Source organism: Vanellus vanellus (genome assembly GCF_965231255.1).
Source record: "Vanellus vanellus genome assembly, chromosome: 3".
Classification (NCBI taxonomy): Eukaryota; Metazoa; Chordata; class Aves; order Charadriiformes; family Charadriidae; genus Vanellus; species Vanellus vanellus.
This window is the reverse complement of record NC_138907.1, coordinates 34,093,399-34,381,756: the sequence shown is the minus strand read 5'-3', so window position 1 is coordinate 34,381,756 and position 288,358 is coordinate 34,093,399. Positions and strand designations below refer to the sequence as shown.

Sequence of the window (288,358 nt, the reverse complement as noted above, 5' to 3'; positions counted from 1 at the left end):
CCTTAGTGATTTGGATGTGGCAAAAAACCCCCGTTCTTAATTTAAGGTTTTTACATTCTTATGACTGGTCTTGTACGTGGAAAATATTGAAGTTAGTGGAGTCAACTCATGAGTTAGCCCTTGAATTAAACTTTGAGCTAGGTTTAATGAGGACAGATGATCAACTCCATAGCAATAGCTTTTTATGAACTGTTTTCCTGTTTTCTAATCCCAAAAGGTAAGTGTTGTGAAATAGGTTTATCTTGCAAACTTTTGGGCATTGTTAAGGTTGGAAGCTTCAAAAGGTTATCCATTATCACTGTTTCTTCTATCATATGCTGCTTTTATGCAAGACTCAAATACCAGGGCTCCAGAACTCCTGGTACGTGCGAGATTTGGACATTTCAGGGATTGACCTCTCCAATCAGATCTGAGGTGTTATTCATATCTTCTTTGAACAAACCTTGCTGTACCTATTGCCTAACCTGAACTCAGCTGAACGGTATCAGTATCTTCTCCCTCTGCCATCAGGAAGATGGGGTGGCACTTACAGTGCTAGGAACAACAGAGGATTCTGACTTCAAGAATAAATGGACAGAAGCTGGTGCAAAGGTTGTAATAAGAAAGGAAAGCCAAGTCAGAGAAACACAGAAAATGTAGTACAAGAGTACTCCTATGTACCCAGCAGGTAGTGTGTATTCCTGTCCAAACAACAAGGCCTACCTGAAGGCAATAAAAAGCATTCATTATTGTCCCCATTTGACTCACTGGGAAATTAGGGAAGAGAATGAACTGGCTGCAATGTGAAAAGGCCAGATGCTAGGTTTCCTTACTTCTGGGGAGTACAGTCAACGTGAATGTATGTGCTGCTGACAAAAGGCATTGCGCAATCCAGTACCATTATTTTCACTACTCCATTTTACTGCACAGTTTTCCCATTCAATGTCACTTCTAGAATAATAACTTCTCAAATTCACTACACAATTCAGCTGAGGACAGACAAATAGTTACAAACTTCCCAAGGCAAACTCTTCCTGCCCTTTCGAAAAATTATCCCCATGCAATTTTTTCCGCACCATCAAAGAGTTAAGGGGAGAAGTGGGTAGAGAATCTTGACATCAGACTCCCTCTCCCTTGCATTAAATCTAGCCGCCTCCTACAGAGTTTCAGTCTCAAATGAAATGTCTCATAATGGATTGAGTGGCTGAAGAAAAAAGAAAATTGGTGTACTTTCCAGCTATCCAGATTAATTAGTAGAAATACCAGTGTCTGTATACTGGCTGAAAATGTAAACAGAGTATTCTGATTCTCTGTTAAAATGAGGAATGGATTTTATAGACCTGTGCGACAAAGAAAGTGAGTGAATGAATGAATGAACACAGCTGTAAGGTGCTATAAAGTTTTTATTTCTGTGTGTTTCGGGTGACCACATTACTCATAAGCGGTTGAGCCGTAAGCGAGTGACTCAGTTCATCCCAGTAAAAAAGCTGCATCCTTACTTAGTATCATCAAATATTTTTTACTTCTGGCACTTTAATTGTTGATTCATTTATTTATTATTTTTTGCCTTGGTTTTCCCTCTTCTAGAGGACATCAGCTATTGTGGAAACACTGTCAATAGTCAGGACAGGGTTTAGTTATGTGGCCATATGTTGACATGGCTAAAATGTGCACAGAAGGCTTTTGAAAAATGTGCGAGCATCACTTCATTGCACAGTGAGATGCTGTGGCACTGACAGATGCAGATGTGAGTGCAGAATCAAACAGCCGGTGCTCCATACCAAAAGTAGTGCTATAGAAATAAGCAGGCCTGCTTGATAAGTAAGCTTATAGTTATTACATGTGGCTAAACAAAGATTTGGTCACCTGTTCAAATACAGTTTCAGTTGATCAGAATGAAAAATTATTATAATTGCAAGTGTCATAGAGTAAGCTCCCTTATGTTTAGACTCAGGGATCAGAAGATGTAATGCCAAGTGAATTGTCTGACTAAGGATAGCTCTTTAGGAAATATAAGGAAAGACTGAATCATGAAGTGGTAACATCATAGGGAATGAATGGAGATGATAACCTCTAGCAGAGAGCCCTAGGGTAACCAGGACCATGTGAGGGTTTCTCTACATTAATGAGATGGAAAGGTTTAGTTGCAACTTCTTTCTAGGAAGGTAAAGATCCAAATCTTAAAATGTAGCCTAATGTGTCAGTGTGATGAAGAGTCCCAGGCAGCAAGACTGAAGACTGGGGAAGAAATACCTACACCAGCAAACTGGGAAGGAACTGCAGTTTGCAGGGAAACTGATTGATTTAAGTTGACCCTGAACTATGGTGTTGCTTTGAATGGGCATGGGACTTCCCAGAACAGGATATCTTTGAATTTGCAAGTGTTCACTGGAAAGCATAGGAAGGACAAACTGCAGCAGAGGAGGAGCCTGATGTTGCTGTGAAATGGTTCTGCAGTGTATGATAGCATCTGCTTGACACTGCCTCGACGTAGGGATGAATGGTGAGCCAGTTCAGAGCTTGTGGGTCAGGATTAGTGGGCAATACAACAAGAGCAATGCTTTGGTGGATGTGTGTTATAGGTCACCTGATCAGAAGAACAAGTAAGGGAGATCTTCTTCAGGCAACTGAAAGAGCCTCACAGCACACAGCAGGGCACAAGAAATCCAGGAGGTTTCTGGAGTGATGACAACTTCCTAACATAGATAATGGATGAGCTGAAGTGAGGATTCGCTCTACTGGACCTGGTATTTACAAATGAGGAAGAGTGGGTTGTGGATGTGGAAGTCAAGGGTAGCTTTGGCTACAGTGGCCATGGGATGGTACAGTTCAGGATCCTGAGAGCAGGGAGCAAGAAAAAAAGCAGGATCACAACCTCAGACTTCAGGAGAGCAAACTGTGGCCTGTGCAGAGACCTGCTTGAAAAAATCCCATGATACATGGCCCTGGAGAAAAGAGAGGGCCAGGAGAGGCAATTGATTTTCAAGGATCACCTCCTCCAAGTTCAAGTTCATCCTGATGAGCAGGAAATGAAACAAAGGTATCAGGAGGCCTATGTAAATAAGCAAGGAGCTCCTGACTAAAATCAAACATAAAAAGGAAGTTTACAAGAGGTGGGAGTAGGGTGACCTGGGAGGAATATAGAGACACTGTGTGAATGTCTGGGGATGGGATAAAGAAAGCCAAGGCCTACCTGGAGTTGAATCTGCTAAGGGACATGAAGGGCAACAAAAAGTGTGTCTAAAGGGACATCAGCTGCAAAAGGAAGATGAGGGGGGAAAGTAGACGCACTGCTGAATGGTCTAGGGAACCTGGTGACAACGAACACAGAAAAGGATGAGATACTCAAGTCTTCTTCACTGTGATCTTTATTGGAATTATTCATCTTCAGAAATCCCAGGCCTCTGAGACCAGCAGCAAAGTATGGAGCAAGGAAGACTTACCCTTGATGGATGAGGATTGGGTTAGGGAATATTTAAATAAACTGGACAAGTAAACAAGTTAGTCTCTGGAACCTGATGGGATACTTCCACGAATGCTGAGGGAGCTATCTGATGTCATTGTGAAGCCACTCTTGATTAGCTTTGAAAGGTCATGGCCACTGGGGGAGGTTCCTGAGGACTGGAAGAAAGCAACCATCACTTTTATCTTCAAGAGGGACAGGAAAGAGGATCTGGAGCACTACAGGGTGGACAGCCTCATCTCAATCCCTGGGAAGGTGATGGAGCTAACAATCCTAGAAACTATTTTGAAACATATGAAAGACAAGAAGATGACTGGGAGTAGTCAGTACAGATTTATAAGGAGAAATCATGCCTGACCATCCTAATAGCCTTCTATGATGAGATGATTGGCTTGATAGATATGGGGAGAGCTGTAGATGCTCTTTATCTTTACTTTAGTAAGGCTTTTGACACTTTCATGTAACGGCCTCATTGACAAACTGATGAAGCGTGGGCTAGATAAGTGAACAGTGACATGGTTTAGTAGCTGGCTGAGTTGGCTGGGCTCAAAACCTTGTGGTCAGCAGCAAACAGATCAGCTGTGGGCCACACAAAGGGTGTATCCCAGGGTCAGTAATGGGATCCAAAACTGTTTAACATCTTCATTAATTGCCTGGATGATGGGAGTGAGTGCACCCTCAGCAAGTTTGCAGACAACTTAAAACTGGGAAAAATGATTGATAGACCAGATGGTTGTACTGCTGTTTGGAGGCACTTCAGTACGAATCTCTTAACATTCAACAAAGGGAAATGATAAGTCCTGCTCCTGGGGAGGAGTAACCTCATGCACCAGTACAGCATGGGGCCAAACAGCTGGAAAGCAGCTTTGCGAAAAAGGGCCTGGAGTCCTGGTAGGCAACAAGTTGAACATGAATCTGAAATCATAGAATCACGTACATTTGTGGCAAAGGTGGCCAACAGCCTCTGGGCTGTATTAGGAGAAGTGTTGCCAGCAAGTCAGGAGGGGTCATCCTTCCTCTCTGCCCAGCATTGGTGGGACACATTTGGAGCACTGTGTCAAGTTCTGGGATTCCCCAGTGCAAGAGATGGACATATTGGAGAGAGTGCAACAAAGGGCCACAAAGATGATTAAAGGGCTGGTACATCTGATATATGAGGACAGATTGATAGACCTCAGACTGTTTATTCTGGAGAAGAGAAGGCTTGAGGGGATCTTATCAATGTGTATAAATACCTGATGGTGGAGGGAGTAAAGAATATAGAGCCAGATTCTTCTCGGTGGTGCCCAGTGGAAGGACAGGAGTTTATGGGCACAAACTGAAATACAGGAAATTCCATTTAAACATAAGAATAGACTTTTTTTAACATGTGTGTGATGAAATACTGGAACAGGTTGCTGAGAGATGTGGAGGCTCCATGCATAGAGATACTCTAAACCTGATCAGATGGGGTCCCAGGCAACCTTCTCTAGTTGACCCTCCTTTTTGCAGTGTTTTTGGAGCAGCTGATTGCCAGAGATCTTTTCCAACCTCAACTGTTCTGTGATACCTTAATCTGTTTTTTTCTCATGACTAGGTCAAAACAGGTCAAGAACTGTGATCATAGCTAGCACTTACTAGTTTGGGCCACGTACTATTTGGGATGTGCTGTCCCACATCCTCTTAAAATAAGTAATGTCAGGACAAAAATCAGGAGTTGTGATGAAAGGTTTGGGGGGGAGCAGTAGAATTGCTTCCTGTGCTATATATAATTTGAGGTTGAGTAGAGGACTTCACTCTATAATGTTTCTAATGTAGTATCTTTCACTAGTGTGAAATTCTTACAGAGAATTAAAAAAAAAAAAAAAGAGGCCTGAATTTGCCCAGTGTTGATAGACCTATGTTAAAGTTGATATCGTTACTTCAGTGGAAAATGGGGTTAATGAACAGAAAACAAGGCCTTGTGTTTCTGTTATCCCCCAAAGACTACAGTTTCTATGTATAATCTTAAGGCACCCATGGAGGAATTGACAATTTTAATGATGTTTCTCTTAAAACAGCTTAGTTAAATGCCATGGGAAGCAAACAAGGAAAAGGTCGCTTTAATGGTATTTCCTAAAACGACAGAACAGCAGCATTTGTGGAATGTCCTGGAGCACAATCATTTGGCTTTAATAAAAAAATAATGAAAAAAACCCAACAACAAGAAAATTAGCTGAATGATAAAAGTAAATAATTCATAACAGATTTCCTTCTAAATCCTGGAAGTCATCTGTCTAGAGCAGCTGATACAAAGAAGCCAAAGCCAATAGTTCTGCACCAGCTGAAAACCCTCTTAGTATATGTTATTCACACTCCGTGCAGACAAATTTGTTTCTTTTTTTCTATCAGTGATCACTTACAATCCCCAGACTCAATGTGCAGAGTAACCAATCAACAATTTATCTGTAACGCAGATGCAATCAGTGTTGAAAATATAATAGTACATGTGAGATACTCATATTGGGTTTGATTTTAGAGTGTATTGAGAGCACTATTTAGTGCTTCAGCAAAGAAGCTTTTAATTTTTTTCTTGCCTTTACGTGCCCAAATAGTACCTACTACCTGCATCTTCTCTTGCTTAGTGTCGAGCATGTGCTTCAAATCATTCTAGTTTAAGACAAAGTGATTTCATCAAAACACTGGAGGACCAGCACTGTACCGAAATTAAGAGAAACAATACAGGAACCTCTGTACATATTTCTTCTGTACTTTCTTTTGAAAGTGACAAAACACTGGAGATGGATTTTATATTGATAGAAAGCTAAAAGGAACTATTTATTTGCATTTGTTTCTCCAGAAGACCACCTCCACAGTCAAAACAGCTGTACTAACTCATCTGAAGGTGGGCTCTTCGTACACTGTGAGGACCTCAACTGAACAGAGACCTACACGGAGAGACAGAAGAGCAAATCAGAAACTATACAGATCATCCAGGTTAGTTCTGATTTGCCTGTGGGGAATGGGAGAGGAACAGAATACCAGGGAATGGGATTTTAGGTATCATTGTTGTTCTCTTACACTTCTGTGATGTTACCTACGTTCACCAGGCAAGAGGAATCTTCCATCTATTGCAAGGTGGTTTTTAACTTTAGAACAAGGTTACAGCAAACAGGGCCTCACTGTCCCCAATTACAGACAAACCAGGTGCGTTTAGAAGCAACATATATCCTAATGTCATAAAAATGGTAACACCCTACCCCATCTGTTCTCTTTACACCATCACCATTTCAATAGAACACAACTTGTATCCAGTTTGTGCTACAAGTGTTAGTCATGCTGTTACTCAGTCTGAGGGCCAGCATATTAACTTGGTTTAGGTTGTAATTATAGTCTAAACTGGAGGCATTTCTTCTAAGTCAGTAAATACAATTATTACAAATGATAGTTTAGTAATTTTCTTGATTTTATGCTCTATTTTTCCTCTTTCTTTCTTTATCCTGTTCTTCATTCTTCCAGACTGGCCACCAATTAGAATAAAACTTAGTGTCAGCATCTTCATCCTTGGTGCAATTTAGAATCCTTCAGGGCTTTAGTCTATTAAGAAGAGCTTGTGCATTCAATTTGTGCATGAAGCCTAATTACACCTAATGTCTCATGCTTTTCAGCGTTCTTTCTATTTCTCTCATAGTGCTTGCAGCCATCACTTAAAGACAAAGTAATGCAAAACCTTTTGTTCCTATGGTGTTTCCACTTTATGGGATCTGAAATGCTGTGAAGTCATGTGACCCAGTTCTCTACTGCCAGGCACTCTGCAGCAGTATTTATGTGAGTGCAAGGCGAGTGTAAAGTGCAGCTGAGTTAAGATGGTGCATGCTTCACACTGATGTAAATGAGTACACCATGCAGCAGGGCAGTGGTGAATCAGTTGTCAGGGCTCAAGCTCAGTCATACTTCTGCTGAATTGAGCAGTAAGTTTCCTGCAGTTGTCTCCATAGGCTTGATCCCACCCCTCTGTCGGTATCCTAAATAGTTCCCACAGCTGTTAGAACTTCACAGACAGCCAATACAAAAAAAATACAAACGCTAAACTTCAGATTCCATTATGTGAAACAAAGTATGATGTTTTGGTCACAGCTCCAGTTCTCTAGCTGTGTATTAATATGTATTCAAGAGGAACACATTTACTCCCCATAATTTTAAACCATTACCATTTTACATCTTTGAAGCCTTCTGGAAAACTGACTAATTCATTCTTGATTAGCTACATCCCTCAAGGTGACCACTTTCTTCTCTGGCATGTGCAGTGGTTGAGGAGCAAACAATGATTTTAGGAGCCCAGTCTCTGTGCATGAACATCTTGCATAGAATCAAGGCCACTACCTAGTTAAAGTTAAGTGCTAGTTAAGTGCCGCTCTCTTGGCATACGCCAAGTCTCCTCCTGGCTCAGACTACCATGATGGAATTAAACCTTGCAGAATCAGGGTGTGCCCTTCTTCATATCCCAGTCAACTGTTTCACAGAGAGAGCAATGTTTTTTTTGTCTCCAGAGCAACACAATCTTTCTGGTAATCACACACAACTAATTAGCACCCCACTGAAGCATGGGTACTCTGAATTCCCAGTGAACTGAACCATCTTGCCAAGCACAACAAAGATGGCTTACACCTTTCTTCTCCCCAGTCCTCACCCTCACAGTCAAGCAGATTTCCAAGAGGGCAATTCAGCATCCTTTGCCTAGAAATAAGGAGCCACCTTTCCGTAGGAACTTTGTCCCATTTCCAGGACTCCTAAGCATACAGGAATTCCCGCAAAGAAAGCCAAGTATTCTGCAGGAAAGCATGTGTCACAAAACAGGACAGATTCTATGTGATGGAAGTTGTGTCCAGGAAAAATCAGGGTGGGTAACAGTGGTGTAATGAAGGGAAAAAAAACAACCCCAACAACAAAACACCAAAGCCCCAAAAGCCAGAATAAAGAGCCTGGCCATCAAGTACTGAAATGAAATGTCATTTGCAATTAATTGCTATAATAAGGTCAGCTGCCTTCCTAATTGATTTCAGCTTCTTAGTAAGGGATCAGTGCTGCTAATTGGTTTGCATGTAAACTTCAGAGGACATGAATAATCAGAGTTTAGCAAGCCACACCAACCGTAACTAATCCTTCTAGCTCTTCTGCAAAGAATACACAGTAAGCAAATGTTGTCCTCTGACCAGTACCACAGATGGAGCCAGGACTTACTGCTCCAGCTACTTTTTTTCCAATGAGATGCTGCAAAGCTCTCAGAAGCATGCAGAACTGGCAACCTTGAAGTCACTTTTGAAGGAAGTGGGTTTCCTAGGTAGAATAGGAGCAGTGTGATAGATCTGTCACCAGTGCTATAAAGAAGAGGATATTTAGTTGGAGCTTCCTGCCCGCTAAGCAGATGTTTCAGGATCCATGAGTAGCCAAAAAACAAAACCCCAAGTTGACATCTCAGTCTTAACATACCTTGGTCAGCTTATAGGCCACAGAGTCACAAGGGCTGTTAAAAAACTGCCATTACTTCTTCAGTCTGGTTTTGTTCTAACCAGAAGTCAAACAGAGTAAAAGATCTGGCCTAGACCCTGTATCAGAATAAGCAGTCGAAATAGCCTTTCCCTTTCACTTTCCACGATCCTTTATATAGACATTGCTTTGATTTTCCTGGAACTCACTGAGGTCTGCGTGTTCATAGCTAGAGACTGACTTTATTTCTGACTGTATTAATGCCATATTCTTGGTTGGAATGAGACATGTTGATCTAGATCATTGCTAATTAAATGATGGTCAATACAACATCAGGCATTTCCTAAACAATTTCAAAACTTAAAAAAGCCCACGCGCCCTTCCCCACCATGCAGCTAAACAAATCCATGCACATAAATCAGGGGAATAAAAGGAGACGCATTGAGAGCCCAAACTAATTTTAAAATTATTATGAATGACGGCCTATATTACAGTGTAGCCCAAGGTAGTCTTTGGATTTTTTCAATGAGGAAAAAGAAATCCTTCAAATGAAAAATGTTGAGGAACGTTATTATACAGACTTTTGTTGGAGCAGCTGCCTAGGGACAAGCTCACTCCAGCCCTCCTTAGTTGAGATATTTAGTAGATACAGCCAACAACATGTGGTTACTAATGTTTGTGACACAGATCACCTGTCTGCATGCTGCACTTTCTGTAAAGTGACCATTTGCTAGATTTTTTTTTTTTAATTATTTCTCTGGAAGATGAGATGATATATACAGAATAGAAGGAAGCATTCAAAAATGATGGGGAAAGCAGAGGAAGACTCAATTTTACAAAAACATGCCCTCTATTTTGCTAACTGAAAAGCAGGAATAAACTGAGAGAATCTGAAGTTCAGCTGAATTGTTGTTTTTTTTTTTTTTTTTTTTTTCCTAACACTCTGGTCTGTTGTCCCTGAGAAAGTACATGGATAGGTTCAAAACGGTCATAAGGTGTTAGATGTGAACACAACCCAAGTTTCTTCAAGGTAGACAAATGAAATCAGGGTGAAGTTGCTGGCTACAAATGTTTACACTGTTCAGGGACTGCTAACTACCTTTAACTGCTGGCAGATGATCAATGTTTTGGTGGCAGGAAGTTTAATCTGATTCTGGGTGATTCTGTCTCCCTTGCTCTGAGGGATCTGGGTTTGAGTTAGTCTGTTATCTGGAAACAGAGCTACACTTTCAAAATGTTTGAGAAATGCCAAGACAAACTAAAGGGAGAAATGAGACAATTCCTGTAAAATTTCCACATTTTTTCTTTTTTTTCCTTCAGTTGGAGTAGTCTCTGACTTTCGCTTTCTAAGAGCTTGTAAACCTTTTCTGCTTTCTGAAGAGCAAATGTCTTTTTTCTCTTTCCATAGCTGTTACCTGAGTTGCAGCAACTACTGTTGGCTTTTCTTTTGGGTTTGCCTGTTCCCTTGTCAGCAAACAACTTGTGCAGATCACTCCCTAAATCTTGACTAATACAGGAGAGCGGGTTATAATGGGTTTGAGAAGTCAGTGAAAGGGAAGGAGTTGTGAACAGAAAAAACACAGGGAAAAGGGTGAAATTGAAATATGCCACATCCAGAAAGGTCCAAACCAACAACTTATATCTTATTATGGTGGATGCGGATTTTGATGTAGTTGTAGTTGACATAAAATCTGTGGTGTGGGCTATTTTTTAATATGGAAACAAAATCTTTTTATTTAAGAACAATTGGTAAAAGTAGTTTGATAGGTAGTATATTGATTTAAGGCATTGTCAAGGAACATTATCTTCATGTCAAGGAACACTATCTTCGAAGGCCATAACTTTTATTAACTGCACAACTCTTACAGACCTGATAATGCTTAGGTTCTAGGAATCAATTTATTTACTTTTAACCATTTTTTTTTTCAACTGAGAGAACAAACCCACCAAAAATAAATGTTTGTACTGAGTTTGTACTGGCAGCTAACTAAAATGTATTTTTCCATGGTGTCAGGAATGCTGCAGAAAAAAAAGTGCACCAACGATACATCAGATGCAAGCTTGCCTTAGTAAATTCTGTTGCAGTTTCACTCAAACATTTGCATGCATGCACATGTGTAAATGCATACATGCACACAGAGGTATGTACACACATTGTGATTCATGAAGTGGAAAGCAATCTTGTGGCATTAATAGTTTTAATTTTTAATGAATAATGAACATTATTTCAGATGAGCATTGTCCAGATTCCTACTTTTTTGAAGTTCAAAACAAGTTCTCAAACTGCTTTATTAACACATTAAAGATGTTAGGATTGAAAAGCTTTAATCTGCAATTTATATGTCCCTGAATTGGAGCATAATTCCATCCTTATTCATTAGGAAGTCAGTGGAAGTGGAATCCAGCCCTTAGATCTGATGGTGTGGTTTGAGCCCAAAGACAAAAATAATTTTAGAAGAATTATATTAACTAAGAGAATATATATGCATGTTTGTATTGTATTGACTATATATGCATCACTTCAGCCTCTCAGAGACAGGGGAGAGAATTTCTTGTGACTCTGGTAAGTAAGGATAGCGATGGTTCCATCACTGTGTTACATCCAATGTCAGTGTATAGTATTAACACTACTCTGCATGTCACACTCAAGAGACGCTCAAAACATTGTGTGGTATTTCAGAGACTGCGAGACATGCAAAAAAAATCTTTGTAGGGAGGGTATGAAAGTCTTGCTAGTTCTGTAGCCCGTGGTGACTGCGCAGAAGTCTTTGACCCTGCGGCTGCACTGAGTGGTGGTGTCAGGCAAGGCATGCAGCCGAGCTCACAGAGCCATGGTGTTTAATCTCATTGTCAGATGGAGCAGGCAGCCTGGCACTGGGTCTCCTCTCACAATGGGCACTTTTGTTGTTAGATTAATAGACGCGTGTCCTTTTGTTTTGACGAGGGATCTAACAAACAGTTGATATCTCCAGAGGTGGAGCAACATCTCACAGAAGCTTTTGCTTCTGTGTTCTAAAAGGAATCTGTTTTTAAGCAGCAAATAATCTATTTGGTTTTCTATGTCCCTTTCCCCTTGTCTTTTCACTCATTACTTTTAAGGGCCCTTATACTATACCTTTTTAGTTTTGACCTTGGCCGTGAGAGCCTAAAAATGCTTATAGAAATAGGCAGGTGATTTCTTTGTTGATCTTATTGCTAAATTCAAAAGGAACTGCCTTTGTAAGTACATTTGTGCTGTCTTGAGACGTAGACCTTATGTGATACACTGTTCAGAAAGAGAAACATACCTTTTTACTTTCTTGATAACTTTGGGATGACTTCTGGTTTTGCTGTCCCCTATAAGCTAAGACACCAAAATAGCTCCTATTAAATGTCACCTCTTGTGCAAGGGGATTGCTCTGCAGAATCAAGCATTTTTGCAAACTGCAGCACTTTTCAGTTTTCACTAAGGTATCTGCAGTCCAGTATTTAATAATAAAAAGCTGGCTTCTCTGGCATCCGTCATCCCAAGCTGTTACTAATACAAGTGTTGAATTACATAACAACAGAGTTTAATGTACTTTTTTGTTATTGGGAAAACAGAGTCACAGAAAGAATCAGTGATTTATCTAGTTTCATTTACTGCTGACTAAATATTGAAGCATGCAGCAGAATTCAAATTCTATGCCCTTTATTTTATTTAATATACCACGCATTTCTCCTACAGCCGGTAATAGAAACCAGGAGTTGTGCTGTAACCATTAGACAATGCTCTGTCAATGTCAATCCAGATGCTGCGGTGAGAGGGGGGGCAGCTTTCCCATGGGATTATGAGGAGTGTAAGGAGCAACATATGTAAGAAACAGCAGATACTCTTTTTTTTTTTTTTTATCTTAACATTTATGGTGGTTAGATCATTCTGGGCCAGTGGCACAAGTCTGTTTCCTGCTGGGCACTCTCTTGTGTTTTGCATGTTCTTGTTTTGTGTGTGCGGAGCAATGGAGCATCACTTTAGCTCTCCCCAAGCCCTGGTTTCTCTCAGTCGTTGGTGTCTGCCATTGAAATCCCCATCCACTGCATCACCTTACTCTGTTGTCTTGTAGACAGACTCTGCCTGTTTTGAATATATCAGAATAACCTTAGCTTGAGGCATCAAATGGATGACCAGCTTTGTCTTAAAGACAAAGTTTTGTTAACTTTTAACTAATGAACAAGACAAGGGCCATTTATCTTGGTTACACTGTATCATAACAGATGGTACAGTGTGCTGAGCTGAGAAGGGAGGTAGTGTCAGTAATGCAAGCTCACCTAACCCTTGTCCCTTGGCCTGCTCCTGCAGGTTAGTTTCTAGGGCTGGATACAGGTTTCTGGCTTCAGAACCTTGGCTGGAGGAAAGAGAGGGAAGCAAGAGAAGGAATCAGTTAATCATTCCCACCTCTCCTTTCAGCTCTCTTTCCTCTTCCAGTGAGAAACTGGGGAGAAGGGGGAAGAAGGGCGGACCAAGACAGTTAGGTGGAGATCAGCTGCAGATGTACCTGGCATGCAGAAGGAGGAAACAGGGAGGAAAGGGGCAGGGACTTGGAGGATGAGATAAAAAAAGTAGTAGGCAAAGATGTGAGTGGAAAGTGAGGATTAATAGGCCAATGGAAACGTGTGAACGGAGGGGAGGACTGATGGAATTCTAAAATCTCTTCTACCATGCATCACGTAGTTTACATGTGTAAATCATATAAAACTTTCCCAGGCTTTACGCTGAGAAAGGCAGGAGCATAGTACAGCTCATGCCAGAGGAACGCTGATGGATCCTTGTGGTTTAATACAAGGCTAATAATGCTGAAGATTATGATTTAGTAGTGTGATTAAATGGCTACTGTGCTTACAGGGTAGAAGGTACATGTGCCCATAGTTAGCGGATACCTACTGAGCCTGTTTGTGAAGGACCATTAGCATTAAAAGAGCTGGATTCACCTTTTGGTTTGTACCCATGTCCTTTTACCGTAGGACCAAAGAAACAGGAGTCACATTGGCTTGCTAGCAGTTTGTACCTGTTCTGTGCTTGTTGTGCATTGGTGTATGTGAAGGCGGAGAGGACAGGGTAGTAATGGCTTGGTCTCATCTTCTTTGTTTTGGCCTGGCAATTTGAAGGTAATATTTTTCCTCTGTAACTTGCTTTCTCTGGTTGTGCCACTAAATATGTACGTATTTGTATATGTATGACTTTGCCTTGTGATATGTGTTGATTGGTGTTGTCATCATGAGAGTTCAGCTGTTGTAATGAAAACAAATGGCTTACACGTACAGAGAGCAAACCATATAATTCCACTAGTTTAAAAAAAAAGAGAGAGAGATTTTGCAGATGGTGTTACTATCTCTGAGTCGCAGTGTTACTGTTTAACAGAGGATGCGGTTTCTTCCACTGCAGACGGCAACACACACAAGGCAGACAACTCCCCCATATTAATCTCGCTATTAATATCAGATATAGTTGAAAGCGAAGTCAGAAAACAGAAAACATGCTAGAAACAGCGGTTTACATGGGATTAAAGCTGTCTGGAGAATGACTGAGGAGGAAAAAATGGGAAATGAGGGCTTCTTATTTAGTTAAGTCATATCCTCTCCATTGCAGAGAATAAAAAAATCTCTTAAGGCCAAAATGATCCGAGCTGCCAGGGGATATCCCTAGTCCTAGTGCCGCTGGGGATGGCGTGCTGCGGCACAGAGCACGGGGTTGGAGTGGATGCGTTGCACCCCACTGGGGTCCCCGCTGCAGAGAGGACCCTGTGCCCACCGTGCGGGGACACGCGGGCATCTGCTGCCCTTGCCTCCTCCTTCGCCGGGTGAGAATTCCCACCTGCGTTGCGGAGGGCGTGAAGAAAGCAAAAAAGGAAGGGGGGGGAAAAAAAAACAACAACCCACCCCAAAACCGCAACACCTGAAAGCCGGGAATGAAAAGCTACGTAGAAGAGTTGTTCTTGTTCCCAAGGCACGTAGGAAATCGTCTCGTATTGCGATGGTTATCGCCCGGGTGGGAGGCGATGAGCCCACCCCTCCCGCCGCTGCGGCTCCAGACGCCGCCCCGGGCAGCCCCGGTAGCTCCTGGTTGGCGTGCGCCCCTGCCAGGCCGGAGCTTGTCCCTTTAAGAAAGTGCAGCACGGTAGCAGGGGCCGGCCCTGCCTCCCGGAGCCTGCAGCGCTGGAGCGGGGCTGGGGAATGGGAAGCAGTTCCTGATCGGGGTCCGAGGGAGCGCAGGCAGCCGCCGCCGCCGCAGCAGCAGCCGTCAGCCCAACTCCGGCTCCAGCTTCGCTCGCTCAGCAGCATCCAGCGTGGGGATCAGCGCTCTGCCTGGCTCCCTGATACGGGGTGGACGTTCCTGAGCACTGAGCTCAGCTGCTGTAAAAAGCAAGTAGGAAAATATACAGCTGGATAGAATTGGTAAGTCAAGCTAAAGTCACATCCTCCTCCTCGGGCTGCAGTTTTCCAGTCTCTTAACTTGTAATTTTTTTGCAGGCCGGTTTTTTTTTTTTTTTTAATTGTCGTCTATGCAGAGCAGCTGGGAAAACATGGAGGCAAAATAGAAGTGTAAAAAAAAAAAAAAAACCAAACAAAAAAACAAAACCAAAAAACAAACCAACATCTCTGAGGATTTTTCAGTGTTTGTTCTCCTATTTTGAAATCGTCTTTCCACACTGACACTTTGCTGCAGGAGTGGGGAAGGGGAAACCAGCAAGTGCTTTTGTACGTGGGGGGAAAGCAGGCTGGTAAGAGTTGTAACTGGCTTTTCTTGGGGACGTTATTAAAGAGGGAGATTAAAAAAAAAAAAAAAAGACTTTCAAAAAGCTTGAAGTGACTTGTCATTTACTTTTCCAGAGCAAAAACAAATCTCGTGTTAAGCAGTCTTAAAACACGTTGGGATGTGTGCAGGAGGAATAAGAATATTTTTAAAACTGTGTTCTCAGTGGAAGTCTAGGTGCCAAAGTATTGCCGAACAAATGTATATGTTTGTTTAAATTTAACCAAATACATTGGCAGCTCTGGAAGAGCAGAGGCATTAAGTGCCACTTTTTTCTGCATCGGACAGAGGGCGCTGTTGCTGCGTCCGGCATAACCCTCCCTGAAACAGGGAGTTGGTAAAAATTCAAGTGAAAAATCGAGTAGAGATAACATGTTTTAAACAATTAAAACAGATATTGTTCACACATACAGAAAGCTGCAGTGTATGGCATCCAGTTAGAGCGGTCAATGTTTTTAATTTTCGTTCCCTTAATTTGTGGGGATAGTTTTTTGGTTGGTTGGTTAAGTGATGATCTGAATTATAAAGAAAAATAGAAATTCTGTTGATCAGCTCTAAAAATCAGAGCCTGATTGTGATCCTGTTATCTTTTCTGGACGTGTTGTGGGGTCAGCATGGATAAAAAAGGGGAGGGGAAATGTGGAATCTCTTGACAGAACCATTACTTCAGTAATGGTATGGGAGATGAGAAAGAACTCTCAGTCAGTGTTGATCAAGCTGCATGCTGGAGTTAGACATCTGATATGGGAACATATCATTTGTATCCAGCCCAGATGTGTAGCAGAGTTTGGAGATCTATAAGCTTAGTTATAAGACCTGTAAACCCCAATGACTGAACCGCATATTGTCAAGTAGTTTGGGGAAAGGGGGAGGGACAAGTTCAGGCAGGCATGCAGCTTTCTTCATAGAAATCCCAATACCACTACTGCTAGAAGAGGCTGATAATTGTGCCACATTCTACCTATATACAACAAAGAGTTAGAGGATACAGTAACAGACTCTCCTTACCTCTGTGTATGTATACTTGCTTATTTGTACCTTGGTATGTATAATAATATTCTGCTCCTCTGTGGAATAGGGATTTGGGTTTCCTTGAATCAAAGGTTTTAAAAGGAATGGAGGCATTATTTTAATTATTGCAGTTCTATTGTGAGTAGGGAAGGATCAGAGCTGTCAATTTCCCATCTGATACAACCTCTATTAGAACTTGATGTTTCTGTTGTGACCTGGGGCTTTGGTTGTGCCTTGAACAAGAAGATGTTTCTGCCTGGCTTTATTCCTATTACTTGCAGTGGAGTGAAAAGATTTGCAGGTTATGAGTCCTGAATGTGAGTCATGCTGGGCAAAGCAGATTAAAAGAACTGAACGACCATATGGAACACAGTCATTCAGACTCCCAATTATTATACCTCATTGAAAAGTTTAGACTGCTACTACTTCTGCTGAATCAGTGGTGTATGTGAACAGAAGTCAACTTTTTTACCTGCAAGAGACAGTAAAAAAGTTATTGTGAGGCACTGCATCCTTGGGATATTAGTTTTTCAGGAAAAAAAATAGCCATTTTTTTAATAGTCCTTAGGGTTCATTAGACATCCAGGTAAAAACGGCCCTTTGAAATGATTTACTGGATCAGAGGATGAGATTTCCCTCTTCAGTTCATCTCTGAACTAGCAGGCACTAGTCAGATGTCTGACTGCTGCTTCAGTAATTTATTGAAGAATCTTTTTCACTTCCCTTCAAGCAGACTACTTCATGGGATTACTCAGCTGTCCCCTGTGTGTTGTGCAGGACATGCAGGAACCCTGGGCAGTGGAGCAAGTTCATTGAGAATGATAGAGCTATCAGACATCCTGAGACACATTTAACCCTAACAGATGCTTGTCTTGGTAGGAGGCTAATTTAATCACTGAAAGCATGTCTCCTCCACCGTCACTGCTGTTCAGCTAAGCTCTTATCAGTTGCATCTTCCCATCTATTTCATTTGTCTGCGTGACGTGTTTAATATGGTAGTTGAAGTTATTTCAGTTCAGTTCTCCTACTTGCCTAGATTTCAAATTAAAATCTTTGCTCTGCAAACGGAAGAGACACTTTGATGTGCCTGATCCTATTTTTACTGTGTTGTTTGGAAATTCACTTTAGTATGTGTTTTATTTTGCTCCTGGGTGTTTTTCTTTTGAGTTACTTTGTACCTGAGCGTCCACACTATAAGACTGTCCATGGCTGATGCTGAGGTCATACAGTTAACTCCTGCAGAGTCTCCAAAACATTAGCTTGATATGACATATGTGTGTGATATTTAAAATATGAAGAAATCCTCCACCTATATTTATGCCAAATTAAAGAAACAGAGCTTCTTTGAATATCTTCTTTCATTAGAGACTACTCTTTTTACCTGCCAGTAAATATTTATGATATTGGTGGTGCTGTAAATTCTGTGCCTGCCATTGGAGTGCTTGTCTACTGCTTGCTTACACTGACAGTAACTGCTGAGTGAGTCTAGCCAGAGCAAGTGATGGTTACTCAACAAATTGCCAACAGTTTGATTTCTAATATTATCCATTCTGGTCATTGTTTTGCAGAGCTTCAGGTTCTTCTTGTTAATTCATCTTTGAGCATTTTTATAATAGTCTATTTAATGAAACCTACTGCAAAATCCTTTCACTAAGAATGTTTCAGGCTTCATGTAGTGCAGGATGTTAGCACAGGTTATGAAGGCTTGTTGTGCTCATATAGCTGAGATGTATTTGGCCTTATTCTCTGTTGTAGGTAAAGTCTCTTTTTGCTTTATATAAAAGAAGCAGGATCCCAACTTAAAACCTCAGTTTCATATCAAAGACTCACAGTGCTGATAGCGTAGTAACCTGCCTTGTTCTTTCATAACAGATTTCGTAGACAGTTTTTTTACACTGAACAATGATAGATGTGGTTTTATGTCTGTTTTATTTGCTCGTATCTACTTTTGCAATCATTTGGAATGCCACATTTCCCATTACACAAGGGATATGTTTATCAGTATAAGTGGAGACCTCTCAAGTCATTGTCCTGTGCAACATCAAAAAATGTTGACTTGCAGAGAAGGTGAAGGAAAGTAAATAAGATTTAATAGCTCTGAAGGTGGAGATGGAAAGGAATTATTGCAGGAATGTGTTTCCCCAAAATAATTTCAGTGGAGTACATACCTGTATGCAGCTAGTCCCAACTCTTCCAGGCAGACTGTGTCAGATCTGCCAATGCTCATGTGCATGAGCATCCTCCAAGGATTTAATTTATTTCCATCTTCATATACCTACAGCTGTCATCTTGTGTCTGAGACAGTTGATGACTGAGCTGTTCCTTTTTCTTATCTGTAGTTCCAGAGTTCTTTTCTTAACCAGATTCATCAGAATCCTTAGAAAACTTAAATCTCTCTTTAATCTTAATCCATTATTGAGAGTATTATTTCTTAAATGCAAACAATAATGAACAAGTCGTTTTTAAAAAACTTTTAGGCACTCTACCAGTTTAATTACACTTAGAAAAACATGGTAGTGACCTAATGTATCATTAAATAATCACATTTAAATACTGCACTGACCTTGCCAGCCAGTAAATCAAAGCAATGGTGAAATACCTTTTGTTCTTTTTGCTACACCCTGAAACCTGTGAAATCATCTTCTGAGCACTTAGTAAAAGTATGTATCGAGTTGATGTGTTTTGGAACATGAAATGGGGAAAAGAGATGGGAATTTCTAGATTCTTAGGGGCCAAAAAGAGCCCTGCTGAGGTACCCCCCTTCCTTTTTTGTAATCGGGCAAGTTCAAGAGGCTGTGGATTACAAAGATTCCATATGAGAAGAAAAGACAAAGTGGCAGCTGGTAGTGCTGTTATTTAGTATGAGCTGGACTTCTCAGTGCCTTCATTGGGAAGGGTAAGTTCTACGTTCAGGGCTGTTGCTTACCATCTTGTAAAACTGTCATTTTGGGGAGGGGTAGGGGGGTAACTGATTCACAGTGCAACTGCTGACTTTTAAAATGTAGCATAGAGCAAAAGTGATTCTTAAGTCTTTGTCTGCATCATTTTTAGTTTCCTGCTTTCATGCATTGTTCTATTTGAGAAACTTGACATGGTGAGAAATGTGGATGAGCAGAAGGAACATCAAATAATGAACTGTCTCTCATGCCATGTGGTGTATAACACAATATCCAGGTGCAGCAGGTAGGCTAAGGCCTGCCTTTGCAACTTCCATTCCCAGTTTTTTTTCACTTGTGCTTCATGTTTTTTTTTAACTGGGGCATTCTGTCATTTAGCCAATATGATGTGTTAGCCAGATTGTGTGTCTAGCTCTGCAGCCTCTTTCTAGATGTATCAAGACCTGTAACTTTACCTACATCTGTCTATTAACTGGCATGATCATACAGCAGTGTTTATTTTGAAATCCGTGGAAAGTAAATGGAGAAACACTGTAATTTCATTTCTCCAAGAGAATCTTTTCCAGCAGCTGATAAAACCCAAACTCATGCCAGATGAAAAGCTCTTGTGTTATCACTTTCAGTTAATTAAAAAAATAAACCCCAAATCCCTTACAGCAGCAGTTTTATAAGTTCTATGTGTGTGCATGCCTACAGTAGTGCTTGACTCCTATGTTGACAGCAGGCTGGGCATTATCATGCACTTTCAGGTACAGGACTTAAAAATGCAGAGATGCAGGGGATAGATGGAGGATTTTATTTTGTTTGTTTGTTTTTTAATACATCTTACTGCACCTGAAACAGACACAAAATAAAGCAGAAGCTTCAGGGTTTGCATCAAAAAGGTAAATTTTTTTTTTTTTTTTTAAGAAAATGTGCTAAAGGCTCAATTTTGTCTTGTGGTAGGCAAACAAAATTCGACAATTTGATACTTTAGTAAAATGAACAGTAACTTGATTAAATGTGCCAAATTTGTGGGTGCTAAATGGCAGGAACCTGTGTTTGCTTGAATAGAAAGGTGCACTGGCAGCTGGGGCTGAACTACATCTTGGCACCCACATCTATCTATTAAGCATAGATCTCAGTAAGCTGAAGGATTATTATCTTTCCAAAATCTTGGACAGTTTCACTGGTGAGTTGGATTTCTTTTGTTTTCATTTTAAGAAGGCAAAATTAATTTAGTTGGAGTGAAAGCTGTTAAGCTTACAGCCCTGGAAGACCGCAGTCCCTTTGTTCAGCCACAAAACAAGTGATGCCTTGGACCATGGCTGACTCAGCTTCCCCAGTGCTGCTCTCTAGCTGTCTAATTTGGTCCAGTCAGAGGATCAAAACTGAAGTTCAGCATCTTTCCATTCAACTTCATTTTTTTTGGCCAGCATTGTCAGATTGCCAACAAGGGGCTGACTAGTTAGATTTAGGATGGCTTCTTCTGTAATCTTTTTAGGTTATGCCAACAGAAGTCCTTGTGATCTTTTTGTTTCAAGTGACAGTACTGTGGCAAACTCACTTGCTTATCAGGACAGCCTAGATCAATTCTTTTAACGTGAGCAGCCATCAAATGGGAATGGTTTTTGTTTGTTATCCAGAATGGATTCAACCTAGTGACCTGGTAGAAGGACATACTGTATTCCATTACCAGCCCTCTGAATCATTCAATCACCCAATGTGTTTTTTCGGTACTCCACTTGCATTACACAAGCCCTGTGTTTTAAGCTCTGCATTCTTTGCCTGATTCAGAGGCCCTTTGGAAAGTTGCATGTGAGCTTTTGCATTAAGCTGATCTAGAAGTCAAAGACTGAACTGCAGACGCTTCCTTTCAGACTGGAAGGTGGGACAGAGGGACGACATATGACAGTGGCACAGAGGTTGTTGTAGTACAATGATGTGTAATAACTTTAGCACAGACTAAACTTTTTGGCAAGATGTTGTATTTAGAAAAAGATAGATACTGGTTTTAAACATTATGCAAACTCTGTTTTTTAATGTTTGTATATGTCTTCCCTTTTTTCTGAGATTTAAACAATAGCTGTCTTTTTAATCATATTGTTTAGAAAAAAAACACTTTGATTTCTGTCTATAGAACACTTGGTCATAAAAGCTTATTTTTGTACTGGAAGCTATTTTTCACTGTTTGTGCTGGTTATTTTTTAATTGCACATTACTGAGGTTATAGAGTGAAACTTGGCCAGGTAGTTCCAACTTCCTGTTTCTTGTTCACTTCGCTAACAGTTCTTTCATCGTCTAATACTGTACAGTGTTTGGGTTGGAAGCCCTTCAGGGATTTATTTATATTAAACAACCTATCTTTTTTTTTTTCACTTAAGAAAACACCCGAGAACAAATAATGAGTTCTAGTGATGTTAGGTTTTAGTCAATAATGTGCTTTTGCCAACCCTCCAGTGTCATGCTTAAGGTGGCTGACTTGTAGGTGAAATTAAAATGGAAAAATGAAAATATACTCCAGCCAAGTTATTTTTCCCTGTTTCATTTATCTTTTCAAGACTCCTTAATTAGCTGGAAAGAAGGCAATTACTGCAGAGCTTTGACTTTGAGCACAATAGAGAGAGAACAAGAAAGTGTGACTGTCAGGGTTTGGAGACTTATGCGCATGCTTGCTGCTTTGACTTCCTTCATGTCCCAAGGCCCAGACAGTCAAAATAGCTCAGAGTTACATTTTCAGTTTCTCAGCCTGAGAACCAAATGACATTAATAGTCAGGCATCTAATGTGCAAAATTCTTTAGGAAAATATAGCATCTCGTATTTCAGCAATATTTGAACTCTCTTAAAAGTCTTGACTATCATCTTTAGTCAGTGGTTAACAAGAGTCTTTCCCTATTTCAGAAAGATTCGGTAATCTGCACAGGATGCTGTAAGAGGCTTTATTAAGCAAAACTTTTTTTTTTTTTTTTTTAATGCCCTTGCATGTTTTAACGTTATTTCTTTGGGAACCAGAACAAAGATCAGCAGGACTGGAGTTCCAGTACAGGGTACTTGCAATATGACTGGTTTTCCAATCCAACCTTTAAGTTGTAGTGTCTTTTTTTTTTTTTTTTTTTTTTCTTTCTTCTAAAAATTTACTTAATTCGTAAACCACTCTGACTCTAAAAATGTGCTAGACCAACAAGGGACCAGTACATCATTCTCAGCACTCAGAATTTGTTCAGGATGGCAGTCACGGGGAATTGGTGGGTTACCAAATAGGTCTAGTGACTCTGCTTCTGAGGACTGCTTTGTACAGAGCACAGCTGAAAAACCAGCAGCACCAAAAGAACTTTCTGCATTAAAAACTTATGTTCTCTGCTGCTTCCTCAAATGCGAGAGATCAGATCTGGTAAACAGTCTTGGGGTGTGTGGACAGGGTTAGATAGCTACTGCTATACAACAGTATGTAGTAAACAATGTGTATTTGAAAATATATATTTGGATGAATAATGGTGTATAGACACATGTAGGTATGAGATTGATCATTACTTTGTAGTTGTACAGTTTGAAGGGCCTTAGGTGGATTTGATTCCACACATGGCTGCATGTGTGGAAGGGATATACATGAAGTTATCATGCTACTTGGTTTATTGAGCCCCTTATCCCAGTGTCTGAAACTGTGATTTGTTATGCTGTGATATGATCCGAAATACAACCACAACTCACTGTAGCGGGTTCTTTCAATCCCCTGGGAATGTTTGTCTGGCTTAAATGCATGAAACTGAAATGTGTAATACAGAGCTGCAGCTTATAGATCAACACTGACTCCATTTGCGGGAATGAATGAATACCTCATGTTTGATGTGCTACAGGAGAGTTCACAGATGACTTCTTATGTTACAGTACTGTATTTTTCATGCTTTTTCAGCTTCATGTGTTTTGCTTTTTCTTCTGTGTATAGAATATGGTGGTATTATCCTGGGTTTTTCAATATAGAAATAGAATGTGAAAAGATTTCTCCCTGCTGACTCTTTTTAATGGTTTCAGAGACTTCTTTTCAGTAAAATTTCAGTTAGGCCTGAAAAAAAACAGGTGATTGTTTCTATAGCCATCCACGCATTTCACAGCTATAAAACTTCTTTGTTTAACTCAGATTCTTCCTGAATGATTTGCTGTTTTAATTTTCTCACTTATGTACCCCTTTTTACTTTAACCACTGGAGGCAGGTCTGTGACGGTAACTTCTCACAGTCTAATCTAATGATTGCATGATGGGTGGAAGGGTTCATCACCTCCATACTGTTTATTGCAGGTGGTTGTGGATATATAGAACTTTATTACTGATTCAGTCTTCTCTTATGATCCAAATTTTTACCTGAAAATGCCAAAGTCCCTCCAGGTGGATAAATTCCACTCAAAAAAACCCCATACATTTGCTTAATAAACAAATTGGACTCACCCTTACGCTAGCTGCCCTTCTAATATTTTGGTTCTATTGCACCTCATCTCTGGATTTTATTTATTTATCCTATCTTAGCTCAGCAGAGGATGAGGTGTGCAAGACTGAAAGAGACCTCCTGAGTCATGGCGTACAGCACGCAGGAAATTATGTTGCAGGATTCCCTTTGTAAACTTATCAATCTCTGTCTCAAAATTAAACATCCTTTGCTGCTGTTGTTTCCCATTGGGAAGCCATTCAAGAACCTCACTCCTCTGATGTTTAGAAATCTGCTTCTAATTTCCCAACTAAATTTGTTCATAGCCAGTTCATGCCCATTTGGTTTTGTGCCAACACCGGTCTTTAGTAGTTCTTCCCCTTGCTTATAATCATCCTGTGATGTGAGAGGATTCTTGATTTTTCTCTCCTCCTGTTTTTCCCTAAGAAGGGAAGATAATCAAAACTGGGCTTCTCTTTGCAATGTTCATCATCAGTGTCATTGTGCCTTAATTTGATAAATTCTTTAGTCTTGAGAGCTTTTTCATCTCCCAGTCGGTTCTCAGACAGAAGCAGGAAAAGGTGGCTATTCTCATTTTACTAGATAGGCAGAGACTATGTGTAACTTTCTGGTAACTCTGGGGCCAGGAAGGTGAGATGGGGAGAAAGAGAAAGTGACCTGTATGTTTTTGCATCTGTAAAAAGCTTTCACTGGGGACTTTGTGAAGAATGACTTGGTTCTGACAATCTCGTGCCTGGTATAGGCAAAGGCCTTGATCCAGTCCAGCTCTCCCATCCCTCTGTAAAACCTGCTTGAAATGAGCCAGCTGATAAAACTTTTGGAGGGAATGCAGCTCGCAAATGAGTTTTTTGAGGGCAGCTTTCCAGCTGTTTCCTCAGAAGGAATGAGGCAAGCAGCTCCCAGAGCCCCAGATGAATGCCTGGGATCTTTCTTCTTTGGAGCATGTGGAGAGTCTCTGAGAAGAGCTGAGAGTCCGGGGGCTGATGGAGAGATGAAGCCAAAGGCCTGTAGTGGGAACCTCCTGCTGTCAGGATCCCACGCTAAGCTGCAGTTGAGGGCGGGCATGGAGGGGAGAGAGAGCTGAGTAAGGTTTGCTGTGACCTTGATATGTTCCCATGCTGCTTCCCTCTCTGGGCAGTGCTCAATGGCATCATTTACAAGATTTCTCAAGCACACTTAAACTCAGTAGAAAAAAGTGTGTGTCCATTCAGCATGCTACTGTACTTCATACTATGCTTATCAGCATGCTACTGATCTTAAAATGATATGATTGAGGTTGGATGTCTCTTATAAGACACCTTTTTACTTATTAGAGTGTATCAAACCCAGGACTTTTTGCAGGTAAGTAGCAGACTCGGTCAAACTGAGGTTTAGGATGGAATTTTGGGGCGGGAGGACAACGGGTGGAGAGGAGGGAGAGCCAAAACAAAAGACCTGTCTCCTAGATTAGAGCAGATGGTGTGAGAATAGCGGACTTCTGTTTGGATCCATCAGCTTAAGCTGAATACGGTGGTTCTGAGCTCTTCTGAATTTGGTGTCTGTATTTTTCTGTATGTTGAGTTATTTTCAATTAACAAAGAAATTAAAACACTTGGGTGCTTTTTTTTTCTTATTTTTTCTCCCCATGATGCAAAGGTAGGGAAAAAACATTTCTCACCCAGTTCTAAGTAGAGCAGCTATACTCCAGGAAAAAAGGTGTTGCAGTATATTTTTTTTAAATTCAGTGGGACTGTAGCTAGTATAGCTCTACCCAAGCAGTTTTTCCTCTATACCCTGTTTTATTGTCTCCACCGCTTCTGCAGTTAAGAGGTATGCACACACAGATACGGCAGCCTGCTGCATCGTACACTGCTTGTATTCCCTCTCTGCTGGGAGTTTACCAAGTAAGATAGCTCTGGAATCCTCCTGGAATGAAGGTGCCTGAGACTGGTGCAAAAGAATATTTGAGACTTGTTCACTGATGAGTAATTCAAAGTAACTGGCTTTTCTCTCCTCCGACAGATCTATTTAAACAGTCTTAATTCATTGCATAAGGTGCTGATGCTCTGACGTCCATAAGTAAATTCTTTTTAAATTGCCTTTGTTTGACTGTATGCAAAGAAGCAGAACCAGTCTCTCTCTTCTCTTCTATGCTAGTGATCTCCAGCAGGAAGAGTCTAAGCTTACAGGTAAAGTATGTCTTTAGTCAGTGCCAGCATAGACTGAGTACAGCTAGCTGGAGGTGGTGCCCTGCGCCTAGCAGATTTTTCAGAGCCCAGCATACACTTCTGTTTTACGACAACTCCTTGTAGTGACTTATTAGTTCTTTGTTCATTTATAAAATATGAATGGTAATGATTGACTCTACTTATGTCAGAAAATAGGCTGGTTGAAAATCTTTCCATATTTGGACTTGGAAGCTGGCGAGGGGTCTGGAGAACAAGTCTTATAAGGAGCAGCTGAGGGAGCTGGGGTTGGTTAGTCTGGAGAAAAGGAGGCTGAGGGGAGACCTTACTGCTCTCTACAACTACCTGAAAGGAGGTTGTAGAGAGGCGGGCATCGACCTCTTCCTCCTAGTAACAAGCGATAGGACAAGAGGAAATGGCCTCAAGTTACACCAGGGGAGGTGTAGATGGGATATTAGGAAAAATTTCTTCACTGAAAGGGTTGTCAAGCATTGGAACAGGCTGCCCAGGGAAGCGGTGGAGTTGCCATCCCTGGAGGTATTTAAAAGATGGGTAGGCATGGTGCTTAGGGACATGGTTTACTGGCAGTTTTGGCAGTGTTAGGTTGATGGTTGGACTCAATAATCTTAAAAGTCCCTTCCAACCTAGAGAATTCTATGATTCTATATCCTTATGCTCAGATTGCATTTTGGGGTAGTCTCCCAAGATGAAGGAGAAGTAACATTAATTGTACTATACCTATACTTCTGTTCTCTCATTGGAAATATGTGACAGAATCAGGAGAGAATGCCTGACCAGGCTCCCTGTGTTACCCAGGCACTCCTGCTCCCATGGAGGTAATACCAGTTCCATGCAGCTCCCATGGTTCAGTCCAGAAGGCACAGTGAGAACTCTCCAAACCCTGTGTGCAGTCAATTGGTGCTGAAGGAGTTCTCAGGACACTAAAAAAGAGGAGGATGACTATGCTGTTGGTGCTTAGTCAGTACTTGCAAGAACTCAGGAGGCTGAAGTTCAGCTGCGCCTTCCCCCCCCCCCCCCCCCCCCCCCCAGTGACACTCTTCCTGGGAACTGTAATCAAACATCAATAAATAGTCCCTCACTGTTCTGTCTCTTTGAGTCCTCACTTACTGCACAGAAACTGAAGAGGCAGGTAATGACAAGCAAAGATTGCTCTCTGAGTCCTGCCGGTGATTCTTTTTAGAGTTCCTTGGTCGGGATTAGTTGTACTTTCTCCCTCCAGAATCTGGGGCAGAGTGTTCATACAGGACAGTCACAGCCAGAAATAAATCTTTTAAAAGGCAATATGATGTCCATAGAAGGAAACACATGGCTGGATTCAGCTTGCAGGAACAACAAAATCTTTGCTATTACCTTCCACCCCAACACCCACCCCTCCTCAGCAAATGGGATATTGAATACATTTAATAGGCCCAAACTTTGAAGGCCTGACACTGCGAATTCCTCCTGTGTTTCCTTTAATTTCTTAGTAAATATATACATTTGTGATACACTGAGTACACTGTGCAAGGTGCTGTAAGGCTCACTTGAAAATGCAGTTCAGTTATTTGTCTGCAGCTCACAGTTGCCATTCATTCAGAAGGCCAAGGCAAATGACCAAAATTATACTTTTCCAATGGGACAACACTTCCAGGAAGAAAAGACATACCTGAAAGCCCCTAGGCATATGGCAGCATTAATGCTAGGGAAAGGGGAGTCTCTTTTCAAAAGTAATGCAATAGGCGGTTTAAGCAATGATATGAGCAAGAAGGGTAGTCTGATCTAAGCGGAAAACAAGTACTTTTTAATTAGAGGTCCCCACACAATGAAGGTTTTTTTTGTGGGGTGGTGTGGTGGTTTTTTTTTGTTTTATGATCTAGCTCTTGATACATAGCCTTGACGTAGCCTGAACAAGAACCTGATGGTTTGTGTTAAAAGAACAGCATCTCCATTCACCAAATCAAGATGTAGTACTTTAAATTGAAAGGGTAGTTAAATAGTCAAAAGAGAGTATTATGAAAGTTTCATTGTTAGAAAAGGCTTTCAGTCATAACGATGCTTTTAGACTGGGTCATTTTTGTGGTTTGTGTGTGTGGTTTTTGGTTTTTTTTTTTTTTTTTGGGCGGGGGGAGGAGGCTGTCTAATATTAGCAACCTGAGATTTAGTTTCCAGGTGATTTTTGCCCTTCTGTTCAATGGGTATCTTTCCATTCTGCATAAGGACCCTTTGCTAAAATCTTTTTGTCCATCCCCCTCTTGTTATCTTTCCCCATTGTGTGTTTGCGATATATTCATGGGAGCTTTGTACACAGCTGACTACTTGGTCACTTCTGACGTGCTTCCTGGTGACAACACCAAAGGCATTCAATGTTTGTAATGTAAAAGGCAGGATTGTCCTTGATTTACTGACAGCAGCCAATGCCAAGTTTGGAGTCAGAATGACCACAGCTGTTATCAAATGTGGAGGTAGGAAAAAAGATCTCCTGGTGGATCTTATGCAGGAATTTATTTAATGTGTGCTATATAAAGATTATTCCTCTTAAACACAATTGAATTTCACAGTTAAATGGGAAATGGACTGGATCTGTTCATGGTGGCTAAGGAGAGAGAGGCAGTCAAACAGCTGACAAAAATCTGGTTCTACTGATATGCTTTAGAGCTTTGCCACTGACTTTGTTCTATTTGTTATGCAAGATTGAAGTTTAGCTGTTTCAAGATGATTATCTTCTTGATCAATTATGTGAGTCTGATATTCAGACCTTGCTTTTGCTTGAAAATATTTCTACAAGGAACCCTGAGCTTGCAGTATGTGCTTAATACATAAGACAGATCTGGAATATACATAGACAACGCTGTTAGGTTATGAAACTGGCTTTAGCCTGGGCACTCTTCTGATTTTTCTTGTGAAGTAGGAATATTGGTAATTCTGGAAATGAACATGTTGCCATTTCAACATTGTGCAGATGGGTACAATTTCCTTAATTAAGTTCTCTCATAATCAGCATGTAGTTCTGCCTCTGATCTTTTTATACTCATTACCAAGTCTTAATTTGTAGAGAGTTTCCTTTTTAAGTGGTTTTAAATGGAGTTCAGCTTTCCTGAGGCAGGCTGCAGTGCCACTTTCTGGGCAATGTTTACTGGGTCTTTTCTTTATCAACACGAACTATACCCTGCCCGACCTGTCTGAACAGTCTGGTTCTGGGTGTGTTCTGTAACCAGAGAAGTGAAAATTGATGGTACTTTACCCTTTCTTACAAATGAGTAAATATCTCTTAGTGGCATCTCTGGCCCGAACCTGAAAAAAAAAAAAAATCTGTCTATTCCCAGTTCCTTCGCACAGCCTCAAAGCAGTTCTTCCTTCCCTCTTGTTTTAACTTCAAACATAATTATAATTTAATTATGAACACGTTCTCTTATGCAGAGAGAGATCATGATGAGTAACAGATGGCACTCCAGTCTTACCTTTCCCATGTAACTTGCAGAAGAAACTATGCATTACTGCACTCTCTAGTCATTCTTCAAGAGGATAGCAGAGGGACTTGGGAATCCTGACTTGCTGACTGTATTTTTGGCTTTGGGATAAGGTAGGAGGGAATATAGTTTACCAGTTAGAGCAGAGGATGGGTTACTTGGATTTCTGGTTCATTAAGTATATCCTCTGTGTTTGTCTGTGTGGTATGGAAGAGCAGTGTGTGATTCTGAAGCCTGACGTGCTGCCTAACTCTGGTGAATCACCTAACCATTCTGGGTGGGATCCAGACCTCATCAGAGTCAGTGCCAGCACCCATATTTTGGCTTCTCTATTCTTTCTCAGTCAGTGAAATTGATTTCTGTGTAATTATCTTTTGAGATTGATTTTTATCAGTGGGTCATCTTGGCCCTGTGTGTCACAGATGCATGTGGTATTTTCCAAAATTTGACAGCCTGCTAACATTTGTTTCTCTGTCTCCTCTTTCTCTCCCTGCAAGAGTTGGTAGGCTTAAACTGATGGACCCAATTCATCAAATTATGCAGAGTCCCTAGGATGAAAGCAATATAATGCAGCAATAGAAATGGTGAATGGGTTTGAAAGCTCACTTCCTAATTCTTTTATGTGATGGTAAGATTGTGTGTTTAGATTAGGAGATTCAAATTGTTCCATGGAAAAGTTTCACTCATCCTTGCTTTTATCTTGGATGGATACAGTTCTTCTACAATTACCCAACCTCTTCATATCATAGAATGAATCATAGAATGGTTTAGGTTGGAAGGGACATTGAAGATCATCTAGTTCCACCCCCCCTGCCATGGGCAGGGACACCTCCCACTAGACCAGGTTGCTCAAAGACCCATCTAGCCTGGCCTAGAACACCTCCAGGGATGGGGCATCCACAACTTCTCTGGGCAACCTGTTCTAGTACCTCACCACCTTCATAGTGAAAAATTTCTTACTGATACCTAATCTAAATCTACCCTCTTCCAGTTTAAAGCCATTCCCCCTCATCCTGTCACTATGTGCCCTTGTAAAAAGTCCCTCTCCAGCTTTCTTGTAGTCCCTCTTCAGATACTAAAAGGCCACAATAAGGTCTCCCCGGAGCCTTCTCTTCTCTAGGCTGAACAACCCCAACTCTCTCAGCCTTTCCTCATAGGAGAGGTGCTCCAGCCCTCTGATCATCTTCATGGCCCTCCTCTGGACCTGCTCCAACAGTCTTTCCTATGTTGAGGGCTCCAGAGCTGGACGTAGTACTCCAGGTGGGGTCTCAGAAGAGCAGAGCAGAGGGGTAGAATCACCTCCCTCAACCTGCTGGCTACACTTCTGTTGATGCAGCCTAGGATATGGTTGGCCTTCTAGGCTGTAAGCATGCATTGCCAGCTCATGTTGAGCTTTTCATCCACCATTACTCCCAAGTCCTTCCCCTCAGGGCTGCTCTCAAACTATTGTCCACACAGTTTGTATTTGTGCTTGGGATTGCCCTGACCCATGTGCAGGACCTTGCACTTGGCCTGGTTGAACTTCATGAGGTTGGCACAGGCTCACCTCTCAAGCCTGTCCGGGTCCCTCTAGATGGCATCCCTTCCCTCTAGTGTGTCGGCCGCTCCACACAGCTGGGTATTCTCAGCAAACTTGCTGAGGGTGCACTCCATCCCAACATCCATGTCACCAACAAATGTGTTAAATAATACCAGTCCCAGCGCTGACCCCTGAGGAATGCTGCTTGTCACTGGTTTCCACTTGGACACCGGGCAGTTGACCACAACTCTTTGAGTGCAGCCAGCCAGCCAGTTGCTTATCCACCTAAGCAACTGGTGGATATGAGAAGGCTGTGGTACTGATGGTGCATCCATCAAATCCATGTCTCTCCAATTTAGAGACCAGGATGTCGTGCAGGACAGTGTCAGACGCTTTGCCAGAAGTCCAGGTAGATGTTGTGTGTTGCTCTCCCCTTATCCACCCACGCTGTAACACTGTCATAGAAAATCACTGGATTTGTCAGGCATGACTTGCCCTTAGTGAAGCTGTGTTGACTGTCACCAGTCACCTCCTTATTTTCCATGTGCCTTAACAAAGTTACCAGGAGGGTCTGCTCCATGATCTTGCCGGGCACAGTGGTGATGTACAGGAATGTGTTTCTTCTACCTTTCCCTGCCCACCTTAGCTAAATTTAAGTGGCTGAGTTGTTCAAAATGAAGCTTTTAAGGTACATAAAATATACTCCTTGGTTTTTTGATATCTTTAAAAAAAAATCCAGAAAAGTTTCCATAAACCCCAGTGTCTCAGTGTTAATTTTTCCTCCTTCACTTTTCAATTTTTCATCTGTCAGATTGATTGAGTTGTTACATGGAATATGTAGAAATGACCCAGGCAGACTTTTCACTTCTCTATTGGCTTCATATATTCCCATTTCCGTGGGAGATGTTTCATTTATAGATTCATAGAATCATCTAGGTTGGAAGGGACTTTTAAGATTATTGAGTCCAACCATCAACCTAACACTGCCAAAACCGCCAGTAAACCATGTCCCTAAGCACCATGCCTACCCATCTTTTAAATACCTCCAGGGATGGCACCGCTTCCCTGGGCAGCCTGTTCCAATGCTTGACAACCCTTTCAGTGAAGAAATTTTTCCTAATATCCCATCTACACCTCCCCTGGTGTAACTTGAGGCCATTTCCTCTTGTCCTATCGCTTGTTACTAGGAGGAAGAGGTCGATGCCCGCCTCTCTACAACCTCCTTTCAGGTAGTTGTAGAGAAACAATTTAAATAATTTAGTGTCCTCACCTCCTCTGTTGCTTCCAAAAATCTTGAACTAGATTTTTCCCTTGTTATGTCACAGACATTGTCTTGAGCTACCCTCTGCTGAAGTTTCACAGGTGTCAGATTCCCTGCCAAGTAGTGGGAGAAGGGTCTTTGAGAGCTCTGCCTCTGAGCAATACCACAGCCTTCTCATATAACTGCTTGTCTGAATTTTACAGCCTTAAAATACGTTCATCTCGTGCATGTTTTTCCTGGACTGTTATCTCTTGAGTTCCATATTCATTTGGTCCTGACTGACTCTGACTGTCATTACTTACGTTTTGTCTTTTGTCTTTAGTCTCATTCTCTACTTTCAGCTGGCTGTTCTTTTTCAGGGGTTGTCTTTCATCTGAACCTGAACAGCTACTGGTGTTTTTTTTTTTTTGTTTTTTTTTTTGGTTTTTTTTTTTTTTTTGCATTTCCACATTTAACCTTCTGATTGGGCCCTCTTGAAATATTTGTCCTCCCAGAATTTTTGGCTCTGGTTAGTCTTCCATTATCACCTTTCTTCCTTTTCTTCCCATTTGACGTTTTTCCCAGCTTATGTTTATCTGTTTGTGCATTCAGGCCTCCTATCTCAACCTTCCATGTAGACGAATAGTATAGATTTTCCAGAAGTTCATTATTCCACAGGAAGAAAATACCCCTTCACATGTCACCTTTTGAGACCGTCTTCTCTTAATGTGGGCTCTTAATTCTAAGACAGTATGTGATACAATAGCTGAGAAATATCACTGCTTTGATATCTCACTGAGAATGAGTTTGAATAAAAAAGAGCTTCTGAGAGCATCACTTGAGTGGATGAATTTACAAAGCTTGATGATTTAAACAGGCACTTGCTCTAGTGAACATTGCTATAACATAAACAGTAGTCTTACTCTTGGCCATTAACTTTTCATCCTGAAGTACTTTACAACCAACAACTTGGTGACACAGCACTTCTCTGTGAAATTATATTCCTGCCACTGTACGGAGGCAACACGAGTTGATTCTGTGCCATGACAGGTACAGTACTGAATGCCTTGCAGTCTCCTTTTCTTCCATCTCTCACCATTAGTGCTCATGTTATCTGCTGATGAAATGAAGTTATAGAAAGCAACAGCAACTTACCAGTGTAGTATTTTTGCACCACTGTTTAGGGCAGGCAATGCATGATGCACGCAGACAGACCTAAGCTGATTTTAGTCTGGGGAAATTAGAAATCCGTGGCAGTAAAGCTGCAGTGTCTTGAACTTGAGAATGTTAGTCACCTGGGTAAGTAACCTGACTTCTAGGCAGCCTTAGATAGCTTCTATAAAAGGCTCTGCTATGATCCCTCAGTACTGTTTTACCCAAGAAACCTAAGTTAAATTTAGAAGGCCATGGCTTCATGTGCCACAATCAGATCTTTCATTAAAGCTAGAAATAACCATAATTTGTCATATAGCAAATGGGTTTAAAAATACCCCACTGTCCTTATTGGGGGACATATTTCATATGTCTGTCTTCATGTTTCCTTGCTTTTACTCTGCATGAAGAGTCTCTTGTTTTTCCTGTACCTCAGTTCCTCTGTGTACCCACATCCGCACACCTCTTCGTACCTTGAATCTTCAGAGACATGAAGGCGTATGGTCAACTGTGGTATAACAACTCCTCTGCGTTAGCCTAGTTAGCATTCACCAACACTAACCCCTTCATCTAATGACTCAAGATGTCTCAGCTTTTCTGTTGACATAGCAGGAAATGTATGGAGGAGGGTTAGAAGCAAGTCCCTCGAGGTCAGCAGAACAAAGGGGTGTTCTGCAAAAACTTCAGTGATCTAGACTTAAAGACTGGCAATAGGAAAGCAAAAGATGAAATAACCAGTCTGCTTGTTTGGTTCCAGCTGCACAATTAAAAATCATAGTAATACAGATACTGTTGGCCTTCAAGTAGAAAATCCAAAAACGATAGCAATAAAGCTGAAAGAACACGGACATGAGCAGGGACGTAAATACTCAACCAGTTCTATGGTCACTGTGAAGTAACTTTGGTGTTACTACTGGACAAATATCATGTTGAAATCCTAATAATGGTAAAAAACCAACTGCATATCTTCTTGCGAATCTTGGTACATATAGGTGGTTCTTCAGGAAGTAGAATCTAGTATGTGTTCAGCTGGGTGTTGAACCTCAACTGGTTTAACCAAATCCTCAGTTGAGTGGTCATAGACTCATAGAATCATAGAATCAGTGAGGTTGGAAGGGACCTTTAAGATCATCAAGTCCAACCATTAACCTACCCTGATAAAAACACCACCACTCCTAAACCATGTCCCTAAGCAGCTCATCTACCCTTTTCTTAAACACCTCCAGGGATGGTGAATCCACCACCTCTCTGGGCAGCTTATTCCAATGTTTAATAACCCTTTCAGTGAAAAAATGCTTCCTAACATCTAATCTAAACCTGCCCAGATTGGAAGGGACCTTGAAAAAATCATCTAATCCAACCTCTTATGGGAAAGGGAGCCTAGATGAGATTATCTAGCACCCTGTCCAATTGCATCTTGAAAACCTCCAGTGATGGAGACTCTACCACATCCCTGAGGAGGTTGTTCCAGTGATTAATTGTTCTAACTGGAAAAAATTTCTTTCTTATATCAGCATGAACATGTCTTTCATTGGTATTCAATGCCTGATTCTGGTAAACTTTAAGGATTACAAACGGAACTCTAGACTTGTTCTTTTCTTCCTCTGGATATGTTTGTTCCTGTGCAGATCTTTTTGCTCTTTTCTTTTTCTTTTTTTTTTTTTTTCCTTTCTCTTCATCTCCCAGTGCTAAGAAATCCTTCAAAAGACAAAAATTTCCTTAAACCTTTGCCAAACTACCAGATTGTCAGAAGCTGCATTTCCCTCCCACTTATCTTCTCTCTCTTCCTCCTCCTTCCTTCTCTCCCCCATGATAGAAAAGATCATGAACAGCATATAACTGAACTGAGTGCAAGTGAAAGAGTTTCAGCAGTGAACATCTCTCTTACCTAAACAGCGAAGGGCACCTTTGGAACTGGCTGGTCTGCAAACATTCCCTTAATACTGAAACCTGGTGTCTTTATACAGGACTTTAAATTCTTGGATGTTTTGTTGTGTTGTTTGTCCATGATTTTTGCAGTACTTGCCAGTAACAGTGAAAATTTTGACCATCACCTTTACATTGTGCCTCTAAACACAAAGGTTTTAAGAAAAGGCAGCAACTTCACACTTTTTGCAATAAGATCCCACTAATTAAGGTGGGTTTTTTATATGGCTTTCATATTTTCTCCACTGAGGCTGTTCAAAAACTGCCATCCTCTGTAGAAGTGGCATGGAAGTGATGACATGCCAGGGAGACAGGCATTAAAAATAGCATGACCCAGGGATCATTCCCCTTCTCCTGTGGCATCTGAGCTTGAAAAATTGTCTGGATTCCTTGCAGTCCGCAGGCTTCAGAATAAAAGGGAGTTGTCCTCTTTAACTGAGCTTTGCTTAGAGGACAAAGCAAATGAAAGTGCCGCTTGTGTGATTGAGACCAATGCATCAAGTTGCAGAATCTGATAAAACTGTTCTTGTATTTGGAGTTGCTCTCAAACCCTTGATAGTGTGTTCTTTTCGTCTCTGTGCATGTGACTAAATATATTTAGGAAAGAATATCTGTCATCAGTTTACACTTTTATCGAATGTTTTGGTGGCACTTTAACCCTGATAATGAAGCAGGAGTTTCCAACAGCAGACCTGCAAGATTGGTATAGGTATTACTTGGTGCACTTTCTTTCTCAGTGTTTGCAGCAGTGCATAGTGTTTCTTTTTGCTTTTAGTCTAAGCCCCAAAACCCCACTAATAAAGCAACCCACCAAAACTGTGTGGCTGGAATCGGTGTTGATTGATGAACAAATATCATCCTTTAGCTGGTTTGACAATGAGGAGTCATAGCTTCAGAGAACCCTTTCTTCCCAGCTTCCTCAGGCATGCCAGTCTAATGTTTGGGTTGCCAGCCCAGGCCTTAAGACATATCAATATTTGTCAGTGGTAAGGTTCCGTAATGTTTGATTTCTGCCGGGAGTTTCTTGCCTGTTCCGACTTGATAGAGATGACAAAGTCATTGTCTCTTACTGCTGCAGAACATTCATTAGCTGGAATAATTTTTTGTCACTACAAAGCAAAACCAGCTTTTAATTCTCTGCCTGGAATTCTGGTGGCGCCTGTTGAATGCTGCTTTAATGCCTGAGGCTCCTGTCATTCTGTTGGTGGGTTAGAAGTTTGTGGGACAGGATATGGATCCTGTGGCACAGCTTTGGGAAACTGGAGAAGATAGGTTCTGTGGTTTTAAGGTCATTGAAAATCTTAGATTAGTAGCAGCGTTGAGCAGGCAGAGTAGCTGTTCACGTTTCCAATCCTTTGTTTTATTAGATGGTCTAGAATGCTCTAGAAAATAATTAATTTCTGTGAAAGAAGACACATCACAGAAAAGCACTGTTTGGGTTCCAGTTAAAGCTGCCAGTGGCTTAAAAGCATAAAGAAACCATCCAAGACTCACAGCGTCACTTCAAAGCCCCTCAGCTGATGCTCTCATATACAGTGAAATGTACATAATCCTCCCCTGTTTTTATCAGAAATTACTGGATTGCATTATGAATGTCAGAAGTCCCAGGTTATTAATACAGTGCAGGCAAACTGGATAAGAGCCTGAAGAAGCCTCTGTCTTCTTCCACAGTCATCAAATGACCTCACTGTGGTTTTGACTCTGCTGGTGTTCACAGGAACACAGATTTCCAAGATTTCTCTTGGAGGATGGTTGTCCTGTGATTAAAGCTTCTACATACCTTTCAGGGTCTCAGTCTTCATAGTATAAGCCAATTTTGGTAAAATTGCCATTTTTCCTTCTTTAACAAAAAAAAAAAAAAAAAAAAAAAAAAAAGCTAGAGCCTAGAGCTGTTCCTGGAATATACTATGACTTCATGTTGGCATGAGGTGCCAACATGCACATGGAATGGAAGAGCAGCAAGAAAAATGGCTTTTGCAACTTGGGTGGTATTTTCTACATGAGAAACATCACTCTTCTGACTGCCAAGTTATTGCACTCAGGCTCTAAATCTCTGATTTGTATACAGAGAAGAGGTAAGAATTTCATGTGTGGGAACTTGTGTTTCTGCCTTCAGCATGCCTGATCAACATGTGTACACCCGAGTATGCGAGTAGGCATGCAATCACATGCTTTTGTCCTGGGATACATGAACACATGCTCATGCTCTTCATCAGGGATCCACAAGCTTCCTAGCATGATGCTGTGCATGCACGTCATTGTACAAACCCACAACCACATCCAACTCTCTTTTCTTCTAAACAGTGGGAACAGACAGTTTTTATTTTGAGCAGAAATCATGTATCTGGGACCTTAAATGTACTTTGATGTTTTTGCTGTTTTTAAAAATCCTTACTCAGCTGCTGTGTTGTGAAATGTGGCTGTGTGAGAATCTCTTGACTGTGAAATATGAGGATTTTTATTTTTTTTTTTTTTTCATTTTGCTGGTCAGCAGTGGGATTTTGTGACCTCCAGTTGATATCTGTACAGTACATCTTGTATGTGTGTGTTAGTGAGACAGCACAGTGCCTCCAGGAAATGCATTCTTTTGCAGTGGGCCATATGGGTAGCTTTGCATTTTTATGATGAAGATGGGAAGATAAGGTTTGTTGCTTGCTCTTTTTCCTTTCTTAAAACTCTTTTATTGCATTTTGTCCCTGCACGTAGTTGAGGCATCCTAAAAGCATGCCTGAGATAAAGCAGAGCTTAGCTCCTTAACCAGCATTTGCAAGATACTGCTAGATTTTTTTTTTTTTTTTTTTTTTCTTGAGGTGGCTCCCCTGTTTAGAAAGACTAGTTTTTCAGTCTTGGCTATTGTTAAAAAAAAATTAATAGCAAACATACCAGCCTAACCTCAACAGGTAGGGAGTAGGAGACTGAAGGATTTTTCAACCATATCAAGACGAGGCTAAATCAAATATTAAAAAAAAAAAAAAAAAACAAAAAAAAACAAAAACCCAAGTAGTCTTCTGTCAAAGTGCATGCAGGCACTCATCCTGTGTTTCTGGCATGCAGAGATCTTAGGATATCAACATGAAAATTATAAGCTTCTGATAAAGGAGTAACTTGGCTAGTTACTTCTTCCCAGTCAAACGAATCCAGGTGCTGGATGGAGAGAAATGTTCATGTGCTAAGCCATTACATTCCGATAGAAAATGGGGAGCTTATGTGGCAACCTGGAAAGTCTTCCTCAAACTCAGGGGAAGTAATTAGTACCGTAATAGCAGAGAACACTGGTTCTGGCCTTTGTCTTACAGATATTACCAACTGTTGCTTGAAGATAGGCAAAATGACTGTTCCACAGCAGATGATGTAGAGAGGATTGTACTATACCAAATTTGAGAGGAAAAAATCTGAGATCTTTACTGCTACTTCAAAAGTCTTCTTGCCTGACAACCAGCTGCCCACCTTAAGCATACATCTGTATAATTTGGGAACCATTTTGCTCTTCTATCATTATTTCAGCCCCACTTCATCTTCCTTTCTTCAAATACATTCTCCGTGGAGGAATTGCTGCCCCAAACTAACAGTCAGGCTCTCAGTTCCTGACTTAAAGTTGACTGTGAATAAGAACTAATAAAAACCTTCTTTATTTCTGTATCCTTGCTCTCCTATCCATGTCCCAAATGGTATTTTGCTGTCTTTCTCCTTACAGGAGCACTGCTTAAATCTCTCTGTAGCTACCTGGAAAAATGAGCTTTCTGTGGCTTTTTTTTTTGTTGTTGGTTTTTATTTATTTAATCAATTAATTTTATAAAGGGAATCTTTTCAAACTGTGCATGAAGTGAACACAGAAAAACAGAACTCCTAGTTCTCTAGGACATCCCTGTTTTCCTCATTGAGAGATTTTATTACAGTTGATAATCCAGGACATTTCTCAAGACATATTCACAAGTTACTTGTACAGCCAAGTACAATGTTATTCTCTGTGTTTTCTTTAACCCCTCCCTGGTACCTTCTTTTCCTTCTGGCTGCTGTGGGGGCCTTTATTTTGGGACCTTGCATTGGCAGCATCTTCAACAGAACTCAATATTAAATTGGTACAGAAACAGCAAGGTTGGAAAGTCCTGTTACAGTAGCAAAGTGTAGCAGTTTAACAACTGTTGTGCCAAGAGGGACCAAATAATCATTTCAGCTGGAAGCTCGTCTCTAATGGAAGCCAATGCATACTCCCCTGCATTCCTTGCACAAGTTACTTGCCAGTTACAAGGGTAACTGTCCCTGCTCGCAACTTCTGATCAGCTTACATCTTGAAGAATAATGACTTTGGCAAGGAAAATAGAAAAGCATTGTGCTGAGGAAAGGATGAGCTAAACTTCACAGTGTTACATCCTCTTCAGTCTATACAAATCACACAGTTTAAGATTCCCATATTTCATACTTACTGATAGTGTTTCTTGTCCTGTATCCTCAAGCCATTCAACACAGTTCCAGTCTAAGGAAAACATCGCCCTTTTTTACTTTTTTTTTTTTCTTAAGCTAAGAAAGGTGGTGAAGAGGACATGTTCTTCCTGACTCCTGTCCAGGGTTAGCTGACAATCCTGAAGGTTACAAATACAGTTTATTGAAATGTGGCTTTTATAGCTTTTATGCTAGTTACAGTGTCTATCTCATGTGTCTAGTGGTAGTAGTTGGGTCTTAATGACTGTAGGCAATTTTGAGTTAAGTTCTTGGCTCGTTTACATCTTGCATCCCATTGGAGGTCAAGGGCACCTTTGAAATACTAAGAAAATCCTGCTGAAGGCCAGCATGTTTGTTCTTCTATGACTGAGCAAAGAATTTGGCCAGAGGCATCAAACTTGTAGCTATTTCTTAGCTTTGTGTTACTGTAGATGTTTTCTGATTGCCTCAGTCACAAATACGTAATAGACTAGGAGGAAAGTTATATTTGAGCAGGATTCCTAAAAGTTTTCACTGCAACGTTTGGGAGTCACAGCTATTTAGACCTGATCAACTACAGTTTGGTGATCTACCAGTGAAGTGGATGTTTGCTAAACTGTAGAAAGAAGTCTGAAGCTTGTATCCTGCAGATTAAAAGTTGTGTTACATTTACACAAAGGCAGGAGACGTTTTAGAAGCACTCAAGTATAACGAAGTTTCTTGTAGTCTGGTGGATTTTTTGTTTGTTCGTTGGTTGGGTTTGTTTGTTTTTTTATTTATTTCAGCTCACTGCTTTACCCCAATCCCCTACCTCTGAAAGAGAAAAAAAACAAAACAAAACAAAACAAAAAAAAACACAACCAGAAAAACAAAACAACCCTGACTTAACTGCTTGAATCTTGTTTCTCCTTTCAAGTTTAGAAGCTGTAGTGCCCTGTGCTAAAAGATATGCTACTTTCTCTATAACTGAGCAGTCCTACCACACCATTATACATATTACTGGGTGAAATTCTATAACCTGTTTCAGTGATGGACAAATTCTGGGTTTGGGGGAAGGACATGAGAAGGCACTTGGGGGGGGAGGAGGGGCAAACTTTCATTGCGGCTGTTTAGTATTAATGGAGGTTACAGGGTGTGATTATTATTGGCCCTTCTGGACCCTCCTATAAAAAACAATGGGGGGGGAAAAAAAAAGGACTAGTTTTTAGCATTAGCTGGTTAATTTAAAGGAAACTGTTGTTCCAAAAATGAGGCTGATCTTGAAAGTAGAAGATCTAAGTTCTGTTTGTAGGTCTGCAAACCCTGCTCTGTATAGTTGTAGTTTTCTGATTTCTAATTCTGTTTCTTTGTCTGTGAAATAGGGGAAAGAGAACTCCTTTAAGCCATGACCTGAGACTAAATTAGCTGATGCTGGTAAAGCATTTACTGATCCACGGAGATCCTTGGAGGGTCAAGTGGAAAGCTTGATCCAGAATTTGAGTGGCTATCAAACCTGATTTGATGAAGTGCCTTTGGCTGCTAAGAGACATCTCCTGGCCTCTTGTAGATGGGAGTCAGAAAAAAAATAAATTATATCATGCAATGACAGCTCTGTTTCCACCTCTATGAGAGATAATGGGTGAGAAGTTGTTAGGTGTGATTCTGCAGTTTGTGCTCTACATGAGGTCAGGTTTGATGATCATAATAGTCCATTCTGATCTTTGTTTTACAGGAATATCTTTCCATTGGCTGTTGGGGAATGTGGACTGTGCATTTATCCATAAAGCATGAAGCTTAGAGTTATATTAGCGTATGAAACAATTCATCTCCTGAACATTAATCATCTGTATTACAGTGTTTAGATTCTTGGAATGGACGACCTTGTGGCATAAACCCATGTGTGTATATTGTAGCCAATAAGTAGTAGTGCTAGTCTGGTTTGGCGAACTTGGTGTCTAGTACTTGGTATTAATTGAATTTGTTCATCCCATTATTCACTTGTTCAATGTGATACCATTCTGAGTGATCCAGTATTAGCAGTGTTTTGGGAAGGCGTTGCTATGACTATGTGATCATAATGGGTTCAAAGGCAAACTCATCCCTCTGAGGTGAATGGTGGCTGTAACTGAGAACACAGAGCAAGCATATAAAAATATATTTAAAGTTAGAGAATTTCTGATGCTTTCTCTGGGCTTGACGCCTGGCCATAGAAGACGTTGCCAAAGCAGATTTGACTATTATTCTTTGTAGCCAAGCTCCAATGAGGAACAAAAGGAGAAGCTGCCACTGCTCCAAGGAACTTTCAGTATAAACAAGCCAAGGATCTGATAAAGTAGAATTTGTGGGAATAGTACTAGTTTAAGAAGCAAAAGCAGGACTGCGGTTGTCTTTCATGCAAGAGATGTTAGCACTGTTTTCCAGTTGGAGGGGGAAAGGACTAGTTTCATGAGCCTTGTTCAAGTGAGATTTCAGGCTGGACAAGGCTTTATTATGAGTTCCCCAAACACTTTCTATCTAAGAAGACTGTCCTGGTGCATAACTGTTCCAACACACTGCTTTGGTGGAACGGAGGATTTAGCTCCAAGGTAAACACTTGCTGGCTTCCAATTTCCTGGGGAAAAATGTTTTTCATTCAGTACTGAATTGCAGTTTACCCCTAAGTTCAGTAGGAAGGTGGAAGTGAATATTGTGCCAGTCTCATTTTCCAGGGCTCAAGTCAGACATGCCCTACCCTATCTCCTCAAACATACAGCCGTCTCTGTGGAAGCTAGGAACAAATGAAGCCTGAGCAGTCTCGTTCTGAAATGTGCAACAGGGCAGTGGCATGCAAATATAAGCATATCTTTATCCAGGGATAGTCTCAAGATGTAAAGTTGCCTCTTCTCTCTCCTCATGCTCTTTTGAAAGACTAATGTGCTCTCATCACGCAAAGGTGGTGGTCAGGGATGACAAGTTACAGGAAAGCAGTGAGGCTTTCAGCTTGTCTTTGAAGCTGTGCCTGTTCTGCTGGTGACATTATGTACTTGCTCTGTGCTTGCCTGGTAGTTTTAGGATGTTTGCAGCAATGAGCTTGTGAATTGTCTCAGTACCTGTCAGTGGTGGTCAATCCAGAATTTCAGTGGTTAGCATGAAAGCATACGATACTGAAAGGTAATGAACTGCTATAATACTTCAACCTGTACTCCTGTACAAGAATCCACCAGAAGAGTGTGTGTGGGATGCCTTGTGTAGAGTGACTAGAAAGTAATAATATAAGGAATATTTCCATTTGAAAACTTAGAGAAATACAAGTAAGGGAGCCAGATGTTGTTTCTGCTAACACGTACTGAACAACAGTGAATCCAACTGCAGTTTTCATAACACCATCTGCCGTTGCCTTTTCAGAAATGAAGGGGTTCTGGGATACTATAGTTGTTCCAGCATATATAATCTAACTGAGAGGAAAAATGTTCTGGCTTACTCTGTCATTGCATGGACCTGTGATGCACCTATCTTTGCCTGTGTCTCTACTCATATACCACCATATAGTGCTGGTTTGGGGCAGCTTACTCCTTATTTGCTTTTCTCCTCTGCAAAATCTCAGTTCATAAAACAAGCTAAAGAATGTTAACAAGGGATGCTTCTCTGACAGCTGTGTGATATGCTGCTATCTTGTATGTGAGGAATATGCATGGAGTCCTCCAAAGTTTGTGTAGACATGATCCATGTGCCTTGTGAAGATACAGGGGAATTATGTTATAAGTCTCACTTTCCAGGAAAAGTAGGATCTAAGTCCAGGCTTAACTTCTGCCTTACTGGCTTTATGTTCCTCTCGTGGCTTTCATCCTCATAATAACTAAAGGAGATATTAACTGGAAGTTTTGGTCTGTCGTTATTAAGCGATTCTGGGATAGAGCTAAAGGAGCTGTAGCCTGAGAAGACAGGGAGGAAAATGGTATCCAGCAAGTATGGCAAAACACATTTTGGTTATAACGCAATGTGTTTATTTTGTAATTGGACCAGAATACCAACAGATGTCCTCTGTTCAGATCCAGACAAACATGGCACTAATCTGAAAACACTGATAGGTGTTCTGTGTAGTATATAAAAAATGCTTTCTAGTCACTCTTCTATTTACTTTGCATGAATTTAGGAATTGCAAAATCTTTCCCTGCAATCTTACAGAAAGTTGGGGTTGGATGGTCCAGGATTAGTTGTTTAGGGAGCTGGAGAGAAGTGCACGTGGCTTTGGCACATATCATGTAAGATGTATCTTGCAATGCTGCTGGCCACAGGGGAATTTCTGTGGGTAAATAAGATTTCTGTCTCAAGGGCTGTCCATATGGCCCCTTTCACCAGCACTAATTCCACTTAGATTAACTGCGCAGCATGAATATGGGTCAAAGCCTGGATTGTTGGGAGAATGAGTTCCTGCTTGCAAACTGCTTCCCGCAGAAGTACTTGTTGGCAGCTGAGATCACAGTGCTCACACTCCTCACAATAACCCACTTTGAAATGTATTTAAAGAGGGGTCTTGGCAGTCTGCTTGCAGCTTTTTCATACAAAGTGCAGGCCCTGGTTTGTAATCCCACTCAGCATGTCAAGGCATTTGCTGCTGGGCCATCATCTTCTCTGACTTTACGTAGCACAAGGCAAGGCATCTGCATTTGGACCAGCAATACTGTCCACTTTGGGTAGCATTTTTCCCCCCTCACTCTTTAGCAAGAGGAGAGGAACTACTTTTTGAAGTACTGCGTTATTTATTATAGAAAAAACTGCTGGGTTGTTTCTGTGAACACTATGCCCTGACTTGCAAGTGGCGAAAGGAGATAGAGAGACAGAAGGGGACAAGGGAAGGAACAGATCTCATGCTATCCCTGGCTCACATGTGCCCGTGGTTCCAGTGAAAATTGCTTCTTGCTTATCTTTCTCCTTTGCCTACTCTGCTGGTTGCAAAGAGCTTGCATTGCCATCAGTCATTCCTGAATCTATAGCTGGTTTGGTTGTCTTGTATTATATCAGGATTCCTTACAGGGGAAATAGAAAACTTGGTCATAAATGGCCTGCTTCATAAAGTGGATCAAGGCTACCAGGTGAATAAACTCTTTTGGGTTGAGGTTGAGGTGGTTTTTTTTGGTTGGTTGGTTGTTTGTTTTTGTTTAAGTCTGAAGTGATCTTCACAGCCCGGTTTCTTCTGAGGCATTCCTAAGTTTTTCCCAAATTCACTCCTACTATTCTCAAAAGGAATGCCTTTTGACCCAGACCTGGAGGTGCTTTAAGCACAGGCTACCCTAAGCAGTTACAAGTATAGGTTAGAGGCTAGAACCTGCCCCTACTGCAGTGAGTACAGAGTTAAGATTGTTTCAGTGCCAGTAGCCCTCCTGTGTTTGTCACCAGTCTATTTGCTTCCACTCTGAATAGACAAATTTTTGACAATTGACTGGAAAATCAGTATAAGTCATCACAACACAGAAAACTGCATCCTTTCAGATGCTGATAGTGGACTACGAGGACACAGTAACATAGGCAAGGTTTAGATATGAAAATGCTTGCAGCTTGGTTAGCATAAGAGGTTTACGTGTCTATTTGTGGGGCTAATGCTGCAGTACAGAAATAGGGGAGACAGTGAAACAACTCATTAGAGCCAAGAGCCTCATGGGCAAAGAACACAAGGCAAGTGTTCGCTGCTTGCCTCTGCTACCAACTTGAGTTTGGACAACCCTCCCAATAACACTCTGCTTGCAAATACAGTGCCCCCCTCCTCCACCTTTGTAGATTAAAAACATTGAGTATTTATCGAGCAGCTTAAAATTAAAGTAGACAGAGCGAAGATGGATGCAGTTTTGAGTAGATGATGAATACCTCACCTTTTTTTCTGGTCTCGTGGTCTTGTGATAGTGTGAAGTCTCTTGCCATCTTCTGCCCCCTTCCATTCAGTGACCCAAGGCAGGGTGTCCACTGTGGAAGTGCACAGGCTCCAATGTGCTGCAGCATCCTACCGTCTAAGCAGTGCAGACACAGAAGTCAACATGCCTGAAGAAGTTTTGTTTCCTTATTTTAGTACATGCAGAATTATGATAGCTGCTTGTGCTGCACACAGTCACACTTGCAAAGGGATTCCTGGCAGTCACAAAATTTGGTATAGAAATTGGGTATAGAGTGGTTTTCTAAAAATCTGAATGGTCTGTATGGCCTAGAAGATGAGCGGTCTTATAAAATAATGTATTTCCTATGCATGGTTGTAAAACACTTCAGGATCATTAAAGGACAAATATTTTGGGGCTAGTTTTGTTTTGCTTTCTTTATGAGAGTGCGCTTTTTTTTTGAAGACTTCTACTGCTGCTTTGAGACCACCATACTAGGAACTTTCTTCAGTATTTTCCCATCTCTTTCTCCTTATGAATGCAGGAAGCACAAAATATTCCTCTGGCATTTGAGCTGCAGTTATTTTGAATGGCTCCAAACAGAGGGAAATGTGTTTCTGTGGTAGTTGCTGCAGAGAAAGAATTTTGCTGAAATGTTTCTCCCCCACCGCCCTTTGGTGGCTACAGAAAAGAAGCCAGTGTTTGAGGCCCCAGCTCTGTGCATCTGCTGGATCAGTTTAGGCCAATTTCCCCCTCCTCCCCTTCCCCTCTTTCCATTAGCAAACTAGATATAAAACAGAAGCCATTGGATAAATAGGAAAAATGTGTAGCAGAGGAAGCCCTTGTGATTAGGGAGCTGTTAACCAGTTATTTCATGTCCGGCTTTCAGTGTATTTATAAAAATGATGCTATTCAGTGACACGTTGAATTACTATAAATGGCATTGGCTCAATTGCTTTCTCATGGAAGCCAACTTGCACTTTATTTTTAACTTGGGCCCACTGATTATTTTTAAAGTCAGTGTACTATTTGCTAAAGTGGCAGGCAAAGTGTGGGCAATATACATCAAATTTGCTCACACCGTGTCTTGCCAGTTCACTGTAGAGTCCTGCAGAAGCATGTTGGGAGAGAGAGGTTTGGTCAGTGTCTGTCCATTCACTGCTTGGCTCTTCTGGGGAGAGGGCTGATCGATGAGATTAGTGGCAGCTGCAGTATTTGGTATTGTGATGTGGAAGCTTGTCCATTAGGAGCTGGCTAAACCAGGTAAAATCCTCCTCCCCTCCTTTTTTTTTTTTTTCTTTTCCCCATTGATTGCCAGCAGCCATCACATCGTTACATGCATTTATAATGTCCATGTTGAGACTTCACTGTGTGCACATGGTTTAAATCAACGGCTTCACAAACAGGGGGAGGAAGAGCACCAGTACTCCCTACCTGCCTCCAACAATGTGCTTGTAAACTTCAGGGACAGGGAGAAAGCAAAATACAGCTCATGGAAAAGCACCAGGAGGTTTTGAGTCTACAGTTCACGTTATGCTTTGGACGAAGAGGTGAGTCTTGCATCATGGTCTAAATGTGGTGAGGTTTAGGTTCTGGAACAAACTTCACAGAACAGAAAATGTTCTGCATGGCATTGTGGCACCTGAGGCAGATTCTCAAAGGTGTCCTTGTCATACCAAGGCATCTGGCAGGTCTAGTCCACTTGATGAACGGTGGCTAATAACTGACACCCACAAGTGGGGAAGGTGACCATTGCAAGCCTGGGGCACAGGTCTTATCTCCCTTGCTTTATTTAAGGGGTAGATTGCAGCTGTCATCAAACTTGATGGAGCTTCCAGATAGTCTTCAGGGGTGTCACTCTTAATAAATGAGATACATGTGGGACTAAAGCATTGTACAAAACTGTCTTAAACACAGCTCTGGCCTGGGTTGCAACTTGGAGATGCACTTCCACAAGTGCTAGGGAGCCATTTCTGTGCCAATTCAATCCCAAACAGTAAGCATTCATTCCAGTGGCACAGTCAACTGGTTTCCAGTTATGTTGTCTCAAGGATCAATACTTGTACAGTAGCTTTACTGTGTATAAAATGGCAACACTTGAAATCTAGATTGAACTGACCACTCAACAAAATATTGTCCAGCACAGTGATTTTGTAGTAGGACAAACAGAGTATACAAGCTTGGTATGTCTTTCCCTTCTTTGTTTTCTCTGATTCTGAGAGATCCAGTGCATCATAAAAAATGTTGCTTTCAGAGCAACAGAGCCTGTCCTTGGTAGCAATCCAGTTTGAGTGTCTCAAGAGATCCTTCTTCATAATATTTACATTTAATATTGTGATTGGAATGGAGGAGACAGCATTTGTTCATACATTGCTGGGGTGAGAAATAGAGAGTTTCTAATCATACCACAGGACAGCCTATTTGCTAGCAGGCTGTTTTCTAGTCTGGAAATTTTATAACCTACTTAAATAAAAAGAAGTTTCTCTTGGCTGAAATTTAATAGCAGATGCATTTGTGATGTCTCTTCTGATTATTCAAGTATTGCTATTAAGTTGGTGAAATATAATTGAAAGAATAATTGAAAGAATAATTGAAATTAATTCATTTGTCCTACCTTTAGTTTTTACTGCTACTGTAGTTGACAGCAGAATTTAATCCTTACAACCATCTAACCAGGAAATCTTTTTGCCTTGTCCATGGCTCAATTTTGTCATTGGCTGGATGGAGGGATGATTATGTTGCTTTGGAATTCTGTTTACTAAGGAAATAAAATCCCTTTTTGTGATCCAGTACCCCTTCCTTGCTTGTTGTGTTCATTTTCTGACTTGGTAATTTCCTTGACTTAGTAACTTAGCAATTGTAAAGACCCTTCCAGTGTGTTCACTTCTTGCACGGACTGACAAGGCGCCCTCTGGCATTTTGGTTAGGTAATGGAAGTGTAAGGAAGAGGAAAGAAGATAAAAAGTCAGACCATACTTGGTTCAGCATCCTGCTTGTAACGCAACATGGTTGTGCTGGAATCCTGCTGATGGAATGTCCTGACATTATGGTGTTTATTTACACCGTAGCCCTGAAATGTAAACAGGACATCGTTGGATGCTAATCCAAGGGACAGGAAATGACTGAGAATCCTGGACTCTTGGGCTATTGGTAGGACACAAGGAAGTGAATTTTACAGGAGGATTGGCATATGGTACCAACAGTTCACTGGACCATGTGTTAGAGGGAATGTTTTCAGGAAGGGTATCTGATGTATGTATACGGGGGGGAACAAAACGTAGCACTAGTTTCAAAAGAAGTGCATCAATATACGCAGCAAATTCCAGGACATTTGGCATGTTAGGGTGCTCTGAGCATCCCATCCTAATGGGATGAAAGATGTAGGAAGAGTTTGCTTTGAGCTTGAAATTTATACAGAATCGATGGCAGCTTATCACTGTGGTATTTATTTTTCCCTGTGCCGTATAACACAAGAGTGAATTCAGCTGAGGAACATGAAAGTAGCAGAGAGGGGGCCATGTAGCATCTCTTGCTCCAGCCTTAAAGCCCAGAGGGCATGGATGGGAGGTCACAGTCCGGGAAGCATTGGTTTAAGTGGTTTGATGCACTAGAAAGCCAGCTGTGCTTCTTCTAGGCAGGCCTAAATAAATTAATGGCATGGGGATAGTATTGAACTTCCAGTCATGGTTCCCTCCCCCCGCTTAAATGGAAAAGGACACGTACAGCTTGTATAGGATGGTGCCTACTGTGCTGTGTTCAGGAAAGAGGAAGATGAGCCACGACAAAGCTGTGCGGTACTTGAGACTCGCATTGCTGGAAAGAAGGTTGCACCCCACTTTTATCCTACTAGAAGACCTTGACTTTTCCAAGGAGCAGCTGCTAATGCCTCCTCTGTAGTACCCCTTGTAGTAGCAAAGACAGAACTGTGTTGTAATGAATATAAAGGGGGTCCTTTATTGAAGTTGCTAAATGCATACAGACTCTGTAATTCACACTGACTCTCTAGCTTCCAGACTGGCTGACTGCTGCCTGATGTTGCCACACAAGGTCTCCCTAAGTCTTGGTCTGGCGTCTGTTGCAAGAAAATGACTGGCAAAAGAGAAAATGAATCAAGTTTTCTGTGCTGTGAGTGTTGTGCACTGTTTTTTGTAGTAACTCTCCACATACTCTGTTGGATGCATTTTGCAGCAAGGCATAATTTTATGGTAGGCATCTTCTGACTGTTTTTGCAAGCATCTTGCTGGCACAGTGTTGATACCTTTTGAACTAAGTCCTCTGAATTGTGCCTCTGCTGTGCTGCTTGGGCTGGGTTTCCATCCAGATCTGAAATTGGAAATTTATTACTTGGAACTAGTTTTTAAAGGTGAAACTGACACGGGTTTCTTATTACTTACCAAGTCCTGAGGGCAGAGTTACATTCCTGACGCTGCTGTAGGTGTTAATGATTTCATCAACTCGAGAAGCACAGAGCCCTGAACTCTGCTCTTGGCAGCTAGTAAAGAAGGGAAACTGACTTTCAAATATTTTGTTTTTAAAGTTGTTTTTTTTTTTAATGGTGTTTACATTAGCAAACTGGAATTTGTGGGACAGACTTACAACTGGAACTAAGAGAATTTGTTGACTACTTAGTTCTTAGAAATCAAATCAATAGCAAAGCCTCAGTAGGCTGCTGAAATTGGTCTTGCCAAGGACCTCTGAAGTTGCAAAAGAACAAGAATCTGTGAGTGGGCCTGCTGTGGATGCAGGCTGAAGAGTTTCATTTGCTTGGTATGTTTTCTATGCCTCAAAATAATCAAGAAGGATACTATTATGCAGATCCCAAGATTTTTTTCTATACTACTTTCAGTTGCATGCAAATAGCTCAAAAACCTTGCTCTAAATCTGGAGAGATTTCAGGATGTGGTTTTTTGTTTTGTTTTTAGAATAGCTTCTGTCTTGTGTCATGCAGGAAGATGGCATTGTGAACAAGGATCAGGATTTAAAATCAGAATTAACTGGCATTACTCTGGGCTCTGCTGCTTACTTGCTGTATGATCTTAAGCAGACCATCATTCTCTTCATACCTCTATTGTGATACCCTTGTGTCTTGCCAGGTTGCCATGAGACATAACTTGTTCTGTTTTAAGCTTGAATAACTCTTTGGATCCAAGAGCTAGCTGTTTTTCAATTGACCATGGTACGTGACGGATTGCTGCAGAGGTAGTAAATGGAAGGTTATGGAATTTAACATTGATTAATCCTGGTTATTGATCAGTGAGACTCAAAAGCTTATCTTGTAATTATTTATAGAGGTGCTTAAAAGGTGACTTGTTGATCACCATTTATAATTAGTGATACAGAGAATATTTGGCGATGGAGTTCTTCAATCTGGGAAAAGTAAGTCAGGGCCCAGGCTCCGGGAATTGAAACTTGGCAGATGACGCACAAATTTCTAAAGTGAGAGGCAGTTTACTGAGGGTTGTGGTAGATTTTTCTACTGCTGGAAATGTTTAAATCAAATGAGATGCCTGTTGAAAAGTTATATTCTACTCCAGGCAGGAATTAATTTATGGCAATCTTGTGGCCTGTGCTATGCATGAGGTCAGACTGATTGGTACAACCCTTTCAGCTTTATAGTTCATAAGGTTGTCTATCAGATTTGTGATTGTAAGTCTCACTGAGGCCAGTGGAAGCCAAATAAACCTGAGGCTAGAGTTTTACACTGCCTCTTTCACATCCTTCATGCTTCCAGCCTGTATTCACTTGCTGCCCAGCTAACACGTGGAAATATCCTCCTCCATTGCTTTAATCTTCTTATAACTGCACAGTGCCACGCAGCTTCCTATGTTCCAATCTGCAGTACCTTCCAAGTGTGCCTTAAAGTGGTGGGTTGATTCTTTTTTATATTACTTGCTTTTTTGAAAAGGGAACTGAAAAGTGAGAAGGTTTGAGCAGATGTAAGAGGGAGCATGTCAGGTTGTGGACACAGCTGGACATTCTTGTTCTGCTGTCCCTTTGGCAATGATTGATATAGGGCATTCATATGTATTTGTATTTATGATTTTTTTAACTTTTTTTCCCCCCAAGCATTGTAGCATTCAAAATTGCTTGGCTAGGAGAAGGGATCCTTGATTGCTGAGTTGCTCTCCATGCTTCACATGCTTGTCCAGCAAGTCAGATGGAGATCTGCTCTTACTTTTCCCTCGGTACGTTGCACAAGGCAACTAGCCCGGTGGGTCTTGTTTATTTTGCCTCTTACTGTTGAGGTATACTACCTGTTCAGAGTGGATGAGGCAGCTCAGGGGTAAAGTAGGACCCCATATTCCTGACCAAACTAGCACCTAAATGATTGCGGTTGCTGAAGGACCGCAGCTGGTAATAGCCTACAGGTGTTGAAGTTGGACAGGATAATCACTTGGCTGTTTGAGTGACTATTCTGAGAAGACAGACTAGATCTCGGTAAGCGTTCATCTCCCTTACTGACAGTGGTGGTTAGACTTTCGAAAGAGCTCAGTATGCCTCATGCAAACTTTTCCATTAAGATTTTCCCATGGAAAGGTCTGTTCTCAGAATTGCCAAATTTTGAAGAAAACATAGAGTTCCCCAAACGTTTCCACATTCATATGAGAGCTGGATATTTCAAAATTTGTGATAAATCACACCAGAAACAAGTATTTATTTGTAACTATTTCCTTCTTCCTTTTTTTTTTAATGCTGCTGAATGCTATGAAATCAACAGTGATAGATTTTTCTAAATTATTTTCTTTATCCTATTTATTTCTTTTGCTTTCAGTAGAATGGGAAGAGATATTAGTGAAAGGGCATATGTCTCTTTTTTTCTATTCCTTTAAAAAAAAAAAATCTCAAAAGGCATCTGTAGAATTCCCAACTCTAAAATAGCTTGCTTCTTTTCCAAATGATTTTTTTTTTTTTTTCTATTTCAAGAGAGTTCTTTCTCCTTTTGACCAGCTCTTTTCAATAAACTGCACTCTTTTTGGAAATTTGCCTCCTGTTTTGCACTAAAATGGAATCTGGATAGTTTTGTGAAAATCTGCTCTTGATAGCAAGAAATTCAAGTGGATCTTGTACACGTATGGCAAGTGAAGTTTGCAGATTATATATATATATAATCCTTTTATATGCGACGGTAGTGAAGAAGGCTAGGCTGCAAAGCAGACTGATAAGATCAGTGCATTAAGAGAAAGGATTTCCTGCATTTCCTCTTAAGTAGTAAAATGTTCCTTTTTAAGGTATACAGTTGAACAGAAAAGGCATCAACTAATTGAGATGTTCTCTTCAATTAATCCCTGTTTTGAATGAATGCCCTGAAGGGCTACATACAACTTGAAGAGGCCAGGCTAGCTGTCTTTGCAGGCAGGTTAACTTTTCAGGTTAACTTTTAGAACTGTGTTGCACCAAATCCTTCTTAGTCTTCAGGGACTAATTCCATGAGGCTACAACTTGGACATGGCTGGATAAGCTCAGCTACTGCATGTGATAGGCCTTGCCCCAAGGGAGGTTGAGCAATTTTCCTGAAAGGAATCTTACTCACAGAATCTCCTGGGTGTAGTCTCACAGGTGAGTGTCCTGAAGAGACCAAGCAGCTGCATGGTAAAGGGTTGCCTGAAGAGAGAGAACACCCGGTTCGTAGCCCTTGGGGGCTGCATTGTTTTTCTGGCATAGGGTTGCACGCAGCCCGATTTTAGGATAACCTGAAATGTTAGGGTTGCTTTTGGTTTTTCCCTGTCTTTTATGTCTTTACAGAAAATAATCAAGCTGTCTTGAGGGGAAGACTTTCTGATTTTGAAACGGTTATGAAAAAGACATCACCTGAGGGCTCTATCTATACACTATCTGATAGATAATGTATGCAGTGCAGAAGGGTGGCAAGTCAGGGCCAAGTGTATGCTCACTTGGCACATGATGGTTTGGTGAACTGGAGAGTGTGTTTGATTTCAGGATTCCATGGGGAGTGGCACTGGTGCATTGGTGTGGGAGTTAATACCCTTTCCTTCAGACCTGGTTGGGAGGAGGTGTGCAGTACTTGGTGAGCTTCAGGAGAGGCACAGGCAAGAGAATAAAGTTAGAAGGGATGGAGAACGTGAGGAAGTGAAGATGAGCTGTTTGCTACTGGAAAGTTGTAATTTTCAGCATCTTGGTCTCTCTAGCCAGGTTTCTGTGGAGACAGTCCCCAGCACACAAACTGTCAGATGTTTGGGGAGCTGCATGCTGCTGAGCAGGAAATCATTCAAATTCTTTATCTTCCACATAACAGGCTCAGGAGAAGTCCTGCCAGAAAGCTTACACCCAGGCCTCAGGGATCAGGGCTTGACCTCTGGAAAAGGGTTTTTCTGGGGTTTTGCTTACAAAAACTAAATTCAACTACTTTCTAAGCATTTGCCCTGAAGAGCTTCTGAAGGGCAAATACTAGATGGTAGTGGTTAGCAGTCCTGCTGTGGCTAAAATCCGGTCCTATTCCCACAGAAATCAGTGGTCAAACATCCACTGACTTCAGTGCAAGCAGCTGAGGCTTACAAAGGGAACAATTCTGCAAAGCCCTAAACTTCTGGAGAATTCAAATCCAAACCCAAGGGATTTTTTTTATTTTTTATTTTTTTTGGATCATCTCCAGTTACAAAGACTTATTCCCAAGCAATGAACTAATGAGGCTATAGACTACCACATCTAGGGAATGGCTTGGGGCAGGCCGGTACAATAGCAATGGTCTTACCTGGTATGGGAACCAGTAGATGTACAAGTCCATTGTGTTTGTTGCTGTCACTGCCTGTGTTAATGCAGGGACAGCATCTATCCTGTGGATGGTACTAGAACTGGGAACAGTAGTTTGATAAATGTTAACAGCCAAGAACTTTTCTTTAAGCCTGTCTTTATTTGTTAAATTCTCTGGGGAACCACAGCTTTTAATGTTAATGACAGTTTTGTTATTAACAAAGTTTGATAAGAGCATTACCAGTCAAGAGCTTTTTCTTTAAGACTGCTTCTATTGGTATTAAATTGTCTGGGGAATCACAACTTTTAATGACAAAATTGTGTTTTCATTAACATCTGGTTTTGAGAAAGGATGGAGCAGATGCCTAATGAAGTGGAGTGACAATTTGTGAAGACTCACCTTCTACAAGTGTGAGGAATCTTTTTTTGGGTGATTGACATCCTGTCTGTGAATTTTTGTGGTGTGAGAACCTATAATGAGCTTGATATATGGGAAAAGGTACTGGTGTTTTTATTTCTAACATACACCTTCAATGTATGGATCTTTGTTCTGCAGCTTATTCTTGTCTGCAATTAGCAGATATTGGCTCATAAGAGAATTTCTGCAATACTCTCTTGTCATGCAACCAATCTAGATTTGTACAGAGAAGTAAGTCCCCTAAATGCTTACATTGAGCAGGGTTTTGCTGGTGAGAGGACTTTTCAGAAATTTGACTCTTTGCTTAAGAAAGGTGCATTCTTTTCAGTGGTGCCCAGTGACAGGAGAAAAGGCAATGAGCATAAATTGAAGCACAGGGAATTCCATCTGAACACAAGAAATTTTTCGCTGTGAGGGTGGCTGAACACTGGCACAGGTTGCCCAGAGAAGTTGTGACTCCATCCTTGGAAATACTGAAAAATGAGATGGACGCAGTCCTGGGCGACCTGCTGTAGCTGACCCTGCTTGAGGAGGAGGGTTGGACTAAACAGTCTCAAGAGGCCCCTTTGAACCTCAATTGCTGAGATCAATATTGCAACATCTTAAGAGATGCCTTAGCCTGGCCCAACCTTATCTCAAAAGCAGCAGCAGGAGTCATGAGGATTTGTTGTCACATCCAGCCTGTGAACCACATCCCGGCACTTTCCCTTTCCTCAGCTCCACAAGGTGTGTGGTGTGTCTTTTGGGTCTTGACCATGTGAAAGTTTTCAGCATGTGGCTTCTGGGGCCAGGAAGTTGGGCCTTCCCTGGGAAAGATTCTTGGTATATTTTGACTCATCATTTCACACTTTCCCTTTCTTTGTCTCTTTTTCTCTGCCTCTACCAGCTCCTCAGAACTTGTTTATCAATTTCTGAATGAAAGGTGCGTCATGGCTCGTCCCACTACTACCTGCTCCAAGAATTGTTCGGGCTGCCTTGTAAAGAAAACCTGGCAGATCTTTCTTGTTAATCTGGGGATTGTTTGTTTTCAGTTTTACACTGTAGTCTTTGCAAAGAAAGAATGCTCTCTTTATAAGTGCATGAAAAAACATCATTCCTTCAGAAAGACATTTCTTCGTTGATGCTAAATGCAATGTTTTAATTTTCTGTCTTCCCTTCAACCATTTTTCTTCTTTTGTTCTGTATGTTTCATATAGATTAGCATCTACTGCCTGATTAAAAAAAAAAAAAAAAAAGGGACTTCAACTTTTGCTGCCTTTCAGAGATGGACAGAATAAAACATGTGGTTTGGGATTCTAGTGTCCTCTTACTGGAAAAATATGGATTGAAACATACAATGGAGCATTGGACCCATGTGAGATGGGACTTTTTGTGTGTAAAGCCATAGTGAGAAGTAATACTTGAGGCAAGCCTGACCTCATCTCACTTGGGCTTTGAGGGGACCACGATGCTCCAGCTATTCTGCTGAGCTTGTTTCAAAACTCTCAAGTTGCATGCCCACCAACTTTTGGATCTGATGAGCCAAAGCACTTAGTCACCTTTACAACTTTGTGCAGATCCACTCCCCGCATACTGCTTGGGAAACTGCATTGATGAAGGAAGGCATGGCATAGCATGGCCAAGCCCAGAGACAACTCAGTACACATCATTATTCTTTTCTGCACTGGATAAATTCCATTTTCTTTCAGGAGTGTTGGGATGCAGGTGGTATGGAGAGCGAAAAAAAGGCCTGGACCTTTGAGTGGAACTTGTTTAAGGAAAATTTTAGCACTGTGACCCTAGTAGGGCTGTGGATCCAAAATACTGTGGGAGAGCCATAAAACAAACCAGCATAAAATAAACTTGCTGTACATGTTTTAATACTTACGTCCCCAGCTACTTTTGGTGTATTTATCAAAACATTGTGGGCTTTTGGGTCTGGTTGGTGGTGAGAATGAGGACAAGGAAATGAGGTACATGTATATCTACGTGGACCATAGTAAAACTCTGGTTTAGGCCCTCTATCTTTAAATCTCCTTACTGAAGTACTTCCTTGGCTGGAAGAAGATAGGAAAGAGGTGTTGCAAAAACCTGTGCTCTTGATGTTCTAATAAAGCTGGTGAAAGGGAATTCCTTCTAGCAGATTATTTCTGAGATGGGTTGCAAATCCTTTTACTTTTGCTTTAACCAGAGGGGACAGAGAGCTTGAACTAAGTTGGAGTATTTGCTACAATGGCAGTCAGTGGAGTTTGAAAGAGGGGCAGAAGTCTGACTGAGGCTGTTTCATCATTTTCAGATAGGGAAGAAAGGAAGACTTGCGTGAAAGTTTTCTGTTTTTCTCTTTTAGAACAGCATTGGGATGTGTGTGTTTGGTTTTCCGAGTCTGGAAACATTTACTGTGTAGAAACACCTTGCACTGAAAACCAGGGATATATGACCAAGCACTGAAAGAAGCTTAGAATTTTGACTCAATTTCCACAGTTGAGCTTAAAGTATATGTTCTACCAGCTAAACCCATTATCCATTTTTAACATGCTTATTCACAAGTTACCCGTGAGAGCTTAACTGACCAGCAGAACAGGAAGACACATTTTTACTATTCACCAACTGTCTGACAGTGCCTTGGATTGTGAATGCACTTATGTTATTTATGGATGGCTGATGCTGAACAGCTTATATGTGGTTGTTGGGCAGCTCCTAAATGTCAGTGTACTGGCATTAGCTTATTTCCATGTGGTTGTCTCAAAAGGGGTAGGCAGGTGAGAATTTGTTTGATGGGCTCCAAAGCTGTAGCTGGTAAAGAGAATCTGCAAATAGAAGTAAGAAAAGAACATAAAATGTTCTTTTGAAACCAACTAAGAGAACACTGGCTTATCCCAACAAGTTCGTCCATCAGTGGGGGAAAAGTGTGCACCTAAAGACACTTACCCCTGTACACCTTGTGTTAGTTATCCTCTCCAGAGTGAGTGCTGCTCTGTGACATGTTGAAGGTCTGAGTGAGGAGGAACAGTGAGCAAACTGCATCTACGTCTTTGCTGATGGTGGTGATGGGGGCGCAGGATGGAGAGAGCTGAAGGTTGTGTCCATGATGTGCAACTCTGCGCTCTGGCACTGTCTGGTAAAGGTGCAGAGGCTCTGCTCAGGGCCCAGACAGAAAGGGCAGCTTTGACTATCTGCACAGCTTGAGAGCAGCTTCTGCTTAGTGGTGTCGGTAGCAGTGATGGCCCTGCCCTCACTTTCTTTCTAATTTGAGCCAAGCTACTTGAGCTGTTATAAGCAGCATGGAAGAGTATTCCTGGGCAAGGAAGGTTTAAGGGGAAGTGTGGAAGTGTAGCTGAAGCATAAAACTACTACTGACATACGGCATATGTTGCTTTTCTGAATCTGTCGTCAGGCACTTTCACAGAGTTAGGATTAAGGTTGAAAACTAAACCATTTTTGAGTACATCCAGCCTGGCAAGAGGTCTGTGCAACACTAACCGAGTACATGTATGCTTTCATGTTCCAGTGTGAAGTATTGCCTCCAATTTAGATTTAGCTTTTTGCCTCACTGCATTGCCCACGTCTTGAAGTAGAGTGAAGAAAACATTTTTGCAGCCCAAATGAAAAGGTGTTTTATCTTCAATCTAACCATTCATTTTAAATCTCATTATTAAAAGAAGAAAGTTTCTCTACCAGCTCTGCTCCTAGCACTGTCAGATTTTCTTTCCCTTTTTTAATGATAGAAATTGCATGAGTGAATGCAGTTAAAAAGAGGCATTCATACTGGCGCCTACTGAAGTTTGTATATGACTTGGAATACATTCCCCAAGAGTCAGGAAATGATGATTTGGATGCTCTACTTTGACTTTGCTAAAATCAGCTCAAAGCGCCTTTGGAGAAAATATTTTGAGGACTAAAAGAAAAATAAAAATCTCGGGTGCCCACCTGGCACAATTCCAGTGAAGGACATTTCACCAGAAATGAACTGAGTCTGAGTTCTGTTTGGAAGAGTTGGCCTCTTATTCTACGAGGTTATGTGTTTCTGTCGGCATTAATAGGAGTCTGTTATACCCATCGAGAGGAAACTACATAGGGAATGTTTGTTGTTCACTCATCTGAGGAATGAAAGGCTCTTGTAAAGTCTCTATAACCTAATTCCAATTGTATGTTCACTCTGGAATTACTGCCTGGAGAAACTGAAAAGAATTTTGAGTATGTCTTCCAATATCTTTCTGAAGAAAAGGATAAAATGCTGCTTTTTCCTTTTTCTTTTTTTTTTTTTTTTCTTTTTCTGCTGGCTTTACCTACATAAATATGATTTGGGGGGGATTCCCTGGCAAAGGTCTGAAATAATTTGCTTTACAGAATATAACACCCTTAGTATCTGATAACAGAGAGTTCCTGTGGAGTGACCTCAGCCTAAATATTTGAAAACCTGAATACAAAGGCATAAATTTATTTTCTTGACTGAACTGTTGGCTGGTTGACCCACTGGCATTATGTCCACACTAAGGTCCTTCCACAGCACGAGACTTGCTATAGTATTCCCACAGAGCACAGCATCCTTCCAGCTAGAAAACTGATCTCTCCTCTTGCCCTTTGCTCCATATCTTTTGATAAGTGGTTTCCTTCTATTCAATTACTTAGTAACACAAACTCAAATTTTGGGCCTTAGAGATGCTCCTTCTAACTTGGAGAAATGCTTTATTTGGTCCAGAGTGGTTGGTTAGAAGGGGCAGAGAGATCTCATTTCCAAGATATTCTCAGTGTTGGTTTCTCTCTATTAAATGAATGAGAAAAACTGCTTCTCAAGGTGGATTCAGTCCCAGTACTAAATTTGGGATTTCTTTTAGGTTTTTTTTGTGGGTTTATTGGGTGTTGTTTGTTTTTGTTTTTTTTTTTTTTTTCATTTGGGCAATGTCATCCTCTTTTGCATGGAGGTTTCTGAGGTGCTATGAAAATCACTGCCTTGGAGGGCACTCCTAATATGAGCAGCTTTCTGGAAAACAGGTGACTTTTTGGTCATCATGCTGGGGTTTGATGATTGAGAACTATTTGCCATGTAGTCATACTATTGCAGTTTAAATGGAGAGAAACTCTTACTGTAGGAGTATTCCAGCAGATGCTGTCTGTGTCCTGCAATTTTGATATGGATATGAAATGTGTTCTGGGAATTGAGGAGAGTTAATGCTGTTATTAGTAGGCCCTGTAGGAGATGAATTGTTTCCTTATCATACACGACCTCTTAAAAATATAGAAAATTTTTGCCTGTGTTTGAAATCTCAGCATGAACACGATATTCTGAGACCTTGTGGACTGACTGCTGTCTAAGGAACTATTCTTTTTCTTGGAAACAAAATAATGTTCCTTAAAACTACTTCCCACACTGACTCCCATCTCTACACTCACATTGCTTAATGTGTCTAATTCTGGGGTTATCCCAGTTGAGCTTTTTGTGATTAATAGCTGATAACACTGTAAACCCAGCATGAAGAACATTTCCTAGACAGTAGCCATGCTTCTTACAGGCTTTGTTGGACAGATGTTAGGGCATGGACAGAAGAAGCACTAGGGAAGAGGTTACCCTGAAGAGAGTCTTAGTGGTGTGGGCTCAGTGTTTGCATTATACATATGCTAATTTATCTTCTTCTCAAAGATTTGGAGACTGAGCCACTTCTCTGTACAATTTTCTGTTTAAAGCATTGCCAGGCACCGCTGTAGTGTGGTGGACCCTTTGCTTGTAATATGAATGACTATGTGGGGAAAAAAGAAGTTAAAACATGGGGATTCAGTAGTGTTAGTGCTGTTTTCATCTCATATTTACTGGTCCAACAGCCAATAGTTAAAAATTAGTGATAGGCTGGCAGCTTGCATGCAAATTGTTGGGTTACATATAATGTATTTCTTCTTGGACTTGCCATCTAGTCCAAATACATAGTTGGTCTTGATGTTTCGGAGCTTCTGATATTTTGTAGTTCTCACTTAATTTGCTGGGAGGTAGGTGCAAAGTGTTGAGTGAAAACTGAGAGTGCTTCCATGTTGAAATGGGCTTCTGGGCAGGGGGGAGGGACAAATGCTGCTGCTACTTCTTGTTACAGGAAAGGTTTTGGTACTGGTTGGCTGTCTTCTCTACAGCAAGTAGAAAACGGGGATAACAGCAATGTCAGTCTTCCTTGCAGTGGGAGATATTCTTGCATAATATGTATATATCTTATAAATGTCCCTGCCTGACCGGGGCAGCAGAGCCAAGACCTGAACGTGTTGTAGGAGGCAATGTATGACTGCTTTATGCCTTTTTTTATACATATTCCATCCATAAATTTCAGAATTAATTTTTCTTGCATCTTATATATTTCAGTAATTTTTAAATATGCTTCCAAAGGGTGAGACAAAACAAACAGCAGCAGGTGATGATTTGGATAAGGTGCTATACAGTTTATCAAATAAATCAGTGCTGTACAGGACTAGAGACAACAAGCAGTGATACTGGTACAAGTTCTGGAAAGGCATACATCACTGGATATAATAATAATGTTTGCAACCTTAAAGGGATAAAGATGTTCCCTCTCTAATAGAGGGTAGGCTTTTTTTCTATTTGTATATAATGGGCCTTCTTTTTGAATCATGTATAAAGGACTGTCTACCCAGATCAAGTGGCTGTTTAGAAGCAGGTTTTTTTTTTGTTGTTGTGTTTTTTTTTGTTGTTGTTGTTTTTTGTTTGTTTTTTTTTTTTTTTTAATTGTGGTATGCACCTGTAGTGGGGAGCTGAGGGAATTTTATACCGCAGTATGGCTTTCTGTGGAGTATGCTCAAATCTTTGTCAACAAGATGCAAGTAGCTTGGGCTCAGAAGCTGAAAGAACTTGCTGTGTCTTCGGGCAGGCTATTGACTTGCTGTAGATACTTACAAGTCGAGAGATGACTAACCAAACATCTGCTGTATGCAGCTTCTCTGCTGTTTTCTTTGGGTATCTGAGCATACATTTAGGCAAATGACCTATCCTTGGGGAAGAACAGTGTGCTGGTCAGATACAGTTCTAGGAAATCTTCTCTAGATATATTTCAGTACTTAAACTTTTCTTAGTCATGAACAGTAAAGGGCCTTGATGCGGGCATGACCTCTTGCCATGAGAATCCGGGAGACAAGAACTTGCTATTGGCAGCCCAGAGAAGGCAGTAAAACAGAGTTGGTAGCCATTGACACGGGCACCACACACATGTACCATATGTTCCAGACTACATGGATATGCATCGCTTTGTAGAGAAGATCCTCTTATTTGGGTATTTTAGGGGGGTTCTCCCTGTCTCTCCTTTTACTGCATTCTTTGCAACATGGTGCTGTTGGCCAAAAGCACCCACTGACCAAGCAAGGAAGGTGGCTGATTTTAGGTAGGACTTTCTTTGCAGATCCTCATAACTGATTACTACCTGTGTCACTTAAAACATCAGCTCTGTGGAATTTGACCTCAATATAGATGAGGCTGTGTTCACTCTGATGTCATGAAACACTTAACAGCTGCAAAACCTAAAGCAGTAAGTCACGGCTCTGAAACCAGCTTTCAGTGTTGGTGTAAAGTCTCCTCCTGTAAATATTACAGCAGCCAGAAAATATATTTTATTTGGATGTCACTTAAAAATACACACAGAAAACAACCCAAAATCCTTAAGCAGAACTCTTTCCAAATATCCATTCTTCATGAAGATACGTTAGGTTAAAAGTTCAACAATTTCACCAAGCTGCTGGCTTGGAACCCAAACCTACTTGCGTAATGTTGAGGTTTCGGGGCATTGAACCCAGAATATCCCTTGACAGAATGTTGAACAAAAATAAAAATGCTGAAATAAAATGCTGTATATGACCTTTTCTTAACTTCATTTTCTAGATTTATTTTTGGTGCCAAATTGACAACTCTACAATCTGAGTAGTTTAAAAATTAGGTGTATAAAATCAGTGACACTTTCCCCCTGTCTATGCCTTGGCCTACAGAAACAATGTCTAAAGTGGAGAGACCATCAAAATCCCAAGACCTATTCCCTTTGTGGTGCATCTACTGACTGTTTCTTCCATTTAGTGACTCTCTAAAGAAGCCTTTTAACTAACTACCAGCACCATCAGTGGCTTTTCAGTATATGGAACTGAACTGAGAACCACCATCTTTATTATTTACAGGTTTGCAGTGACATGTAGAAATATACTGAATGGCAGATCTGCAGCCTGGAACTTGGCTTTCCCAGGTGGCATTGATGAACACTAGTTTTGAAAGAGATTCAGCACCATCTATGAAAAACATGTAAAAGTCCAAGTGTTGTCTGTGTTGGGTTTTTCCTTGGTTATACCCATTTGCTATAAAGACTGAATTGCTCTTTCCAATGAGCAGGAAAATTTTACCAGTACAGGTAATTGATTTGCCTGTCAATAGGGAAGACGCCACAAATGTAGGTGTACAAGTGTTTAGTTTCTGGTGGTTATAACCAAGGTATATTTCCAGTCAAGTTGAGCTTTAATGTCCTGTAGTGGCCCTGAACCCAGTGTTAGAATGGAAATAAATTTTTGTATGCCATGATGACATCGGACAGCAGATGAAACATTCTTCTACTAATTGTCTGAATAAGAAAACAGCATTTCATATGAAAATGAGCTGGAGTTTGGGAAGATGTAATTGGATCTTTACCATTTGTTTGTTTTTCTTGGAGCACACTGGCAGTCCTTACAGATTATTTCTCCCTCAGCAGAGGCACTCTAATGCCCTCAGCTGCTTATTTTGTCTGGAAAACTCAGGCACCCAGGATAATGATGACAACAGCAGCAACATTTTGACTCCCAAATCCCCTGGCAAAATAGTTACATCATGTCTGGAAATAATTGGGCAATGACAGAATGGAAAAATTACAATGACTGAAACAAGACAGGGACGGTCTTAGTAATGGGGTTTTGTATGTTCATTCTTTTGAAGGTGGCAGTTCTTAGGGCTACTGGGAAACTCTGGATTGACATCCCTTGTACCGTAACCACACTCTTCCCAATAGAAGTATTGCAGAGTTTTCAAGTCCCTAGACTAAGCTTTAGGGCTAATCTGCCCAGTATTCCCTGTCTTTTGGCATAGAGGGTTGAGCGAGACAGCTTGTTCTCCAGAATTCTCTATCCTTGACTTATTTCTTGAGGTCATCAAAGTCTTGGCTCCAGGGTCTTGATGTCTCATCCTTGGGAGGTGGTCTTATGGATAGAAGTGACAGACATGACTCATTAGGGCCAGTTTCAAACCAATGACATTAAAGGCTTTTCATATCTTAAGACCTGTAAAAGGCACAAGACTTCATCTTCCTGTAGAGCAAAATAGTCTTCTGCACTGAAGGAGCAATATGCTGGTTCTGGCTGTCAGTGTCTATGTCAGCTTGACTAATGTCATCATAATCTATTTAATTTTCAGTCTATGAATTCTTATATTAAATAAAGACTTCATCTCACACTCTAGCTTCCAAGGCACTCTTTTCTGTAAAATTGCATCACAGTATTGTACCCAAAACCAAAAGAAAGCAAAGAAAGTTAGAGTCTCTAACCTGGGCTCTGCTGTCTAGATCCATAGATTGCCAAAAAGGCAGTTTAGACCCACCCTGTTAAGTAGCACAGACACAATTTAGATTGTAGTCTTTTGTCCTGAACTCGTGGCCCTGAGATTACAGTGCATTCTTGGCAAGTCCTAAAAACAAAATTTTGAGCACCTGATTGCTTTCAGGCATAAAATCTGGGGATTGTAGAGAGTGTTTGAAAAGACGTTCTGTGGCATGGTCTTACCCTCAGTTATAATTAGGTCCTGGAGTGGCATCTGTGGGGTTTGTGGGTTTCTTTCCCCATGTTTGCTCTGATGTAGTGTATTTCCCACAAGCTCTTACAATCACAGCAATTTGAAGAACAATGACATAACAAACCAACCCATCTAGTGAAGCTAATGCCGTAGTAGGGGAAATCATTGCATAAATCCAATTATTTCATAAAATATAAATTTATCCACACTGGATTTGTAGAGGCAGCATTTAGTAGTGTCCACAACAGCATCATTACTGGGGTGTGAACCATTGTGTCCTGGCTAGATTACAGTTGGGTGATTACTTTTTGCTGACCTACTCTTTTTATTACTATTTGTATAGTACAGTAAGTATACTTGGCACTGTACAATAACTGATTTAAGCAGGTGTCGTGGTTTGGGTCAAACCAGAACAGCAGGTAACTAAGACCCTGCACTGGAGAACCTAGAGCCTCAGTGCCACAGCTGGGACAATGGAGTGCAATGCAACAAAAATAAAACATACACAAAGTGTGGTGCAGTCCTTACAGCTTGTGTCATGCAGTAGATGTCCTTTCAGAATTGTTTTTCTCCTTATCTGCTTAAAAAAAAAAAGTTTTGCCGTTTAAGGTGAAGGAAGTGGCTACTAGAAGCCATTCCAAATCTAAGAGTTTTCATGAAAGAAAGTGAGGATATTGCAATGGAACAGTGAAAAAAGTAGAGAATAATACCAAAGCTGATAGAAAAGAAGGAAAGAGAGAACTAAGGCTAGAACTGGAAAGTGTCATTCTTCCCTGCCTGAATTAGAAGCTTTTTTTTTTTTTTTTTTTTTTTTTAATAGAAGGGAATGGGGCAATCTTTAGTGAGGTATATGAATAGAACAAATGTGGTTCCTGGTGAGGAAGATGGGAAAATTAACCTTGGTGACAGTCCAGACTTTCTGGACTGATGTTACTGAAATGCAGTGCTGTGAGACTAGAAAACTTGAAAGTAATAATTGGGAGAGGCCAAGGAAAGAAAGATGGTACTCCAGACTACCGTGCTCAAACCGGAAAGATTGCTCATATTTAGGGGTATGCAATCCTGTTGGATCGACCACCATGAAGGTTTTAATTGTTGACAAGTTTGGTTAAGTGTGGAATTGATAAATTGGGATGGGAACCTGTGGTACAATAAGCACTAAGCAAAATGTATTTCTACCTCCAAAGCTGCTGTTTAGTTGGACATCTTTGCCTCCCCTCTTAGACAAAAAACTTGTGTGCTTAGACATGGAGGAGATGAAAGACATATTTGTTCTGGATAAACACGTAAGTTGTGAGTTTTACTTGTTTTGTTTTGTGGTGGTCACATAGCCATTCAGAAAAGTTAGATATGTGGTTTTACTTGCATCTAAATGAGATGCAAGATTATAATTAGGGCTCAACTTTTGGTGTCTATCATTATTATTACCAGATTATTTTCGACCCTGCAAATTTTTGTGTGGATTTGTGAAAATAAAATGACTTCTTAACAGGTAAAGGAATGAATGGATTGTTCAGTCAGCTCTGTCAGGTATAGAAAATTCTTAATCTGTACTTGATTATACAGTGGAAAAAAAAGGTGTAAAGAAATAACAAATGATTACTAGCCATATTTATGATACTGACTCTATAACTGCTTTATTGCTCTTTCCACTTTGTATTTTGAATCTTGATTTGACTGTGTTCTTTTAATACGGTTTTTCTATTAATGCAATTTGGATAGATAAATGGATTGGGAGGAACATGAGGAACCTGCTGGTATCTTTTCTTTTTGTTTTCTTTGGTTGTTCAGGTTTTGGTTTTGTTTGGTTTCTTTGGTGGAGGTTTTTTCTGCTCATTCCCTGGTGAAGACAGAGAAAGTGTTGCAAATTAGTCTTTCAGAAGGGAAAGGCCTCTTACAGTTCTTTAGGCTTTTTTTGTCATGATAAGCTGGTATCAGGTGAGAGGTATTGGATTTGTGGGCATTAACAGGCTAATATTAGTGGTCATTAGTCATCCAGCAGATCCTGAGTATCCTTAAGTATTAAAAATAAACAGATTTTTGACAGACGTTGCATTAGGTAGGTTCATGGATGTAGTTACACCTGACAGTCTTTAACTAGCCTTTGCCTTTTCTCTTGTCTCAGGACATATTTCCTAGGCAAATAAATGAATAAAAAATAAATAAAGTATTAATAATTATATATATTATTAATAGTATATACATAAAGTATTAATATATACAGTACTGTGTATAATACAGATAGTATTAATAGTATATATATAAAATATTAATAATATATAACACTATGTCTATAGCAGGAAGCAAGCTTTAGGTCTGTGGACTGCTTTGAAATTCTTAACCATCTCAGTTTTGATGGGATGGTGTGTAAAACAGACCCAAGCTGAGTGCCTGGGCTGGCTTGCAGAGTCCTTATTCCACCTTGAGATCTGCACCCTTATTTTGTTGTGTTGCGGGGGGGAAAACCTGTGAGCTGGCTTCAAAAAGCACAGTGTGTTGCAAGCTGAGCTCTCTCTTCGGGTGGTACTGTTAAGTGTGGGCCATGGTGAGTGGCTATTGCTGCACAAGGTCCCGCTCGTTTTCCAGGATTGTCTTTCCTGTGATCTGTTGATCTGGTTTGGGTCTGATGCCTTCCTGTCCAACACAGTAAGCAGGTGTGCTCTTTAGGAAGGACTACCCTCTTACCTGAAAGAAAGGTTTTAACTTTGTGAATTTTAAATAGTTGGTAATTTTGTTGCTGTTTTGTGCCGGAGATCAGGAAACTCCTTAGTCTGGTGGCAAATCCAAACCAAAGGAGTTGTTGCATCTGCAGTAGTAATACAAATGGATTGCTTGCCTGCCCCTTTCCCAATCCACCATGCTGCAATTGCCTTATATTGCATCTGACATCTGTCACATTACACGTGACATGCATGGAAAATTCCCATAGTAATTGGAACATGCTGTGAAGCTCATAGTTTCACTGTCTGTGTGCTGGAGAAGCAATGTGGTCCAGGGAACTGAGCATAGCGATCAGTACGGAGCTGTTTAGATTTACCCAATGTGTATATTTTTACAATTTTGAGCATGGTGCTTGTTTTCTCCATTTCATCATCAGTAAGCAACGATGAAGGTAGCTGTTATAATACCATGAAGTTCTGGTGGTTTATTATTTAATAGTTGAATAACATAGAGATTTAAGTTGAATTTGGGGGTGGGGGGTGAGTTTGCTTATGTTGCAAACCAGTCCAAATCCAGCTTTCTTTCTACTTCTGTGACGGTACATCATATCTATATGCTTTATCCTGCCATAAAGATACAGATTTACAGCGAAATTGAAGTGATTTACTTTGTTTCCTCTCCTGTTAGAATAAGCCAGCGTGGACAGTGATTCTGCGTCATACATGTAACCCCATGCTTCCCACTCAGGGGAGAGCTGTGGCTACATCCACTGATATTGTGTGTCTGATGATCAGTGGAGATTCGGCTCTGGAAGTGAGCACATCAGTGTTTGCCATTAATGCTTCCTTATGTGGCAAACTGGTTTTCTAGGACTCTGTATGTTTAGTTAACCCACAGAGTTCTCTTTCTTCTGTTTTTCCAAAGGTGATGATAGAAAAGTAATTTTCTCTATTTTAATTATAGTTGTGCTTTGGCTGTTCACTGCGGTGAAGGTCAGGACAGTGAGGTAAAAACTATGATAATCAACTCCCTTGCACAGGAGAGCTGCTGGCATAGCAGTTTTTTCAGGTGTCTTACTGTTTGTGGAACATTGCTTATTTAGGATATGTTTGCATGAAAGTTATAATTTCTGAGATGAGAATGAAGAAAAGAGTGAGACTAAAGAAACAATTTAGAACCCGCAATTGAATCCTCATTGGATCCTCATATGCAGTTAGCATGGATCCCATCCCGGGTGGCTGAATCATCTGATAAGACTCAGAAAAATTACATTAGCTTAATTATGTTTGGTCACTGGGCCAAATGGTTTAGAAATGAACACGTACGCCCTGTCAGAGGAAGAGGACGTTGTTATAATTAGACCTTGGGCAAAGTTCCAGATTGTGACTCCTGACCTGAGCCGAACCACAGATGCGGCTGGTAAGCAAGAGGGGGATCGCTATGAGTAGCGGGTGTGTGGTTAGGTGTTGAAATGATGGCAACTTGTTTGTGTTGTGCAAAAGGGTAAAACAGTACAAGTAAGAAGAGCTGTGGAAGGGAGTTATGTGTAACAGTGGGATTCTCTCCAGAGAGAGATTTCCCATTGATTCTCGCTGGAGGTATAAATAGAAATAGATAATTGCATATGTTTCATTTGTACAATCACTATACTTGCAAGAAGTTGAAGGGCGATAGAGCTTTTAGTAGAATGAAAAACCCACCTGTTGTTATTTTCATAAATTTTTTGACAGCTTTATTATCAATTACCTCTCAGAAAAATTAAAGATATTCTTTTCTTCATTTTCTCTGTTGCCCCTCACCCTGCCCCATCTGTTGGAAGCACATTTTCCCCAGATTTGATTCTTGACAAAGAAAAGGCAAAAGAGAGAGAAAGGAAAGGAAAATATTATTAAGTTGAAGGCTATTAGAAAATGTTTGTTTTGTTTAAAACTATATCCACCAACAAAAATCAAGGAGTTGTAATTAGTTCTTAAATAGCATAAACAGTGCAACTTAAGTAAATTCCCCTAAGCATCCTGTGACTGGCAGGCTTAACCTTTAGAAAGACGGTGCTCCTACTTAGAAATATTCATTCACCCAGTGATTCAATTCTAAAATACCTGTGCTGGATTCCTCTCAAGCAGTCCTCGATTGTTCTTACTTTAAAAGCATCTAGACACCTCACCTATCTACAGTTACAGTGTTGTAGCAATACAAAAGTGTCATTTTACCCCTCTGTGTCAGTATGAATTTCCTGCATTCCACTTATAGATGGACCTGGAAAATGCCAGTGTTAAAGAGCAAGAGTTGTGCAATGGAATGATGCTTTGTGAAAGTGAGGCAATACAAGTTTATTGTTCATGTGAGCTCTGCTTGCTTTTGTAGAGTAGAAAAAGCTGAGTAACTTTGAGTTTTTCAAGTATGGATCCCAAGGAACAGATGCTGATTTTGTAAAAAAAATCACAGGAACAAGCACTAGCTTGTGGGTTTTTTTCAGCATTATGGATGAAGAAGGCCTGGAGACTGACTGTCCACTGCTTTGGTGAACCTGCTTAAGATGAAAGCTGAGTGATGAAATGTCAGTACAGGACAATCTGTGGTGACCTGACCAGGGCAGTACTTACCCTGTAGAAAATGTTGGCGTTCATATCCATTCATGTAGTACTCATTTCCTGGTAAGGTACCTCTTTTGGAGGAGTGCTTACCAAAGTCTTTACCTGAGCTTATAAAGGAAGATGCTATGGTCCTATCACTTCAGTGTCTCAGCCATTTTTCTGAGGAGGATTCATTGTCCGTGGCTCAGAGAACGCTGGTCCTTTCGTGGTTGGTGAGAAAGCCAGAACTTGATTACAACTGAATTGATGCAAATGTAGTTATATTGTATGTAAATCAGTTTTGGCTCATTGATTTGAGTTCCTTCCAAAACAAAGTTTTGTCAAACTAATGGGTTCAAATGTCATCCATGACCAGATTACCATAAAGTCCCTGAGAAGATGGTCTGTGGTGGACAAGTTCAACTTCTTCTGAGGCACTCTTGTGAAATCTTTTAAGAACTGAGTCTCTTAAGTCTCCACCACTGAGAAGAAACAGAAGTTGCCATGCACATTGTGCTAGATTTGAGGGCATTTTAGTTTTGCTGACAGAACTACTGTCAGAGACAAGTTCCAGGGTTAAGCTGGCCTTTGGCGTCTCCTGGTAAGAATCCAGTGGTCTTATGAACATGCTTTGGAAGCCAGCTCTAGGAGCATGGAGAGCAAAGGAAAGTGAGCATGCCAGAAGACAGTACCTAGTACCGGCTCGCTTTCCTTTCAGCTGCGTGAGAGTTGCAGCTGAATCCCCTCCAGTGCATCAGAAAAGGTGCTAGGTAAATTCATACCAGCACATGTAGGGCAGGTGATTCCTGCCAAGCACATACTGCCATAAGAGTGGAGGTTTGGGTGGTTTGTTTTGTTTTGTTGGTTTGTTTGTTTTTTTTTTTTTTTTTTTTCTGTTGTTTGTTGCTTAGTTTTTTCTTAAGTGAGCCTGCAGGTTTCTACACAAAAAGTCTCTGGAGAGCTTCTGGCTGTGCGCAGTATGTTAAGTCTCACTGTGCAACTGACGTCCAAGGTGCTTTTCCTAGCACAGCTACTTAGTCTTTATGAGAGCTCAAAGCAGCCTTGTTCTGGCAAGAAAGCAGGCCAAAGCACTGTGGGGCAGGTTAGGGCAGCAGCTGCTGTGATGACAAAGCTCAGCTGTGTTGCTGCCGATACAGCATCCAGCATCCTGTGGTTCAGTTCACCTGCCACCTCCCTCCCCACTCCCCTGCCCCGTGCCCAGAGAGCCGGACTTCACAACAGGCTTTAATTATTTACTCTCTAAGGATATGGCATATTCTGCAAATTAAGTGAAAAAGTGAAGTCCTTAAAAAATATACCACAAATAAACCCCTGAGCTGTCAAACAACAAGTCCCTTAAAAGGGCAAAATATGCAGCTCTCCGTGGACTGCACAGATCCCTCCTTTCAAACTGCTGGCAGGAGACTTCCTGTTTGGATGGGCTGCTCGAAAATGGTGTTGTGTGGTGAAATCAGTCACTTCCCAGCTCCTCCTTCAGGCCTCCTTTTGCCTCCCTTTACGCTCCTGATACTAAAGCGCCTCAAGCCTGGGTCCTGTCAAGATGGGATCTGGCAGCTCAAATGTAAATCTGAAAGCATGCGTTAGCACTGTGCAGTTTCTCCCCTGGATACATAAAGCAGCCCAAACTAGTTACGTGTGTTTGAAAATGGGATAGACAAAGCGGTCCAACTGCAACAGTCCTGGCCATAAAGGGATAAGTGAGTGTTTGGTGGTCTGGCTCCAGAGTGGTGGAAAATTGATTTCTGCTTCATTATTTCATTGTTTGTTTCATTTTGATCAAAGGGGGTATCTTTGGAGGATTCTTCCATTTCTTCTGGGTAAATTCTCCAGTATATGCTTTTTGCTTCTGATACTTTGGTTCCTTTACTGTAGTAGTGAGAGAAAGGCCAATACTGGCATTCAATGGTAGCATTCAACCTCGACTACTGAGGTAAATCTACTTGCTGGGAAATCCCACACTAAGTCTGTAAAACCTTTTGAGAAACTTTGGGAGAAGTTATTCTACACTACCCTACAAGAACACGCTAATACCACATTAAAGCTTAGCTGCCTTGTCTAGCTTGAGTGTTTATTTTGCTCTTTTGTGTCTTAGATGCTTCTGTCCTCTTCCAGCTGTTACACTAGTGATAAGCATTATAACTGCAGAGAGCTGCACAGATCCAACAGTCTTATCATTTAATGTCTGTTGTTTTTGTTTTGTTTTTTTTTTTTTTTTTCTTCCCGCAGAACATGATCAGAAGATAGCATCATACACCATGATCATGGCCCCCCGGAAGAGGAATCGTCATGCACTGGGGTTTCTTTGTTGTTTTGGGGGTAGCGACCTCCCTGAAATCAACCTCAAGGACAACAACCCCCTCCAATTCCTTGAGTTTTCTGTCCCAATCCCACCAGCAGAAGAGCTCAATGCCAGATTCTCTGAACTTGTGGTAAGTTTCTGCTGGCAAATTGATATATTTTAGGAGGTGAATGAACTCCTCCCTTCAAAGAAGGAGTAAAGGGACTTATTTGGGATAGGAAAAAGATCTCTGTTCAAATTCCCCCCCCCCCCCCCTCCCCCCCCTTCTTTTATGACCAATTCCTTGGTGGGAGAAAAGTGGCAAATGACAGCATGGATGGATGACAGTGGCACCTGGGTATAAGTACAAACAAATGCTTAAATATGCTTATTTATTCTCACAGCACTATGCAAGTCTCCAGGTGTACAACTGGGCATATTAGAAGGAACCTCAGAAGTTCTCTAGAGAATGAATCCCTGACAGTCAATTTCTTGTTAAGAACTTTGGGATAATATCTGCTGTACAGTGGAAAATCTCAGGGTTTGCAGGCCTACAAAATACGGATGATACTGTTCTGTTGGTCAGTAACATAGTCCTGGTGAGGTATAAGACTCAGATGACTATGCTAATTATGTTTCATCTGCCAGGTGCCCTTGAACCATGAGACGGTGCTGTTGCAGCAACAGACATAAACACGAAAGCAAGCAGTTATTTCAGATGAACTTTGTTGTTTGCTTTTGTGGTAAATGTTATGGATTCCAGTAGCAGGCACTTGCTATTCATGCCTGGCATCAAATGTCTTTGCACTCTTATTAAGCCTACATGCAAAACACAGGCAGAGGTCATAGGGCTGTGATGTTTTGCAATCTGCATCATAAAGGTGATACCCATTTGATGCAATTGATTAGCTATCTCACTGCCATTCTGAGATTGGAGGTTATGTAAGGTGACTTATCTGTAAGTGTATACGTGCCTGAGTGGTGCTACTGACATGAGGAACAGAACAGAAAATATCAGATCTCCGAATTAGAGGAATTTGCCAGTCATCTTTCTACGTTACACTTATAACATAAGCCCAGTAAGTTTTTCTCCATTACCATGGCTTCAAAGTGCTATAGCAATGAAAATAACTTTATAATTTGGATATGCAAGTGGAGGTTAACATATGGGCAACTATGGTATGTCATACCAAACATAGGGACAACTATATTTTGTCAGATCAGTGGTCTGACAACGTAGCTTAGGCTCCTATTTCAAGATGGGGCTCAAAGCAGATGCCTAGGGAGGAATATAGGATGTTGCCATAGGGGTGATCTTTTCCAGGATACTCTCCAACCCTCTACCAGTTTTCAGCTCAAGGACTTCCTCAGCCAAACTTGCTTGCTGTGTATGTAGTAAATTGGTATGGATTTCTTTTCCTTTGACTGTTTCCACCTTCCCTAGCACCTGTGACAATTTTTAGCATTTGCGGTATTCTATGGCAGGGGTGTGGGAAGGAGTCAATAAGATTTGCAGCTGTTTCAGGAAGAATAGGGTGTGTAGCAGAAGAGAGTCTACTTGCTTCTGACTGAGTGGCGGATGGGGAATCTCCTTTTATGGAGATATCTCCCAAAATCCTGGTCTACATTTAAGTCAGTTTGCCTTTTATGTGAGACTACTTGAATTCCTCTCGGAAAGCGCAGCTGGCTGACTCTGGAGAATTCTGCTTGGTGACAGTTATCTCTCATGAGTAAGAGTGTGATCTGTAATCTGCTCTGCTGTCAATTTGTGGATGCTGCTTAAGTATTGGTTTTCACATGCAAAGCTTTAATTGCTGTATCAAAGTTCACCACTCTCCAATACCAAGATCTATTAAAGCATTCAATCCAACCTTCCTGAAGACATCACTGACAGATGTACTTTGCTTCTGAACTTGGCTTGCTAAAACTTGAACTTGTTTACCTTTGGGTCATACTCAAAGATGTGTGTTAGTTGCTGCTGGGCTTTTGCTTACTGAGAAGGGTTTCAGTTTCTATGTGGAGTTTGAGAGTTTGTGGTGGTATTAAGGGTGCTTTTAGTTTTGGTTTTTTTTTTCACGCCTGGCAAATACTGATGTTCCACATGCTTGTAGCAAAGCAGTTCACAGCTGTCTTATGGAAGTCTAACAATATGATTTATAGTGTTTTTGGTGCAAAAATTAATGACAAGTACACATAATGATCTAAAAATTTTTGGCCCCTGAAGTTTGAGAGTTCTTGGTCTATGTTATAACTTACTAAATATGCTGATGGCCTGTAACTGGCATATACATTTCAAACAAATGAAGCCATTGAAATGAAAATAGATCATATTCATGTTCTTATATTTAATGATAGTACCCTAGCCATCATTATGTGAGAAGTGAGCTGGGAGAGAAAAATGCTATTTTTCAGAAGGTTAATGGTGTATATCGCACATTTTTATAAAGCACTCAGATAGGATGGTGATGCACATCCATAGCAGTTCCTGGGTAGGCAGGTAACATGAGAGCAGTAAGGGCTTTACGACTGAGAGAACCTGGGCTAGAAAGCAGGCTGGCAAAATACAGAATTTGCCTAGAAGGGCTAGTTTGTCTGGGTTAATGCGTGTTCTACTAGACACTAAAATATAACAGGCTACATCTGTATTGACAGCTCAGATGAGATTTTAATTGGATTAGAAAGATTCAGTCTGTAAATGCGCCAGTGTAAATCAGTGACCTGGAAGTGCCAGAGAGGGCTGTGTGCTGTGTAATAGCCTCCCCACTGCTTATCCGCTAGGGTCTACTCTAGGTGCGCTTGTACTATATAAAAAACAGATTTGAGTGTAAAGCCTTTTGACCCAAATCCCCAAGTGGAATGATGACACCAACATCATCTGAGATCTGTAGTGAGAAGAGCATTTGTGTTAGCTCCCTGAAGCAGGCCCTGGGGGTATAGCCTCATCTTGCCATCTGCTCTGCAAAGGGTGTAGTGAAACATTGGTGTGCTTGAATGAATTTTTAAAAGCCTTATTTTTCCCCTTGTTGCAGTTAAAATCTGGGGCGTTTTCCCACATAAGAGTTAATGGGAAGAAGAGGTAAGCCTAGCTGTGCTGGAAAAGCCTCTTTTGTGATGAATTTTCCAGTCCAGTAAATATTCGCTATGTTTCTACCTGCCTTTCTGAGGAAAATGGACATTTTGAGGGCCAGAAGCATGTCTTCTCATGTTCTTGTGGTCCTTAAATTAATATCATGAAAAGCAAATTTGGAGATGTCCATTTTGCAAGAGGAGGAATTAAGAATGTGTTGGGATCCTCTATTTGTGATAGAGTCACAAGACCCTTTCAGAGCTTGCAAACTTGCTCGTGTAGGCTCCAGGCAAATGTACATGCATGGGCTGCTCTGTTTGGAAGATGCACCCAGACAAACCAAGTGAGTAACAGCAGCTGCTTAACTAGACTCTGACCAAGGCAGTGGTTGTCAAATGACAAGTTGATGCCGAGTTCAGCTGAAACGTCTGCTCTTGATGCCCCTCAAACAGAAGAACAGTACTAGGATGGATCCCGGGCATTTGAGTTACTTGAAGCTGAATGCTGTTTTTAGGCCTTGTCTCCTCAATTAGAAAATTAAAATAGCAAGGGTTACTCCTGATGCAGGCCAAATTCAATCATGATTTATTTCATTGGGAACATGTGCAGGGATTAGGTCTGAATGAAGACTATGGCTCAGGGTTATTTGGTCTGATTTTGTTTGGGCTAAGACAGGAGAAGATGTACTAGCTCTCAGGCTGTCCGCTGGCAGGGATTGCCTTGGGACTAGTGCGGTGGTAACCATTCAGGTAAGTCCTTATCAGAATTCTAGATGCACAAGACACAAAGCAAACAAATACTTGTGACCACTAGCTTTGCCCCTCAGAGGGTCACTTTCATGCATCCAACTCAAAGAGGGCAGAACAGCTGGCTTTACTGTCTCCTTTTCAATGAACAGCTAAGGAAGATAAGCTCTAGAGAACAAAGTGTGTGGAATGGTCTTGTACCTCATAAATTATAACATTGTACCTCATAAATTATAAAACTGTCCCTGCCTTACCATCAAGGCTGTTCTAGACAGCATCACTTCTGCTTTTTTCCTTAGTTTCTCTTATTAGCTGGCACCGTGTATACTACCATGTAGTAAAGTGCTGCTGCAGTTGGTGGTCTGTTGGCGGGCGCCAAGCTGGTTTTGTGCCTGCTGGCAAAAATGGCTGTGCTAAGCACATGTGTTTTTCCTTGTACAGATTTATTGACTGAACAGGGACTGCAGAAGAATCTGGAAGAACTATTGCAAGGCAAGGGGAAATAATTTTTTTCATGAAACAACTTCTCCATGTCCTTGTTCATACTTGTTAGCAGTGGTGTATTGTCACAGTGGATTCCAATTCCCTTTGCTCAGTATTAGAGTCCTGGACTCTTCATGTCAGTTAAGGGTGGTGTGCTGCTTGATGCTAAAGATTTTGCCATCTAGATCTCTCTCATACCAGCAATCTGATCCCAGATGTGAACCCAGACCATGCCAAGAAGGGTAACTTAAATGCTGGAAATTCAGGGAAAGCAGAAAAATGTAAAGAATTCTAGCACAGAGGAACAAGCAGTGTAAAGAGCTTGTGCTTTTGTTGTTCCTCTTTTTTGATTCTTTTTGTTAGTGGCTCTGTTGAGATGGTCATGGTATTTGAGAATGTGGAGTTCAAGATTGTCTATTTTAGGATGGAAGGTCTGTGGGGAAGAAGTGGAGTTGTCTTTTGAGTTTTCAAAGTTGATCATATTATTACAGCTTCCAAGCTTGAATTATATAATATTATTGTCTGAGTTACCTGCATCACATTAGATTCTTACACTGGGAAAGATTTGAGAAATGCTTACTGTTATCCCCTCTTAGTCTTGGCTGCCTTTGAAGCATTCTGATATTTAGCTCAGGTGGAACATTGACTGGATTCTCCTGTCATGGTCTGTTTCTCTTATGTTGCATTTGAACCTGTTTCTTTTTAGTTTTGGTTTGGTTTTTTCTTTTTCTCCTTTATCAGAGTCCCTAGATAAGGGGGGTTGTTGACTTTATAGATTAACAAAAGCTTTTTAATCCATATTACTATTTACCATCCTCCCAGCCTTTTCCACTTATGCTGCCAAAAGTACCAAATTAAGTTACATTATTTACAGTTGAGGAGTAGCACAAATAGTTATGAACTCTGTATTTGAAAACTTGAGAATTATCCAGCATGTCTTTTGGCCTGCCTTTATGCTTGTCCATTGAAATGACAGCTCCATATGAGGTCCCATCATTCTTTAGTTGCCAGAAGGTGGGTTGCTGCTTGGGTGAGGCAACATACACTCCTCCCTCTCTCTCTGAAGAGATTTAGTTTTCTGACCCTACTGCAAACCCCCAGCTTTTGTTGTAGAGAAGATGCACACGGAACTGCTATGTATTCCTGAACAATGAGGCTGTTGGAAATCAAAAATGTATTTTCCCTTGTAGTATTGCCTGAGTGCAATGAAATGAAGATGGAACCAAGTGCTGAATCAAGGGCTCTGTCCTTCCCTCAGGATCAAGCACCTTCAGTGTATTCAGTGCATGCTGGGAACCATGACTGACGCCTTAACTTTGGTTTCTGTCTGCAGTGCTCTGTAACACCAACCACAAGAACATGGAACCTATGTCCCTTCCTGACATAACCCTAAATTCAACTCTTAGTCTCTCACATTGTCATCTGTGATCCCATAATATTTAGTAATGGCTTCCACAGCATCACAGTTGGCTCAATAAAAGACAAGCTAGCCCAGGTTTCTAGCTGGAAGGAATGGCAGTGGCTATGACAGTAAAGAGAAGAGAGAAAATGAGGATCACGTTAATTCCTTCTCCTTCGGTCTCCTTGCAATGAGAGCTGTACAGAGGAACTCCTGTGAAAGTGAAAAATATGAGGAGGAGATGTGGCAGGAGAGTGCAAGCATCAGAGTCAGGAACTTGGTAAACTCTGAATACTCTGATAATTTCTATAACTGTGACTAGGACTTTTAATGCCTTGTACCACCTGAGGAAGGAGGATATATAGGGCAGGATACCTGTTGCTTTACTGTACCTTTTACTCTTGCCTTTTTTCCCTGTCCTCCCCCACTACACGGGTCTCACTTGGTTTTTCTGCCTATTTAGCTAATCCCTTCCTAAGTAAATCATTGTCTTCATCTTGTCCTGAAACAGAACTATGGAATTAGTGTGAAATTTGTTGCTGTCACTTATTTTGCTGTGCTCTTTTGATTTCTCAACCCTCCAGGCTAATAGTTGCCAGCACTTTCCTGCCAGAATGCTGAAGAATGTCACAGGAGTTGGTTGGTCTACTCTGAGCACAGACTGGGATCTTTGCTAGTCCTCTCAAGACAGAGACAAAGGAACAGTGGGTCACCAGTGGGACACATTTCTAGTAGCACTGGATGAAGTGATCAGTAACAGAAGGTTTGGGAAAACTCTGCTCTTTGCTTACTCTGTGACATCTCTCCTCTACCTCCACAGAGAAGAAAATTCAGTGACAATAGTCTCTCTTCCCAGAGTAGAGAAAGTTGAGGGGAAAACAAAACAAAACAAAAACGGAATTTTATGCTGGAAGAGATTAAGGTACAGCATGGAAGTATCTGAGAATTCATTCATTTATTTCATCAGAGGAAGCAAAACAATTTCTGAACAAGGCATCAATTTGGCACACGCTGGATAACACACCTTCATCAAGAGCCACAGGGAGATAAGATCCAAACCTAAATAACTGCAGTAGCAGCTCCCACTGCAAACAGCTGACTTGAAAGTAGCAAGTTTCCTTCATGCTTAGTTCTCCCTTGCAGGCCATTTAATGTAATGGATACAACATAAACCTCAGATGAAAACTAGGCTTCACCACATTGAATAAGTGCTCCCATATATCACCAGTCCCACTCAAACTTGGCAAGTCCTAGCTGTGGCAGTGTTCTTGAGGCCCCTCTTTGGCTGTGCAACCTACAGCAGTATTTATGGGGTAAAAAGTACAAGAAATGCCTCCATTGTGGGCTTTCCTGTGAAAGTAGACTGCCTTAAACATTAGTCTATGTAGGCACAAGAGGACATCAGCTGTGTTTCTCTGTGTTTGCTGGTAGGGCTGGAGAACAAAGTTCTGTATTTTTCCCTCAGCTGCCTTGTAATAGTCTGGAGAACAGATATGCAAGAGTATATGTGGAGCACCACCTTCCCAGAAAAGTGTCCTCTATGTCTGAAGCTTATTTAGTGCTTAGTTTCTCACTGAAATTTTGTGGCTTAGAAAGACATGCATTTTAGGTCCTCCCTTCAAACTTCGAACACGTGTTGTGTGTATTGATAACAGTATTTAATCACACTTAAATTCAGGCATGTTGCCAAGATTTGAGTATTTCGGTTTCAAATTATCTGTCTTTTGAGTAATTCTATCCTCTTTCTGGGTTCTTTTTAATACAGAGATTTAATTTCTGTGTCACTTGCCCTGCATGTAAATCATAGTTTCAGACTACACCTCTGACAGGCCTGTGGCTTTGAGTTGTTGATCAATGCAAATTTCTCTGCAACCATACTTTAAAAGTGCCTCTATGCTGTTTTGCCCGTAAGAGGAAGTTCTTTTATTCCCTGTGCCCACCCCCTTTGCCCCCTTTGTTCTTTTCTGTGATGAATGACTGTACTTAATCAGTCAGGAAGATCGTGTAGTGCCAAATGCAATCAAGACCTCGAGACGGGTCCTTCTTTTTTTTTTTGAAAAAAAGATGATGAGCTCTGACTCCAGCAAACTAGGAGGCTTTGCTGGCCTTGGCTCAGTGGAGACTCCCCACCCCAATTATTGCTTCCTTTTTTGCACTTAATGAGAATGCGCCAGTGGAGGCTGTAAGAAAATACTGCTGATGAGACTAAGCTGGATTTTTCATGACCAGAGGCTCATATTCAGGAAGAAGGCTTAGCATCATCATCTGAGTAGAAGACACTGTCTCTGAAGGCAGAAAAAAACAAAGCTTTGAGGCAGCAGATTGCTTTCCTCGCTGATGGGGGCCAGGCCACAAAACCTTTCCTTTCTCTTGGGTTAGTTTAGTTTGTAGTTGTTAGATTAACTTTTTTCATGCACCCAGATGCACTTGTCTTCTATTATAATAATGGAAAAAGTACTCAGTGGTTTAAGATTTCTGAAGCAATTGGGAGGCAAAAGCTCTTCATCATGTCATAGTGTGTCTAGTTATACACAGATGTTCATTTTTGTCCAGCGCAGTTCTTCAGTCCAAGATTGTACATACCCTGGATACCGTTTTTTTTTCTTTTTAATTGTCCATATCCAGGATACCTTTTTTTCTTTTTCTTCCTGCTTTCAAAGAGAAATATTTCATAATGCCAGGTCAGCTTTACACGTGCCCCATGTGCAATACATGTGTACAAGTCCCTGATTTTAGCCCACATATCACTACAAGCAGCTTTCTATAGTTACTCAAGTCCCAATACATAAGATGTATTACATTTTAGGCTTTGTGGCAGACAGCTTCCCCCTTCAGACACTCATCTACATATGGACTCCTGTGATAGGAACAGCCTTGTGGCACTGAGCGCAGCACTGGCACTTTGTCTCTCTAGGCTCCCTTCCAGTAGGTGCAGCTGGTTGGCAGCTCCCTGACCAGCTCTGTAAGAAGCAGCAGTCACTATGCTGCAAATGCGTGAGACCCAGATGCTGTGAGAGGAGCATGAGATGGGAGCCAGGTCTTGCACTCCATGTCTGAGAATCAATAGGGTTGTGTCAACAAACGTAAATCCAGATCTGGGCTTACGTGCCAGATTTTGGGTGTGAAGTAGCTGCAGGTGTTACCAAAGTACCTACAAGAATTTTGTGGAGGGATATGCTGTTTTGTAGGTCTTGTTGCTTTACTATAAAATTTATGGACAGATCATTATCTCATGTAAAGCAGTTAAATTCCACTGAAGACAATAGTGGAGTTATATTATTTTACATTGCCTGAAATTTGGCCTGTGTGGTAATTTCTGTGTCTGTGGTGATTGTTGGCTTCTGAATATCACGAGCAGAGCATACTGTCTGCCTTTCTGAAAGGTGGCAAAGGTAGTGGTCATGGTGGGAATACCTGAAGGGAATGTTTGAGTGTGTTCTGAGTATGATTTACTTACAGTAGACATTAAACACCTGAGAAAGACCTACTTACTGGACTACATGTTTTTAACAGGATAATCCTGATGTTCCCTAACTGAGAAAATGCATGTAGTCCATCTAGGGCATAAGAGGAGAAGTACTGGATTTTGGAAGCACTGCAGATATGTAGCTTGGGATGCAAAAAGAAAGGGTAGAACAGATCCTGCCACTAGAGAATGGATGTGCTAAGATGTTAATCTTGTCTTCCCTCTGCTGAATGCTTGGAAACTGTCATGATATCCTATCCCCTAAGCCATGGATAGGGTGGATATGCTTACTGTTCAGAAATCTTGTGTCCACATGTTTCTAATAACTTATCAGCTAATTTGATAACACTATCTTGTTTTGGCATAGCTACAAGTGTTAGGCAGCATTACATAAGAAGAAAAAAAAATGTTAAACTCTACTGTGGCCTTTTTCTTTAGTAAGACATCATAAATATTTGAATGGGTTTTATGTTGCATTGTGGCTATAATGAAGAGTCAGGAACTTTCTGGATTGAGTCTGAAGGATGCTGAAGTGATAAAACACTGAGATGATATTGATAGTAGGAGTCATACTTGCTAGCTGGAAGGTTCAAGTTAATTTATCTTTACTTCAACTTTCTGGAGCTTTTCCAGCTCCATCCACTTGGATGGATACAGAGTAGACAATTTTCTGCCTTCCTCCTAGAATTGAATCAACATTCTCATGTAGTTCCTGCTATTTTGATGTCTGCTGACTTAGTGTAACAGGCTCTGCCCTCTCCAGTAGAAATAGAGCCAGCAGCACCTGTACAGAAATGTCCTATTGCTCCACTGCTTTGAAATGGCTTCTCTGAGTATGATTCCTGCCCTTCTGCAGTTTCTGTCCTTTCTTTACTTCTTTTTTATTAGTGCCTTAGATTGTTCAGAGCTGTATTAGATGATTTACAAATCTATTAAGACCTTATTCCTCACTTTCTAGAGAGGATATTTGAATCTAGATTTGGCCTGCTGAGGACAGGTGAGTGACTGTTATGGATCAGGTCAGAAAGGTCATTTGGGATGAGAAGATGTCACCTAGAAAGGCATCTGGGAGAAATGGTAGAGGAAAGTACAAAATCATGCAAAGAGTATGATGGCCAGATGGTAACTGGGCAGGAGATTGTGATAAGGAGGGACAAAGTTTCCAAAGCGTTGAAGAAAAAGTCACAACAAATGAAGTAGCAGTGGTGCTGAAGGGAGGGCAAAGACAGGATTCAAAGACGGAGGTGACATGGGATGAATGATAGGCCAAGATGATCTTTTTGCTACACTTTTGAAGAGAGAGAGCTTGTATGTTGATGAAAGGAGGTTGAATGGCAGATGTCTGTTTCTTCTGCGGCTCATAGAAGAAAGGCCAGATTTAAGATGTTGTAGGAGGTATGATTTGTCATTTAGCCTGATTTGAGCAAGAAAGGGGAGCCAGGTCCCGTGATGATGAAGGCCTTATAAAATTTGTAACAAAATAGCGATGTAAATGTAACCATCTGAAGTTGGGGAAGCAGTGAAATTTCCCAGTGAGGAGGAAAGGTTTTGAAAGAGGGTGGGATGCAAGTATTTTGCAGGATAGGAATTATCCCTAGTTAAGGTAGAGTGTAGCTGGGGTTTAGGAGGAACTGTTAACAAAATAACTGAACGGAGAAGTAGATAACAGTCATGAAGGATCATGGAATCATAGAGTGGTTTAGGTTGGAAGGGACCTTGAAGTTCTAGTGCCAAGCCTCCTGCCATAGGCAGGGACACCTCCCACTAGACCAGGTAAATCTGTCCACTAGGCCAGGTAAATCTGTTTAATGTGTTGACTCAAATTAGTTTCTCTATTTGCTTGTCTAGTAGCAATTTATATCGGATATAATCATTGCTCAGATAGTCTATCATATAGTCAGAAGGAGAGTGGGGGAAAAGGGTTTATAATTGTCATGCCTCTCTGTCCTTCTGTAGGTGGCTTGTGTCTTCAAACAGTGCTCATCAAGGTTGTTTATCATTCAGGGGACCTGTTAAGGTAATCTGAGATGGCTCTTCCAGTCTTGGAGTGAAATGGCCTTTTCTTGTCATGTGCCTGGTCTACAAGTCTCCAAAGTGGGAAGCACAAGGTGCCACAGGTGAGGCTGAGGAGATGGAGTAGCACATTTTCAAGGTACAAGGTTTTCAGGTCAGCAGTCTCCTGGCACCTTCCTCCACACTGGGTAAAGGGGGGCTTTTAGTGTCACTCAGTACAGGAGATGAGTGGCCCTTCTGCTCATCCCTTCAACCTCAGGTGGGAGCAGCACGTGGAAGGCCAGAAGTCAGAAGGTGCATTTTCTGTCACTCATCACACCGGGCTGGCTCCATAGCCACTCTGTCTTTGGCGTGTTTTGTCTGGAGGAAGTACGGACAAATGCCTTCCACCTGGCACTGGAACACCACTGACCCAGAGCTTTTAATGCTAGGTACCTCATTTTCTGTAAATGGAAAAGTCTGTAACCTTGCTGGGATGAAAACATATTTCAAGACCATTATGTCTTTTTCCTAGGTACCTCTTCAAGCTTATACAACTCATTTCAGGCAGTTGTGAGTTTGTTTCCCTGGTGTGAAACAGGGAATAGAGATGCTTCTTAAGCCAGTTTTAGTACAGGATCATAGCCACATTGAAAAGATGCAGCATGTGTAGGTCATAGACAGTACAGGAGTCTTCCAGTGGCAAAATGTATTGTATTTAAGATCTTGGGAACAAATCTCTACTACTGCCTCTTGTCGTAGACGTTCACCTGCTCTTATCTACTTGTCCATTTTTTTAGGAAGAATCTGATACAAGACTCTACAGCCTTTCTGGGCAGACTCTCATTTTTTTTCACATCTGCTGTATGCAAAATGACCCTAGTCAATATCTGTATATTCTCTGCACTTCTACATGAAAAAACACTTAAGGGCATCTTTTAATTTTGAAGTTTCCCATCATTTGTTGACCATGTAAAGGGAAAGCCTGTCCACACTAATAACACAAACACCTTTTGAAAAGAATTTAGCAGCATGCACAACTATGTTATGCAATGGTTTACTAGGTGGAGGTTTGAAAAATAACTTCTCCAAAGGAAATTACAAGGGGAAAGCAGATTGCAGTTTCCCAGTTTGGAAGGTTTCCAGGGAGATCCCTGAGTCATGGAAAATCCATTGGGATTGCTTTAGTGGCTGTGTTTCAGCATTACATCTTGTACGGAGAGCAACAGCTGGATGAGTTTGTTGGTCAGTGTAAAGTTGCTGGCTTCTACATTAATGATGCGAGAGATCTTTTGGATTACAAATACTTAACCAGATAACAACAAATCATAATTGCATTTATTAGGAGATGAGTTTGTTCTGCAAGGCAAATGCTCATCCTTCTCTTATTCCTTTTGCTGTATTTTGTGAAAGTTTCTCATAATTTCTTTCTTATAAATATTTAGAGAAAAACATCTTGGCTGGTGTTTTCTTAAGCCCAGTGATGTCAGTGCAGTAGTTGCTGTTCTGATTATCAGAATACTTGAGCAATGAGACAGGACAGGGTGTGAGGGAATAACCAAATATACTGTCATGCCTTCAATTCAGTGTTTGACTATGGAAATACTTGGTTTATGTGAGCGTAGAGCATTGTGGAATTGCCCTCCACCTCACCCCAGAGAAGATAACAGTGGATGTTCTTTTAGCTGGTCTGGACTGATTGGTAGTAAATACAGCTCAGCTCCATTTATCGAAGTAAAAGTTATCAGTTAGTGAAAAGGGGACTGATAGATTGCTCAGTGAATTCTATGAAGTCTGTGCTGTAAACTATAGAACAAGCCTGTGTTATAGGCTGTCTAGCCAAGAGGTTTAGTCTCTGTTACAATTTAAAGCAGGTAATTTGATTAATATTTTGCACTGGTATAAATCCAGAGTAAGTCCACTCAGTTTAATGGAGTTAGGGACATTCTGATCTCTGGTTTGCACTACTAAATCTGGAGTAATTATTCAGAAAGCAAGAGACGAACTAAAGCCAGCTCCTGGTTTCACTTCTATCTGTGTAAACCTGAACTCATGCCAGAAATGATGTTGATTTATTGGTTTTACCCTGCATATAAGTTTGAGCATGTGTATCTGAGCTGCACAACCAAAGCTCAAGAAGAAGTTAACTTTGCTCATTAAATTCTTAACTGACCTCTGAGTTCCTCCTGCCCTTTTACGTAATATTTTATCAGAGATTTAAAGGTCAGCCAAGCTCTGACTTACCCTTGTTTTCCTCCATAGGGGCATATGGCAAATAGGATGCACACAAGAGGACAAAGCTGGGAGGAGAGGAGTAGGTGGCACTGACGCCCCTGGAAATTCAGCCTGCCTTTGGCACAGGGCTGCAGCAGCAATTCCCAGCCCACATTTTGAGGGTTGAGCCAGCAGGACTGTGTTTGGGCAGGAAGCGATCAGAGAGGTGTGTGCCTGTGTGCTTTGGCACAGTCCAGGCTGTGAATTGCTCCAGCCTAGGAACCTCCTCTGAACTCATTAGTATTAAAACAGAACAGAGGAGACTTTGTAGGGACGGAGAGGGTGGGGAAGCCGGAAAGGTAGCAGTTTAGGTGGCAGTTTCCTAATAACCTTTCCCACACCTACCTTCCCATACAGGGTCTCATCTAAAGGACCTTGGCATGAAAAACAAACCCTGGCACAGCGAGGGGGAAGGGAGGGGGAAATAAGGGGAGGAGAAGGAAAGGAAATGAGGGGTGGGGAATGGGCACTATGCTGAAACAGCAAATCTTATTGTTATTTAGTGTTATGGTGATACTAGAAGCTCTGTTGGAGAGAGGTATTTGATATACTGTGTATAATTAGAATGTGGAAGTAAATGTGGTACTTGCCCTAGAGGACTTGCAGCTTGTCACAGTCAAAAGGTATATCAAACAGAGGTTTAATGGCTTCAGTTCTCTTTGGGTTTTTTATTTAATTGACTGGGTAGTGGAATACACAGCATATCTGTTAAGTTTGAGATGTCACTAGGCTGTAAACACTGTGGATATGTTAAAAGATATGCTTCAAAGAAGATGGAGAAATTGTGTGGAAAAAGGATGGGATTCAAGGGGTACAGTTAAAACATCCTCCTTTTAGGAGCAAGTCTGGTAATCCAAAATGGGAAGCAGCCAGGGTACACTTCTTCAGAGCATAAATTAGGGATTGTAGTGGATCACAAGTGAACATAAGTCACCACAAAAACAAAACCTGCGTGTTTTTTTTTTTTTTTTTTTATTTAAAAAAGAAAGTCATTGTCCTCATGGAACATATAACCAGGAATGCAGTCTGGAAGATGCATGAAGTAATGTTTACACTCAGCATTGGTAAGGTCTCAGCAGGAACATTGTCCCTACTTTTGAACAGTGCACTTCAAGAAAGATGTACTTTGACCGGGGAGAGCCCGGAAGTCAATTAGAAGAAGAATGAGAGGTCCAGAGGACATGACCTCTAAGAAAGACTGAAAGAGCTGGGCTTGTTTAGCCTCAAGAAAGAAGACTGAGGAGGGACATTAAAACAACCTTTAATAGGCTTGAAAACTGTTATCAAGAGGAAGGAAAAAATCTGCTCACCATGTCTGTGGTTGATAGGGCCGGAAGTAATAGGCTTAAATTGCAGCAGCAGGGATTTAGATTAGACGTGAGCTTGACTATTCAGTTTTCATCCCCATCCCTCTCACTGGGCTCGTTCCAGTTCACTGACATGGACATGCAGCCCACCTTAACAGAAAAAGCAGTGATGATAAGTCAACTGTTTGCATTATTGTCCTCATATGCCCACCCATATCCATGAAATGTCCCTCTTGCTCTACCCACATTGGAGCCCTGCGTATGAGAATGCATATCTAAGTCATGATCTATCTCTCTCTCTCTAAACATCTGTGTGTATTGTTGCATAAACAGGTACTGGTTTTCCTCATTCTTTCTCTTTCTATTTGGCCCGGCAGTTTGTTGTCTCATGCATGTGGTTTGCCTGTGAAGGGCAGAAAAATGAACAGCAGATGCTGCTTCTAGTGGCCTGTGAAAGGGGACTGCTGCCATAGGCCTTGCTGGTTATATGTACTTGTATGCTGTCAAGTCACAGAGAGCTTTGAGGAGTAGGAGAGAAACAGGATTTAGCTCTTCTCCAGGAAGCAATTAACCAATGATTAAGGAGGAGAAAAGGAAGCAGTATAGTGGGGGGTGTGTTTGGGACTGAGGTGAAGGGATGTTAATTGACTTTCTGTGAGATAAATTTCTCTGCCTAAAAGTGATGCCCTTGATGGATGAAAGTCTTACTCTGCTGCTGAACCTTAAGAATAAGTAACTTCTGTGTTGGCAGGGTAGAAGAGAAACACATCTTCCAGTACATAAACATCAGGTGCTTTCTGTCTTGTACTGTTATGACTGAGAATCAAGAGATTTGGGCCCCTTGTACTGGAGGGGTTTTAAAGCCATGACTCTTTGAAAAAGCAAGAAGGAAAAAAGTATAATGGGAATCGCAGCCTTTTGTTTGTCTGCTTTTCTGCTTTACTGTCAGATCTGTGGCAGTAGCTGAAATGTAAACATTGCTTCCTATGCCAGCAGGCTGTACGAGCAACTTCTGTCCACAGTGGTTTCATCATGCACGAATGTACCAATAAAACATTGTAGGTATGGGCAGATGTGATATGTCTTATGTATATAGTTCTTGTGTATATAAGGTGCGAGTGGCATACATATCTGCACATACGCATAGTATGTGTATGCAAATGCATGGAAACCCAATGATGTTTTGCAGTGATCTACCTAATTGTTATCAATTGGGAAACTGATTAAAATGCTACTCCCTAGCCTCATATAGTGTGGCGTTTCTGTGTGCTTTACAAAGCCGGCTTTTAATCCCAAGAGTAAGGATGGGATGGAAAGGTTACTTGTGGGGGTTATTTTGCTTTTTCTTCATGGGTTATCAGTGGACTCAGGACATATACCAGGTGTCCAAGTGAGAACTTTTAACCAATGTGCTGCATCTGGAGATGTGCTAGCTGTGTGGGTGGCAGTGCTGTTGCCTGATGAAAGAGCTTCTGCTGTCAAGTTCTGCTGTGGGCACAGCCATGCAGTTGTGCCAGGCACAGCCCTGAGGAGGTAGGGATGGGAACTGGTTGTTGTCTAGAGAAGAAGGCTCTGTTTCACTCCTCTCAATGCCTGCCTCAATCACACTCCAGTGTTTGCAGTTACATATTAAGTAAAGCCTGTGAAATGAGCTTTGCTTAGCAGTACTTTTCTTGCACAGCTCACTGCTCCAGTTTGTATATGAGTGTAGGCAGTTTGAGCAGTCAAACCTCATTCACTGACAGTTTGGACAGGCAGTCTTTTAGAATGCCTTATCGACCTCCTCAGTATTGGAAATGCACAGTCTTCCAGCAGGCTGCCTCTTACATATCAGCCTGGTGAGCTGGATTGAACAAAGCAATGGAAGGAAAACTGTAGGGGAACAATCCTATACTGTCCCCTGGAGGTGGACACAGTGATTAAATAGGGAAGGTTTATCTCTTTTACTTGAAGGATTCATAAGGTCTTTGCAAAGAGACTGAGATCTGAAGAAGATTCATCTTTTTTTTTTTTTATTTATTTATTTTTTTTTATTTACTCACTGCAGTTTATCTCTGAAGCAGCTTTTTGGACAGCTGCCTCTGGACCTGTGATGAGAATGTCTTCTCTCCTCCCCAACCTCCCTCCCTGGTGAGCAGAGGCACAGCCTCTGAAGGCTGGTTGTTTGGTTTGGGTTACTGTTCTTTGTCTTTTACAAAACAAAGCAGCTATGGGAATCTATGTGATGACCAGGAAGTCAGGCAGCCAGTGGAACTGGGACTGAGGAAATATCCTGTGAGTGTCCAAGTATCCCTGGAGAACCAAGTTTGGGGCTGTTGGTCTCCAGCATTCTGACTCAAAGCCAAGAGGTGCTGGAGCCCTGAAGCCCTGATACTCTGTGTACCTGGAAACCTCTGTCTTGAGGTTTCCATCCTACCCCTGCTGTGACTTCAGCATCAATATATTGAAAATGGGAAGTCTCACTGTGTCTGAGTATCTTACTAAGTTTGCCTTCCAAACTGTTTCAAGTTTTTCCCATTTAAATTCCAAAATTCGTATGGGCTGTATAAGTCTTCTTGCAAGGCCAGGTGATGTAGACTGGTGAAGGAGCAGCTATCCTGTGACTCTGTCCCACCTTTCCACGGATGACTGAATGGTGAAGACGCAATACACGTTTCAGTACGGAGATGTTGGTAGGCATTAAAGTTTATCCTTTAGAGAGGCAGGCATGTTGGTAGGCATTAAAGGCTCTTCTTTAGTGGTTCTCTCCCCAAGTGAACCACTCTTCTACATTCCCAAAATATTACTTTTTCTGTATATTCATTTCATTTCACATCACTAAGAAAAGCAGTGCCCAATCTAGGTGAGAAATGCTTTTCTGTTCAGGTCTTCCGGGACTTTGAGTGATATCATTATTGAGCTGATGGCGACCCAGCATCAAATCCAACTTTCACACTTTAATGAATGTTCCCAAAAACAAGGGGCATAATGTGGTTTTAATTCCCACAAAATACTGGTTTTATGTTTCCTACCCTTTCCGCCTTCTTGTTCCCTTTCTTTCTCTTTGTCTCTTATTTCCTTGGGTTGTAGCCATTTTGAATGGAGGCCATCTTCCCTTTTGGCTTGAGAACTGGACTGGAAATATTTGAACCTCAAATCCAGCTCCAGTACATTTTAAATGTTTTATCATTGAAATTCAATCCCTGTAAGTAAAAAATAAAAATAAAAATAAAAAAATGCCCACATGAAAGTGGAATTAACTGAATGTATCCCTCGCTCAGTAAACAAAATAAAATAGGACATAGATAAAGGAGAGAAATGTAAGGAATATTAACTGGACGTACTTTGTCTCCCTCAGGCCAGCCTGGCAAATGTCTTTTTAATCTGTGTTTGATGAGAACACTTGCAACTTCAAGTATTTTTAAGAGCCAGGAGGCTGAGCTCCATTGTGCAGGGTCATGCTGGCATGAATTGCTGGAATCAAGCTGCCCATCCAAGGCATAGAAAAGGAGTTACTACATTTCTGTTGGGAAACTGGCTCAGGTGATTGAGGAGGGCATTTTCCCTGCTTTGTTCTGGCGGACCATTTTTTCTTGCCCTTTACATTTGCTCCCTGGGCATTCGGTCACATTGGCTTCCTTAGCCTAGCTCCACCCGCAGTCTTGATGACTGCATTCAGTTTGTAGTTCTTCCCCTTTCCTGCCAACCTTTACAATTCCTTTCTCCTTCAATAGCTGCTTGCTCTCACTGAGCTAACTCTAGGGTCTTAAGTTCTATTCACTGACAGATCTACCTCTGTTGCTGGGTCAGAATGACCTATTCATGAACCAAATTACCCTTCTGAAATTTATTCTTTCTGTTCCTCCTGCTTCCCTCGAAGGCAGCACTTTTCCTTATGTACCTTCTGTTAGGATCCTGAGTCAGAATAGGAAAATTGTCTGCCTGATCCAGGATTTTCTTTCTTAGCTAGATATGGTGATTTCCTGTGCAGTCATGGTGGTCTCCTGATCATTTTCTATAGAAAAGGGATGGGGACGGGAGAGGTAAGATGATTTGGAGGGTTCCAGAAGAAGGGTTCATGTCTCTTGTATTTTGCAGGGATTTCTTTATTCTTTATAGGGTGGGATTTGATTAATGGTATAGGTAGAGTGGGACACGTAGGTCTCCTTGGTTCCTCCCACTCTTTTCATCCTCTCAGTGAAGGAGCATGCTTGCTGAAGACTAACTTCAGGAAAGGGTGTTGAAGAGCTTGACTGCTGCTTTGCATTCTGGAGAAGGCGTCTCTTTCCCTGTTGAATATTCATGCTTGCTACCTGCCTATCTGACCTGGGGGTCAGAACCTGGCATTTTGCCTCCTAACAAAGACAAACCCTAGCTGTTCCAAAAGGAAGATTAATCCATCCTCCATGTGCTATTTTCCAGTCAAGTGTGTTTGGGTCTGCCTCTGGTGATCACATTATGCCTGGAACCCTGAGCAGTTTCCTTGTTACTATGTTACCTGAGCTAATGTGATGACTTCTAATGTTCTTCGGGCTTCATCTACCCTCCTGAGTCACAATAAATTAAAGCAGGGTGTGGATGCACTTTGTTCCCACTGGATCTTCCATCCTTTCAAACTCCCTTCCTAGGCTTCTATCCTGAAAATAATGTCATGCTATCAGGATGCAAAATTACATGACTGGAAGTTGCATATTCTTATTGCCCCATTGAAGAGTGCTCTTTATATCCCTGACACTGCCAGTGTCCAAGGCAGTTTCTAGAAGCTGCTAAGTGTCAGCATCCTGCCCTCTGGGTGGTTTTAGTCAATAGGAACATTCTTTTGATGAAATGGATGTCTTGAACTATATTGGTTGAGATCATCATTCAGTTTTGTGCATAGCTTCTGGGAAGAGCTTTTGCTGCTTGTCTGATCTGCCACCAGACTCCAGAAAGAGTATGGATTAGAAAACCAAGTTAGTTGCTCTTTATTAGAAGAAAGAAAAGAAAAAGAAAAAAAGAAAGGCTAAGATCATTAAGCAGTTCAATAAAACAATCATAATTTTTCTAGGAATTTAGCTGAGTCCAGCCAGCTCATTTCAGATATGTATTCTGGCCTCTTTGGTGGTTCTTCCAAACCTGGCATTTTTGATTCCTTGTCTGCCCTTCCTTTCCCTCCCACATGCTTGACCTCCAACAGCATTCCTTCGCTTGTCTTAAGACCTTACATGTAGTTTCACTCTCCCTCTCCCCCCAAGAATGTAATCCTGGCCTGAGCTTTCTAATTGTGTGTAGCAAGGATAAAACTTCTTGCCTCGCTTGGCTGCCCCCTCGTTTGGAAATTCACCCTAAACATTTCCACATGGTTTACACTCTTTTTGCACAGCTAAATTTTTTTTTTTTTTGCCTTTAAACTTTTTCTTGTTTAAAAAGCCCTCCAGCTTCTTCTACCTTGAGCTGCTGGCACTGACCTCGCCTTGTTACTGTTTGCATTTCTTTTGTACCTTTTTGCAGCTGAAATCTCTGTGGGCTTTTAAATCTGTCAGCAGCCGCTACCAGGCTCAGTGTGCAATTTAGCTCACTGTTTTCACAAGTTTCCCAGGGCTGAACGCTTTCCAAATGAGCCATTGTTGGGCTGAGTTAAAGAGGTATTGTCTCTGCTTGGGCTAGGTTAGTGTGGGTGCCAGAATCTGCATGTGCAGCGTTCTTAGTGCTGCAGTGTCATCTTGATATTGGACCCCTGGACACTTCTTTCTCCAAACACTTTCAAATATATAGGAAAAAGAAAACCTTGCCAAAACTGAGTCATTGAAATGTTATTGGAAGCTTGTCTTTATATTGCTGAAACTCTCATTTAGACATCTTCGTCTGTCCCTGCTGATGCAAGCTACTTACTATGAAGACCATTGTTATTTGTTTAACTCCCATTAGCACCTGAAACTGGCAGCTGTGATTGGAGTCCTGGTTTTGGTCAGTGCTGAATAAACACAGAGCCAGTAGCAGTCTCTGCTTTGATGATTTTAGAGATATGTTGTATAGGAAGAGAGTCTATTGTTATCCACCTTTTACAGACAGAAACCAAAGCTAGGAAATTCGGTGGTGTATCCAGAGGGAACTTGTGACAGAGCTGCGAGTCAGTTCCAGATCACAGCATTATCCTTCATTTTACAATGTAAGGTTGCCTAGGGGATAAAAGGGTATGTTCCACTGAACTCACTTTTCTTAGCAGAGATTGAATTTGCTGCTCTGTTCAACATGATGTGACACTGTGTGGAGATACGACCTTTGTCTGAAATGCTGGTTGTCTTTTGCTGGGGACTGTGTGGTTCAGAGGAGAAACATCTGGACAAACATTTCAACCTGTAGGTTGCTGTTGACATTACTGCCACTAGATAACTGTTTTGTGACCTTTGTTTAAAAGATACAGTGATTTCACTGTTCTACGGAAGACCAAACTGGTACTGCAGGCCAGGAAAAAGTTGTATTAAATTTTTAGCCTTTCTCTTAAGAGTCGTAAGGAGTGTCTGCATCACATAAGCTAGTGCTTTAAGTTTTTCACTTCGTGCCTTTCATGTGATCTTTCCCATCCTTAACTAATCATTGGTAATGGAAGTTTGACATGGGAGTTGTTCAGGCTACCTGTCTTCATAGGTTCTGTTCTGATAGGGAAAACTCACAGTAGCAAGGTAAAAATTATGAAACCAATAATCTTTGGAGTCTTTAGGAGCCACTAAGTCCTTTGCCTTTTGATTGAAGGCTAGTCAACATACCTGGTCCAGATTCCTCTCAACCTATTAGAAGTTACCAATATAGCTGCTGACTGTTTGTTTGTCTTTTTTTTTTTTTTTTTTTTTCCTGTTGTTCTTTTTCACGATCTCCAGGATGAATTGGATCTCACGGACAAGAACAGAGAGGCTATGTTTGCACTCCCTCCAGAGAAGAAATGGCAGATTTACTGCAGCAAAAAGAAGGTACTACTGTTGTCCTGATTGAAGTAGCTCACTAATACAATCTGTGTACATTTACATAGTTACTGATATACATCTAGATTTGAACTATGTGTTTATCTACTGTTTATTCAAGAACATGATTAAGTCATGTAAGGATTTTTATCAGCATGAAAATGGCACAACTTTCATATAAGTAGCGTATGCATGTGTGATTTCTGCAGAGAATGTTAACGAGTTAAAATCATACGTTGTCTCATTTTGAATCTTTTACATATTTGGGTTTGTTTTTTTTTTTTTCTTTGAGCTGGAAGAAAAGCTATCATGGAAATGTTTTAAGGAATCTTTTAAAAGTTTTTAAAGTTGCTTAGAATAGAAAATGTATTACCAAAATCTTTCAGAATGTCTTCAAGTATCTGTAAAGTACATAATAATAGTGATGTCTTAAAACTTGGTAGTCCAAGGTCTTCCAGAGGTTGTAGGAAATGTTCTGTATTGCACTGGAAAGTGAAGAAGACCAGCTCCTGTTAATTTCTATGTAGCACTTCTGCATTCCAGGTCTTCAAATTCCTGACAAACCAGTGAGAGGAGCGGTAAACCAGAGGCTGATGTATCACACTGGGTATTTTGTCACTGGCAGAATGACAGCCAAGAGAATTGACAAGTTGTATCATTGTTGTGAAACTTGTAAAAGAAGAATTCCTGCAGGAGTGGTATGGTGGAAAAGTTTTTGCTGCTCTAGAAAGGAAACAGACAGTCAGAAACAAAGATAGACCCAATAGCATGTATTCATTAACAAAAAAATTTAGGGGAAAAGGGTGTGGTGAGTTTGGTTAGTTTTATTTCCCAAATATGCAAGTAGTGCTATGAGAGCATCAGTCTTTATATGTAAGTCCACATAACAGATGCTGAAAGAGGAGGTTTAGATTTCAATCCTGAAGATGGCAGGTTGACACCCTGATGATGGTCCTTCTGAGGCTGCGTTTGATGCTTTTCTTTCCTTGGGGGGGCGGGTGGGAAATTTAGCTTTCTTACTATGTAATTAAAGAAAAATTCAGGTGAACCAATCAGATGGGTGCTTTGCATGTGTGTTGCTTTTGGTTGAAATGCATCACACAGGGAAGTTAATAGAAACAAATTAATTACAGTGCCTCTGAGCTAGCAAAAATTCAGGAAGTGCGCAAGAGCAGTCTAGGCTCAGCTGTCTGGTGTTCTCTCCATTCTTCTTCCTGCTGGTACACAGAGCTTGCAAGTGGAGGGAAGGTGCAGGCTGCTGTGATTAATGTCTGCTTTACATTTTTGCTGGCCGGCTCAGCTGGCTTTTTCAGCTCTGGTGGGAGAGGATCTATTTGTAGCCACCTTAGAGAACCACACATTCCACCTCCCGGACCAGTCTGCCTTGGCAGAAAGATTCAGGCTTTAATGTATTTAATATGTTGTTTGGATTCACTATGTTACAGTATTATATTTTCGGGTGTTGTTTTGTTGGTTTTTTTTTTGTGGGTGGTTGTTTTTTTTTGGTTTTGTTTGGTTTGGTGTTTTTTTTTTCGTTTGTTTGTTTGTTTTTTGTTAAAGCAGTGGATTTGGTATAAGAATCTTGAAGACCTCCAGAGTCAAAGAAGCTGCATACTGGAAAATCTTTATAATGCATTTATAGTGCAACCTCAGTTAGCTGAACTCCAGCTATCTAAAATGATGTGCTAACTGGAACAGGATACTGTTGCCAGATGTCTATTCATTACATTGTAGATACTTTCGATTACTTGAAACCTTAACTGTCCAGTATTATTTCATTGTTTCCCTCACAGGCAGTCAGTTGATCGGTGATGACATCTCTCTCTCTTTCTCTCTCTTTAGCCTACTATCTAATCCACCTATCATCATTGTTTTACAGTGACAGAGAAGCTTGTTGGAGGCTTCCCTTTAGAGGAAAGCTGTCTTTTCCCTGGAGAATTTGTAGTCTAATTTTACCCGCATAGGGCCCAATTCCTCAGTTGGCAGAATGCTCTCAGCCATCCAGGACAAGCCCCCAGAGAGCTCTGTCTTGCATATATTGGGTTCATTGAGTTTCCTGGGAAGCAAGGGCTCTACGCTTTGTAATGTGGCAAGCGAAAACACTATGAACTAGAAGGTCAAGAAAGGCAGGTTGAGGCAACTCTTCGGTCATTAATTTTGGATGCCTTTTCTTGTCTGAAAGTAACAGAAGGTCAGAGCTTCCCAATTTGCTCCAAAGGTGGTGAGATTAGCGGACTGTCTTAAGTAAACAAATGTCATTTGCAGAAATGAAGATCAGTCATTTTTGTAGGCACATTGTCTATTTATTTTGGCAGTTAGATTTTGGATATAATGTTCCATGGTACTTGTTCCAAATGTGGTAGCAGAAGGTCAGTATTGTATCAAAAAACTCATTCCACTTGTTTCTGATACCAAGCCTTTCTGAAGAAGTGGGGGAAGACATGTATGTCTGTGCATTAAAGTTATGTGCCAGGGGCACAGCTTGCCAGTCAACATTCCATGGTACTCAAAGGAGATTCAGTTCTGGATTGAAATTTCATCATTGTGGGTGATATCTACAGAGGAGCATTCACACAGTATTATACATCCATGCTTGCGTTGGTCACTTTTGACCATTCTAGGTTCATATCTGAAGCCATTAGCACTAAAACCAAATAACCAATTTTTTGATCTAAAGGAGTAGCTTCAGCTAGCAGCTATAGCGAATGCTTCACTCTTGTTTGCGGAGTAGCTATTTGCAAGGAATAAAGGCTGCTCTACTGGAAAATGTTAATGTGTTCTCAATCTCAGCTGTCCTCTACCTTGCCATTAGTCAGTACAGAGTGGACAATGACAGATGAGGTTATCTTAATTTGCGTCAGAAGAATCAGTCACCACTGATGGCACCCTGACCCTCTACTGAAAACAGCAGTAATACATGTTTTAGATTGCCACTTTCTCTGTAGTATGATCTTCCCCTGATACCATATTGAGTTATAAGTAAAGCTATATGTAGACAGAATGCAAATGGTGATGTCCTCCCGAGTTCAGGTACTTTATTCTGGTGTTGTTTAGGATAATCTTCATGTCTCACCATCAGCTGAAATTCAGACTTGCATAAAACATGTAATTCACTTCTGTAGTTCCTTCCTGTAAAATTAAGTCTAGATTTCCTACTAGTTATATGTTGTGCAGGAATTGGATCAAGCACTAGACCATGGTTTCAGATGTATTTATTTGTAAATTTCTGATGTCACAGTTTAGAAAACTGCTGTTATTCAGTGCTGTTTTACCAGGAGCTGGTACTAAAGTACATAATCTCATTAAATACTGATCAAATAATGATATGAAAAGAAAGAGTTGTCAGCTCAATTATTTCACATGTAAATGAGCTCATATTTGGATCCAAAAAGGGCAGAAAAGGCAGGTATTACACTGCTTCGGCACACATTGCTTTGGACGCAGTCTGGGTTTCTAAGAATGAGGCCTCATTGTGCAGGCAATAGCTTATTGCCTTCTGTGCAATCCTGCAAGTTCTTAGACTTATTACTATTGGAAAGCAAGTCATGTTGTTTTCTTTTTATGGCCTTTCCTGCCTCCAGAGACTGATTTGTAAGCCTTCAGTTGAGCAGATTTTAGTAGGAAGCACACACATTTTGCAGAGTTAAACAAGCCAGGTGTTTTTTTACTTCTTTGTTTCTTTGAGGGAAAAATTGGTGGCAAATCTCCTTCCAAAGTACAGTCAAACTGGGCCAGCTGTATCGTACAGCTTCTCTCAAAACAAACAAACAAAACCAACAAAAAGCTCAATCCTAATAACTATGTTGAGCTCTCCTAGGTATTTGGGGGTTATTCTCTACTCTTCTGATTTTAGTTGTACCCTAGAATACCTGCTTTAAGTTGATTGTGCTTTGCCTACTCAAGTGAAATTATTCAAACTCAATAGTGAAGCAATAATCAGCACACTGCAACTTTCTGGAAAGAGGCATTTATGGCATCTGAAAAAAGAGTACGTGCTTATAATCCTTAAATTGATTATATTTTTTCTATTATGGGAAACAGATCTAGAGAAAGGCTTCTCCACAATAGCAAAATAGGCTTTAAAAATTCTGAGGAAAATTTATCTGAACCGTATGCTGTAACAGCCAATATGCAGAAAAGAGAATTTGCTTATGATTCCATCTCCTGCAATTATTTTTTTTAATATTTGTCAAATATATTTTTCATCTACCTGATTAATATAAAAATAGTAAACTGAATATGAGAATAGGAGTCGGGAAACTCCTTGGTAAATTGTCGTATAATTTCAAAGAACTTGTCATTATGTTTATATACAAATGCATTTCTCTCTGCCTGAAAGAAAGAGTAGCTAAGTTAGGAAACTTTGTGGCAATTTTCTGGCTGTGCCATCCTCTCACGCCTTTTCCCTGCACTATATACACATGCCTTGGCTGCATACAACATTCCTTTTCCACTTTTTCCTCCTTAAAAACCTTCATTCCTTTTTCTTGCTGCACCTTTCTGTCTTCTAAGGTATTCTTGTAGGAATGGATTTTGTGGTGAAGTCTCCAGACCTTGGAGAGCTTACTGCAAGGAGCAGGAAGGATGGAGTGGAAGGCACTTTTGTGCATTATAGAATCACTAAGGAGTCCAGGTCCTTTCAACTGAGGTCACAGGTCAATGCTGAAACCAGTGAAGCTGCAGTCCAGGTGCAGAGTGCCCCAGATGCCTGTCTAGAAGAAGGTTTACATCTCTCCCACAAAGAAGCAGCAGATACCGCTGCATCACCTTGTGTTCAGTTCCCTTTTCCTCATGTGAAGGCTGCATCCAACCCTACATGAGGCTTCAGAATGCACTGGCCTAGCTAGAATCCTATCCTTAGTCAGACTTTAACTTTTAGTAGTTTTACTGTAGTCTTTTTATATCATTTGCAGCTCAGTTTCACAAACTCCCACTTTGGTCCCATGCTGGCTGTCTTAATTTTAATGAAGATAATGTCTACATGTCAGGTTTGGGTTTTTTTTTTCTTTCTTTGAGCTTTGCCCTTGAGGTTTGCATTGTCAGCAGAATGTCACCATAAAAAGCATAGCTTGATATTGTGCAGCTGGATATAGAGTAAGATACTTCTGTCCTCCACCCCCATGCCCATGCCTGCCTTCAGACTCTTGCAGAGCTATAAGCAAAATTTCCAATCCAAAACCAGGCTGTGTTACTGCTATAAACCCTGCTTGAAACACACCTACAGTTCCAGCTTCTAGAGAGTGCAGTTCACCCTATACCTTGGATTTATCCTCCTGTTAAAACTATAAATATAAAAAATAATTTATATGTGTAATATAAATTCATATATATGTGTGTGTGTGTATATTTAAAAAAAAAAAAAAGAAATCTGCTGGATTGCTGGAAATCTGCTAAGTTGCTTTTGTAGCTTTTGATAAAATTATCTTAGCCTACCAGGGATGAAGCAGAATATGGATGCAAATATAAAACCTTGAGTCCTCCTTGCCTTTGGGGAAAACTTTAAGAAGTGCACCTACTATTTGTTCTTGGATTGCTCTGTTCTGTGTTTTTGCACTGTGAAGTGTAGTTTCAGTTTGGTTAGGGTGGAAAGGCAGTTATTTCTCAGCTAAAGTGAACTGGTATGGCTTTTCTTCCAAAACCCTGAGGTCTTTTCTTTGCATTTAAGGCTTCATATGGAGGCTCTAAGAGCAGGAGGCTGCATTACGTCTGTTGTATTTAGATAGGAGTTCTGCAATTCTTGCTGTAGGAAAGTGTTCTATTCTTTGGGTTCCTACTTTGAAGTAGGAGATATACATGGAGATATTCAGAGGAAGATAGATATTCCCTAAAGAAAAGAGAAAATGGATCTTCATCTGGTCTTATTTAGTGATACAATGCACCAGATGAAGATCACACCATTGTGTAGTCTGAATGTGGGTTTTTGGTTTTGTATTGTCTGATCTGAGCTCTGAAAGCCCTTTGGGGTTCATCCTTTCTGTATGAAGAGTGCCAAGCACGTGGTTGTCTCATAATAAATGAAGTGGGTGGTTTGAAGTTGTATTGTTTTCAATTCTATCTTCTTGCAATATTTTTTCCTCTTTGAAATACTCTGAGTCTGTTATTGATTTGGAATATTAAACTTTTTTTTTTATGGATTTATAGCTATAAGGAGCATTTAGCGTGTCCCTTTAAGTTCGCTTCTTTAGAGTTATTATTCCACACACTGTGTCTGAGAGCAGCAGACATGAACACACAAGATGTTTTGCTGCAGCATTCAAGAAGCCATTTGTAAGGAGTCCCAGTTTGATGAGGCTTGGATGGGACTTCATGAGAGTTTTTCTCCCAGCTTTTCATGATGCGTTTAGGGGCAGTGTGGGTGGGTGTGTGCTTCTACTCTCTCTTCCCCTGGGAAGTCTGAAAAACACACAGAAACCCTCACAGCACATGCAATAGCCTAGAAGCAAATGCAGTTTGTAGACAGTAGGAGGCTGAAGAAGCTGTGTGAGACTTGGAGTGCTCAGTGCAAGTGTATTGCTGGCTAAACAATGAGGATATCTAATGACCACAGGTCAAAGCCCACCCAAAGCCACACTGGAGCTGAAGAATTAGACTTTATCAAGTCTTTGGTGCATCAGAAAATTGCCTCTCTTCCTACCAGTGCTTTAGAAGTTTGTGGCAGGAGTTCAGCTCTTCGGTCAACATTTGAATTTTACTCAGTATTCAAACCTTGACAGTGACCTGAACAACCTGATCTAACTTTGAAATTAGCTCTGCTTTGAGCAGATCCCTTCTGCTCGAGGCTCCTTCTATCCTAAATTGTTTTGTGATTCCCTGAACTGACCATAAATCAAACTAGGAAAGCAGTTGTATGGCCCTGTAAAGAAAGGGGGCAACAGTAAGGCTCTGTGCAACCTACTATCTCCCGTATTATTGCTATAAGACCAACTCTTTGAAATAGTCTGTAGCAGAAGAAGTTATATGGTTCCCTCTCAGTGCCTGGAATTGCTTTTAGTCTGAGTGACTGCGTGACTTCCTTAGCTCAGGAGACTGCTGGTGAAACAGTCTGAAACATGGAATTTCTCAAATGAATTCTCTGAAAATAGACTTGCTTTCAGTTAGCCTATGGCTCAGTGGAAATCTCATAACACTGGGTAAGTCACAGTGGGAGGATGTTGCCCTTTGCAAACCGCGGCATTCCTTCAACTGGATGTTTGGAAAATGCCAGCAATTGTAGAGTTAACTTGCTTTTTTCCCACCAGCATCTGTTCCTTTTTCTGTTAGCAGAATGACTTCATGCTCAGATGTTTGGGATGATTTGTTAGCTTGATGCTGACACTGGGTCATTCCAGTGTCTAGTCTAGGTATGGAAGACAGGCACATGGCTTCAAAAATTACTTTGTTAGAAATGCAAGTAGGCTTTAGAGCAGTAAACTCAGAAAATCTGGCCTATGACAAGCACAGGACATAACGGCAAATAACAAAATGTGGCAAGTGTCACTAATGCAGCAAATGCACACATTTCCCGATTAGTTGTGTACTTGGGTCTTTTCAGTGTGAAAGAGCTGTTTGATTAATGGCACCTGTTGATGTGTGTGGTAGTCTGAAGTAGTAGCTCCCAAATTTGGGTGACACGGTTAATACAGCGCAAAATAAAGCGTAAAACAATATACATTTCCTTCTACATCATTTGATGCAGAGAATATGTTCTTGCTGGAAGAATAAAACTTGACATTCATATAAGACAACATCTCATTGTTTTATAGTTTTAAATAATGAATTTAGGCTTTTTTCTCATCTCACATAAGTACAAATTTGGTGATGTTGACCCCATTATTCCCTGTGTAGGTCAGCATACCTGAGAAGAAATATTGGACATTTCATACGGTCTATCATTAAGTTCCTGTAATTGTGCCTTCATGGTTTTTTTTCTTGATATTTCCCTTTTCATAGCAAGTACCCCAAAGTGGTTACTTTGAGAAAGAATGGCTTAATGATGTGCGAGACTCCTTTTAAAAATATATTTCTTTTCTTGGAAACACTCTTGTAGTGGTTAAAAGGATGAATTTTGTGCCAAGGAGGCAAAAATGCTTGCATGATTCAGCTGATATACCATTATTGCAGCTTGGAATCATGATACCAAAAAGAGCACATTATGGCAGACGTAAGAGGAGATAAGGAGTTTTTCCAAATTGTTCATTTTACTTGGTTTATGTTTTCCATGCCACAATGCTAACAGTTACAGACTCATTTATTTATCCTGGTGTAAGAGGTTATTTTGGGTCAGGGCCTTGAAATTATATATTTATTTATGTATAATAAAAAAGTCTTCTCTTCCCCTCACCCCCATGGGAACGGCATGGAATATTTTTAGTTTCTTCCTCCCTCTCCCTCTCTCTCTCTCTCCAACAAGGGAGGTTAGCTGTTGCTTAGAAAATGCCTTCCCAGCTCTTTTGTTCAGACTGCTGAAGACATAGACGCCATAAACTTGCCATTGTATTTGCTATAGATTTTGTAGAATTTGGGCATCCATCTTGCAGTTCTGCATTTTTCAGGTGTGCTACTAGTGCACCAGTTGAAGTTACCACTCAACACAGCTCAAAAATCAGGCTCAAAATAGTCCTGAGTTTATACAGTGATAGTTGGAAAATTGTCATCATCATGCCTAATGCTCTGTTTCACATTTGGCTTGCATTCTGTGGGAGCTTGGGAGAGCTCAGTGGGAGCAGATTTGACCCTACCCTGGAAAAAAAGGAAGAAAAAAAAAAAAGAGAGAGAAAACATTTATCCAGCTGTCATCCTACTAAAATGGTGTAATTTGCTGTACTTAAGGACAAAAATAATGGTGAGCAATCCAATTCTGCTATAGGGGAAGGATGTGTAAATGCTGATTTTGTGTCATAGTTGCTGCCACTGAATTATGTTCTGTCCTTGTCTGTCCTCTTGCAAAAGTTCTGGGTCTCCACAACCCAAGTATGAGTCAGTCCTGCTGATGGTATGCAATAATAATAATATATACTGTGTACAATGCACTTCTCACCATTCAGATTAGTCTTAGGTGGATACACAAGAGCAAAGAATACGTAAATGACTAGCGTATTTCTCTGGTACATGAGAAGCAGATTTGGCACAGACCAAGGCTCACTCTTCTTTGTATTCTGACTTTCACTGAATGCTCACCAGCCTTTCAAAAGCCAGTGAATACTGTGCAGGAAGAGTTGCTGAATTCCCTGTCTTTTCAGTGGAAAGTTTAGAAATGGACACAGTGAAGAACTGTGGCCAGGATCTAGTGATAACCATGAAGAGAAAGAAAGAAATTTCCTTCTGTTCTGGAGAATTGTTTAGTTTTCATTGCAGTCAGATGTGACAATTTCAGTTGCACACCTGACTAGAGGTGAAAATCACATTGTCTTCCATGATATTCAGTCATCTGTTGAAAGGCACCTGGCATCCCAAGCATTTTGCAGATGTTGTAGGTGAGAGAAATGAAAGGTGAGAGAAAGGAAACAGTTTTACCCAAGTTTATGGAAAGGGGAGAGACAGACAAAGCAACTGAATGATAAACTCAAATATTGGGTGAGCAACTTAAAAGCCACGGGCCTCTCAGTCTGTATTTGTTCACTTTGTTCATCTGTCCAACAGCTCCTAACTTTAGTGGGTTTTTTCGATAGTCACTGGCCTTAAATGAGGGAGACAAATAGAAAATACGTGGCTGCTGTGACCATCCAGCTGTCATCACTCTTAGTAAAGGGCCCAGAGCAGAAGTGAGCTGGAGGACGTCTTGTGAACAGTGAGAAGAAATCTTTTAGAGTTTGGCATTAACAAACGCTAGTCCTAGGTAGCCGTGCTGGCTCTAAGTAGGTGTGTCCTAGGTAGTTCCGTGTGTCTTTGAGCATGGTTAGTGATATTTCGTTCCCATCATCAAGCAACATGCAGGGTGATTACCATGAATGGTAGGTGACTTCATTTTATTTAGAAAAGATTGTAAGCGGTTGCTTGGTGGAGATAAACAGAGTAGGACAAAAAGATAAACTTTCAGTGCAGACATGTGGTAGACAGAAGGCTCAGTTACGCAGGCTGGGTTCTTCTGTGGCTTTTCACATTGCATAAAAAATGCCAGGAGGAGGAGGAAAGGAAGTGAGGAAGGAGACGGTCCAAATGACATAAATACTAGTGGGGTAGGGATACAGTTGAAAATAGTGCTGTTGGAAAGGGAACAAGGTAAGCTGGATGGGTGAGGAAAAAGTCCCTTTCTGTATCCACAGCAAGTTGACTGTAAACTAAACACAGCTAATACTAGAATGGAAAGGTACACGCAATGCTTTTACATAACACAGAGTAAAAAGTAGTAGGGACAATGCAGAGCTTGGATGTTAAGGAAACATTAGAGTATGTCCCGCTGCTGCTTAGGATTTACTGGGATAGTGACAGATTGTTGGCTTCACCTGCCACAGGAAGTACTGCAGAACCTTGACCCTGACCTCAAGCTTGCCACACGATTCTGAGGAAAGAGCTGTGGTTGAAGAGTACCATCTAAGTCCACAGACATGCACCTGGAGAGCAGGCTGTGTCTATGAGGAACGTTTTGTCCTCTCCTGAAGACCCACTGAGTAGAATGATCATGACTGACCTCCTGATCCTGGTAGGGTCTTCCACAGTGGACATTTCACTTCACCTCCAAACGAAGTATACGGAATGGGCTGAGGGAAGGTACACTCCTGACAACTTCATTGGAAGTGCAAGAAATTAATGAATTGCCTTATTTGGCTGCTCATTATTTAGATTATACACTTATCAACTGCAAAATATCAGTTGATTGATTTGGGCTTGTGAAAAGTAGCACACATAAGAGGTTTTAAACATGAGTATGGGCTTCAGCTATTAGGACAGAATGATCTTTAGGCAGCAACAGAGTCAGGAGAACATATCCAACAAGAGACCAACTTCCATGACAAAAGTAAAACATTCAGCGGAAGAACAATGCATAATACCAGTAGACTTTGATTTGGCAAGTAAGCTTTGTCCTGAGGACTAAAAGCACTGGATAATTCAGTGTGGCCTCAGCTGTACATTTTAGTAGTTCTGTAAATATAGAGACAAGTCATCCTTTTGGTCACTGCACTACCTATAAATTAATGCCTGGTGATGGTGGAATCCTCATCCTACTGCAGGGCTAAATATGTTTGAAGAGTGACAGCACATCTGTACTATCTGTAAATGACAAGAGGAGGCTGATGCAGTCAGTGCTGGCAGCAAGTTTACATCTGTCTGTATTGAGAAGAACAATAAGAAGCCAACAGAAGAGGAAAGAGAAGAAAGATTCTTAACTAAAAGTGTACTATGCAACCCTGCTATAATTTAAAGTTCATTAAAATGTGATTCTCCATCAGTAATCTATAGTAAATCTTGTGCCAGACATGATTATTGTAAAACTTAATCTTGGTTTAAACACTACAATTATACAGTTCATTAAAAACGGTGGTTGAGACTTCTGAGGTTTCAGAAAATATTAATTCTTATCTTCAGCTCATGACACTGCACCAACCACCTTTCCACTCACCAGGTATGGCATTCCAGTCCATTTTCAGTGAGAAACTATGTATCTCTGTGTGTATGCAATGGATCTAGCATGTTTTCTGGAAGAAATAAAAGCATGGCCTTCATCTGCATTAGACTGATACCAATTAGAAGTAATTAATTGGAAGTGGTTTTGAGTGTTGGATTAGGTTGGAAGTGACACATCATGTGTATACAATGTGCAACTTCTAGAGTTGCTTTATCTATGGGTGCTTGGGAAGCCAAAAAAGTGACGGATGGAATAAGCGGTTCAAAACAAAGCATGTATTTAACTTTATTTGAAAGTTTTTCAGCCTGTGGTAGAGCAAACCATCTTTCAAAAATGACTGATAGCCCATTTTAATTTCTAAATGCTGGTGAATTTCAGCAACATTGAAGCTTCTCTCAATATTATGAAAAGATTTCTAAGAAGGAATCCTTGTCCTTCATAAATGTATCCCTTTTTGACTTTTACGCTTTTAGACTTTATTACATTTTGTGGCAGTGAGTTCCATAGTTTGGCAGTATAAGGCATTTTGTGATTAAAAAAATAATATGAAGCCTTTGATTCTTCCTTTGAAAGGCTGGTTAGTAACCAGCATCAGAGGTCATTATTAGGTCCATCGAGTTACTAGCAGCAGGACAGAAATCAGGCTAAAAGAAGAAAAAAAAAAAAAATCAAAGAAAAAAAACCCCACAACCCTGTGGTCTGTTAGGTAAAATATTCCTGTGTCATAATCCAGTGAACTGGAAGCATGTATGGCTATACCTGACCTTTATGAGAGGCAATTAGAGCTCCTAGAGTTGCATGCTCCAGCTGGTAATTAATGAATATTCCCTTTTAATAAGCTATACAGTAGACTGCTTTTGTGGCAGAAGGATTATTATCTGCACATCAATAGCTTAATTCCAGGGAGAGAAGTAATGTTTGTTTTTCTCACTCTGGATAAATTGTGCTTAAAAGTCTTGGATATAGCTCCCTCCCTGAAACCCTGAGAATATTTGTGTAAATGCTAGTCAGGGAGTCTGAGAAATAGAGTAGTCACCACATCTGTCTAGCGAATGGCTCAGTCCTATGGTCTGTCCTGTTTCAAAATTAGCATCTCTTGGGACATGGTTGGCTTTTTGGAGACGTAAACTGTCTGAAAAGCTTAGATGTATTTTAGCTCCAATTCTGAATTAGTATTTCATCCCACAGCAGATCAAACACATTTTGTGTCCTTTAATGAAAGTGCTTTTTATTTATGCAACTTTGGCTGCTCTGAACTGAGCCATAGCCAATAGAATGGACAGTGTGTTAATGAACAGGTAAATGTTTCTTTGAAAGCTGAACTTCTCCTTGAAGTGAAGTGAAGAAAAGTCAGCAAGTCAGTCGTGGAAAACAGGGAGAAAGGTGATTTGGATGGGAATGCGGTACAACTACAGCGTGGATTGATTTTTGGCTGTGCTACAGATTTCCTGTGTAACTGGGAACTGTGTAATTGTCTGCATCCCATTTTCCCTGTTTCTGCTGATCTCACTGAAAGAGAGACTGAAAAACCTAATACAATAATTTCTTTTAGGACCTTTGACAGTGTAGAGTACAAGTTGTTACAAGAATGTATTATATTCAGCATTAATAGCGGATGTTGTGATAAGTTGAGTCTTTTTAAAAAGCATCTGAAGGGAGAGGAGTAGCATTTGTGGGAAATACAGCACAAGTAACAACCATCTTCCATGCTCCAAGCAAACAAAAAATGCACCTTGTTTATAGTGGCAAGAATATTCATGTGGAGAGCAAGGGTCGTGCATCTCACTTTGAAATAGAACTTGGACATGACTCTGAATCCTGCAAATCTCAGCTGAACGTTGTACCAGCTAAGCTGTTGTTCTGAAGAGTGTGAGAGGGCTTTATCCAGAAGCAGTGAATCTTTATCCAGCAAAGCTTTCATCTCAATCAATGTAAGTCACGTTAAAAGTTAAAGTTTCAGTGAAGTGGCATTTAAAAAAAAAAAATCACTGAAAAACCCTCAGTTATTTGTAATCAGGATCCCAATTCCAATTGGCGTTTAATGGGAAATATATATAAAAAAAATAGCTACAGGGACTTACTCAGTATGACAAATAACATATTTCACTATTTCTTAAAAGTTATTCATTTCTTGTAATAACTTGAACTCTGTGATTTATATTTTCTGAACTGTATGTGATGATGCTGACCCTTCATACCAGGTAAAATAACATGCCTTTCACCTCGGTGAGGTACTAGAATGATGCTTGCAGGCTTTTGAGAAGAGGAACCACACTAACCTTCATGTGGCTTTTCCAAGAAAATACAATTCTTTGTGACCCAAGTATAAACTTGAGCATGCAGTGTCTGGACACTATACAGTGAACAAGCTGGAACAGGAATTTATATTACGGTAGCCTCACTTCATATTCTTCATCTGTGTTTGCACGCTGTTTAGACAGGAGCTTAGTGAATGGTGTCATGGTTCCTTGCCCAAGAAAGATTTTAAACCCACATTTTGCAACAATCAGGTATGTGGCTTGTTCCCATTCTTTTCTGAACAGTGCAAAGCAGTAAGGTCAGCTGTCTGCAGTTCTGAAGAGATGGGTTTGAGAAGGAAGTCATGTTGCCAATGAATAGACGTCATCCCCGTAGTACCCATGCTTGTTGTATGACATCCGTAACATATGGTGTATTTCTTGGTGCATCTGTTCAAGGGTGAAGTGTTATTTAAATTTGCATGTTAGAAGGCTTCATAAGCCCTGGCAATTTATCACAGGGGTGTACGTGCAGGTAGTGGCAAAGTCCGTGTAACGGTTGGACACCCAGGGATGCCAAGCACCTGCTGGTCCCACGGAGCTGGGGTTTGTCTACATCGCATAAAAATAACCTGATATAAATGATGGTGGAAATACGAGAGTGCTGGATCCAGTGTCAGATCAATGTCTGTTTCTAACTCTGCCAATGATTTCCTGGATGAGTTTTAATTGTCATGTCACTGTATATGTTTCCCTGCCTCCATCTGCAGGACAGAAGCCTTGTAAAGTTGCTTATTTTGTTGATGTATTTATTAATGCTTTGACATGCTCAGATTTTCTGGACGCACTCTCGAGAACTGCTCAACATTGTTTGGAGTCCGTTTGGTGCAGAGTAAAATACCAATGTGTCATCACTGGAAAGTGAAACCCAGTGCTCACCACAAAAAAGCTTCAATGCAGGCAGTAACTGTTCAGGCTTTTCCTGTGCTGTTTCTTTCAAAACTGAAACCATCTTGAAGGAAGCACCCACCATATATACAGTGTCTCATTTTCATGATTCACTCAGCTATGAATATCTGGCATTTCCTTGTGATTTCTGTAACACTAGTGTTTAGTACTTCTTTGTAGAAAGTTTCGCAAGAATGGCAGTGGTCTATAAATCTTGATTATGTCTATTACTGCAGTCTTTGTATTGCAAATGCTCGTCTGACATGGCATCCACTGAAAGTCTCTGCTCTCTAGAGGACAGCTTGCCCAATGGATCAGGTCTCCCAGCATTCGCAAAAAGGCTCTCAGGATCAGCTGAACTCTGTGCACACTACTTTGTTTTATTTTGTTTCATTTTGATTGGTTCAGATGGTCCAAATATTTGCAGAACTCCATTAAGTCCTATTTGGGATGAAGTCATAAGTTCCATTTTCCACCAAGGCATGGAGCCTGTCCAAATTAGTGTCAAAGCCTATATAATACCTTGGCTATATTGTAGGCTTGTATAGTATCAAGATCCTGTTTTCACAGCGGTTACATAGTTGTTACTCCAGTGAAGAATGATATGGCCCCTTATAAAGTCCACAAGCTGACGTCTGTTTTTTAATGTAATATTTACACTATTCAAGGAGCTAAATGAAGTCTTTGCTTTAATAGATTCCTTCAGCTAATGTTTTCCCTTATACAGATGGCTTATTGTTTCCAGCTTTTGATACCTACGTGGCTTTGTATATTAGGTCCTCATTTTTTGGTTTGGCTTATTTTCCCCCTTTCTCTGTCTCCCGGAGCAAGGGAAGGGTTTTGCTCTTATCATGAAGTTGCCTTGCAGTTTTCTCTGGGGTTTTATTTGAGGGTCAACCCCCTGAAGACACTAAAACCAAAACATACAAAAAACCCCAGCACCCTGTTGTTGCCTCCCCCCACTCCCCACACACCCTGCATTACTTTCTATTTTTGACGTATCATCCCCTCTCTGAAAGGAAACAAGGTACAGCAATTTCTTACCGTGGGCAGAACTCACATAATTTAGGCAATGAAATGTGGTTGTTTTTTTTTTCCCAGTGGCTCTGAGTGTCTCTCTTTTGAAAATGTTGCCCAGATGATTGCTATAAATAACACTGTGCCACCTAATGGTTTCGTGGCGCTGGACAAAAATCTATATGTTCATCCCAAGTATATTTCCCTTATGAAGCCCCAGAAAGCTACTTAGAGTGCCAGGTTTTAAGTACATAACCACATTTATTTTAGTGAAGTAAAGCACACGTTGACAGCTGGAAAATTCTGGTCTGAACAAGGAGTGGAGGACAACTGAAATTAGATGGACTTTTCTGCTTAGTACGCTTCTGTAACAGAGCAACTTCAGACAGTGAGGACTACATGGTGGAGTATCTGCTGAAACTTTAACTTCAGCAATGTACAGCTTCAATCTGGGCTTTAGTTCAGGAAAAAAGCTTACACTTGCTGTGTTCCACTCAAACCAGTTTTCTCCCAATTCTAAATAAAACCAAAACATAAGACTCACAGACTCAGAGTTCAGACCAATTTGTAGTGGACAGAGAATGATCAAAAGCAGGATATACCAAGGACCTTATCTCATTTGCCAAGCTAACCGCATATACAGATATAGTTTAGGCGATCAGAGTCGTCTTATCCTTGGTTCTGATTGTGAAATTTCTAATGGTTTGTGTTCAGGTAGGAAATTATTCAGAACTCTGATTTTATATTTTTTTTTTTTAGTTTATCAATCCTGATGCTCTTCAGCCTGCATGTCTAAACTAGACATCTAGAAAGGTTAGTTGCAGCATTCCAGCACTTATACATTTTTTTTTTTCCCCTAAAGAATGTTAAGGAGAAAAAGTATTGTAGCATATTTTGGGATATAAATGACGAATACAGGTAGTCCTTAATTTACATGTGTTTATTTCTTAACTTGGTGTTCAGAATGGAGGCAGAAGTATAGGGCACATACATATGCCCTGTTCTGAAAATGTTCTTGTCACCTGTACTCTGCAAACAATTATAGCTGTTACTTGGGCTTTTATAATTCTACGCAGAGAAAAATTTCAGAAGGACATATGAGCACACTTTGCACTTCAGATTGGTGGTTCAACCTGGTTCCTTGCAGAATGACCTTACTTCACTGCCTCTGGATTAGCTCCCCATCTCTATTGTTCTCTTTGGGGATGATAACCTTATCTTATAAAAATAATGCTGTATTTATCTATTGTATGTTTTAATTTATTTTTCCATCATCAAGGTCATATATTGACTTTTGCATGGGAAGTTAAGGTCTGCTGAGTGTGAAACTGTTGTCAGGGTTATGACTGCCACTATATATTCACAGAAAAGGGGCAGCAAAAGGCAGTCTATCAATACATGTGGTATGGCAATTCTAACTGGCTATTGATAGGGAGTTGCATATTTCTGTAATGTGCCATATGACACGGATTTCGGTCCATCGCATTCCTGCTGATTGTGGCCAGGAAAGAGAAATACAGAAAATCAGCAGAACTAATCACTTAATTTGAGAAATGTCACCTTGTTCTTAATTGTGTTATTTATTATCATGAGGTGGTGGGTACATAGCAACTGTGGATGTAATTGGTATCTCTTGCCGCTTTGCCAGCCTCTCATACTTTTCATACAGTGGTACAGTGGTAGTCTACTATATGATCTTCTTAAAGAAAAAAAAAATCTTCTGCTCTTCTTAATTGTTCAATTGGATGCAAGGGCTGAATAAAGAGTTGTGATCTGTCTAGGATGTGCCTGTACTGCAGTCCTCTGCTAGATGGGGACCAAACTGTTTTGCTGGTATTGTAAATAGAGATAATCCTTTAGTTTACATGTTGAAAGACCAGTGAAACAAAGAGAGGGGAAGGAAAGATCCAAGTCTCAGTTGTGATTTTGTTTTGAATTCTAAATATGAAGGTTTTGATTTGTGCAGCATTGTTGCCATGTGTTGGTATGTAGCCTGGCAGCAACTTGTCAAGTAGCAAGGTGTTTTCCAAATGTGACTCAGCAGGGAGCATGTAGAGCTATTTCTCATCTCCAAACCAAACCGTTCTGGAATAGCTGAGGTATGCTGATAGACCTTCACATTTTATAGTGTTCTGTATATCTTCCAGAGTAACTTTTCTAGAATGAGTAAGCATTTCTACACAGACAAAATTGGTGAGATCCACAGTCTTCATACACCTTGGGACATCTGTAGGATGAGTCAAGTGGTTCAATCTTATCATATGCTAGGAGTCTTAATATGAGTTATTTGTAGTTTATAATGGGAGATTGGGATCCTAGAAATCAGTCCTCATTTTGCCAGTGACTGTTACGCCTATCTAGAAATAAATAGCCACATTAGAATGAAATCTAATTTCCATTGAGCACCCAAGGAACAAGAAAGAATTGGTTCCTGAGTAGGGTTAGATCTTCCTTTAAAAGTTGAGCTTGGTTGATCTTAGTCTAGTGAAGATGATTTCAAGTGGATTATTTGGGATTATAGAAGGATTAATGCTGCTCCTACTGTAACTGAGGCGATGCTGTTCTTTTCCTTTGGATGTTCTGAGGTTGTGCTTAACTTTTTAGAATGGAATAGAATGGAATAGAATATTTCAGTTGGAAGGGACCTACAGTGATCATTTAGTCCAACTGCCTGACCATTTCAGGGCTGTCCAAAAGCTAAAGTGTGTTATTAAGAGCATTGTCCAAATGCCTCTTAAACGTTGACAGGCTTGAGGCATCAACCACTTCTCTAGGAAACCTGTTCCAGTGTTTGATCACCCTCTTGGTAAAGAAATGCTTCCTGATGTCCAGTCTAAACGCCTTTTTGGTTTATCATGTCAAAATAAGGCAGTCTTTTGGCTTCTTTTCAGGTTCCTTTACTTTTTTTTTCCATAGCAGGTGTTAGACGCCTTTTGTTGGTGAATCCCAACATGGCTCTAGCAGTAGAGAGGAAAAACATATCAGATCTGTCAATATAAAGCTACAAAATGTAAACCTGTTTTCTGTAAATGAGCTGTCATTCTACTTGGAAACATAGTATGTTTAAGGGACCGAGATTTGCTGTTTACATGCCAAAGATAATTGTGTCTCAATCAAGCTTTATTACTCTGTGTTCAATAACCCTTAGCTGAAGGGGATTCTTTTTATCTGAAACACCATGGTGATAGTGCTAACACTACACTTTCAGAAATGTTTATAATAAATGCTATAAAACACATCTATGTGCACCGTATAAGAATACGGGGGGAGATACCACAATAAAGAACAGCGCAGTGAAGAATCCCAGGTGGTTCTACAGTGGTATTTCATCCTGTAAAGGCTCCTTGTGTAAGCTTGTTTAACTTTCTGTTTCAGGAACAAGAAGATCCTAATAAGCTTGCTACCAGCTGGCCAGATTACTACATTGACCGCATCAATTCCATGGCAGCAGTAAGTTACCTCTCCTGCAAAGCAGGGAAGATTTCCTACCATAGGGGTATGTTTCTTTAGGAAGAAGTACCCAAAGCAGAGAGGAATGTTAGCCCAAGTGCATGACTGATTGAAAATAGGATTTCTGAAAGAAGATGAGTATGTGTATTAAGAAAAAGCCCTGCTCTAGCAGCATAGATTAGAAAGCACAATAAGCATTTCCAGTTTTTATTTCTACAATACTGAGCACTGACGGCAATCAAATTAGACTCTGGAATAAAAATTCAGAGCTGGAGTAATGAGATTGATTATTTAAAATTATTTATGTGCCAGATATGAAGCCTATCCCAAAGTATGGCCCTGATCCTTAGATCTCTGCTTGCTGGCACTGGTCCTGAAAAGAAGGCACAAAAATGGCTGTGGGGCTTTTTTGAATTCCTGTACAGTTCAGCTAGCTTTAAACCGTAGTAGACCATAATGACCTTGAAGAGATTGTCAGGCTCTTGAGTATTGTTGGAGCACAAAGGTAGTTCAGCTTTGACCCCTATTTTGGAAATTTTGAGGAATGTTAATGTAAAGCTAGCTTTCAGCACATGCACACGCTCATGCTTGCGTCTTGGCAGGGCTAGCCGGTCTGAAACTGTGACAATTGAAAGCATCTTTTTCCAAAACTATACCTTTAACTGCAGTTAGCGTTTTTGGAGACCTGTGTGTCATCTGGGCCAAGTACAGGTAAAATAATTTGGTTCTTCAAGAGGAATCTTGAGTACAGCCTGTAAGTGAGGTTTGTATGAAATCGTGGACAAGAGGGAACCAAGGCCCCTATTTATCCCTTCAGAACAGAAGAACAAGAGAATATTTGATGAATCAGAAAAGCAACTATTTGAAAACTAGGTAAAATTTTGTTCTCTTGTGTGGTTTCAAATTGATTTCTAACTAATCTAAAATTAACACTGGGTTTATTAGTCTAGTAGTAGAATTAAAGAAAAGGTAGTTGTTTATGTAAGATAATATCCACTTACACAAGAGCAGATAAGTAGAGGAACATAAAGCTGTAACACCTTAGACATCAGATACAAGCCAACAAGATATTTGAGAAAAACTTTCTCTAATTGTCCTTGTTCAATAGCCGTATAATATGTCTCTTCCTCTGAAGCATCCAGTAGAGGTGATCACCAGCAGAAGCAGAACACATGCATATAGCATCCACTGATCTCCTTTGATATGGTAGATCTTATATTTTGAAATCAGATTCTTTTACTGATTTTTATAACCAAATTTTGCCTCCAGTTATTTATGTGCAACGTCTACTCAGCTTTTTTTGGCAGTTGTGCAAAGTGATGATAGAATTCTGTTCCTAGCATCTTCGATAGCACACCGTATTTGTTTACTTAGGCTTTTATGTTTGATTTCTAAAGGAGAAAATAATTTCATAAAAATAATGCCCTAATGGATGCTAAATATGTCAATACTGATGCATTTCTTATGGTGAAATATTTCTTGCTCGGTAAGAAAAATCAAGATTTACAAGTTAACCTTCATGCTAGATTTTCTTGGGGCAGGGTAGTGGAATAGAAAGAATATGGACTTGTTTTGAGAAAAGAGATTGAGCTTTTGTGACTGGCATGGTACTGTGCTTTGACTTCCTGACTGAACAAATTTGCTCTACAAGGGCCATTAAGGAAAAAAATGACTATGAAACCTTGCAATGTCACTGAGCCAAATACTTCTGGTAGGATTTGATCCAAGGCCTCTTGAATCTACTGAAAGTTTTTCCATTGATTTCAGTGACTTTTGGATTGGTCTTTAAATGATCTTGATGTAAACCTGGAGTGAATATGTACAAGCCACTATTCTAAATCTGGATCAGTTCCATGGAATGAGACTATATTTTGGCCTATGTTTCTAATTTTAAACATGTTTTAAAAGCACCAATAAACACCAGCCCCGTAATGTTGTTTGCATGCCTCAGCACTGAATGATTGATAACCTTTTATTTGGCTTCAAGGCTCATGATTTACTCTTACGCCTGAAGTGTTAAGATGACACGCTGGGGTTAAAACCCCTGCTTCTGATTTACCACTTAGTTGCTTCCCTTTTAGGCAGGTGAAACTTAGTTGACTTGATTTCACAGGAATTGTATCAGTGGAAAACTGGAGTAATCCAGCTGAGAACCAGCTCCAACACACTTTAAAAGACATGTTCTGTTCATTATTATTTAGACCTCTGAGATTCTTAACTTCCAAACGCTTATTTTGGGTCCCTTATAATTTCAGTCCTAAATTTAGTGGTGGGGTTTTTTTAATTATTTTTTTTAAAAACTGCATCCAAGTGGACTTGGCTCAGGAGTGGTGAAAGAAAAACATGTTTCATGTTGCTTCCTGACACTGTCTAGTCTATTTCAGTTTACGTCTCTTGGGCACTATCAGGTACTGCAATATTTTAATTAGAAATATTGCAAGAAATATTAGAGTTGAAATGGTAGCAATAATCACAGAAGTGTTAGTTTAAAATGCCTTAAGTCCTGTTTTTTTAAAAAATTAATCTTTGCATCTCCTGTGAATTAACTGCATAAGAATCTTTTTACGTGCGGCTTTCACATCTTTTTCTATGGCCTTTTGTTTAATGACTAAGTTCTTTTTCAAATACTAGCTTGGCAAAAAGGTTCTCCCTACTCGCTGATGAAATGGAAACGGCACCTTTATCCTGCTGATATCATAAAGTACCTTTCTGTGCATTTCAGTGGGCCAAGGCCCCTGTGCTCAAGGATCACTTTCTCAGAAGACCCGCTGCAGTGCTACCCGTCGTATCTGCCCCTCATAGATTATGCTGGAGAGCGATGTGGTGATTCCTGACATGTTTGACATTCCCTACTTGTAACCTTAGATCACTATGTTAGGAAGCACTTTAGGTCACAGATTCCAGATCCAGTTCAAAAAGCCATGCATTTTAGGCACCGTTCTGTTCCCACAATTGTTTCTGTTGCTGTGACTTTTTAGATTTTAATAGTTATTAAAATAAAAAAAACAACCTAGTTTTTTTAAACTAGTTTAAAGAAATTGTTTTACAGCCCAAGTCTCACAGGAGCGTATGACAGCAAACTGGATCTCTTTACTAGTCTGTAGGGTGCAATTCCTGTGGAGGGACTGATCCATCCTTCAGGTAGCCTGACTGAAAGGAAGAGGCCAAGTAGGTCATTGGTAGAGTATCTTCTAGACTAGTCCTTGTAAGAAAGGGACAGCTGCTAATGATGTCTAATATAGAAAGAGGAGCCTCCAAATTTGCCCAGTCCTCTGATGTCTACATGCTATAAATCATACCTGGTCATTGAGGGTAGATTGCATGCCCACAGTCAGAGACCATTTCCATTATCAAGGTCATTGTCATCTTCTGCTGATTCATCAACACACAAAACTTCTTTTCTTAAAAATGCAGCATCTGCCCTGTTAATATCACATGTAAAGAAACCTCCCTGTGCTTCTTGTGCCCTCCTCACCCCATGATACTCTCTGCTTGGCAGCACAAATAAACACAGACCTCACTTCACTGGGAGGAAAATTTCTGACAGCACTATGTTGCTTTTATGAGCTTGGCTGTGTATGCGTTTCCACAGAGAGACCTTCAGGTGAACAGTAGTTGCAGATCCAGCTTTTCTGGAGAGATGGCTTGGTTGAGAGTATGAGACAGGGGTCAAGATTAATAACTATGGCTGTAACCAGGCCCTTTTCCTTTCCTTTTCAGAAAGCATTTGTTCAGGGCAGAGCAGCTTCACAGGACATTAAAATTATATCTTTTTCAGCAGAATTTAGCAGGTGGATGATAACTCCTCCCTCCAGGTTAGGTGACATCTGTTACTTCAAATTTATTTGCTTAAAAGCTCAGTTTTTTTAAATTACATCTATTCATAGTTTATTCTCGTAGTTCAGCCTTAATGTAGTTAGAGATGTGGTGCATCTTGAACTACAAATGACTTGGTTCTTTGAAGAAATGTTTTAAAGTACTATTGTCCAGATACGTCACAGGAGGCATACAATACCATATTTTTTTAATCAAATTTTTATTTTAATTTTAGTTGTATTTGCTTATGACCTAGAAGTGATTTCAATAATGATAACACTTGGTTAGTTATAATTTTAGACAAGATCTAAAGAAAGAGAATGAGAAATGAGAATGTTCAGGTTGCTTTTTCTCTATTTATTATATTTGCTTCTTTTTTCATTTCATTTCTGTGAGACTTAAGTAAAATTAGGTCCATCGTACAGTGTATTGCTGATGCTAGTTCATGCCCTTTTTTCTTTTTTTTTTTTGTTCTTTTTTTTTTTTCCTCTCACTTTCTCACACATACATACTGTCATTATGGTCCTGTATTTTCTTTCCCATCCATTTAGGGGAATGATTAGCCATTAGGATAAGGTGTGGGAATGAATCTGTGCTTTTAATAAAACTAAAATATTTTGTTTTAAATGAAGCCAAATTTTCAAAAGTAATATCTTGGACTACCTGAAGTTTTACAAATAAAATTCCATGTGAATGATTGTTTTCACAAATTCATTAATTTTTTTGAATTGGCAAATCAAGTTACTAGATGCTATACTTTCCTGGGTGATGCACTTAATCTGGAAAACTAAATATGCAAAATGTGCTTATAAAAAAGAGCCTTATGTATACCACTTTGTAAGGACCAGATAAGGACCTGCCACTATTTTGCTTCCTCTTCCTAGTGTGTTTGTTTAACTGATAGTAACTAGCTGCATCCTCAGCACAGCAGACGTTAGTCCTTGAGTGCAGTTTGTAGTTTAGGAAAGCAATTCATCGGTCAGCCACATTAATGAAATCCAGCCTCAAATAATGACATTTCCCTCCCCTCTGTCTCCCAGGAACAGTTATGTTTCCTATAACTCTTGCCGAGAAAGCTATTTCATAATGCAAACGCGTGAGCAGTCTGTCTTTAGAGAGGGCATGAGGATTTGAGTTCCTGGCCATGCGCATGAGTGAGAAATGAAAGGCTCTTGGCTGCCTGCAGCTTAAGAAAAGGGGTTTTCTATAATCACCCTCTGTTGTAAAGGCAGGATTATTTGTATTTGTTTCATTTGGAAACGGGCCTTTTTCACTCTGAACGAAATACTGTTGAGCACCTTCCTACCATCCATTTGCTTTCCCCCTACAATGGCTCAGAGGAGAAATTAAGTCGTTGGAGGAATGGGAGCTTTTCAAAGGAGCATTTATGGGCCAAAGGAAAGATGACCAGATGGGCTGTCACCCGAGAAAATACAAATCAAGCCCCAGATCACACCCCAGGACTCTGCCATTGAGATTCCATAGTGCCTGTTCAGGATTTCTGTTTATTTTTCGAAGAGAGGGATCATATATGGCTTGGCTTAAGCATTTCAATTTATGTTTCTGGCTGTCGGGGGATGCTGGCAAAAGATAAAACATCATCAGCTCATTTTCCATCAGTAGCGCTCTGTCATTCCATTAGGGCAGGAAATAGCTTGCTCTGTTACTGAGTGAATTTGACTTTAGCGTGGATCAGAGAGAGGACCCCTAGAGTTAAACACATCTGCCTGTGCCAGCTGTTCAGCATAAGACAGCAACGGCATGTAGCCAAATGACCACCCTCAGGATCTGACATGTGTTGGCACCACATGGTTTGCAAAAGCAAGCAACATGGGAGCACTTCCAAGGGAAGTGAGGTGTTGGGGAAGGGGGGAGGGTTAAAGGAAGTTTCAGTGAGAGGAAGGTTTGCTTTGGTGCTTGCTGAACAGGAAAATGAAGACTTAAATATTTTACTGTAATGGGCCATAATTGTAGCTACTCAGATTCCACCACGGAGAGGTATAATACCAGATCCCTGATAGATGATACTAGTTTAATCATGTTATTCATTTGAGCAAGGGGTTCAGAGCTGCTTTCCAGCTACCACTGAGTGATATCCCTCAGAAGTCCCGCCAACGAGAGAGTCATTTATCCTCTCTGCTTTGCAATTAAAGTGACTAAAAAGACATAGCTATAGGCTAAGAATTCCCAGCATTGAGTCTTGACTTCTTATGAAGTCACAGATTGAAGTTGTGAGCCTGACTGGTGTATGTGATGGGCACCGCAGAGCCTTGCTTCACATGACAAGATTGCAGTGATGCTAAGTGTAGATCTGGAACCCTGATTTCCTGAGATACCACTTTTTTTAATGGCAATGGTCTGACCTTGAGGGTCTTATTTTTTGCATGTATTCCACTCGTTGTCTCTCACCCTAATTTACAGTGACTCACAGCATCTTCAGTTCCAGTTGACTGCAAGCTCTAGTTATCTCAGGCTGCATACTGGGGGAAAATCTAGTCTCTGTGTGCTTGTGTGCTTCAGTTTACTCATTAAAAAATAGGGAGAGGGATTTTATGATGCTCCAGCTTTTTGCAGTAAATGTTCCTAATTAGCAAGAGCAAAGTGGATAGGGAAAATTAGTCTCCTAAACCAGGTGATATACTTTGGGTGGGGGAGAAAAGTTAAACTTGTATGTACACAAACCGTAATTCAGGGTACTTGCAGGCTGTTTAGTCACTTGAAGAAAAAGCTTTTATTCTTTGAAACTTGACACGCATCTTTTTTTTTTTTTTTTCCTTTTTTTTCTTCACAAATCCCTCCAGCCATGTCAGTCTAATAAAAGATATTACCTCTCCCTCCAAACTTTGCCTCACATATCCATAGATTACCACAGCAGATCAATGTTCCAAATTAGGTACAGTTTTCTGAGGACATACTGGCAAGTATGATTTTTGGGGGGTAATCTGAGAACCTATTGCCAGAGTGGCAAAGCGGTATGCTGCTGCCAGTCCACATGAGCAGCCTCATCTGGATTCATTTTGTAACTGAGGCGCTGCTTTCCCAGTTGAGAGGTCGGCAGGCACCTCTGCATGGGTTGATGGGGTAGTTGTTTTTCATAATTCCCGGCCTGTCTCTTAGCTTCCAGGCAGCCTGAGCTTTCCTGATTGTTGTCATCTTTTCTGAACAGATGCAGACTCTGTATGCTTTCGATGAAGAAGAAACAGAAATGAAAAATAAAATAGTTGAAGACTTGAAGACAGCTCTGCGGACTCAGCCCATGAGGTAATGTTGTTTGTCTTTCATCACAATTCACTGCCTCCCTATGGTCAGATGTGACACGGGAAAGAGTGGCAAGGACAGAAACCTTATTGTCTCGCCTCGCACAAGTGTCTCTGATACTTCAGACAATCCACAGAGAGCCCTACAGTCCCTGGTCTGAACCTGCCTGGTTGGTAGGGCACACTAATGCTGAAGCATGTAGCTTCAGGAAAATAAAAGACAAAGTCTGCTGTGAAAAACCTGTGGCAGATCTGTGCAAACACAGGTAATGACTGTGAAGATTAGATTTTAGACTTCATAGCCCCTGAATGTCCCATGTAATTTGATTCATGTTGGGCAAAATCTCAGCCTCTACTCTGAACTTTGAATTCAGGCTTCCCTTATCTTTGGTAATGTGAACTATTTGGTACAAAGCAGCTAATCCATCTGACATCACCTGGTTTGGCATTCTTCCTGTTCTATGTGTAACTGTGGCATAGAGAAATGTTAAGAGACTTTATTGTGTACTGTGTCTTTGAAGGCAAGGTCATCTTTGTTTTTTTGGGAACAAAGCTCTGAACAATAGCAAAGTAACTAGCATAGAAAACTTTTCCATTTAACACTTAGAAGAGCACTGTGCAGAAATAATAACTATAGTTGATATGATCTCAGGAAGCACTTGGTCAAAAAGTTTCTGAATATCTTTGTATTGGGCCCAAAATAGGCCAAACGTGTTTGCATCCACACTACACTGAAATCATAGTTCCAGAGAACTTGAGTAATGCTTAATCAAACGGATTATTTTTTTTTTTTAGGGGGAACCTAGCCAAACCAATAAATAAATAAATAAAAACTACCCAAAAAATTATCTCAAAGAATTTACAGTTACATTGACTTGAAGTGAAGTGATATTTCTGGGACTTCTTGCAGAGCTGAGTGCTGATTGTGCTTCTTCCCTTCATGAGGTTTAAAAAGTTGACTGCATGCAGCTTCTCACCTCATGGCCCGTATAAGGTAGAGCGCATCAGGTTGAACCTCAGTGTTTTGCCTCCTGTTGTGATGGGCTGTAAGAGAGCACAAAGCCAGATCCTGGTGCTCCTCTGAGGCGTCAAGATTCATCAGGCTTTGGTAACTTTAGCGTGTGGGTAGGATGAGTGCTTTTAACATGGAAGTAGAGAAACAGTGGCCTATATTGAGACCTAGCCCAAGGGGATAAGTGGCTGTTTGATCCTGTCTTTTGCTATCCACAGTAAAATGCAGCTGGACTTTATGTTAAAATGGAAGCTAAGACAACTACCAAAGTCCCAACTCTCACAAGGTTTTTAAACCAAAGTCCTGTGCTGTTGAGACTTGATGTAGCAACTCTGTTACATTAATGTGGGGCTGGTTTGATGCTTTCTCTGTGAAAGTGACAGCTTTCATTGAGCATTACCACAACAGCAAGTCCTCTCTATGTCCAGCTGAAACTCTTTGGTTGACCATTGATTGCTCTGCTCTGAGATTTGGAATAGGACAGCCTGGCCTTGTTGAGAGCAAGGCAAAAGAGAAGAAGAAAGAGCAATGTCTTTTGCTCAAAGACTCACAGGATTTTCCTGCTCAGACCTATACTGCTTCTGCTGGATCCCCTTGACAACAGCCTGTTGGTTCATCTGTTTATAATAACCCTAACAAGCTTCAGTGCAAGCATCTATGAGCTGCCCTATAAAGTGTTCTCTTCTAAATCGCTGGCGATGGTTATGGGGCTTTTTTTTTTTTCTTTTAGATAGTTAAGCCAAGCCAAATTTTGAGTTAAGTCCTACGTCTCAACTAATTTCCAGCGACTCAATTCGTTAGCTGCCAAATGGGCTGAATGCCAATACCTGATCAACAAGCCAATTCCTTCTTGATGGAAAGGTTGCAGTAGAGAGGCCCTCAGCTCCATCAAATCCCAGTCATAAGCAGTACTATACCCAAGCCTTCAAAATACTAGTCTTTCTAGCTGAATTTGGACATCAAATCCTGTTTTCCTTGCCACTCTGTTCATCAGGCCTCTGAAGAAAATAGAGACCTAAATTCACATGGAATGGACTGTCTGTAATCCATTTGTGATTGTAAGGTACACAGGGGCTCTGACAGCTTACCAATAGGCTTCTCTTCTTGAATTCTTTGATCTAGAGGAATCAAAAGAAGAAAAATTCATGTGTTTGGCTCTGTGTTTTATTTTACTGTAGAACCGTGTCTTTTCTAGTACAAAATGCAGAGTAATGGTACTAATCTGTGCCTCTATTCCAACCCATCGGTTCTAACAGCAACAAAAACTGAAGCAGAACTACCCAAACTCAAGTTCCTCTCCACTTTGGAGAAAAGGTGATAAAAGCATCCCTGAGCAGCTAGTTGGCCCCCTTTGAGCAAGTGCATTTTGTTCTGGTATTTAGGAGGTGCCCTGAAATAATAAAGACAGGTTATGTCCCAGCACACAGGAACAACCCCACCCTTAGAGAACAAAACCCCCACATCTGCATCTTGTAAGGAAACACATTTTCTTTTAGGTTTGTAAGAACTTATGACTATAAACAAGTGTGATGACAAACTATTGGACAGAAGAAGGGAGTTGAGAGCTTTTCTTTTGATATTTTAGTGCCCAAAAATGGAGGTTCAGAAGTGCAGCAAAAGTAAAAAATTAAATGGGACTGGAAAAAAAATCACTTTTTGGAACCCCAGAAAAATACTTCCTTTAGTCTGAATCATCACTAACTCCCTTTGCTGTCTGCTTTTCTCCTTTTGTTTAACTCAGATTTACCTCCTGTTATTTTTGTTTGATTTAGCCATGTTGCATTGAAGTGCATACTGGAGATGAACATTTATGCATCCAGCAAGCAAAACCCATTATGCTGAATTTTTCAGCAGTTCAGTAGTTGTCAGGATAATGTGTACCCCTGATTCAAAAACTGATGCTGCAGGGAAGTGTAGCCTTGCCTGTTAACAGGGTGGGAACATCCTGCTCTCTGCACACCCACAGCATATGATCTTTCTGTCTTTCCTGAGCTGGATCAAGTCTCACAGGGAGGCTGTCCCCCTCCCCTACACTTGGAATCCATCAGTGGGTCATTACCTCTTAGGCTGCACTGCATCTGTATTTGGATAAAAGGTTTGTTATTAGAACTAGCTAACATATTCTGATCAGCACTCTGAAACTTTAAAGGCTAAGAGGCGCCCTGCCTTTTAAAGTGTGCTAAACTGGTCAAGTGAGAGTCTGAGGTGAGGTTACACTTTAATTTGCTTGTTTAGCACCTATTAAAACACACCCTGCTTTATTTACATTTGAGTTTTTAAATGCGTTAGCCAGAATGCATTGGCAAATATGCTTAACTTTACACCTTCTAGTCTAGAACAAGACCTTATTTTGCAGCATACAGGACATATAGGATGGCAGTTAGTTACACACATGTATATTGTGAGGAAGAAGGTACTTTATTTGTATGAGTTGTGTATATGCACAGGCAACCCCCCCATCCCTGCTTATAGACATACAGATGCACAAACGCCAAACAGTGTGAGGATTATGGCTCTCAGCCTGTCAGCTAAACTCCCACTTCTTTTTCTCTCTTGTACAGACACTTACACACATGTCTCCCCACATATGTGCTCACACCAAGCAAATTCTCATACTGAGAGTGTCTATTGGCTCAGAAACTGCTATTGCCATTTCTTTGTCTTCCTCTTGCATGATTTCTGGCTTTTCCGGAAAATAGCGAACTAAGTGTTTTGGAAAAGGAAGGCGAAAATCATCATTTGATTCCTGCTTCTGATGTCAGCTGAAATGGGAAGGTACTTGGTTTTGCTTCCTATTGAGTAATGCAGCTTACTGTTTGCTCTCTGGACTAGGAAGAGCGCAGGAAAATCCCAACATTGTTTTAAATTATGTCATTAATCAAGGTCTGTGACACACACCACTTTCCTGCGCATGCCTCCTTTTCGGAATGATCTCATCCAAACAGTCCTAGAAAAATTGCTCTGCCAGTGAATTTAGTAAGGGATTGTACTTAATTGGGACAATGTGACTCGTGGATTTACCATTTTTTCACATGATCATCAGAGCAAGCTAAAATACATGAAGGTTGTAGTGCCTTGTATGTCCTGTCATAAGACCAGGTGTTCTATCTGAAAGCATGTTTAAAGGACCTTTGTTCAGCTGCTGCTCCAGGATGTTGTCTTTTGTCAGTAGAGCTCTGTATCTTCAGAAAGGTATCCAACTTAAGTCTTCCCACAGCCCTAGAACTGAAAAGAACAGCAAAACATCAGCTTTTTTTTATTCCTCCCCTAAAAGATGGAGGGAATAGCTAAGGTATAGAATGGATTCATAGAACTGAGCTTTGGAATTGAGGAGGGGAAGGAGAATTTAAACTAGTCCCTCCATAGTAGAGGTAAAGAGCAACTCTGCTCTTTAGGCCCAGGGTTAGAGAAATACTCAGAAGTCATTGGTATCGCATTGTTTGGTAACAAGTTGAGTTTGTGCTTATTTAATTCCAAATACATCTTTAGCAGCAACTCTTTTAGCCATGAATGTACTTATTTCAGTTGTCTTTGGCATGCTAGCAGCTAAATGCATTACAAAAACTGAAATAATTTTTAATCTTTCTATAATCGGTTTAAATAACAAACTGTTTTGAGTGACTTACCAAATTCCTGATGCACAATGTTGATCCCACTTTCTGGCCTGGAGGCAGAGAGGTTTTTGCTCCTCTGATTTGTTAGGGTAGACAAGATGATGCATCCAAAGAATGTGCAATCGGACCTGTATGAAACTTGGCAGATTGCCTTAGCAGGGTTTAACTAAACCTTGTTTTCATTTTTGGTGTGCACGTGTTCCTGTGTGTGCTTGTAAACTCTGATATTCACTTTGAAATTTAGTTTTGAACAAAACCCAAACCTCAGACCGAAACTTTCTTGAAAGCACCAGGCTTTGCCATGTTTCTGGTCAAACTGCGGGCCCAAGCAAGCTGAAAGTTGGCAAATCCATCAGCATAGTGAGCATAACTTTCAGGTAGGCCCTGAAAATTCCGCTGTGGTATGGGGTGTAACTGCTGGAAGGCCATACATATGTCAAGTCCATATGACCCAGGAGATATAAGTATGGCTCAGGTTTGTCTTGCTGATGCAGTGACATGAACAGAGACCAGTGCAATTCAGTCCTTCAGTATGGTGCTTCCATTACTGATGCATATTAGGAACAGCACCTCACTTAAATACAGAAAAGAGAAAGATAACACATTAGGAAGTATCCAACAGGAAGGAAGAGAGGCTGGGTAAAAGCAAAATGACACAGGCTTTTTTCTTCATTAGTTACACAGGTGGCAATTGCTAACAACCTTTTCATTTGTTTGAGGTATCTTTCTACATTATGCTGTTTAGAGCGTGGTCATGGACATATTGTTGGTTTACATTTGTTGGTGTACATTTTGGTAGACTGAAAATTCAAATGTAATTCACGTGGGTTTGCATTTAGACATTCTAAAAAAAGTGTACCTACCTGAACAACCTGTTAAAGGAGGCAGGAGGTAAACAAAGCAATCTAGAGAAATTTGCAGCCCTCTTCATATCTTTGAATCCCCATTTTTAAGCCTGGGAATTCTAAACGAAACACTGCTAGAATGATTGGCTTGAACTGACTTATATAATTCATTTCTATTGATTTGCCTAGGAGGCTGTCTGCATGGTCTAATTTGACCCATCTGGATTTTTTAACCCTGGCTTTCAACAAAACTTTAAACTTTTCCAAGGACTTTCCCCCTATTGTTTTAATCTTCAGTTTCCATAATCTTAACCTGAAGAAAGGGAAATTTTATGGTAGAATATGATAGAAACAGAACTCTAGTAATGTCAATAGTTAAAATAAACGTTTCCTACTATAGGTTCAGTCTTCAATGTGTCATTTGGTAACTGATTAATTCTGTATATCCTCTATTTATGATGTTTTTACTATGCATTTTACTACTGCAGGTTGACAGTGGACCTTTTCCATCCTTAATATACCTCCTCAAACTAAAAACAGTCAAAAAAACAAACAAAAAATCAGCCAAGGCCATTATAGGAGCTTTGCCTTTTACTGAAGAACATGTACCTTTTAAAGTTTAACTTTATATGTTCCTATATGTATATCACGGGATCAGAATGTGAAGTCAGTAGAGCTGAGAGTCACATTAGTAATGAGTTTGCCTCTGTCAGTGTACCCACTCCTGGAGGTGGCAGCCTATGTGTAGTATTGGCTAGAAGTTTGACCTAAATCTAAAAATGGTTTTCAAGATAATCTGAACTCATAAGTGTGGTTATGAGTCTGTATGAAAATGTATCTTGTGTGTATTAGCATGTATGTAAGAGGTACTAATTTGAAAGAATCTATTCAGCTTTGAAAAAGCAGCAGCTATTGGGATGGACCACAGCAGGTGTTGGGTGGCAACTGCAACGAAGAACACAGCAACCCAACAGCAGGGTCATAAGGTGATGCAATATAATTACCCTGAAACTCTGTGATGCACCATTATTAGCTGGTCTGTTTTCTCTCTTTTTTGTTTTGTTTGTTTTCCTTAAATACCTGGGAATTATTCTGTGAACTTTAGGCTAAAAACTAGGCAGCTTTTACAGATACAGGGTTGAATAATGTGGTACCTTTTGAATAAATTCCCTTTGGTCTACTTTCCTTATTTTTCCTACATGTTGTTGTTGTTTTTTTGTTTTGTTTTGTTTGTTTGTTTGTTTGTTTTTTCCCAGGTTTGTGACCAGGTTTATTGAGCTGGATGGTCTGAGCTGTTTGCTGAACTTCCTGAAGAGCATGGACTATGAGACCTCAGAGAGCCGTATACACACATCCGTTATAGGGTGTATCAAGGCACTAATGAACAACTCGCAAGGACGGGCTCATGTCCTGGCTCATCCAGAGAGTATCAACATCATCTCCCAGAGCTTACGGACTGAGAACATTAAGACCAAGATTGCTGTGCTTGAGATCTTGGGGGCTGTCTGCTTGGTACCAGATGGTCACAAGAAAGTCTTGCAAGCCATGCTTCACTACCAAGTCTATGCTGCAGAAAGGACAAGATTCCAGGTACAAGGAGGATACTTTGCCAGAAATACCCAGTATGATGAATCTCTGCAGGGACTGATTTTTACAGTGCATGTATTGCAAACTTGCTAGGTAGTAAAAAGACAATATTTCTCATTTTGTTTTAGGAAGGGCACTTCCTCAAATGGACTATCAGCACATATTATTTTATTTTTTTTCAAGACCTGATTGCCTGTCATTACTGCTAGTTTAAAATCTCCTCTATTTTACCTTAAAATTGGGGCTTGCTGTGTTAAATGAAAGCTGCTAACCTGTTCCTACTCTAACCTGATGGCATTTTTGGGGTGGTAACCATTTGTTCTATCCTAGAAGCCAAAGCCACAGAATTCCAGGAGCCTTTGTCCTGATTTTAAAGCCCTTAATTTAGTAATAAAACTGTTATGGATGAAATAATAGAGAGAGTGGATTAAATAATGAACAGTGGCGGCACTTCAATTGCCACTTAGCAATCAACATGTGAATTGTCACCACTTAGCAATTGTTGTCTCAGATATCTCCCATTCAGAACACAGAAGGGAAACTCAATCTCAGAGACCTTGAGGTAGGTCAGTAGATCATTGACAGACTTTTATTGTGGATAGTGCTAGCTGCTACCGTAATGTTCTTCCTAGTGAACTGAGCACCTTTACAAAAAGATACAACAGAATCTGTTGCTGTGTGTGAAGCTGTAGCTCCTAAAATTTGGGTTAACCTCACCCAATTACTGTTTGTTCTTAAGTGAAATGACAAATGTGGTGTTGGGCCAACAGGCCCTCGATCCTGGTTTCTGTCAGCCATTATCTCCTGCCTCCTCCCCAGCTAATGCGTCGGTGGATTTTGGGCTACAATGAGCTATGACTGTAGAAGTGAATGGGGAAACAGTCTGTGGTTATGAACAGCAGCTGCCAGTGTTTGTTGTTTGGACTGAATGCGCTATGGGATTCACTGACTGTGACTCAGACCTGAAACGGGGATGCAGGAGATCTTGGTTTGATATTCACCTATATGTAGCATGGGCAGGTCCAGCCCTCTACGTGCACTGTCCTATCCAGTTTGCTCTCTAATAATGAGCTGAAATGGAGAATCCTTCCTGAATTAATTGGACATTTTTGTATACCTTGGAGACAGGTGGGGGTGACCTTAGATGCCCGGCAAAATGCAGTGGTAGCTCACACCTCTGACAACAGTTGTGGTCCTGTGTTAACTTATCGTTACTTGACCAAGAGACTCTGCTCAATAAGCCCACATGGGAGATAGATAAATGCTGAGTTTATTCAATGTCTCCTAATTGGGAAATCACATTCATGGAAGAGTACTTTATATAAATGCTTGCTTTTGACAAAATGCTTTTCTGTTGGGGAAAAAAATGAAAGATAAATGGATGCTTTCTTTTTTTCTTTCTTAAACAAACAAACAAAAAAACACACAAAAAAAAACCAAACCCCACCCAACCCCCAAAATGATGTAGCAGATGGGATGCATTCTTGTTTGCATTTTCTAACACTTGTGTCTAGATGCTGGAATGGGATTTTCCTCTACACAAAACAACAGCTTAAGTTAAATTTTGAGGAGGTAAGGATTCATTCAAAGACATTCCTCATCTATTTTCGGTCATTTTCTTCTAACAGAGATTAAGGATTTTTTAAATGCTGATGAAACAAGTACTCTCACGGTCTTACTTGCATTTTAGTGGAAGGTTCTCTGATACTCTAGGACTTACCAGTTAGGAAAGCGTTATATCTCTTTGCCTCTTGCTTTCCTACACCTGTGTCTCAGAATGGTCTTTCAGCTCATTATCAAGAGAAGCATCCACTGTAATTTGACTATGGAGGTATTTTATGTTGTCAGATGCCATTTTAAGAAAAGAATGAGCTTATTTAGCTCTTACTTGTAAACGTCAAAGATGTGGCGTACAATGAAAGCCAGTGAAAGCCTTTTTTTCTTTATCCTAGTCCTGAGTATAATCTTTGTAACCCAGACTTTCCAAATATCTTAAGAGGTCCTTCAGGTTTCAAACCAAACTCTTGGGGATGTGTTTCCTGTAGCTTGGGCAACTAGCAGCATCACAAAGTGTATTGAAGTGCCCAAAGAATTTAGATCTTGCAGCTTTAGGTTGACTTTAACTGGCCACACCTAATCACTGTTATGCTGAAAATGATCCCCCACAACTGAGGATCTGGCAGAACCAAAAACCGAGAATTCTTTCTGTGAAAAGTAATAAAAAATGAACTAAACTGTAGGATCAGGAGAAACATACTTCAAATGTGCAGAGTAGGAATTTATTCCTTTGGCTCTATGGTTCATTATTGCAGACTGATTCTAATGGGGGGGAAGAGGAAAGCAGGGAACTGTAAACTCGCTGCTCAGTTTTTCCTCTAGATCTAGCTCCATAATACAACGGCCAAATTAGAGACATAATACCTCAGAGGACAATAATTTCAAATTCCCAGTTTTGGAAATCAAACTCAATTCTTGTGAAGTAAAAAGTGTGGGGCTTTCTGGAAACTGTACTGAGCTTACTATAATTGCACTATCCAATAAATAATTTACAGCTAATGCCGACCTCTGACAACTTCAGTGCAATTGTTGCTCTTCCTTAAGTTGCTTTCCTGACAACAATGGTTGATAATATTCTTCATCCCTTTCAGCCACCTCTGTCAATTTATCCCTTCTCATCAATGAAAGATGGCACTTTGTTTATATACTATGTATTTGGATTTATTTTCCCCTCTTGCAAATTGCAGTAAATCTAAGTGTCCCACTCTCCCCATGTCATCTGTGATGACCAGCACAGTACTTTGAGGAATCAGGAGGTAAATAAAAAAAAACTGTTCCAGATCTACTTTTCCCCAACACAAATTGTTGTCTTTTTTTTTTTTTTTCCTTCTTGCAGAGGAATATCATGGTGGTGAATAAAATTTTTTTTTTTTTGGGTGCGTGGTTCTGCTTCCACTCCTCTTTCTAAGAAGGAGGAAGACATGTTCAGAATTATTTACTGGCAACCATCTAAAACTTGAGCTCATGCATAACTTGCTGCTGACAACTTTAGATTGAACACAGATTATTTCCAATTTGCACATGCTCAAGTATGGTGGAGTGATGTAGAGGTCATGTATTTAACACAATCACATAAAACATGGCATGTTTCATTGAATGTTATTGTGGGTCAGTGTTCTAAGCACAATTCTTCCTACCTAGCACAGCTAGCCAAAAGTAGTCAGAGGACCCAGCAACTGGTGAATTAGTAGAGAAGAAAAGCTGCAACTTAAGATACGGGTCTTACTAAATTTGCATTGGATCTGTCTTGCTGTAACTCCTACTATTTGAATAGAAATAGGAAACTTACAGTTTTATGCTGGTGTATCTAAAGTAAAAATCCAAATTACAGAGAGATTCCTGAGTGATATAAACACTTGTAATCCCAATTAATTTAACTAAATTGCAGCAGGTGATAACAACTGAAGACCTCCAATCAAACTGCTGAAATATTTTGGAAAGGATGTCCTTGCTTTTTGATGTGTGTTGTTTTTTTGTTTTTTTTTTTTAAATTGAAATTAATGGAAAATATAGATAGAACTTTTATGAATATGAAGGACTGTCTCCTTAAGAAAATTCCATATTTTGCTCTGAGTGGAAACTGATGTAAAATTATGCTTATTTCTAAATTGCCAGCATTTACATAAAAATGACTGCAATTATCAATCTAATCCTTAACTTCAGAGAGGAGTCACTTTAGAGCTATGGGATTCTCCAGAATTTACTCTTCTTTGTTGAGACTTCAGTCTTCACTCGAATGCCTTTTAGTACTACAACTTCACCCTATATCTCTGCATCTCAGTGTGTTCACAGGTCTATTGGGATCATCTTTGTCTTGGCACTTGCAACAAGATTCTATACTTCATGTTTGTGTCTGAATTTATATTGTGGCTATTCCTGTTTTCTCACATTTGCTGTAGTGTCTTCCCTGAGCCCTTTGCCTGCTTTTATCTTTGACCCTTCTTTCATGCTGCCCTTCTGCTTGGAATAATTGTCCCTTTAATATCCAATAGGCAGTCTGCAGTTCCTCTTTTAAGATATTCCTTGAAAACTGTCCTCGTCAGAGTAGTATTCCATCTTTACTCAAATACCGCAATAACATAAAGGCATGCCTTCAGTCTCCTTCCTGAAGCAATCTTGAAAAGCTCTGTCTTTGCTTCATCCAATTTTTGTTTGAAATATGCTTCTTTGCCTACAAATTCTACTCTGCCCCTTAAAGAAGAGAGATGAAAGAAAACATTGGAAAGCCACACAATAAAACCTCAAAGCACAAATGTGGAATTAGAAAGATGAGCCCTTGGTGTCCTTGCTGGGATTCTTTTCCATCTGATGTGTTCCAAATTGGTACTAGTGTAATTTTGTCACTGGCTCACTGTGCAACCATGAAGATGTCGCTTTATCTTGAATTTCTTAAGTGCTTTTCTCGTGAAGATGGAGGTTTCTAAAATGTTATGAAAAATGAGAGAGAAGAGCCCCTGATTTTAGTGTCATTCATGTCTGCATTATCCTATTTATGACTGGTTTCCTTTGTGAAAGGGGCACTATCTTACTCTTCCCTACATTGTTGCCTTGTGATTCTTGCTATGCTTGCTGCTTCCCCTCATTTCTTCTGTGGAATGAAGGCATTGCGGTATGACGTTGTAACATGTTGTACTTTTTAACATGCCGTATTTTCAGTCAAACTAATGTTGCAAAGTCCTAATGCTGTATCAGCCCAGAAAAGTGTATCGGGATGTTCCGGCGCTCTTCTGGCCTAGTTCGCTGTCTGAAACAGCCACTCAGCTGAGGACCCCAGTGGGGAGAAAGAATTTTCCTTTTAGTCTTGAGAGAACCTAGGTGTTAGATACTGTCTGAAAGAAGCTGATTTCACTTGCTGATGAAAATATTAACTGGACTGCTTTGAGCAGAATGCTCTTGTTTTCCTCCTTAATGCTGCTAGAAATTTTGAAGCTTGAGGTGAGGAATAAAGGAAGCTTGATATTTTTGGTTGCAAACATGGAGATTAGGAGCATTTCTTCCAGAGCCCCCTTGCCTGGTTTGTGTTAAACGTCAGTACAGACCATAATCTGCAGGGAGAAATCTGATCAATTTGGAATTGTAGTAGAGGAGCTAACAAGGAACAAATTTTAAAGTCCTGTATTCCCACTTGATTTGCTTCTTCCCCTCAGGGCTCACCCAAAGCCTTTTGAGGTTTGCTGCAGATTGAATGAAACCCTACTGGATGTCAGTGATGAGGAATAATGGGATTAAACGAGGAAAATTTTGCTTAAATAGTAGGAAAAACCTTTACAGCCATAAGATCAATTGGGCCACAAAGCTGGCTGCCAAGAGGTGTGGTGAAATCTTTTTCACAGGAAATGTTGAAGTGAAGACTTGAACCACAGCCATTTGCAAAGGGTTAGAGGTATTGGAGTTTGGCCACAGTGCGTGGGTGTAGACTCCGATGTTTAGGAATTGAATGAACTTACAGTGTTTCCTTCTAGAGCTAAACAATCACGTGAAAACGTGCTGCTCTTCAATTAGCTTAGTGCAACCCAGAGTCTCTGTTTTTCTTGCCCTGAATTTGACTTGGCCCCCGTTGCGTTCTGCTTCTAGTCTAGCTTTCTGAAATGGGGGATAGAAAACTTTTGTTAGTATCCTTCAACCTGTCCGGATGCTGTATCTGACACTTTGTTGCATAGGGTCTAGCATGTTTGTAAAAGTCTGTGAGAATATATGGTAGGAATGAGGCCTCTGAAGAAAACCAGAAAAACCATCCTTGGTTTTGATGCTTCTGTAGTAATGGCTACATTACATGGCTAAGTAAATTATTCCAAGAAGACGCATGTGCTTTGGATTTCAGTGTCAAATCTGACAGTAACAGAATTAAATTCTCACATTTATTTCACTTCTGCTTATTTGGCAAGTTGAAGAGTTGGGTTTGTTGGGGAATTTAAAGACCTCTTAAATAGTCTCCTATTGTCATTGTCAGAGGTAGAATGCTGGACTCGACTGACCCTCAGTCTGACTTAGTAGGGCATTTCATTTCTTTTTATGTAAGACTCATTCCCGTTTCTAACAAAATGGGGAAAGGTTTGGTATTTGGCCATAATATACCTACTGGGAAATCATGGATGTGATCGAAGTTCAAATGCCAGGAGTAGGGACATTTGCAAGTTCTAGCTGGGCAATTTAGAGAATGCAAGAAAAAGGAGTTTATGAAATCAAGCTTGCTTGATAGTGAACATACCATGCTCTGATACAAGAACAGCTGTCAGTAGAACTGTATGATAGACCAAAAGATTTTTACACAAAAAACCAAGCAAAGGGTATTTTTTTTATGCTCCCTGTTTCTTGAGGCATATCTCCATGGTGGTGTCCGTTTTCTCCAGGAAACAAGATAGACCTACGAAACTGATGACTAGTACAGGAAAGATTTTGCTATGAATGAATACTTTCAGTAGCCAGAGACAGAATACTTACTAAAGGAAAGTGAACTTCCTTACTCAGCATCATAGCTTCAAAATATTATTTAGATGGATCTGCTGAGCTGAACACTAAAAAGTTATTTTTGTCTTTGTTCTCCCTTTATGGCCAAAACTTCTTGGGAAGAGTAAAAAGAATTCTGTCTTCTCTAGTGTATCAGCAACCCAAATATGTGAGTGTAAGGTGTTTATTATTAATGCTGGAGTGAGACACGTACAATTGAACTGTCAGATCTCAAGTGGAATTTGTTACTCTTCCAGTAAGGAAAATCATCCTTGAAATTATGAACTGATCAGAGAAGATCCTGAAGAGAAGATTCATTGTCATCAGCACAAAGCTACAAGTACAGTTGCTCTCATGGCTTATCGGTTTCTACATATAACCTCTTCAGTAAATATTCAGGTGAAATTAATCCTAAATAGACTGCATAAGGCACAGGGTACCAACATTATTTGTCTAATCTTTTTCTCCTTTGTCTCCTCTTGTTCAGAAATATCTGTAAGTATGCAGAGATTAGATCAAAAGCATTTCTGTGCTAAATACCCTGAATGCTAAATATCCTTGCTATTTGGTTAATAGGGAGACATACACTCGCCAGGGAGACCTTATAGCAGCCTTTCAATATATAAAGGGAGCTTATAAGAAAGATGAAGAAAGACTTTTTACCAGGGCTTGTAGTGACAGGACAAGGGGTAATGGTTTTAAACTAAAAGAGGCTAGATTTAGATTGGATTAAAGGAACAGATTTTTTTTTTCTTTTTTTTATGATGGGGGTGGTGAGACACTGGAACAGTTTGCCCAGAGAAGTTGTAGGTGCCCCATCATTGGAAGTGTTCAAGGTCAGGCTGGACAGGGCTTTGAGCAACCTGGTCTAGTTGAACAACGTCCCTGCCCATTGCAGGAGGGCTGGACTAGATGATCTTTAAAGGTCACTTCCAACCCAAACCATTTGGATTCTGTAACAAGAAAACTGGAGCTTAACTGTACTTCTAATGGAGCTGTGTAATTCACCTTTGATCTTTGGAGCTGTATGCACAGGGGATATTCCTGTTACTTCTAAATCCCTAAAAGGATCTTACTAAGAGGTAGGTAATTTTCTGCTTCATGTGAAATGTTTGTAAGTGAAGGATCAAGAAGTCTTCCAAGGTCCATGTATAGGTTTTATTCCTCAAAAGACAGCTTCTCTTTAGAATTTTCTGCCCCTGTATACATAAGTGCAATCTATCCTGTTAAGATCCCAGAAAATAATGAAAATTACTTGAGTCACGTGAGTAGTAAAGGATGTATGAATCTGATGCTATTTTTCTGTGTGTATAAACTCCCTGTCATATTCACCATACAAAATTAACTGACTAGGACAGACATCATTCTGCTGCTCGCTAGATCATGTTGGCAGGAACGATAAAGGGCATCTGCTTTTTCTCACATAATAGCTTTTTTAAAAAAACTTTATTTTTCCGTTAGGATCAGGTAGGCATTTTATTCCTATCACTATTCTTCATTTGTTTATTGTGTCATGCCCTAAACTGCTAACAGCCTTGTCTGAAAAAAAAATTATTTATTGATGCAAAGATATAGCAACTCAAAAGAAGACTGTGTGCACATCCCATGAACAGTATGCACAATGATGCAAGAAATTAGATTATATCCTCTAACCTAGTCTGCTGTTCCATTTCAGACATTGTTGAACGAGCTTGACCGAAGCATGGGTAGATACCGAGATGAAGTAAATCTCAAAACAGCCATCATGTCCTTTATTAATGCTGTTCTGAATGCTGGTGCTGGTGAGGTGAGTCACTGCCCTGGAAATTCCTTCCTAAATGTTGTGCTTGAATTAATTTACCTTGGAAATGGGTAGTAGATTGTCACAAATCTTGTGGTTTTGAGTGGATATAGTTTGTGGAAAATAATGTTTAATTGTTAATATCAGTCTTATAATGTCTTCCATATTATTTCATTGCCAGCCTCTTCTAATATAACATAGACTACTTGCACTGAAATGATCGCTTTGGGTTTTTGCTGTTGGTTTGTTGGTTTTTTTAAAGAACTGCAAAGCATTTACTTCTTGATTTTAGCCTTTTAGAAAATATTTTGGTTTACCTTCAGAAATGTTTTGAAATGCTAAGTTGTTTTGACTCAAAGCCAAACTCAAAACGTTTTAATTTAAAAATGTCAAAGGGAGACATTTCAGAAAAGACAGTTTTTTGGTTTTCTTTCATTAACAAGACTTTCTTTTGAGGCTGGAGGATAGTTTAAACTGATTTTGTTTCATTAAAAGTATTACTTTTGTTGCATTGGCTTTTCTTTTTTTTTTTTTTTTTCATTAAAACACAACAGAAAACAAGCTCATAAGAGCTCTGTCTGGTCATGTATTTGTCTTTCCATGGCAGTCCTGTAACATCCCACTGAATAGGTGTCAAGTTTGCCAGAGTATATGGTGATCTTATGAGAAATAAACATAAAAGCTAGGAGGAAAACTGCAGTATTGCTCATCTGTAAGCAGGAGCTGGACTTCTAATGAACTAGCAGGACAAACACTAATACTTTTGATCTTTATGGAGCAAAATGGAGTGTGCAGTCCCTCTGACTGGGCATGCAGAACTCATTGTAGGTAAATGAGGGCTGTATTTTTAACTGAAACAGAGGAGAAGGCTTTTTTTTATTATTCTTTACTGGAATTAATCGTCCTGTGAATTTGGTGTCAGGATAGATGATATTAAAAAGGGAAGAACTGAGGTTTTATGTAATTTTTTTTTAATGTGATTAAAAGCTTTTGGAATCCAATAACTTGATTTCCCCCCCCCCCTCCCCCACACACACACTTTTTAAGGACAATTTGGAGTTCCGATTACACCTACGATATGAGTTTCTAATGCTGGGAATTCAACCTGTCATTGACAAGCTAAGAGGACATGAGAATGCCACACTAGACAGGTAAGACATGTTTTCTGAGAACAGTTACTGATCGACAGAAAGAGTTCTTAGAAAGTCTTCTCCATTTGGGTTTCAGATTTAAGCACAAAGCTGTCTCTGTCTCTTCCTAAAACTGACTTCCTTTAAAGACAAAAAGGAGATTCATCCTTAGAATTAAAATCAGCAGATGAAGTAGGAAATATACATACTAAATTGGCTGTGGCAAGGAGTTCCTTAACTCCTTTTCTTCTAAGCTGTGGATGACAATCGGAGCCGGGGCGGGGGTGGGGGGCGAATATTCTAATTCTTTTGCTTTGTAGCAAAACTGGAACAAAAGCCTGTCCTGGTAGGAAGAAGGGAAGTCAGTAGTTCATTGACTTCATTGAGACTGAGTATGCATGGTCAAAGCGCAAGTTCTGAGTTTCCAAGGTTTTTCTTTAAGGTCAGTCTTTTTTGTGATCTAGCTTGTACCACACCCTCCCAAAGAGTGGCACTGGCACAACTATCAAAGAGGCATCTGTGGTGGGCAAAGGGGTAGAGATACAAGGGGGGCAAAAGAGAAGAATGAGGAGCATCTTTAAACAGCCCTGCTACTGCACAAAATGTGACACTGGATGGCACCTTCACATTACCGTGTTAAAAGTTATACGGATAATAAATGTTTTCTCCACTAACAATTCCATATTTTGCCACAGTAATTGAAGCTGCTAATGACCTTAAATTAAACCTTTCAGAAAGCCACATGCTGAAATAAACTTGGAGTAAACAATCTGAACAATTTGACTGAGACACTTCAAGAAGCTAAAAGACTGACGAAACAATAAGGATCCGAGTAAAATCCATTTGCTTAACAAAATGAAGCATTTTGAGGTGTAAAAGCAGGCAGCTGTAGGAGTCTGCCTTCTCCTGCGACCACATTAAACTTTGTGAAGAGGCACTGTCCTGCTTATGTGCAGCTATCCCTTATTGTCTACTACTCCAAGCCCCTTCCTACAAAGCAGGTCTGATTTGTAGGTATCTGATATCTGGGATTTCCTAGATAGAAGTGTCAAGTTTGCCAAAGCACATGGTGAAAAACCTATGGATCAGGCCTATGCCTGCAGATGTCGAGGCACTTTTCTCAAACATCCACTGTCAGGAGCTGCTATAGGGTGATGGAGCTATCCCTGGGTGCAAATGTAATGTGCCTGAGATTTTGCGTAAGCATCAGGTTAGCACCAGCTGCCTGTAGTAAAGAGTGGCCTCACGTCTTTGAGCAGGTGGAGGCATATACCTGTGTATTAATGTTGCAGGAAACGACTGCATGCAGTTGTATGTGTCTACATTTTGCTGTGGATCTGGAACCAGTAATGTTACTTTAGACCTACAACATTATAACCAAGAAGACAATCTGTCCTATAGGCAATGCCTGTTCCTTTGGTCAGTAATCAGGAGTATTTAGGAGGGGCTTAGGGGCACTTTTGGACCTTACAAGTTACAGCGATGAGAATGATAACAGGTTTGAGAGGATCCCAGATGCCTGAATTACATAGACTATATGCCAGGTCTGTACAGGGGGATGTGCCACAGCCTTTCTCCACATCATCTGCTGTGCTCTCGTGTCCATGCAAGAGAAGTCCAGATATGTCATGGTCAAATGTGTCTCTCACCAGGTCCCCCAGGCACCAACAGAGTCATGCTGCTGTGCTCATCAATAGGCAAATGTATAGATAACTGTAAGCTGTGCTGTTTTGTATCCATGAATGCATCTCTGCTCCACTGTGTAAAGGAAAGAACTTGTTAATGGTCTAATATCTGGTTAAGAAGTATGGCATGGGTTTTTTAGAAATGTATTATCACTGCAGACATTGCATTTATCACAAATAGAATATAGCTTTCCTATTTTATGTTTATTTTTAGCAGCCTTAGCTCAACACAGTGACTTAGCACAAAGATTAAAGAGCATGTATACCTCAGCCAGCCAATCCTTTTGGCCTGTCATTGACCCCCATGAGTTGCCTTGCATACCTATCCCAGCACTTCAGGTAGGAAAGGCTTGCAATTTCCAAGTGTTCTAGCTGGAAATGAGGAGTTGCTGCTTCTATAGTGACATGCTTAGTTTAAATCAGAATTATGCCATGAACACTGGCAGGTTTTGTTTTGTTTGTTTTGGTGTGTTTTTTTTTTTGTTTTCTCTTAGGCACTTAGATTTCTTTGAGATGGTCAGAAATGAAGATGACCTGGAACTTGCCAAGCGGTTTGACCTGGTAAGTCTTCCTCTGGAGTACCTGAACTTGCCAAAGCTGAACATCCACTTTGGGTGCTTAGTGGGGCTTCCCTTTGTGTCCCCTGAAAACAAGGATTGACTTTGGTGTTGAGAGTGGCTGGTGCTCTTGTTTTCCCTGTTTCTCATTTAGCAAGTAGGGGGTCTGTGATGTGTGAACAATGACAACGATGATCACAAACAGGGATTCTGCCAAGTATCTTTGGCAAAGACTTCTTTCTTTCATTTGGCTGAAGGTTCAGGAATAGAGGAGGTTCTCAGCCCTGCTTTCATGTCCTCAGTCCTGATGATCCAGATGCATTCTAGTTTCAGACATCCCCTTTACAGGACTATGGGTGAAGGTTGGGCTATTCTCTGATACTTTTCCCCAGATTACAGGAAACTTTTTCCTGAAGACTGTCACCTCAGAGCCTGTGGAGAGGATCAGTATTTTAGATTGGGTGGATTTAAAACAAACATAAAACAAGGATGGTTTCCACAACCTCTAGCAACAGTAAGAGGCTGTAGGGTCCAGAATAGTAATAGTTCCCTCTGTTTTCATGACCAGCTCTTGCCACACACTGGTACAAAGCAACTAGCCCTTTCCTGCTTAGCTTCTACTATTTGTGCCACCACTTTCTAGGACTCAAATGTTTTGCTTGCTCTAGAACAGCTCTTGGTGGCTTTGCATGCCTCCCACCTTTCTAGCCCTTTACTTTGGGGATCTTGTCCTTACTGGAATGGGGATGGCAGTGCTGGTCTCAAAGACCCATGTGCCTGCTCCTCACTGGAACTTGCAGCTGGACGTTTCAGGAAACTGCAGGTGTCCAGTTGCTGGAAATTTGCCTGTCTCTGTGTTGATGAGATCTTTCAGTTAGTCAGGCTTTCTCTGTGCATGTTTTTTCTCTTACTTGTTCTTTCCCTACCTTCTCTAACTTCAGATCCACATCGATACAAAAAGTGCCTCTCAGATGTTTGAGTTGATCAAGAAGAGATTGAAGCACACAGATGCCTATCCTTATTTGTTATCCATCCTCCAGCACTGCTTGCAGATGCCATGTGAGTACATCAGTTTTCCAGAGCAAGGGGTATTGAAGAACTGGGTGAAGCTTTGATATAGGTACAGTGTCACCAACACACACTGCCCTTATCTTCCATTCAGAACTTGGCAGTGGCTGAAGCACTTGGTATCTTACACTGACTCCATCCAGCAGATTCTTGTTGCAATACTTAAAGCAGCAGCTTGACCTCTCTGCACTTGCGAGTAGCTGAGACATTCCAGTTAGTCACTGACAGAGCTTTTAATGATTTTTAAATTAGAAGTTTTAAAAAAGAAAGAGCCCTTGTACTCTAGATCAGGGAATTCCCAGAAATAGATATCATTTTGAATATTAACAAAATGCACTGAGGAATTTTTTTGCTGAAACAATGCAGTACAGAAAGCTGTTCTGTCATTGGGAAATTCCACAGTAAGTCTTCAGGCTGCTGTCTCATAGCAATGCATCAGTGGAGAGCTCCTGAACTCCAACTGAAAAATAACATTGGCATTTGTTTTCAAGAGAAATGATAGAAAACTTCTTGTTAACTGTAACAAAATAATTCAGTTATGCTTCCAGAGTGTAGCAACTAAGCAAAGGCATAGCAAGATCCCTAAATAACTGCCTGCCTTGATCCTGTTAGGTATCAGGTGCTGCTCTTCATTACTTTCAGCCATCCTTGAGCAGCCAAACTAAAAAGGGAACATGAGGGAGATGTATACTGTGGTGTGCTTGTTCAGAAAGTAATGTGGTATGTTTTCAGGCACACATTAGATTCAAGTACTGCTGTGCACAAATTCAAGCAGTTGTTGGTCCCAGTGATCTCCTTGATATTACTCTTTAAGGCAGTACTTGAGCTTCAGGTATTGACCTGGATTTTTGGTGGCAGAAGGGCTAAATCCTGCTAGGCCAGGACAGGATTGTACTGGAGAAGTTTTAAAGAATCTAAAGGTCTAGGTTATGTAACTCAGGGAGCTGAGATGAACTTTATGTTGCTCTGGCTCTTATGTTTGATATCCATGGGATCAGTCCCTTTGGCTCAATTTCTGTTCTTTTTGTCCTTACTTTTTGGTCATGTTTGTATGAATTTTTCACGCCATTTGAGTTTCACTGACCTGCAGAGAACTCAGCATGCAGATAGAACATCTGATTGTTTATTACAGTGCCTGGTCACAATGTTACCTAGGTACAAAAAGAAATCCCAACATCAGCCCCAGAAAATATTGAGTAACAGCTATCACAAAGGAATCACTTCTGTAGGTGTTTAAAGTGCAAGTTAGAGCTAATCTGCCAAAAGGGTTGCACAGCCTGCATGTGCATATCAGGCACAGAGTTGCCCATGCCTGTTATGTGCTGTTCCAGTATGCCGGGTGTTTGTAAATATTCTGCTAGCAACACTTCAGGGTTAGACTTTGTGTTCTGTAATTTACTACACACAGGATTGAGATGGAAGGTGGAAAGGAAGGAATGACAGTGTGTTGGAAGGTCTGTGTGCTTTGGCATAGAAATGGAAGTTCTCATGGGTTGAACTTTTCCTGTACAGATAAGAGGAATGGAGGAACCTTCCAGCAGTGGCAGCTGTTGGACAGAATACTCCAACAAATTGTTCTTCAGGATGAACGAGGAGATGATCCAGATATAGCTCCATTGGAAAACTTCAATGTCAAAAATATCATTAAAATGTAAGCAGCATTATTATTGTTTATTGCTATTATGCAAGTACATGATAAGTATGCAGGTGTTTAGGAAATAAAATATCATACCTGAGGACTTTCTTATTTTAACTTGCAGCTTCTCGTTGTCCGGTTAGTCTTCTAAATAGTTTCCTTCTAATGACATCTTAACCAGACAGTATTTTCTAGCATTGTCCTTGCCTTCGGCTTCTAATTTCTATTAAATATTAAGCGGGTTAAAAGAGCAGAAAAATACCTGTGATACTATAACAAGGCTTCCTCATGTGCCTTTTTTCATTCAGAACGTTGGTGAAAGCTTTCATTGATATTGCCCCTCCCCCCAAAATAATTGTGATCTTTACTTAGGTCTCATTCCTCACTAATGAGCACATAGTTTAGAAAGATTTCAAATAGTGGAAAGCAGCCCCCACCTAGCACACAAAACCTTATACCTCTTCATAAAATATCTGCATGCTCTCACCCACAGACTTGGCTGAGGGCACTACCATTATTTTTTCCCATAGGACGCATCATTTGAGAAGTCTAGCTACATGAGCTGGCTCTCATCTCAACTTCCCTGTTCTCAGTCCTTTTTTAGCCAAACTTTTGGACTCTTCATTCCATCCATCTGCCTCTGCAGGTAATTCATGGTCCATTACCCTTCTGAATTATCCACTGAAAAGAGCATTTTACAGAACATAAGCCTTGTATGAAACCAAATTCTCGTGTACTAAAAATCTTACAGTCCCTCCTGTTACAGGCATGAGCCAAAATCAAAACTGTTTTCTCATCATGGAAAAAACATACTGGTGTTGATCTGTCTGTCTGAATATCAGACTTCATTGTAGAACTCATGCCTGATCTTCCCTTTCTACTTTCATAGCTACTCCTCATTCTGCATATCTAATCAATCCCCAGCATGCCCTGCATATTTTCTGTCAGTAATAGGAAATAGCATTGCCAATATGAGATATGAGCATTGCCTTGTTACTGATATATTACCCAACAGATAAGCATCCTCCCTCCTCATAAGAAAGAAAAAATAGAAACAGAAAGTTTAAAAAATGATGGAAATCTGGTCTCATGTTAAGGGTGGGGTAATTTGTAACCCACAGCAGCTATTTTATTTATTTATGATTATTTTAGTGACGACTTCTCTCTTTCAAAATAAGTAGACTGAGCACTTTGAGGGCATTACCTGAAGACAGGAACGTATCAGAATTTTTTCCCCAGGCATTCCTTTATCCCTTTTCAGGACTTTGAGCAACAAGCCATCACATTCATATTAGCTGTTAGCTACAGTAAGGATCAGGATCTGGAACCACACTGGCCACTGGTATGATCCTGTATAAATACGTACATTCACCAGGTTGCCTTTTTCTATCACTATATGTAATGGCCACTTGCATTTCAGCCTGGGTAGCTCAGAACAAGTTTAAATAATCTGATTTCGTCTTTCAGGCTGGTGAATGAAAATGAAGTCAAGCAGTGGAGGGACCAGGCAGAGAAGTTTCGGAAAGGTGAGTGCGTCCTCTGTGCTTGGGGAGGCAAAAGAGGAGGCAAGACTGATCCGGATACAGTCAGAGCAGTGGGCAGCAGAGATGGGCACAACTTTTCCTTTCATGGACAAAACCTGCCCTGTTCCCTCCAGTACATTTTGTGCCATAGTGATCAGTTTCTGTGTTTCATAGGATGGGGTTTCCCTCAGTCCTCACATGAAGGGATTTCTAAGTGAAACTTGGGCATTGCTGTCTTGATCACTGAAAATCACTGTCAAGACAGTCAGACTCTGTTTTCTTCTTCCTACTCTCATTATACATCCCCAGTTGAACTGACAGATTTGTCAGCTTTATTTCAGCGTAACCTGCATCTCTTCAGGGACTGTTCATGAGCTTTATTTCATCGGCCGCACTTGCCTGTTCCCCCTAGATCATGCCGAGCTGATGAGCAGGCTAGAGAAGAAGGAGCGGGAATGTGAAACAAAGACCCAGGAGAAAGATGAAATGATGAAGACACTGAACAAAATGAAGGACAAGCTGCAGAAGGAATCCTTGGAGCTGCGCCAGACCCGGGACCAGATGAACGACCTGGTGGCTCAACTTAATGAGTTCTCGGTATGAGACTGGGACTCTTCCCATCCTTGTTTAAAGCCTGCTAACTAGTGACTGATGAACAAAAGCACATTATGAGTGAAACACTTTCTATGATCAGTACAGAGAGAGTCTGTCTAGCCAGCTACAAACATGAATACTTAGAAGCTGCTCAGCTTTTAGTTGAGACCGAAATCCGTGAGCTGGTGGTATAGAATGGATAATGCATGGGGTGCTCATTTCTTTCTCTTCAGGCACTTTCCTTGCAGGAGCTGCTGAGTCACATGTCCTCCTCCGGCCATAATTTTCACTGCTGGGTGGGGTGGCCCTCGTTATTTCAGTGGAATAGAGAGAAATCTCCCAGATACAAAAGTAAATTTAGTGAAGAAACAGGATTTCCTTCAAGAGGTCCGTACTGCCTTGGAGCTCTGCAGAAGTGACATTTGCAGTGGCCCCCTCCTGCTTGGTGCTCCTTTTGTCCTGAGCCTCAGCTCGCCAGGACACAGCCCTGAGAGGTTAGACACTGCAGCAAGCAGATTCATTCCCTCCTCCACTTAGCCACTTTGCATTAGCGGGGCCTAATGACAGGTATTCAGTATTTCAAACCCTAAGGTTTAAAATCCAGGAGTTCAAAAGTTCATAAGATTGAACTTTTCTCTTTTTTCATACATAAGGAGAAAATAATACATTTTGGCTTCTTTTACTAGCTTTCTGTTTTTCTGAGCCATTTATGGTTCCTTTTTTCAAGCTCTTCTCCACAACTTCAAGGGCTTGAAACTTTCTCTTAAATGAAAGCCGAGATTCCTCCCTTTATTGCATGGCTTTGAGTGCAGAAGGCTTTAAAGAAAACATCAAATGTTTTGAGACTCGTAATAAAATCACATCAGCTGGCAACATGGAGTTATTGTGCCTTTTAAACTGTTTGCTTTCTTTTTCTGTGTGTTTTTTATTTTCCAGCAAGGGGGCAGCATTTCCTTCCCACCCCCACCACCCCCGCCTCCAGGTGGCCCATTAGCTTTGTCCTCTTCTCACGTGTCTGAGAATGCGCCACCGCTGCCACCTCCTCTGCCTTTCTCCAGCTGTCCCCCTCCTCCTGCTCCGCCACCTCCTCCAGGAGGACCTCCTCCCCCACCAGGAGCACCACCTTTCTTCAGCATGGGGATGCCACTCCCTTCAACAACCACCTTCAGCAGCAGTGGCACCAGCCTGAAGAAGAAATCTATCCCGCAGCCTTCACACCCACTGAAATCCTTCAACTGGGCTAAGCTGAGTGAGGTAAGAAATTGCAGTACTCTCAGCAATTAATTTACTTTCTAAGTACAAGTCAATGTTGATTAAGGCCATGAAGTGCAAGGTGACAGAAGCGAGTGATATTGTGGCTTTCCTTGGGCTGAGGTCAGTAAGAGTCAGTTACTGTCTTGAGGAAGTGTCCCTAGTTCTCCAGCAGTGCAGTGTATCTCCTGTGGTGACCAAGGTGCTGGTTAGATGAGCTACAGTAGATCTGGGCATGCTATTGGTTAGGCAAAGCTGGAGTGAGACTGAATATGTAAGCCAGAGCTGGACATCTCCAGGACTGGTGTGCCAGAGCTGCCCTCACTTGCACGTCAGGAAAAAGGATGGCCAGAGCCAAGGTGGGCAAAACATGGTGAGAATCAACTTCAAAACCAGTCTCCTCCACCCTGGCAGGAGGTGTCACCAAGGAGAGAAAGGTGGCCCGATTCTTCTCACCATTTGTTCATGGCCACGAGGGAAGCTGCCCTTCTTCTTGCATGGTTACAACTCTGTCTCTTGGCGATAAAACTCCAAATTGGCAATAAAACCAGAGGACTTGGATTCTTCCTGCTGCACTTATTTTCTGCTACCTTGGTTGCCTCTCCTTCCCCTCCACTTCTCTTTCTTACTTCTCTCTCTTCTTTTTATTTTTCCGTCTCCCCTTCTCTTTAGGTCTTAATTTTTTTTTAACTGATTTAGAAAGAAAAAAGTGTCTGTGTTGAGTTTGGATGGCTGCCTAGAAACCCAGGTTCTCTTTTAGACTGAAACTCACCCAGGGTCCAACTCTGGCATTTGGAATGAGTGTCCAGGGACCTCTGGAATGCCACAAGAATTCTCTCTCCCCCTCTCTCCTTTTCTTTAAAATAAAGTGAAGTGAAATATTTGCTGCACCGTCTGTGCTTGTCTGTCAAGGCCACGTGGGGGGTGTGGGAGAAAATGTAAGGACAGGGATTTATTTTCCTTTGCAGAACATGGGACTTAGTGCTCTGAAGAAAAGAAATAATAACTAATATATGTATATATATGAATGTATATGAAAAAGAGAGAGTCACAGGTGTTTCTGTTTAGTGTACAGTAACTGTAGGCTTATCCTGCCCTCTGGTTAGGAGTGAAGGCAGCTGTGCTAATAAAATTGAAGGCCTGGGTGGTGAGGTGGGTAAAAGATGCTGTTTTGAGGAAGGCAGAATAGTTGGAAAAGGGGACATGAGAAGGTGGGGGCCTCATTTTGGGGTGTTTGCCAGTGTTAGTGTTTTGACTTAGTAAAGTCTCTGCAAAACTAGAGGTTGTGGTGCAGCTGCACGTGGCTTGCCTTGTTATTTGGGGTGCACTTTGTTATGGAATTATTTAATTCCACTGACTGCTGGAGGAGGCAATATGTTTTGGCCGTCTTCATCAGTTATCCTAGATTCCCTGTTCGGTACCGGGCACTTTCTTTCTGTTCACATGGATATGAATCGTCTGAATGCAAAGTCATAGGTAGGGTGGATGGCCTCATCTTGCCTTTTGCTACCATTGCAGCACTTCTGTGGTGTTCTCCTGAACTGTCAAAGTAGCCATACATGAATGAATGAAAACTCACAACAAACATACTGGCTGGGAGCAGCATATCTCAAGATTTTGAGCATGGGGAACTGAGGCCTGGAAGTGTGCATAGTATTATTGTGGTTTGTGGTAGTGTTTAACTTCCAGTTCACATGAATACAAGTTTTCCCCACAAAAACATTTTGAGGAAAAACACATCTGACACCATGTGTATGTTTTTCTTTTTTTAAAAGACCGGTCTAGTTAGCAAAGAGCACCAGCACGTCTGCAGCACGCAACACAGCGAGGTGTGGTGAGACAGTGTTGGAAACAGAGCTGTACACAAACTTAGGGCTGCAGCCAGGTCAAATATGTTATGTGGCTGTTGGGTGTCTCTGCATACTGTTTAAACTATCCTTCTCAAAGCAGTTAATACACAGTATCTCCCCTAAGCTTTCTTAAGTGTGAAGATGATGCCAGGACCGAGGCAGCCCACATGAGAGCCAACCCCTTTCTGTCCGTGCAGCCTGCCTCAAGGGAATGAGAGAAAGCCAACAGAGCCTGCAAGGAGTGTCGACAGGGCTGGCCGAGAGGGATTTGTCTGTGATATCCATTCTCAGTAGCAGAATCAAGGCTGTTTTTTCAGAACAATTCATGACACCTTTTTTCCCAATGTTTATATTGTCTTTGGAAGGAAAGGACTGATCTGCTGGGTGTTAGGAGAATGATCAAATATATTAAAACTCTTAGCAGTTGACAATAACAGATTGTCCACAGTTCCCATGGGCACCACGAAAAAAGGTTTGACTGAAAAGTATTCATGCTTCTAACAAGGAAACTCCAACAATCCGCTAATTTTGTTTGAGAATTAAAGTTTTTGTACTAGCTTTGATGTGAGCTGACAATCAGTGGCAAAGCCATTTAGATGCATGGATGGGCTGAGTTCTGGTGAAACACTTCCACACCACAGCTCCATTCATACAGCACTGTAGCATTGTCTGCAAATTCCATTCATGCAGCACTACAGTAGTGCTGGTGCCAAGGATCTCTGTTTTTTAAGAAAAAGATATTGCAATGTAACCACTGTAATGTCCTGGAAAGATTCCTTCCTTTGTTTCTGGACAGCAAGTGGAGTTTGCTCTCCCACTCTGAATTTTACACAATACCCAAGGTCAAACAGGGACCAGATATTTATGGTTAATCCAACTAATCAACTGGTTTCAGGCACACTGGAAGTATATGTAATTACCTCGGTAATAAATATAAACATATTGATTTGAAGTTATCAGAGTAAATCAAGACAACCTTCAACTGCGCTACTTGGTATCTCATGGCTGGAGAAGCAGCTTCCGATTAAGAGTCAGGCTGGTAATGACTCTAGTCAGTGATCTGAAAGGGGCTTTCTTTAGCCAGCCCTAAAATAGACCCGGGTGAAATTGTCTCAGATGAAAAGTATTTGTTCTACATAGCACATATGGTTTTAAAAAAAAAAAAAAAAAAAAACAAAACCAAAAACCCAAAACAACAAACAAACAAAAAAATACCAAAAGACAACAAAACACCAAGCCCCTCCCCCCCCCAAACAAACAAACACACACATAAACAGAAAATGTTCAGTTTTGACACTGATATTTTTTTTTTTTTAATACTGTTTCTGTAATGTTATTGATGATTCTGATTTCGGGAACTTTCTTCCTAAAATCAGTCTGAGGATCATGGCAAACCATGATGCAGGACTGCTGCCAGAGATTCAAAATTAATGGAAAGAAAATCTCAGTGTGAAGCTAATCATAATAGCCTTGGTGGTGCCTAGTCCTACAGTGAGATAAAACAGCTGTCTCAATTAACAAACAAGCCAGAAATACAATTTGCTTAAAGTGGGTTTTTCTTACACTGAGGAAAGTATCTGATATCAAGAGAGAAATCTGAAAAATGCACTCTGTTCATATCCCTTATTCAGATTCATAATGGAATTATGAATCCACTTGTTGCATTAGGAATTGGCTGCATAGTCACACTCAAAGAGTTGTGGTCAACAGCTCAATGTTTGAGTGGTGTCCCTCAAGGGTTGGTAGTGGGACCTGGTGCTGTTTTAAGATCCTTGTCAGCAACATGGACGGTGGGGTTGAGTGCACGCTCAGCAAGTTTGCCAATGATACCAAGCTGTGTGGTGTGGTCAACGTGCTGGAGGGAAGGAATGCCATCCAGAGGGACCTGGACAGGCTGGAGAGGTGGGCCTGTGCAAACCTCATGAGGTTCAACAAGGCCAAGTGCAAGGTCCTGCACATGGGTCAGGGCAATCCCAAGCACACCAAATACAGGCTGGGGGATGAAAGGATTGAGAGCAGCCCTGCCAAGAAGGATGCGGGGGTTACTGGTGGATGAAACGCTGGACACGAGCTGACAATGTGCACTCGCAGCCCAGAAGGCCAACCACATCCTGGGCTGCATTAAAAGAAGCATGGCCATCAGGTCAAAGGAGGTGATTCTGCCCCCCTACTTTGCTCTGGTGAGACCCCACCTGGAGTACTGCATCCAGCTCTGGGGCCCCCAAAATAAGAAGGACATGGACCTGTTGGAGCGAGTCCAGAGGAGGGTCACAAAGATGATTAGAGGGCTGGAGCACCTCTCCTATGAAGACAGGCTGAGAGAGTCGGTGTTGTTCAGCCTGGAGAAGAAAAGGCTCCAGGGAGACCTTATAGCCACCTTCTAGTACCTAAAGGGGGCCTACAGGAAAGATTGGGAGGGACTCTTTATCAGGGAGTGTAGTGATAGGACGAAGGGTAACAGTATTAAACTGAAAGAGGATAGATTTAGATTAGGTATCAGGAAGAAATTCTTTCCTGTGCAGGTGGTGAGACACTGGAATAGGTAGCCCGGAAAGGTTGTGGATGTCCCATCGCCGGAGGTGTTCAAGGTCAGGCTGGATGGGGCTTTGAGCAACATGGTCTAGTGGGAGGTGTCCCTGCACATGGCAGGGGGGTTGGAACTAAATGTCCATTAAGGTCCCTTCCAACCCAAACCATTCTATGATTCTACTAATTAAAATTTTGAAGTTGCTTCACTTCTTGATGGTTAATATTTTACAAATATTAACCTACTAATAAGCAGGATTGCCTGCTCCGGTATTCACAGGACACTCGTAGATTCTATGATTTCTCTGGACCTGCAGGACAAATGAAAGGCTTTCCCAAAGTACTGGAAGTTTTCACTCATGCTGTGAGGTTATTGAGGCATGATGGACTTTTGTGGCTTGCAGAGTATCACCATTTATCTTTCAGGGTAAATAAAATCATCTGTTAGATGTAGCAGAGGACAGCTTGATGTGATTTGTAGCTCCATGAAACACTCTCCTCTAATCTTCGTAGGTCTCTTGGCAAATTGGGCTTCATTACAAAGGGGGAATGACATAACTGCAGCAGCTACAGTGATCAAATTGTTAAATGCAACACACCAAAAACTGAACTTGATGGCGCAAATGCCTTGTCAATACTTGTTCTGATAATAAGATGTTTCCTTACTTAGGATGTAGCACCATTTTGGTAGAGGATCCTGGGAAATGTAGTTTACAGAATTTGCTTCTCAAAGGGGGCTAAAACTTTGCAAATCAGAGGAACCACAGATCTTGGAAGACTTGTAGAATGAATGAATAAATAAATAAATAAATATGGAGAAAGAAGCATGTTACAGATGAAGTGACCTTTCTTTTTTCTTTTTTTTTCTTTTTCTTTCTTTTTTTCTTTTTTCTTTCTTTTTTTTTTTTTTAAGGAGAGAGAAAAAGGGAAAGAAGAAATAATGAATTTACTTTATTTTTAAATTCTTATTTAGGGACCATAAATATTTTTTATGGTGCTGAGGGAATCATTTATCATAGCAACCACATTATGCAAGTCTGTTTCTCTTAAAATGCTCAGTCTCTCTGGCTGATGACAAGGAACTATCAGCCAGTTAATCCATAACTGAGTAGCAAGAGCTCAGTGTAGGAAATTATCTGGCAGCAACATGAAAGTTGCATGGACAGAGCTCAGGGTAGAAATAGAAAGGACAGCCCCATTGTAAGTGTTTTGTGTAACAAAGGTTGTTTATACCTCTGCCTGCCTCTTTTTTAATTTGACTGGATTAGCCCCTTTGGTTTTTAAGCACTAAAATTGGGTTGCTTGGGTCAAAGTTCTGTTTGTGCACACCATTGCAATGGGGGCTGCTTTGGAATTTATGTCTGCTACAAGTAGCACATAAACCATCCTGTACGGGACCAGATTCAAGCTGGGTCTTAAAATGGATCTGAATTGACATGAAAATCATTTTCACCTCCTTGAATCATTTTTCTGGAAAAGCATGGACGAGAACTACTCTCTGCAATCCCTTTGTGAGTCTCAGAACTGCCTGTTCTGGCACCTCTGCAATTCATTTGGACCAGCCTGTTCTGAAGCACGTTTTTACTGTTCTTGCCATTTGCGGGGAAACTTCACTCCTGTGAGAGTTTTGTCAGCTGGACAGGAAGATGGGCAAGACTGTCACGAGTAGCTGTCTCTTGAGTCACATCCAGCCTTCTGCCAAACACAGCATATAGCTTTTTGGCATCCTCAGGGCTCTATCCCAATGATGGCTCTAAGGACTGCTCCTGAAGTCATGTCCACTGGCTCCTGTCAAGAAATATTCTTCCTTTTCAGTGTTTGATGGGACAATCTGAAACAGTGAGGAACTGCTCTGCTGTTCAAGTACATCCCTCAGGATTTATAATTCAAGGTTTATAAAGCCAGCCTGGAAATTGAATGAGAATGAGCACTCTGCCTGGATGCTTCTGGCTAAGATTGGCAGTAGAATCCAGGGTTAGGATAAAACAAAAACTAACTTTGTCTCCTGTTCCTGTGGCTAAGAGGAGCCTCCCAAACTCGTTTGTCATGTTACAGTCACAGGATCATGACGTTTTTCCTACTGTGGAAAGAAGAGCCACAGTGATTGCAAGGAATGATACAATGATATTGGTGAGCCTGTTCAGGGATGGGCACTGCTCCCATGTAGTATATGCTATCACTGTAAATAGCACTGCAGACACCCCTCCTTGCCCTCTGGCACTCACAGGCTGCCTCTGGAGGGAGGGTGTTGGTTTTCCGCCACAGTGTCTGCCCTGCCAGGAATTTCCTCCAGAACACTTCACACTTTTATTTCCTCTTCATTTCGTCCTTCCACCGGGTGTTTTTCCTTGTGTCTTGAGCCTTGTGGCTTAGCACATTTCCCTCATTCCTTTGATGACTGTGAATGGGAAGTAGAGCCTGTTCCTAATTAGTTCTGATAATGAAGTGTTAATGCACTTTGCTGTGTAGGTACAAGTCAGGTACTTCAGAGCTGTAGCCTGTGTGAGGGTTTCATTGCTTTTGCTTGCTGTGCCTGGCTTTCTCTGCATCAGTGTTCTGCTGGCTTTTCATCTCCTGGGGTTTGCTTAGGTCTCTTTACAATCTCTTCTGTCAATTTCCTTTTTCTTTTAATCAACACCTTCCTTATTTTCCCAGTTAATAAAGTACAATAAATGTCCATTAACTAAATGAACTGAAAGACAGTGTTGTCAGATGTGAAGAGCAAGTTTTCTGAATGGGTAATTGCCCAAAGCTGGTCCCACACAACATGCACCTTAACAGTCAGTAGGAAGAAGGTAGTTCAGTCTCTGTGTCCTCTTTGCCAGCAAGGACATCTGTCCTGAAAAAGTCAGCAGGACTAGGCCTTCTCCTAGTTTAGGGTGACTGATGATTAGCTGATTCACGTACTACAAGAGCTTATTTGGTCCAGGGTTGGTGGACAGCAAAGTTGGAGGAGGAGTCTCTGCCTATCTCCCTCCATGCTAATCACTTGCCAGCCGGCTAGGATCCCTGGCGGTCGGGGTAATGTATCACATAGGTTGTGAACATTTCCAGTTAGTGCGGATGATGCTCTTTCAGAGATCTGGGTATAGTTTGTTTCTATCTGAGTCAACAAAAAACTCATGTAGACAGTGGAAACCAATTAGACTTCAAAGACTCAGAGCCTCAAAAGTAAAATAAAATAAAATCTTAAACTACTTTCACAGGCAGGCAAAATGAAAACCACACACCCTTTGGGGTTTACAACAGAACCTGGCAAAATTTGCAGAAGGGAAGATGTGTCTGGGGTTTGACATGCTCCAGTGCCCTTCCTAAGCTTTTTCCTCATGATGGTGACACTTCTTTCAGCATGACCACAATCAGGTTAGAGAGATGGCCACTCTTGAAAGGAAACCTACTGTGGGATCATAGATACTGCTCGAGATGCAGTCTGCTAGCCTTGGAATGTGCCCTTTTGTCAGAGGGTTGCTCTGATGAAAAATACAAAATACTCCCTATGTTTAAAAACAAACAAAAAAAAAACCCATACACCAATATTTTTTTCTTCTTTGACTCTTGAAACAAAGTGTGCCCTCTAAAATGACAACAGTAGTACATAGGAATACGGCCAGTGAGCAGGAGAGAATGATCTGTCCAAATGGCATTGAATGTTTTTAGCTAAAAGCTTTTGCTATCTCATTAAAATATGACCTTTTCTTTCAGGAGAGGATCCATGGCACAATCTGGAATGAAATTGATGATTTAAAGGCATTCAAGGTCCTGGATCTAGAAGATTTTGAGAAGATGTTCTCCGCGTATCAGAGACACCAGGTAGGGGTGAACTCTTCCACACCTTGTCTTCCTTGAATTTCTGGAGGAGGAAAGAATACATGACAGTGATCTGGGCCCTTGCCCACCTGCAGTCAGGCTGCATCCTTTGCTGCTCTGCCAGTATTCAAAAAATCACAAGACCAAAAGGAGTGGGCAAGAACATATAGGGTAGAGCATAACCTTCTGTTGTCAACATACTTCATACTAATGGGCAGCTCTCAGAGACAACAGCTCCCAGCAGGTAATGTTCTATTTGATCTCAGCAGCCAGTGGCTCCCAAAAGCTCCTGAGCTTTACATTCATGCTTGATACCTATCTTTCTATTTCTCACATTTATCCAGAGAAAAAGTCTGTAGTTTTCTGAGTACTGAGCAAGGTGACTGAATTAGCTGTCTTTTGCTTTGTCTGTTTTTAATTAAGCAGCCAACTGACCCAACTGGCTAGGTGACAGAAACTGTCTGAATTATAGATTATAACACAAACAGCATACTTTAAAAGCAGCCATTTATTAGAATGTCTTTTTCCCTCCTCTTTTTCTTGGAAAGCAAGTCACCTTCAATCTGTCTGTCTCCACTGAATGAGATTTAGCAGGAGAGAGACTGTACTTGCACTCCCTGAACTCCCCCAGCTTTCCTTTGCTTTTGGAATATGTTTGGAGAAATTCCATCTTTTGTACTCTGCAGAATTGGATCATTGCTCTGGAGTTTTAGGAAAAGACACAGACATGACTGCCATAAGCAGCCTTTATGATTAAGTCTTACAGTAATGATGATTACTTCATTGTCATTATGATTAACTTATTCAGTACCTTAAAATTAACAACCAAACCCCTTGTCTTTGGACTTTCCACCTGTTCCCTTCTCTCTCATTTTCCTATCTAATCCGATAAACATAATGAATAATTCTTCTGATATACTAGCTCACAGCCACCTAGATAAGCATCTCAACTTGAGTTGTGGAGAATGTGATGTTACCCATTGCATGATGAGATTTCATTTCTCATTCTGCTCCTGCAAATAGCTGTTGCTGTTTCAGTGGGTCCCTCTCTCTGTGAATCCTAGTCCCTGAAACAAGAACTTGATTCATAGAGGGGAAGAAAGGCATGTGAAATTTCAATGCTGCTACAAGATTGGATTTAGATGCTGTGCCAAAAGCTTAGCTATGGTGGTGAGCTCCTGGTTGTCTTGCAAGTAGCCTGACATCATCACTGCAGCATCGAGGTGCCATTCCATTGTTTCAGGTGCAAACATTGCAGCTTTCTCACTAGAAATGACTTTGCAAAGCCCTGCTTCCTTTGGGCTCCAAAATCCAAAGCCAAAGTTGTCCTGGTTTGCTGACTATCAATTGGAATCATAATATTTATGGCTGTGTTACCAACCGCTGAAAAGCAGCCTGGCCCATTCAACCGTAAACTAACCTGACCCTTACCCCTGCCCGCTGGAATGGAGCCGTCATCGCAGAGTGACCTCCATGAGTCTCAGAACAGTTCTCTCCCATCCTCATTAAACACACTTTATGACAGTGGCTCCAGACACTACAGTATCACTTATGTCACTTATGTAAGCTACTTGTATTTTTGTGTAGTTAGGAGCATTGCTGCCGTTCCAGCTTTCATTGATGGTTTTGTGTTGTATTTTTTCTTCTTAAATATTCCATTGCTGTTACTTTACGTGATACTTTCTTTTTCATCCATATTCACTCTAGCGTGAACTGGATTCCAATCAGCAAGTCCTCATCAATTTTCTTTTTTTTTTTTTTTTTATGAGAACTTTTCCAGTTGATTCACACTTAGTCTTTTCTCCCTTTTTATTTTTGGAAATGCTCCACTCTGGCCAAGTATGTGTTTACGCTGGGTTTGCGACTTTTAAACTTCATCCAAATGTCTGTAAAGAAAAATGTCAATGCAAAGCCCTGCTCTTTTGCATCTGAAATGTTGAATGAATACAGATAAAGACATTTCTTTCTTTGCTGTTATTAACATGATCTTCATATTTTTTCCAGTTTCATTTACATTAAACAGTTTTTCTTTCTTCTTCATTTTTTTTAATGACAAAGGGTCTCTTCTCCTCTCTCAAGTCCAGTGTATTGTTTTTGGTGGCTATGAGGGAAAGCAGGATTGTCCAGTGTACAGAATGCTGGACCAAGAATTCTTACACTTGTCTTTTGACATTGCTCCAATCTTACTGTGTAATATTGACCTTTTGATTCAGTATATCTGGTATTTTCCTGGAGTATGGAATATGTTGTGACATAGTTGGAGTCTGTCACCCCGTAGTGCTGCAAGGCTTCTTTGGTGGTTACAGAGTGCTTTCAAAATACTTGGCTATAAGATGTCAAAGGGTATAACGTATTGTTGAAACAAGTTGTTAGTAATAACGGCAAACTGTGCCCATGCCTCAGGAGAGGAGAACTGACCCTCAAGTTTTAACCTTGGAAGTTCTTTCAGTAAGGCTCTGGACTAGATTTGTAAAGGTATTTAAGCATTATCCTAGTTAATGTTTCAAGACCTAAGAGATTTATGCTTTGGAGACTGAATTTATTCTTTTCAGAAAAGACCTAGAACTCCCAGTTCCCCAACATCTGCTGATTTAAAATATACAAAGAAATGCTGAAATACCTTTGAACCATCTGGGCCGGTATTACTTGCTAAGCATTTTATTCTCTTAGAAAACAGTGTGTGTCTAAATTCAGCTGCCTTGTTAAACTTGATATCTTTCTCTGTGACTAATTTTTGGCATGTTTCCTTCTTCATTATTTGCGGCTGCTGCCTGCATAGGACCTGCTAACTAACCCCTCCTCCTGTAAGCAGGTGAGTATCATTGTCTGCCTCCTTTTCCTCTTGCAGCGTGTGGGAAGGTGAAATCCCACATCATGCCATTATGGGGTCATGACTCATCTCATGCTACTCTTTCATATGCCCTTGCACCTCTGCTTTCTGGGTGGGGTAGGTGGTACAAAAAATTCCTGTAGTTGTATTAGCTCTGCAATAGGAAGTGGTTCCTGTTCTTTCACTTAGCCGTAACCTCACTGCTAGTGTCTATAGCCCCCTTTTTTGATGATCCAGAGGAAAAAGACCAGGGACAAAGTAGAATGTGAACATGAACTCTTCCTTAACCAAAGCAATAGTCTCTCTAGTGGAGAACAAAAGAGACTCTCAGGGAGCCTTCTATCCCACTGTTCCTACCTGTGGTCCATCTGCTCTGGACACTACTGAAGTCTCCAGATGTATTCACTAGCCACAGACTTTCTGACAAAGAAAATCTTTCTTTCTGTAGAACCAGAAGGCACTTTGGTTGGACAGAAGATTTTGTGCCAGCTGAGGAGAAAAAGGATTAGACTGGAGGAAAGCCTACTTCGTTTCAGACTGCTGAAACCCTCAGAAAGTTCAGTGGAAGGCTGAAATGGTGTTTAGATGAAGTAGAGATATCAGACTGTCCGCATGTCTTCAAACTGGCTACCTCTCAGTTTATTCATCATCTTAAGCAGAATTTGTGGCAACATATTTGGGAGTAGCAATGCTCTCAGAAGAAGGTTGTTTAGATGTCCTCACAAGTGTCTCTGATAGCTTCAGAAGAAAGCAGCCCTCACCATGAGTGCTCAGGGAACTGTATTTGGAAAATCTGGTCAGGACCTCTGCCACTGGGTGAGGCGAATACATGGCTCTGGGCCATTTACTGGCTTTCATCATGGCAGCATGTGCCATGAAGCATGTCAGTATGGTAGAAATATTTCCCTAAAGTATTTATAATTACTAGGATCTAGAGTGCTGCTGTGGTACGAGACCACAAGTAAGACCACTGCAGCTAACCAAAATCAATCTGCGTTTGAAACTGGGCAGCAATATGATGAACACATTCCACAGGTCTAGTCATCCCAGCACTGAAATTTTAGTTGATTTTTGAATTTGCAATTAAAATCTCAAATCTGAAATACTCTTTGAAGCACGTAACTTAATGTTATCCCAGTGGAAAGTTTGTAAAGAATGATGGGATAAAACTTAACGATCTTGTTTGTCAGGTTGACAGCAGCTCCAACTATTCTTTTGTTTGGTCTATCTCACAAACACTAGTCACTGCTGCCCCCTTGCTCCTCTTTTTCTATGTCTAACAAAATGCAGGTAGTCCATATACAATCTGTTTTCCTTCAGCTAAACTTGCAATCTGGCTTCGGTAAAACCTGAGTCTTCATGTGCTCTTGCTTACACACAACTCCAAGGATCTATAAATATCTCTCTCCTCAATATGAGGTGAAGAGAATGTATTTTTAGATACGACTAGCCCACTCCTTATGACCAAGGAGTGGGCCACATCTGAAAAGTTCGAGTTGTTCATCTGTGTTGAACCTTGTGGGCTGGGGAATTGGAGACGGGATAGAGACTCTTATACCAAACCCTGCTGCACAGCTTTAGGGGAAGCCATCTAAACCCCCACCCCACAACACAGTCAAACCCTGAAACAATTTGTTTTTTTCCTTGGGATGGGTGCTGGTTAACACTAACCAGGTGTGCTTGTCTGCAAACATTAGCTACTGAGGGATAGTGAAGCTTTTAGACCAAAAGCAGAGACCAACAAATACCTTTCTTACCTTCAACAGCTGCCTATCTCCCTGTTCCCCTGACTTCCTCCCCACAAACTGAAGCAACTCAGGAAAACTTTGACATCTCTACATGCCAGATTATACTGGGTGTGCCCTGCTTTTTGGCATTGTTGGTTATTCTCTCAGAAATAATAAATTTGCCCAATGCCCAATTTTTCCTTTTTTTGGAAACACTATTTGATGTATCAAGTAACATTGCAAATTTTTTTCTGCCAAGCTAGACACCTTGGGCACATCCAGCAGAACTATTGTGTGCGTGTCTTCAGCTGGTGCATTGTACCTGCTTGTAAATGCCACTTAGCATTGGTGGTGGCTCACTGCAGCACATTTGGACGTGGGTGTAGGAATCCTTTATATATCCAAGAGCAACAGCTCATTTAACAACAATCAGCTCATTGTAGCTGATTGTACCAAGAACTCAAATGACAACTAGCAGTACGAATCTATGATTTTCATTTAACTCTCAAATATTTAGGTGTCAAAATCTCTTTGAGTGGATTAGTCATGCTGATACAAGTAAGCCCTGAGCTGCAGAACTTTGAGTCCTGGGAGTGAATAATGGAAGCACCACTGTATGCTTGCTGTGATCTTCCATCTTTCCCTGGTATCTGCTGTTGACCACTCTCAGGAACAGGTTACCGTGGTAGATGGTAACTTTTGACCTGACTCAGCATGCTTGCTGGTATGTCCTACGAAAGAAGCCATGTTGCTAATTTGATGGGTGCATTCAAAGCTAGATTATACTGGTAAATCTCAAAATCTGAAGGCATGACAATATGGATATCATGGAAAGCCATTTTTGAAGAGGTTCCAGCAGCAGTTAGCTGGAAAAATAAAAACTGTCCTGTTTCCAATTCCCTCGTCTCTGTTGGTAACTAGAGAGCTATTATCCAGGATTAACGCCTTTTATCATTACTTCTACTTCCCTTTAAGGAATGGTGTTAAAAGATACTCAAAGTAACTACAGAAAGCCAGTATTTGGAAGTAAAATGAATCCCATAGCTCTGTGTGTAGGCAGGATAAGGAGACTTCTGGATTGTCAGACTGGGTTTGCAAACAGTTTCTTTCTGTGTGCAGTGACAAACATTTTGGATGGTAATTTTCCAGGTGATATGTTTGGCAATGGGGATATACAGAGAATTTTGAGAAAGGGCAGTTTCTGTACAATTGAAGGTATTAATTAATTTAAAAAAGAGAGGCTAGTTCAGATGTAGATGTTGACTATCTAGTAAGATAAACGCCATCTTGCCCTACTGTTTGCAACTCTCATATAATATGTGTTGGACTGGTCCGCTGGCAGTGGTAAGAGATGATGGAAGGATTTTCCCTGGTTTTGCCTTTCAAGAATGCTGTGTAACCCCTGCAGGAGGCATCTACTGAAGGATATGCTGTGACACCAGTGGGCATTACCATAATATACCCGATTTCCCTGTCATGCCAGTTCTGCACAATAACATAACTGTTGGTAGAGTGAGTCCAGTAGGTCAGAATCAGGTCCAGTATCTGGAATCAAAGATGACCTTATAGGTGGTAATGAATGGCTTCTGTTTGTCTCACAATACAGGACGTACCTACATGTTTTCTGCCCTTCCTGTTTCCTTTTCTCACCATGTGGGTGGATTTTCCCAGATTGGGATGGGTTTTGTTCATTGCAGTCAGCTAAGTCTATCAGTCTTGGGTGAGAAACATGGTACTGATTGTCTTCCCCTCTCTTTTGAATTATACACAGAAAGAGATGGGTTCAACAGAAGACCTTTACCTCTCCACACGAAAGGTGAAAGAGCTCTCTGTGATTGACGGCCGGAGGGCCCAGAATTGCGTCATTCTCCTTTCCAAGTAAGTGTGCTAAGCCTTAGCTCACAGGGTATCCTGTGGTCAACATAGAGGCAAGAGGGGATGGAATTAAACAAACGGGCATGTTTCTTTTCTCACCTAGACCTGCTGTCTGATACCGGCAGAGCTTCAGAGAAACCTCTCTTGCAGTATCATAAAAGCACAGGTCTCTCTGAAGTTTAAGCTCACTTAAACATATGCACACACGCGTTTTCTGCATTAAACAGATAGACATAGACACCCAGATGTGTCTGAAGACTCATCACCAGAAAACTATCAGTACTTATAGGTAGATGAAAGCAGCTCATTGACAGTGCTTGCACTTCACTCTAAGTGACATGTTCCCCATGCTCTGTGTATGTCATTTGTCTCTGTTCTGTATGTTTTTTTCTAAATATTGCTCTGAGCATCTCCCTGGAATACAGCAGACCTGAGAGTGGTGTTCATCTTTGTTATTTTTGACTCTTGGTGAGAAGAGTGGTTAATGTAAAAAGAATTAGGTCTTGTATTTGTAAATGAAGTTTTGGAAGCCAGGAGTTGCCTTTGCACGCTCCTGTAATGACTCTAATGCTCTCAAATACTGTGACATCAGGTCCCTTTATATGCTTTTATGCCTTTCTACCAACATGAGTATTGGGCTGGATGTCTGTCACTAAACATCAAATTTGTGCAGACACTGATCCGCTTGCAAAAGTTGCCTTTCCTGCCAGCGGAGGGACAGCAGGGCTGGAGACGGGTCCTGGGAAAGCTGGGGCAGTACTGAGCAATAAAACTGTTTCATTGATCAGTAGAAAATGCGGGTTCATATGGATGTGATTGCTTGTCTGCTCTAGCAAACTAACAGTTAAAAGCAGAGTTGCAGCCAGACCACCAGGACTGGACTGAGTTCTTTCCATTGCTTAGTGAAACCATCGGAGACTCTCATTATGCTACTTATGTGGCATTAGCCTCCATGTCAGCAGGACCCCCACCATCCAAACCAGCAATGAGGGAAGGTTTACATTTCTCTCTCTGCGGCAGTTGCCAATGCATGTCTTTGCTGGTGTTGGCAGCTGACTGCAGACTGGGGCAGAGGAATGGGGAGACATAGGGGCAACAGGATTTTCATGCTGTTTGACAGACCTGCTAAAGTGTGGCTGGGGTTCAGATTAACTCATGTAAGCATGTGGAACATTTCCTAGAAGTGGTAACTTAATGTGTGCAGGTGTCTGGGCTGAGGAGGATCCAGGAAGGTGGTCCATGACTTGGTATGACACTAGATATTTATTTGTAAAAATCCTCTATCTCCAAAACAAAAGCAGTGTGGATGGCAGCAGTACAAGTTTTTCACCAGTCACCTCTTCTGCCGTGCAAGTCTGGCCCATTCTTACCTGATGGAAATCCTCTCTAAAGGGTGAGAGAAAAAGGACAGTTTCTGTGATTTGTCTTCCCTTCTGTTGCCTCCAGCAAAGTAGCATTGAAGCATGACCCTTGCACTTCAGGGTGCACAGCGTGTGTTCACTCCAGGTGGGCCACGAAGCCAGTCCACCTCAAGCTGCTAGTCTGGAGTCAAAACAGAGGTGAAAAGCTTTGTTTTGTGACTGTCAACCTCTCCACTAGGAAATGCTCCGATCTTATTGTTAGCAGGCCTGACATGGATGATAAGAGATTTGGAGACTGAGCTCGCTGTCCCTAGAGAGTCTGAAGTTTGCATTGTGCCCTGTTAACTTTGCTGTGCTACACTATGGGAAATGCACCAGGGCTAACACTGGCTTAGATCATTTAAGGTAATAGATAGTGTTACACCCAGGATATCAGAAATGTCTTACAGCTTGGCCCAGAATTGCTGTTCCTCCCCAAACTTCCCTTTTAAATGCAACTAGAAAAGCAAAAATCTTTGGGAACTAAAATGGCAGCTCTACATTCATGCCTTTTTCTGCTCTTTGTGCTTATATGGTTCTATTATTAAAGACAGCATTTGGGAGGATTGGCTACAGACAATAATTGAAAGAGGTTTATGACCTTTGCAGTTTTTTTCATTTCCACGTTTCTTCCTCCTTTAGGTTAAACCCTGATGGAGAGACACTCCCAGCTAAATCATCCCTGGCTGCTGCCATGCCCTTGCTGCTCCTGCAGTGCACCTTACACGTGTGTGTGTGCACACACACATGCAATGAGAGGGGATTTAAAACTGGTGACAAACAAAGAGAATTTGTGCAACCCTGAGCTTCAGCCCCAGCTTTCAGGTTGCCACAGTATCTGCCAACAGCTGTTTCAAATTGACTCTTACTGTGCATATATCCCTGTAGTTTATTCCCCCTTTGTTTACACTAAACTGTCGTGTCCTTTAAAGTAAAATAGCTGCATGGGTTGGGTTTTCTTTCCCTCCACTACTCAAATGTTTTTGTTTTACTAACACTGTGTTAAAAGGGGTCAGGCAGAGCTCATATTTCACATGGTCCAACAAGCCAAAACCTAGCTAGAGTGAGAAATAGATGTCTCTTGCTTTCTTTTGCAGAAAGACTGGAGCATGATAGACTGAAAAGAGATGAAAATTGAATTGATAGCTGGTTTTTTTTCTGACAGTTAACAGATTCGTAAGCCTTCTTCCCCATTCTCATCTCTGTTTTTCTTAAAAAAGCTCTGTTTCAACTTCTTGATAGCAGCATCTTTCAGTTTCGCTGGAAGGATGTAATTGTCCTTGTTTAATGGAATCTGATGGATCCAAAACAAAGCTCTGTCCCATAGGCCAACTGTAAAGGTTTGAATAGGCACAAGATCAGTTTATCTCACAGTATTTCCAGTAGGCCATAATTCAACTAGGACATGGAACCATCTGTCTGTGGTGAGTGCAGACACCCACCAGCTTAAAATCTGGCTTTCTTAATAGCGTTTCCAACATACAGTTATTTCTGTCACACTGGAAATCTGCTATCCTTCATGAATTTCCTAGTGTCTTTGGTTTCCACCAAGCTGGAGATTTACCATCAGACTTGTGTGGTCTGGAAGCATCACCCCAGATCCCTGTGTTTCCCTGCTTTCACCTAGCAGCTGGAAATTTCTCTGACCTCTCTCACCAGTATGACTTCTCTCTGCCTTCATTACTTTAGTAACTGGTAGTATTTTTGCTGCGCTAGTGTTTTTGTTGTACCATATCTTTAAGTGTTCTCATAAAACATTATATGGTCTTTGCAGAACGTGCTTAAGATATGTATCTCTTACTGTCTTTCTCTGTGAAATGCTCTGGAGAGGTCCAGTTCTTTGAGACATGTTGCTCAGAAAAAAGCTGAACATATACTTATGGAACTTTTTTGTGCAAGTTATTTTGCATGAATTCCAGCAAAATAATTATGTCAGTGTTCTTCTGGGATGTGTTTGTTATTCCTGTGGCCCAGCTAGTCAGCAGTAACCCTCTCAAGAGGCTGGAAACAGTATGAGGGCTAGCAAAATGCCATAAAACCGGTAGCAGCAGAAGGCAGAATCTGACTACATGAAAACAGTTTCAAATGTGAATATGACAGTAGCTAGATACTAGCAGGCAGCTTCACCAAATATTTGTGGCTTTCATGATTGTCAATTCAAGTATCTGTCAGTAAGGGAGAAGAAAAGGGACTTGTGCAGCATTTGCAACCAGAACGCTAAAAAGACCGAGTGTTTTTCTCACGTAGCTGTGCCTCCTCAGTGCTTCTAAACCCTTTCAGTTCAGTCATTAAGAGGACAAGCTATTCAGCCTATGTCAGTGTACATGTACTGTCTCTGCTGTGCCCCCAGCCCCTGTGTGCCTTTCTGCCATGTGACAATACAGTGTTCACCCTTATTTCAAGCTAGATTCCAAGCAGTATGATATTTTGGGGTACAGATCATATCTTGATACAGAAACAGCTCATTGAACTCAGCAGTTCAGTTCCTCAGTGTGCTGTCTTGAAAAATACCAGACAATAAACAGTGCATCCTGAGTTCCTGGGGACGTTTTCTGGTTTTAAGTTAAGGTCCACAATAAATGGCTCTACCTGCTATTCTGAGTATGATAAACCCCAAGGTCAAACTGAGCACATCAGTTGGTGCCATCCTGTCTTAGATCACAACTAGGAACCAGTAGGTAGGGTTGTGATAAAAGATGAATCGCTGCCTCATCAATATGCCACTGTAAAATTTGGGTATTTCCAAGTTTGGCCTTGCTTTGATCTGCTTGGCTCAGAAAGACAGCCATTCCCAGATCCTTCTTGGTAAGAAATTGAGAGTATTTGGATGCAAAGTAGCTTGGTGACTCATGAGCTTCTGCTGAAGGAAGAAAATAAAAGCCTAATTCTTTAAGCACTTAGCAGAATACTTTCAGAGTGAAGTGCTGAAAAGGCACTGATGGATTCTTTCTGTCTTCTGGGTGAACATGCAGTTAGTCCAGCCTAACTCCTGAACGCTTCTCTGAGAGCAGGGAAACATCTCCTTTTCCTGCCTTTATGGGATAGTGACAATGAGTATTCCTAGAATGTAGATATTTAACAGCCTGTAGCTTGGCAGTTGTACAAAGCCTTCGGAGAGGTCAGGAGTTAAAGGCTTATGTCCCAGTCACAAAGTTTGAGAGTGAATTGACTAGTAGCCTGTGTGAAATGAGTTGTGGAGAAGTGTGCCGTCAGTAAAAGCTAAGATTTGGGTGAGCTATACAAACTGGCCTTAGGATGCAGCTAAGTATCAGTCAGTGCCTCTCACAGTCACAGCTACTACCGATGGCATCTTTTGGAAGCACTGTGGTTCAGTTTGAAGTAGAAAATGGCCTTGACACATGATAATCAGTCCCCTTCTCCAAGATAAAAGGAAGAGTGGGTTTGTGATGCCTGTGGCCTAGGAACTTAATGTAGCTGCAGTGAAACTTGGGGTTCTCTGGTAGTAGGCAAGCATGCTTCTTACTCAAAAGTTAAGCAAGATGTTAGGAACAAGCCCATGAAGTAACTCACTTTTTCCTCTGGGGGGGAGATGGTTAATGAGCGACAAGTATTCTGCTTTCATCCATGGGATGGAGGAATGAAAGGGGGAGGTTAATGTGAGTGAAATCAATGGGTATATTTAAGGAGGAAAAATGAGCAAGCACTGGATGTCTGCAAGGGAAGCTGATGTAAAACTGCAACATGTCTCCCAGGCATGTTCAGAGTCGAGCTGCCAGCTTTCTCCAAGAGGACGAAACAATAAACCACTTGATGTCTGCGAGTGAAGCTGGTGTTAAATCAGCCGAGGTGTCCTGGGGAGATTAGTGATGAATTACTCTGCAGAGTCAATAGAGATTATTTATGAAGCCAGAGGGGATAGAGGGAGGCAGGCTCAGTACCATATCAGAAGTTATTTGGTACTTGTTGAGCTTTAACATTGCTTGAAGATGACTCAAGCAGTTGGACTTCCATATGCTGCCACCAGATGTACGGGTGAGGGAAGGAGGGAATATTCTCGGTAAAGATCCTTTTCCTTCCTCATCTGACCAGTGTCAGGCTGCTGTTAAACAAAAGCAGTCAATGAACATGCTGCAGCTGAGGAAAGGGGCACTGTGTTTTCTTCTTGTCACATTTCCTTCCTGAGTTCTGATGCCAGGATCCGTGATTTGGTGAAGTGTAAGGGAGAGGGAATACAGCTTGAATCGTATGCTGTTCCGAATTGAGTTGTCTCCAGCAGCTGGAGGAAGAGTGCCTGCATCTGCAAAGCTTGTAAGAAAGCCATTGCAGACTTTCCAATAGATACTGAAATGTAATTTCTGTAGTGTAAATTTTTGGGCCGTAATTCCACTTTAATTTGCTGTCTGTCCCATATGAGTTTTAGGCTCTGAGAGATGCCTCTCTTCAGTTCTAAATGGAAAGATTTTTACGCATCTGCTTTAGGTTCCTCTTTAATCAGTTCACCTGTTTCTGTTTAAAAGCAGCACATCTGTTTTACATTACCACTAGCCATCTTTAAGATCTACTGCATGGCTGGGCAAGAGTTTTGAAAATACAAGAAGAATCACTTGATTAACAATTCTTTGGCCAGTTATTCAGGCAGTTTTCAAGTGGGAAGATCCTTGTTTTGTGCTGTTGATGCTTACTTACAGCTCTTGAAATGCATCCTGCTCCAGAAAAAGAACGAGTCCCCCCTTCGGAAGAGTAAGTTTCTTTTGCCGTAAATCCTTCTGTACTTGTAATTGGATTGGTAATAATCTAGGATGCACACACCTGCAGGCACCATGACCCTGTTACAGGCCTGTAAGCGACTAAGTTAAACTGCTTCTCAGCAGGGGACTGCCAAGCTTTCTGCTTCTCTCTACTGTGGGCTAAACCATTCAAGCCAGATGTTTTTCTGCGGATGGCAAGGCACAGACTCATCCAAGAAATCAAAGTGTTTGTATAACTGTCTGTCCTTGGGGCTCTCAATTATTTGTGAGCAGAAGATGTTTTCAAGTGTATTTAGTGCTGATGAATGGCAGCAAACAGAGGAGCTTGGAGTCTGAAGTCCTTGGGCTCCTGGAAGGAAGAGCAAGATCAGCAATAATATGCGCAACACCTTCTGTTGTGTGGACATACCTCAAACCTGTCTATTTGGTCCTGCTTACTGCATCCTCACACACAGAGGTACTTGCACTGTGTAATGGAGTCGTCAGTGTAGTAATTGCTCGAGTTATTTCACAGAATCACAGAATTATCAGAGTTGGAAGGGACCTCTAGAGATCATCTAGTCCAACTCCCCTGCTAGAGCAGGATTGCCCAGAGCACATTACTCAGGACTGCATCCAGGCGGGTCTTGAAAATCTCCAGGGAAGGGGACTCCACAACCTCCCTGGGCAGCCTGTGCCAGTGCTCCGTCACCCTCACCGTAAAGAAGTGTTTCCGTGTATTTGAACGGAACTTCCTGTGTTCTAACTTGTGCCCATTACCCCTCGTCCTGTTACTTGGAACCATTGAAAAGAGCCTGGCTCCATCCTCCTTCAACCCACCCTTTAGATACTTGTACGCCATAATAAGGTCTCCCCTCAGCCTTCTCTTCTCCAGGCTAAAGAGTCCCAGCTCTCTCAGCCTTTCCTCATAAGGGAGGTGCTCCAAGCCCTTAATCATCTTAGTTGCTCTTCGCTGGACTCGCTCCAGCAGTTCCCTGTCCCTCTTGAACTGGGGAGCCCCAAACTGGACACAGTATTCCAGTTGTGGCCTCACCAGTGCAGAGCAGAGGGGGAGAATGACCTCCCTCGACCTACTGGCCACACTCTTCCCTATGCAGCCCAGGATTCCATTGGCCTTTTTGGCGACAAGGGCAATTCTATGGAAAAAACATGAAACTCACCCTCATTCTTTTTCTCTTCAGTGAAAGCAGGAACAAAAAAAAACCCCACCTTGATATTCATGGCTTGGCTTATTGTGTCCCTTCTGACAGACTGTGTGCCTGTGTCACAAGGCAGAGCTCATCTGTGGAGTCCATATTCCGGAAAATGTAAAGGTGCTCTCTGAAGTAAAAATAACCAACAAAATGTAGCACTTCAAAAACTGCAGGCACCAAATTGTCTGGGCATGTGTGTATGTGTCTGCTAGGAGCCAGGCCCACACCCACCAATATGTTTCTCAGCCCTCGTATTGTCACAGGGTTTGATCAGTTCAGGGTCACGCAACCATGGAATTTACAATTCATGATTATTAAAAGCCAAAAGAAACCCTTCAGTTTTCTAATTGAGACTGTAGAGCTTTATGCAGAACCCCATGTACTGAGGTTTGTTGTTTTGATCCTGAGTCAAATTGATGACCTAAAGTAAAAAGTTTCCAGACTTTGCGTTGTAAAACTTCTAATCCTTATATGTCATCCAAGAGTGGCCCAATTATGTAGTGTTTCTGGAAATTCAGTAGCTGTCTTACTTGGCTGGTATCAGTTTGCCCTCCTTGTCAAAAACAGACACGATGACCAGCTAGGAACAGAGTGAGAGCAATCAGTTCAGAGGTGTAATATTGAAAAGCTTTTGAATGTCTGCTGATTCATATTTTAGTTTCCAGCTGTTGGCTATATTGGGCAATATTAAAATGTTTTAAGTTTCTTAGATTTAGTAATATTTCCTGTCTGTAAAAATAAAACTCTTTCTTTTGCTTTTACCTAGTTCCAAAAATATGATTCTATCCAAATGGCAATAGCAATGTGAAATTTCAACATGGAATTTCTTAGCACTGAAGGCAGAAACATTCTTCCTCATGCATCAGCCTGTCTCTCATTTATATTTGCATTTTCTCTTTCTGCTGTTAATTAATGATGTTGATTGTAGAAGATCCATGGAAACTACAGACTTCACTCCTCAAATATTTCTTTTCACACGTTTCCATTTCTGTCCCCAAATTGAGATTTTCTTGTGGATAGCCTTTCCTTTATGGTTCATTTGGTTGCACTACTCTCCTGAAATGAGTGATGAGGGTGTCATGGGTTGGGGGTGGTGGGGTAGAATTTGTCACCTGTGCATTTCCTCATTGACATCTCCACTGAGAACCACCAAGATTTCATGTAATCTATCAAACAGCCTCTCAATAATCACAAATTTCGACGACTCCTGGTTTGCCCTGGATTTCAAGTGGAAATCTTGAGAGTTTTTTTTAACTGATCCTATGTTTCGTTGTAACTAATGACCCCTACTCATTGCCCACAGATGGACAGGAGTAGGTGGGAAGGAGAATGTAATTTTAATACCTCAGATAATATTAATAAGCTTTTGTTTTCAGAGCTTGTTTCATATTGGGTATGAAACATGGATATGTAGATGCTGTCAATTCCTTCTTCAGTTTTGACTGCTGATGGAGTGAACTTACCTAACCAGTCTTCTTGCAGAAACCCTGTTCTTAGATCTGTAAGGGAAAGATCTGTCCCACTACTTGTTAGTCTGGGAGATCTTTCAATATCCACAAGCCAGGGCGTTACATGGGCTCACAGTCACTTAAAATTCATATGGATTTGAGGGGTTTTACTGTAGCAAAAGAACTGGATGAGGGAGGTGTCTGATACGGGGGAAGTTAGAAGCACTTTTGGTCTATGAGGACCTGATTGTTCTTAATCACCATCTAATTTTTGGTGTGTGTTTGATTAGCTGAAGAGGATAAAAATATATGATCTATAAAATCTCTGCCTTTGGAATTGATTTATTCGTCTTACTGAATACTCTAGAATACCAGCTTCATAGTAGAACTTCCCATGGTTCTTTTGTGCTTTCTTAGTGCAGCTTTTCAGGCTTCCTACTTTCTGAACTGTCAGAGTGACTTAAGCTTTGCACTAATGGTACAATGTTGATACTGTTGAAAGGCTGAAGCTGTCTAATGAAGAAATCAGACAAGCAATTTTGAAGATGGATGAACAAGAAGACCTAGCGAAAGATATGCTCGAGCAGGTGAGAAAGATTGCAGTCAGATGCATCTTATTCTTAAGTCCTTCACTGCCTTTTTTTCACTAAAAGTACCTGGATATATGTACTGGTTCTGCTGCTAGGTCTGCAGATCTGAACTTGGCTCTGTCGTGTCAGTGGAGCTATGCATGGGAGCATGAGAAAAGTATTTTTCCCAATGTTGTCAGATATACCTCTCTCATGTAACTTTATTTGTATCAGGCTGATTTTGTAACAGTTTTCTCTTCATGGAAAATATGCATGATTACAGTAGGTATGAGGTTTCCTTCCATATCCTCTCTTCTCACCTGTGACTTTCACGTAATTTTTCCCATCTCTTCTTTATACTGCTGATTTTGTTGTTGTTGTTCTTTTCCTTTTTTTCTTCTCTTTTTCTTAATCTCCCTTCTACGCCTGCAGGCTTTTCCATTGGGAAATGCCACGAACCAGGCCATGTAGGTCAATGGTTAGAGCCGGGACTAGAAGGGATCTCGCATTTTAACTAGACTGGTTAGAAAGGGAGTCAGGGACTTCTGTCCACTGCAGTTGGTTCACTGTGTAACTTGTGAGGAAAAAAAAAAAACAACCACAATTAAACTGCCATAGCCTAATTTCCCCCATTTGTAGAGGGTGAAAGATGATGCTTTGACCAGATGCATATGATAAAGTTTCTCAGAAGTGTGCAAAATGTTATAATTCTGAATTGCCTGACAAATGCGATTCCTCCTTTGTGTACAGTCACAGTATTTAATGTGTACAAAAAGTTTTTCCATTTTGGAAATTTATAGCCTACTTGTCATGTTATCTAAATGCTCACAGCTGCTCTAGAAGTCACTGCAAGCTTCTGATGCTCCACACCTTTGCATATAACGTTTTTGGGTCATGGGATAAAATATTAAAAAGTGGTAAAAAGCAAAGGGTTTGATATGCCTTGTGAGCAGTTTTTGTGGGTGTGCGCTGAGGCTGTGTGCTTGGCAATATTTATAACCATATTAAAGCACAACTACTACCAGATATGTCAAAAATCTGTCAAAGTATGAGCTTTTAAGGTCAGCATATGAATAACAGCCAGTGTCACACACATATCCAGTTGCTTAGTTATTGTTTATTGTTTCAGCGGAGTAGGGCAGACCCAAGAGAGAGATAGATGAGGCTTTGTGTGTACTCTGGGACAGGCACGATGGGTACTTCACACTGAGTGGGACACATCCTGCTCTTGTTTGCACCAATCTAAATTCCGAGTAATGCTGTGGGAATCAAAGTTCTCTCTGTACTTCCACTTGGGTAAGTTGCAGTAGCACTTAGTCTTTCAGATTTAGAGATGGGAAATTCCCCACAGAATTAAAAATTAATCTAATGGGGTCAGTGAGGGATAAAGACAGAACAGCAAGCAAAGGTTTAAAAAGGTCAGTTTTGTAGCCACAGCTGCACTTTTTTGAAGTTACAGTCACATGGCTGAGTCAATGTAATGCTTCCCCATAGTAGCAGAGAAATCTGAGGGCCCTCTCTCTCTCCATCGGGGGTTTTTTTGTGCCTCTCTGTTCCTCTCTCCTCTTCCCTGGATCTCTCATCTCAGTGTTTGGTTTGTGTCTGTCACTCTAGCTGCTGAAGTTTGTTCCTGAAAAGAGTGACACCGACCTGTTGGAAGAGCATAAACATGAAATTGAGCGCATGGCCCGGGCGGATCGTTTCCTCTTTGAAATGAGCAGGTCTGTTTGATACATTATGGGAAAGTGCACTGAGGGCTTCTTGGATGCAGCTGTAATTGTTATTGAAAATGGATCATCTGGCACTGAGGGGGAATGTGCAAGAGATTGTGGGCCAGCATTATACCCTGCATTTGCCAGAAGCCCACAAATGTTACAAATGTTTCCGTTCATTACACAACCTTTTTATTGATGATAAGCACTCTCGGTGCTGTCATTTAAGGACCAGTCCCCTGATGACAAACAGAAATCTGCCTCCTCTGCCTAAACTTGTTCACAGAAAAAGGAATTCCGATCCAGCTATCAGATGTAGTGTAGCCAGAGGTCAGGATTTCATATAGATCCCTTTTTTCCATTCAGCTATCTCATCTCCTTATCCTCTGACCTTTCTTCTTCTTTCAACTTTGCTACACCCCCGATCAGGATTAACATCTTGTTCTGCTAATTGAGATGCAGCTGGCATCTCCCATGACTCGTATTTTGAGAGTAATGGGAATTCTTTCAGCTTCTTTTCAGTTGTGATCACAACATGCCTTGAGGTCCTCCACTTTCATAACAAGGTCGATTATGTAGTGTTAGATGTTTGAACTATGTCCGTAATCCCATGCATAGGCCTCGTGGGACTCAATATCCAACCATTAGATTACATAGGCAGCATAATGGCCCTGAGCTTCAAAATACAGTTCCAGTTCAGTGTTGGCTTTCCTCTACCCTTCATGCAGGATTGACCACTATCAGCAGCGGCTGCAAGCATTATTCTTTAAGAAGAAGTTTCCAGAGAGGCTGGCAGAAGCAAAACCAAAAGTGGAAGGTATGGTTAAAGCTTTTGCTAAGAGTTGGGTAGAAGGGCAGGGAAAGTCAAGACAGGCTTGTCTTCAAAGGAGGTGCTGTTACATGTGTGCTATGGTCGTAGAGCCAGTGAGTCCAAGGCATGGCATGTGCTAAGAAATTAATTCTCTCTGACACTCTTGTTGCACCCATTGACTTAATAAAGTCAGTTTCATGACTGTCAGACTGTAAAGATGACTTGACAGTTGTGACGGTGTACTATCAGGCTGTGCTGAGCTGCCAAAAGCTTTCATGGCCCTTCTGTGCAGCACCACCTTCCTGTCTCAACCCAAGTCCTTGCACCTTTCCTCTCCATGGGGCAGTTAGAATAGATGCCTCAGGATGGTGGTATTCTGGGAATGTGTAACTTACAAGGAGGGGGTGTGTATGGCTTCTGTGCCACATCCATGGTTATCACAGAGAAGAGATGAGTGTATTCTACTCTGCATTTTCAGATGAGCTCAAGCCTTCCCCCTGTTCTTGCTGGCTATGTTTTTAGAGTGTGAAGTCCAGGATAACAGCCTTGCTTCTGGGTTTAGAGGAGCATCCTACAGGCTAGATGTAGTGCATCTTCCTTCCAGCTGTCCTGGTTCTGGGCATGTGTGCAGGAAGGACAGTCCAAACGCAAACTATGTTGCAGCATTTGCTGGGCAATAGTCAGGTGGGCATTTTGGGGTACTTCAAATTATAGGCCAAAGCATGTTAAAACTGCCACTGTGTAATAACCTGTTAATCTTTTTTCTCTTTTCAAGCCATTCTTCTGGCGTCCAAAGAACTCATCCGAAGCAAGCGTTTGAGGCAACTTCTGGAAGTAGTTCTGGCCTTTGGGAATTATATGAACAAGGGCCAAAGGGGAAGTGCTTATGGCTTCAAAGTTTCCAGCCTGAACAAAATTGCAGACACCAAATCCAGCATAGACAGGTAGGCTAGAAGGCCATAAATGAGTTAGTTACTGTGCTGCTGCATCTCTTATCATAGCAATTAAAGTGTTTTTTGTTTGTTTTTAACTCTGCAGACTATTTAAAATAATGTTGTATTTGGTGTTTAAGTAGTGCTTTTCACTCTAAAAGATCCTGCAGCAGTTAAGGCTGCCTATTAACACAGCACTCGAATTCTGCTGTTTCTCTGGATAATGCACATCTGTTGTTGGATTGTGTTTCTGCAACTCTATGCAAAGATGACAAAATGTAGTATTTCACAAATAACTGAAATAAGATGGGGGGGGGCAGGGAGGATTTCTATGGAATTTGCCCTTTATACCAAAGTTTTATGGCCATGGTTTTGCAAAAAAGAAAACACAAAACTCTGACCACAGTTTTATGGCTCCTGTGAAACATGGCATATGTTTCTGGTGCAGGACTGTCATAAACTGGCTCTCTACCTACACTAGTATTGGAACCACAAGGTATAGCTCAGAGAGACTAAACCTGGCTGTATCTAGAGCAGTTAAGGAAAATAGCTGGTTTGGGGAAGTCAGAACTTACTATTTATGGACAGGGACTGCAGGTCTTTATAGTACTACCCCAAGTTTTGCCCCACGTCCCCATACTGGTTCTGGACATTAATCCAGCTGTGACTGGGGAGAGAATATCAGTTTTGGGCTTCAGCAGCACTAAGGTTTTTGTTGGAGATCTCCCATACTGGTTCTTACTGACTTGCGCCTTCCTTGACTTGTGAGACCTGCTGAGACCGTAGTTGTGGTGAAATGACTTCAGACTTGACAGAATGAATAATGGCAGTAAGAAGCCTTAGGAAATTCATCCCTACCTAACAGAGTTTGAACTAACAGAGTTCTGTTTTGACTACCACGATGTGCTTTCTGTATTCCAAGGCTAACACTTGTGTAGCTAGTGTTGAACATTTTTTTGCCTTAATGTAGCTTAGCTTGATTTTCCATGTATTAAATGTCCTATGCATATTCTGTTCTCTCACCAGTTCCCAGGCTCTAGTCTGTGTGAAGCAGTGGCCATCTGCTGTCTTGCCTGTCAGTTAACCACATAACACCCACCTCAAGTAGCTGTTATGGCTGGCTGTTCTCTCTACGTGCAAAATTCACTGACGCAAAATTCATCATTTATTTCACAAATTTTGTTAAACTTTCTCCTGCATCTCTCGTATATCTCATTTCTATCCACTCCTACTTGAGCTGCTATTGGTTTTGTAGTAGTGAGTAAGTAGACCGCTACTCACAAGTAGAGCTGTCTCATTACTGTAGGAGTTTTCTTTGCAGCTTCTTCAATCTTCAGGAACCTTTCCCTCTTCTTAATTAACTGTTAGTTTTCTTCCACATTGCCTCTGAGAACAATTCACTTTCCGTTACGAGTTAATGTCACTTCAGTACTATTAGTTGTTTATTCTCTGAAGGATCTGGGGACAAATAGTATACTGTGTTATGCAATTTTCTTTTCTGTTACACCATCTCCACAGTTGGATGGAAGGATGCTGGTGCTTCCAGAATAAATCAAGGCATAATATATTGCTTGAAGTTTTAGGAAGGAAGCTTCGTAAAGGGCTAATTCATTTCAGTCTGTGATACTTTTTTTCAATAACAGAGCTGCTAAGTACCGATATATTGTTTGTTTGTTCCTTCAGGCGCATTTCCTACCCAAATATTTTTCACTGGCTTGTTACAATCCTCCCACCGTCCTTTTCCTTCTCACCACCATCTTCCTTCTCATTTCTCTCTCTCTCTTTTTTTTTTTAGGAACATTACACTGTTGCACTACTTAATTATGATCTTTGAAAAGAATTATCCAGATATCCTAGATATTCAGTCTGAGTTGCAGCATCTTCCAGAAGCAGCAAAAGTCAAGTAAGTCCAGTGCTATTGATTGTTCCCAGAGCTGGAGTTCCCAGTGGTTCAGTTAACTTAATGATCATCAGTTTTTTCATTGCTGTCTTCTAAACTCATGGCCAGCCTTTCAGCTGAAATGCCTTTGCTCACATCCTTGATGTTACTCAGATGTACAGCAACAGATAATTTTGGTCCAAAAACATTTGTAGATATCTAAATTGACAGCTTTACTCAGATATGCCTATATCTACTTTATTTTTGCATCAGACATTGTAACTAGACTGGTTGTTATTTTAATTGACTCACCATATTCTATGGTTGTTCATCTAAGTTGTGTGCTATTTTTTCTGCATAGTTGAAGGTTTGTTTCTCAGGCAGAGTCAATTAGGCACAGAGCCTATAGTAAGCCCTTTTCAGGAAGATTGTTGGAACTTTAGCACAAATCAGTCTTGCACAAAAATTGGAAAGCATCATACTTTCTGCACAAATTCCAATGATATGTTTTTCCATTTCTGTAGGTGTTTGTAGAAAATGAATGCACAAGCTATCCCTCAAAATACCAGCATTTTTTTCTTTCCAAAGCACTGCTCAAAAATACCTTTCCATATTCTTTGCCCAGCCATGATTCTTTGTATAGGGAACAACACCAGCTAATGAAAGACAAGTAAAAAATAAATGTAGGTTCACACTTAAAGTCATTTATTAAGGCTTTAGTGGTATTTTTGAAATGTAAACTGCTACTCATGAAGCACTTGAAGGAGATGGCTCCTGACTCACAAATAGGTACTAGCTAGTTACTTGGAAATGATAATTCATTTTTTTCATACAAGTCCTAGAAAAAACCCTCTTGTTTGTGTATGATGAGCAGAAAGTCAGTACAACACTTGTGTATAGGGAAGCATGTATTAACATTACCAGTACAATGGTAATTACCAGTACTCAATTACAACGTAAGCTTGCAAGGACTACCATACAGTAGAAACGCAGATGGAAAAAACAATGTTTGGACTGTGAGGAAGAAAAAAATCACATGTAAATGTACTGCTAATGGGATTTAATAGTTAAGTAGTTCAAGAATCGTATGTAGAGATAACCTGAGACCCCAGTAATGTGTGTGCTAAAGCTGGGGTCCTTGGTTATGTGTCAGCTGATTATTGCAAGCTGGCCATGTGGTATATGCTCCTTGCCTGGAGGGTCAGGCTCAGCTCACAGGGCAGATGTTCTGAGGGCAACCCCCCTCTTCTTCCCAGGAAAATCCCAATCTTCAATTTCACCACAGGCAAGCAGGGACTGCCTCATCTTACATCTCATACAAAAAGCAGCACAGAGCATTAACAGACCCTCTTCCCCTCATTTCTAATCATCTGGCGGGGCTGGTGCCAAAGGCCGGATACCAGGCTTGATGGGCCAACGGTCTGTTCTGCTGCACAGTTCCCATATTCCTGTGTAACACTGCTCTTTTTGTTTTATCTGCTCTGTGTCTGTCTCCTGTGCAGCCTGGTAGAGCTGGAGAAGGAAGTCAACAACATAAAGACCGGATTGAAAGCTGTTGAAGCTGTAAGTATCTGAAGGTTTCCAAAGCACCATACTTAAAATATCTCACTCAGAATCAGGGGCACTATATATTTTATGATAAGAGAAAGTGGGCTGTCTTTTTCTGTTCCTTTCCATTCCATTCCAGAATGCATTAACCAAGAAAAAACAAATAAAAGCTTCTCATGTTGAGCTCCTGCTGATGATCTTAGCAGACTTAAGCCTAATGAAAAGCTTGTTTGATCTCAGCCTGGAAAGTAAAAGGACAGTTTGACAAATGGCATGGACTGAAAGAAGAAATAAAATTCTTGCTCTTTCTTACTGAGGGATGGCTGGCTGCTGAGCAAGTGTTTCACATGGCTCTTGGAGTAGTAGTAAACAGGTAGAGCAATGCTTGTTATATGCAATCCTAACCTATCCTAAGCACTGTTTGGAAAAGCAAAGGAAAAAACAGACTAAAGATGAGGGAGCTGAGTTGGCAAGCAAAGCAACAATGGCATTTTTTCCTGCTATTAATGATAACCTTTTAAGCTGGACTCTAGGTTGCCTGTGTTCAATTTGTATTTACGTAGTGCAGAGCCTTCTGTCTCAACAGAGAACAGTACAAATGGTGCATTGATGCAGTTGTGTACTAAATTATAAGGGTTAAAGATGAGAGATGGCCCTAAATGCTCCCTGGAGTCACAAGTTCGTGTTTCAGCTGTGGTTCCCCTACCTGGAAGCCTCCTTCAGTTAATGTGTTGGCTTTGTTCCTGTGGCAAAACTCCAGCCTTCCTGAGGCAGGAGAGCGCAGAGCAGGACACCGTGTTTGGTGGCAGGAGATAGGAACTCTCATATTTGCCTCTTGATTATGCCATTGACATATGTGTGTGGCTTTGAACAACCCCATGCATTTGCCTCCTTCTCTGTGAAATGGCAGCAACGAATACCTACCTCTCACAAGGGCTGACGTGAGGAATGTCAAGTTAGTGTTTGCAGAGCAGTTGAAAAAGTAAAGATTAAAGGCTAAATTAACTCTGTTGTCTCTCTCCCTTAACGTCTCCGATCATCTGCACAGATAAACATATTATGACCATAAGAACTTCATTCGCTCTTTCTGTAAGTATAGGAACAAAATCCTATGTTCAGGTTGGTGCTGGCATCTCTTGCCTGTTGGGTATACTAAGGCAAGGGTAGTGCTGAGAGACAAGGCAGAGGTCTTCAGAACTCAAGAAGGTTTCTGCTGTATTCAGCTGTTCTTTGGCCTTTGAAACAGGGTTTTATTGGTCACACATTTCAGTGTCCCTCTGTCTTCAGGATGTTTCACCTGTCTTTTTCAACTTGTGCCAGTTTAATGCTAGTGGAGCATTTCAGATGAGGAGCATTCTGCACGGGGACTGCTGGCAAAGGGACCAATTGTTGGGAATTGCATTGGGTGGTTTTTGTGCAGGGACTACCTATCTGCAAGGAACTAACACAGGACCCTTCAGTCCTTCTCATCTACTATGAGACAGACAGTGATGACTTCATTTTCATTTCACCTGGCCTGAGTTTGGTTTGGCCCTGGGGGTAGAAGAAGGGATCTTTGTCCTGTTAGCGGCCCCCAGGCTGTCTGGCTGTCTCCAGCAGTTCATCATGTAATTAGCCAGTGATCCTCCCATGAAAAAACAAACTTTCCAAACCTTATTTCTGGATTGTTTGGGTAAGGGAGAATGCAGCAATGAGAAGAGATACTGCTGCATACGTGGAGTGCAGTGTTTGGGAATTAAAAGCACCTGTAAAGGGAAGGCTGACATGGAGTTCATGACATGAAGGGAGGCCCGGTTTTGGCTGGGACAGACAATTCCCCCCATTGAAATGTGAGTATCTACCTCTGTTTTAATTTGTGTAATCGGATTATTTGTCCTTTTGCCTTTCCAGCCAATTTTTCTTCTCTTTCCCATACATGGGTTCCATGGGCAACCTCTCCTTCCCATTTAATCACCACCTTCCCTTCTCAGTCTTCTCCCTGCCATGGTACTTTTCATCTGGGGCTGCCAGCACCTCCCAGTCTGCTTGCTCAATTCGTGGTTTTCTGGTGTGTAAAAAGCAGCACTACAGCAACAATAGACGATCACTGTCAGGTGGAAGGGGGAGGAGGGGAAGGTGTGATTCTTGATTCCATTCCAGTGTGTTCTCACCACAGCCTTGGCTCCAGTGACTAAAAAGTTTCTTCAAGGCCCCTTAAGAATAGAAAGCTAAAAATAGTTTCACAGTCAGATGTTCTTAAAAGTACTACTAACCCTTTGCCTTCCTGGACTTGCAGCTTCTTTGTAAAAACAAGACATATTCATTTTCAAGACATGCATGCAGCTGTTGCTGTTGTGTAGGATGCTTCCAGAAGGACAGCTAAGTAGTTCTTGGTCTTCTCCAAATCAGGAGGTTAATTCTGTCAGCAGAGCCCTTCTCTCACACAGCAAGATCATAACCGCTGCTTGAGAAACCACTGCCATGGCTGAATCATTTCATTTCTCTAGAGAACGAGCAGCCCAGCCCTCCAGGGGCAGTGCTAGCTTCTGCTGTTTTGCTGTTAAGACTAGTATAGATCATTTCTAGAAGATACAGAGGAGTTTCTTATTCTCTGGCGTCACTCTCAGGCTGATTACATAGGCATGCTGGTTACTTGTGTGTTTGGTTTTTTTATTATTTCAGAAAAATTCTTCTGCAGGGGAGGACTGAATTTGAAATTGAAGGGCAGACCAGCTAATCTTCATTTTACTTTGAAAAACGTTGTTCTCCAGTAACAGTCCCAAATCCCATAGCTTTCAACAGCATGTATGATGGCAGAACTGTTATACTTACGTGCTTGAGGAGGTGGGGGAGGAGGAGATAGAACAAGTTTCAGCTAAAATTAGCTTAAAAATTAGAATGGGAAAGAGTGGCTGAAAAAAAATACTCATAATTCTTAGAAGCATGTGAAGTGGCATCTCTTGTAAGTTCCAATTCAGAGTGATTGTGACATAGAGACAATTCATTGCAAAGTGATGTAACTGGCTAGCGCTCCTGGGACTGCCCCTTGTGACATATTAGGAAAACCAGTGGAGAAGAGGGTGTAATATAAAGCAGGGGAAGTAGCACTTCTATAATGTGGACTTTTCTCCAGTCACCTGCTCGTTGCTTTTCCTGCCCCTTTTCTGCCTTGTGGTCGTGTAGTGGTTACATTCTCTTTCCAGCTCACATCAGACCAGAAGATATTGCGCATATGATTTTAGATTGTTGATGGTCAAAGTCATTCTTTGCATTCAGCAGCACTGTGGAGAAAATCCCAAGGAGCTTCTCAGCATAGATGCTCATAAACCTACCCATTTAGCTCTGTCAACCAGTATTTTCATGACCAGTAACAGAGAGCACCAAAAATGCATGTAGCTGGAGTTGCAGCCAGCACAAAAATATTTTTTCCAAAAGGAACAGAGGGTCAGAGTGTAACTTGACCTGCTGTTTCATGCTGCTTTCCCTACAGAGAAAGTAAGGCTTTATCATTCCCACTGCTTATCCAGCTGAGAATAAGGATGAGGCCCAGATCACGATTTCATTGTCCCCATGAGACTGTCAACTGCACACAAGCCAAGCACAGGCATGGGAGACTGCCAGTCTTACTATAATTTAGTCATTTTGAGGAGCTCTGTAGCTCTTTCAGTGCCACAAACATGGTGAATAGAGTAAGGGAAGAGATAGCATAAGTAGTCTTGGGTTAAAACTAAAAAACTTGAGCCAGAAAGAAAGACTCTTACAATATTGTTGTTTTTTTTTTTTAGTTTCTGTAGGTAGTGGACAAATAGAGCTTATTTTCCTATGGGTTTATATCTTTCTTTATTTTCCCCTGTAAATCTTCTTAACACAGTAGCCTCTGTTTCTAACTGTGACTTTTATGACATCCAAGCTAGTGCTTATTGGTTAGCAGCATGCTGGCAAATGTTGCACCTGACATCTTTCTGCTTGTTCTTCAGTGGGAGAACCAGTTTTGATGTCGTCTTGCTGCCAGAGCTAAGAACTATATAGATTTTTCACACGTGTACCCATTTCCCCAAGTATATAGCCTTTTGCGCCACTGTGGGACAAGAATATGGAGGGTAACTCACTATTGAAAATTCCGAATTCACTTGCTACACAATCTGAGTTCTCTCTTATTTGTCATTCTGCACAGGAAAAAAAAAAAATGCACCGTTACATGTACTTGAAGCTTAAATTATAAAATTGCTTTAGAAATTTAATGTACTGATGGCTTTCTTGGGAGTGGTTATTGTTTGAGGATAAAGGGAACCGTAGCTAAGACCTTCCTTCATCCCACTTTAACCTTCCCTCTCATTCTGAAGAGGCAAGACCTTTGACTTAGTGAGAAAGTGGTTTCTGAATTACAACTCTGGATGAGCGTGTGCAGAGTGGCATCAGAGCATGCTCTGCACTGAGTGAAGTAAATGGGCTTCCCTGCTCCCTTCCTTGTCAGCGAGCAATCTTTGATGCTTGCCTGTCTATGTCTCTCTTCTCTCTCAGGAACTGGATTATCAGAAGAGACGCGTGCGGGAATCAGGGGACAGGTTCGTTCCCGTCATGAGCGATTTCATCACTGTGGCCAGTTTCAGCTTCTCAGAGTTAGAAGACCTTCTCAATGAGGCTAGAGACAAGGTAAGAATACCTTTTGAAGTGTTTGGGGTTTCACTGGCTCAGTAAAAAGCCTGAATCAAAATGGAAGCAGCAATTTCAGCTGCTGGGACTGTAGTGAAAATTGTAGTAGACACTGAAAGTGTTTTAGACTGAACTTTCTTGTTTTTCCTAATCTTGTCTATAGCAATTTAGAATATGTTTTAGGATTAAAAGAAGGTTCAATGCTCTTGTCCACTTCTTGTTAATCTCAGAAGAAGTAGTTATCCATATGTGACATAGAATTACAATGGCAATGTCTGTACCAGGATACCACACCATGCCACGGTGTTGAAGGGACTTTTGAAAGATTGCCTTTTAAGCAATCTCTCAAAAAGAGATCCTTTGGTGATTAGTGATAGTGACCTCATATCTTTTATCTTCTGCTTCTGACTTGATCCCACTCTGTTCATTCAGCTGGGAATATTTGTGCCTCATTTCATTCCTTTAAAAATGCACCTCTGGGTAGTTTGTAACCCTGAATACCTCATCTTTTCAGCTTATGCTTCTCTGTTACTGGTTGTATTTCATTGCAAGGATAGAAATCCCAAACGTGTGGTTTGTCCCACGTTCTTGGATCCCTCTTACACAGCCAGCACCGTGTGCGTGTTACTCTTCAGGTGCTGCTGTGATCATTTTGTCCTTTCACTGTCTGCATCTCCATTACCAGATTTGTACAACTAAGGAGGAGCTTGTTCTTTGCTGATGATTGGAATCTGGCACTAATCCCTCTGTCTCTCAGCTGAATGAGGAAGAATTTATATGAAAAGATCATGAGCATATGAAAATGTTTAGAGAAGAGCAAGGTCTAAAGTAAACGATATGTAATGGCAAATCTGCCCTTGTTGGCTGGCATGTTAAAAGTGCTTGGCTTTATGAAGCAAATGTGTTATTTCTTTTGGATTGAATTGTTTCCACTGCTGGTGTCAATCCTTGCAGCGTTGAGGGACCTATTGCATTATTAATGAAACCTGGGCTGTTAGGTTGGTAGGTTTTAGATTTTGAAGTATAGGCAAAATGCAGGCTGCGGACCTGAACAGTCAGACTCCTCAGTCATCCTGTCGCTCTGCAGTAATGTCATTTTGTAATTCAAAAGCATTTCTGTGCTGTGGAGATAATGTTAGTAATACTGACTTGCAGCTGTGAACACCAGGGGCTACTGGCTGTCAGCTAGAGCTAGCTGCCCTGGCAAATGCCAGTGGGGCAGTAGTTGTTATGACACTCAGAAGGCAAAGCTGAGCAGTCTACCACTTCTTAATGTTGTCTGTAAAATTTGTGGAGAAATAATGTGCCTAATTTTTTCATTGTTGTCATGTTGCTTGAGAAGACTCAACCCCATTCCAGCGTAATAATATTCACACCATACTGGCTTTAATAATCACAAACCCAATGTTTTACGTTCTATGCCTCCACTAAACTTACTGAGAAAAGCTCGGTTTTCTATGGTTTGGGGGCTTCTGTTTTACGACGGGGTAAATTTTTCAACTTCATTATAGTTAGGTGCACATTGCTGGAAGCAAATTCACTCAGTCCTTGGCTTAGAATGCCTGCTTTTCGTTCAGTGTTATAGATGGTGGTGGTCCTTTCTTTTGACACACTAGGACAAAAAGTCCAATGTGGTTTCTTTACAAGGTCAGTCAGGGGTTAAAAACTAGCAAGTGGTACATCACCAGCACAGCAATGCAACTTCTGTTGATCAGGCACTTTCAGGAAAAATACCGTTCTTTTGCTTTAAGAATAACCAGAGAATCTCCCTACAGACAGACCAATATGTCTGGAAGTTGTTGCGTGCTTTTTTAGACATAGCCAACGTAAAGCACTCGACATAAAGAGATGTTTTATTTTAATGACTATAACATGCTTAGGAAACATTTTTCTACCTTCTCCTAGCACACCCTTACTATGTTTGAACACATGCCGTTCCAACTTCTGCTCAACCTATGGCTTTGGTTCTTCCACTGGCAGAAAGCTGCTTTTGGACTCCTAAAAGGGAACTGTCTGTCCTTACAAATGCTGAGCTATTTCTCATGTTTGCCTTATATTATTTTTCCCCTCTCTTCTTCCTCTTTTTCCTCTTTTTTTTTTTTTCTGAAAAAAAAAAAAAAAAGAAAAAAAGAAAAGCTGGAAATTTTCAACAAACCAGATGTGCTTTGCAATGCCTATAACATCTTCCAACCTCAATGGGCTCTCTGTGTTTGTTGAATCACAAGCTTTTTTCTTACCATGGAAACCTACAATATTAGGTTTATTAGCCAATTAAAGGAAGAGAGGGACCAAGACATCTGATTATCGCATTCTTTTTTGATTTCTCAAAGCAAAACAAATAGAAAAAATGGTAGTGGGAGAGAGGACTTTTAAAAATATCCTAATGAGCCCAGGAAGAATTGGTCTGGTTCACAGATTTATTAGTAATAATGAAGCCCTAGTTTTAACAGCTGGTGTTGGATATCCTTCTAAATATAGATGTGGCTAATTGATTGCCATGAGTTAATCAAAACCATGTTTCCTCAGCTGGGATTTAAAACAATACAAATTATCTTTTCAAACCTGGGAAGTTTTTTATTTTTTTAAATGTCTTTAGTATTAGCAAAAGTCATTCCTGTATTCCTTTAAGTTATGGAAACAATCCATTACCAAGGTGTGGTGCTGACCTTCACTGCAGAGGATATTTTTCACAATCCCATGCAGTACTTTTTTTGCTTAAACAGGACCATTTACTGTTAGCGGCTGTGGGGAGGAAGTGATATTTTAAATTTAAAGGGCCAGGTTGTCAGACACATGCGTCCATGTTTGCAGAGGAAGCCTTGTAATTGTACTTATCTTCAAGCAGTAAACAGATGGCTTGGTTAAGAACCGATTGAAAACTTAGACTGACTCTTTAAGCAGGCTCCCTAGCACAGCTGGTTCTTGTTCTTTTTGTGTTTTTCTCACTTTCAATACCACTTTATAAGGGAATATATAGATTAGATCAAGGGATAATGTTTTCTGCCATTTTCCATAAACTGGAAGGTGGGGGCAGAAGAAAGAGAAATACTGCCCTGGAATCCTTCACCAGTTTTTACATGTTCAAATAGATGAAAAAATGACTTTTTAATCAGAAAGACATCAGAAAGAACAGAATGGGGTTGAATTTTCTTTGGGAAAATTTTTCCCTGTGCTTCCTATGGGGAAAGAATGAAAATGCCCAGCCAGAGGAACAGTGACCTCCCATGGTATGAATTCTATTTTCCTACTTCAAAAAGGGGACATTTGCCCTATATGAAGCTTCACAACATACTTAAATATTGACAGGTATGAACTTAGATTGCTAAACTGCTTCATAACTGTTCTTCTTTGTGCTTGGTTTATAACAAACCTGAATGTTTTGGATCTTCCCAGAACAAAGTCTGGGAACAAAGTCTGCTTAGTCAAGTATTGCCATTCCTATGATGAATGTCAAACTTAAGCATCTCTATAGAAACACAAAGGAGGCCACTGCCTGGGCAACGCTGATGAGGAGGGTAGGAAAGCTGTCCATCCCCAGTCTTTCTCATGACAGCTCCTCTAAAGCAGGGTGTTTATCATCATGGAGGCTGGAGTTCAGACTCTGCACATGCATTTAATAAGCTTAGCACATATATAACTGTTTTGAAGAACAGCAAGGCAGTGAAAGACAAAATCCGGTTAAGAAAATCATCATTAATGGCAGAATGCAACGAAGCACAAAGAAATACTGCAGTCCAAATGCCAGATACAGGTGGTGCACTTCAGCAATTCATTTTGGGGGACCATTATTTTCTGTCAGCCACTGGGGCTAATGAATAAGGAAAGGATGAGGATTGCGACCGAGTAGGTCAAGATGGGATGTGTTACCAAGGACACGGGCAGGCACCACAGCCTGCTGTCAGAAACAACCATTTGGTAAATAAATTACGTAGCTGTTGTACACCAACTTAGAACTGCAGATGCTTCAGGGCAGGTTGGCATCTAACACATCAGAAATGTTTATAGCACCTGTATCTTGATTTTGGGCCTGCCAGAGTCACTTTCAAACTCCTAGGATAATTCTAGAAGAGCATTTAGGTGCAGAGAGAGCTGGGCCCAGGACTGCTTGAAATCGTCCAGGCTCTTTCCATTAACGGAGCTGAAACTGATTTGAACTGCCTTGGTTCAGGATTAGAGTCTTCATAACAGCAAACTCAAGATTACTTGTCCGGGGAAGACAGTTCATGTTGCATGGCTACATGGTGTAATTCATTTCTGCACTGGCTCCTCCCGCAACAGCAGACAGGACAGACAGCAGGGCATTTTTATCATGGCTGTTTTTCCTCCTCCTCATAGGGCCCCGTTCCTGCCATTTCCAGAGCTCTTCTGCCACTGTTTAACATTTCATTGGCAAGCACAGCAGAGAGTGTGTGCGCTGCTGTCCCGCTTTCCCTCTCCCTCCTAAAATGGCTTTTTAAAATAAACAACTGTCTAAACGATTTGCTTTGGCAAGAGGATGAATTCAGTGGAAAGTTTGGCAGAGGAAGCTGAGTTGGCACTGATCTCATGGACCTGTTATATCATGGAGCTTGGGGACCCTTATGGTGTGGAAATGAATTTTTTAATGAAAAAAAGAGATACCATCCTGTATCACAGTGGAAAACCTGCTGAAGCACAGTTTTCCATCTTGCTTTTGCTCATGTCCTCTGTCCCTGAATGACTTCAGGAATAAGCAAGTTTTAGCCCTTGTTCTGTGATATTATAGCACGTCATAAAATTCTGTGAAGAGTTTTGTGTGCATGAGGACTTAGCTACAGATTTCACAGTTGTGCACAAGAGCAGGTACTGTTTGGCAGGGAATCTGCCCGTGGAGCAGTTGAGTGATTTGTACAGGGTGACACAAGTCCACAGAAGAGAGGGCTGGGGTCCAGAGCACCTCAGTCTGTTTGTGCTGCCTCTTGTGCCATGAGTGAGGCGGACGGTGTGTTTTTAGCCACTGTGGGCAGGTGGGAGCCTGAGCTTCTCACCACCATTGGGGAGGCTGCCTCCAGCAGCTCACTGCCCCTTGTCCCAGTACTGGTGCTTTGAAAAAGCACATGTGATCGCAGAACCAGAGCTACAGGGAAATAGAAGAAGTAGTAAAACGGAAGGGTCTGTTGCAGTTTAAACAGTGAAAAGACAGCGTGGTGCTCTTTACAATAGTGCATTGATTTGATGTAGTGCCCTACAGACATGAACAACTGATTTTTTGCCATTTCCTATGTCAGATTAGTGGGGCAACATTTTCTGTTCTGTAACAAATGGAGAAAGGAAGGCTCAGAGGGGGAGCATGAGTTCCCAGGCCACATCATGGGCAGAGTTGGCAGCAGAGGCTGGATCTCCTGACTTGCCTTCCTCTGCTCAGTCAGCTTTTTTCTGGAGGTAGTAGAGAAAGAAAGAAAATGTTTACTTCAGTGAACTGCAGATTTCTCTGTTGTAGTTATTTTGGTACACCTAGATCACACATTTTTGCTTTTCTTCTTTCAATGCTTTACAGTAAGTGATTGTGACCTACTTAAGCCATATTACAGGGCACCAAAGAGGAGCTGTTCTCAGCCTCTTCCTCGCTAAAGACCACAACACCTTATACTTATGAGTGTCTCTGGAAGGCTCCCAGGCTGCTGGGCCTTTCCAGCACAGCAACACCGTTTCTCCTCTGAGTGGCAGTGGGGAGGCAGTGGCAATAGCCCTGCTGCCAGTGTGACAAGAACTAGCTGGTGCTGGTAATCGGGTGACAGGCCGTGTGCAGAACATTTGCAGACAACACCACCCTCTAATGGAGACTTCCATGTATGTAGGATCCAAGAGCCCCAGGCAAGGACCCCCTCCTTTTCAATCCTCAGCCTCCCTAAGAGGCTAGGAAACCCCTATGGGCATTCGTGGGCTCAAACCAGCTTGGATCCTGTGTGCCCCCTCATTCACCTTTGCTGTGACCAAGAGGAACACAACGGATGGGGGCAGCACGCTGTCAGGTACAACAGCCGTCTCCTGTGGGCTTCCCCTGGACTTCAGGCTTCATAGGAGGTGGACAAGCCTTCCTTCTAGCTGGGAGCTCTAGTTACTGTTCTTAATTTGTGCCTTATTTTCAATTTGCATAGGACTTAACCAGAAGTTAAATGGGAAGAGTTAGGTAGCACATCTCCTGTGAGCAATGAGCTTCTGGTGCTTTGTGTGCTCAAGCAGCGGTGGCAATGCCTGTGCTGAAGTCTTTCTCTGGCACTCCTGCTCCCCTGGCTGATTGACACGTGGAGCAGGCAAGCCCAGAAAATATAGGGCATGGAGATGCATTATCTCCCTCTGTGGTATTGACCACCTCTATTGTCTCTGCTGAAGAGCTGGTGCTGGTCAGTGTGGATTAGTGTGAGACAGCTGCACTTTCCTAATATTCAAGCAGACTGTGTGTACATTATATGCAGAGAAAATGTATATATACAGAGAGTGGTGGGGAGGGGGAGTAGGTGTGCATACTTGTGTATATATGTCTTCAGAGGTTTCAGAAAATAGGAGTTAAAACAGAGAAATAATCTGTTGCTGTTTACATGCTCTGAATCAGTCCTTCTTTGACTTGCTGCTGCAGTGCTTCCTTCAACTCCTGCCATGTTTGGTAGCTCAAAGCAACTTGCATTTCTTCCAACACTTTTTTTTTTTTTTTTTCCCCCCAGATACTTTGGGTTTCTTTGTTTGTTTCTGGCTGAGAACACAGCCTTTTTAAAGAAAAAAAGAAGCTATTGCTTCAAACTGCTTTGTGGGCCTGGCGGGGAAAGCAGAGGAGGGGAGGTGCAGAATCTCTCAGGCTGGGCCAGAAGGAAGCTGCTTTCCTTGGAGATTTCTTCCCCCTGCAGTTGACTGGGAGGCATCGTTTATGCTTTGCCTGATACAGGGCCAGAGGGGTTTATGATGCCTGCTTCCAAACTCACTTTTTCCTTGGGATTGGAGCCTGACCTGTTCTTACTCTCTTTTCCATTCTGCAAGAGCACCCACCTAAGGAAAGGGAAGCTGGGCTGTGTTAGTATGAGCTGAAACAGGGAACTGCTGGAGCGAGTCCAGCGAAGGGCAACTAAGATGATTAAGGGCTTGGAGCACCTCCCTTATGAGGAAAGGCTGAGAGAGCTGGGACTCTTTAGCCTGGAGAAGAGAAGGCTGAGGGGAGACCTTATTATGGCGTACAAGTATCTAAAGGGTGGGTTGAAGGAGGATGGAGCCAGGCTCTTTTCATTGGTTCCAAGTGACAGGACGAGGGGCAATGGGCACAAGTTAGAACACAGGAAGTTCCGTTCAAATACACGGAAACAGTTCTTTACAGTGAGGGTGACAGAGCACTGGCACAGGCTGCCCAGGGAGGTTGTGGAGTCCCCTTCCCTGGAGATTTTCAAGACCCGCCTGGATGCAGTCCTGAGTAATGTGCTCTAGGCAATCCTGCTTTAGCAGGAGAGTTGGACTAGATGATCTCAAGAGGTCCCTTCCAACTCAGATAATTCTGTGATTCTGTGATTCTGTGAATACATGCACAAGAGAGTTTGAAGGCAGCCCATAGCCTGGGAGAGTCTGGGTTTGGTCTGGTAAATGCTGAGGTCTGTAAGGAAGCTCTGCTGCTTAGTGGCGGTCTGTTAAAGTGCTAGCAGGGAATGCTAGGGGAGCCGTGCGTCAGGGCACCAGTGCCATCAGCGATGTGTTGCTGGTGCTGCCTGTGGCGATACAGAAGTGTGTGAGTGAAGGTAGTTGGACAATGACACAGCTTTTGGATGTGTACACTTATACAGGACTTAAGGGACATGTGCATATGTGCTTTTGACAGACTGTATGTGCGTGCATTTGAGTGCATTTTGGCGAGTACAGAGGCATGCTTGTGAGTGTGAGAGAGCAAAGAAGAGAGTACAACTACTGCTGGACTGATGTGCAAGAGCCAGGGGTTGCTGTGAATTTACCATATCCCAATCAGGACTGCCCTGTGACTGAAGTCCTGCCAGTTGGCTGCCTCCACATGCATCCTGCAGCCTCAACATTTGCCTTTTAAAATAAAAGCCACTTGTGATGTATTCACTCTCTTTTAAGTCCGCCCGGGAGCCCTGGCTGCTTTCCTTGTCCCTCTCTCATGCCATGCCTGTCCGTAGTCTCTCCTCTCTCCCAGGCAACACCCTGACTCGGAGGACTCCAGAGCGAGGGATGACATGGCAAAAGGCTGCTGAGAGGACCGACTGTAACATTATTGCAAAAAAACCTTCTAACTCCAGCCATTTAAAATGTGGATTTGAGGGGAAGGTGGAAGGGGAAAGGATGGGCTAAAACTTCTTGTTTGGTAGTTAGGATGGACTAAAGCTACTTGTTTCCTCAGCTAGCTCACTGTTTCCCATGCCCCTGCTGTCCGACAGCTGGAGCTGAGATCTGGCCAGATGGTCGTCCTCTGAAATTACTCCATCACCCTCAGGCACTGAACATGTTGGTTTTTGTATAAGTGGACAGCTAGTGCTCTCCAACATGGTTGGCCCATGTTGCCCAAAGGATATCCAGGAGAGCAGATTCTTCAGGGACAGAGGCACCTGCCTTAAGGGGAAGCACTTCTGTTGCTGGGGGGTAGTTTCTGCTCTTGCCGCATGAATGCTCAGAGGGTATTGAATTACATGTGTGGTTACTCATAATCTTTCCTCCCTGTCTTCACCAAACTGCCTGCCTAATTACTGCTCTTGTGTTTTCTGCCCCCTTGACAGTATGCCAAGGCACTGAAGCATTTTGGAGAGAGCGAGGGCAAGATGCAGCCAGATGAATTTTTTGGCATCTTTGACACTTTCTTACAGTCGTTTGCAGAGGCCAAGCAAGATCTGGAGAATATGAGGAAGAAAAAGGAAGAAGAGGAGCGCAGGGCACGCATGGAGGCCATGGTGAGGACCCTGACACAGGAAGGTGTTTCCTTCCATCGCCTTTGCATGTCTTGAGAGAATGGTTGAGAGCACCAATTCCAATGCTCATGTCCTGTCATTGTCACTGTTTTATGTCCTCCTCCCTGCCACCTCTCTTTGGCATCGTTCTCTTCACAAATGATGACATTTTTCTTGCTGGTTGTCCTCTCAGCTCTCAGGTGGATACTGTTTGGCTCCTATATTACCCTCTTTTGGGTTCAGATACCAAATCTAGCCCTGCCTGTTCTGCCCCGGCCCTTTGCAGGATGGTGCTGCCCCTGCCCAGTGCCAGAATGTCCTGCTTTCGGGCTACAGGCTCTGTGCAAAAACTATAGGAGCCAGATCTCCCTCGGTCCTGCCAGCTGGTCAGCTTCCACTCAGACTCCATCATCATCTGCTACGTGCCTGTCGCCTGACAGCACACGGTGACACAGCGAAAGCCCTGGCGCCTGCTGCAGCCCACACTGGCAGTATTTCTTTCTGGCCAGCCTTAGTGGCTTGATTACTGGGGCTGCGCCTGGCCTTGACGTGGTGAGAAAGCTTTTGTGCATCATTGATTTTGCTGCTGGGAGACAGACGTGTGTGTCCCCAGGGGTTCGTGTGAACCAGCCTCCCCCTCTAACCTTAGCCTTTCCTGAGGCCTGAGAACAGCTCAGCAGCCACCGCCTCCATCCCTCCTGCTGGCGCTTTAGCCCTGGCTGCCGCCATGGCCCCAGGCCTCGCTGTGGGGAGTCGCTGCTTTAGATTTTTGCTGTGCCAAAAGCACTGGGTTTATGCCTTTCAGAAGAGGAGAGAGGTAAAAAGCCGAGATGTCAGCAACCTTACTGCTGGACACAGGGATAAAATGCCAGGACTTAGGATCAAATTTTCTCTCAGCCAGCCAGGAAAGTAGAGGAGCCTGCTGTTAAAGCACTAGGACAGCTTCGTAGGTGTAATACACCATGAGAGAGGTTGCAGTTTGCTTATGGAAAGCAACGTGGTCCTACAATGTGGGGCTAGCGCACAGAGTGAGAGACCTGCTTCCTGACAGCTGCATCCATCCCTTGCTGTTTCCGCTAATCTTGGAGCTGAGCAGTGGAGGGGGATAACCGAGCTCCCTGGAGCTACTCTGGGGAGACCAAGGGCATTGAATTGGCAGATGGACCTATCCAATGATTTGTAAAATCAGCAGTTCTGTTTCATTGCTCTTTGTGTTTATAACCAGTTTCTCTTCCCAGAGTTGAGGCAATGTGCCATCCTCTTCCCATCACTGCAACACGCTGCCTCCATCCAAACGTGAGCTGTTTGGTGGACACAGTTTCTGTTGATGTTTTAATATCTCACACAATTTCCATTCTCCAGTGTGTTAATTTTGTGGCTTTCTGGGGCTTTTCCTTTCTCTTTTTCCTCCTTTTGCAGGACTGCAGCCTTTCTGCCTGTCAATTTAGCTGGCTATGCTTCAAGCACAAAGCTGTTTGTGACTGTAGCAGTGACTGTGATTTGTAGAGACGTATCAAAACTAACTTTAAACCCAGTAGGCTAGGCAGTGTCAGCATAGTAGGTGCTGCCACAATAAGGTCACTGCAAGCCTGGTCCCAGAAGCTGGGTAATTACCTGTGCATCACTTGTAGACTGTCATTTGGCACAGTTACTTTGATGGCACTATCCTACTGTAAAATTAGTGCAAAACAGCAGCAGCATAGACAGATTCCATATGTCCCCTTTGCTCCAGGGTGGTAGTGCTTTGTGAGGCAGGCATATGATGCTACTCATTCCTCATTTCTCCTGCTCTCTGCTTGCTTGTGTAGAAGAAGGGAAACCCAGCATGGTTGCCTGTTGCTCTTGGCACAGGTGATGGCCTCGTGGATAAGCTCCTGATCTCTTTTTTCCCCCTAAACTGTATTGATGCATCTTAGCTGCTTCTTGGCAGTGTACCTAGTGATCTGGCATCTCGATTGGCTAATCCTAAATCTCTGTGTCTTTCTCCACAGCTAAAAGAGCAGAGGGAAAAAGAGAGGCGACAAAAGAAAGCGAAAGCTGGAAGCATCTCTGAAGAGAGTGGGGAGTTCGATGACCTGGTGTCAGCATTAAGGTCGGGTGAAGTCTTTGACAAAGACTTATCCAAGCTGAAGCGTAACCGCAAGCGTTCGGGGAACCAAGGCTTAGAGACAAGCCGGGAGCGGGTGGTGACAAAGCTAAATTATTAATTACAAGAGGAAAAAAACTAATCAACCAAAAGAAGGTGATGAAAAAGTGCAAAACAAGGAAGATGAATGTGTGTGATGGCCCCTGGCTGACAGCTGCCTCAAAGGATTTCTTCAGTCTGTGGCTAGAGATGTTACCTTTCCATGATCAGCTTTCCTCTCATCCCTCTTCTGTGGTCCTAATTTGAACCATTAAAAAAGTGCCTCTGTGGAGCCAGCAGGGCCTATGACTGGGCCATGCAGAGCTGACAGATTTGCTTCTGGGAGTTTATTGTGTCATCAGAGGCCTCACGGTGATGACAGAAAGTACTTGGGCCTTGCAGACTGCCTCACAGCTGGAGAAAGATAATTTTCTGTGTGCCAAAGCGAAAACTAGTCACGATCTCTGTCTTGCTGATAACAAGCAAGACTAATTTCAGAGCAGCTCTGTAAACACCTGTCACTTCTTCAAGATCTAGACTGGCCTTCAGGGGCTTGTCAAGATGTGGTTCTCGAGGTTTCCAGTTCCCTTCCAGAATTGGATTTTATAAGCCATTGATTAGCACCTGAAAAATGCTTTTGATCTTATGTTCTGTATAGTATTTTTGTGTGGCCTACACTGACCAGTGCAAGTGAAGCTCAGAAGGAAGTAATCAGGTTCTGGAACAAATTGAAACTCTAGCATCTTGATCAACATAAAACATTCTGCAAAAGTCTTTTGGATTCTGCTTTTCTAGAAGCAGTTTTCTGGAAATTGTTGATAGTTGAGCCTCAAAGCTATGAAATGCATCTTCTAGGAAAGAAGCTCTGGCTTTTCATTAGAAAACTAAGCCACTGCCAGGTTGGAATTAAAAGTAAATTGCTGCAGAGCCTGTTGTCATTGCTGGAGGGTGGGAAGGGAACAGCAGAACATTTCTAACCTGTTTGTGCAAGATTTCTTAGTGCAGCCCAATGGAAATCAGGAGCTCCCTACTGTCATCCATGGGTCACAAGTAGCAAAAAGCAAACAGGGTCACTGGCTGCAAAAAATGAGATTTCTTTTCTACTTGATGCTAGCTGGGATTGCTCTTGGCGTGAACTGGTCTTTCTAACAGACTCACCTTCACTGCGCAAACCTCACTCCCACCTAGGTGAATCACATAACTCGGTAAGAAATGAATGGTGTCAAAGGAGAACTATGGAGCCCACAGCCTTTTTTTTGTTTTGAAGGGATCACTTGGGATGAATCAACGGAGGGGTCTTGTAATGAAAACTGAGAATTCTTCCAGGAGGACACAGAATTGTGTAAGCCAAGCAGGCTTGTATTTAAGCTACAAGTATGAAGCACACAGCAAAAAAAGCGAAGAACCCCAAGAAGAGGCCTGAATTCTGTGTGTCTTCATGGCTCTAGGAAAGAGATTGGATTGTGTGGGCTGTCATGGGCTTTTTTTTTTTTTTTTTTTGCATCTTGTCTTCCTTTTTCATTATCTTCCCTGGAGAAGAAAAAGAGGAAAAGAAAGCAATGGTGATGGATTCTCCCTCTGAGACAGGAAAAAAGAGGAGAACATTTGAGAAGAGGGACCCACCACCTACAAACTATGCATCAATAGTTAACAGCACAAAATGTTAAGGAATCCCAGGGAAGTGAAAAAAGCTCTATTTGTCACTTTAATAATTTGGTTTGATTTTTCTCTGAATGTCACTTAACCTCAGGCTCTACACAGAGTCTGCAGAACAGAACTTCCTCTGCCATGCACGCTGCCTGATCAGTATTACACACTACCGATATTGGAGAAGCAAACTGTGGTGGTTTTCTGAACACTTTGAGAGTAAAATAATTATGTAAACTATGGAAAGAAGCAAAAAAGTCAGAATTGTTAAACTCTAATGTTTCATTGTTTACTGAATTTTGAGTCTCCCACCCCAGAATTTCCCTATTTACGACATTCCAGACTGCCGCGCCTCTGTATAATACTCATCGTAAAGAGCTGGTATCTTACAAGAGCTGGGTGCATTCTCCTCCCTTACTATCCCACTCCCCCTCTGGGATTAGCTATTAACAGCAATGCCCATTGCAGCGGACACAAGCACCTTGTAGAAGAAAGACTGTATTTCATAAAGGTTTTTGAAAGTTTAAGAAAATCTCTCACTTTTTTAAGCATTTTTATTTTAAATTACAAAATGGATTTTAGAACTGTCTCTTGTAAATTATATTAACAAGCTCCTTGCTGCTCCCTGAAGTAGACGTGCTATTTCCCAGCCCTTTTTGTTTGTCTTGTTTTAAAGCATGCCATATAACCTATGCCATGTAAGCCATATGAGAGGTGGTAGTATGTGCCAAATTGGTATACAGTTGAGTTTAGATTTGGATAATCCCTGAATTCCAAAGATGATGCTTTTAGGGATTAGAGAACATTGTAGGTTTTTTTCCCTCTGTTTTCCCTGGATTTAGGACTCACCCAGAAATTCAGGTGTAGTGCCAAGGTCAGCCCTGGTGCAAGATGATGTGACTCGTGACTCTGTCCAACTTACGGCTGCTTGCTTGCTCCCCAGGTACTTGTTTGATAAGGCAGACTGTCAGCGTGGCAGTGCTGTCAGAGAAGAAACACCTCAGGGCAAAACCCTTGAATATAAATACAGCATTCTCCTCACCCCAGTATTTGTCAAATCAGGTTTGTGCTGTACTTTTTTAAACTGAAGTCACTTTGCTAGGCCACAAATGTAGCAAAAGCAGAGAGAGTGGTAAGCCTTCTGTCCATTCGTGTACACAGTTCAACCCCGATTTAAAGAGATCCTGTATGATGGTACGCAGCGTTCTGACCACGCTGACAGTCAAAGATAGCTGCTGTAGTTTTGTCATCTCCTTGACGCATACACAAGTAATAAGAGATTGTGCAACTCCTGTAAATCAGCTGTAGGATACTTATTGGGATGAATAGAAAGCTTGGAGTCATGCCCCTGATTCATTGCAGCTCAGCTTTCTCAACACTCCAGTACCCAGACTTCTGGTTTGAATCTGTGATGGTAGCTGAAGGCTTCGTTCAGCGTGCTTGACAGTCCCCCCTGGCTCTTGACTCCATGGTGAATGTTCATAAAGAGGGGTTTGGAAAAGCTTAGTTACACATTGAGGCAAGCAGTGATTTTATATAAGTGGTGACAAGTGGAGAGGCCCATTAATGGGTCTACTCTATGGGATGAGGCTGGCCACACAGAAGATAAGGAAAAAAGTTGGCTCTGCTCTAGGGCCTGGCGTCAGATTCTTGCTGAAGCCAAGTTTGTCCTTGCTTCTCCTCTCTTGGGTACTGTGAGTGCATCTATGCTCTGTTCTCCATCAGCAGTTGTGGTAGAGTTGCGGAGCACTGAAGGAGAAAGGAAAATTTTTTTCCTTGTCCTCTAGTGCTAGCAGAGCCTGAGCAGGTATAGCAAGCAGTTGTGAGGTGTAACATTGAGGCATAACCTTTTTATCCCACTGAGAGCTGAAGAAGAGCTAGAGTTTGCTGTTGTACTTGCACTTGTGCCTAGCACCAGCATGAAATCACTCCATCTTTGGAAATAAGTGAAGGAGAAGATGTGAGAAAGAAGGGTATAATCGAGAGCTTGTTCTATTTCCTACAGAAATGTAGTCGTTGCTAACTTCATGATGAAGTTCTTCACACTTAGAAGAAGATGTACTTTCTAACTCTCCAGACTTTGTCCCTAGAGGTCTAGTGCTCACTCACTCACCTCTGTGTCTCTGCATGTTCTTAAGCAGGTTGTATTAGGATGATCCCAGAAAAGACTGAAGAACTCTCTCTCCCTCCCACTCCCTTTGGTCTGGGTCACTCTTCTCAGTCAGTCATTAAGTCTCTGGAAATGCTACAAGGTAAAGTGACTTTAGGGCAGCAAGGCCCTTCCATGCCCTGCAGCACAGCTATTGTCTGGGCACCGTTTCCCTATGAGAGCAGAAGTAGGACTAGTGTTCAGGGGTGAGAGACTCCCCACTAGGGAGATGACCTGAGTGTGCTTCAGAAGCATTTCTGTAATGTGTTCATGATGTCTGAGGAAGGGAAAGGAATGGCGAGGGGCCCTGGTGGGAGACTGTGGGGCAGGTGTTTCCATAACAGTCAGCCCCACTGGCCGAATCTTTCCTGTTCTTTAGGAAAGCTCACACTCTGAGCTGGGTTGCATGGGAGAAGCTTGTGTCAGGAGTTTCCATGAGGGGAAAGGAGATCAGTTGTACAGTTGATGATGTACATGATATATGCAGTTTTGTTTCTGGGTTGGTTGTTTTGGGTTTCGTTTGTTCGTTTGTTTGGGGGTTAAATGATTTTTTTTTTTTTTTAAAAGGTTTTAGGAATCTCTAAGGGGAACCTGTAAATCTGACACCTCTATTTATTTTGCCTTATTTTAGTTTGCTATGTTTGTATGTATACGCTGCATTACAGCAAAGACTATTGAGACCGTGCCAGGGCATTACACCGGCTAGACAGCTGTCTTGGCCACTGCGCAGCAAGCTGAGCTAGGCAAGGGGATGCGTGTGAGCAGTCTTGGTGTGGGAAGGGAGGGAAGAAAAAAACTTTCCTTTTGCTTTTGTCATAACCACTCTACCCCTGGTGATCCTGGTTCTGGGAAAGCATGCATTTTAAAGCAGGTGGTAAACTGATGCAGGTGGGTTATTTTAGAACACTTTCTATAAAACCTGTTTCTTTCTCATCACGAATCACAGTGAGAAGGTTTAGAAGAGTTAAGCTGCACAGTTGCTTGCTCAAACTTCACCCTTCCGCACAAATTCTGTCCCTAATGCCAGAGAAGCTTGGCTAGATGGGCAAAAGCAGTTCATGCCCTGTAACTTCTCACCAGAGTTAACACACTGGTGAGACAAACTGGGACAGTTCTTCCTCAGAGCTAATATTCCTTCCTGTCTTCAAGGCCAAGGAAGAAGGATTTCTATTACTTCCCCTCTCTTCTCCTCTACTCCGCCTCCCCAGATTATCCAAGGTAAACAAAATCTTTCTGCTGGTTGGTTTTCTGCCAGTGGAGTCTCTAGCTTTCACCAGGTGTTTGGCCACGGCTCCTTGGCTACTGTACTCGACGTAGGAAATTTATGGTTGCCTGCCGTCCAAACAGGTAGCCTCCATTGGCCACCTTAGCTTCTGTTATCAAAGGTTGAAGAGGCCAACCTGGGTAACGCAATTTGGCCAACTGAAAATATAGAATTTATATATGTGTGTATATATATATATATAACAGCTATCTACTACTCTAAGTAGTAGCTTTGATGACCAGTATTCCCTGAAGTTGGCCAGAATTTGCCCACTGTGCCTGCTGAGAAGGTTGCCATTAGTCTAGCACGGTGTTTTGGCACCTTGCTTCATGAGAGAGTCTGGATGCTTCCAAACCAGAGTCTTCTTTTACTGGTGATAATGTAGAATAGATCCACCATAACCAGTACAAGTTGCCCTGGGTTTACACCAGTGTAATTCAAAGCAGCACGTGGATCAAAACTCTCCTTTAGGCAGTTTCATCTGTTTACAACATGTTCCATAGAGCTCATGAAAGGCTTGGTCCTTTCAGCTGTCCACCACTAGAACCTCTCACCCAAGTGATCTAGAAAAGCCTCTATGACAAGCCATTCACCACCACCACCCCCCCCCCCTTCATTCTTGTCCTTAAACAGGCTCATTAAAAACCTTTGCAGTTTTAGGACAATTGTAAGGGGACATCAGGTGCCTGAGCCACTCCATGCTCAACACCTCCCTTCCAAACCATCCTTATCCTCAGTCATTCTCCTCCCCTGTGAGCCTGCTCAGCTTGAGACTTGCAGGTCACTTTGGGAGGTGCCCCTGCCTGCCAAGCTAGAAAGTACCGTGCTGCTTACTGAAGTGGGAGGTTGTGTGCTGCTGTAATGCCTTGGTGTATCCTCATTTCTTAGTCAGTTTAAGACTATAAGTGAATTAAATGTACAAATCCTGTAGTGTCCTTTTTATCTGTATCTTTTTATAAGAATATACTGTAATACTAAAAAACAAAAGCAAAAAAAATTAAAGATATATTGCCCCCATTGCGTCTCAGTAAATTTCTTTGTATTTCCACTTTCTGTGCAATTGGCTGGAAAGTCTTAAAGGTGAGTTGGAGTCTGGGTGCACTTTTATGCTCAGCTCTGGGTCTTTCTCTTTGGTGAAGAGCCTGCAGCTCTTCAGGTGATGCAGTCACTGCAGAGCTGGTGAGAAACTTCACAGGTTGTTCTGGGGGACCAAGCAACAGGGTGGAACACAAGCACATCCTCCCCACAGCTTGCAATGGTGAAGAGCTAATCATGGAGCCACCAGGTTACCATATCCAAAGGTCCTCTTAAAAAGACCATGAGTAAATCACTCTTTCAGAATGACATAAGGAACACGGGAGTTCACTTAAAGGAAAAAAAAAAAAAATATGAGACAGTCCTGCTATCTAAGAGTTCATAATTCATGTCTGGACATAACTAGTCCCAGAGAGGAAGGGAGTGCAGGGCTGCAGCGCTGGCCATAAGCTCGCTTTCTTAAATGAGCAACATCCTGACTGCTACAGCATGACTTGGAGAAGGAGGGGGCAGGAGAGGATTGCTTCGAAGGAAGGAGTTAAATAAGGCCAGCTGAAAAGAAGCCAGGAAGGCCAACATCAGGATCGAAGCCTTCAGGGATGTGGGAGGAGAGACAGGAGAGAAGTTAGACACAGAACAGCAGGGCAAGCAGGAGGCACACAAGGGCTCGGACTAATTTGTGGCTGAATCGAGGGATGTGCCGAGGAATTCCCTGGAGCTCAGGGGCAGAACCTTGTTTTCATCTTAGATGCAATGTGTGCAGCTGTTTCATTTACACATGGATCTCCCTGTCTCTGTTAAAGGAAATAGCCTGCTGACAAAATTCATCCTTAAGCCACAACTTTTCATGTTTATCTTCAGTCCATCAAAGGGCAATATTTTAACCATGAGCTCCTGAGAAGCTCATACCTAGCTTCGAGTGGGAACCTCGCTGGCTGCGCAGCACATTCCTGCAGTACATGGGTTCCTGAGGACCCCAAACAAAGTCCCAGCTGTTGGTTCTGGCTCTCAGGTGAGGAAGGGCAGTGGAAACAAGCAAAAGTAATCAGGGGATAATTGCTTGCACAGGCTGAGGACCAACAGGCAGTAAATGGGAGTCTTAGTGCTGTGTGGGAAGGTTCTTGGTTTATGTTTATTAAAAGGGCTCTCAGTTTCTGTGGTTTGATCTACTTGGTTCAGGCTTTGCTAAAAATTTGGCTATGAGGTTCTTCCTTTACAGATGCAAGGGCAGTGGCAAAGGGATGTTTCTGAAATCCGTGCATTGCATGAGTGGCAGAGGCAGGATGGAAACACAGGGACCTCCCTGCCTTCTCTTCTCCAGCAGCTGGGTTTTAGCAGAGGAGGCCAAACCACTGTGTTTCCTCTTGTTAGAGGTGAAACCCAGTGGCATTTCAATTGTGTCTGCTTTGACCAACCAGAGAGGTGTCCTTCCTGAATTCTAACAAGATTTTTCTTTCTTTAATATTAATTTTGACGGAGGTTGGAGCGCACAGCGAGGGGCTGGTGTTCAGCCCTGCAGGATAGGTCCAGCACAGAAGCCTCCTGTCTTCCTGTTTGGTGTCTGCCCTGTGGTCATGGACCTCCCTGTCCTTGACATCGCTGCACAAAAGCAAGGTAAGTGCCTCATGGCTTTTTCTGAGCAAGGCTAGTGTTGGGGTTTAGCTGCCCTGAATGACTGGGAGTGAGGAGGAGGGTAAGGGGAGCTTTTTGTCCTTGCTGGGAAGGGCTGAGGATCTATTATTATTCATTTGCTTTCCTTTTCTTTAACCTTTGGCTTCTCTTTAAACAAAGGTGACTTTTATCCCTGCCATAGCAGACACGGAGCTTTCTGGGAGAAATCTGCTTGACCCTTTGGGAACAGATTTCTCCTACTAGGAAACAAAATAATTAAAGACTTCCACTCCCCCACCCCCAAAGCCCAAAACTTTGGTTTTCAACATTGTTGTATGAGGTTTTGTTTGTTTGTTTGATGTTTCTGTAGCTAATGGGCTTCTTGGTGATTTCTGTGAGACATAGTTGCTGTTTATCTTTACTTTGGTCAGACTCATCAGGAAGTAAGGTCCTTTTTTCCCCTTTTCTTTTCCTTTTTTTCTACCCCCCCCCAGCCCCCCCAGTCTCAGCACAGATTGCATAGAGGAGATGAGGGTGATGCTGCTTGTGGAGCCATGTAAATCTCTTAAAATGTTGCTTTATCCGTTTTTGGAGATTTGCCAGTCTGTACAAGCACCAGCCTGGCAGACTGAATTTGTTTCCTGGCAAGGTATGTTTTTGCTGTTGTTTTTTTTAAAAAAAACCCAAAACAACAGAACAACCCAAACTAACGTGTCTTTGAAAGGAAATGCAACTAGGATTCATCCAAAGGGTTAACCTTTGCTCTTTAAGGACAAATACTTGTCCTCTTCTCCCAAAGCCGAGCTCCCCTTTTCCTTCCTATGCTTAATTAATGAGGAGGAGTTGTCTGGCTAAAGAAAACCTTTCCAGCCATGATCAAAGTATGAAAAATGACATGGATGTATTGAGGAGTTCCATCTCATTCACTGCCTGTGGGCTGGATGCTGTCTGGGGTGAGACGGGGCCCTCTGGGCTGTGGGTGGGAGCTGCCAGCAGCTCCCAGTGCATGAGCTAAGGAAACCAGTAGTGGGATGGGAAAGTTCCTGGGGTTTCCCACTGTGTGTGGCTATCTGGGGTGAGGAAAGGGGTGCTGGACATCCCCTAGCAGCCAGCCTGTCCAGAGGAACGGGGCACCTCAATGCGGTCTCATCCCGAGCCTCTGCAGTCCCTCCTTCAGGGGAGATGTTGCCAGCTCTATAGACCAGGACTGTTGTATGTCTCTGCAGGGCTGGAGCTTAGAAGATGCTTGGCTAAATATGAATCATTTGCTGGCATATGCCCTCATTTATATACCCCACATACCAGTCTCTTCCTGGAGATACCATGTCAGGTAGCTATTAGTATCTATAGATTCCTATTCCTTTTCCTTTTCCCTTTTTCTTTCTTTTTAAATGGTGGAATTTAAAATGAGCAATTAATTGTGCTGCTGCCTCTCTCCCTCCAAGCCAACGTTTCTTCCTGCTTGGTCTTGGAGAATCTTTGTGTGAGTTGGAGGGTTTGCAGTAAGCTGGAGGCTTGCCTTGAGAGAGCTGCTGCATCTTTCCTACCATGATAGCATTGAACCCTGGGGGGCCAGAGGTCTCCCTTCATGGAGATACAATGGAAACGGTGTTCAGAGCAGTTCCACCAACTGAAGCAGCTGCTAATCAGGGAAAGCATAAAAAGTCATGCGTAGGCTGCAGGTATCTGGCAAGTAGGGCTCACGTTAGGCTTGGACACCCCTCTCCATGGAGTGGAGAGGGAGGCAGGGGAGTGTTTTGTGAACTATGTGGTGTTGCTGTGGGTCTCTGGGGAGAGGAGGGCTCCCTTCTCTGTGTTCTTTGTGGAGGTTTCAAAAGATTGGGGTTGGCCAGGGGGAACCGCGATTGTCGAGTTTCTTGAGAAAATAGGATCTTGTGCCTGAGGGACCTGGGAAATAGGGATACTCACTACTTGTCTGTAGGTAAAGGAACTGCCTTGACAGTGGGTCTGCAGGGGAAAAGCTCGTGTTTTATCATCCTCTAAATTGTCAGGAATATTGTAGGAATTGGCTTGAATGCCCCATGAGAGACTACCTTAGTGATTGCCTGTGGTGAACTTGTAGCTTATGCTCTGATTGTCATATTCTACCAGTGTTTTGCAATTTGTGGTTCCTGGAAAGGCAGTGGTCTGTGGAAAGTGGCCGAGGAAGGAAGAAAAGATCAAAAGCTTTTGCGTGCTCCCACACAAGTAAGCAAACAAAATAGGAGGAAAACGAATGTCCATCTACTTAAACCTTAAGCTGTTTTTCATTTGGTTATGGCATTGTGGCAATACTGTAAAAGAACAAAGATGGATTCCCCCCCCAGTCCCCAAGAAGGTTAGGTGGTCATTGGATTCAAGACATAAGAAATGGTGATCTAAAGCATGTGTTTGCTACTGCATGTTCCTGTGACAGCAAGCATGCCTGACACAGGCTGTGCCTTGCTGGCTGCTGTTTGTGTGCAATGGCCTTTGAGTGTGATGGGAATTGTCACCTTAGCCCCTGCAGAATCACGAGTTGCTTTCAGGGGGAAAGGTAGGAATCAGCCTAGTACTTGCCCATCCTTGGGCTCACAGGAAGGTGTTCTAACCAGGCAAGAGTCTCCTTGGGTAATACAGACTATGTTTGTGTCCCAAGGCAAATCTGGATCTGCTCTTACTTTGTAGAAGGAGCTGGTTAACCCCCAAAGGCATATTTTTCCCAGGGGTGTCCAATCCAGGGTTTTCCTTTCTTTTGGGCTCCCAAGCAGGAAAAAAACTCCTCTGAGGCATGGCTGGTTCTGCTACAAACTACCCGTTGCTTCTGCTCCTGGTTCCCTTCAACATCTGAGCCCTGTTCATCTCCCTCTTGTGCCCTCATAAGTCCTTTCTGTTGCTGTGACCCTTTGCTCGCCCACCTTGGGAAGACCTGCTGCCCTTTCTCTGTGGCCATAGCAGTTGCTGAAGCTTGAGCATCTCAGGCTCCAGGTGAAGCCCCTTGAAGAGGATTGTCCCTGGTATGAACACTCATGCTCTGTGCTCAGGCTGGCTTCACACACAGGTGCTGCTCTAATGGGGCAGGAGTTGGCAGGTGGATCAGACAGCACTTCCTACCTTCCCATCGTACTCCTCTTGTGATCTGCTGGTGGTGTAGCTGTTGTTCACCCAGGGAGTGAATGTTAATCATGTAGTGTTGCCCCTTTTAGAATGGTGGTAACATCTTCCCTTGCTCTGGTCCCTGAAATGAAAGCTTCTCCCTAAGTGGAGAGGAGGCCCTTTCCACAGCTGGGGAGCTGAAGCTGCCTCTGGAGTCACAGGGACGGGCAGCCTTTCACTGCAGAAGCAGCTCCAGCACTGAGGCAATATGACATGGGGACCAGAGCTAGCTGTGGCCTTGGGGATGCTGATCTTGTGCCAACTCCTGGGGTGTCAGTGCTGGGATGCATCAGCAAGCATGTCTTGGACTTGTACCAGGGTCAAAGAGACTCCTAATTGCAGCTTGTCCCACAGCCACGATCTTGTCCTTGTCAGGCAGCTGCCAGTTCTCTGTCTGTTCCTGATTAATCCTCTCCCAGAGGGATGCTGACCAGCACATCCCAAAGCGGGATGGGAGGAGGAAGGGGATATATCAGATATTGAGGCAATCTTACTCTCTAATTTTTAACCCATGCTGGCACCCTAATCCAAACAGGAAGGCAGCAGGAGTTTGGACAGGGATCAGTAGACCTGACTTGTTGCTGCGCAGAGCAGAACCAGTATAATTATGGGCAAATGGACATAATCACAGAAATAGCTGAGTTCTCAGTGGCAGGGTCTTTCCTGAGAGCTTCTCGCCAGAGCGGTGGCCAGCTCTCTTCCCTTCTTGCTCCTGCCTGCCCTTTCCCTCAGCTCTGCATTGAGCTTTGCCACCCCTGAATGTCTGTGCCTCTCGCAGTCGTTAGAACAGGATCTGGGCTGTCACCAACACATGTGGAGGTTTTCTGTTAGGAAGCAGGGAGGTGAAATCTTCATCTAACATTTGGGAGAAATGTTAGATGCTAAAAGCAACCTTGTCAATCTGGTGGCAAACATTACCTTCTCCAGATGCACTGAGGCTTGCAAATCTGTCCCCAACCACTCGCTGCTGAGTGCACAGAACAACGGGAAGGCCAGGTTGTTAGTGTCCTTGTTAGTGTCCCCATCTGCAAGCAATAATTTGAGTGACTTACCAAGCATGACATGTTGGCTTGGCCCACATCCCTGTGGTCAGGTCCTCCTGGATCACGGTCCAGGCCTGTGGTGGTGGGACTGTCGTCTTCTTCCTGCCTTGGTTGCAACAAGCTTCATTGGATGCGAGGGACTGTCTTTGCTCAGAGCTGGGGGAGCAGCAGCTCCTGCTTGTGCTCAGGACAGGGCATGGTCCTCAGGCCATGGGGGAGCTGGCACGTGTGTCGGGAGTGCAGCAGTTGCACAGGCACCCCTGGCCTCGTCAGCATTTTCACCATTTTCCCTGGTGCTCTGCTGCCCCCATCAGTTGCTGTCCCCATTTCTTCCACTGCTGGTTTGAGGTCTGGTTCACACTTCTTTGCCGTCTTTCCTTGTCCCGCATCTGCATAAGCCTTCTAGCTCGGATCAGTAAGGTTCGAGGCTGAACCCCACCGTTGTCCCCATGGGCTTTGTGGAACCATCTCCACCACTTTTGCTTCCCAAGGGCCTCCAAGGGGCTCCCAGCCCTGATGGGCACAGGGGCTTCCACCAGTGTCCAACCAGTCCTTTGGAGAGCTTCAGCTGCATGTGTGTGGAGACACTTTGTCTGAGGGCTGAGGCTAAATCTAGGCCATGGTAAAACCCTTGAACAGCAACTCTGGCACCAGCTGCTCCGACTAGCTGATGCGCTCATTTCTGAGCTGAGCTAATTGCTGATGTAGAGGTCCCTATGCACGTGTGTCTGGCAGGAGAACAGGTGCCAAGAGTGTGTCTTAGGGAGAAATTCTTGCTGGTGCCATGCGAGATTGGAGGAACACTTGGGTTTTCCCCTTCCCTTCTATAAATGTTTTCTGTGAAAACAGGTTTCTTAACTTGGGTTACAACAGGGAGGGCTAAATGAGCTTCGCTGTAAGGAGGAAGCTGCTCATGAACTGGAAGAAAATCTCAGCCAGGTTAGATAGGAGATGAGCCTCAGAAATGCAGCCTGTCCTCACAAATTACGTTAAAGGACTTCTCCTGGCCACCCTCAAACCTGTGTCAGATGCCTGGTGAGATATCAGCTCTCCTGCCGTGGGACGAGGGCTTTCCCAGGGCTGCTGGGGAAGGAAGTGCAATCACTGCCATTAAACCCTCATACCCTGTCAGCGGTGGCGCTCCTGTTTTTTGGGTGAGGTGCTTGCTCTGACCCTGGCTTCGCAGAGAAGTGCCTCCCTCATGGCTGAGGACACAGGAGGCATTTTGCCAGGCTCTCCTGCAGGGTGGGGGAGTCCGGGACACGGGGAGCCCTGGTGGGAGCACCGGAGTGCTCGCTCGCTTGCTCCCTGCTCCAGCCAGCTGGGTTTAATTTTAGAAACGCAGTGCTATCTTGGGGCATCTTTTTCCATGGAATGCAAGTCTTTAAGTAAATAAATAACAGCTTTGTGGAGGTGGAATGACGGCCGGTAACCGCACTGCAAAACACGCACTGAGTGAGTCGAGCCCCGTTTCGCTTTGCATGTGGAACTACTTTGTACAGTTACAGTGGCTGCGCCGCCTCCCTCCCCTCCTTCAGCCCCCTCCGGAGCTGGCCGTGTGCATTGATTAAAAAGAAATAAAAACACCTTGAAATACCAGCCTTGGAGAAGTGGAAATGAAAACCCCTCCAGCTGCCGGGGTTCAGCTAGAGTTCTCCGGTGTAGGTTTGCAAAAGCTAGGGCTTACTTGCCATGGGCTACCGGTCACTGGCCATGCCTTTGCTGCATCTGGGACATCCCAAAGGGATGTGCTCTGAGGCATCCTCAGCGAGCCGGGAGGGAAATAGCAGGCTATAAAGATGAATGCTAGAAACTTGTGTTTAAATACCCCTCCCAGTCTGGCTGGCCAAAAGCTTTCTGCATGCAGTCGTGTTGCTGATGGCTGAATGTCCTGGGTGTGTCCCTCAAAGCGTGTGTGCTGGCTGGAAAATCCCGTTAAAGCCATTTTACCAGTGCAAGAGCCCATTTTCATGGCTGAGGTCCAGCAGCTCGGAGATGCCTGCATGGCATCTGTTCCATAAGTGCTGGTCTCTGCTGAGTCAGCAAGGTGACCTCTTCTAAAGCTCCTAGTCCAAGCAAGACCTTACCATGGTGGCCTCCCTCTGATCTAGGGACTTCAGAGAGGCACCTAAATCTGCAAGATGGAACAAATTGTGTCAAAAATCACCCAGGCTGCTGGCTGCTCGCTTTGCTCTGCTCCCACTGCATGTTTCTGCTTCTGCTGAGACAAGACGGTGGCTGAGATGACAGGACACTGTGCTTATAAGGAAATCGGGTCAGGAGGGCCCATCTTGGGTACATTAGGAGTTGGCAGTAGCGCTTCTGGGTGCCTCCTCAAAGCCAAAGGGGTGGCTAGACTGTGCCTAATAGTGGAGGTATGAGTGAGCCCTGGCAACAGTCTTTGTAGCAAGCGGGCCTGAAATCAGTGTCTGTGGCTTGGAAAAAGCATGGTGTAGCATCCTGGTGCCACGTGCAGACAAGATGCTTCAAGAGTTTTTGCTCTGGTCTTTCTCTCAGAAGAAGACAAGCTTATCTTGTCCCTTTTCCTATAGCCCTTGGCAGGAGAGTTTCCAGGCAAGACGGTGATAGCTTTGTGTGTTTGTTCAGGGCTGGTTGTAGTATTTGGATTCACTGCAGGGCCTGGGGATTGCCAGCTGCCCCTCGGCCTTGCTGGTGGCTTCCCTTCCCCACAGGCTGCGAGGGCGGGAGGGTTCTACATGTGGTGTGGTTCTGCCCGCTCCTCCTCTGCAAACTACCTGGCTAAGCCCTCTCCTCTCCTCTCCTCTCCTCTCCTCTCCTCTCCTCTCCTCTCCTCTCCTCTCCTCTCCTCTCCTCTCCTCTCCTCTCCTCTCCTCTCCTCTCCTCTCCTCTCCTCTCCTCTCCTCTCCTCTCCTCTCCTCTCCTCTCCTCTCCGCCTGCTGCTTCCACTGATACCACGGGTCTGGAGGGAATTTTGTTTTATTTTTCTTAAACCCTAGTGAAGGCCCTCTGCTGAGGGGCTGGGCGAGCTCTGCCCGTGTTCTCTGTAAGCCCGGGATCAGGGCGGCCCTGGCAGCAGCTTGTCTTTTCCACTGATCCCAATTAAGATTCAGTCTTGGCAGGATGGAGCCTTTCAAGCTGCCAGCTGCAATAGGAGAGATGAGGCTTCAGGGGCAGCAGAAATTATTCCCTTCCCTCAGCTCATTTCTTGGATCTGGGCTGAGGATGGCCCCAGGAGTTGATCTGCAGAAGCCAAATGAGCCACACAGAGCTAAAACATTTCCATTCAGCATCAGGCCCAGGGTGGGGAAGCGCAGCTCTCTGAAGAGCGGAGACTGTGGGTGGCAGCTGGGGAGGCGGCGGGGTGGGATGGGGTGGGGTGGGGTGGGATGGGATGGGATGAGAGGGAGGGTGCAGCCCCACGCACAGCCTGGAGACAGCGGCAGTCCCGGCCTCGCTGGAACTCTGTGTGCGGGGAAGGCTCAAGTGCCGAAATGACCCCATTAATGAAACGGGAGTTTAAGGCCTTGGCGAGTGGCAGCAATGGCAAGGGCAAGCTGCCCAGCTGGAACCCCTCTCTCCCAGCCCCGCGGGGGCAGATGCCACTGGCTGGGTCTCTGCCTGGAGCCACGCTGCACGGCTCTGCTGATGTTGATGGAGCTTTGCCACAACGTGCACCAGCTGGTAACGGGCCTAGGGCATGACTAATGGAGCGGCTGTGTATCTGATAGCATGTGTTATTTTTCCAAGCATAATATTAACACAACTTTACAGTTGTCCAACCCTTCTGCTGTCTCCTCCTCTTCCTCCCCCACCTCCTGTCACATTGCAGCCAAGCTGCCCTTGACATTTGAACTAGAAACGTTGATTTTGCTGGCCTTGTGTCCTTTCAGCTCTGCACCCTGGAAGTATGGGTATAGAAAAGAGTGTTTCTGTTGCATTTATTTAAAGAGTAAATCCCTGCAGCAACAGCTTAGTAGGACTGAGAGTTTCTGGGTTTGAGCAAGTTCTCCAGAATTTGAGGATAAGCTCTATGTTCTTTCTGTTGATGAAGCAATTGCCTCTGTAATACTGTTGCTAATTTGGGGTTCTCGAAGCAACCCTTAAGCACTAATGAAGCGTGAAGCTTTGTTCCATGGAGCAAGTGCTGTGTGGCACCTGGGAGAGCCCAGGACACAGGGCAGCTTGCCTGGTGGCCATGGCCGTGCCGTTGCAGTTGGGCTGTAAACATGGAGCTGAGCAATGCCTAGTTCGGCACGCAGCTCTGCTCAGAGCAAAGCTCAGCAGCATCTCAGGGCACCCGTCCCTTCCACTGCACTTTGCACTCAGCTGCACTTTGCCACTGTTATTTTGGGTACCCTTCACTCCCTGAAGGAGCAAACAGGGTAAGTGCAAAAATAGAGATGCTAAACAGAAAGTTTTCTAAACGTGGCACTGGCAGCATGAAGGGACAGAGGAAAGTGAAGAGAGCTGGGTTTGTGTCTCAGCTACTGCTGTATAAGCTCATTGTGACCAAAATGAGAATCTGCTCTTATGACAGGGTGCGCCGAGCTCCCCCGAAGCCCTTCAGGCCCAGCCTGTGCAAAAGGGCCCAGCCGCCTCCACCCTGTGCCTTTCTGGGGAGCGTGCCAGGCACGTCAGGGGTTTGCCTGCCACGGCTTTGCTGTGCTCCTCAGATCCACTGCCTTCTGAGACCAAACTTGAGGCTTTAACCCAAAGTCTCAAAAAAACTGAAAGCTTAGCCAGCCTGCTGCAACCAGCGACTTCTCCGACCATTTTCAGGTTCCCTGAAATGCTAAGCTTCTCTTGGAGCAAGGCTCTAGTAAGTGGAGGGAAGCGAACTGTGTTTCCATTTAACTAATTAGCAGTTCTGCACCCTGGCCAAAGCACACACGATGTTACAGCCATTTTTTAAGCTGTTACATGCCTGCATGACTGCTGCTGAGGCAGCCAGAAGGAGCTGCAAACTAGCGAAGGGCCAAGGAGGGGCTGGGACGAAGGGACGGATTCTGTCCAGTCAAATCCTACGTAAGTCAGCGACTTAAGGAGAATTATCGCAGGTCACCCGTGGCTTAGAATAGCTAAAATGTTGTTGCCTTTTTTAGTGCTCAGCTGTTGTTGCTTTTTGAGTGGTTCCTATTCAGAAAGAAGAGGTCCCTTCCTAAGGTATTTCAGGCCGCATCCTCCCTCTATGCCCCACTCTTCTTCCCTCAGCGCTTTCTGAAAGCACTGCTCTATTTGACATAGATTTAATCTCTTTAAGAATACTTAGTGACTGGTTTCTGCTGGCTTTTCCTTTATATGCTACATCCAATTTTTTTCCAGGGCAGTCTGCGGGCAGGTAACTAGCCTCAGGATGTGGCTGGGAAGGAAAGACAGGCCAAGCTGCCACAAAAGACACAGGCTGGATTAGCAGCGAACAGACAGTAACATACAAACGGGACATTAGCTGGGACAAGTGAGAGCTTCCAGCAAGCAAAAGCCATGCTGCCTGTGCATTGTGAGGGCTGCCATGTTCCGCAATATTTGCTTTGTGTTCCCATTGCGTTCGGCAGGCAGTGTTAGCGGTGAGACTTGTGCAGTGTGCTGTAAGTGCATGAGAAGGAGGTGGTGGGCTCCGTGCTTTACGCTGTTTCTTTTGGTTAAATCTTCAAAAACCTGGTTCCAAATCAGGAAAGAGCTCCTAGAAAAAGGATGTAAAGCTTTGCGCTGTTTTCCCAGCTTCAACAGTGTTTGTAGGCTGTACCTGGAGAGACCCTCTGGCAGCACAGCTCCTGTCTCTGCCCTCTTGCAGGGCGCCTGTGCGGGGGCTCTTGGCTCCCCGTGGGGCTGCAGCGAGTGGCTGGTTACAGGGAACAGCTCGATCCACTAAACTTCTTCAGGTTTCTCGATAGTAGAAGAGGCAAGAGCTTCCCTAGAAGCTGAGGTGGATCAGAAGGGAAATTTCCCTTAGACTTATTCATGACTCAGGAGGGATGGACTTCTATACAGGAACTTCCCTGGACCTCAGGTTCAGTGTGTGGTCACTCAGACTATGAGGGAGAGCTCTGGAGGCACCAGTTCATTATGTTACTCTGCAACGCAAAGCAGTGCTGTTATACACACCCACTGACTCGGAACAGGCACGTGGGAGACGCTGGGATAATGATGAGAGATGATAAATGATGATGCTAAGCTTACAGGATTACTCAGTTTAAGAACAGCCAGATAGAGATGAGTTTCACTCAACATAAAAAAGAAATAATAGATTCCTTACAGTATTAAGTTATTGTGACTGATCCCTTGCTAATTGCTGACTAATCATTGCAACTTACAAAGTCTGTCTTGTTGCTTGTCCTGAGTTAACTAATCATAGAAGCTCGTGGATTAAAACATAGATGTTCCTTTGAATGAATAAAAAGGGTATACAAAGTAATGCAAAACATACTCCATTACAGCTAGTGTTTATTAAAAATGCAGTGGACAAAAAAAAGCAAGCCTCCAAAAAGTAGTCAGTTCATCAACATATATTACACCATTGCCCACCCAGCACCACTGAAAAATACAGTGCTATCAGCTTGCTTCTCAAACAAAGTTCTGTTGACTCACGCTTGGCTCATTATCTATAAATGTGCATAGTTTCAAGACTTGATAATGTAACATGAGCATAAAATGGCACCAAAGTCTGTCTGCCCAATGCATCCAGCCACTCAACCCAGGAAAGTAGTGAAATGTGCGTAAGTAGTAAGATGTGCGTGGCAGTCATGCATGTGCTCTGTAGTCCCTTGGATGGTCTCGAGTCCTTTGTGTGAGCTTTACAGCATGACAGCAAACTTCTCAGAAGCCAAAGAATCATATGCCCCAAAGCATTTTATTACTACTGAGTATGTCCAGTTTCCTTCTAGTTTTCAAAACTAGCTAGAGACTGGGTGAGAGCAGGGTCTGTTGTGCGTGGTGGTGGGGAATTAAGTGCTTGTGTAAATCAGTTAACAGGTTATATGCATGCTTCCTTTTCCTGGCAATTCGTTTCCGTGCTGAGCTAGGGAAACGTTTGCACTATCAGCACAGCAGCTCCAGAGATGAACGTGGTCTCTCGTATTTGCAGGGTCAGCTGGGATTGGTGCTCAGTACGGCAGTGTTAGGTACACTCCTGGGAAGGAGCAGGAGTGCCCCTACTATGAACTTACAGATAGATCACTGATATCAGGGGAATCAGGACTGTAATGCTGAATGTAGGTGTACAAATGTTTATGGAGTTTGGGTACCAAGCCTTCCAGACTCCTTCCCCTTTCAGCTGTAGCTGCTATGTGTGTCATTGTACATGCCTTATCTTACAGTGACAATGAATAAAGAATCAAATTCATTCACCTGCAATGGAAAAAGTGCCTTCTGGGGTAGCTGGTGTATGAGATTTGTAAAGGATTTGTAGTAAAACCAATTGCCTCCTCATCTTCAACCTGTGCTTACTTTAAGTGAGCAGGATGCGCATGATAGTGTGGTGTGTGCTTTACTGATGCTCACAGTAATTTAACCTTATTTCATGAGAAGCAGCTACTTGCAAAGTTCAAGACACTTTTTCAGTAGCCTCTGATGTTATTAGAGCTGTCTTCAACTCTGTGCGTATGGAGAGGGAGCACCTTGAATCATATGCAACTTCACATTAGCCATAAGCACTAGAAAACAAGTAAACCAAAGTTGAAACCACCCTGTTTAGAACATTTAAATTAACATTTGAAAAGGATCCATCAGTATTAACAACAATGCTGAGTAATTTCTTATCTAGGATGGTCAATTATCAAAGCTACTTAATGCTACATGACAGTGGCCACTGGTAAGTTTATGGGGACACTTAAGTGCTCAGAGGTCAGCCAATTAGAGAAACATGCAGGAAAACACTCTGGCCAAGGCAACAGCAACTACCTTACTCTTCCAAGTGGCTACTAGTCTTAAAGTTTATTTTATTTGTCAGGACTAGGCAGGTTGCTGGTTACTAGGAGCTGCACTGTAGGATTAAAAAATTGGAAGTCTTTTGGGGCTTGGTGTGGTATCTATTTCTAAAGTCAGGGAGAACTGACGCCTACTTCTGTGCATGGCATAATTAAGCCCTTAAGCATGCAGATACAGGGCCTCAATGTATTTGGGCACTAAGGTCAAAATGCTGGAACATGCTTCTAACATCTAAAAGGTATCTTTCAGATCAGCAAAATAATTCTGCCAAACCCAGAAATCCTATGTTTGTACATCATGTTTTGCAGAGTGCTCAAGGCAGAGCTGGGCAGCTCCATCTTTTTCTTTCTTTTGAAATTGATAACATGGGTATTTCCTACTTGCAGGCAAGGGCAGCAGTAGCAACGCAAAGGGATGGGAGCTGCCCCTCTGACCCTGGCTGTTCCACAGTAACAGTCTGTGGTGTATGGTAAGGTTCCCTAGCTATGTTCTCACTGTCACCTTCTAAATTCAACTAAGGGGGTCAGACGGACAGACACAATTCTGAAATCTTAATCCTTGACTTGACTTAAATAGTTGCCAAATAACAGCATTTTCAGCACTTGCTTCATTTCCAGAGCTCACAGTTGCATGGTGTGATGACAGCAGCTGTGAATATTTCACAGCAAGTAGGGGAAAAAAAAAAAACCCTAAACTAACTTCTGTGCTGTAACTAGGAATCTTTGCTCAAGCTCATGGTGAGGACACTGAAATGAAGGTATTGGCAGAGCGGAGAAGTCTGTCCTCAAAAAACCACACATGGTTCTCAACAGGGGTAAGTGGCTTCCCTGTTCAGCCAGCAGTAAGCTGACAGGGTAAGGCAAAACTGGAGTTGTAGGATTGTTGTATGGTAAACCTGCTGAGGTCTCGAAGCCTACCAGCTGAACAAAAGTAGTTCTGTAAGAGGTTGAACATGAGCACTGGTCACCTGGAGGGCTGGTGGTGTCTGGATATGATCTAGACCCTTAAGAAGTCTCCCCTCTGCCCACCTGTCTTACTAAGCAACTTCACCTCTTCGATCACAATGTCATGAGTAACTGCTTTGCACATGTCGTACACAGTCAGGGCAGCCAGGCTGGCGGCTGTCAGAGCTTCCATCTCCACCCCTGTCCTCCCCCAGGTCTGACAGGAGCTGCGAATCACCACTGCATGTCTGGTCTCATCCAGGCTCAGAGACACCTCAACATGGTTGAGGGGGATGTTGTGACACAACGGGATCAACTGGCTGGTCAGCTTGGCTCCCTGAATTCCTGCAATCTGGGCTACTGCCAGCACATCCCCTTTCTTCACCTGGTTCTGCCTCACCATCCCAAATGCCTTCTCGCCCAGGCGGACCACAGCACCAGCAACAGCACTTCTTCTTGAATCTGGCTTCCCTCCAACATCAACCATTGTGGCCCGTCCTTCCTCATCAGTGTGAGTCAAGTTGTCAGAGGCACGAGGTACCTTGGTGCAAAATCCCAGATCCCTGGTACAGAATTCAGATCCTGGACTTGCCTCTTTGGACTGACAGTCCACAGAAACTTGGCCAACAGGAGAAGCCTCAAGGCACTTTGTGTCAAATGTGGAGCTTGGGTCCTTCTGGAAGACACAGCAGCCTCTGAGTGGGGTTTGTAGAATTCCTGTCGTTATGTGCCACTGTTGCTCTGGGTGAGATCCTGGCAGGAAAAGTTGTCCTGTAAGCTTATTTTTCATTAATGCTTTTCCCATTCGTTTGGGTAAACTTGCTCTCAAAGTCAGCCAATGGCTAAATGTGCGGCCCCACTGTTTTGAATTTGGGGGATTCTGTAGGGCATCTTGGCATAGTGGGAATGACATCAATGCAGGCTCTGGGGGAAAAAACAAAAAAGTAACATGAGAACATGTCTTAATAACTGGAAAGCTAAGCTAAGTCTGCAGCAGCTGAGGACCCTGTCAGAGCACTGCTTTGGACTTCCTGTATTGCATAAACCTCAACAAGCTTGCGAAAATCTACTTTTCTCCTCAAGCTCCTTCTTTCTTGGTCATAGGTTCCCTACATTTGCTGGTTGTTATTACAAACCCCCAAGACTTAAAACATTTATTTCAAGGTCCCTGACAAGAAGAAACAACTTGCTTTCAAAAAGTATCAACACTTACTGAGAAGCATCAGCCAAGAAAGCTTATAGGAACATCAGTTCTGAAGAAAAGCAAGTCATAGCACCTCAGCATCCATTTGAGATTGTCCCAGCACCAGTCTTCTTTTGAAAGCCTGGCAGGGTTAATAGGAAATTCTTGCACTGAGATTCTCAACTCCACCTTTCCAAACACATTCCTCCCAGCACAGGTGGCTGCACTTCCTGCTTTCATCTCCTTCTGCAGGGAAGGGTCATGCCAGCACTTGAGGACAGCAGGGACCAGAAGCACTGCATCTGCAACTGCACCGTCTACAAGCTCAGAGGGTGGGTCTGTGATGGGAACCTCTTTTATTACTGCCAACTCTTACCACGTTAATGACAGCTGAAGTTTAAGCACTGGAAAAACCACGCTCCCCTCATTGACAGATAGATATTAAATCTACTCAGAAGTATGTTCCAAGTCGAGCTGGCAGAGCTCCCAGCTGGCAGAGCAGTAGTAAGCCCTCCTGCCCCTTTTCAGCATTTAATCCCTTGGTTTTGGCATTTGCACAGGGCTAAACGCCAAGCGTCAAGACAAGGAGTCTTTTTCACATAAAAGAAGTGATTTGTTTTGTAAGTAAAGAGAAAGCAGTATAGAGGTAAGTGGCTAAGCCTTAGTTTAATAGCCTCACTGATAAACATGTTTCTTTTTCTGGAGCTCCTGCTCTCTTTGCTCTGAGAAACTTGGAATTAGGTTTTGCTCAATAACCTCCTTTGGTAGCTCTGGTATTCCGGGACTCCCTTACTCACAAGTTTCCAGACTCGCCACAAGTGAATCAAAGCAGTTTCCTGGCCCCACTGCTGCCCTGACCTACAGATATCACCTTGGACTGTCCACGTGCCAGTAACAGACACAGTGTGGACAACCCATTGGTTGTCTCCCCAAACCTCTTTTTTTTAAAAACAAACCAACCCATCTTTTCCTTCTAGTCCCAGCCTCTGCTGTAGTAAGACTGATGCACTTCGCACCTCTTTCATCTAGTGCGTCCTCCAAATATTGATCTGACAGTGCCTGTTACTGAAGCTTAAATCAACCACAGATTTCATGATTTTTTTTTTTTAAATCACTGCAATAATGTAAATTCAGGCAAAGGCCCTTTTTGATCTACAGCTGATGGTCTGTCCACTAAAATTAAGATTCCTGCAAGTTTAGCAGTAATGTGTTTACCTTCAGAGGAATGGGATTAAATGGACACAAGTGTTTAGAGTGCAACATTGCTCTGTTTTAGAAGACGACAGCAAATTTTGCTTATTCCTCCTTTCTTTCTCTCTCTCTTTATACAGTGGGGCCTAACCTGGATATTCTTTTTAAAAGCCAGGAACTCAAAGTACTCTGTTCTTCTGGATTCCTTGATTAGCTTTAAAGCTGAAGCTAAACCCCCGGCAAGGTGTCTTGTCTTCAGGAGAAGCCGAACTGCAAAGGCAGACAAGTGCTTACTTCCCCACAGTAAACACACGTGGGTGGGAGCAAGGAAGAAAAGTACTGTTTGCTCAAGTACAGTGGTAAGTGAAAAGACAGCAGACAGTAATGCATGCAAAGCACCTTTGCTTTTCCTAACAACCTACATTTTCTTCAAGTTGTACCTAGTCATCTCTATCTTCACCCAAATTGCTCGTATACCTACAAAAAACAGATAATGGTTTCCTATGGTACTATATATAACACAACTGAAACCATTTGACAAACTGCATCTCCTTATGTTCTATTACTGTACCTGAAGTTTAATTGTGTTAGCTTCCAACTAGCACAACCTCAGGGGGAAAAAAGAAGGCAGGAGATACCTAAATTAAGGAGGAAACTCCCATAACTGAAATGAACCCGTGAAGAGAACAACCTGCCAAAAGGGAAATAGGATACAAACCATATAGCGAAGGATCAGACAACAGCAGTGGAGGGAGGAAGCCAGGTTTGGCTTATTGGGACTAGAAAAACCAATTAGTGATTTCCACAGTATTCATAAAGTTTCATTAAATTAATTCCATACACATACACCCCACTGGCTGCTTGCACGCCAGTATTATTTGAAGTTTGTAAGTAATTCAAAACACAATTAGGAAATCTCCTAATGATTCCCCATGTGTCACAGTGGGATACTCTCCACTCATCTCCAGTCTCTCCACTGATGCGGTGACTGCCAGCAGTTAGTCTCGAAGGGACATGGAACAGCTGGGGCAGGACCTGGACAGGCTGCCTCTTTTACTGTATGTCAGACAATGTTAAAGCACTTTCCAAAAGGAAATTGGATGGATCTGATCTGTAGACATCCAAACATTGCTATGAATGCTAACTTTGGAGTGTGGGGATTCTTTCAAAGGCATCTTGAAAAATTATGTAGGTCCCAGTGAACTGTCAAGAGTTTAATATAGTATTTTTCACCTTAAAAAAGAAACCAGAAAGTTTTTCCTCATGCAGCAAGTCAATACAGACTTTAAACAAAGGTCCCTCTTTGCCCTGTTCCTGGAACACAATGCAGCAGTGGCCAAATATAAAAGAGCAAAAGCAAACTGAGAGACAATCTCGCACCACTGAATCCATTCACTTTAAAACTCAACATGGAAAATTATGGTCCTTTAAAGGGGGGCATCAATTGAAAAATACTCCCAGTGAAAACCTACGTTAAAAGACCTCTGTAGAGCCTATTTCCTAATAACGGCAACAGAAGTACAAGCACTAGGGTCTTGGTTTAAAAAAAAAGAACAGTTATTATATCACCTGCAGCAAAGACCTGCAAATAAATGCATGTTACCTTCCCCAAGGGTACCTGTTTTAAAAGCCACATAGCAGCTAACCTCCAGAGCATCAATGGGAGGATGGAGAGTTTTGGTTTGAAACGTAACGTTCATCTCTTTCACCCTTCCTGCATTTTACCCCCTTGTTGATAAGAAACAACAGAATGACAATCTCACAATGCTGACTCTTGCAAGCATTTCTTAAGTCTACTGAAGAAAAAAGGTATTTGGGAAGATAGATAGCTATCTCACAGAACAAGGAAACATAGGAAGTAAAAACACACTGAAGGAGATGTGAGAAACCAGTAAAAGAACCCCAGCAGCGCCATATCACTCGTGAACAGAGCTTCAAGCAGAAGGGAGAGTTTGCAAATATCTTCAACAGCCACAACAAGGAGAAGAAAGCCTCTTGGTTCATAGGACCGGTCAGATATACCGGATACTACAGTTTTCATGGTTATGCTCTGAAACTTTGCAGCAATAAGAGGACACTTCAAAAGAACAAAGCCTCAAGTTCCAGATTCTGAAGTAAAACATTAGTGAGGTGGGAAAACTTGCATTTCTGTCAGTTATTGGCTCTATATATTACGAGCAAACTTGAATTTCTTAATCCATGGATAAAAGTCCACCCCCTATCCTTTACATTTACATGGCAATCTGGTCAATTTCATAAAACTCACCCCAAACTGCCTTACAACTTACTATACTGGTCTTGTTAAATACAAAGCAAGCAGATAGGAAATAAGATAGGAGAGCTAGTGATCCCTTTGGAAAATTTAATGAACTTTCAAATTTAGAGACAACAAAAACAGTGCTGTCAATCAGAAGACTGCGTAAGGGTTGGTAGGGACATTAATCCTTTCCTCCTCTTCCACTTCAGCATGTTAACCACAGCTGCCTTTTAAGAAACCCATTTCTTTGCCTAAACCTAAGCCAAAGCCAAAACCAAACCCAAGTTAGACTTAAAAGCTCAATCCACTCTGCTCCCCCAAAAGACAAAAACCGAACAAAATCATTGTATGTTTATTACGTACTGATTTGTCACCCACCAATCAGGATCATTGGCCGGTTCTTCATCTGGGAAATGTTAAACATGCCTAGAAATATAATAAGGAACACATAAAAATCCTAGCTTTTAGGTTTTAAACTCATGCATCTGGTTTGTATATTTAGTTTTCTGCTCTTCACAGTGCAACCTGTATGCTAGGAAAAGCAAAGCTAAATAAAAGACCGAGGGAGCTGGAAGAGGGGGAAGCTGGCATGGTATTATTTAAAACCATAGCTTCCACAGTCTCCAAGTATCCAGCTGCTACGGGTCAATCACACTGTAGAACCCTTTCCCAGAAAGCTTTCCATAATCTGAATTACAGTCTACCTACTACAGAACTCAAATAACTTGGGACTATTTTGTTTCTTAACAGCAGCATTTAACTGTACTAGTTCTATGGATCAGCTGTTAACAGCGTTTCAGTTCAAAGAAGTCCAATCACAGAAGGCCCCAAGGACAATACCTGGATTAATGCAAATTGGAAGAAGACAGACAATGTCAGGTAAAGGCTCCTGATGGTAAAATGCCTTTTCTAGAGGGGAAAACACTCTTCCCCCTGCTCACCCCTCACTTTCCCAAATCAGAAATTTGGAAATGAATGCTCTAAAAGAAAAGGAACCAATCCCTCCACCCCTTCCCTTACGTTTATAAGGCACTATTCTACTATTCTATCTGGGTCAGACCAATGTACTTTGCAAGTTATTCTATGCTCAGATTTAAAAGCCTCCTTTTAATTTGTTTTATACATCATGAAAAAAGGCAAAACCAACTGTTAGTAACCTGGCAGAATCTGCAAGAGAACAAAAGGGCCAAAACGTATTTTTAGTGTAAAGGGGACTATTCCGTGATCATAAAGCCAGTTCATGTACAAGAGGTCAGCATTCCCAGCTGCAGCCAGATTACGAAAATATGGTTAGGTTCAGATGTGACAGAAATATAGTTTATATCAATATAAATTCAGAAGAGACTAATACAGCCTGAGGATGTGACTGCATCATCATGGACCTTGTGTCACGACATTATGCAGACTGCTAGATGAGTGGCTGCAAATTTCTGCATGCTCAAAAAGAGATTTGTCACTTCTAGAAACATGTTAATGCAGTAGTTGGACTGGCAGCTCAATTTAGCTTTAGTACTTATTTTACAGCAAACTAATTTTAAGAAAAAAGGAATCCACTACAACTCCATCAATTTTTGCTTAGCTTTATGCCTTGCTGTGATTATTGCAAGTCGTGGTATTGGCATCTCTTTGAAGAGAAAGGTCAGTCTGAAAGACTTTTACACAGACTGGATTCTAGCTCATGTGGAAGGTTTGAAGACTCAAAACTGACATCCAAATTTTGGAGTAACTGCAGGACTGGTACATTAGGAGCCTTCTACCAGACAATACTCTTGTAAGATGGGAAAATTCTTTCCTTAGTTAATGCAGCTTCATTCAAGAAGCTTTTCCTTCTTTCTCCTGGCAAGTCAAAGCATCCCACAACAGTACAAGGACATTGTTTCCCTAGTCACTGCTGTTATTTCTCAGCTACAACAAACATACCAGCATGCTGTTTCTTTTTTCTGCCCACTGCTGCTCCAATGATTTGAACCAACTCTTCCTCTGAGGCACCTGACCGTAGGTGATCTCTCAAGGACACTTCTGAATTCCCAAAAAGGCACACCTGCAGCCAACCCAGGGAAACAAAGGAGGAGAAATGAGAAAGAATAAAATAAATGGCTTCTACAAGTATTTCCTACTAGCCTCAGAGTAAAGACTTTTGAAGAGGCCCATCCTATTGAAGAAAGAGAACATTTATGGAGTTTGTTTTCTTTATCTCTCTTCATGTACACAGAGAGACAGGCTGGGACATTTATGTAACCCAAGCTCATTGGGTCTTCAGGCTGCCTCGGTCATCTGACATTAGAAGGCAGCACAGCTGCTGTCAATATCAGGTGACAATGCGTAAGTGCCAATTTTTAATTGAAAACTTTAATTTTCCACCAGAAACTGCCAGTTTCAACGTGGCAGGAAATGGTTATCCCTCCCCTTTCTACAGCCGTTGAGCAAATGTACAGGCTGCTCTTGAAGGAGAAGAGTCGCAAGAAGATGTTTGGTGAAACCAGACAGGATCCTTGTGGAACTCAAAAGTCAAGCTCTCACAGCTGCTTGGTTCTTTTTTAATGGGAAATCATCTGCTTGTCATATGTTTAAGATGAATTTGAATCAAAGATTAAAATAAATGTTTACATGTACTGGCCTTGGGACCATGTTTTACAACTGAAGTTAACTATGTTAGCAAAGCAGAGAAACCAAAAATGGTGATGTAGCATCTCCCTAACAGCCCAACAAGCTTGAACAAGAATACATACAGGATAGATAAACTGGAGTTAGCTGGTAGTAATTATGCATCTTTCCACCCTACTTTGCATCCCAGCTACTTTTAAGGCAAGAAAGGTTGCATGAAAGCAAAGAAAATCACTTTCACTACCAACCTTTAGGTTCCCATCTGCTGTTATCCTCAGCCGATTACAGGATCCACAGAAGTGCTCTGACATGGAGGTGATAAAGCTGATTTGTCCCTGGAAATGTGGCACCTTATAACTCTAAAGAAATGCAGATGAGAAAAACGGAGAGTCAAATATAGACTCCTCACTTTGAAAGTTACACTTGCCCAAAGACCAGAAGGCATTTTAACAGATTTTCTTCAGTTATAAGGTCACATGAGAGGAAAAAAAAAATAATAATTTCACAAAGTTGTTATATGTTTGTTCTTGTAGTTATCAACCAACAGATGATGCCTGGAGGCATGTTCTTACTCAGGTAGCCATGAGCTGTAGATTTATGTAGGCTGGAAATCACCCGTGTGACACTGCATGCTCTAAAGCAATACTGTTATTTCACTGAACAACTGTTTCATCAGGCTCGTTAATGTGCAGTCATAGACAAACAGACATAGACTGACAAGAGTTTCGAGAGCTGTAAATACAGGATACAAGCCTGACATTCTTTACATCTAACCAAGGCATCTGGTAAACGCATTGTATTTCTAGAGGTAAAGACTATGACTTTGATTTTAATAAGACTCAAACCACATGCAGGCAGCTTGACCAAAACCCCAGAACTACTACACCCAATATTTTTTACTTTGCTTGTCAAATACAAATACTAAACTTGGGAGAATTCAGGGATTCAGGGCAGGGCAAGAACGGAGGCACATTTCACATGTCCTTTGTCTATCCCCACCTTGGCTGTGCTGGAAGCTTCACAGGGCAATTTCTCCAATTCAGGCCATCGCTGTTTAATTGTGTCAAGCATTTCTTTGTAGCTCACCATCTTCTTGAAATTCCATTTATTGCCTAGAAGTAACAAAACCAGCATAATTTTAGACTGTTGATTTTATTTTTTTCATTAGCAAAGAACCACCTTTACATTCTCCACAAATCTCAGTTTTCCGTGCAGGTGTCCCAGCCTCAACTAATCCTGCTACTAATCCTTCTCCAGTTTATTCAGGAAAAACAGGTAAGCTGCAAAAAATACAACACAGAACTTAAGGCAATTCCTAATTCCCCAAAAGAGCTCACCAAAACTTCCAGAGACAAGCCGATGGGTTAAATAACCACCAGATTCACCCATGTCCAAGGCATACCCCATGCCACGAAGAATCTCAAAGCAGGACTGCTTACCATCAAAGGGCATGTATTCTATGAACCGCACATCAAGGGGCAGATCCTTTGTGAAATCCACAAAGCCCAGCAGTTCATCCTCATTGAAGCCTCGCATCACCACACAGTTTACCTGCAGGAAAAGCAGATACCTGAAATAAGTGAGCAGAGTATGACTTTCTTCCCTTTTACACAAGGTTTCATAGCCCTTGCGTCCTTGCAGTAGGCAAGGTAGATAGAAAGAACTTTTTTTTTCTTTAAAGAAAATATGATGAGAGAATTGGCAGGATTGAAGTGGTATAGATGATAATTTCTGCCAAACTTGCCTATAAGTTTTTGCATCCAATCTAACTACAGTTGTTAAAGTTGACTTGCTAAATGGAAAACTAATAAAAGCTAGGTAACAAAGGCATCATCTTACCCATCTAAGGTATGGCAGTTTTTATGGTCTAAAACGACAACTCCACTTCCCAGTCCTACATTGTACAGCTTTTGTAAAAGTACTGCCAGGATATCTTCTGTAGCACTCTTTTTGGGCAGATCATAGGCAAATGCCCCAGATCGGAAGCGTTCACAGTGCACTCCATAACCATAGGCTGCAGGATGACTAGCTCTGCCTTCCTCCAAAAAGAGTTCAAAACTGAGTTTTCTGCACATTTCTCATCAACAATATTAACGTTGGAGCCCCAGGTCTTCTCTGCTTTAGCTGAAGAACAACAGAGAGCTGTGCAGTTGCTACAACACTCTCTGTTAGCAAGGCAGACTTGTATGTCCAAGCATCGTGCATGATGAGTCTTAAGATCCTTCAGGAAAGCCTAAAACTGTTTAATTTCAAGTGTTTTTCATAGCTCTATAGCCTAAACCACTTACACATAATACATCTCCCAAAACACCGGTGAGACTGAAGGGAACCACGGCTGCAGAACTGCAAACAGCTAAGTTAGGCTGAAGTTTCACGTTACAGCTAAATTGGTCTACCTGCACCCCCCATGGAGGACTCCCTTTCCCCCTCTCTTACAGAGGCACTCATCAGAGTCTGCTGTAAGCAGCTGAAGGAGATAAACCAGGAGAAAATTAATGGTTTTCTGCAAGGTAGTTTTCTGCCTGTTAACTCCCTTGGCTGGTCACAGGTCACAGCTGGGTCAGACAAGTGCCAAATCAATAGAGGGAGTAGGAAGAGGCAAGTACAGAGCAGGACCACCCTGTAGCCTGCAGCTGGGCAACTGATAGGCTTTGAGGCAGTATGAACCTGTACCCTCAGCTGTGCAAGGAGACTGTACGAATTTCCCCCTTCTCTTGGTGTGATCTTCAATCTACTAAGATTTTTGTTCTTTTTAACCAAAAATTATTCATGGAGCAGAGAATAATAAATGCCTCATGCGGTGAGCTGTATCTTTTATCACAATTTATGGTAAAACACAACAGTTTCAGAGTAAATAAGCACTGGCTTTACCTTAACAGGACGGTAGCCAAGTTCAGTGGCTTTGTGGATCCCTTCCATTACCTTGTGAAAGCCTACAAAAAGAATAAAAACTTATTTTTCTTGTTTAAAAACAGAATGCAGAAGGAGATTACTAAGTACAAGACAAAAAGATGACAAATAAAAGCCAATCTGATTCAGTAGACGGGCTGCAAGGAAGAAGAGCTGCAAGTAAAGAGACTTCAATTCTACACGCACCCCCACGCCCCCCAAAGACTGCCACCGTTACTGTGGTCAAGCCACCGAGATAAATTTTTTAACTGGTATTTGGGTAGTCAAAAATACTGGTTCGCTTTTCTGCATCTTTGGACATCCATGTAGCATTAGCATATGATTCTCCACTTCCCCATATGTCAGTTTTGCTTTGTCTTATTTTCTTCTTAAAGGGAGTGGAAAGCATTTGCGAACTGCCTCCAGATGCAATGAAGAAAGAATAATAAATTAATATTTATTTGATAATAATGGCACATGCGTCTTCTCTAAAATGGCAGAATCTCACTGTTCCGAGTCAGACAGCAACATTGCTAAGTGAATTTTAAAAGGATCTTTTTTTAAGTGCATGTGGAGGGGAGTGGGGTTAGGAACAAACAAAAGCCCCTCGATTCCCTGTTCATCCCTGGCTACAGATGTAATTGGCTTCCCAAAGCTACCGATTATCCATTAGTTTGAAGATCACAGGCAGCATTTTACAGGATCATCATTTTTATGACTAAACATGTGAAATTGGTGAGCGCAACAAGGTGGGGGGATTAGGGCATTTAGGAAAGCAATTCAGTTGGCCTTTAGCCTTGAAAACACATGAAAGATGACTACAGTGACTTCAAGGAACAAAGTGCCCAGCCTCACCCTACCGTTTAGTGTGGCCTACACTTGTCAGCTGCTCCCAGACACAGAGGTATAGTTAATTTAGGGCAAGTATCTTCACCCCTACGCATACGTTGCAAATTTGGAAGAAAAATAAAGCAACAATGCAATTTTGGAATTCCAAAGGCCCTTAGGAAAGCCTCCTAATCATCTCATTCAAACCACACCTTCTGTCAACTTTAAACAAAGTTAAGACCTTTCATCAAGATACCAATTTTAGATTTGACATATTATTCCTTCGCTGCCATACACACCAGCTGGCAAAGAAACAAAGTGATAGTAGCAAGAATGAGACAGCAAGCTATTGAGCTCTGGGTGTGCATTTCTGATTGGGGTGTGCGGAGCTGCTAGTATCATGTTTGTGAACGTCTCTCCTACCCTGTCAGGTACTAGACTAAGTTCCTTTCCTGTTCTGCACACTAAACCCAGGTATGAGAGACCAAACTCTGTACGAGACTGAGCTCCTTCTTCCAAAGCTGCAGTCTTTAACAGCAAATACTTCACAGATGCTAGCAAAAAGGCAATATCTTCCAGAAGTTTGTGCTGAAAATCCCTGTGCTGTTCCTAGTCATACCTTTTCCTGGGTAGGTCCATCACCCACCTTTCCCTGTCTCTCATCTACTAGAAACTCAGATTCTCTAGTGAAGAGATCATACCTTCACTAACCTGTAGGTGCTTTACCAGAAACAAGCATTGACTCAATAATATTCTGTGCATACTTAATATTGGATGTGTTCAAGATAAGAAAAAAAAAAAAAAAAGTATTGCCATACTTATTGAAACATCCCCTCTAGATCAAAGTCCTTGAGTGGTAATGGAACAACAAAAAGAATAAAACAAAACCACTTCAAAATATCAGAGCAGAAATGAATGCTAGATGTCATTGTGTCAGGAAATATTGTCAAGGCTCAGAAGTTCTCCGAGATTCTGTTTGAGATTTCAAAATGATAAAACTTCTGCTCTTCCACCCAACGAAAAATGTCAATATTTTGATCATTCGGGATCTCTTCTGAAATCATAATTTTAGCCAACTTTAAAGCACAGAGAATCCTACACACATCCAGAACAATCCTATGTGGGCCAACACCTCCCAATATAATTCTTACAAGAAGAAAGGCTTCAAGCCAATGTTTAATGATTCAGTTACAGCACAGTATTTTCTCATTTTCCTTGTACTGAATAAAAACCAGAAGGGACAGGCTGTGAAATAGGTTAAGTGATTGGCTACCTGCAAGAAAGTACTTTTCATTTGTTCATCCCTTAGAAATTGGTAGATGGGGAGAACCAGAAATATTATGGTCCTCTAAAGTGCTTTCACACATCAGTGAAATTTCTGTTCATCTCACAGTCATTCCCTCTATCCCAACCATTTGGGAATAAAAGCAGGTGTACCTGCACCAAAGATACAAAATTCCAGCCTTTTCTTAAAACCCTAGAATGAGTTTCCAGAGGAGCAGAAAAATTGATTCCAAGTTTCTCGAGTTCCTGGTTAGCTCCATAATCAGATGCCACTTTTGCTTTCCACAGAAGTTACCAGCTTGTAGGAATCTAAGACCAGGAATCCCTCTCACCTTAATACAGCTATATCTTGTTGCCTCTGGAACTGCCACAGGAGACAGGGTACCACAGTAGGGCAGGAACTTTATTCTCTGCTCATTCCATACTTGGAAATCTCCTATTAAATAAAAAACCCTCAAAAACAATAAAAGTATTTTTACATAATTTCAGCCCTTATCAAAAGAAAAACAACTCAACTCACCGTTACTGTTTTTACCTGATCTCCATTTAAAAAAAAATAAAAAAAAAAATCTATGATTTGGAGACTTTATTCTCCTCCTTAAAAATATTGAGTCATAGAAACTTCCCTGTTCATTCTCTATGCTATTCAGCTGAGTGATTCCTCTCTTTGTGGATAAAGACCTTTTTTCTTTAAAGGGGGAAGAGAACATTTATATAAATAAAAATTACCCCCATCCCCCAAAAACTTTTAGTTAACTTTATAAGCAGCACATTCCTAACAGCTTCCAATTGGATACAAAGAGCTGTAGCCATATAATTCAGGAAGCTGGAGGATCAGGTTTGCCCCTTCTGCAGCAAAGGGCGGGCTTGTTTCCAGTGAACATCACAAACCGGGTAATATTCAAATGCAGAATGCAGAAGGTAAGAGCACAGTCAAAACCTGCTTGTGATTAGATACTCCCAGATACTTCTCTGGGAGCCAACTGTGCCATGACATAACCAGATTAATGCAATAGCCTATGCTGGAAGGATAATGCTCCAGTCAGATTTGTGGCAGGAGCAGATTTCTGCACCACGACGTAGAAGCCTGAAGAAGTTCTCCCAGAGAGACTATAGACAAGGACACCTTTCTGCACCTGTCAGCAGAACTTCGATTTGATAGTGAAGCTATTCAAATGTTGAAATTACTTCTCAACAGCATCCCAGATTTCGACATCCCTCGCCCCACATTTATCTTATGTTGTTGCACCATCTAGTGGCTACTTGCAGGTTTTGTCTGAATTAGAAGTTCACTGACTGCCAAAGTTACGTTACTGGACAGAAACAGAATGATACAAGATCAAATCAGTTTTAGACTGGAAGGAAGCCCAACCATGAAGTTGAACTTCATGACAAGCTTCATTTAAACAAGAATCTGTAACACTGGGAACATCCAAGCATTTTTGAAACTTCATTTGGAATTACTAGCTCAATCAGAGAGAAGTTACAAAGCTAACACCCCTCCACAAATTACCTCAGCATGTTTTATTTAAAAATTAGTGGAGGTAGGGAACATCACTAATCACAAGTGAGACCACCGCTAGCATGCCCCAAATATAACTTCCAGAAACTGCCACTACTTGTGACAAGAAGTTCAGCTCCTGCGGCATCTTAGTTCCCAGTGGCTATAGCGGGAACATCTGTTTTTTTTGAACAGTATTAAAGAACAGCAGTACACAAGACCAACACAAGATTTGAATAGTCCTCTTGATATCCATGACTAACCAGTAATCAGCCAGTTAGGGGCAGCTGTAGTCACAGTCCCACTGACTGTGGAGAGTTGAGCATCTTCTACTCCACCAGCTCCGACTAAAGGGGCTCTATCTGCCTAAGGGTTGTAGAAAGAAGGAAGAAGAGTCACTATCAAATAAGCTAGTATAGATTACTTTTCCTAGCCTCAGAAGGACAGCAATTCACTCCCCTCCCGAAACAACTGAGTGTGAAAGACATACCAAACAACTCACAACATTACTGCAAGTATTAACACAGTTGCCTTAGAAGACGAGCCTGTACCTTTCCTCCGGACAATGAACTCAAATTTAGCTGGGACCAAAGTATCCAGGCTAATGTTAATGGCATTCAGTCCTGCCTCCTTCAGCCGGGGCAGCAATCTGGCTAAGTTGATCCCGTTGGTTGTCACAGCAATGGTTTTAAGCCCTTCTAGCTTGTACAGTTGACCTAGGAAAATAAAAAGTAGAAAGAACACTTTAAAAGAAGTAATTCAACTGTAAGTTACACAGAAAACCCAAAAGATGATTTGTGAAACAAATAAACAAAAAAAATCACTGAGGGCGTGAGGAAAACATGGACACTTCAGTGCTTCATTCTTCTTCCAGCTGTATTGGTTTAAGACACCCATTTTAGCACAAATCCATTCCAAAAGGTACGATAGACAGTAGCTTTTTGCAAGCAAAATTGGTTATAAAGAACACTGAAAATGCTCTCTAATTTTGTTCTCCATTTCTTAATAGCTTCTTTGTTGTTGGAAGAAGGATTCTGATTCTGTTTGCCTTCTTTTCCTCAATCTTGCACGGCAAACTGAATCCTGTGTTCTGCAATAATAAGCAGCGAGCTGCCATCCCTTTCGCACCTGACACCTGAACTAGCTACGTTTATCTAGTAACATTTATCCTGCTATGCTTTGCCAAAGAGCAGTTCTAACCCAGAAGTAGCTGCCAGCAGTAGTGACTTTAAACTGCTGAAAGAAATACCACATATACTCCTAACTAAACAGAAAAAGGTCAACATACTAGACCATTACAGAGAATCCAAGGCAACAACATCCAAGGGACAAAACACTTGCACTCGACAACTGAAGTATTTCCATTACCCACAGTGGTAGCCCAGCCAATTGAAGAGGGCTTACGCAAGACACTAAAAAATGGCTAACAAGAGAAAACCACATAAGAAACAGTTAATATCGTGAGATTAAGATTTAGAAGATAGCTGCCTCCTCATAAGCCAAATGCAGAAATCCTCAGCATACCAGATCTGCAGAAGGCAGACTTTCAAACCTCCAGTTATCAGTACAATAATAAATAGGAAAAAAAACCTCATAAACCACTTGCAGAAGCAGAGCCACAGGAAAGTAATTTTCTTTTCTTATTTTTCCTCCTCCCTTCTCTCATAGCCTCCACCCTAATTAGTTGAGAAATATCTGAAGAACCCTTACTCTTGTGGCAGCTTTAATTACAGCACAAATATTTCACAGTCCTTTCTTCCCTCCCTGTTTTACCTCTATTTGTTCATGTTGATGAGGGCTTTACTTCTGCTTTATCTCATCTCCCAGCTATTCTCAAAATATTCACCCTAAGCTGAGCCCAAAACTCTGGAATGGGACAAGCCAGGTCACACCAAAGATGCCGAATTTTACAGCAGCAGCATTTTGCAATATAATTAGGAACCCTGGAAAGACATTTGGAACCTGGGGCTGTAACCAAAGAGCAATCCTTACTAAGAACTAGATTTTTCTGGCATTCACCTCTCCAAATCCTCCCCACTGACCATGAACAACCTCTTCCTAGAGGATGAGAGCTATTGGCCCAGGTTTGCGAAAAATCATTTAACACTAGCAGCCTAGTCTTTGTGGGAGCATAGGAGACACACTGCGGCCAGAGGATACAGTAGGAACACCATTACTTTTATTTACAGCCTCAGAACACGCAAAATGCTCAACATCCTAACAACAGAGAAAAGAAAGACTAGCTGCCATACAGGCTTCAGTGGTAGAAATGTAAAATGCATGAAGGCGTTGAATAAAACCAAAGCCACGCTGCAGCCTAAAATGGAGAAATTTCAAAAAGCAGCACTAGCCAATTAGGTCAGTTGGTACAGGCAGCAGCTATTAGCAACGCATCTTCTTCCTCATCAGACAGCACAAGATACGGCATGAAGCACTGGAAATACACTAATATGTGGAACCCCCGTAATAACAAATTGGATAGAAGCCAACTGAGAGAAACTACAGACAGAGACTTAACACTAACACCAACAAGTTAAAAAGAACCACTTAATGCACTCTGCCTCATTTGTGCAAGCTATGAAGTGGAACATTTGCAGTTGCTTGGTTTCTTGGCTTGTTGACCTCTAAATTCAAAAGGGATTAAAGAGATTTCGTAACTTTGTAACTCACCTTGTACCTGTATTAAGTCTGCTGACCTTTGGTCACTGCTCTAGCAACAATCAGCACAAGCAAAGGCAACTGATAAAACTATGAAGTAGAAAAGGAAACAGAACAGATGCTGTAATTTAATAGCATGAAGCTAAAAGCTTACATGCCAGGCTCAAGCCATCAAGTGAACCATTTTACATTTACTTTTTCCTTTAGGATCAGGAGCATCTTCTTAAATAGACAAGTTTCTTGCATATTGTCCTCCAATTGTTTCCTCGATTGCACATCTCCTGATTGAGTCCAGAAAAGGTATGTGTATTTCCTAACATGTGAATTAACAAGTCTGCCCTGCACCACTTCACTCTTGAAATGTGCATGCTGCTATAAAAAGTTGTCCAACTGTCTGTCCCCCACCCCATGGAAAATGATTTTGTCACTGGAATGTGTGCTTCTGAGACTATTAATAACAAACAGCTACCACACAGTTTATATCTGGTGCCAACTTAAACTAAAGTACCCCAAAGAAGATTGATTCTATATTTCACTATCACCTGCTTCAAAAGGTCTCAAACATATGTCTTCAGTAGTCCTCAGGATGTGATTTAGCTTTAAGCAAGTGTTAGTTGCTGAGTCACAGTTTATTTACGTGAATGTGTTAAAAGAAGATTTGAAACAATCTAAAGAACTGGAGCAGGTCTCTGAATAGCATAGTTTCCTACAGTAGCTTCGAATCACGTTTGTTCATCAAAACAACAAAAAAGCTTGAACTTGAGTATTAGAAAAATACAGTAATAGTAATCCAGCATTAATATTTTTGAGCTTTATTGGTATTTCACAGACCATTTATGGTTAAGAGAAAGGTCTGCTGAAAACAAACTTAACTTAAATCTCAACCCTATTCAGCATCTGAGATATTGTATCTAACTTCTATAAACCATAGAAATCCAGATTAATTGTACCCCAGCCCAAACCAATACATTGTGCTAAAATGACTTCAGTAAAGGTGCCTAACTCAAATTCTGCAGAAGATGTTTTTGGGCTTGTTTTCCCTTCAGTGAGTTTTCCCATAGTTGCTACATGTGATCTCTTCAGCTTTAAGACTTTTATCTTGATCCCAAACCTGCGCACCATAGAGTAACACCAAAGTCTGAGGAGACAAAAACTGTTTACAGATTTAATTTGGCAATTTTCAATATGCCTGAGAAAAAAACAGCCAGGCTAATACAAATTCATGACAAAATGAACTAATGCAATGGGAAAATCATCTTAACATCCATTACCTTTACACTACGCTTGTCGTCCATTAAAATGATCACTACGAATCTGTCGAAGTTCAGCTGTGAACAAGAACACCAGCAGAATAATGAAAGCCCAAGTGGTTCAAAAAGATCCGTCTCCCTCTTTCAGCCACAGAAATAAACCTTTGGGAATTCATTCACAAATTTGGTAAAACAAACCCAAAAAAGCTTTCTATCCTTCCAATGTCAATCCTTCAGAATTGCAGCAATGCAGTAATTATTTTGCAGTGACCCGGTTACTCAACTTACACCCTCAACATCAGAGTAGCTGTGTTGAGTATAAAAAGCCATCAGCTACTGCTGAAAAATCAAAATGGTGCGTACTCTAGGAAAGAAAGTTCTGCACTGAACTGATGACATTGTTTATTTCAACTCATTTCCGTGCCAATACTATATGCTGAACTGTAAAGCTAGGTTGTATTTTAGAATACAACCTATTTTATAAATCTGCCCCCCTTTTGGCTAGCGAAAGCCAGCTAAAAATAATTATAGCTATTATTACTAGAAATAAGTAATGCTTTCTTGGAAGAAACAGGTCTCTTGGAAAGCACATAGCGCTCTCAATCCTAAATAAAAAATAACCTACCATGCATGGGCAAAATGCCCTAGAGAATAGTATTCCAGGTTTCCAAAAAGATGAAGTTAGTGCAGTTTTGGGACTCTTCACAATCCAGGTTCAAGGCGACCCAAGCCAGTTCACTCTAGTCATACCTTTTCTAGCTATAAATGGGTCAGTTCTACATACTACACTGCTCTGCTGCTTCTTTGGAAAATACCATAAAGGTCTTTCTGAAGACCTCTCTTGAACAAAACAAAGCAGGACCAGAGACCAACTGTTTTCTGCACCACAGCTCAGTGTATCAGTAAGCAGTTACTCTACGTCCAGACCTTCATCTTCCATATTAACCTTTTCTTAGCTTCAGTACTTCCAAGACTACATGTGCAGAAACAGACAAGTTCAGCTGCCTACAATACACCAAAGTACACCCACCTACCTAGTCTTAATCTAATATACTGTCACTACACAAAGCTACTGTAGTGTCCATAACATATCTGGCTTTGGACAGGGGAAAAAAGCACCTGGGTCACAAAAAAAACAAGCACAGTCAACACAATACCAATTGAAGGAGATAGACTTCTAAAATTTACCCATTAATTTATCTTCCATTGAAGTAATAGTCTTCATCAATAACTGTAAAAACACAGGGTTTTCCACCATTCCTTATTAAACGCAGACCAGCAAGTGACATCTGTTGGTTTTGTGCAAAAACACAAAACCAAATCATCCCAAAATCCAAAAGAAAACTTGTTTTGCTTGTAAGCACGTATCAGCTGTTCCTCCACAGTGAGGACCTGGTCATATCAATTCTTGATTTTTCACCCCAAGGCTGCATTATTGTAAGCTATCTAGTTAACTGCTGGATATGAAGACAATGCTAAGTTCAGCTGTTATCATATGAAATTCCATCCAAGCAAGAGAGCAGAATTGGAAGTTTTCTGAAAGAACTATCCTGAACTTCACGATGTTGGGAAAAAGCACTGTCATTTCATGTATTATTATTCTTCAGGTTTTTGGACTATATTAGTGGATAGTTATAAGCGTAGTTCTTGGATCAATATACAGCAAGTCGCTTTGAAACACAGTGTATTTAGTGGGAACTCACCCACAATATCAACCACATCAGGTCGGATAAGCGGCTCTCCTCCTGTCAGCCGGATCTTCTCCACACCTTCTTTCACAAACAGTCTGGCTAGACTGATTATCTCCTGAGCAGTAAGTAGTTCTGATTTAGGTGTCAGCTGAACACCTTCCTCTGGCATACAATACTGACCTGAAACAAAGAACACAGAAATACATGGGAAAAAATAAACAGCAGCAGTTAATCTAATATTGATAGGGAAAATGCACCAAGTGCAACTTTCTTTAATGGATGTCAAATGACTCTGCTTTTCTGAAATACAGATAATATCATACACCAAATCTTACAAGCCATCTCCTAACAATTTCCTGTATTCCTTCAAAAGAAAAACCAATACTCATTTGAGGGGTCTCAGAATTACAGTGGAACTACTTTGAAGGAAAAACTGATCTTATTTCTACCTAATTGCATTCAAACAGAGACACCAAACTGAACTGGCAAGCACTGGGACGCTGCCAAGAACTTTGCAGATGTAATTGTGGGAACGCCTGGGTATGAGCTCTCATGCTTGTCACACACTTTGGGTACGGTATACAAACATCCACAAGCACCATCATCCAAACCACACCAAGTCTGACGGAAGACGTGGCGCTCCCACCTGCCTCTGGCAGATCCCTAGACTTGTTCCTGCTTCCCCATCCCACCACCAGCTCAGCCCCAAATCAGTCTCTAACTATCCTTTACCATTACTTTGTGAAGACAAGAAACAGCACGGGGCCAACACAGCAGTGTCGCGCAACCCTAGCGCAATTCTTGGCCTTTGCACAACGTGTTTCAAGCTACTGGTGCACGAGAGCTTTCTGCAAGAAAGCAAGCAGACACTTACACCTGAGGTTGCATTTCTCAGTCAAAGAAATTCGCAAGTAGTTGTGCTGACGCCCAAAGCTGTCCGTCAAAAAAGCAGAGAAGGGCGTAGCGTGTTCCAGTAGAAAGCGTCCTCTTCCTGAGCTTTGCAATTCCTGTAAGGAAAACAAGCAAGCACTAAATATTTGAATAGTTATCCTCCCTACCAACTCGTCGTATAAATATTAACTTTGAACTCAACTGATAATTATTATTCCATTTTTTCCCCACGGGGACAGCAGCACAAGAAAAACCCATGACTTGACTTTACGGTCAAAACTGTCTGCTTAGTGATTACTTTTCACACCCTACTTAGTTCCACAGAACTGTACTACAATTTTCCCTGTGCACTCTGAGATATAGCCACTTTGCCACAGGTGCTTCAGGCCTTCTGTGCAGAATAGCAGGCAGCTTTTCTCAATTGCACATCTCTTCACTATCAGAATCAATGATCCAGGACCACCCAATCTCACTACAGACCTCAGATAAATGACATCATAGAGAAGGGTCCCTGCACCTCAGCGCAAGAACTAAAAGCTGATGAAATCTTGGCTTGTGTCCCTACCAACTTTCATGTGCAAGCCACAACATCCTGTTAACAGCAAAACCAAATTATTGCTGTGTACAGTTATGTTTCATGATGTCTGCTTCAAGAATACTTCCAACAAGGTCTTCTTGCCCAAATCCATGCAACAGAATACTTCCAAAAAGCTTGTCTCAGATAAAATATGATAAATAATAACGGAAGAGAACGTATGATCCTGAACACTCCACCTGTTCAAGCCTGCATAAAAAGATTCAGAATTTTAATAACATCTTTATTAACTGTCATGAAGTGACTATTAAAAGTGATTTCTATTCACAATTTGGGTTTTTTTTAAAGCACAGTGTAACATATTCTAGAACAACACAGTTTTAAGGAAGTACTGAGTATTTGCCCTCCAGAATGAGGGCTGATCACTTTTGGTATCAAATGAAACATGCCAAATTAGTAGCTACTACTGGAAACAAACACAGTTCAAGTTTATAGCAAGCATCTTTAAAGCATCACTACTGTCAACACCAGAACACTGTTGGTTATAACAAGGTCTAAACACAGGGAGTCACACTGCCTTTAGCCCATGACTTTTCAAATTATCATGTTATATCTCTATTTTTCTACACCTATAAAGGACAGCTGAAACCAGTCTGCTACTTTTGGAAAATATTTCAATACCTTCACTGAAGCACAGAGTAACTGAACCAACTCTTACCACAGTACTGCTGAAAAGTTTACAACACATACTTTAATCAGCTGGTGACTATTTGTTTCAGGTAGTACCTGCAAACAACATCATCCAAACCCTGCCAAGTGTGGTGTCTTTTCAGCTACTATATCACGGTTAAATTAACATTTTATAGGAAGCCAATTTAATAACTCTGACAGAGACTAGCTGTGTAGCATCACAAAAGGAAACAGAGAAAACAGGATCAAAATAATTAAAGGAACTACCCTCACTGTGTCCTTGTTAGTTAAGCACGTACAGAGATTTAATAGCCAGCTAAGAAAACTGGAAGAAAGCTAAAGGATTCCTGGACATACAGTGAACCTCATCTCCAGGGGAAGAGCACATACAAAACCGTTTCTGGACACATGGTGTTCACATGGTTAAAAAAATCAGCTGCAGAATTGTGCCTCAAGACAAAATTGTGCCGGCTAGTCTTGATAGGCTGCAGCAGGCAAAGGATTAAATAAAGTCGTGACATAAATTTATGATGCAGAATGAGGAACCGGACAAAATGACACATTAGATAGTATTCAAACTGCTTGACTGAGCAAAAGTCATGATTTCCATCTAGTGAAAAACAGACCTGTGAAATCCCCAGACATACTAAAATTGGCATGTACGGGACGATGCCAAGGGACTGGGCAGAAACACACAGAGCCGCAGCCATCATGTCCCTGGCTCTGGTCATCACTAGTAACCACAGGAGGGAACCCTGCACAGTATTTCCAAAGAGCCCTTGCAAGAAGTCTGGAAATGGTCAGCTAAAATATTGAACCACCCAGGTATGCCTCCTCAAAACATTTTATGCTGAAAGCATTTGTAAGAAAGTTTTGGGGGTGGGTGGAAGACAGAGAGGACACCCTTGGTGACCAGATCAGCCAGGCAGCAAATGTTATCTGGGGAGAGGCCCAACTTCAGCCATCAGCAGCTGCAGCAGTTTTGATTCCAGCTGCACTAACACCACGGCTGCTGCTAAACTTATAAGCAGGAGCAGTCCTCCTTGGCAGCACAATCTTTCCACTACCCTTTCAGCAATCCACGACACTTCTTGATCCAAACAGCTTTGTGGTCAGATAAGAAGATCTGCAAGAACATCCCTGGTGGTGGTGGGGTTAGGGAAGATAAAGGAGACACAAAGTGGCTGTTTCAAAGCCCAGAAAGCATCTGCTTGCCCCTGATAAAACAGCAGTACTAGTCTCCACGTAATTGCTTTTCTGCTGGAAGAAAGCAATCTCTTTCAGTTTCTGTTTCGTGGAGATGGCCACAACACAGCACACATAGGGACAAGGGGAGCAAGGCGGACAGCCCACCCCAGGCCTGGCCTTCCCTCCCTGCAGCACCAAAGGTGGTGGTGGCCACCCCTCTGCGACCACGGGCACTGCTCACACACAGCCTTACATCTCCCTCTTGTGCTGCTTGTGCAGGTTGGAGAAGTCGTCTGGTTTTTAATCCACCCCTCACCCCAGAGAAACGCTCCAGCCTGGGCATCTGCAGGTTGTTGTGAGCCCTGCACAGCTTACTTTCCCCAGGAAGCCCCACTTTGGGAGCTTGCTGTGTTAGAAATGCTGCCTCTGCTGTGTTTCTCCACTGTGAGAGTTTCTCAGAATACAGCAGGGTTAAGTCGAAGAACCCACGTAAATATCCAGACTTCACTTCTGCTTCTTCTCCAGTTAGAAAACTCACCCCTGAACAGATTTAATCTGCAGATATTTTAAATACTGCCAAACTCAGAAAAAAAAAACCACATCACAAGTATTTTTTTTTTTCTTGAAAACTGCACTATTTTCTGGCCTGGTGGGATTTCTGACGTTCTCCTTTCTATTATTTTGGAAAGGTGTTCACATTTGAGAGGGAAAGAACTCTCATGCTCATTTAAATTATTTTAGCCCTTCTTGTAGCAGCACTCCTCTCCTGTTTCTTTCTCAATAACTCATTTTTGCACCTTTTCAGGATCAGGCTTCCTTACCTGCCCCACTTGAAGACAAAACAGTATGAACCTCCTGCCTCCCCGTTTTAGACTGTGCATTAGAAGGAGGGAAAAAAGCAGAAAGTTTTCCTCCCTGATAGAAAGGAGGCAAGAGAGGGAGACTTTAATGGTTGTATGTAACGGATGCCAAAACTGCATACTTTCAAGGACAATAATACGCTTAAAGTAATTTCCTATTTTCAGGAAGGAGCCATCATTGGAGTGGGATGCAGGAGACGACAGTTCTGTTCCTGGTCTGCCATCCACCTGCTGGCTGTGAGAGGCAAGGAAGCTAAAGTAAGAGGACTTACTGGAGGAATAATATTGCCTTTCATTAATTACTCTAAAGTGAGCTGTCAAGAAGCAGTATTAAAAGAAGAGGAACTCACCAGGCAGTGTCAAAATGCTTTAAAGCTCCTGCTGGAAATAACTAACTTTTGCTCTCTTTCTGCAAAATAGAGGGTGTTGGGATTGGGGAAAAGAAAAAAAAGTTTTCCAGAGCTACTAGAGCTTCTTTCCATCGACTTCTGGTTGTGTACAGAGATGGGTTTGTCTGGGAGGGAAGAATGACTGAGGGCAGAATTTTTAAGCTGTTAGTTCAGTTTCTGTCCAGTTTGATGTCAGCAAGGACGAATTAGGAAACACTCGTAAGGAGTTCAGTAGCATCAGCTTGAGCTCTAGTGGGAGCAGGTCCTGTATTACCAAAACTGCCACTGTACCCAGCACTGACTCATATTTTTATCAATTCCACAGGGAAGGCCAAATATAAGAGATGGAATCTCAGCTGCCTTCCTGGTAACTCAGGGAAAGGATGAAGAACTCTCTCAGGTAGTCATGTAAGTAGTATTTTCCAAAGGGGAGGAACAGGGTGAGGTTGAACCTAGTCACTTGCAGCCTGTGTGAGAGCTATTGGAGCAAGGGGACAGCAAAAAGCTGCCTGCTATAGCTCCCAGGCTACAAGGAAAAGGTTATTCAGTTCCCCACAGTTGGCAAAAATGGGTGGTTGTTGGTATTTTAACGTATCAATGTCCAACCACGTAACTTTTTCACTCAAAAGGGACGGTTATAATCCCCAAGTCCCCACTCCCCTCTCTCCATAGTTGACAGGAGAGACTACTGCACATCGGAGGAGTATGCCCTGTCACACAGTGTGCTTTATCTGATCCGTAAAAAAACACTTTCACTCTCTGGGCTGTCAATCCCATGTTCTATACCAGTACTGAAAGAATGAGAGCTTAGATGACTGCACCTAGCAGCTATATTTTGACAAGCTGTCAACCCTTTAGACCTGCCAATTCACCTGTGGTTTCCAGAACTCTTCTAACAACACAGCAAAATTGGAAGCTGTCACCAGAGGTATTAAGAACCACCAGGAACACCACAAACTGACAGATACTGGAAAGGCTCAGTTAAACGCAAGGGGAAAGAGAACAGAGCTCTTACCTATTTATCAAGCTGAAGACCGAGTGCTATACTTGCCCTACCCTTCCACCTGCACCTTATCCCCAGGGCTATCTGTGCACTATGAAACGCTAATGCTGGCAAACACTTCTTCTGCACAGGCCTCAGGGACTACCACAACCTGTATACTTAGGACACGTTTAGTAGTCCTGCACCCTCTGGCTCTTTCAGCTCCTGCAGTCCTGCTGGGTTTGCGCACCAGCCCTGCTGCCTCACCCTGGTGCCCAACGCTGCCGTGCCAGCATCACGGACACAACTCAGCAAAAGCTCTTCTGTTTCATGCCTCACCTTTAATATCTTAGTCTGTAGGGAAGCTGTGACACGGCGTCCTTGTACAACCTGGAAATTAGACAACCACAGAGGCTGAAATGGGTCTGAATAGGCCAAGTGCCAGAATGAGGTCTGAGCGGAGAAGTCCAAGACAAATGTTTTTTTCTGAGAGCTCAGCAGCTGCTGCCCAACATCTGACCCCAAACAGCATGCTGCAGTTCTGGTTACTGGCACAGAGAGCACTGCTCAGGGACTTTGACCAGCTACCCATAAAATGGAGCTCCAGGACACAGAGAGTCTCAGACATGACTGGCCATAAATAAGGGCCATGTGAGGTCCTTTCTCAACAAGCCGGGCTCTCCCCTTTATCCTTGTGGTGAAGACTTCATCACTGAGGCCACAGAAAATTTCAGGTGGTTATGTTTGAATTACAGGATCTACATGAACAGATGGAGGAAGCTGAAATGAAAGTTTGCATCAGATGCCAAAGACCTTTACTGGAAAAGATACATCTAAAGAAGGGTGGGGAAAAAAAAAAAAAAATGCTTATTTCCTTAATGTTATTGCTCTCAAGGCCCGCTATCTTAGCAGTCCTCATAGACTTCCTTTGTTTCAAAAAGCTGGGGGTTTTGCATGTAAACTTCCAGCTTACAATAAAATAAAATAAAATGTACAAAATACTTTTTCTGTTATACTGGAAAATACAAAGTTCTGTAGTAGAAATATGTAATCCTACATGATTTTTTTTTATTCGAGAATATAAGTTGGACAGGTATCATCACGTATACAAGACAACAGGATAGCATCACACTTTCCTTTGTAACTGTGAATTAGTCAAGAAACACTTGTACACAACCAACCAACCAACCAACCATGAAAACGCTGCTTTCAGAGTGCCTGTTGCTACCTGCTATCTAATCTTAGAAAAAGGGACTCCACCCTGCACACATCTCTAAGACTGAAAACTCTATCTTAAATACTAAGATACAAACAAAAGGCTCAAATATGTGGACTAATCAGTCCAATAATAACCTGATCAAGTTCTGGGTTTTATTTGTAAACAATTTAGGATCAGCTTCCCAGATATACCTGATTTCACCTTCAAAATGGACATAAACTAAATCTGAGGCTGTGAAAATGTATCTGGTCAATATCATTTCACTTTTGTAAATACATCCATTTTCACCACATCTCATATAGAGAACATTATAAGGACTTAATGGACATTCAAAACACAAATAAAAGCTATTAAATGTTTCTGCTGGAGGGATTCACTTATCAAGCGTTCATAGAAAGTGTTATGACAGATAGCATGTACACAGACATTCTCCCACTGTCTCAAAAAACAGCATGTAGGGAACAGCTAAAAAAGTCGCAAGTTGAACTTAAGTTCACCACGCAATTCCAATACAGTGGCTGTGCCAATCCCACTGTTTGTCACCTAACCTAAAGATGCACAATGCACAGCCTTGGACACAGCATTGCAGTTGCCTCCTGAAGCTTCTGAGTTACAGAGGAGTTCTGTCCACAGCTGGAAGGACCACGTTAAAAGGGGATGAAATACAGAGAGCGTAGTGCTCTCTTCTCCCCTTTCCACCCCCTGCACCCAACTGAAACCTCATGAAACTAAACAGAACCTGTAAACATTTTCAGATCCAACCCAGAAGACAGTCAAGCAGTATTCACAATTGTTTTGAATGTTTGAACATCCTGTCATTTGAAAGCCTGTTTCACTGTCCCCTATGGCTGTAACTCTAATTGCTCCTCTCTACAGATGAATCCCAGGAGAGACCGAGAACAGAAGCAAGCAGTTAAGTGTATTATCACTGCATAGTGACAGTTTACACTGTCTTTGCTTTTGCATTACTTTGCTTCTCAGGTCCTGCAGGGTATCAGCCAGTGCCCCGGCACACTTGTCACAGTTACTATGCCACACATGCAAATCACGCGTCCCATTCTTCCTACCACTGTGGCTTTCATCCGCTAAGGGAGTAGGGCTTTCAGAGATGGATGGTGTAATCAGGGGGTCTTAAAAGAATTCCCGAATGTATGTTAGAACTACTTGATTTATAGAAAGTAGTTAAAAGTAATTCTGATCAGAATTTACAAAAAGTACATGGTTTAGGGGGGGAAAAAAACCCTCAATAACTTTTCTAGATTCCCCAGCCAACTAACTACGCATTCAATAAAGAAACGTACAAATCCATTTGACTTTCTGTAAATAAGTAAGTGGCAGTGAATGCATTCAATTCTGGTGACACAAAGACCGTCACTTATAGCTTCAGTTTATTTCCTGCTTGTTAAAGCCAGCCATGCAATTGCAAGTAAATCAATAAATCATGTCCCAGCCGGGATTACTCTGCGTGTCATGCCATATTTCTGCGAGACAGTTACAGAACCTTTGCCCTCCTCTGCAGCTTCTTCTCCTGCATTTGTACACCAACAGACCGAATCCAGCTGGGGCACTGAAAGTTAAACGAGGAGGAGCCAGACCAGGACAACACCTGCGTTGATTCCATGCCAGCGACGGAACAAACAGGTTCATTGCAAAGCTCGCATGACCATTCGCAGCACAACCACCGAAAGCTGCCAAACCACTCGATTTTGACCTGGGCAGACCGAACGCCGTTGTGTAATCTCTCCTTTGACTGGGCAGGAACACAGAACCGGTTCAGTCCAAGAGACCGAATGTCCTACTTACTTTCAAAGCAAGGGTGATATTTCCATAAAGTAAGGACACAGCATTATATATTAGCACCCTCCCCCCCCCCCCCGCATATAATCAAGTCATGTTCGCCCCACAAATTGCCTATTGCTCGGGGACAGGTTCCAAAATTAAGTGTTACTATCAGAAAGCACCGCCCCGGCAGCCGTACCCCTGCGCCGCAAACGGGAGCCCCGCCGGGCGACGCCCGGGCCGTCGCGACCACCCCTCCACAAACTACGTCTCCTTAACATTAAGTGCAACGCACCGGCCCGGGACTCAAAATCCCAAACACGACCTCCGGCGGCCCCACGCCTCCCAAGCGCCCCCCCACCCCCGGCAGCGTCACCGGCCCCCAACGACCACCTTTGGCCCCAAACCCCCCCCTCGCCCCGCGGCCGCCCGCACCAGCCTCCCCGCCCCGCCTCGCCTCACCTGAGCCGCGGCGGAGGGAACCCTCACGGGTGCCCCGGAGCTGCAGGCGCGGCCCGGGACTGCCCCGAGCGCCCCCCGCAGGAGCGCGGGGCCGCCGCGACGCCCCCACGCTGCCGCCGCCGCCATGCGGCTCGCCGGCCCCCGACACGCGGGGGGCTCCGGCGCCGCCGCCGCCAGCCAGCCACCGTCACGTGGGGGAGGGCGGAGGGGGGGGAGACAACCAATCAGAGCGGCTGCAGGTGCGGCGGTGCACGTCGGGAGTTGTAGTCCGCTCTACCTCAGGCGGGAGGAGGGAGGCGCGGCCACCGGCGGCCGGCAGGTCGCCTCGCCACCGGCGTGGCCTCCCAGGGCAGGGACTCCAGGCGGCTCCTGCGAGCCCGGCGTCCCTCAGCAGCAAGGGCAAAGCCTGCGCTGGCAGCCGTTATGGTCTGCTTTCTCCCGCCCTTGCCTCGGCCTTGCAAAAGCCAGGTGCAGAGGCCGAGGCCTGCAGGCCGGCCCTGCCTGCCCGCTGCCTTCGCGGGAAGCGCGGGCGTTGAAAGGCTCACAGAGGGGGTACGTGTCCCGGCAGGGACAGGCAGAGGACCAGGAAACACGGTTGTCCGCAGCTGGGGAACGTTTCTGGTGGCAACGACAACTTCAACCTCAGTCCTGCCCAGGTCTCGAGTAAAATCTGTAAAATATTGTCAGAAGGTGGGCATAGGAACTAAATGGGGCACAATGGGTCTTACACAGCATAAGAAAACAACGCTTTATTTTTCCAGCCTAATATACTTTCCCCCCACACTCCCAGTGTTTCACAGACAAGGGAAGGGGCCTTACGGCAAAACATTTGGTGGCCCACTGCCCGCCTCCTCTGGGCAATGGGTCTGCAGAGTGTGGTCACCCATTGCTGAGCTGAACTTGAGGCCTTTGTTCTGAACATGTTTCACACATGAAAGGAGGGCATAGGTACCCAAAATTTCCCTGGATCCCCTTCCTCTAATCATGTCAGCTACTCTTCCAAAAGACATGTGTTTCCCTAAATGACTTTTATTGCTCTTAGCCTTAGAACTGTGCAGCTGTTGTATTGCTGTAGCTGTTAAAACTCACACCGTTATACATCATGCTGCTTCTATGATAACTCTTCCAGTTTAAGTAATTTTACTTCCCCTTACCAAACTGCTGTCAGGGGTATTTGCATTAGTAACTAATAGTTGCAAAACCAATGATTCTCTGCACAGTCTTAATCCTTTTTGATCTGTGCTGTGCTTGTTGATATGCAAGTATCTGGGCCTGATAATTGCTGGTGTCAGCCATTATTTCAAGACATAGTTCTATGTGCTGATACAGATTCAAATGTTTACTCAGGTTATACTTACATTTTTGCTCTGAAGCAAAACACCAGTTCAATTCAGTCTTAAGCATTTAGACTGTATTCAGTCTTTAGGCTGGATAGAAACTAACAGAACTAACAGGAAAACTTAATGCAAAATTGCCTTTTTTTTTTTTCTTTTCCTCCAAAGATGAAGCCAATTGAAAAGAAATACAGACTTGAGTGACCTGTGATGTGGACAAATATCTATTCTGAAATCACGCTCATCAATATGATGTCAAGGTAGCACATACACAGATCAAAACAATATAGAAGATAAGGCAAAATATTGTTTTTAATTACAATTTTCAAAGGATGCAGAAGCAAGCTTGATATTTACATTTACAGTAGCTTTATGAAGTATCACTTTTCCTTGTAGGTCTGGAATAACTGTAATTAAAATATTTCCTGAATTTAGTTGAACAGCAAGTGATAATGAAGGCTGAAGTACAGAAAGCATTGTAGCTTTATATTAAATGTAGTAACTGTTCAATTCAGAGAACCTTTCAATTGCAAAAAAAGTTTAATTAGATGCAAAGATAAATAAAGATCAAAATTTGTTACGACTTCAGAAAAAGAAAAAAAATATCATTTGCTTAATCCACAGGATCTCTAATATCTTTGCCCAGTAAATGTTCTTACCTACAGCGAAGGGTCTTGGTTCTATGATTCTGTAGTTATTTTATTTTACTTTATTTTACTTAAAGACTATGTTAAGCTTGACTTACATCTGTAATCCAATTGAATATGGTGGGGCTGAGCATATCAGGAAAGCTAAGAAATGAAATGCCTTTGCATACTTGAAGCCTTGCATTTTTCCACTTTTAACAGTTTGTACAAATACTGGAATACCTTATTAAACCAGCATAAAAACAGCTTTTACATCTCCAAAGGCAACCCCTTACTCTCAGAAATAGCTATTACTGTTTGACAGAAACACTTGCTTGGAATTAAACAAAACAGTAAAATAAATGTAGTGGAATAAGAGCATCTGCATAAGAGATGATTTAGTTTTAACTTTACTGGGATACAGTCATGTCATGGATCATGAAGAGTAAGACTTCTTGCATATCTGAGACAGCAGCCGGAGGTTTGATTTCTTTGCTTTCTCGGCAGCTGTCTGAAGAACTAGTACTCAGTAAAGAATTAAAAGTTCGAGGTTTGTATATTTAGGCCAAGATGCTGTGCGGTGTCACACCCTTGCATTGTAACCAAAGTTGCATGCAATATTCTACCATGGCAAAATAATACCTATCTATATCTAGCTGCAGAGACCACTGTCACTCTAGTGAAGGTCAAGACTCGGCAATTTTAGGATCCACAGAAGCTCTTGCCACTGTTCTTTCAGTTGTCTTCTAGACATTATGCAGACATTCAGTTATGTTTGGCACAGAGTAATTCTGTAATCCAAATTCCAAAGAAATTGCCTGCCCTTCCTGCCACTGCTTTCCTTTCTGACTTACAGGGAGCCTAGACTAGCCATGTCTTATTTAGCTGTTTATTTGTTTCAAGATTTTGCTGAATTCATGCTTAATGCCTCACAGGTCTCATTCCTTACTCTTGCACATTCAGAGTTTAACTTTCCCCAAGAGACTCTGCACTGTGTCATTTGTAAAAGTCCGTGTTCCTGCCAAGGAGCATTACACCCACACGGGCAGCTGCAGAGTCCAGTCCCTGTACCAGCATCCTGTGTGAGCTTATCCCAGAACAATATGGAAATTCAAAGTGTTGGACTACTTCCAGTGCTATTCATGCTTCAAATAAGCACTGAACAAAGTTTTAAAGATATGTTAATAATAATAATAATAATAATAAATCTCAGTAGAGAGCACAACACGTGAGCTGGATGGATCCACCACACTGAATCATGATTGCCTGGTCCAAACCAGGCATCCGTTAAGAGTTTCTCAACACCTTTCTGAAACTTTGGACTGCGTGCCTGAACAAAAAACAGGGCAAAGTGGAAGACCTGATCCTGTCCTCACATGGGGCTGGAACACAGCCAGGGCTCGTGTTGGGATTGTAGTTGGGAAAGACTGCGGGAGTGCTTAGTGTAGTGCAAGCCAAGAGAAAGCCTCCATGTGCAGCTGCCTGCAAACTGAGCACAAAATAGGTGTTAGACTTTGCAAAGACACACTGATTGTCTTGTCCGTTTCTTGCAAGAGCAGAACATTGTCCCCCTCTCCATTTGTTACTAGCAACACAGGTACTCCTTTGAAGAAACTACCACGAGAACAGACATTCACTGTTAAACTTCAGGGCATACGTGAGGTACGAATGACTAGCTTAGGACATCTCACAGTTGCTCATGAGTGTCATAGCAATTTTCAGTTCAAAGCACACCACTGCATCATTATTCTTACCTACATTTGAGAAATCCTGGGGAGCGATAGAGCAGAGGCTTCTTTATAGTTTGTTTTCCTCATTAGAAAGAGTCATGAGAGCTTTCCTGGGGTTTTTTCCTAGTAGCTGGCACAAAATAACATCCACAGTTCTCTAGGACATACTGCTCCCATGGAAGTAAAAAGCACGTGTCAAAAAATGCAGAGATACAAATAGGGATTTTGTAAATACCCATGCCAAGGCTGCCACAAAAACAGCAGCCTCTCACAGATGCAGAAAAAAATCAGAACAGGACCAGTGATTGTAATCAAATCGGTCTGAAAATCATCGGCATGGGACTAGCCAGGCTGGTTAGAAAATAGGTGTCAATGCTGTCTTTCTCCTAACCCTCCTTACTTTCTGCATACTGGAGAAACCCTCTCCTCCCTTGTAATATTACCCTCCTCCTCTGCTGTATTTTCTTTGATGTTGTCCAGTTTTCCTGCTCACAACAAGAAAAGAAAAAATGTCCGTTTAACGTTACTATTTTTTTTGGCATTCTCTGAGCAGTATGTAGAGTCGTGGGCTGTAGAATATCAAAGAATCCAACTGATCCTGCACATTAAAGCTAAGTCTACGTTTACTCTTCCATACTTTTGCACAGCCACACTACAGAAAGGGAATTAAGCAATGCATAAAAACCAGAGGTTGATGAGGAAGGAAGGAGAGGAAGGAAGGAGAGGAAGAAAGGAGAGGAAGGAAGGAGAGGAAGAAAGGAGAGGAAGGAAGGAGAGGAAGAAAGGAGAGGAAGGAAGGAGAGGAAGAAAGGAGAGGAAGAAAGGAGAGGAAGAAAGGAGAGGAAGAAAGGAGAGGAAGAAAGGAGAGGAAGAAAGGAGAGGAAGAAAGGAGAGGAAGAAAGGAGAGGAAGAAAGGAGAGGAAGAAAGGAGAGGAAGAAAGGAGAGGAAGAAAGGAGAGGAAGAAAGGAGAGGAAGAAAGGAGAGGAAGAAAGGAGAGGAAGAAAGGAGAGGAAGAAAGGAGAGGAAGAAAGGAGAGGAAGAAAGGAGAGGAAGAAAGGAGAGGAAGAAAGGAGAGGAAGAAAGGAGAGGAAGAAAGGAGAGGAAGAAAGGAGAGGAAGAAAGGAGAGGAAGAAAGGAGAGGAAGAAAGGAGAGGAAGAAAGGAGAGGAAGAAAGGAGAGGAAGAAAGGAGAGGAAGAAAGGAGAGGAAGGAAGGAGAGGAAGGAAGGAGAGGAAGGAAGGAGAGGAAGGAAGGAGAGGAAGGAAGGAGAGGAAGGAAGGAGAGGAAGGAAGGAAGAAAGGAGAGGAAGGAAGGAAGAAAGGAGAGGAAGGAAGGAAGAAAGGAGAGGAAGGAAGGAAGAAAGGAGAGGAAGGAAGGAAGAAAGGAGAGGAAGGAAGGAAGGAGAGGAAGGAAGGAAGGAGAGGAAGGAGAGAGTTTTACTGTGAGCTTGACCTTATCATTTATGTATAACCATACTCCTCTCTTGGCTTTCTTCCTTTGCATGAAATATCATCATCACGCCTTCAGCATTACAAAATTGAGGAACAATAGCACTTTGTGCCCTCCTGTTTTTTATCTAGAAGTTCTGTGTAGGACAGCTGCTGAGCTTTTGTTTACCTGGAGCAGGATTGCATGGTTCCACCCTTTACACAAGGTTCCCCGTAAACAGGCTGTTTATGGGCTGACCACAACAACTTTGCCAGTCTAACTGGGTGCTCATCGTGTCTAATTCCTGAGAACTGTGAGAAGAATGAATACAGTGACACAGAACAGCCCCATCTATTAAGGTTGACACAGACATAACTGAAGGAAAGTTTAGACAAAGTCATACATTGTCTCAGCTTAACTCTCAACTTCTGCCCCAGGCAGCTCCAGATGTAGGTTTGGGTTAATCTGTTAGCATGCCTAAGTTCTTTCATATTTGACTGAACTCAAGGACATGGTAAAAGGAGGTACCTGATTATTAGAAAAAAACAAGAGACTTCTTTTTTCTTTCCTACAGATCACCTGGACTCCCAATGCCCTCCCCTGTTCTTCCATGATTAACTCCCATTTCTCCTTTCCATGTTAAAAAAATCCTGCCTAACTTTACAGAGCAAAGCTAACTATATTGGTGATATGTGATGGTACCTTACATATCACCACCACTGACTCTCCAGACAGAAAGCACTGGGTCAGTGGGATGATTCTCAGACTTGAAAATTCAGCTGTATTTTGGACAAAGCAAATCATGATCTCCCTTTTTCCTCGAAATGCAGATCCAGATTCTTGGTCTTCATCTGCTCAAAGATAAGGAATTATGTCTTCCTTGTTCCAAGATAAATGTATTGGTCTTCAATCAGGGAGAAGAGAAATAAATTCCAAATGGCCTTGTGCTGGCTTTGTCCTTAAGCATTAAAAAAAGAAAAAAAGGAAAAAGGAAATTCTTTTCCAATACAGGTGCTGTCTTGCTCTTTTGAAGGTAGTCCCTGTATTTGGAATGGCAATTGATTTATTTAAACAGCTGGGCATATGATCTTATGAAATATGATTAGTATTTCCCATTTAATTTGCTTTGAAGCAAGAAATTTCATCAATAACAACAAAAAACCTTCTCCGCATCCCAACAAAACAATAAGCAGGATCACAGACCTTCAAGACTTCGTGCTGGAAGAGTTTGATGTGACTTAGAAATCAGTTAAGTTCTGTCAAGGCTCTAAAGTACACCTGTCCTGTTCCTTTCAAAACTAGGTGGTAGTGTTTATAGCCAGGTTCTTAGTCTACCTAGGGTAGGATTTATTTTCTGCTTATTTCTTGGCTTATTTCCCTGAACCAAGCCAACTTCCAGTCTGTTAAGCATTCCATCAGGGTAAGGGAAACTAACAAACAGCACTCTGAGAAAGTTAATTTTTATCCAAAGAGCTCTATCAAGTTAGAAAGTCACAAGGCAGAAAATGGAACAAACCAAAATAAAACAAAATAATAAAACCACCAGGGCATCTTTGTGGGCTGTTGGCATTTCTGTTTTGTAGATGCTTATATCAAAGACTATTTTTTCAGATACTGTTAAGTCACTTCCAGATTTAGCATCCCACAGATATTTCTCTCTCTGTCATTTCAGATCCCCTAGGCACTTCAGATCTGTTCAGTTCATACAAATCACAGTAAAGAATTGTCATTAAGCAAACTGAATCTCACTATTTCCCTCTTTCACATCTTTAGCATATCTTTAGAAAGACAAAAAGGAGCTGTTTGAAGATTCACTCTGTTCTCTCATCTCCTCTTCCCAATGTTTTCTGTATTGCCAATTTCTAAGCTGTGTTTCCACTAAAGGTGAGAATGTGACAATGCCTTGGAAGAACTTTATTTGAGTTTTCAGACAGAGGATCATTACTTTGTTGTGCACTGTTTAGTCACTTAGGTGATAGAAAAGTGGGCCCGAGATGCTGTCTTTAGAGGAGAAGAGAATTCTTCTCTCCGGGTTCCTGCCACTCACCTTCACATCAGTGATTACAAATAACCTGTAAGGTAACAGAAAATCAAGCCCTTGAGAGGCAGCTGTCTGAACAATGACAGTCAATCTAACCTTAGAGAAGCTGTCAGGCCAGAGGTTTCAAAGGTTAGGACAACTATTCCCACTATATTTGAGAGGTCATAGGCTTTATTTTGTGTAGTAGCTGCTCTTCTAAAGGTTTTCACTCACTACAGGGTTAATTGCTCAGACCTTGTGACTGGCTAACCACTGGGCCTCTGAAATACTTTGTTGTGGGGAAGTGAGAATGGGTTATTTATTTCACAGGAAAAAGGCACATAGGACAATCTATTGGCCTTGTGTTTCCTCGTGGATAGCGATGTATTCATTAGGATCCCAGCCTTGGAAATCTGGTCTCTTGACCCAGTTATTTCAACTTCAAATGCTGTGGGTGTAAAGAAAATGAATTATAAAATAAAAAACTGGAACAGGCTGATTTGATGCTGACCTCGATGGGCTCTTGTTTGCTGGAAAGTCTTTCCATCTCAGCCAGTGGAATGCTTTTACTTTTTTTCTTTTTTCATTTTTTTCTTTAAGCTTGGCAATTAGAGTCAAGGGGGTTTATGTTGCTGCTGTTTACAAGTTTGTTCCTTCCTCTGACAGAAAAGAATAACTTTACCTTGATGAAATCTTCCTGTTCCAAAAGGAACAACAACATTTGGCAGTACTGGCCTTGTCTCCACATGCAGTACTTATGATGCTCATGGGCTGGAGCAACTCTCCTGTGAGGACAGGCTGGGACAGTTGGGGCTGTTCAGCCTGGTGAAGAGAAGGCTCCGGGAGACCTTATTGCTGCCTTCCAGTACCTAAAGGGGGCCTGCAGGAGGGCTGGGGAAGGACTTTTTACTAGGGCATGTAGTGATAGGACGAAGGGGAATGGCTTCAAACTGGAAGATTAGATATCTATTAGGTTTAGATTAGATATTAGGAAGAAATTTTTTACTTTGAGGGTGGTAAGCCACTGGAACAGGTTGCCCAGAGAAGTTGTGGACGCTCCATCCCTGGACATGTTCAAGGCCAGGCTGGATGGGGCTTTGAGCAACCTGGCCTAGTGGGAAGTGTCCCTGGCCATGGTAGAGGAGTTGGAACTCTGTGATCTTCAAGGTCCCTTCCAACCTTAGAATCAATTCTGTGATTCTATGATACTCGTGAGGAAGGGTGAGCACCTTGGTTAAACACAAAATGGCAGAAAATGGAGAGAAAAAGAAGGATGAAACAAGGACATAGCAGAGAAGTGGGACTGAGATATCTGATTTTAATATTTACCTTGAATTTCAGATATAGCTGAAAATGACACCTACAATCAAGAAGCCAAGGGACAGACACTCTTAAAACCTGTGACCTTAAATTTCCAGAATTATTTTGTACCTTATTAGTTAAACAGTATAATTGTTCCATTAAACTTCCAGTATGCTTTAAAAAAAGATTGTTTTCTCGGCATAACTGCAGCTGTCTCTGGAGCGCAACATAGTACCTTCTGAAAAACAGTGAGAATATTTAAGACAGGAAGGGAATAGGCAAAAGAAAGACCATCAGTCCCAAGGTAGAGAGGGAAATAGATGAAATTACTGCTGTGAATTTCAGGCGTCCACTGTTGGGAATCAACACCCTGTTGGATAAAGATGCTCCCCTTTATTTTCTTTTTGTGTCCTGTCCCGCCCCCCCGCCAGAGTATAACAACAAAATTATAGGGTATTCCCCTCCATAGGCAGTCCCTATGGGAAAGTTGCAAAGTCAAGTACTTAGGGATAAAACAAATAGCCCTGGTTTTGGCATCTATCCCTGCACACTCTTAATTAATTCCCTCAATGTTTATTTGCTTTACCTTTTCCATTCTCTTAAATTCCTCTCTAAACTTCTGCATGCCTGTCTCAATGTCCATCTCCTTTTTTAGCCTCCTTATTTCTAGTCCCCTCTCCTTAAAATTAATTCCCTCCCATCTGCCTGCTTTGCATCTGATATGGGGGATGAGAGAAATGGGTTTCCACATGAGAATCTATTAGTGAGCAGAAATAAATACTCACAGTTATAGAAAAAAATAAAGCCCACTGCAAATACCTGCAGGACAGCTTTGCTGTCTGAAAGATCACATGCTCATGTATTTTATTGGTTAGGACCTCCAACTGCAATCTTGAGAAATCCTGCTACTGTTGCCTGAACAGGTGATGTCTCTTCCGACTGGATTTTTCCCTTGTAGACAACCCTGCCTTTAGCAAAAGTGATTATTTATAACCTCATTACCTGTAATTTCAGAAGGTTGCATGTGCAACACCACTCCCAATGACAGTTAATAACTCTACATAGCAACAAGGACTGGTAACTAAAAAAAAATAACTTCCTTCCTGGTTCCCTTCTTCCACCTCAGTTTTCTAACGAACATTGATTTAATCAGTCTGATCAAATCCTCTCATTTCATTATAGTAACCTAATTTATTTTATTTATTTATTTATTTTTCGTTAACTTGTATGACCTTCATTATGTGCTTTTTCTTTGGTCTTTGGCAAAGTTATGGACCATAGGAAACCTGCATAGTTCAGAATCCTTCTCCAGTACTGAATTTTGAACAAGAGGTGGCTTTAGGACAAATATAAAAGCAACTCTATGCCTCATTTCTCGGCAGGCCAGAGAAACTCTTTTTTCAGTTTACACTTTTTAAGAAGGATAACTGGCTTAAAAAGCGGCTTGTGGTGTCATCAAGGTTTCCAAGGAGTAACTTTACTCTTTTCAAGCTGTACAACTATCTCTACGGCACAACGCAGCAGGGCCAGGACCCTGCTAAGCTGAAGCTGATAGAGCAGATACAATCACATGGTACACTGCCTGGATCTGCAGAGGTACCAGCTCAGATCAAGAGGAACACAGACACAGTGCCACAGCACCTGCATCCTAACAAAGATAATTTGTGTGCATGCAGCAAAACACTGATTAAATTGTTCTGCTTCTGGAGCTACTACTTGACTGCTAGCCCAGGAATCTCTGCACTGTGCTTGTTGTGTGCTGCTGACGTAGTTTTGGAAGGAGCAACAAGATAGCTGTAACATGGACCAAATAGTCCTTATTAAGGACGTGCAATAGGAATACTTGTTTAATTTTGCTGCCTGTGCTTGCTTCTGCCTTCTCTCATCACTGTAATCTGGTAGATGGGATCCTCCAGCCCCTGGCCCACAGTGCAGCTGCACCGTCTGCCCACTTGATAACTGTGCCTGTGTTTCATTTATTTAGCTCCTAGGGTTGATGAAGAAGTAATGTTGAAGAGAAACCGTCAGAGCACTGTCACAGAGCCAAGGTGTATCCTAACACTTGCCTGCTCCAACAGCTAGATGTGCATGAGTGCAGGGTAGGGAACAGAATGCAGATGTCTGAACCCTTCATTTCCTGCATTAGGAAAATGATCTGATCACCTTGCAGTCTAGACCTGCCATAGCACATCAGCCTGCATATCCTTAGACTGTGCATTTGTATTTATCATCAAGTAGGTATTTGGACATATTCTGGGAAAACAGGAATAGACTGACCTCCTTGGTTGTTGGTAGCATCACACAGAACTCCCACAAGAACAGAAGGATACAAGCAAGAGCACAAGTCCTACTAAAATCCTGTCACAGGGAAAGTCATACCAAAGTCCTCACACTAAAGCCCATGGGGACCTGGGCTCTACACCCATATCAGAGAAGACAGTACCCATCCTGAAGAACTTAGTTCTCCCATCACACACCTTGCCAAGTCAGAAGGACAAGGCAGGTGCAGAAGAGACATAAATGAAAAAAAGAAATGATCCCCAAACCTGCATGACATGGCGCTAATCCCTGTAGTTCCACCCAACTGGAGCAGCTCCACTTTCTGTAAATCACTAACCAACAGTGGGTCATGACAAAGAAGTGATCTGGAAACTTCCATGCAATTTGTTTGTGCTGTCAAAACATTTGACTGGCATAGAAAATTATAATCTAGAACATAGCTATAATAAGGCACTTCCTTTAAGATTATTAATATGTATGGAAAATCAAAACTAAATTAAGCCTATTTTACTTTAACAGGACAAAACATAGTTGTAGGATTGAATGAAATATTCTGATCTCTGGCTCATTCTAGTCTGTCATCTTCAGTCTGTAAACTTGAGTGCCTTGAGAGAGTATTTGGTCTGTTCATTTCTGTTTTGACACTTTAAATGTTGTGAGTGCATGCAGATTTTTCCTGCCATATATTTCCTTTTTTTTTTTTACATATTTGCAAAAATATGCAAAATATAACAAAATAACATCAAGCTTTTTCTCAGAAATTTCCCATAAAAATTTAGACTTCAGAAAATTTTCCAATGGAACACGCTCCCCTTGGAAAAATGCAATTCAGCAGCCAGTTCATCTGCTATTTCAGACAAGCTAAACAATTTAACGATTCACACTATCTGTTAATACAATTGATGTTTGAGGGGGAACAGAGAGTCCTTCTTTAAACAGAAAATATAATCCAAGCAGTTGTTTCATCATTGACTTCTGCCTTGTACAATAATTTGCAGTCATCTTGCACGGGTAAATAGCTGCATGAGTGAACAAGGCTACAGAGTACTGAGCCCTTTGATCCAATTTTGCTCCAGCTCAAATAAAGAAAAAAGCTTGTCCTTGGATTAATAGGAAGGATATGGCCCTAGTTCTCCTAATTTATTTATGATTAGGATATTAACTTAGTCTTGAGGAAGTTTACAAAGACTTTATTCAATTCACATGCAGACTGAGAGTCTGGAGAATGAGAATGTAGAGACGTTAATTCTAAGAACAGAGGTAAGACTAAAAAGCCACCACCATTTCAGACTCTCTCTGCTTATCTTCCCAAGCGACTCCAACTTAGTGCGATTACTGGAGTTTTATAATTGTGTTTCACCGCCTGCTAGCACCTTTTTGTCTCCTTTTCAAATTGCTATGACCTCCAACGATCACAGGGGTACTTGTCAGAGGGAAAAACGCAGTGAGGAGGGGAAAGCTGGCTGGCAATCTTCCTTAAGAAATTTAATAAGACAGGAAGGGACTTGGAGGATCACTGAGATGAATCCATTGCTGTTGCAGATGGCCACGTCCAAACTTGCACCTTTACTGTTTCTGAGAAGCCAGTTTAAAGCCAAGGAGCTCTGATGGCTATAAACCTTTTCCTAAGTTTTGACCTAAAAAAGCTGTCAGCACTTTATACACAAGTTGGTCTGTCTTCTATGCCTCTTTTCACAGCTTTCCATTCATTTGTACCCTTTCTCAGAGTAGATGAAGCACACCTTTTTCAGATTTCTCTTATTAGATGTGTTGGTTAGGGTGAGCAGGGAAAGCCTTTCTCTATGTTTGTTCTGCTGTAATGATTTCCATCATTAGCATTCTTTTTGAAGCCTTGAATATGAGATTTATGGTGCTGGTACTATGATCTCTTTTTCGCCTACTTCTTCTTCCTTCAGCTAATAAAATAAATCTTCTGAAGGACCAACCAGGACACGTGTGAAGGAGCTAGCTGCATGCTGAGAAAGCACAGGTCCAACTGTGCTAAAGCTGTCGTTTTGACTTTTCTGCAGGAACTTTGATAACAATACAGAAAGAAAAGTCTGTATAGTCTATAAGTCTTTCCAAGTAATTTTGTGCAATGGCATAAGTGAATCTTGCATCCATATTGCAAAGAGACAAGGAAGCTGACGTGCCTAAAATGCCATCTCTAAGAAAAAGAAAGCCCTGATACTATTCACTGTTCTCTAATGCATGTACTGCATCTTCCTCAAAGGCATTTTTCTGAACTCCGCCCAAGATGAACATTGACAAAGAAAAACATCAGCTTTCTGTTCTTTCACCAAATATAACTATTAGTGGTATAATGATCATTCAGTCACAAAGACCTTTCCATTACAACTCAAGCATCTTTTCTGACTGTAAGTGTATCCAAGGCCATCAAGTTCATAAAAGACCCATTTTGTAAATGTCAAATTCTACTTCTTTTATGCCAAGGTTTCTGGGAAACATATCAAGAGCAATGAAGATATTAATACATCTTGATGTGTCTCCAGCCTGCTCTGTGGAGTTGGCTAAATAACAGGGTATTTGATTTTGTTCAATGGCTGTAAGAAATGTCCCAGAAAAGAAAAGGAAGACACATTGGTTTTGATTAACATAGAAATGAATATCTATTTAAAGAAGATGGAAAAATTACCATTTTGTATAGAGTAAGAATGTTTCTTTTGGCCCCCATTAAGGGAGTGGTTTCATTTCTGTGTATACTTTTTCATTTAAGCTTGAAAAATGTGGGTGTTTGTTTTTAAACAAAAATATATTTGTTGTGTTTCTGAGAGGTTGCAGAAAAGGAAAGACCATTTGGGAAGGCTGATATTTCTTACCCCTTTCTGGGAAGTTGAAACTGCCAAATTTGATCCAAAGAAACAAATACTTTTCCACAGAACATCACAGTTTGGTACACTTATTTGTCAACTTTTTTTTTTTTTTTTTTTTTTTAAAGTGCAGCTGTAATTCCTACTGTAAAATAATTTTTTTCCATGGTTGGTTTTATATTCCCAATTCTTTTTTCTGCTTGGGGTGATAACATAATTTTGTGATTTAACAGACAAATAGCTTCAGCATGTGTTCTGGTTCAGAAGGAGAAAATATAACTTAGGACATTGGGTCAGATGAACAGTCTTGTACTTAGAAGTGAGCCCTTGTCAGCTGAGGTTTTTCCACCAAGTCAGCGCACATAACTAAGCACCACTGGGCCAGTAAGATAAGCCAGCACATACAGAAGACTTGGAACAGGTCTGGGGAACTATAGATGAGATAAGTAGATTTGCAGTTAATACTTTGCCCACTGCTTAATTCAGTGCTAGCTGAATTTAAAAAGGTGGGTTTTGAAATGAAAAAATAAAACAAGTGTTTGCAGCTAGGTGGTGCCATAGGCTTATGAAATCCAACCAAATTAGCGATGCTTTGTAAAATGACTTCCATTCTTACACGATATTGTCTGAAAGCAGGCTGTGATCTAGGAGTCCGAAACTGCTTCAGAGAGTCCGTTTTGCTATCTTTAGTAGTACAAGAAGAGTAGTCACTTCAGAATTATTTCCTGTGCCATGACCCCCCCCAAATCAAATAGAAATTACAATAAGACCACTCTGTGGAGCAGCAGAATTGAGGTAATAACAGGGAACTTCTGTGAGGAAGAAACGTGTTTCCTGACAAAGACTGAAAGTCCGTATGAGCTCTTAATCAAATTCATGCATAGAAGTGTTAGACATGAAATAAGATCTGCCAGAAAGATGGGGTAGATTGTCTTGCTTGAACTGGAGTTGAACAATATGAAATCCTAGGAGAAATTACTGACACTGATAATTTGCTTTAATGCTTGGGGTCTTTAGCTAGATGTGCACATGGAAGTACATGCTCTAGTGATCCCCTCCTGAATACTATGTTCAGATTTTATTCTTTACCCTTAGTAGTTATCCATTTCTTTCAGTTACTTTTCCTTGACTCGTGTAAACTCCTCAAAAAAAGCAAGTATTTTCTTCAGAAACTCCCACAGAAATCTTATGTAGCTGGGGGAAACAGCAAGCAACCATTTAAACGGTTTATTTTTCAGCTGGTGTACTTTCATGCTGCTCCTGAGGTTCACAGAACTATTTTAGTTGAATCTTTTCTGTGCTTTCAAACAATTTAGATTTTGAGACCAACTAATTTTTACATTCCTATGTAGTACAGTATAAATTACATTGATAGGACAAGAGGTAACAGGCACAAACTTGAACATAGGAAGTTCCATTTTAACATGAGGAGGAACTTCTTTACTTTGAGGGTGGCAGAGCACTGGCACAGGCTGCCCAGAGAGGTTGTGGAGTCTCCCATGCTGGAGACATTCAAAACCTGCCTGGACGCCGTCCTGTGCAACCTGCTGCAGGTGGCCCTGCTCTGGCAGGAGGGCTGGACTATATGATCTCCAGAGGTCCCTTCCAACCCTGACCATTCTGCGATACTGAGTACAAATGCATCCACACTACATGAATGCATTTGATAGAGCATTTCCACTGTGTGGCTTGAACCCAATAGCAAAATCTGAAGAGAAGCAACATAACTATTAGAAGGCAGAGTTCAGCTGAACTAGACGATGTAACTTCCTTGAATCTCCTTCTATCTAACACATGCATCTCTCTAGAAGTCAGGTTCATGTTCTCTGTTGCTCTGGAGCTTACTGCAATTTATGTGGTCACCATCCCTTTGGAAGCAAGTTGTGCGTTAACAGACTAGGAATGGGACTCTGTCTGAATTAAGATTTGTCTGATTTTTTAGGGGCCAAAAGGTTCAATGAGCTATTGAGACCATCTGTCTTCAAGTGCAACCTGAAAACTACGCCCCTGTTTTGGGCCACAAGAAGGACCCTTAGTGTCTAACCTTGAAATCACTGAACAGATTAAAGTCTGGGTCTTCCCCCTGCACCAGGAACGTCTCGCAACCCAGTTCCTTAGCTAGGGTGCCTTCCCCTTATTTATGCATTTTATTCTCCTCTTGTGGTGGAGAGCTGTGTTCTTTCCTCCACTTTCTACTTCTTCTACCTCCCTCCCTCCTCTTGAGTCGCCACACCATGTGGAACTGTATCATCAGAAGATAAACAATTTATCTTACTGCAGGTGATCCATTCCTTAGTGTTCAGTACAGTCTTTACACTTCAATAAGTACAAGTTGTATATCTTGCAGTAAGAGGGCTTTTGTGTTTATTTTATGCTCTCTACTTATTTGTGCCTTGATTATATAGTTCTTTCTTACAGTGACATTTGCAGTGAAAATGTGTACAGAGGAATTGTATGGGAAATAGTTACCTACTGTTTATCTGTACTGTGTCTTGTTTATTTTTATGCCTTTACCAGTCAAAACTCCCTGAATGTAAAGGAATGACTAATGCCACTAGAAACTCCATTTTTATCATCACAGGGAACCTGGGGCAGACAGGCTAGCGATAGGAATGAGGAAGGTTTCCATTAGTGCTTCTCCCAATTGCACTTGCAAGCTAGTGTGTGACAGTTGGGTACCTTGATGCCTTACTCAGTGAATGCCAAATCCAGTGGTTTTTACTCAGCCTCTGGAGATATTGTGCATACAAACCTGAGAATGCAGCCCTTCGCGTGTGGGGTATGCATCCGAGGGCTGCCCTGCCTCTCTTTTCTGTAGTAATTATGCAGGGATGGCCTCAACCACAGCCGGAACACAGACTTCAGCAGCATGCTAGCATCCTGCCAGACCCACTTATGCAAGCATCCATCTTTGAGGTGGCAGGCTGATGGTGTGTCAACCAGAGCACACATTGAGCCCTCCTTGGAACCTCTTTGTCTCTGTTTAACCAGTTATTCGTCAGAGGATGATATTCTGATTTCCAGCAGAACTATTGTTCCACTATCGTCATGCAGCCAGGTGTTGGTCAGGTGGCTGGGCCACTGGTTATGCCTGGTCTTTCATAATGCAGTGCTTTGCACAGGCTTTTGCCAGCTGGTTTCAAAGAGTTAATTATACAAGTACAGCTGTCAATACAGAGTAAGGCAGTTCGAGGTGCTCAAGAGCAAATGGACTACGATAGTTATTATGGTGTTTGTTTGGGGTTTTTTCCCCCCTTTAAAAAGGAAGAAAAGAAAAAAAGCCAGGGAAGTCTGCTGCCGACGTGCCCTCTTGATGACCTTCCTTGCTGCTCTTAGCATAATATTAGACTAATTTCAGCTCATTTTCAGTGGAGCTGGCCAAGTGCATTAAGCCATTTCAACATAAGAGTAAGGCAATACCCGTTTCCCTGCTGCACTGCAAATAGTTAGGAGATCTCTAAATATTAAGAAGCCTTCAGAGCTAATGTGCAGATGCCTAACATGGGATACGCAGTTGCTATAGATAATAGTCCAAACACTATTTGGAAAGTAGATCCCTTAAATAAAACAAGAGCAATCTATATAATTTGAATGCCAGAGACTTGTTTTCCCAAGCCTAAAAGCTTCAAGGCATGACAAGCATAACTCTCCTTGCTCCATCCAGCATTCGGGAAGCACCATGAACTGTGCAGACTAAGCAGAATTCAGACTCAAGAGTTTCTTTGTATCACATCTTGTCTGCTGCAACACAGAGGCAGCTGTCAAGATGACCGAGGAACTTTTACAAAAAAGGTAAACTAACTGAAGGCAAAACCCCACAGACTGTATTTCTGGGCTGCAGGAATACAGTAAAAATAGGCAGCATCCAGGTATAGCACATGACATCATATCTGTCGTGTCCTCCTTTGCCCAAAAGGACAATTATTTGAAGTCAGCTATAATAGAGTCACTGAAAGACTTCAGAGAATGACTGCTAAGCAGGTAGACACAGGTGAATCAATCGTGTATCAATATTCCTTCAAAAGACCAACAGAACTCTGCAAAAGGCAGTTCCTGCTTGAAGGAGGGTGTGCAAACACACTAAAACAAACTGAAAAAACTACCCCAAAGAAACAGATGTGGAAAAAAACTAAGTTACTTGCATGACAGGATTCATAAAAAGTGTTAACTCTTTAATTTGTATTGACAGGCAGTTTTTCTGCATCCTCCAAAATCTTTTTGGAACAGCAGCAAATGTTCTTCTGCCTTTCTAGCACACCTTTTGAGATGCTATGAAGTTATTTCTGTTAAATAAGGCTCTTGTATTTTCCTTCCTACTAGAACCCTGGGTTTCCAATGAACTGTGTAAAACCTTCAAGGAACTTTATACACATGTTTTGTAAACACATTCAGGAGTTCCCTCCATATATATTTTATTAATGTCAACTTTCTCTCTACCACCTCTGTGCAAGACCTTTCTCTACCATCATGTGAGAGCTGAAAACTAGTCTATATCTTTCCCTCTTAGCAGCAGAAAAAAAATTCCTAATTTCCTCGCCTGCCTGGCTTTTAATTTCTCCATCCTTCTATCCAATTTAAATCCATAAAGCACTTTGAGATTACATTTACATCAAAGGCACTCCACAGGATACTTCTATTGTGTGCGTGTTCTGTTCATTCACCAAATAGTCGCCCACTCCATTTGGAACATACACTATTGAGTTTCTCCCTCCTTTCAAAACACCAGGAGTTAAAGTAAGAGAACCTGCATTTTGAAGCCCAAATGTTTATGTATTTTCAACAAGACACTTCACGTTATTTGGATGGTTTCTCCTGTTTATCAGGAAGGTTTGTATCAACTGGAAATTAAAAGAACATCAAAGCTTCAATGGATTGAGATGGTGACAAAAATTGAAAGAGATATTGAAACCTTTAAAATACAGTAATAAATGAAGTGACACTTTTATCTCCTATCATTTGAGCAACTCTGATGGAAGTCTAACATGTTTTCTGTGCCCAAGTCCTGATTAGAATTATGTTTTACAGAGAAAAAGAACAGTTGGGTTTTGAGTGCTCTTCGCTGGTTTGGTGTCGTGTGTGTCCCCCCCCACACACACTGTTTCCTCCCCCCCTTCTACAGACTACATGAAAGCCATTTTGAACATCACATTTTTGTATATGACCTTCCCTTGTGCCCCTACATGTGCATCATGTTAGATAAAACATTGACTTAAAGCAGTTTCAGGGTTTATTTATAAAAGTGTGGCAAATGCATATATCATTATATTATCTCAGCTGGGGTAGTTTGTTTCATTTCACCTGATTTCCTATATAACTAAAGTTTTGTTTCCTTCTACCTTCTGATTTTTGCAGCTGCCTCTAATCACATTCTTTTTTTGCTGTAGTTCTCCTGTAGGTACATAGGAGTCCATAGTACACAGGAGCTTATCAGATGCAGTTGTTTATGTTCCTATTATCATTTATCTACTGATGGCATTTTACTTTTAAAAAAGGGGACTGGTCAGTGTAGCTTCAGCTTTGTGCAGCGTGGGGAAGTTTACAAGTTACCCTATACTGCATCTTCTGGCTTTGTCTTGCAGGAGTTTATTATTCGAGTCCAGGAATTTCTGTTGTGGTTGTCTACCATACCTCAGTTGATTTCTACTTTTCTGTTCCATGTGTAACACTTTTATAAGTCCTGTCATCTGACTGAAACAATTCATAAGCTGTTTTAACATTCCCCTCCTGTAGATCTCAATTATCATCTCTATTTTAGAGGTGGAGAACAAAGGCAGAGTGGAGAGCAGACAAATGTCCCTATAAACCCAGGGGAAAAAAAGCAGACTAATGTGACTAAATGCCTTGATTGTGGTCTTGTTTTCTTCATAATGGAAACATGGGCCATCAAGAAGGCAATACACAGAATTTTCTGATATATAAAAAAAAAAACGTTTTCAGTGAGCTGCTGTCAGTAAGAAGACGATCAGCAAAACAGGCAGAAGAAATGAAAACTGCAAATAAGGGAAGGGGAAAGCCTGCTAATAGCCAGGCTTTTTGGTTTAATAGAAGAATGGCACAAGGAATGATTGGTGACATGACAATGGAATGGAAGTAATCCAGATTTAGACAGAAAACAGCAAGTGCAAGGCAGAGTACAATAGTTTGAATATATAAAGACAATCTGTAAGTTAATAATTAGAAGAAAAACACTCAGCTTTGATGGTCAGAAACAGGATATGAGTTTCTTACATAAATTCGTAAGTTCAGAATATTTCCACATTTCTGTGTTAATATGCCTGATGTTTTCCATATTATTTGTCTCCAGATACATGGCTTATACTTAGAAAGATACACAACAGAAAATATATTTCACTTCTGAGTATTCTAGGAGTTGCCACGAACCGACTTAAAATTCCCCCGCCAAAGCACACTCTCACCTAACAGATACTCATTTAGAATTGTGTTAAGTCACTTGTTGCATATTTAACTTACAGTGTTATCTGTAACCACAATATTCAGGCTTGGACTGTATGATGAAGTATATCAGCCTGGTGTCCCTAATCCATGTAATTTAAAGTAAAAAGTAAGTTGAAAGAATGAAGCAGAGAAAATATTTTTAGCTGGGTACCATTTATTCTGTTCTATACTAATCAGTCCCTGCCTTTGTTAATTAATGACTAATTTTAAATACTGCTGTTAAACTCGTGCTGCTTAATGCTCTGTGTGACCAGGATCTAGACTGTGTTAGTCATTGAATCCCACGGTTTAGAAGTGACTGAAATTCAACAACGTTCTCCCCCTAAAATAAACACTTATTAATGTATCCAAATATGCAATAAGAGAAAGAACAAGCTCGATCCTGGTGCAAATTCAATGAAGTCAATGGAATGACTCCTGTGCAAAACCAGCATGCAACAAAACCAGGACCATAGAGTACTAACAATGATTATTTCCTCATCTGATCAAAGTCCTAGAGTACACTGCACTGCTATTTGCTGACCGCTTGCTCCAGATCCCTCTTCAGGATAAGTTCAGTAATGTCAGTAGGATTTAACACAAGATGTAATGGTAGGAATATGTATTTACTGAGTAATGCATAGCAACTTGCAAAACTGAGTTAGAGACCATTGTGCAAAGTTCAAAAGATAGTTTGTATGTGCCCACTGAAGCCTTTGCATTTGAATTAGAGGAAATCACAGTAAACAGCTTTTCCAAAAAGGAAAGAAAGCATCCCCTAGATCTCCTATTATAGGCGCTGATTCAGGAGGACATTTCATGACTGTTAAGGATTTAAGTTTCCTCACTGAAGCCAACAGGCTTACCATAATACTTAAAACTGTAGACAAGTTGATTAGGTATTCCTTAATCAGAAGACAGGGGAGGGGAGCAGAACAAAACTCCCATAATCCATGCGGAAATGGTGAGTGGCCTCCTTCAGATCCTAGACATACACAGGTATATGGGGCCAGACGGGATCCACCTGAGGGTACTGAGCGAGCTGGTGGAAGTGCTCACCAGGCCACTTATCATTTATCAGCAGTCCTGCCTAACCTGGGAGGTCCCAGTTGACTGCAGGTTAGCAAATGTGACACCCATCCACAAGAAGGACTGGAAGGAGGATCCAGGGAACTATAGGCCTGTCAGTCTGACCTCGGTGCCTGGAAAGGTTATGGAGCAGATCATCCTGAGTGTCATTACATGGCACATGCAGGACAAACAGGTGATCAGGCCCAGTCAGCATGGGTTCATGAAAGGCAGGTCCTGCTTGACAAACCTGATCTTCTATGACAAGGTGACACGCTTAGTGGACAAGGGAAAAGCTGTGGATGTTATTTACCTGAACGTCAGTAAAGCCTTTGACACTCTTTCCCACAGCATTTTCCTAGAGAAGCTGGCTGTTCATGGCTTGGATGGGTGTACTCTTTGCTGGGTAAAAAGCTGGCTGAATGGCTGTGCCCAGAGAGTGGTGGTGAATGGAGCTAAATCCAGTTGGCAGCTGGTCACAAGTGGTGTTCCCCAGGGCTGGGTACTGGGGCCAGTTCCGTTTAGTATCTTTATCAATGACCTGGACAAGGGGCTCACATGCACCCTCAGTAGGTTTCCAGACAACACTAAGTTGGGTGGGAGTGTTGATCTGCTTGAGGGTAGGATGGCTCTGCAGGGGGATCTGGACAGGCTGGACCGATGGGCCGAGGCCAATGGTATGAAGTTCAACAAGGCCAAGTGCCAGGTCCTGCACTTGGGTCACAACAACCCCATGCAGTGCTACAGGCTTAGGGAAGAGTGGCCAGAAAGCTGCCTGGCAGAAAAGGTTGACAGCCAGCTGAATATGAGCCAGCAGCATGCCCAGGTGGCCAAGGCAGCCAGTGGCATCAGGAATAGTGTGGTGAGCAAGACTAGGGAAATGATCGTCTCCCTGTACTCAGCATTGGTGAGGCCCACCTCAAGTATTGTGTTCAGTTTTGGCACCCTCACTACAAGATGGACACAGAGCTGCTGGAACATGTCCAGAGAAGGGCAACAAAGCTGGTGAGGGCTCTGGAGAACAATGGGAGTAGCTGAGAGAACTGGGGTTGTTTAGCCTGTAGAGGAGGCAGCTCAGGGGAGACCTTGTTACTCTCTACAGCTACCTGAAAGGAGGTTGTAGAGAGGTGGGGGTCAACCTCTTCTTGCTAGTAAGAAGTGGTAGGACAAGTGGAAATGGTCTCAAGTTACTCCAGGGTAGGTTTGGGTATTGGGATATACAGAAGAAGTTCTTCACAGAAAGGGTTGTTAAGCATCAGAACAGGCTGCCAGGGAAGTGGTAGAGTTGCCAGCCCTGAAGGTATTTAAAAGACAGGTAGACCTGGTGCTTAGGGACATGGTTTAGTGACAGTTTTGGCAGTGTTCGGTTGATAGGTGGACTTGGTGATCTTCAAGGTCCCTTCCAACTTAGACAATTCTACGATTCTGTTTTGCCCCCAATATGTATTTGCTTTTTGCATGGTACTCTTGAATACGACACATTGTTTTTGTTAACTGATTAAGTAAAACACTTGAATGTATGTTCTTTTCCTCTCCTATAATGAAGTCAAGATCACAGCTAAATGTTTCATGGCACATCATGCAAAAACACATTGGCAGTATTCATTTATTTGAAATTAAAACTGAAGACAATTGCAAAGACAGCCTCCCCTTATGTTGAAATTAGTTCGTTAAGTGTATCTTGAAGTGTCTTGCATCTTTGCTCCCATCTTGAGATTTATGTGCTTTATCAAATATCACACCTCCTACATCAGGTTATACTGCTTATTGTTGTTGAAAAGAATCCCTTGGGATTCTTTTCAATATATCACATGGGGGAGGAACCAAACCAAAACCATTCCAACTTCCAACTCTCACACAAGACCAACCAGCTGGAAACCAGCCTTGGATTGGTTATCTTCTCCTTTAAGCTACTGGTGAAGTGGATTCCATGTTTCTGGACTGCCTGCTCTAGCACTTCATTAGTCTGCCTTATAGTATGCAACTCCTTATAGTCAATCTAAATCTCTGCTGAAAATAAAGTCAACTTGACTCAATTTCTCTTGGTATATATAGAGAATCTTTTATTCATTAGAAAGCTCATCTCTCTTTAAATTTGTTTCATCCTTTTAAAAAAAAGGTAAAGTCTTCAAAGGTTTTCTCATAGTTGTTATTTTCTCAGCCTGAGATTGTTCTGTTTCACCTCCTTTAGGCTCTTCACCACAACTCTCTTATTTGTTTTAAGATTATCAGTGGTTTTGTGATCGCCTGTAACATTTTAGCTGAATATCATGTTTGTTATAAACAACAAAAAAGGACTTGACTCACTTCATCTGCCCATGTTAGGCAGGATTACAAACAGAATGGCCCAATCTTGTAAAGAAGGTGGCAACAAAAGAATTAGAACAGGGATGGAGAGAGGAAGAAAAAAAAAAAAAAAAAAAAAAGGCTTCCTGTACTTAAAAGCTATATTCCAAAACTGTGCTATTGCCAAGAGTCACAAGGCACATGTATAGGACAACCTGGTTTTAATTTGGGTGGCTTTCCCTTCCCTCACCAAAGTACAGGGAATGCATAAACTGGTGCATGGTCTAATGATGTGGTATGTACCTCTTTTTGCAGTTGTGCAATCTGATATTTGTTGAAGATCTTGACTGGTCTATTTACATATTTGACCTGTTAGGTGGTCTCAGTTACGTACTTGAGAGACTGTGTAAGAGCCTCCCTATTCTCAGTACAGCAGGCAAACGTGCTACATAATCAACACACAAAGAGAAAGTTGGGATTAGACCTTTTATCCCTTATCTCTGAAGTGTACAAGCCCTTACTGTTAGAACTAAGAGACAACTCTGATGGCCAAAGTTAAAAGTGTTCTTGGTGCCAGGGGCTAGGAGGGGATGTCACTTGTAGTTAGAAAGACGACATCACTCCACAGCCAGGGGGAGAAAGTCTGCTAAAGTTGTTTTCTCTTAGCCTGTCCTGAAGGAAAAAAAAACCAACACATACTTGTTCTGGATTCTTACCAGAATATGCCTTTTCTCCAACATCTATAATAGAATTTCAAAAAACATGCATTTGTGTCATTAGGTCCTAGGTCCCTTGCATGCACTGGGACTTTCGCTCTCAGGCTAAGATAAAAGCAGATGATGTTGAAGACAAGATGATGTTATTAGAAGTACAAGCAAGCCAGCAGGCTTTGCTTTATCTGAATTCTAGTGATGTATTATCCCCACATTTTATCATCTTTCACATATCATGAATAAAGCAGGATCAACCTTGAGAAATGCCTGTTTATCCTGCAAGATAACAATGCTTTGAATTTCTATACAGACCCACATCTAAGACTTTCAAAGAGCATTACAAATGTTAATCCATTAAGTATCAGTGTAAGGCATTCCCATGAGGCAGGTGTTTTTAATTACCTCCATTTTACAGAGCAGAATCAAGGCAGGCACAGGGAGATCTAACTACCTTATTTGTAACATAACACAGCAAATCAGAGCACAAACAGGGAGAGAGCCAGAGAGTTTTGGCACTCAGCTCTGCCACAGAGCTCTCTTCCTTTCAGCGCTTTTGATAATTTTAATGTCTTAAAAGAGAAGACAGTGAGAAAAAAGTTTAGTAAGGATGATGAACTGGTTAGATTTTGGCATGAGGTTACATCATAAAAGAACTGGACAGAAACTTTGCCCCATGGATCTACTGCCCTGAATGTCATTAAGCCTGCAGGAATAAAAAAAAGAAGAAAAAATAAAAAAGCAGTATCTACCCAGTGTCCTTAAAGGGTACTGTGGGAGTAAGCCTCACTTCTTCACCTGAAGCAATTAGCACATATGTTTGGAGCTAGTCCATCCACCTGACATCAAGCCTGCCATGAAGAAACACCAGCATCTCTCTAGGTTCTGCTATGGCAACCTTCTGAAGCAATCTTTTTTGATGCAGTTGTGGAACAACATTATGATCCCACTTTTATAATCCCACTCTCCCCATGCTATTATCAGGAGTTTTGTATATTCCAGAGGAGGCAAAAAGTATCAGAAGGTGACACATAATGCTGATGATGGTTTTACAAGAAAGAAGTTGAAACAGTTTTGATGAAGAAATGGGTCTTGATTATACTCTTCAAATAGAACCATTACAGAATCACAGAATTATCAGAGTTGGAAGGGACCTCTAGAGATCATCTAGTCCAACTCCCCTGCTAAAGCAGGACTGCCTAGAGCACATTACTCAGGACTGCATCCAGGCGGGTCTTGAAAATCTCCAGGGAAGGGGACTCCACAACCTCCCTGGGCAGCCTGTGCCAGTGCTCTGTCACCCTCACCGTAAAGAAGTGTTTCCGTGTATTTGAACGGAACTTCCTGTGTTCTAACTTGTGCCCATTGCCCCTCGTCCTGTCACTTGGAACCACTGAAAAGAGCCTGGCTCCATCCTCCTTCAACCCACCCTTTAGATACTTGTATGCCATAATAAGGTCTCCCCTCAGCCTTCTCTTCTCCAGGCTAAAGAGTCCCAGCTCTCTCAGCCTTTCCTCATAAGGGAGATGCTCCAAGCCCTTAATCATCTTAGTTGCCCTTCGCTGGACTCGCTCCAGCAGTTCCCTGTCCCTCTTGAACTGGGGAGCCCAAAACTGGACACAGTATTCCAGTTGTGGCCTCACCAGTGCCGAGTAGAGGGGGAGAATGACCTCCCTTGACCTACTGGCCACACTCTTCCCTATGCAGCCCAGGATTCCATTGGCCTTTTTGGCAACAAGGGCACATTGCTGGGCCATGGATAATTTACTGTCTACCACGACCCCCAGATCCTTCTCCTCCAAGCTAATTCCCAGCAGGTCAGCCCCTAACCTGTACTGGTGCCTGCGACCCTGCCACAGACTTGAATTAGTATCAGAACTACCATTTAGATATTTTTACTTTGGCAATGACAACCACCAAGCAGCACGGCATTTGTATGTTCCTGGGCAAACAATGACCAAGAGCATTTCATCTGGTAGCTAGAATCTAATGTACACTTGTCATGACTTCCTTTACATGGAAACATATTCTGTCACTGCATGATACATTTACTAACGTGCTCCAAATATTTACATATTAGACTATTGACCATCTGATAAGCACATCAGTCACGTATTTGGCATGGGTCTTCCCTGTTAACTTTAGAGGACTTCTGACACATAAATGCAGTTTTGGAAAATTGTGCATATACACTGATCATAACTCTGAACTTGCTCAACTGAACTACAGGCATCTCATTTTTGCTGGTGTTACTGAATTCATTGTAGATCTCTCCAGTAGCTGACAGCTTCCCTGCTAGTTGCCATGCATAATTTTGATGATCAGTTCAGCCCAGGTCTGCAATATATGTCAGAGGGCTGCTGAGAAAAATAGCATGCAATCAAGGAACTGAAGTGTGCCATAATAGAGATACAAGAGCACTGGACCAAAATTCTGTGTACTGCTATCATTCTGCCACTTTCTAACTTTGCACTGCAAAGTTGCAACCTTAATAAAATGCTTTTCACTTCTTATAGCGTGTAGATCTAATTTACAATCAAGAGAGAAGTGTACTTGTTGCTTTCCCAGCTATAGCATTTAAATCAGAGAGCCTGTGCTTTATCTTGTACTACAAAACACAAAGGGCAACAGCTCAAGCATGAGGCGCTCTGGAGAGGCCATTGGGGGAGGTGATGGGCATAGAAGTGACAATTGGTTTCCATTTATTTATTTGTCCTCCTTGCTCATCTCTGCCCTTTGTTATTTCCTTGTACTAAAATTTCTGTTTCTGCACAAGAATTGCCTTTCCTTTCACCTCTTTTCTTTCAGAATTTTAATTTGGACCTGGGGCTCTTTTATTTATTTACTCAGTGCTTGGCACAGCAAAACTCTGATCTCAGCTGGGCCCTCTGGGAACTAAAGTTTTAACTGTTGCCCGCAAGATGCAGAATTTTAAAAAGTGGCCCTTGTAGTCTACCTTTAGGCCATACAGAAAATACCCTTAGAAAAATGCTTAATAGTCTGCAAAATGATCACTGTTAGCCAAGCTATTTGCACTTACATGGACAAGAATAAGGATTTGAACAATACCTATGTGGCTATGGCAGCTACACTCCATCTCCTGTGCTTCTGTACTCAGAGGGACAGTTCTGGTGGGAGTAAGCAGCATTTCCATGTTGTAAACACTCAATTTTTAATATGTATGACTAATCACATAAGGAAAACTGAGGCAGAAATCCACATTTGGCTTTGTATCCTATTAATCACAAAGCTAGTCCTCTACTTTTACCATGCCGTTAGGATGGGTCTGTTCTATCGCAGTCTGTGAACGGATGCAGAGGGGGGGAAAAAAAAAAAAAAAAAAAAAAAGATAAAATAAATCACATTCCTGTGTTCCTCCAGCCTGCCTGTTACCTGTCACTGTTATTTGATGGTGATGATGAAGGTTGGGAAGCAACACACGCAGAGCTTTTAAGAGACTGAACTTTAGTGACTGAGGCCAAAGTCTCGCTGCTAGCCGGGGTTGGAATAGGTGACACTCTTCCCCTCTAGTGCTCCTTATCACCTCCTCACTTGTTAATGCTGACAGTTCATCCCCAAACCCCCGGAATGAAGATGCAGTTTTCCCCTTGTACCACTAGATGCCCAGAGATCTCTTTGGTTCAAGATTTCTTTCAACTCTTACTAGAGAAGAAAGGAACAGCATCCCAGCTAAGCCATGAGAACAATAGCATGTTCGCTGGTGGGGAATATTTTCAGGATTAAAGTAATATCTGCTTTATAAGTGTATTCAATTCAAGCACTGAAAAAGAAAGCAGTATAGATATTAGAGAATTTATCAATATCTCTTTTGAAAAAGGTTGAAAGATGGTTCCTTAGGGCCATGCTGATAGAAGCTGAGAAATTAATATTACAGAGATGGAAATCTCTCAATTGCCCCAAATAATAGATAGTTCTGCAGAAGTTTAGCATTTCTGGCAAAGGTATCCTCAGAAGCGCAGAGCACGATAAGAAACAGTTAATACAGTCAAGTTCTGGTATTACTGCACAGTTGTATAAGCTAAAGTAATGCCACTAATCTCAGTGAAGTTATTCTAATTTACATCAGTGTTAAATGGAAGCAGAATAGGTCTCTTCAAGTACTAGACTTGTCCTGGATCAGGGCTCAAGCCCTCAAGGTATGGGACATCTTTACCCAGATATAGTGAAGCTCTTAAGTACATGCCAGCCTTTAATTCCTTGCAGGGAGACCCTTGCTGACTATGGCAGGAGTACCCTTCTAGTTAAGCATGGATGAGCTTTGCTCTAGCATGATCAAGCCCTTCAGTACACAGCAACACAGACTGTGAAAGGGCTGTGATTCAGCGAGCAGGCCCTGCCTTGCCTAACTGCCAGATCTAGATGATCAGTAGCTACCATGAAGCACGCTTGTCCTGCGGCTGAGACATAACTGAGTTATATATCTGTTTTTTTTCCAAGCATGAATTCCTCCTTGATCTACTCAATGAGCATGTTGTGGTAGATCTGAGTGAGTTAAAGATTAGACATTAGCTATTTCTCAAGACACTTAAAGATTGTAGATAAATATTTGTTATGTGCACATTCATCTCAGGTTAGGTGGTTCTGCCTGAACTAGTATAAGCTGACAGAGCTTCCTTGACTTCTCTTGGATTTCTCATGATCTGGGCATTCTGTTTAATGAGGGAGCATTCATCTGTTATAATGTAGGTACTTCTACCCAAGCGTTTTAGCAGTTTTCAGATAGTAAGAAGATATTGGGCAGCCTGTTTCTAAAAAAAGCGGAGCTTGCCACAATCAGTTCTGCTGCTCAAAGATACCCAGCAAATTAGTACTAGAGGTGGAAAAATAGCAAAGCTATCTGGATTCCTACCTTTTTGCTTAGAGTGCTACATGACCCTGCTACATTGGTATACCTGTGAGGATCACCTCACTTTATTCTCTGGGTTCTTTGAAGAGCTCTGTGAAACAGCTTGGGGGATCCCCACTACAGAAGAAAACTTCTGATAAAAATAGGTAAAACTGCTCTCAAGTGAGCAGTTGTTCCTCATTTCTACAAAAGCAGTCATCACATTATAGGAAGAAGCTTTGTCTCCTATTGCAAAAAAGGATGTTGAGACAGGCTTACCTGTGCCAAGTTTTAAGGCACCACCTCTCCTCCTCTGTTTTTTTCTGATATTAGAATGCATTTGCTCTAGACTGCAGCTTCAAGGTCTTGTAAGACCTCACTTTTCTAGGGAACGCCAAAAATAAATCACTAGACAAGGGGTTCCCAGAATTAGCTAACACAGAGACAAAACTCAGCCAGGCACAATGTTGTTGTATAATCACTGTAATCAGGCTTACACTTTGAGTTTGTACATTATGCATGCACCCACCTGGATTCTTCTCAAAGTATGACCTTTCTGAGTGTGAGGGGCGAAAGCAGCTTCCTGACCTGAAGACTGCATTTTTTTCAACATGACTCAGAATATACTGTCCCTCTGAGAAGTGTTATATTGAGATTAGACTTCACAGGGAGTAATTAGCTAAATTAGAAGTTGCTTTGGATGCACAGATGTTGTCTATTTCCTAATGAGTTCTTCAGTTCTGAATATGAATGCACTGAAAAGCTTGCTAAGTTGAGGCCTTATATTTGTCACATACAGAGACTGGATAAACTCTATTTCATAGAATTATAGAATCATTTAGATTGGAAAAGACTCTTAAGATCATTGAGTCCAACCATTAACCTAATACTGCCAAGACCACCAGTAAATCACATCCCCAAAAACCACATCTACACATCTTTTAAATACCTCCAGGGATGATGACTCCACCACTTCCCTGGGCAGCCTGTTCCAATGCTTGGCAACCCTTTCTGTAAAGAAGTTTTTCTTAATATCCGATCTAACCCTCCCTTGGTGCCACTTAAAGGTGTTTCCTCTAGTCCTATCACTTGTTACTTGGGAAGAGAGACCTGCCCCCACCATGTTACAATAGCCTTTCAGGTAGTTGTAGAGACTGATAAGGTCCCCCCTCAGCCTCCTTTTCTCCAGACCAAGCAACACCAGTTCCCTCAGCCACTCCTCATAAGACTTGTTCTCTAGACCCTTCACTAGGTTCATTGCTCTTCTATGGACACACTCATTTCTTCATACTCACTTGGGGATTTAGACTAAACTGTTCACAACCTTCTCCTCCCCCTCCCAACTTTTACTCCAGCTTTACTAGTGTGCTCCATTTTTAATTATTTTTTTTTTCTTTCTGAATTCCTCACCTCCCATAGAAGCTTAAGGGAGCTACAAAGTAGGGCAACTCTGCGCTCAAATAGCAGCACCATAGAGAAGACCATTTCACTGTAAGTGAAAACATCAGCATGAACCACAGATAGGGTCTTGAACCCCAAATAAGTTATCTTTTAGCTAAAGGATTAACTCTGTTCATAACCACAGCAGTAAAGTCTTAGCAGTTCTAAACAAGAAAAGCAAATAAAGACTCACCTTTTTCCAGACCCCCTCACCCATGGTACTGCAGGAAATCACATTGTCATCCTTATGTAAACCACTTTGCAAAATCTGTTACTGCTTGTAGAGGACCAACAAAGTATTTAAGGGCTCTGATGAGCAGAGACCCTGTTAACTCAAGTGTTCCCTCTTTGGGGTTTCATTTAACTATGGACACCTGACTTTATAAGAGCAAAAACAAAGGCGGGGGTATGCTTTCAGAATTAAAGAGTGCTTTCTACATTGAAAAGACAGAGATACTAGAAGCAAAAGTGATACAAATTTTGCTTTATGCACTTCGCTTACTATTGCTCTTTCCTTGTGAAAGTTGGTCAATATTTATAGATTTTCACTTTCAGAGAAGGAGATGGAACCTTAGATTCTCATAGGTTTTAATACCAGAATGGACCATAATAGTTACTCTGTGTGGTTTTCTGTGTCCCAGAAGGTGCCTTTCTGTACCTCAGAGGGTTTGGGCTTCTGCTTCAATTTGAGGCAATGCCAGAGTAAGAGTAAGCTGTGTCATTCTGTGATCTGATTTTCTTCTCAAAGGCTTTGCTCAGGCTTCAGAAAAAGCCTTTTTCCATTGACATTTAACTCATCCTAGAGTGTGCTGGTTTGTGTTCCCTGATTGAGGTCTGCTCAGGCAGAAACTTTTCTCAGCTACAAACAGCTGCATTTCTACATATATCTATGCTTCCTTTAGGATGCATTGGTAAGTCAACTATCGATAAATAAGAGGGCAGAGTCCAAACTTCAGCTTTATTTGGGAATCAGAAAGTAGGACTCCTTACCCGAAATAAGCCTGGAGTAGGCACTGTTCTGGTGCAGTTGTAATGTCCATAGTAACATACGCTGCATAAAGCATCTTGTCCATGCCTGTTCCTTAGCCAAGCATAACACAGCCCCGATCCCTTCTGGGTGGCAAAAGCACAGAGGAGAGAACAATGCTGCCTCTCTTTCTGGTCACTACAAAAGGGAAGCAATCTTTAAACAAGTATAGGAAAAGCATATCTTGGAATATCTTGAAGTGGGTGTTCCACATAGTCTTGCAAAAGAGTGATTTTAAAGCGAGTACAAGAGGGTAGGATGAGGATAAATACATTAAGAGGGAACACTTTAGCAGAACAGCAAGAAAGGAGAGCTGTTAGGTTATGGGATAGTTACCAAGGGATGTGATGGAGGCTCTGTTACATAGGCCATTTGAAAAGGCAGGCTAGACAGTCTGCTATTGAGTATACTCCGAGGAACCATCCTGTCTCTGCAGGGATCCTTACTGTTACTTGGTTAATCGCCTCATTTTCTAGATGTATCATGTAGCTATTCTTAACACTGACTTTAGCAAGACTTCTGGGTGTCAAATTCTTCAAGAAAATTGAAGGTTATTGATCACCAGTTACCTCATTCCCATTTTTGTGGCCGTGAAAGCTGCGTTGGGTTTTTTTATTCATGCAATGTGCGGGAGATTCATGACTTTTCCTGGCTGGAGTAGACCATGGCACTCTTTTTGAAGGGCTGGTGTCCCACTGGCTTTTTTTTATATCTGAGGTAAAATAAAATGCACCAGCAAAAGTACCTGGTACCACCTGCCTCATCCATATGATGTTTTGAGCCACCATCTGCAGCTGCCTGGGGCTAGTAGAGCTGCCATGAGCAGAAGAGGTGGGCACGTTGCAGAGCCAAGCAGCCTCACAGAGCGGAGAGCAGCAGGGCTACTTTAGTTCTGCAAGATTTCCTCTGTCTGTCCTGGGCAGGGGATGGCACATGTGATGCCAGTACTCCAGTTAAATATTTAAATGTCATTTACTAGAGCAACAGGGGAAGCTGCAATTATTTTTTATAGGGAAAATTATTTTCCAGCATGTGGGTTAATTTTTAATTTGTCAGATTTTTTGCTACCCTTTTCCCTTATCCATCATCCCTCTCTAAACCCCCAATTTTAATTCGCTTTTAATTTGCTTGAGTGGCAGAGCAAAAGGAGGAGAGCTGGAGGTAAAAAGCACCTAATGAAACACTTTTTGCTTCTCTGTGGAAGGTAGGCTTGGTTTTACAGAATTCCCCCGCCCCAGACCCTACAGCTTTAAGGACCCCCACTGTTCAGGTGTACCCACTCTGCTATGCAACTCCTCTTAGCATATATGGTCTCAGGCTTCTTGTGGACTAAGGAAAATTGCTTCCCACCTGCATGATAACAAAAATAAATAAATATGCAATACAGTCAATAAATTAAAAACATTACAAACAGGCCAGTTTCTGAGCTGTTTAAAAATATGGGCTGCTGGCACCCTGTATGGCAATATAAGTACACAGAGAGCAGGATTTATGATGGCTTTCTATGCACTTTAAATATCATGAAAACCAGTCAATTTCATTTTGTTACAGCCTAAATCTATCTTGGCAGCTCCTGCTACATCCTAGTTCCTGTTGCAACATGGGGCACTCAAAATGGCACTGCCTGTTTACTAAACAGACTTAATAAGAGCTTCTGGTGAGGACAATGGTTCTTATTTTTTAAAAAAAATGTCAGTAGGTGATACAGAGCTTTAAAATCGAGTCACTGTGAATTATGGGAGTGTCTGAGCAGATCTAAATGGATGTTCTCATCTCTCTGTCTACATATCCTAATGTGCACGATCTGGCTTCTTATGCTAGTTCTTCACAATGGTATCTGAGCAGTTCTGTCGAGGAATGAGCGTGCTACATAATGTTATATGTATATATACACATACATATATGCTGCTCCTGCCTGAAACTAAATTAATTTTACTATATCTTTTCTTGCTTGCTTTCTCTACCTTCCTTAAGATAATCTTGTAAAGCAGATCTGCAGGCTACAGTGTGCAGTAGGCAAGAAGGAAAGGCACTCTTTGGGTGGTACCTAGGAAACATCTAGATAAGGAACATTTAGTCTGAGCTCCAAAAATATCTTCTGTGTGGTGAACTGTGGATTCATCAGAGTGTCCAGGCATATCCCGGGGCCTGAAACTGCAGGCTACTGAATATCTTAACTCTGTGTGATCCTCACAAGATCAGCTCCAATGGAAGAGCAGAAATAATGAATATTCCTTTTCCTTTTGCCTTTTTGGGAACTTCACAAAAGTTAGTTCTATGCCCAAGTGATGAATACAAGGAGACTTCACTGTAGTGTTTACAGGACTGCACTCACAACAGTCTTCCTGACAGTGATAATTAAATATCTGTATTTCACAGCTGTAGGAATCCTTCCAGAGAGTCGCTGTCAGAGAGATGTAGAACTCTGCAGGGTAAAGCTCTAGGGGGGAGCTTCCAGTGGGTTAGTTACCCTGATCCTCCAGGAAGCTTTAAATCGCTTGTTGAGTAGACAGGAGTAGACTTCTTCTGTGTGCCAGGAGAAAGCTTGTGAGTCTACTGCTCTGCAGCAGGGTGGATCCATGCTGCGCTGCCGCAAGGCATAGCAGGAGTCAGCGTGCCTTGTTTGAAGCCGTTTCTCTGGCTTCATCTTATATTGTCTCTAGATGTCTTCTCTTTAATGTCCCAGTCAGTACCAGAAAAGGAAGAGTGCAGCTGTGGATGTCAGGAATTGCCAGGAAAGCATAGCAATTTTTATAGCCACTCTATGCTAACTGATTGGTCTTCATTAATGGACTTTTACTGTCATCTGTTAGGTAAATCTAGAGGGGGACCAAAGCTACCTGTTAAGAAAGTCCTTACGTACCCATCGAGAGGTATGCCAGCCAGGTGATCTCTCTGATGGAGGAAGGCCATTACCTGATCATTTTGGCAGCCCATTTAAGACTGTTATCTGTGAAACAGGATTCTGCAGTGAGTAGTGGGTCTGAATGATGGACAGTTGTAAACAGCTTGTCTTTCAGGACAGCGTTATCCCATATTCAGAACTGGTAATAAAGCCATAAAGTTTTCTATGTCTCTTAATTTATGTAGGCTATCAAATCAGCATATGGATGTCCTCATTATCTATGTAAATATCCAGTTCTTTCTTCAGTGCTGATAAAATCTTAGGTTTGGTGGGTTTTCATGATGTAGTAGGTTTCACAGATTAACTTTAGTGTGTTTTAAAACCTTTTTGTACAAGAAGTTGTTGCCTTTACTGCATTGTCTGTTATTTTTTGATAAGAATATTTTCCTGTATTAATCAAAAGTCCAGAGCATCGTCCAGGAGCTACAGCTACGAGAACAAATTTGCAGAATCCTTCTCCATCATAGATTCTCAGTTTAGGCCAGTGGAGTGCTGGCATGCTGATCTAACACCTGTGCAATTATTCTGTGAAATTAGTTCCTGAGAGGCTTTTAGTCGAGGCAGGAGAGCTCTGAGCAAAAATCAAGGCTTCAGTCCTGTACTAAATTCTGGTACTTCTTGTGTTCCTGGATTATAAAAAGGTGAAATACTGAACTTTTTCCACATGACCAAAACTTCGTTGCATTTTTAGTTCAAATGCAGTGTAGTGTTTCATTTTCAGGGACAAGATGCTTCAATATTTCTAAATCCGAACGCTTTGTTGCAATGACTCAAATGTGTCCTTCATTAAATTGTATTTCCTTTGGGTGCTGTAGTGATGAAGATATTTTCTAGAGCGGGAAGTGAATGTATGTCTTGCACATCTATTTGTTCTCATCGGCTAGACACATTGCAGTTTTTTAGATACTGCTTTTTTTTATCCCCAGATCATGTTGACTGAAAATTTCTTCTCAGATCTTCTAGATACTTTTTTTTTCCCAAGCAAATATGCCCTGTAATTCACACTAATTGTCATCCCTGTCATCAGCTTCAGCAGTGAAGCTGATGATTAAGTGGTTGTGAATGATTAACTCAGCCTTTGTGATGATCGCAGAGGGTCTGGGCTCAGGCATGTTGGCAGGGGAGCAAAAGACAAAGTTATGTCTGAGTGGTCAAACTGAATAGCATATTGAGACCCAGAGATTTAGGTGACCTGTCAGGAAGAAAGAAGTGCAGAAAGAAGCAAACAATTACTGTGGTAGTAAGTGAACTACTAGTAAGACAGAAAAAATATGAAGAAAAGCACAAAAGTGGTTCAAGGTTTGAAGGATGAGGAACAAGGAGCTAGATTTATATAGTCTAGAAAAGAAATTGTACAGCTAAAGAGACATCCGTTTATATATGCCTTCGTCAGAGCCATGAATATTTGCACTATCAAAGGAGAGGTTAATGGGAAGCATGTCAGCTACTGGAAAAAACAACAGAAGAGTGGTCATATAAGCTTGATCATGGAAAGTACAATATCTAATATCCTCAGATGTCTTTATTTGGTTTTGTTGTTTTTTTTTTTTTCCCTATAATTCAGTGAAATTGTGAAATACTGATACAACCACTTTTTAATGCTGTTGTCCTCTTTTGAGCAACCTGGCTTTATTTCTTAAATACACAAGCCTGGTCTCCATTGTCTTGATCAAATGCAAAGAAGTGATAATAAGAAAGGCAATTTTATCCTTCAAAGCCCTTTCCTGCTGCTTTCCTTTAAGACCCAGATGTATTGTGGAATCATTTGTCCCACGCAAAATAAGTTTGAAGTTACCTTTTTCCCTCTGGCATGGTATTTACCATTAGAGATATCTGTGATTTGAACTCCCCTGTGTTTATGAATTACCTAAACAGATCAAAGTGCCATTTTTAAACTGTTAGTAGCACCAAAAGAAGGGAGTTGATAGAATGGGTAGCCTTGGCACCTACAGGCTTTAGCCTCCAACCCCTCCTCCCCGCTCCCAATGAAGTGTAAAGACAATTTAAGATGAGAAAACTAAGCACTCAGTGTGTCAAGTGTAAAATCTGAATCTGCAGGTGCACTGCATGTAAGTTCTTTTAAGATTCAGGGATCCATATAACAAACTGATAGTTTTCCCCAATGCTGTGAGACGGCATAACTTGGAGTCCTGTGGAATCTGTATGCCAGGAGACTGGGCCTGGATCTCAGCCATCATCTAACATAATATCAACTTCACTTTCCTATTTTAAGATAAGGCTGTTGGAGAAGCTGATCTATACAGACTTGAGGATATTGAAGCTGGAAGGGATTATTGCTAGGTCCATCTGACTTGACTTTTTGCACAGCACAAACCATATGTTTCACTAATTAAATTCTGTATCAATTCTGTAATTCCTGCTTGAGATGTAAAATATTTCAATGGTGCAAGATAATCTTAAAAATATCGTTGAGGGTGGGGGCACGATTCATCCATGACTCAGAAGTCAGAGCTGTCATCAGAAAGGAGGGACAGATGGATTTCCTGCTAAAGCAATGATGTGCAGTACCAGTGTCAGGCCTGTCCCACCTCTCAGTTCTTACGACTTTTCTCCTTACTCATAGTTTCTCATTTCTTGCAGCCATTTTCCTGGTTATGATTGATGCACAAGTGTGCTCTGTTTTGTTTTCTCTATTTACACTATTCCTTCACTCGCTACATTCTCTGTGGTTTGGGACAACTCCGTTGCTTAAAGTCTCGTGACAAAGTTGATGCTTTGGAAGTGCTGATGGTAAAGAAGGACTTCTCTGGCTTCTTTTCTGACTGTTCCTCTTGTTTCCAGTCTCCACAAGCTTCCTGTATTTTGTGTTTGAATAATTTGATAATGACTCACAAATTACTAACTAGGCTTTATTACAAAATGGATCAGATTATTAACTCCTCTATGGGATAAACTTTAACCAAAACCAGCATAAAACCTGCCAGTTTCGTATCCATACAATAGTTTGATATTTTCTGCAATGCAAGAGCTAATAGCTTGTAACTAGAAGCAGAAAATGCATGTTCCTTGCTTTGTATGACTTGGATTTTATAGATAAAAACTTTTCAGACTTGGACTGTCTCCATGACCTCACAGTGAGGCTTCTTCAGAAATAGCTACCTTTTACTGGGTGAGCAGTTGCATCTATTTTTTCCTCTTAGTGCATACTTCAAAAATTACTTCTAAGTTCCCTCCAGTGTTGGTGTTTCACCTGGATACTCTCAACACAGAAGTCATAGGTGTTAAAGGTACCACCCTTCAACAACAACTCTGGTTCTACTGAAATATTACTTTCAGGAAGGAAATGCAAATTTTTAGATTTTCTGGTGGAATGACATTTCCCTGGCTTTCAGTTTTGTCTGAAGACTCAGCACCAAGGTTTGGCGCGTTGGATGCCAATTGCAAAAGATTTTACATGATTTGATAGGCAGCAGGATAAATGCCCAAGCTGCCTGGAACAGAGAGATATTCTGTACTAATTTAAAATGAAAAAGAAAGAAATCACACTTTGGTTGGTGTCAGTTTTTCCTCCTTCTCTTCCTACCTGATAGAGCTTAATCTGGCAATGCTATTGAGCCTAAAGTTTGCCTTTTCTCTGTTGGATTGCTGCATTATGCTAAGTTTCCAAGTTTTGAAGTACTCATATTCTGTCTTCAATCTGTTAATTTTGCACAATTTGCATGTGGGAAAAAATAGATCTTCAGCCCTCATGTCAAAGCCTCATATGACATAAATCCATATACTGTTTTCCCAAACAGAATATAGTGTTTATTGCACACTAATCTTTTCCGTAATACTATTGACAATTTCATCACGGATTGATGCATTGTTAGAATTTATTTTTTTCCTAAAATACTTAATTTAACTCTGCTGACCAAGTATGGTACTTTATATGCTTTCCCTTACCTTGTCAATTTACTACAGCTGAATAGAGAAAAGTGATAGATTTCAATAGATAGAAACAATTTCCAGTAATACAGGAAAACACAAATGTTTTCACATACTTCTGTTTGGTGTTTGGAGAGAATATCCATTTACAAGGATTGCATGATGTAATCATATAGGATGCTCCTGAAATAATTTCTTCATCAGTACTAACACATAAGGATATTAACTGTTTAAATGACCTAATAGAGGTGTCAGGAGGGGCTAACTAGATAAGTACTTTCTATCTGTATTTGACCACAGTTGAGTCGCTCCTGGAATGTGGTGTCCTGATTTGACATCTGAAGGGAAATAAAGGTATTGATCATTCAGAGAATTCAGTATTTCTGCTTCTTCATCAGATATCCTTGCACAAGAATGGGTATTGCGGTTCTTCCTTCTCTGACCCAGACCTGGGGAGGTATGCCAATGCCTTACCTCATTGTAATTATTATCTTCCAAGTAATTGAAGTTTATTTACATCACAGGTACTTCAGCTGTGGCTCTACAAAATGATAGAAAAGCACTGATTGCAAGGGAGTTTTTTCTTTTAGTCCCTTTAGTTTGTGCTATTGCAGAATCTCTATCTGCAATTTTGAGAAAGAGTTCCATGCTAATTTTAGGCGTGCCTTTGAACAAGGGTTTTCTACATTAAAAAAAGGACTTCACTATTTTATCTCAAGGAATAAAGTCTGGAACCGCTGGCAGAATTTTCTTTCCTTTTAATGCTGCAGTGGAACATGGCACACTTAGCCAGGATGTTATAAATATATTTGTGTTTTTCTTCTTTGAGGCTTTCTCAGCAAATTATGAGGTCTAAGAAATTTGTCTTACATCCACATGTCAAGCTTCTTGAATGCTGGGAGAAGTAAATTTGGCCTTCGACGTTGACAGCAGTGAAGTAAAGATGCTGTATCAAGTCTGGGTGTAGTCTAAGGAAAATTCAGCTGAGCTGTAGTAAAAAAGAAGCTGGAATAGAGGCTTCTGTGCAAAGAAAGGTTAAACACAATAGGCTTTTCAACTTGCAGAAGAGATGGCGAAAGAGGAATTTGGTAGAGCTCTATGCTCAAAACCTAGTGTACAAGTGAAAGAATCAGGTGGATGTTTTAAATGAAGAAATGAAAAGGAGAGTATTTTTCATACGATGAAACTGAAAAATTTGCTACTTCAGATTGTTGCAGGGCCCCAAAGTATAAGTGGGTTCAGAAAAAAATAGACATATTAATGCAAGACAAATCCACCGAGTGCTACGAATTGTGAAGATGCAGGTACAATCTCTAGCTCAGGATATCTGTAAACTAGCAATTGCTAAAATCATGGATGTTATAATAAGGAAGTGTCACGGTAGACTTACCCTAATCTTATATTTTCCCCAAGTTTGTACTATTGGCCAGTGATAGATTCTGGCTCAGTATGGCTGTTCTGGTATTTTTATTTTCTGAACAATGCAAAAAGTGTGATGCTTTACAGGCTTACTCAGTCTAGCTGGGGTAATGCCCTGCTGTGGTTTAATAACAGGAAATACTGTATTCTTTCCTGTATAGTGAGCAAGATTGACAAGGTTGTCTACAAGATAAAACTCGTTAAAACTTTTTTCTTAAAAAATAAGTTAAAACAAAACCAAAACATGAGTGAAATACAACACCAGAAGCAGCAGCAAGTCCAGTATGTTGCAGGGGAAGCTTCGTGATGTGAATAATAAATACAGTATATAAGATGAGAGAGATACAAGGAGAGTGCAGTATTGAACAGTCTGACTCCTGATGCTCTGAAAAATATAGTCTGCTCAGCAGTGGATTTGAAGATCTGTTGCCAAAATTCAGAATCAGATAGAACAAGGGAACACATCCATTTTGCACGAGAAGATGTGGTATTTGAACGCTGCTCTGCTTGCCCTGTTTTAGTCTTCTGACTGACTTCTCTAATGGTAAAGAGAATCTTTCTTATGGTTTAGACACATGGGCATGTTGTTCTGGGGTAAAATGCAAGAGCACAGCAGTCGAGCCATGGAAGACACTTGTAGTTTTATTTTTAGCCTATGGCAGTCGAGAATTACCTCAGGTTATCTTGCTTCCTATTAGAGTTGTCTAATGGTTTAGATGAGATGTATGAACAAAGTAACATAGCTAAGAGGTTATTGTGCATCAACAAATCTGTAGTAATTGCATCTCCATGCATCCTCTTAGCCTGAAGCAGATGCAAAATAATTCAGTTTAGCTGAGGTCTCAGTGAAACATAGCTAAAATAACTCTTGATTCAACACCAGTAGATAACATCGTGCAGAAAGCCTGTTCCGTATTCCAGCCATAACACCCACGCATTCCACTCACAGCCTGGAGCTGGGCAATAGGTCTCACAAGAACAGAGACAAAGCTGTTGGGAGCTCTACCATTCCCGTCAATTTGATGGCCAAGGAATGGTCTGATTATGTGCATATAAAATGCTAAGATCTCTAGGACCAGAGTGAGGGTTCTGGAGGGATCTGGAGGCATTCTGGAAAAGAGGCCCGACTCTGCAAATAGCTTCTATAGGAAATACTTCGGAGCATATCTGGGTGTGCTCAAGGACTGCAATTGTACCTCTACGTGTAGGCTAATCTGAAGCAACAAGCTTCTGCTTTTTTAGCTGACTGGCCAAACCCACCTCCTTTTCCTTTCAGCTATAGGTTACTGCAGAGTAGGATGGTGGATTTTTTTCTCTCTCTTTTTAGCTATTAATTACCTAAGACAAACTATAAAAAGTGCATCCAGATATCATGGTGATAAGTGCCTTAAAAGCGTCTGTAATGATAAATAATTCAAATGATGATGTTCTTCATGAAGCTTTTAAAGTATATTATCCAGAAACTTATATAAGCAATGAAACCTACATTACACACACACATTTCATATGCAAAAAGTAGCGAGCAGATGAAGAAACATATCTGCAAGAACAGAACAATTTTTTTTTTAATTTCTGCATTCTTCTTGTTCAGTCACTTGTTCACCACCTTCCACTCCCCTCCCTCCAACCAAAGCAAATCAAAATCAAAGCTCCAACTCAGTCTACAGAACAGGTGTTCATAAATGGTAATAGTACATAATAGCAGTATTTGGTGGGATATGCCACCCATTGCAGAAGATGATCTGTTAGGAGCTTTTTAGATAAACTGGATATATCTAAGTGTTGCACAGACACTTGCAAACAGTGCTTATTTAAAAACAAAACAAAAGAAAATTGAATCTCATAGGTTCTTCGGATGTAATGTTCACGTGAGGGATCATAGCTGTTGGACAGGACTGTAAGTTCCTATCCAGACAGGAAAAGGAGTCACTGTTCCAAGGGGCTTTGTAATCTTCAGCTGGATCATGTGAAACATCCTTAACTGCTGTTCTGCTGAAGTCTTGTACCCACCTATGAAGTGTTGAAATTACAGAACTGCTTGACTAAAAGCAGGATCTTGAACTCACATCCTGGCCATTAGTAATGGGTTACTGATTATTGGTATATGCTCATCTCTATATATGTCCATTTAGACATATGGACATGTCTGTATGTCTCTATATGTAGGGAGAGGCTGCGCTTTGCATAAAACATTAAATATTCACTGGGCCTGAAAGTAACAACACCTAATTCTACAGACCATTATCTGAGTGATTTATGAGACTACAGAGATTCAGGTCCTGGATCTAGTGATTTTCCTTGTACAATGTATTGGGAAAATACAGTGCTTAGGGCTTAGGTTTTCCAAAGGACACAAAAAAATCCTTTGAGACGACTTTTCCTTTCTAGGTGCCTCTGTTCACTATCTACAAATTGGTCTCATTCCTATAAACTCTTTACATCTATTATCTCTAAACAACATATGTTTCTGACTGGCAACTAGTCAATGTTGCATATCCACAGCAGCTTGAAAAAATGTCCCCCTTCAGCATTAATACAATTAACTCTGAATAAAAAGATTATACATGTTACTTAGGGAAGAAAGATACCCCTACATACACCCCCACCCCCCTCTATTTGAATTTCTGGAATTCCTCAGGGACTGAGTTTTGAATTTGTGCATGGGAGTCTGTGACACACCTTCAGCCTACGATGAACCAAAAGTGAGACCATCTCCTGCCAGAGCCTGGGGAACAGCAGCAGCTGCCTTTAGAATTATGCTCTGTCTCCACTGCAGATTACATGTAGGAATGAACAAGAGCCACGCCAGGCATCCCTCAGCATCGCCTTACAGGTTTCTGGATATACCATATTGCTTGAAAAATAGCTGATATTCTTATGCTTTTTTCTTTTTACACTGTCTGGAAACTGCAAACATCCCTCAAAGTCTTTTGGTAGCTATTCAACACAAAAGTTGGGTTACAACCTCTGGCTCAGGAAGTCTTTAAACGGTGATGCTGGTAGGGAAAGATGTAACAGGGCAACGATTACCATAGGCGTGCTCTGCTTTTGCACATGTGCCTTGCCGGTCTTGTTGACAAGGACAGTGGACTTGAGGAACATGTGGTGATCCTTATGTTCTAAAGAGGTTCAAATTGCACTTACACTAACTTGAAATCTCCATCAGACGTCCAGAGCAGTGAAACAGACAACTTCTTTAAACATGAAATGAGTAACATAGTTACTTTCTGTGTTGTCTCAGTTTCCAGGAACTAACTGATAAAAACGGAAAACAACAAAATGTGCTGTAAACAGCTACTGCATATTCTGCCCCAGAGATCTGACACCATTCCAGGATCTCCCAGTAGCATTGACAAAACATTTGGCATTGAGCACCTGCGTTTAAGTTACCTTTTCCTCTGTCTTTGCCTTTAGGCTCACAGGAGAAAAAAAGCACAACACATTAGGAAGGAAGCGTAACATTGCTTTGGACAAACTCGGGAAGCTTCAGTGTAAGCCTTGAGCAAGCTGTAATTTAAGGAGCCAAATCTATCTTTTTACCTATTTGTAAGATTCGTCTTTTTGCAGCCATGTGGTCAGAGACACATCTGTTCCAAAAGCATTAGGGCAAGGATATGGCTTATGCTTTTCACACAGATGCATGGCAGAGAAGAAACCAGCTCAGAGTTCTGAGACAAAATGGCATATGCAGTGAGTTGTGACTATTTCACGAACACTTGCATGCATTGTGGGATCAGTCGTGCCATTCACTTCCCGTTGGATCTTCCCTGCAACTTTCTCAAGAATTATTCTTTTTCTCAAAGAAAATAGATATTTAATAATTATTCAGTTCTCCTCCTACAGTTTATTTTTACCTTATTATTAAGAAATTAATTAGCCCCCAGGATTGCTCTCCAGTATTCCAAGTGCATTTTCTCTCTCAGCTGAGAAAAAATTGTGAGGTCAATTCACATAAGAACATTAACATGATGATTTGAACCCTTCTACAAGCCACACTCTAAAATCTTAGTATCTCAGTTTATCTGTTGGTAAATGGGGATAACCCTGCTCACCATCATTTGTGGAACATTTTGTGATCAGTGTGCGAGTAAAGTTAAAGAGAGAAGTGCAATGCCTTATATGAGTCAAGCACTGCTTTAGTGAAAATTTGCAGAAACCATATGTCAGGACATGTGAAGGTGTCCTATAAGGTCACATCAAACCAACTCAAACCAACAAGACTAAGGTCAGGGACTGGAGGTGAAGTGGCTTTAGACAAATATATCTCTGGATATCTGTGAATGCAGATGGTCCAGTCCTCCACCTATAAAGTAGGAATAATAATGAACTCAGACCAAGATCAAATTATCATTGCCTGTGTTCGAAGTATTTGAGTACTACAGAAAACCACCCAATGAAGTAATGTAATACTGCTTTCTAGTCACGTAACGGGGTGGGGTGGGGAATGAGGAAAATACAGACTAGATAGCTGCTTGTTAGTCATGAGATTCATCTCATTTAATTTAAATCTTCTAAAAGTTCTGTGTCTAGGCTAGTCATCCAGGGTAGGGCTCAGCTAACCAGCTGTTAACTCCTACACTTTGCTATAAAAGGAGCATGGGCTGACTAGCTCAGGAGTGAACACCTACACTGTAAACTTCTAAAGGTAGACGAGGTGAATCTCAATGCTGGTCTTCCTATCCAATTAGTGCAGAGAGAGAAGGACATTTTCAAGTAGCTTTCTTGGTAACTTCTAACCTGTTTCCACTGCTTTGTTGCTGAGAACAGGTTTACCAAGTTTTCTGGCTTGAATGGATTTTAATAGAACAGCAAAAAGGAACATCCCCAACATAGAGGTGGCTTCAAATGAAAATATGAAAGAAATCTCCTTTCTGGACCCTGGGGAACTAGAGTCTCCAAAACAGTATTCTACAAGATGTATCCTAATGTGTTGAAAAATGCCTTCTTGGAAATGGTTGAACACTCCTGATTGAAACTTTAAATAATGAGCTTATAATCATGGAATTCAGGTTAGAAGGGACTTCAGGAGACCTCTAGTATGACCTCCTGCTCAAAGGAGAGTCAGCCATTAGATCAGGCTGGTTTTCTCAGGGTTTTCTTCAATGTGATCTTGAACATTTCCAATGACAGAGACTGCATAACCTCTTCTCTGGTTGGCTGCCCTCATGGTGAAAAAGCTTTTCCTTATATCCAGTCCGGATCTCTCTTGTTGCAATTCATACCTGTTGTCTCTCATCCTCTCATCGTGCACCACTGTGAAAAGGTGGGCGCTTTTCTTGATAACCCCCTCATAGGTACTAGGAGGCTGCTGCTACCCGCCCACAAATGCAGTTCTTCTCCAGGCTGAACAAGCCCGCTTCCCTCAGTGTCTCCTCACAGGACAAGTGCTCCTGCTCATGAACATCTTGCTGGCCCCAGTGAACTTGGTCCAGTTAATTGATATCTTCCTTGTATTGGGGGCCCAAAATTGGATGCAGTAGTCTAGATGCAATCTAATGATTGACAGGTAAGGTGGAAAAATCACTTCCTCCAACCTCCTGGCTGTTCTGTTAATACAGCCCAGGATACTGTTGGCTTTCTTTGCTGCCAATGCACACTGCTGGCTCATACCCAGCTTACTCTCTGCCTGGATACCCAGATCATTTTCTGCAGAGCTACTCCCCAGCCCATCAGTCCTTCCTTCCCCATAGCAAAACTTCGCATTTGTCTTTGTTGAATTTCCTGCCTGGGCATTCCTCCAGACCCCCTAGGTCCCTTTGAATGGCAGTCCTGCCTTCATGCATATCGACTGTTCCCACCAACTTGGTGTCACCTGCAAAGTTCATGAGGGTATGCTCTCCACCTCCTCCAAGTCACTGATAAAGCTTAGGACAAATGTTCAGTGTAACAAATCTCAGCCTGGACTGTCAAAGTTCGGGAAAATTGTAAGAAATTGAGAAATGGGTCTTAGCATCAAGCAAATCTAATTCTTTAAGGTATGTCCAGACATGCCTATTTTTGTTTCATGTCAGCTAGGAATTCCATTGCAGGCATGTGAGAACATAGCATTTTTCAAAGCAATAGAGCTTCACAAAGAAAAGATGGAATTTTTTCCATGCAAGACAAAAATCTGGTGTGAATGATGGCAGTTAATAAATAGAGAGGCATAGGAGACAAAAAGGATACACAAATATGAAGGAAAAAGTGATGGCTACCACATCAAACAGGAAATACAAAAACAATGTTATATATAGAAGAAATTTTCTCTTCCTGTACAGGATTCTTTTTCCTGTTGGGGAAATATGTTTGCTCTGATCAATACTTTGGTGTTTTAATGACCACAAGTAATCAGTCACACAGCCTTCCTCTTGCTGGGTTAGACCTCTGGTGCACTAAGCAGTGCTTCACTGTTCTCTGTGTATTGGACATTTCTACCTGCAAAGTGCTAGTGCGACTTCCTTCCCTAGGCTATCTTCAGAGATTTGTCAGCCAAATTGAGAACAAGCTTGACACCATTTAGTTTAGTAAGTAAGAAATCATGGTCCTGTGTGTCTTTCTACTGATACATCATACAAGCCTTTCATAGTTACCCGTGGGATCTCTCCAGACATATGTGATTGGAAGGAAACATTGCTAGTGGGTCGGAAAGGCCCCAGCTTGACTATGGATCTGTCCACTAAAGTGGTGAAATTCCCATTAGTGTTTGATGGTAACACCCAGGTGGTATCTAAGTGGCCAAACGCTTCAGTGTAATAAATAGAAAACCAAGTTTTGTTGGAAAGATAGCAGATATCATGTATATATAGACCTGGACATAACCTGTTAAGATTTCTCCTTCTACCCGTATTTTGTCCTAGATCCCAGGTTATCACTACTTAGCAAAGGATTATTGCCATGACACTTCTCCATCTGTCCTTGTCTCTGTCTAATCAGAGTGGTAAGGCGTCTATGACCTAGTTACCTTTCTCTCAGAGCAAAAGATATGTGCCACTATTCTTACTCTGAATCAAATTCTTGTGTAAGTCATGTCACTTTCTTGGTATCTCTCAGCGGAGTACTGGCTTGCTGGGAATCAAATAATTTTCATTCTCATTAAAATGAATGCCCTGAGTATTCAATTTTAATCTCTCTCTCTCTCTCTCTGAACAAAGGTGATCTTATCATACACAGGCTTCTTGTCATGTAGGTGACCTTCAGTCAAAATGACACAAAACAAGATCAAGGCTACCTGGCCCAGATGGCATTTGGCTTTTGTCCTATGAGAGCCTGTAGATCAGACAGGATTGACAGAGGTTTGTTATGGCTCTTCTGCTGGAGGACCTATCTATCATGAAGACTCAAGGCAGAGAAGCTAGATGTGCCATATCAGTGCTGTGGCTGGGGCCACTGCACCTTGATGAGCCCTTCCTCCTGAAGTGAGACTTTCTGCTGGGAAACAGCAAAGCTCTGAGCATGGGTTAGTGCACAGCTGCCTTCCTCGGTCCTTCAGCATGGCTTGGGCAAATGAGATGATCTGGGACAGCATCTGGGGCAGGCCAGGCGTGCTAGAGAGCATATCAGGTTGCTTTTAACCACGTGAAGGTTAAAAGGCTTGGGAAATCTCGTGTTTTAGGTTGAACCTTGCTACTACAGGAACTATTGTTATTCACAGAAAGATATTTCAAGGGCTGAAAAATTGTTGGATTTCTTGCCTTCTACACTTTATTATTATGGAGCAGGCCAAAGGAGAGGGAGGACCAGAAAGGTAGGGCTAGCCAATACTTGGATAGTGTATCCTGCAATTTAGCTTAAATTGGCAATTTACCAACGTGAATACCCCCAAGTGGGCCTTAATGCTGGAGTGGGTGGTTTAATTAGCACTGTGCTCCCATTTATAATTAGATTTCTGTTAGTTCAGTTTGAAGCATGATTTCATAATACAAAATTATTTTTAAAAATCCTGTGGGGATATTCCTGGTAAATTAATACTGTGGACTTTGATGAACTGATGCTTTTAATAGACTGTGGTATTTGGAAAGAATCTAAATCAAAGCAATAACATTACCATCCCATAAAAGTCAATGCCACATGATAATAAATCCACGTGCAAGAGGGAACTAGAGTCACAGGATTATTAGAGGAGAGCCTCGACTGTGTGCTTCTCTATTTCAATTTGGAAAGCTTGAAAAATTTAAATCTGGTCAGGAAAATTTTTTTTTTTTTTTAATATTAGAGTAATGTTAATTTCAAAACAAAATTTTATGTTCCTATTCTCCAAATAGATTTTTAATACCAAATTAATATATATCAGTGATTTCAAAATGTAAAAAAATGACACTAAAAATAAGAAATGTGCTAAATTCTACACATTCCAGCGTGCTGTTTACCTTCAACAAACTGATTATTTCAGATGAGGTTAAATCCTTCTCGATCTACCCTATATGATTGGAACTTTTTTTTTTTATTATTTTCGTCTGA

The 288,358-nt window shown here is 41.7% G+C and overlaps 2 protein-coding genes across 4 annotated transcripts; one reads left to right on the top strand and one right to left on the bottom strand.

Moving 5' to 3' along the window:
- Positions 1-72,083: 72,083 nt before the first annotated feature.
- On the top strand, positions 72,084-191,442 carry DAAM2 (dishevelled associated activator of morphogenesis 2; the record flags this gene model as incomplete). 3 transcript variants are annotated; one of them, XM_082480980.1, is made up of 25 exons in its annotated part: positions 72,084-72,266; positions 93,686-93,775; positions 112,886-112,960; positions 119,943-120,037; positions 126,761-127,094; positions 135,271-135,381; positions 136,423-136,526; positions 138,685-138,751; positions 139,689-139,806; positions 141,328-141,466; positions 142,919-142,977; positions 143,387-143,571; positions 144,505-144,822; positions 152,898-153,005; positions 155,782-155,814; positions 159,331-159,437; positions 168,687-168,771; positions 170,368-170,474; positions 171,194-171,282; positions 172,052-172,220; positions 174,004-174,111; positions 175,590-175,650; positions 180,136-180,267; positions 188,991-189,161; positions 191,150-191,442. In XM_082480980.1, 25 exons carry the CDS (start codon positions 72,093-72,095, stop codon positions 191,363-191,365), a joined length of 3,255 nt encoding a protein of 1,084 aa, XP_082337106.1. In that variant the 3' UTR covers positions 191,366-191,442. The 3 variants fall into 3 exon arrangements, with proteins under 3 accessions (XP_082337106.1, XP_082337104.1, XP_082337105.1); XM_082480978.1 differs by lacking the exon at positions 155,782-155,814 and having other exon boundaries at positions 72,093-72,266; XM_082480979.1 differs by lacking the exon at positions 155,782-155,814 and having other exon boundaries at positions 72,099-72,266; positions 180,139-180,267.
- Positions 191,443-209,573: 18,131 nt separating this feature from the next.
- Positions 209,574-232,356, bottom strand: MOCS1 (molybdenum cofactor synthesis 1). Its single transcript, XM_082480434.1, is given in 11 exon segments — positions 209,574-212,074; positions 212,076-212,940; positions 217,026-217,073; positions 218,568-218,688; positions 219,500-219,610; positions 220,251-220,363; positions 220,691-220,802; positions 222,123-222,184; positions 226,305-226,469; positions 231,365-231,532; positions 232,227-232,356. Coding segments are annotated over 10 exon segments (2,067 nt in total). The 5' UTR covers positions 231,522-231,532; positions 232,227-232,356; the 3' UTR covers positions 209,574-211,761.
- Positions 232,357-288,358: the final 56,002 nt, after the last annotated feature.